The following is a 230008-nucleotide window of genomic DNA, read 5'->3' as shown; positions in this document are numbered from 1 at the left end:
CAAAGGACAAACATATTAGAAGTTGATTGTTTAAAAACAAGATAAAAATATAAGGGTATTAGAGGAATTAGAGTATTTGGTCCAGAAGGTGAAGTGGCTATTTAGAGACCCGTTGGATTACATCAAATAAATCCGAACGGCTCAGATGAAGAGAAGAGGAGAGAGTAGGAGGATAGGAGGAAAGCCTTAGATCTTGCGAATTGGATCTGTCACTGTCAAAAGAACAAGAAAACGACCATCTTTTCACTTTACAAGTTTGGAGCAGAGACAGACAGAGAGAGAGAGAGAGAGAGAGAGATGGCAGCAGCACAAGACAGCAGTGAATTTTGCGAAGCATTTCCAATGAACGGCGGAGATGGACCCAACAGCTACGCCAACAACTCCACTGTCCAGGTTCTTTTTTACTATTTTTATTTTTACTTTTATTGTAAGTGAAATAGATGGAGAGATGGGGTTGGTCAGTCCATAGTAAAAAAAATTTGTAGAAATTTAATGTGACTAGCCAAAGATTTAATCTTTTCGTAGAAAGTCTTAATCTTGGAATTCCATTCATGAAATATTTATATTTATATAAAAAAGAGTTCTACGATATTAAGACGGCGTTTATTTTATAGTGTGTATGAATGTGATGTTGAAGTTTATCTTATAAAGTGTAGAATTATTAGAGAGACAAGCAATACGGCCCACTTTCAACAAGATAGATATTGTCCTTAATTTGATAATTACCATCTGCATAATTAGTCAAGTGTGCAATTTTATCACCAAAAGTCTCGATATTAGTTGAAATGAGATTGAGATATCTAAACTCTTATTTGTTTCTTTCTCTAACTGATGTGGGATTTTTGACATAAAGTTGTTTCTATATTAAAGAAAATGTAGGAGGTTTGAAAAGGATTTGGATCCCATCCGGATCCAAATTGTGAGGATCCTAGGGATCCTCACATCAGTACATCGTACAGTCAGAAATTATTTGACTTTTCTTATTTAAGGGGGGTGTATTCAATTAGGATTTTGAGGGATTTTAATTCTTTTAATGAATCTAAGGGTATTCAATCAGGAATTTAAGTGATTCTCTGAAATTCAATGTGTATTCAATCAAGATTTTAAGATAGTTTATGAAAATCCTTAGAAATCCGGGTGTATTCAATTAGAATTTTAAAGAAGTTTATAACATTCCAGGTGTATTCAATTAGAATTTGATTTTAAAGAATTTGAGAAAGTTGAGGAATTAGAGGGAATTGGAGAGATTTCGTAGTGTATTTTGAGCATCCACAAATCTCACCTCCCCCCAAGAGATTTCGAGGGAATTGAATCAAAATTTTACATGGAATCTCTACAAATCAATTAAACTCCATAAAAATCCATGGATTTATAAATCCATTAAAATCTCTCAAATTCTCAATTGAATACACCCTCCTAAAATTAAACACAAATAATATGTGACGAAAACTATCTGTACATTTTGTTGGTTGTGTGAATTGCAGTCCAAACCGAAACTAATTTACTCCTACATCTACAAATCTATTTGTAATTAGTGACTGCTAATCAGATGGATTAGGGAAATTATGAATCCCTTAAAATAAAATTAACATGCTCAGTCTCTATTTGTAGGGAAAATATGTGGATTTTGCCAAACAACTTACAGTCAAGGAAATTGCAGAAAAGCTTGACATAGAAATTTTTCGATCTTCCAACACCTTTCGGATTGCGGATTTGGGTTGCTCCGTTGGGCCTAACACATTTTCTGTGGTTGAAACCATACTCGAGGCCGTGCAGCTCAAGTATCAATCTAATATGATGAATTCCCAATTCCCCGAATTTCAAGTTTTCTTCAATGATCACACTGCGAACGATTTTAACACGCTCTTCAAATCCCTCCCTCGCAACAGGCGATACTATGCAGCCGGCGTGCCTGGTTCTTTCCATGGTCGCATATTTCCTAACGCTTCAATTCATTTTTTCTACTCTTCTTTCACAGTTCATTGGCTTTCTAGAGTGCCAAAAGATGTAGCGGACAGATACAGTCCTGCTTGGAACAAAGGGAGAATCGAATACTCAAATTCAACCGATGAAGTAGTAAGGGCTTACGAAGCTCAACATGCTGAGGACATGGAGTGCTTTCTGAATGCCAGGGCACAAGAGATTGTGCGCGGAGGACTGATGGTACTCATCGTTCCAGGCCGCCCCAATGGTACCCCTCATTTGGCAAGTGCGACCTTCCAACTTTTAGGAGCTTGCCTAATGGAAATGGTTAGAAAGGTAATACTAGGTGAAAGAAATTTGAGAATTTTATGTCACGTATTTGAGTTCATGATTTTTCTTTGTTGAGTTGCGCTATATGTTGATGTTCTTCCTCAATGCAGGGTGTTATTCTGGAAGAGAGAGTAGATTCTTTCAATGTACCTATGTATTTCACGTCTGCTCAAGAACTGGAAGCCGTTGTAGAGCAAAACGGATGTTTTAGCATAGAGAGAATGGAACATTTGCCTCACATGAACGTAGATGACAGTGTCTTGGCAAACTTTGCATCTCATCTGAGGGCAATCTTGGAGGGACTCATCAAGCAGCATTTCGGAGAAGAAATCCTAGACGAGCTTTTCGACTTGTACAGTAAGAAGTTTGAAGAGCAACGGTTTATGATTGAGTCAGGGAGAACAATCCAGTTTTTTGTTGCGCTAAAACGCAAGGAAATTTGATTTGAATGTGCTGTTGTGAATGTTATAATTTATGAACCTATAGCTGTATTTTCTTTGCTCATTATTATGCTTGGCGTTTTATTATGACTACCGGACATTTTGCTTATTTAAATTTGTAGAACAAAAGTTTGTATCGAATCTTCACCTGCTATTTATTTTTCCGTCGACCATTATCATATATATAATAGTTTGATGTGTTGCATTTTAGTGTACCACATATGCTTAACCTCTCAAACAACATGGATCAAAACTAAGAATCAAAAAGTGAAAAGGGAAGTCACTTAGTACTAACGGTCTAGTGATATTCCTCTTCACTTATAAGTGAGAGGTCTTAGATTCAATTATTGCCAAATGCAAATTTGAACCACATTATTGCTAGTCCATTGTGAAGCTAAGCACACTCCATTCCCCTTAGAGTAGATAATATCGTTTATTAAAAAAATAAAAATAAATAGTGAAAAGAGAAATGTTTTACTCTAGAAAGAAAAGCAAGAGATAATATCGTTTATTAAAAAATATAAATAGTGAAAAAAGAAATATTCTACTCTAGAAAGAAAACCAAGATAAAATGGTAGAGTTCCAAATGATTCTGTAAAAAAAAATGGTTATGTTGTTAATTTGTTATGCTTGGCGTTTTATTATGACTACCTCACATTTTGCTTATTTAAATTTGTAGAACAAAAATTTGTATTGAATCTTCACTTGCTATTTATTTTTCCGTTGACCATTATCATATATATTAGTTTGATGTGTTGCATTTTAGTGTACCACATATGCGTAACCTCTCAATCAACATGGATTATTACTAAGAAACAAAAAGTGAAAGGAGAAGTTACTTAGTACTACGGTCTAATGGTATTTCTCTTCACTTGTAAGTGAGAGGTCTTAGGTTCGATTCTTGTTAAAGGCAAATTTGAATCACATTATTGCTAGCCTATAATGAAGCTAAGCCCATTCCCTCCTCCTTAGTGTAGATAATATCGTTTATTAAACAAATAAATAGTGAAAAGAGAAATGTTCACTCTAGAAAGAAAAGTAAGATAAAATGGTAGAGTGCACATTCCCTCCTCTTTAGTGTAGATAATATCGTTTATTAAACAAATAAATAGTGAAAAGAGAAATGTTCACTCTAGAAAGAAAAGTAAGATAAAATGGTAGAGTTCCAAATGATTGTGTCAAAAGAAAAAAAGAAGGTTATATTGTTAATTTGTTATAATATTTTGCCAAAAAAAAAAAAAAAAAACGACTCTAATCTAATTGTCGTTATAAAGTTCGAGTTCCACTAATGCATCGAAGATGTTAGAGTGCACTCATATACAAAATTATATTTTTCTCAATAAAATTTAAAAAATTTAGAATTACACTTTGTCACCTCTACTCTTATAACAGGTAAGTGGGCTCTTACTTTTTTTTTTTTTGGAACTTTAACGAAAAGCTTTCGGTACTGTTCACTTTAACGAAAAACCACATTTTTACACTAAAAAGTCAATCATGATACTATTCACTTTACCCTTTATTTTGTCCTTATCATTAAAACTCAAAGTTTTCAAACCCTTTTCATTAGTTTTCCTTTTTTTTTTTCCGACAAAACGTTCCTACCATGACATCCCCTCCTGGAAATGAGAATCTGCATGGGTTGGCTTCGAAAATTGCATGACCAATCCACCACCACCTCTCGCCATAAGCAACTGCAGTTGCTCAAGATTAGGTTTTGACTGCTCTTGACTTCGTTCAGCGAACATGACTCCCAGCTTTGGGACGCGAGATTCCATAGCCTTACACGAAGCGAGACGCGTCATACAACGAGGAAATGATTGAGAGAAATCAAACAATTGGCTGATACCAATGCTATAACCCAACCCCGCTTCTTTCTCAATTGCACAACAACTTGTGTTACAGAGAAGATCTCTATTACAACTATTATAAAATCAACAACGCTTTTCCTCCCTAATCTGCCTATTTATACAACATATACTATTAATATGATGCTGACACGTGGCATCCTAACAATTTCACTTTTGCACCCCAAGAAAAGTTTATGGTAACTTTTAACATTTAGATTGTCTAGTAGATCTCAAAAATACTTGCACAGAGTTACAACGGTTAGTTTCCTCAAATATCTTTGATTGACAAACATATACAGAGAGATATAATTTAGGTATCTGTTTGGGTTCATATAGAGAGAATTGATTTGCAACAAATAAAGCATTGGAGAAGATAAATTCAATTTATACAAAAAAAGAATGAGATAGTTGCATAAGTATTGAACGAAAAATTCGTGAACTAGTCATCGACTTTTTATGAAACTATCACATTCCGTTCAACTATGTGTTGGGTTGTGAAAGTAGCACTAAACTGCAACATGCTACACGAGACCGGCAAGTAATAATGGTGAATCCTTTCGTTCGAAAAAATTTGTTGTCTCACCGAGATATATCTCTAGTCGTATTGCAGATTATCTTCGTCCCTTTAGAACCAACAAAAATTGCAACTCATTAATACAAAATTTAAATAGATCGAGAGCAACTAACTGGTTATAACCCTTTCGTAAGGAAATCGAAATACCCCGACCCGAGTACTGAAAAAGAGCACATACAAAGTCTAGTTCTTATTTAATACGACAAAAGCATCTCTTGCCTATATCTAAACTCTGAAAAACTCAAATAAACTCAAATGAAATCAAGTCAGGTAAATGAGCATTTCTCCGTAGCCTTGAACCGTTCGAGTGAAAAAAAAAGAAAAAGAAATTGTTGACGGTCAAGTATCAGGTAAACAAAATCAGGGACTTCTCCCGAAAAAAAAACGTTTATTTGCACATACAAGTTATGCGTTCTCACATACTTAGGTGTCAACAATACTTGCTGAGAGAGTTGCAACCATTGTTTCCTCAAACATCTAAATTTTTTTATTAAAGAAAACATCTATATAGGATATATATATATATATATATATATATATATAGGTATAAAGTATTGGAGAAGATAAGTCAAGTGATACAAATTATTTTGATATAGTTTGATTAATTTAGCAAATTTCATACTTAAATTAGAAATAGAGTAAGAATTAATACGTGACATTTGAATTCTTGCCAAATTATTAGTAATTGGACATAAGTCCTTGTTGTTATATGTTGATTTAAGTTGGGATTCGTGTTTTGCACAAATTAAGTCTACAATAACAGAAATTCTTTACCGTTACGTGTGACACGAGTTTTGCTTGAGCTAAGAACGCACAATCCTCTTCCATAGCGCCCATTCAGATCAACCTCCCTGAGCGTCACCTTTGGATCAGCCTACCTGAGTATCCCCTTCGAACGACAAACGACGGACGAATAACGCTCCGCGCCGCCGATTCTTAAGTAACTCAGGTGGCAGCACAGTTTGTTGTAGGCAGCATCTTAACGCTCCGACGGACGAATAACGCTCCGACGGACGAATAACAGTCCATACAATTTGGCTTAGATTTGACAAGTTTGAGCAACAACATCCATGACGCACGCGATGACGACATATAAAAGTTTTCTAGACTTGTCGTGCCAACATTTTATTCCCTTTGACCAAATTTGACCACGTAATGGCTATATGCATGCTTAAATTTATGACCATTTTCAAATGTTCAGATGTAATATATGATTTTGTAAATTATTGTAGTTTAGTGATTGGTTGTTTTAATTTCGGGTAAATTTTGACGACTAAAGGTGATGCATGCATGTGCTCATTTTAGTCTATCAATGTCTTAATTAATTTTCATTAAAAAATTACACTTTTGTTCTTTCTTTTTACTGGTCAAAATTTTCCGAGTGGTATAAATAGGGGACTTGATCAGGAGAGGATCAACGATTGATCCACAAGATAAGACAGAGAGAGAGAGAGAAATGGCAGAATTGGTGGCGTATCCGATGAACGGTGGAGATAGCCTCTACAGCTACAGCAAAAACTCAGCATTTCAGGTGTGTTAATTGTTAAGTTTTCTTAGAAATCTGATATATATGTGAATTGGATTTTAGAGGAAGCTGAAAAGACAGAGAGAATGAGAGACAAAGTTTTCACAACTGCAACTCTGCAACACAACAGAGAGCAACGTTTCATTCATATTCATTCCTTCCTTTTACATCAGCCATCATAACCGTTCAATTACATGAGCCAATGTGATTTTGACACATGGCAGAACAGAGCATATGAGCCATTGAAAAGATACCTGATCTAAGATCATAAACTTGGCATATGAGCACAAGTTATCACAACATAAAACAGCTACTCAATAGAACAAAGATAAAATAGATAAGTAAATCATTTACTAACTTGAAATTAGTAAGCAATTTACTTTTCAACACTCCCTTCTAAATTGTTAACTGATTTCACACCCAGTAAACTTCTCAATTTGTTGAATCTGTCTTTGGGAAGAGCCTTGGTAAAGATGTCTGCAATTTGCTCTTCACTCTTGCAGTAAATCAGATCAATGGTACCTTCTTGAATTGCATCTCGAATAAAGTGAAACTTCCTGCCAATGTGCTTGGTTCTTTGATGAAACACAGGATTCTTGGACATAGCTATAGCTGAAGTGTTATCACAGAATAGTGATGTTGCTGCAGCTTGCTCTTCTCCAAAGTCCTTAAGCACAAACCTAAGCCAAATGGCCTGAGATGTTGCTTCAACTGCACTAACATACTCTGCTTCTGCAGTTGAAAGAGCTACACTGTGCTGCTTGACTGAAGCCCATGAGAATGCCCCACTTCCAAATGAAAAAGCATACCCGAGGTGCTTTTCATATCCTCCTCAGATCCACTCCAGTCACTATCGCAATATCCAATCAGCAAGACAGATTTTCCATTCAAATATTCAATTCCAAAGTCAATTGTTCCTTGAATGTACCTTAGGACTCGTTTAGCAGCTCCATAATGTTTCTTGGTAGGCTTGTGCATAAATCGTGCAAGTACACTAGCAGAGAACATAATATCTGGTCTAGTTGCTGTTAAATACAGAAGACTTCCAACTATTTTCCTATATTCACACTCATCTGCAGGTTCACTTCCATCTTCTCTTCTCAATTTATCAGTTGCAACCAATGGAGTGCTCACTGGTTTGCAATCTTTGAGCCCAAATTTATCCAAAAGTGTTAGAGCATATTTTTTCTAATGTATAAATATACTCCCTTCAGTTTGAGTTACCCCCATTCCAAGGAAGTGATGAAGTAAACCCAAATCTGACATCTCATATTTGCACATCATTTTAGCTTTGAATTCTTCCATCATTTCTGCATTGCTCCCTGTGTACACAATGTCATCAACATAGATTGACACGATCAAGATGCCAACACCTTCCTTGCTTCTCACATATAAAGTTGCTTCACTTGAGCTTTTGTGAAATCCACAGTGAATTAAATATGTATCAATTTCACTGTACCAGGCCCTTGGTGCCTGTTTTAGACCATAGAGAGCCTTTCTCAGTCTATAAACCTTGTCTTCTGCCCCTTTAATCACAAAACCATCAGGTTGATCAACATATACCTCATCCTCAAGAACACCATTCAGGAAGGCTGATTTAACATCTAATTGCCACAGTTTCCAACCTTTCTGTGCAGCTAGTGCAATGAGTGTTCTAATAGTATCTAACCTTGCCACTGGAGCAAAGGTTTCATTAAAATCAATCCCTGGTTTCTGTGTGTAACCTTTGGCTACAAGTCTTGCCTTGTGTTTTTGAATGGAGCCATCAAGATTCAACTTTGTTTTGTATATCCACTTCACACCCACAACAGGTTTACTACTAGGTCTGTCAACTAATTCCCATGTGGAATTCTTTTCAATCATCAATATTTCTTCTGTCATAGCCTTTTTCCAAGCATCATCTTTGACTGCCTCACTGAAATCTTCAGGTTCAATGATGCTCATGTTGCATTGAGCATATACTTCACTCAAACTCTTCCATTTCTGTGGAGTATGATCATAACTTTCAGAGATTGGAACTGGAGAATCAAGTGAACCAGGTTCTTGAGATGCTTGCAGGTCTCCAGTTGATTGTGATCTCAGAGGAGACTGCATTGACTGAGGTGAATCACTTGAGTCTGGATCACACTCAGATATCCTTGGACTTATTTCATCATTCCAAGGACTAGGAACTTGAACTGATTCATTTGTTTCCCAGTCCCATATTACTTTCTCATCGAAGATTACACTTCTTGATAGTTCAATCTTTTGAGTTCTCAAGTTGAAGATTCTATATCCTTTTTCACAGTTTCCATATCCAACAAATACTCCCTTCTCACCAGTTTGCTCCAGTTTGTGTCTTTTCTGTGAAGGAATGTGTATATAACACATGGAACCAAATATCTTCAAATGTTTGACACCCGGCTTCCTCCCACTAAATGCCTCAAATGGAGTTATGTTGTTCAGAGCACTTGTTGGACATCAGTTTTGCAGATACACAGCTGTGTTGACAGCTTCAGCCCAAAACTTAAAGGGAATCTTCGTTTCAATCATCATAGTTCTTGCCATTTCAATTATTGTCCTATTCTTTCTCTCTGCAACACCATTTTGTTGCGGAGAGTAGGCAACAGTCAATTGCCTTTCTAATCCCATATCTTCACAGAACTTTGAAAACTCTAGAGAGGTATATTCTCCACCCCTATCACTTCTGAGTTTCTTGATTTGATAACCACTCTGCAGCTGAACCATGGATTTAAACCTTTTGAAAATGTTGAAGACTTGAGACTTGTGTTGCAAGAAAAATATCCAACACATCCTAGTGTGGTCATCAATAAATGTGAGAAAGAATTTGTTGCCTCCTAGAGTAGTTATCTGCATTGGGCCGCATATATCAGAATGAATAAGTTCTAGAGGTTGTGATGTCCTCCAAACTTTTCCCTTGTCAAATGATTCCCTGTGACCCTTCCCTGTAGCACATCCAGAGCAAACATGCTCAGAGACTTGTAGTCTAGGTAGGCCCTGCACCATTTCCTTCTCTTGTAGAAGCATCAAACTAGAGTAGTTTAGATGTCCATATCTTCTATGCCACAACTGAGCTGATTCTTCAACAGTTGCTCTATTAGCCATATGAGGATTAACATATTCCAAACTTAATGGAAAGCATCTGTTTCTTTTCATGGGAACACTTGCAATTAGATCTTCCATCTGCCTATCTCCATAAATATCAACCATGTAATCACCAAACACAAGCCAATATCCATGTTCTACCATCTGCCCTACACTCAATAAGTTTTCATCCAAACCAGGTACAATCATAACTTCTTTAATATACCTAGTCACACCTTTCATCTCAATCACCAATGTGCCTTTGCCTATTGACTGCACTAAATCTCCAGTGCCCATTTTAACTCTACACCTCACATTCTTATCAACATCAATGAGCAAGGATTCATGAGAGGTCATATGATTGCTACATGCACTATCTACATACCATATATTCATACTTCTTCCAATAGTAGCAGAATGGCAGGCATAAAACATGGTTGCAGATTCTGTTACCTGATTCGCATAGTTTACAAGTTTTCCAGACTTGTTTGGTTGATCACAATCCTTGATGAAATGACCGAAACGATTGCATCCATGACATTTCGGCTTCCCTTTAAACCAGCACTCACCATAGTGCAGTTTATCACAATGCTTGCATTTTCCCTTAGACTGATCAGATTTTCCTCCTTGATCATATTTGCCACCTCGATTAGCAAGATTCTGAGGTTTAGGATCCCATTTCTTTCCCTTTGATTTCCAATCCTTCTTTGGTTTAGAATTACCAAACGAGAGATTTGGTTGGGTTCCTTTCGAATTCAGATTCAGAGTACTGAAAGCTCTTTCAATGGTACTTTCAGCATGCCTATCAAGGCGTTGTGCAAACCCTCTCAAAGCTGCAATCACCTCTTGTACCTCTATAGTTTCAATATCCTTAGTTTGTTCAATTACATAACAAACAGGATCAAATTCCTTAGTTAAGCTTATGAGTAATTTCTGAACTAATCGTTCTCTGGGTAAATCTTCCCCATAACCCTTCATCTGATTTACCAACTCGAGAAGACGAGTGAGATACACAGACAGAGTTTCATCATCCCTCATCCTTGTGTACTCAAAATCACGGCGTAGACCCTGCAACTTGATGGATCTCACTTGCTTATCACCATGAAATTCCTGATGTAGTATGTCCCAAGCACCCTTTGAGGTCTCTTCGTTTGAGATTCTGGGAAAGATGTCATCCGAGACAGCTCCTTGGATTATACCCAGTGCCTTAGCATCCTTCATTAGCTTGTCGCTCAGAGAAACTCTCTCCGACTCCGATGAGCCTTCATCTCCAATCTTCTTATCCTTCGATTCTGAAATTTCAAACCCCTTTTCAACTAAATCCCAGATTCCATGTGATTTGAAAATAGTTCTCATTCAGATCTTCCAAAATTCATAGTTGTCACCATTGAATATTGGAGCCCGAAGATCACTACCACCAGATCCAGCCATTTGAGACTTGAATCGACAAACTGAGTCGGAAATTTCACGTTGGATTTCCGAGCACAGCACTCACAGATCTTACGCCCCGATTCCAGATAGAACCTGAGCTCTGATACCATGTTAAGTTTTCTTAGAAATCTGATATATATGTGAATTGGATTTTAGAGGAAGCTGAAAAGACAGAGAGAATGAGAGACAAAGTTTTCACAACTGCAACTCTGCAACACAACAGAGAGCAACGTTTCATTCATATTCATTCCTTCCTTTTACATCAGCCATCATAACCGTTCAATTACATGAGCCAATGTGATTTTGACACATGGCAGAACAGAGCATATGAGCCATTGAAAAGATACCTGATCTAAGATCATAAACTTGGCATATGAGCACAAGTTATCACAACATAAAACAGCTACTCAATAGAACAAAGATAAAATAGATAAGTAAATCATTTACTAACTTGAAATTAGTAAGCAATTTACTTTTCAACATTAATTGTCACAGTGTTATGCCCTATATCTTTATCGAATGATACGTGTAATGTGTTATATTATTACCAGTGCATGCCATTAAATAGGGATATAAAATTCTGACTATTCAACTGGTGGGGATCGAAGTATTATCTTTTTTACTTTATCTTTGAAAGATAGAAAAACTTCAATGCATATCGTTTTCATAGAAACAAATTGTGCCACATTCTATGTCAATAATGTCATTGGGAAAGATAGTACTCACTTCAGGGACGGAGGCAGCAGAGGCACACTAGGGGCAGTTGCCCACCACTAAAGTTTTGTGCAGACGAAAAAAAAAAAAGACGCTTGCATAACTTGAATTTATCACATTAAGTAGTTTAGTTAAAATTTTCACATAATATGTATAATAAGCTTATTATTTGGAAAAATGTCTACAAGTTGGCTTAATGAAATTTGAGAAGAAAATAAAAGCAATGAAATTATAGAAGAATCATGATTTTTTTTCCTCAAGTCTAGAGGTTAAGGTTGCTGCGCTAAAGAAAATTTCTAGCTCTATTCCTGACTCACTTGATTGATGGATAATAGAATTTTAACGTACAAGATGCACTAGATTTAACAATAAAAAAATTTCGACGTACAAGATACACTAGAGGGCAGTATAATTTTCACTCACATAATGGAAGCTTGTTTCACGTTGACGAGGAGAAAATAACTCAAGCTTCTCTTCTTTTTCTTTTCTGTAGAGAAAAGCCATAGAAGCTGGCAAGGAACTGATCAAGGAAGCAATTTTCGAAAAGCTCGAAAACAAAATCATCTCTTCGACGAACGCCTTTCGAGTCACGGATTTAGGCTGCTCTGTCGGGCCTAACACATTCCACGCAGTGCAAAACATACTTGATGCTGTGGAGCAAAAGTGTCAAGGCCAAGGACACAATTCTCATCAGCTCCCTGAGTTCCAAGTTTTTTTCAACGATCACGCGTCCAACGATTTCAATGAGCTCTTCAAATCTATGCCTTCGGACAGGCGGTACTACGCAGCGGGCGTGCCGGGTTCTTTTTACTCTCGACTTTTCCCCAAGGACTTTCTTCACTTTGCTTATTCTTCATATTCCCTCCATTTTCTTTCGAAAGTCCCGGAAGAAGTGGTGGACGTGAACTCGCCGGCTTGGAACAAAGGGAGGATTCATTACTCGAAATCGGCAAACCACGTCGTTAAGGCGTATGAAGCTCAGTATGCCAAGGACATGGACTGCTTTCTGAGTGCTCGAGCACAAGAGATTGTAAGCGGCGGGTTGATGGCGTTTGTCGTCCCCGGCCGCCCCAATGGAATCCCTCATGCTGAAGTTTTCCTCAACAATGCGAAAGAACTCTTTGGATCCTGCCTCATGGACATGGCCAAGAAGGTACGAAATGATCAGCTCAGTGTATTTGCATCATAGAACTTAATGTAGAGCTTTCTATGTAATACGTTGCCTTAAGCGCTGTTTGGGATTGCTTCTAACAGAATTAAAAGCGCTTTCTGACATTCAAAAGCACTCGTAGTTGCATTTGACAAAAAAAAAAAAAAGTGTTTATGGCTCAGAGAAGCATTTCCTAGAGAAACGTCCACCAGATTCTTCAGGAAACACTTCCAAATGTTTTTTAAGGAAGCACTTAGATTTGTAATAAACATTTTAACGTGCTTATGATAAAAGTACTTCTGGCTTATGAGCACAAGCTCTTTCTAGAGAAGCGATTTGCCTTGTTATTTTAAACCGGTGACTAATTGACCTTGGTATTTTTGTTTCTCGAGTAGGGTATCATTTCTGAAGAGAAAGTGGACTCCTTTAACATACCACAATACATCGCCTCGCTCGAAGACGTGGAAGCGATTGTGAAAGCTAATGGATGTTTCAGCCCAGAAACAATGGAAATCTTGAGCGGGGAAAAACCACAGCCCAAGGCATTCGCCACCGGAGTGAGATCCGGGATGGAGGGAATGATTCGGAAGCATTTCGGGGAGGAGATTGATCTGGATCATCTTTTTGACTTGTTCCGCAAGAAACTCGAAGAATCCTCCTCCGTCCTCGAATCGAAGAAATTTGTTAGCTTGTTTGTTGTACTCAAACGCAGATCAGCGACTGAGTAACAACAAACAATGCAACTAGTCGTTTGAAGATTTGAAGCTCCTCTGAAAGAATTTTAATTTGTAGCTTGAATTAGGAAGATCGTGAATAAAGAATGTACTTGTATTAGTACGTCAATGCAATTTTAAGATTAAACACCACACGAGTGTTTAATCACGAAAGAAAAATAAAATGATTTTTTTTTTTTCCGACTCAACTTTTCCCACATTTTCTCACCAGCCAAACAGATTTTCAGAGCGGAAGAAAAACCAACTCAATGAGTAAAGGTGCTAACTTACCACTTTGTTGAGAGCCGAGGATGCAGGATCGACCTTCATCCATTCGAGAAAGAAACCCTAGAAGCAGCTGAAAGCTTGGACCGACACCGGACGAAGAAAACCTTTGGTGTGGAACTCAAATGGTTATAGATAGATAGATAGATAAATAAATACACGCAAGTGCATACCTTATTGGACAAAAAAAAGGGACCTAATAGAATATGCCCCTTCCTGAATTCTCTTCCTTGTACAACCCTTAACCTACCAAAAATAATTCCCGGAATGACGAATCTATATATCTCCGAAAAGAAAATTTTGTAGCTCTTTGGTAATGTAACCTTTTAGAGAAGAGCCAACGTAATGTGAGTGATTATGCAGCTGAATCCTTAGCAATCTTCTCCACCTTGGCAATGACTTCTTCAATTCCGCCAACCATGTAAAATGATTGCTCAGGAAGGTCATCATATTTCCCATCCAAAACTCCCTGTAGAAATGAAATCCCGCAACACAACGTCAGAGAGTTGTAGGGCTAGCACATAAAGGAATCGGTTCTAGAAAAATCAAGGTGATGACTAATTCAGGACCAAGACAAAAAAGGAAATATGGAAGATGTTCACCTGGAAGCTGGTAAAGCTCTCCTTCAACTCAACATAAGGAGCAGACGAAAAAGCAGAAAGTCATTCCTGCTTCATAATTTAATGGAAAATAGAAGACTGCATACTTGTCGTGACAGCACAGTGGTGGCATCAAGATGGGCAAAAGTGGTTGCAGGAGCCGGATCTGTCAAGTCATCAGCAGGCACATAAATAGCTTGAACAGAAGTAATGGAACCCTTCTTGGTTGTAGTAATACGCTCTTGAAGGCCTCCAAGATCAGTAGCTAAGGTAGGTTGGTAACCGACAGCAGAGGGGATACGACCAAGCAAGGCAGACACTTCTGACTTAGCCTGGAGAGAAGATAAAGAAAAGGGCGGTATTTGGTCAGAAGAAGTTGAAAATATATCAACTGAAATGTGTGTGTGTGAGTGTAGAGAGAGCTTACTTGAGTAAAGCGGAATATGTTATCAATGAAGAGAAGCACATCTTGTCCTTCAGCATCTCGGAAGTGCTCAGCCACAGTAAGCCCTGTGAGCCCAACACGAGCACGGGCACCAGGAGGTTCATTCATTTGTCCATAGACAAGAGCACATTTACTCTCACTCTGCAATACAAGGGAGCGGAATTGAAAATAACATAATGCGAAGGAAAAGTAGGAAAGTTAGTACGTCATGTTGCAGTAAGTTAACCTGCTGATCTCCAAGCTTAATGACACCACTTTCCATCATTTCTCTGTACAAATCATTACCCTCTCTTGTACGTTCTCCCACGCCAGCAAACACTGAGAAACCACCTGCAGAAGGAGGATGAAACATTTTATAACCCGAGATATCATTACTCAACAGAGAAGATAGTTAAAAAGCATCTAAATGGAACCAACCATGAGCCTTGGCAACATTGTTGATGAGTTCCATGATAAGCACGGTCTTTCCGACACCAGCACCACCAAAGAGCCCAATCTTTCCTCCTCTTTGGTAAGGCGCAAGAAGATCAACAACCTTGATAAAGGTTAGACACAAATGTTATTTGTTTCGGTTGATGCTGAGATCACTTAATATGCAGAAAACAAAGAGCATACTATTATACAAACCATATGATAGCAATAGGACAAGTTTTCTTTTCAAATTTAAACAATACTACTACTTTACAGAAGAAAGTCTCTCTTCGAATCTGTTGCAGTCTAAAAATAGCCATGACAAACAAAAATAGACACCGAAAACCTTTCCAGAGTTTGGCAATCCGAATGTATGCATCCCCAACATTTAGCTTGAATTTTCGACTTTTTTCTCTCTCTTAGCATCTATTTATCTATGGATGGGAATTACACCGCCAATATACCTTAATTCCAGTGACAAGAATCTGCTGCTCAGTAGCCTGTTCAACGAAAGCCGGAGCTTCTCTATGGATGGGAAGAAAATGATCGGTCTCTGATGAATCGAAAGCAAAACAACATTCATTTACAACATTTATAACTTAATAATATTGACAAATTATACAAATGCAAAACAAATTAAAAAAAGTTGAGAGCTTCAGCTGCTGCTTACTTATATCACCCCTCTCATCGATCGGCTCTCCGATAACGTTCATAATCCGGCCAAGGGTGGCTCTGCCAACACGCACCTATTCCACACAAATTTTAGATACACAATTCATAAATTTCCAATACCCCATTATTCAAAAGTTTCAAAATTTAATCAATAAATTCATTTTTTAATACAAAATTAAATAAATAAACTCTTAAACACGAAAAAAAAATTGAATTTTGAGAAATAGAAAGCCAGAGAGTAGGATCTTGCAGTGATGGGAGAGCCAGTGTTGAGGACTCTCTGACCTCTAACGAGCCCTTCGGTTCCATCCATGGCAATGGTTCTCACCATGTTCTCACCAAGTTCTCACCAAGGTGCTGAGCCACCTCGAGCACCAATCGGATCGAGTTATCCAGGACCTCGAGAGCCGTCAGGATCGGCGGCAACCCGTCGTCGAACCGAACATCGACGACGGCTCCGATCACCTGGCAGACCTTGCCGACGGCGCCCTTTCCGGTGAAATCATCTGTGATTTTTTCACTCACTGACGGCGAAGCGGGCGTGGGAGGCGCGGTGGCTGCTGCGGCCGATGACGTCGAGTAGTGAGCGGCGCGCGAGAGGAGGTACCCCGACGGCCGCGTGAGGGGGGATCTAGGGGTTGCGGGTCTTGTGGCGGAGGCGGTTCGGCAGAGAGAGGTGCGTAGGAGAGTGGAGAAGAGCTTGCGGGAGGAGGACATTGTGGTGTTTTGGTAATTTTGATCGGAAATGAAGGTTGTTTTCTTTTGTTTTTGTGAAGGGTCAGCTGGCGGAGGAGATGACCGGAGCGGAAGCGTCGCTCATTGGGTGATCGCCACCTGCGATGGTGTGGTTGGGCGGAGGAGGCGGAGCAGGAGGTGGAGATGGAGAGGCGGAGACAGTGTGAGAGCGTGAGAGTGAGAAATATGTGGATTTTAACGTTGCTTCTCACCTGGAAATTTGGAGTTCGTTTTACTTTCGCGGGTTAAATCCGTTTTCTCCGATCGGGTCGCACATATATTCCATCTTTCCCTTCAATTTTCGTTAAAGTTCCTTTTTGATAATATGCCATATACATTTTATTTGAATTCATTATTCATTATTTTGTTAATTCACAAGAAAAATTATTCGAAGGAGACAATTATTTTTTAGTATCAACTTAATTACAAAAAAAAATTATGCATCAAATATATTGATAAGTCACATTGAACTATCCATAATAATAATTTGATTTGAATTCATCTTTTGTGAAATCAAAATTAAAAACGCTCACTAATAAATGAAGAAAAATATTACTAAGTCGTAATATTAAGTGTCAGTTTAACTACTTAATTGTGAATGAACAAAAGTGAAAATATTGACGTGTCATCCTTGCAATCTTAAATTTTGAAAATAATTGTTTTTTTTCCAAAATTGTTTTAAAATATAGAAATCTAATCCACTTGTAAAAAAAGTGAATGAAAGGATCAACAAATCCAATCGAGATCCTCTTGAAATCTCTGCGTTCGGAAGCCAAAGACTCGAAGATCCAAGCCGTTGAAAAGTGAGATTCGAATTTTAAAATTCAAATTCATCTAACGATGATAAAAATGATGGTAAAACATACACCATATTGAATGGTGGTGAGCAAAAATGCCCTATTTTTAATTTGGGTGAGGTGAAAGGGGCGTAAAATTTAAAATAAGTGGTACGAATTTTCTGAGTTCCGAAAGATCAGGAGAGAATCTCGACAGAATGAAAGACCCAAAAGAGGGAGGAGTTGTATGGTACCCCATAGGCACATAGAGAGTGCAGCAGCAATGGCCTCAGCCTCACACACAGTCACAGCAATCTCCTACTCCTTGGCTCTCAATTCTTCTCAATCATTTCTCAGACCCTCAAATCTGCCCCTCCAAATCCCACCTCAATCCAAGCCCACACATCGCAATCCCATCCTCAAATTTTCCACCACAAGAACCAGAGCAACCGTTGATGGCGGCGAACAAAGCGCCACCGCCACATCTCAGCTTGCCCAGGAACCACCACAGCCCACCAAAGTATGCTTTTCTCATTATTTTTTCTTTCAGTTGCAAAGATTAGCTAAAAGCGTTTTTGGACAACCAAAAACGCTTTGGACTGCATCATCAGCAGAAAAACTTAAAAGTGCTTCTTGAGTGAAGAAGCACTTCTTAGGGAAGCACATACTAATGAAAGAACTTATATTTTGATTAAGTTATGCTGTTATTGTTGTGTTAAGGAAGTGGAGGAGAGTGTGAAATTGCTCAAAAATGCCGCCAAAACAAGACGGGTTGCGAAGGAGGAGGTTCTGTCCGCTCTATCGGTCATTGAGAAGGGAAAGCTCGACCCTTCCGGGTTTCTTAACACGCTTGGCGGAACAGAATCCCCGGGGAGAACATAGATGCTCATATTTACTGCTGAGGTTAGTGTAAAGCTTTCACCTGTGCCATAACCATGTTTAATCTTTCGCCTTTTATATCAGAAATGAGCATTGTTTTGTGGTGTTTGCAGAAGGAATTGAAGGGCGGTCGCTACTTCCCTGTTACCGCAGTTCAGCGATTTGATGCTGCTGTAAGTCTTTTTATCTCTATTACGATCACTCGTGCCTAAATTTTGTAATGAGCCATCTCTTTGCAAAGTTGCTTGGATATTATTGTTGTTCAAAACTAAATAGGTGCTTTTATAAGTTCTCATCGTCAATAATAATCGGAAAACACAGGCACGAGTAGCATTTTCCTAGTTGCATTTCAACTTTTTGAGGCTAACAAATGTCTGCCGGGGTTATCAGGGAAAGAGAATTGAGAACGGAGTGTATTTCGGGCCATTTGGATGCTTAACATTTGAAGGAAGATTTTCCTGGAAGGAGAGAATACTAGCCTTCGTCTTTGAGTCCATCCGGATAAAAATTGGACCTTTGAAAACCCTAGAGATCGGTCTAGGCCAGAAAGACGACAGAGAGCCTAGCACGAAGGATCCATTCTTTATATGGTTTTACATTGATGAAGAACTAGCAGTTGGCCGAGGCAAACGTGGGGGAACTGCTTTCTGGTGCCGTTGTCACCGTGTAATGACTTAATTTTTGTTTCAGTCAAATATAGATGTTAGATTCACCTTTAAGGATCATATTATACATACACATATGTACATATATCGGGAAATATCAAGGCTGCGTGATGCTTCGTTTACATTATTTTAAGCCGAATCTGTGATCATTTTACTTTAGGTGTTTCTTCTTTGACATCATTCGGCATTCTGGTGATACCGGATGTAATTGATTAGATCTTTTGCCATCGGAATACTCTCTTTGTGTCAAACAGCTTTATGCCTGCAGATTCTTCTAAGAACTTGAGCCAGCTGTTAGGTAAAGAACCCACCACTAAGTCTAGGAAACCAATGATTTCTCCTCCGAATAATTTCTTGCCTTCAATGAGCTTGTTCAGAACTTTGAGTGATTCTTGTGCTGCCTCCAAGGGTTTCTCTTGTTCATGCCTCTTTGTACGGCTAGCAGTCCATGCACTGATCACACAATGAGTTCCATAGTGTTTGAAAAGCTCGTTCGCTTCTCTTCTTCGATATAATGTATGTATAGTTACATGTATAAGCATTCATACATATATATATATATACACACATATACGTGGAGTGCAGTGTGATGTTGTTTGTTTTCCTTCTCGTTGACCTACTTTGCCCAAAATCGCACCATTGTTTTTTCGAATGGATCTTCTGGCAACAGTGGGTTCTCTCTCCATGTTTCATCTCCCATTTTGAAGTCTGCAAATTCTGAAATCGAACCAAGTTTTCAATCTTTTGAAGCATTGGTCTGAAGGCGGGATTTCGAAAAGCATCACATTTCTTGCAGAGAAAGTTGTAAGTCAATCAACTCTCATGTTTATTACTCAAAAGTACTGTTTGGTAAGCTTAGATAAACTTTAATCTCACCTAATCTGTTGAACTTTCAAACTAAGCAAGTAAGGATAGAATTTGTTTCTTGCATCACGACCAATTGAACCCTCTTCTAGAAATGCAGTGATGTGTGTGACGCTTATGAGTAGTCAATACTTCTACCAAACTTTCCTTCTTTATCCCAAATTTGAACCGTCCACTTATTCCCTTCCTCGGTTGCTTCCTAAATTCTTTCGCTATTGTCTTTAGATTTACACAGTTAAGTTTCGATATTAGGTTAGTTGATTTTACAGCTTCTTGTTCTAAGTTTTGCTATAATATGCATTTTGTACCTGCTCTCTGTGGTTCATTAAACTCGCATTAGAACCGAGCAGCGAGCTATGTCTTAATGGAAGATCATCTAAATTTTTCCCTCCACATCAGAATTTCGGAGTGGTTTTGATACAATGTGGTGCTGCAATGTGATGATTGTTTCTGTTTAGTACATGATCGTTGTTCCGTCACATGATAACGTTAACTGAAATGCTTCTCTCTTCGTTGTTTCATTTATTGTAGCAGAATACATAGACAAGAGGAAGACTCATAACAGTAATCAGATCCGGAGGTGAAGAGATTGAGCACGTCATTGTGGTTTGTTGGCGGATATGGAACGAATGTAATTGATGTAAGACTCATGTTGAGTTGTCAATTATTATGAATCGAATTACTTGAAAGACAAATAACTTGATCTTCAAGATATTTGGCTTTTAATGTGATTCAATATTGGTTGGCAAGAATCATGGAACCAAGATATATTTAGTTGACTAATTGAAACCCTAATTAAGTAAGACATATTGTACATGCCTTGGTGGGACAACATTAAGAATAAATGGTGATTTGGTGTATTCCTCTAATTACTATAATAGGCGGAATTAGGAGAACCCTAATCACTATATTAAGGGTGTCCCTGCTTTCACAAAATACACGTTCCATTCCGAGCAAACCCTATTATTGCTGGAACACTTCTGCTTGTTGAAAGTAGAAGACTCCTTTGTCATCCGCAAGAGCTATGTCTTCCGTATTCCAAAGATAAGTAAATTGTAATTGATTTATTGTAATTTTGGTTTATCAAATCTGTGATCCTAATCTCTTGTTGTTGTTCTTATGATTTCAGAAATATCTTACAATTGATGGCATATTGGACGTAGGCGACAAACGCCTCTCTAGCCGGAATGCATTCTTCAATGAGTGGATTGTGGATGAAGTTCTGACCCCATTGGTGGAGAGATGGAAACATCTCTGCTTCAAGTACCTTGTTGCCTCCAGCTTCTTCCACACCACTTATCCAGTAAGATATCCACCCCAATACTAAATCTAGATACCCTATTTGTTCTCCGCCGAAAAACTTCTTCCCTTCGATCTGCTTCTCAAGAAGTGCTAGTGATTCTAACGCAGACTCTTTCGCCTTCTCCTGCGCTTCGCCTTCTCCCGTGCAAGCTGTCCACACTGGAGGCACAAGCTGGAACGTGAACATGTACAAGAAAATTAGTTTCAAGTCGGGAAAGCTTAAGAGATTCTCTCTCTACCATATAGGATCAAACACAGGCTATCTGCACTCAAAACTGAACGTTTTATAAGCATGCATGAGGCAAGAAAATAGAGTGTTAAATTAGCTAGCCGCGCACAAAAAGCATAGCCGTATCACTTGCATACATGTTTTGCACAAAAGGAGTACCTTTTCATCGTTGAACTTGGCCCAAAATCGAGCTGTGGCTCGGTCATATGAGTCCCGAGGCAGCAACGGGTGCTCCTTCCATGTCTCCTCGATGTACTCGAGGATCACAAGTGACTCGACAACGACGTTGTCACCGTGCACAAGCACCGGCACCTTCTTGTAGATGGGGTTGTACTTGAGGAGAAGAGGACTCTTGTTTGCCAAATCTTCTAATATGAACTCATACTCCACACCCTTGAGCTTCAATGCCCACTGAATCCTAGAACTGAAAAGGCTTTCTTTTGTTGCAAACAGCTTCACACCTCCCATTTTCTACCACACCTTTCAAATTTGTGTCAATATTTGCTTGTACCAACTTTTTGTGTTTATAAAGAGAGAGGAGAACACACTCTTTGACTAGTCATATCCTTAGTGGTAGATTTTGTATCTTGGATCTTATAATTTTTTTAATATAAGCTGAAAGCGAGGTTCGAACACAAGACCTTAAATATTGAACAATTCAACTTCAGATTCATGTCCAGATATAATATTACTATTTTTATAGTGGCGACATTGGAGATGGAAAAATCAAACTTAGACGTAAATACACCCTTAATCACTTGAGCTTTGTTTGTCGAAATATCGACAAATGATATTATTGTTTATCCATGTCACATAAAAGATAATAAAGCTACTTGGGGAGTGAGGCTAACCGATTCTACCACATGGATATTCCTTTGAGAAATGCTATAAACTCGGGAGCATTTTTGCTCACCATCATAGTGAGACTCTACTGATGTATGCTCATCATATATCTAAGCATTTGTCATGTGTATTTTCACTTATTTCTAGCTAATTTTCATGTTAAATATTACTTTTTCAATTTTGAGAAAAAAGTTAACCAAAGTTAAGAGGAAGGACACATGATAATAGATTAGGTGTATGGTGACCACCCATCAAAGTTTAGGGTCGTGAGCAAAAATGCCCCACAAGAACTCTGCCACCTCATCTTTGGCACAATATTTATAATGTTGGCACGAAAATTAAGGGTTTAGACAATATACTGTCAACTGGCAGATAGTTTCTACTTTTGACACTATCAAACATGCCATTCATGACATCATTGCTTACGCACATACGGGCAGCGGGTAGTCGGGTCTACTGGGCTACATATCTGTTGCCCAAAAGGTTTGGATATAATCTTGGACTTCCCTCAGCCCAAACCCGAATTGTAATATAGAACAAGTCAAAAGTCTAAAATACCCCCAAATAATCTTCAAAATTAAAAAGCGAACCACTTCCAGTGAAAAGCAGAATAATAAATAAATAAATAACGTTGAAATTGACGTTGCTTCTACGCGCTCTGTCTCTGTCTCTCTGGGGCTTCAACGGCTTTCTCGTCTGCGCCAAATGCTAAAACCCTAAAGAATTTTCCCGAGAAAATGATTTTCCCGGAAAATTCTCAATTGTGTAGAGAAAATTCACCCAAAAACTTCACTGTAAAAACGTAAATTGAATTAAACTTCAGTGAGGTGATAACTCGGAGAGTGACAATGGCAGAGGTCGATCTGACGAAGAAAGTGGCGGATAGGTATCTGAAGCGCGAGGTTCTTGGTGAAGGTACCTATGGAGTCGTCTACAAAGCCATTGATACGAAGGTAAAAGTCCTACCATTTCTCTTCAGTTGTGGAATTTTTGTCAAATTTTGAAAATTTCTTTTGCTTTGTGTAATCTTTCGACTTTTCTGGGTTGTGCATTTTTCGTGTTTGTGTGTATGTATGTGGAATTTGGTTTTTAAGGACTTGTTTGTTTGCTGAGAAAATTGAGTTCTGAATGTGAAAAGAATTTCACTTTATTGGATGTAATTATATAACATTATAGCTTAAAGTTTATTTATTTATCTTTTTTTTAGCTTTCCGCTGTACTTAGAAACTGGGTTGCAATCGATTTTCAGTGCGGACACCGAATACTTAATCGCCTTTGAAATGGAGTTCTTCAACACAACGTTGCATATACTTCTGTCGTTAGAAAAATGGAAATTGTTGTTATACTGACCCATAATCTGAGAATGGTTTTTCACCTTTCTGAGCTACCAAATGAGCAACTAACGAATCGGTATTCTTTTGAAGTGGTTTAAAGTTTCTTTTTCTTTTGCTTATAACTGAATGCACCGTAATAAGGTTGATGAGTAGTCTCTATCGATTCTGATTTCGGTTTCAATACATTCCTTGTGCAGACAGGACAGACAGTTGCTATTAAAAAAATTCGGCTTGGAAAGCAAAAGGAAGGGGTGAATTTCACAGCCCTCAGAGAAATTAAGCTGCTTAAAGAGCTGAAAGATCCGAACATAATTGAGTTGATTGAAGCATTCCCTCATAAAGGAAACTTGCATCTTGTATTTGAGTTCATGGAAACGGACCTTGAAGCTGTTATACGTGATCGGAATATATTCCTATCACCAGCTGACATAAAGTCATACCTTCAGATGACGTTAAAAGGACTTGCTGTTTGCCACAAGAAATGGGTTTTACACAGGTAGTCCTTTTGTGTCTAGAAAGCCTTCTTTGTAGATAATTATTTGGTTGTTATTATTTGTCTGAGATGTGTGCTAATTGTGCTTTGCAGGGATATGAAGCCTAACAACTTGTTGATAGGACCTAACGGGCAGCTTAAACTTGCAGATTTTGGTTTAGCACGAATATTTGGGAGCCCAGATCGCAGGTTCACTCATCAGGTATGTTTCTCCTTGTCTTGATGGTATTTTGAGTTAGATCTCTTTACGTATAATTTAATGCTTTTTACTGAAAGCAAACCTACTAAAGTGCCACTGCTTGTCCTGGGCACTGTGAGTTTGGTTTGATGCCAGTCTTCACCTGTCTCAGAAACCTCCTCTCCATGGTGGTATTGGTTGCTATGGTATCCTTGTGAGAGATATAAAACAAGTCTGGTGGGTATTTAGTAAATTGTTTAGAATGAAACACTTTCGAAATGGCCTTAAGATGTTAAGACTCCTGTCTTAATAGTTTTTCGATAGGTTGTACAACCACCAGTATATATGACCCTTTTTTCCTTTAAATTATTAATAGACGGCGGATTTGCTTGGGAAATTATATTCAAATATCTGCTAATTTGGTGCATTCCTTCAAACTCTACAAAGATGGTGTTTATTTTATATACCACTAAAAAGTGCATTTTCTTTCAGTGATTTGCATGCTTTTAGGTTCAAGCTCTTTATAACACCTTGACACATATGAATAGGTCTTTGCCCGTTGGTATAGAGCACCTGAGCTGTTATTTGGCACCAAGCAATATGGACCTGGGGTAGATGTTTGGGCTGCGGCTTGTATATTCGCTGAACTTCTCTTACGCAGACCCTTTTTGCAGGTAAATCCATATTTCATAATCGTAGTGAAACTCTTTTTATGTGGTTCCCATTAGCCAATATGTTTTTAGTGCTGTTATGGTTTTTGTTTTTTGTGGCTTATGTGTTCATGTTTTCAAATTCTTATTACAAGTACTCGTTTCTGGCAGTGGACAAAAAACAAACATGAGTTTGTTAGATATTATTTTACGCCAAGAGAAAAATCCTGTATTGGGTTACATCTTCATGAGCTCATTGTAATAGCCACCTCCAATTGTGTCTGACTTTTGAGATTTTACTTTACTACACATTTCTGTCATTTCTGCGGAATGTTTCTCCAGTTAAACATTTTACTGGATATTTTACTGACGTCTTCAATAAATCAACTTTGATCACCTTTGTCATGTGTAATTTTGTTATTGCTCTCCATGGGCCATGCATAAATGAAGTTTATACTGGGTGCACCTTTTTCTGACTATATATTGGTTTGATTTGAAATGTTTAATAGGGATCAAGTGATATTGATCAATTAGGAAAGATTTTTGCGGCTTTTGGGACTCCAACACCTTCTCAGTGGCCTGATATGGTATACCTCCGGGATTATGTGGAATACCAATATGTTCCAGCACCCCCTTTGCGTTCATTGTTTCCAGTGGCTGGTGATGATGCCCTGGATTTGTTAGCGAAGATGTTTACTTATGACCCCAAAGTTAGAATTTCCGTACAGCAGGCATTAGAGCACAGGTATTAGACTCTAGCTATTCAGTTGAGTATCTACACATTTTTGTTTTCTCTTTTTGATCTGTATGTGATATCTGTGGTACTCTTTAGGTACTTTACATCTGCACCTCTTCCTACGTATCCAGACAAGCTTCCTAGACCTGCTCCAAAGCGGGAATCTAAGGCTTCTGATTTTGATCCAAATGATGGTCCTACTGTGTTATCACCTCCTCGAAAATCAAGGAGAGTGATGCCAAAGCGTGATGGTTTTGAAGGAAATTCACATGTTGATAAGATTGATGATCGTTTCGGTGAAGCCAGACATGCTGCTGGTGAAAATACAAGCAGGAATGAACCAATGTCAGTTGATTTTTCTATCTTTGGAGCAAAACCTCCAACTAGACCTACTATTAATAGGTAATACACTTTATACATGTTCTTTCCTAATGCGTTTAAATTTCTGTACTCTCTCAAATTTGCTTCACAGTTGTACACTTTAGCTTGAAGTGATTTCAAAACCTCATAATACGATAACAATATAAAGTATACGAAACCAGATTCCAAAGGATTGGATTCTAGACTTAGCATCATCTCTCTTGGAATCAAACGGTCCAAGTGTATCCCGGTTTATGTGTTAGCTGTGTTATTGAGTAGAGTGGATTTTTTATTGTTTTCTTTACTCTTTCTTCTGCAGTGCTGACAGAACACATCTAAAGAGGAAACTAGATCTTGAATTTCAACATCCCGAATAAGAACTTTCTATGCACAGAATCATATATCTTATTTGTTTGAGAGGTGTAAGATTGCGGCGGGTCTCCACATTAATGAGGTATGTTGCTAATTTATGAAGTATATCTTCATTTCATTTTTACTTCTGCTTTCAAGGTTCTCAATGGCTTTCGTTTGTTGAAATTATAGGGAGGAGATTCAGTGAAGTCGAAGATAATCACGATGCAGATAACTATGTTTGGAGGTGTAAAAATAATTTTGATGACATTAAACCGAAAATTTGTACCTAGTCCATGTAAGGCTAAATTTTGAGGGCTTGTGTTGTGTTGCTTCATTTTTTCCTGGCCTAATTCTTGTTCATAAACCGAAAAGAAAACGCATATTTTGAATCATTTTAGCAAAAATGAATTCCTTGCAGGATAGGAATATATATTCTTGAATTTCTTCATATACAACAATGGTTTATTAATCAGCTGCATATTGTAAAGCATATCGAGTTGCACCACCATTGACACCGGCAAGATTTTTCCGGAGGTTTATTCATTACGCGTTTGCACCAAGCTTACGTGGAATCTGTTGTCCGTCGTAGTTCAGCTTCATGACACTATGTGACTACGTCCACGGGAACTGTTGATTCGTACACTCTTTCTGTAGCCTTATTTGCCTAACCAAATCCAACGATATATCAGTAATAAGAAAACATGATGAAGAGGAAAAGTATAATTTGTGTTTCGATCGATCGATTGATTGATTGATTGATTGATTGATAGAGAAAGAATGTAACCTCTTTCTCCCAGTTCGTGCGTATGGTTACGGTAAGAAGCAACAACACTTGCACAATCAGTGCGCAGATGATCCCCAGCCAGAGCCCCTACTCAAAACAGTTTGACAGACAAAGTTATATGGAAGGGAAGGAAAAGAAGAAAACTGAAAAACCCTTTTCGCTTCGTCATTTTTTTGTTCTCCTTACCTTTCCACCAACATGAAGGACGAAAGCCATCAAAATAGCCAAAGGAATTCCAACTAAGTAGTACGCCCCGAGATTCACATACGCTCCAATCTTCTGCCAGCCACATCCTCTAGCGGTACCCGAAAGAACACACTGGAGGCCGTCTAGAAAGTTGGATGTTGCAAGTATAGGCATCATGGTTGCAAGGTAATCGATAACTTCTCTTTCGTTGCTGTAAGCGTAGCCCCAGAAGTTGCGTATCAGTATCAGGACCGATCCCACCAATATACCCTCGGTAATGGCCATGACTAACACAACACACACTGCTAAGCGCGCTGTTTCTGGACGCCCTGCTCCTAATTCATTGGAGACGCGAGTGCTGCACGTCACAGAAACAGAACAGATATGTAAAGCCACGTTTTAATCTCAATGCCGGTCTTAACTTTCGAGTGCTAGAAAATATTGCCATGAAAGTTGTAAGAGCTTATTGACTTTATAGTTTAGATGTGTCATAACATAGCTCACCTCACAGCAGAACTGAGTCCGAAAGGGATCATCCAAACCATTGCCGCTGTATTCAAACTGGAAATCGATGTATTTGATAAGTAACAACGTTAAAAGTGCAGGATATATCATCATCTAGAACACGTAAACTATGGAAGAGCGATCATCACAGTTAGGAACTAACCTGATAGAAAGCACTGAGGTTTCCAACTCCGGGTTTGGAAGAAGACCGGATAGAAGAACAATCATTTCAAACGACCACATTTCCAAGCTGTTAAAATTCATGGTCAACTGCATTAGGAGCTTCGACTCTCACAGAACATATCTTAGTAGTACAAAAAATAACGTATGTAGCAACATTTTGAAACGTCAAAAAAATATAAATGAGAAAATTACCAAACCATGACGGCTGAAGGAACAGCAAGCCTAATGAATGTAGTAACGTTCTGAAAAGCCTCCTTCGAAAAGCCTGTCCAAGTTTTCGCACATGATGAAGAGAACTTGACATAAAGCGCCAATAATAACACATTGATCCAAAAGGAGATTGAAATTGCCAGGGCAGCTCCCCTGCCTCCAAGTCCGGATTTAAACACAAGAACCCAACAGAGAGGGATGTGAAGTAAAGCTGTAACCGCAGAGCTCAGCATCATCGGGAACACGATGTTTTGAGTTTGTAAGAATCTGACGAGGCACTGGAGGAGTCCGTATGCGAAAAGGGAAGGGATCGTGAAGTGCGCAAATTCCCCAGCTTCTGCTGCAATGGCAGCATTTTGGCCTAGAGCTGTTAGGATTGTTTTTGTGTTTGCGGAAATGATGGCGAGAGGTACGCAAACAAGTGAAAGAACAAGCATTGCTCTCTGCATGTGTATGCCCATCAGACGGTACTGCTTTGCACCATAGCACTGGCCGGATAATGTGTCCAATGCGCTTGACATTCCCATCTGTTTAAATCGAAAACCGAAAAGATTATCAGAAACTTATAGAAAGATCAACTAGTTTCAACTTGGAAGAAGGGTTGTATCTTCAACACAAACCCTAGTATCCATAAAGCTAAATGGGGGTGTAAGTCTTAACACAATTGTACCCTAGTATCCAAAGTATGAAACTCCAAGTCACATATACTATAAAATTAAACACTTTTCCATTTGAGTGAACTTCTGTAGAGTTAATCTTTCAGTGATGACCTAAAAAGTACGAGCGGATTGGACAATCATGCATATTACAACACTGTGTTAAGTGGGTCTAAATAGTGATTATCGATTAGCGCGGTATTAACTTACTATCTGGTAAGCGCTAAAGCGATACTGAACCAATAATCATAGCTGTAGAGGAGGCAAACTTACCAACAAGCTGAAACCGGTGACGGAAGTGAAGGAAAGGGCCATGGTAGCACCGGAGAGAGATAACTCACCAAGGTGACCTACAAACATAATAGCTATTATCTGTGTAGAGTACTGCAATAAGCTCACACAGATAAGAGGTCCTGCTAGCCATATCTGCTTCTTCACTTCTTCAACTATTTCCTTTCTCTTAAATCCCTTTATTCCATGGTTATTTCTCCCAGTCTCCTTAGTTACATCTTCTTCGCAAGCTTGAATCAATGGCGAGCTTAGAGATGGTTTGTTGTCTTCTCTCTCCATTTTCTGCTTAGCTTCTTGAGAGAGAGAGAGAGAGAGAGAGATTGTGTGTGGCAGAGGGGAAGAAAGACAGTAGATTGGATTATGTTACAATGGAGTTGAGGATCTTGTTTCTTTCTTTGTTTTTTAGTACATTACATATTATAGCAAGGTGTTCGTCACCTAGTTGGTTGATCACAGTTGAAGTTTTGAGTTCGAATCCTCTTTCAATATATTTATATAAAATGTTCATTTATAATGCAAAAATATCAATCATAAACAAAAACACTTGTAACTACTAATACATTATCGAATTACATTCACAAAAAATAATCGAAAAAAAAGAAACGAGAAAGCATCTTTTTTATAAAATAGTTGAATCTTCTTATAATCAACCCAATGAAAAGGTGCGCGTGATGCTATTTTTTTTTTTTTTTATTTTATGTAACAAATGATATTATTTACACTAAATGAGAATGAATGAGTTTAGTTTTACAATGGGCTAGCAGTAAAGTAGTTCAAATTCGCCTTATAAGACATCTCGCTTACAAATAAAGAATAATACTACTAGACCGTAGTACTAAAAAAAAACTATGTAACTCGGGTCCCTCAAGAGTTAAGACCTAGCTCGTTGATTGCAGTGAGCAAAATGATATAAACAAAAAAGATCTTGTGATAAAATAAGAAATCATGATAGTAAAGGGGTGGATTTGTAATTAGGAAAAATAATAATTGACGTGAAAACAAAACGACAACATTCGGCGGCTGGCAATTATTTCAACATGACGAAAAGCAATGCAAGGCTCCTCCCTACTAAAACTATAATTGTCTTCTTGTTAATCTAATCTTCTTTTTCATAATATGAATGGAATATATTGTTTTTTTTTCTTCCACAAATGAATGCAATATAATGTTAACAACACAAAAAAGTTAATAATTGGATCCCTGGAAGATACACGCATTTTCTTTCGTTTGCAAATAATATATCTTGACTAAATAAAATCAACGATTAGAATTGTTCAATTTGTTAATCTTCATTTGGAGATCAATCTTATAAAAAAAAAGCCATTCGGATTGAAAATCATTTAATAATCAAAGCATATCAAATAAATGAACAGTTAATCATGAATATGTTACTTGTATTTAGACCGTTTTATTCTATACATTTAAACGACTAAATAATTTTTTATTGAAATAGTTTTTGCAATGGTAATCTTCAACCGAAGATTTAAAGATTAAACAATTACGATTATAAAATTTATATAATTAAAATACGTTATTCATAAGATGAAATAGTATAATTCTCATATCCCATCTGATAAATCTATTTGGCAGTAGTAGTCAAAATTACCACGACATCTTGGGTTCAATAGCTTCAATTGGGCCATCAGAGTCCCGACAAAATCATAAACAAAACAACTTGTGTTTCTGAATTTGTCACTGTCCATTACAAAAAGATTCTTTTATATCGATCTCGTCCACACCAAAACATAAACACCAACTAGAAGACCCAAAACATGGACAAAAAAAACCCACAAATGATTCATATGTAAATGGAAAAGAAAGAGAAAGATGCATGGAATGAAGAAACAAATACGTTGATATAGTACTAGTCGACAATTTAATTCTACATCGTAATTAAGTAGACGGATACATGCGATGATGAATAATCTAATTTACATTTACATATTTTATTTTTTCTAACTGTCTAATTCACATATGTACATCTCAAAATAACGACATTCTTAATAAAGGTGATCGAAAATATTTCAAACATAATCAGTAGTTTGATTCATTGTATGTTAGACTTGGGATGCACGCAAGTATTGTATGAGACTTTCTTTCAGTCAAATAAAGTGGACAATGTGTATGAATTTAGCCTTATGTAATGTAAGTAACTACGGATTTGGATCCTCGCCAGATCCCCTTTCTGGAGATCCTAAGGATCAACACACGTAGACCGTTGATTAAAAATCATGAAGTTATATATTTTTTTCTTTTTTTATATTTTTCAGGCAAAACGAGGCTACTTTATTTTAAAAATATAAAAAAGTATTTAATTGAAGCCGCATAATTTTTTATCAACGGCTCACGTGCATTGATCCATAGGATTCCCAATAGAGGATCGGCAAGGATCCAAATCCAGTAACTACAAAAGCTTTGTGACTTTTTCTAGTCCTCTTGTCTCCCTCAACTCGTCCTAATAAATCAACTTATTAATCCATACTTTCCTTGACCAGTCCACATGGCTGACTAGACACCACCACAGAAAAGACAAACCACTTCTGCAAAATTGAAATTTGCAACTAGTTTATCTTTATGGCTTTCGACCCTACACTTGACATTCGGAGAATTCAATTCTCAGATTTGAATTCTAAATCGTTTCACGTCACATGTCTGACCATTTCATAGGTAGGAGCTCCATGTATTTGGTCTCACCCAATCACACGATGACACCTTTCAGTGTGGTGCCCTATACGACTGACGCACACAACTCCTCCTACCATCCCCTCCTTGAAGTGAAATCGAGTTATAAAGGCCTAAGACACATCAAATGTGCAGCTTCGTTTGCCTAAATGTAAATGGTATGGGCTAGTTGTGTTCTTTCACAAGGCTGATTGATGGGTTGTCACTTGAGATTTGATGGTTGGACTTAGTTGAACTCATACTAGTGTCCCTCATCCATACATTTTTGTTCTACTTGGCCCATAAAAATGGCATTGGGTTGTTAACGTTGATGGTCTCAAGAAACAAATAAGCCCAACTACCAAAAGTTTACAAGAATTTGGAATAAAATTCAATTGAAACTTAGATGAAAATCGATAGAAGTGGTCTCTGAGATGACTTTTCACATAACTCATCACTTTGATATCTGAGATTTAAAATCTATAGAAGTGATTCATGAGTTTGTCCACTTTCAATCATTTTGGTCATTCCGTGAAAAATCTCCGTTAAATAAGGACCAAAATGACAAAGATACCCTTAATTTTTTCAAATTATTTTGGAGTATTATTTATTAAATTGAGGGTATTTTTATCATTTTGATCCTTATTTAACATAGATTTTTCACGGAAGGATCAAAACGGTTGACGGTGCATAAACTCATGGACAACTTCTATCGGTTTCAAACCTCAGATACCAAAATGAGGAGTTATGCCAATCTCAGTTATCAATTTTGCTAAAATCCCAAAAGAAATTAACCAACATTAACAATCCGAATCAAGCATATGGGAAGATTATATATGTAGCCCAAATGTAACCTCGCAGTTGTTACAATAACATCAACATTAAGTCACAATAGGAATGCGATCATGGATTTTAAGCGGATTCGACCTTTTAAATTGTCAAATATATTTAGCAGATGAATCTGAATTAGTATAATCATGTAACTAAGATGAATTTGACGCTTACTAGCTCTTAATTTTTATTTATTAGGTACTTAGACGTTCATTAGCCCTTAAACTCAATCAGTAACAATTTTGTTTCATTAATTAATTTTTTTTTGTTGTCAAATGTTTCATTAATTAATTAATGCAATATTATTTGAAACAAACTGAAGCCATTGCTTGTTTTTCTCTTGCTAGAAGTTAGACTTTGGCAAACGAGCCATGATTGTCATGTTGTGTCATACTGATTAAATAAACAAATTGTGTCGTATTAAATTTATTATATTAACGAGTTTTTAACAGGTGATCCAATAACCAGCCAACTCATTACCATGTCGTATCGTTTCGTGTCGGGCTAATGAATCAGCAAGAAATTGTCATGCTTAATGTCTAGACCTGACAAACGGATCGTTTACGTGTCATACTGTTATACTAACAGGTGACCTGATAATGACCTGATTCGTTTGATGGGTTCTTAACGTGTTACCCAATAACGACACCTGACTCATTAACGATTTAACCTGAACTAGAAGTAGGTGGCCATACAAATAACGGATAGCACTTGAAGTAGGTGGCCATACAAATGTTGGTAATTAATTAATACAATACTATTTGAACAAAGACAAATTGAACTAAATAATGTTTTTTTGCAGTACACAATTGAATTCAGTGTTCACAACGACCGTGTACGAGCAATGCACCAGATACTCGCCATATGGAGGAGGCCTTACCGTATTTCATTGTCCAAGTCGTAATCGAACTCCCACCGATTCTTTAATTTCAATTTTTCGGTCAGGATGATATAATCATGCCTATAAAAAATAATTTCCGCATACTTATTCTGTTTTTGAAAAATCATGTTTATTTTTGTGTCTATAATTTACTTAATCTAAAGATAAAAATAAAGTGTTTGGATTTCACTTCCTCCTATAGTTACTGTTTTGATGAATATTGTTTTTGGTAAGGAAAATGACATGATAATTAAGGGCCAAGATTAGCCCAACTTGTCCATGGCAATAAGGCAGCTCTTTCTAATTAATTAGCCATAATACTATCATTAGGCCCCTCGCCAATTGTCATTATCGAATAATACGGTGCAATATATAATTATATTATTCTTAATTATAGGCATCAATTTTCCTACTACAGTAGCATAATAAGCTTGAGTGCTAAAGGTTGTGAAAGCTTAATGAAAATTGCTTGGAGGTGACTTTGACCAATACCAAACAAGACTCGTAAGCAGACATCACTGATTAATAATACTAATCATACTTATTAACAAAAATAGAATAGGAGCAGACACGTTTGGTTGCTGAAAGAGTGATCACTCTATGGTTATCACTGTAAATATGGTTTTATTGAAGATTTTTCTAGCCAGTCGTTCGTATGTGCATAATGGTGAAAAAGTTAAGATTCCATCATAAAATCAATTGGCAATAGGGGAAGTAGTTCACTTACTTATAAGTAGATGCAATGTCACTTCTTTCCCCGACGTGAGATCGCTTTCAACACGTCCCCTCATGTGTTACAAATTTTCAAGTTTAACACCCGGACAACAAGAATTGGGTGATGTGGAGCACATGTAGCCTTTGGACTTCAGACATGAGACAACATGCTTTGATACCATGAAGAAGTTAAGGTTTCACCATAAAATCAATTGCTAATATGAAAAATAGCTTAATTACTTATAGGTACAAGGTTCTGTTTTTTATTCGATGTGGAATTCATACTCTTATCAACTGTTAATAACACATATTCTATGATGAAAGAAAGACAATGTTTCGGAGCATACTTCTATCGTTATCGAAAAGAATGTACTTTATTTACTAAGTGTACGTAGTTTAAGAACGAGTACGTTGCTTTCTTTCACTATAATTTTAGCGAGACAGACATCTCCGCCTCCTCTTTGGCCTGCAAATGTCCTAACGGCCACACGTATATGCATATGCATGATTGAAGTAATAGTATGAGCTTCTTGTTATTGCTACTGTTGTTATACATTTGGAAACATTTCATGAAACCCTATATAGTTTCTGTTGTTGCTAGTGAAAGAGTAGGCGACGGAAGCAGAAGAGGGACAAGGGAATAGGAGACGACGGCAAAAGCACAAACAAAGTTGGTTTCACGTACGTTAACATTGTTAGGTTTTAGGGTTCTTTCTTTTCCTTATTTTTAATTCTTTTTAATTGAATAAAAATTCAGAACATTTCAAATGAAGTGGCGATCCACTTAAGATGTCATCTAAAATGGTAGTATTACTCGTTATATATACAACTTGCTACATTAAACTCTTACAATTATCTTAAAAATGAAAACATATGAGATAAATCTATCTTGTGAAAAATAGCTAACGAATCTTACATGAATATATAAGAAAGTGAACTACTCATTCATTATCAATTGATTTTGAAGTATAACCTTAATTTCGTTCGTGGTATCTGAGAAGAATTACACCGAGGTATGAAGCTCATCAACGGCCACAACTACATGTACACGTTGCATGGGATAACATAATACCCTAATTACCCTTGTGCTGTATACGTGCTACCTAATATTGACTTGGGCCAGAAAGGTCAAATGGTTGTTGTTGGGTGCTCAATTTTTTCAAGTGTGTACAAGGCTTAATCAACACTTATGCTCAATACGACTAATATATAATTATACCCACTAATATTATCTTAAATTTGAAAATGTCTAATCCTTTGGAACTTGAGGCCCGCAGGCTCAGAGAGTGGTTGCATAATTGTGTTGATAACAATCCGTTAACAACTCCTATTACTTTCTGAAAATATATATAAAACGTGCCTAGAAAAAAGCATACATTATTTTATGTGTCACACGTATTCTCTTGAGAGAAAACCAATTTAAAAATACTGAGTCCTCTAACTCTAAACCTCATCATGCTGCCCACCCAAATAGAGAGACAAAATGTGTAGTTAAGATGTCCTTCTCTAATCTCCCTTACTGGTTTTATGGATGCCTCAGCATTTCCCACGGCTCTAGACTTTTGAACTCCTCACCGACAAGAGGTTTACACTATGATGATTTAGTTATTAGCACTTAATGATATTGGTGATCCATTGACAATCCTCTTAAACTTGGTTTAGTTTTTATTTGATTTCTTATGAACGGAAATCATTATATTGAAAATTAGTGAGTAAACTTGGTTGTAACTTATAAGCAAACAATCCGTATACAATGTTGATTGAATTTTCTCATGTGCGTTGTTGGCACCTGTGGGCCACACTAGTACTGTTATGCCTGCCATTTTGCGCTTGAGTTTGAATAATTCGTTAATTAGAATAGTTCAAAATGTAATTATGCTTATAATAGGAAAAAAAACACTAAGGTGAGTTGTTGCCTAAATGATTATGTTAATTGCATTTTTTTGTGATATTGATTAATATTCTATATAATAGGTTCACTTCACCAAACCCTATATCTTATTGGGGCTAGATTCGTGACACTACTATTTTTACACAATTTTTAACATACGGTTTCGTGGGGCCAACTTCGTATTGTATTCCAACGGTCTGAACTGTCTATCTTTTAGAACATCATTCATAGATCACCCTTACCAAAATTAGTGAAGAAAATAAACAAATATGGTTATACAAAGAAACTTTGAACCATTAATCAAACGGTCATATGGTTTCAGATTTGGATAGTTTTTTTATAGACATGATCTTTGAGGGAATACCTAAAAGATAGGCGGTTTGCATCGTTGAAATACATTACGAAGTGGGCCACAAAAATTTGTCAAAAGTTGTGTAAAAAAAATAGTGCCACCGATCCATCCCCTATCTTTTTTAGCGTGAAATTTTTTATCTTTTTGGTTTATGAATCTAAATAAAGGAGTTCAAGTAAACCAATTTCAAAGTTACAATTTATCTCAAAATTATAAGCATATTTTCTTCTTTCAAATGCAGGATAAAAGTCATTTTGATGGGGTCGCTTTCATCTTTGCAATTGCACATGCAGTTGAACTTAGGGCTACTAGTAGTGACACACAAGTAATTATGCAACCTAACCACAATATCCTAATTTCTACAGTCGTAGTTGGTTGTTAGCTTTCAATTGAAGCTGGAATCAAGGGCCGGCGGATTATGGCATTACAAATATAAACAAGAATTATGAAACTCTAGCTCATAACAAATATTATGCCAAAAGAAAAAAGGATTTTGTTTCGAGTACAGTCAACCAAGATGTCCTTTTCATATCTAGTTTTTTTTTTTAATTTGGAGAATCTCATAGACTTAGAGAGAGAGAGAACAAAATCGTGGGGGTGCAACAAGTCATAGAAAATTGCACCTCAACCTCCTTCAATTGCTATACAAAATGGCAACCAAGTAAGTCTTTTGCTTCACAATTCACTCAACCTCTCATCACAAGTAACACTACTAGATCTTCTCCGTCTTGTGTGCGAAATGCCATTTCGCATTTCGAGTACATAGAGTGTAGCATTACATTGATCGAAAAGCGAAAATGGCGGTGATGTATGATTCGATACTAGCCCGAAGCTTTAGTAAGCACGAGCAGAAGAAATTGAGATATGGAGCATTCGTTTGCTGCTTGCTCATAGCACTGTGCTTCTGCACTCTGCTGAAACCTAATTTGAATCCTCTACCAGCTTGTATGTACATTCATGCATTTTTTATATATTTTCAGCATTATTTCTATGTTAACTTTATTTTTAGGTGACATATATTAGTTTGTAATTTAATTTTCTGGATCATGTCACAGTGAAGTTGGAGAGATCAGTTGGTGTCAAACAAAAGATATTGGCACTCTGGGAAACAAACAGCACTCAGCAAGTGATAAAAAATGTGCTAGAATTTCCGGAGATAAAAACCGAGGAGTTTGAAAATTTGAGTGATCAAGTGTTAGCAGATTCTGCTGATTTGCAGCAAAATGCAAGCATTCTCACTAGTCCCATTGAAAGCAGCATGTCGGTAGGTGAGGAGACTAAGAGTAAGCACCCTTCCTCCAATACAGCTGGTACAAACATAAAGAAACCATTAACTAACGCGAACATTTTTGCAGTTGTGGAAGTTGTAGAGGAGAATTTGGAGCCACTTTGCAAAACTGAGGAACCAAGAACCGAATACTGTGAGATCATTAACAGGGATGTTCGCGTAGATGCAAACTCTTCCTCAGTTTTTGTTGCTTCATCTTCTCAAATTTGGAACAGGTCCTGGACTATAAGACCTTATGCTCGAAAAGAGGACAAAACTGCGTTGGGCAGTACTCGAGCATGGTCAGTGAAACCAGTACAAACTGGTGCTCAGCTCAATATCCCTCAGTGTACTCGAGATCATAGCGTTCCAGCCATCTTGTTTTCTACTGGAGGATACGTAGGAAACCATTTCCATGAGTTCACTGATGTGGTGATTCCACTGTTTATTACTTCTCGAAAATATGATGGAGAAGTTCAATTTCTTGTTTCAGATATGAAACCATGGTGGATTGCAAAGTACCAAGCAATACTAAAAGGACTGTCCAAGTACGAGATTATCGACATTGACAAAGAAGATGCAGTACATTGCTTCCCAAGCGTAACCGTTGGCCTTAAACGACACGAAAAGGAGCTGAGCATTGATCCTTCAAAGCATTCATATTCCATGAAAGACTTCAGAGAGTTTCTAAGAAACCGTTACTCGTTGAAAAGAGCCAGTGCAATCAGAATCAGAGAAAATCGTCAGCGAAAAAGGCCCCGGCTTCTGATCATCCCAAGAAAGAGAACAAGGTCTTTCACGAACACAGGGGAAATTACGAAAATGGCTAGACGCTTGGGGTTCAAGGTAATCGTCGCAGAAGCTGACATGAACTTGTCTAAATTTGCAGAAGTAGTCAACTCTTGTGATGTGTTAGTGGGAGTTCATGGAGCTGGCCTCACAAACCTTGTCTTCCTTCCAGAAAATGCAATTTTGATTCAAATACTTCCAGTCGGACGGTTCCAATGGCTCGCAACCAACTACTTCGGCAAGCCTTCGGAGGGTATGAATCTCAAGTATTTAGAGTACGAAATAAGCAACGAGGAGAGCACGTTGACACAGCAGTACCCGCTTGATCACCCGGTTTTCACCGATCCTTCATCGATCGGAAAACAGGGTTGGCTAGCGTTCTATTCACTCTATCTGCAAAAACAAAACGTACATCTTAATGTCCAAAGATTTAGACCTACATTGTTAAAAGCTCTTGAGCTTCTGCATCAGTAGAGAGACGTCATTGTTTGATTTCTGGAGGAAACAAGGTCCTCTTGAATATTTATTTCGTTTTGTTTTCGTTTCGTGTACTTTTCGTAGCAAAGAATTCGATGTCATTGATTCATAATCCGCTCTTGTAATTATTTGTTCAGAAATATTGGAAATTAGGGAAAGATTTGCGAAGCTTTTGTAAGCGTCGGTGAACATTTGTTAGAGTTCCTTAGTCCTTATAATCTCTTTTTTCTTCATTTTATTTTGTTTTATTTCAAATTTATTATCTTTAGTCAGTCTTCTAATCTGAAGCAGGACATAGATAGCATAGTTATTATTTAAGGAAAACTAATGAAAATGGCTTGAAAACTTTTAGTTTTAACGAAAAAGACAAAATAAAGGGTAAAGTGAATAGTACTATATTTGACTTTTTAGTATAAAAATGTGGTTTTTCGTTAAAATGAACAGTACCACGGGTTTTTCATTAAAACTTCTTCAGTCAGTCTTCCAATCTGAAGCACGACATAGATAGCATGATTATTATTTAGGAAAACTAATGAAAATGGTTTGAAAACTTTGAGTTTTAACGAAAATGACAAAATAAAAGGTAAAATGAATAGTATTAGGTTTGACTTTTTAATGTAAAAATGTATTTTTTCGTTAAAGTGAATAGTACCGCGAGCTTTTTGTTAAAACTCCCTTATTATTTATCCTCCTTTTGCTTAAGCAACAAAAATTGTGAAATAACTCATTGTTTTAATCAGTTTTGTGGACTACTACAAACGTCATCATAAGACCCATTTTTGTATAAATTTTGTTGCATCATAATTTTAAAAAAAAAATTAGAGGACCGTTTCAATTGAACGCCGAACTAGTATTTTTATTGATTATATTTTGTTTTAAAGTTAAAAAAATGAAATAAAATCCTTTCTAACACAATAAAATGGGCAGCCAGCTTTCAATGTGTAATATTTTTCTTACCGTGGGAGCAAACTAATAGTTTTTTAATCGATTTTAAGAATTTTTTACAAAATCTGTTTTTATGGAACTTTCACCCCACCATATATATCACGGAACTCCATATTTTAGCCATGCTTGTGTTTTTTATTGGGTTTTTATTTATTTATTTATTTTTTTGTTTGTTTGTGTGTTTAAGCTTAAAAATTCAAGAAAACTAGTATTGTTAATCAACAAATGGTAAGAACTTAAAAATCACATTTTCCATTAAAACTCGAAGCAATAACTCATTGTTTTAATCAGTTTTGCAAATTTATACAGAGTAAAAGTGATCATTAAACCTATTTTTGTAGAACATTTGCCGCACCTCAAGCCTCTTAAAAATGGTGAAGGACATTTCAAAGACGTTTTGATCGACAGAACTCAGTTCTGGATATGTTCTTGGGCCGCTAGTATTTTCCATATGCAGAAAACTGAGAAGATTGCAAACCAGCCACAAGAAAAACAGATGCAAACTACACCGATTTTTTTTCTTTCTTTTTTTGAAAAGAGTACGATATTCATTAAGATAAGAAGACTTACGTATAAAAAGAGAGAATATGGTGCATAAATGGGTCTCGATAAAAACCTTACCGGGGCTACACTAATTGTATCACTCTTTTCGTTCACTTGAGATTTTAACTTGCCCAAGCCCAAGTCGAGTTTTTCATACAAGGGGGGATGGTGGGGATCCTGCAAGATTTTTCATTTAATTACTACGAGTATCTCGAGATTTTTTAAGTTGATTCGTTGTTTCCGGTTGAGATATGAGCGTTCAATGACTGCTACGTTAGGATGCCTTCCATATTTACTGTGTCTCGATTCGTTTCTGTTATATAAGGGATTTTAGATATGCTGTTATCTGAATTTACTTATCTCCCTTTTTAGTTTGGATTAGTTAGCTTTCATGAACATGCCTATAAAATCAGGTTTTCGACAGAACTGCTTGTATTTGAATTGACCATAACGTTGTAATTTAGCGTCCCTCTTCGTATTTGAGCTTCGATCTCCTCCTACATCAGATTATCTTTTTCATCAAAGTTTAAGGCATGCTTATGCAAATGGGATTTTAGCATTTTCAATAGAGTGTATAATTATATCAAAGTTGAGCGAAAAATGAAGCCCGATTCGATACTTGCCAGAAACGTTTTTCGCCTTCAGCAGAAGAGGTTCCGATATGGAGCATTTGCGACACTCTTACTTATAGCAGTATATTTTAGTGCAGTTCTCAAACCTAGTTTGAATCTATCAGCTTGTATGTAGATTATGTAGATTAGCCTACTCTTTCTACCTTGCGTTGCAAGAAAGTTGGAATGAGAACGCACTAACATGATATGTTTGGTGTGTAACTCTCGTTTACTCGCAGTGAAATTGCAGATGTCAGTGGGTCTTGGTTGGGACGTGCTGCAAGTCCAACAAACAAACAGCTCTCAGCAAGTAATCGAAAGTGAGCAGCTTAATCAGAAGATAAGAGCGGAGGAATTGAAAAATGCAAGTCTTCAAGGAGAGGATTCTGGTGTACAGAAAAGTGCAAGCAATCCCACTATTCTCATTGCTCGAAATGGTTCAGAATCAGAGACAAACAGTAAGAACATAACATGATTATTTTGTACTAACTGCCGAAGGGATTGAAGTTAATTAGGTTGATGATCCAAGAAAATTCACCTTAGACAATTTAAATTCATCTTGCAGTTTCAGAAGTGACGAAGAATTTGGAGCCAATTTGTGATGTTTTGCAGCCAAGAACTGATGTTTGTGAGATCAGCATGGATGTTCATGTTGATGGTAATTTGTCTTCGGTTTTCGTTGTTTCATCTCAAGCGGACATGCTGGCAGGGAATAGCTCCTGGACGATAAGGCCGTATGCTCGAAAAGAAGATAAACAGGCGCTGAATCATGTTCGAGAGTGGTCAGTGAAACGAGTGTCTGATGCTCAGCAGGAAATCCTTCAATGCACCAGAAATCATAGTGTTCCAGCCGTCTTATTTTCAACCGGAGGATATACAGGAAACCATTTCCATGAATTCACAGACATGGTCATTCCGCTGTATATTACTTCTCGAAAATATGATGGGGAAGTTCAGTTTCTGATTACGGATAAAAGAAGCAGGTGGATCGAAAAGTACCAATCAATACTAAAAGGGCTGTCCAAGTATGAGATTATTGACATTGACAAGGAAGATGCAGTGCATTGCTTCCCAAGCGTAACGGTTGGACTTAAAAGACATCCAAAGGATCTGAGCATTGATCCTTCGAAACATTCATATTCGATTACTGACTTCCGAGCATTCTTAAGAAAAACTTACTCACTAAAGAAGGCCAATGCAATCAGAATCAGAGGTGGTGGCCGGCATAAAATGCCCCGGCTTCTCATCATATCGAGAAGGAGCACAAGGTGTTTCATGAATCCGAGACAAATTACTAAGATGGCTAGAAGCTTGGGATACAAGGTAACTGTTATGGAGGCTGACAGGAACATGTCAAGAACTGCAGAAGTTGTGAACTCTTGTGATGTGTTAATGGGGGTTCACGGAGCTGCCCTCACAAACATTCTGTTCCTCCCTGAAAATGCAGTTCTTATCCAAATACTTCCGCTCGGAGGGTTCGAATGGCTTGCAACAAACTACTTCGGAGAGCCATCGAGGGATATGAAGATCAAGTATTTGGAATACAAGATCAGCAGAAGCGAGAGCACGCTGAAAATCGACCCGAATAAGAATCGAATACGAGGATGGCAAGCATTCAAGTCAACTTTTCTGAATGCACAAAATGTAACCCTTAACGTCAAAAGGATTAGAACCACTTTGAAAAAAGCCCTTGGACTTCTGCATCAGATTCAGTAAGCCCTTGTTTAGTTTCGAGAGGCAGCAGAGGCCTCTGCATACTATTACAATTATTTCCTTGCTTCTTTTCCGTACTCTATTTGTGAAAATCGATCATAGTATTCAATGCCGTTTAGTTAAAAAATCGCTTTTTTTTAATTTATTTTTTTATTGCTTCTGACAAAGCGATATTCTAAAGGAAGTTTTAACGAAAAGCCCACAGTACTGTTTATTTTAACGAAAAACCATATTTTTACACTAAAAACTCAAACCTAATACTATTCACTTTACCCTTTATTTTGCCATTTTCGTTAAAACTCAAAGTTTTCAAGCCATTTTCATTAATAAGCAGGAAGGGTGAAACTTGACGGGGGATCCGAACTTGAATGTCTCGGCCCACCGGCCTAACAATTGCCATTGCTAGTAAAGAGTTTATGGTGGTGATCAACCAAACACAACCTATCATGTTTCGCACAACATCTAGAATCCGAAATGTAAATTTCTATATCATTTATAACACCGCAAGGACAGTGTTCAACGAGTTCGATGGTATTACCAGCCACAGGGAGGCCAAACCTGACCAGCCAAGCTACAAGTTCTAGCGCAGGCACGAGGCAAACTCCGCCATGCTGTGTGTCTAAAATTAAAACAATAAGCTGTTGCTTTACCGATGCAACTCTAAGACTGCGCTCTACCGACATGAATATATACAGGATGCAGCTCCTTGACCCAGCAGTAGCCACGGGTCAGTGTGATCCATTAGCTGATGTAAAAAGAAGTGTAGAATAATCTGCTACTTCGACAGAACAAGGTACATTCTTCATACCCCATGAAGAGTGTGCCTCATCACCCGTTTCCAAAAATATGGGCGCATCTGCCGATAAAGAATGTTCTATATCACCCCCTTTCCAAATATGGATCTTCAAACGCCGTAACTGATCACAGATTCTACAGAATGTAGCTTCTATTCTGAAGGTAGATCAACGGCCTGGAAGATTGATGTTCAATATTTATTCATCCTAACCTTTCAAGTTGGACTAGCCTCGGGCAGCTCTTTGCCGCTGATTGTGCTTTTGATTGTATGCTTCCCTCCATTTATGACGAGCAACCCTTAACCCCACTTGGCACTATCAAATGAGGTCCTTTTCTGGCTTGTCTTTCTACTTTTCTTAAGAAGCATCGACATATGGTCAATATCTGTGGACGAAGAATGGTTTTCTCCCTTCAACCAGAGTACAGCTTCTGCAGCTGCATCTTTCTCTGCTTCTTTCTTACTATTGCAAGGCTTCCCTACAAAGTTCAACCCATTGAAGATCACTGTGGAACGGAACTGGTTGTTTTTCAATGGTTTTGTTTTGTAGGTGGGTATATCATGCCCGGCCCTGGTGAGCAATGTTTGCAGGTGATTTTTGTAATTATTGTTCTCCGCAACTTTCTTCGTGGTGCCTTTTAAGTTTGGTAACTTCTCTTGTGTTGCCTTCATTGAGGGCACTGGCACCTTGCGACCAAATACAAATCTACCCTCACATTGATCCTCTGAGACCAGTAATCTTAGAGCCGATAGGAGGTTTGTATGTGATTGCATATCCAATTTGGGATTCAGGAGCTGCTTGCAAAGAATGCATCCCCATGTTAGCATTTTAGCAACAAACTGAGTGATTGTTCGTGTGTACATGCGAGAAAGTGAGAGAGAGACAAGGGGAGAGACAGAGAGAGAGTAGGTCTAGATTCAAGTGATAAATTTAAGAGCCGTGACAAATACAAACCTTATTATGAATCAGTTCATCAAGCTCCTTCTTTAAGCAAAGATATGTATCTGCTAATGTGGGATTCATGAAAAACTCCAAGTATCCTCCCAACATCTTCAAGTGCCCATTCTACCAAAAGCAAGCAGGAGTATTTACTACTTTTTCGTCAAGAACACACAAAAAGTTACCAATCATATTCATATCCAAGATCAATAAACTTACCAGGCCACCCATGGAAATGTTGCCCCCGAACAAAAGGAGCACAGAATCAGATATACCAGTTGAATCCCGGAGAAAAACCGAATTCACTTTCACCTTTTCGTTGAAGACTAGCCATGGATATGGAATTTTGGGTATGCTTCCGTTGACAGAACTCTAATAGATCGATCATAAACAATAGAACAGAAAATGGGTCATCATACGCAATTAGAACAGGAAACTTTAAGCAATACAACAAGGAAACATGAATTCAACCAAAATAAGAAACTAACCGAGTATAGCATCACTTGTCCATCTTCCTGTGTTTTAAGCATAATCGACTTCTCTTTGTTCTGTAGAACGTGTCACAACAAATACAATAGATGAGAAAAGACAAGCCATCCACAAGCAAAACAGATGCAAACAAAATCAGAGGCCAGTCATTCAGAAATTCAACTTAATCTGAAGAATCATGACCCCTTTATCACAGTTTTTTGTAAACTTAACATATCTATTGGAGTATCGAGTCGATTCAACTAAATGTGAAGATTACAACACCCTCTATCACTCTGTTTTACTCACTTGAGCATATCAATCTTTTATTTGCATATTGTACACAGTGTAAAAGAGGCTATTCCCACAAACATAACAGTTTCTTTTCATGTGATAAAAGAAAATTAGAACATGAAAAATATACAAACATTATAAGAAATGCATAAGAACTTACCACGACAGAGCATATTCCAGGAAATAATCCAGCACAGATGACCGCTCGGACAAGATGCTCATCATGGCTCCATGTATTGCAGCTTTCTGTATTATGGTCAGCCAGACCTGCATCCTTGAGCAAAAAGAAGAACTGCTTCCGAAGAGAGTCAATGGCTTTCAGAGTTTGTACAGAAAGAAAGTTTCTCCAGCAGTACTCATAGCCAGATTGTGTTCTTTCAGCACTTCTCCAACCATCATAAGCTCGGACAAGAGCAAGATGATCACTGTTATCATGAGCAGAGAACTGTGCTTTTGCGGACTCTGCAAGCTACACAAGTTGAAAATGACATGGTTACTACTACTGAACCTATGCTTGTCAGTTTCCCAGGAAAAAAAAAAAAAACAGGAAGAGAACTGTGCTTAGGGAAAAAGACTAAATAACTGATCGCTGTCAACTTCTTCGCATATCGAAAAGTATAAAAGTCGACTTACTCAACTACAAGTATTAAGTCGGGGAAAATATCAGTTTCTAATGACAAAGGAATATGATGGCGTGCAGGGGACGGGAGACACCATTATAATATGCAACAGAAAAGTGTAACAGAAACACTATATCATACTTACATCCTTCCTGTCATGCGGCATAAGGAATGGGTCTCTCATACTAAGGCCTGCGACAACAGTCATTACTGGATCCAAACAGTTGAAAATAGACCCCAATATGAGCATTTTTCCAAGTTTAGGCTCAACGGGAAGCACTGACAGGTGACGTCCTGCATAGCATAAAATCACCAGTTAATCTTTCTGACTTGCAAACAAATCAACACACAACTTAAAACAGCTTTGATAATCATTCATCACCTAACACTGTCAGATCCTCATAATCATCTAAAGCCCCAATGATCTTTAAATACTCAACAGCATTTTGAACCTACAAAACAAAACAAAACAAAATTGTGAGGACTGATACGAAGATATGCATAGATCACACTGTTAAGAATAATTATACCTTAGTTCACACATTTTTTTGCCAAATATCTTACTTCACATGTTAAATTTAGAGATCGTTGCATTACAAGACTATCACCTCCCATGCAAGTATTATAAAGAATAATCGGAGTACTCGCATAGAAATTTACCGACAGAGGTTCCGGCGGCTGCAAGGCCTTAGATAGGAACTCTGAAATACTTCCAAGTTGTAGACTTTTGATTTGTAAACATAATGATTGCAATGGAGTCCTCAAAAGTTCAGGCAACTGATAATCAGCAAAGGCATCATATACACATCTGGGGTAGAGATGGTAACACTCGCCAGGTTGAACACGACCAGCTCTGCCTCTTCTCTGCAGATTAAAGGCATCAAATTAATATTGTAAACGAATGTATTAAATCTCCGTGTAAGAGGGCAACTTGAGTAAAAATTTGAGTACCACAAAACAAAAATAATTGCACAGTTTAATTAAGAAGCATTACAGTCGGTACAAACTCATGCATTGCAACATATCAGAATATCCAACCATGAACTAGAGAAATAATCAAATTGATACAGAAACTGTCAGACTGTCTTACTTGCCGAGAAGCAGCCTTTGAAATCCAGGAAGGAAGCAAACAGGGAGTGTTATTTAGTGCATCATATGATGTCTCTTTCGCCTTTCCACAATCAACAACAAAAACTACATCATTGATAGTGATACTAGTCTCAGCCATGTTTGTAGCTAGAACTATTTTCCGAACACCATCTTCTGGCTTATCAAATATCAATTTCTGTTTACAAAAAACAACAAAAAATTAATTAATAAAATATAAAGCCAGTCCTTGAACTACAAGAAGAAGAATAACAACCCAAAAATAATAGAGTTCCATTTAAATTTTCTGAATGATAGCATCAAAAGATTCATTGAACAAATATGAAGCTGTAAGGAATTATTGGTTTACTCCTCAGTACAAGAATCCTCAGAGAATCGAGAAAGTCAAAACGCTCTTTCTCTAGTGTTTTTCCATCACCAGACCATAGTAATATCTGTATGCAACAAAAATTACATAAAAAAGAACAGTGACATCACCTGCTCAGAGCTAGGCATGGAACCATGACATGCCAGCAGTAGGACCCTGCTAGGATCTCCTAATAGGGGATGAGCTTGGAGTTGATCCTTCAAGGAGTTTATGTCATCCCAACCCGTCATAAAAACTAAAATTGCGCCAGGCCGTTCTTTCCTGACTATGTGTAAAAGAAGACTCTCAATGAGGTTAAAACCAATAGAGTCAGGATTCCAACAGGACAGAGACTCCTGAGTCCTTGGACTATACTCCCTAAAGTCGGCAGCTTCAAGTACATCCTGTTCAAAAGGGCCAAAAAGAATTAAATACAACCAAGGGATTGAGATGAAACTAAATAAGACACAAATTTTCTATACCTCTACGGCAGAAGCAATTTGGCTCTTCCTCTTTTTTAAACCTTGAGCTTGTTTCTGCATTTTCCACGACTTTTCATGACCATAATCATCAATCTGATTATATTGATTTAACCGATACCCAGTCATTTCTAGAATGTTCTCCAGAAAATGTGTTCGGACTGGGTAAGTAAACCCCTGTAAATAGAGCAATGCCCAACACCCAAATCAAATATGAGTTCAGTATACCTTATGCTGAGAAAATGACATCTCTACCAATGGATAAAGAAATAAGATAAAAACGTAATCGTGAACAAATGTAGCTGAATCAAAAGTGGATTTACAGAAGGAATCGGGAAATACTTTGTAATTGCAAGACAAATGGCCCCCGGAATCACCTAAGATCATGCTATATTGACATAAATGCACAATAAAGAGCATAGATTGCTAGATGACATTTTGGGTACATGGAACAGATAACTAAAAGAAACAAAAGTTAATTAAAAAGCCATAAAAAATAAGACCTAGTTCCCTGAACTTACGGGAATATGGATCGTTGGAGCACGACCAAAGTAGGAGGAGAAAAGCTCAGCATTTAGGGTGGCACTCATCAAAATCAACCTCAACTCTGGCCGGCGAGGGAGAAGTTCTTTCAGAACAATAAGTAGAAAATCTGAAATAAATGCAAGGCTATGCTTAACACCACATTAGAATACCAATCAGCAAATTTACTTTCCAAAATTGAAAATTACCTTCATTCATTCCCCGTTCATGAATCTCGTCAACAATGACGTGTGTAACACCTCTCAACTTTCTGTCAACAAGTAATCTCCTTAATAATATGCCTGTGGTGCAAAAAAGAAGCCGGGTGTCCCGCCCTTTCATCCATTCAAGCCTAACTTTGTAACCAACCTATTACCATAGGGAGAGATTTAAGTTCAAATCAGCTAGAAACAAAGATAAATGATTAACAACCAAGTGAAATAAAACAAGGGAGGAAATAAATTAAGCCTAACATTTTGAAGATAAATCTACGTCACCAAAAAAGTAACTTACAGATTCCCCCAGACTCTCCCCTCGTTCCGCAGCTACTCTTTCAGAAACAGCCATGGCAGATATCCGTCTAGGCTGGGTACAAATAATACTGCAGGAAGCTCCGCGATCAGCTTCAATCTCAGATTCTAAAATGTACTGAGGAAGTTGTGTAGTTTTACCACAACCTGTTTCGCCGGAGACAACTACGACCTGCTCAACATAAATTTGAAGAAAAAAAAACTTAACTATGCTGGCGAGCAAAAGCAATCGTCCGTAACCAATTATAGAAATAATAAATTATAACTCACCTGATTTTCTGATACAGCTTTTAACAGTGCATCTTTCTCCTTATATGCAGGCAGACTTTTACGAAGCTCAAGCATCTTTTGACCTTCTGGCGATTCCTGTATAGGACTTGACATGTCAATATGAATGTTTTTATAAGTCTACAAATCTACTATAAAGCTACATGAAGATGAACAAAAGCTGCATCACAAAGTCAAACTGTAAAAAGACACAGAAGAACAAAAATAGACACAATGCATTGTTTCCTACATCAATTAATAATAACTAACAAAAAGAAAAAAGGATCAACTTCCAGCCTGAATAAAGGTTACAAAAAGAAAGGAAAAATAACCTGCCAATGTCGTTGCCTATTATGCAGTTGCAAGCTTTTCCGCTGAAGAATTTTCTCCATGGCATCTGTATTCTGTATCAAGGGCTCCTGCTGCTCATAATGACCTCCATCATTAGTAATGCTTCTATTACTGTTTGATCTTGACAAGGAAAAGTCTGACAAATTTCCTTGGCTCATTGGCTTTTGAGATAGGTAGGCTTTGAGATGAGCATCTACTTCTCTATGAAGTCCAAAAGGTAAGACAACCTATACACGGTTCAAAAAGTTTAGAGCAATACATTGGATCAAAAACCTTGTAACTTCAAATAACATGTACACCAAGATTAATTAACTAATTCAGGCCCCACATCATACACTACAGAGCAATTGTTTCACAATTTTCAAAGGAAAGAAGGTCATCCATTTCTTTCCATGCATGATTTAAACTAAGTTGAGCATAAACATATAAGAAAGTACCTCTCTTTGTGGCCGCTTATCATCAAGATCAGGTCTGTAATTGGGCTGAGGAACTTTGCTAAATACTACAACTCTAGAATATTGACGGCTGCTTGAGAAAATCAAGGATCAGAACAACATACAAAAATGGGCACAGAATAACTGTACATTTGCGAAACTGACATACCTATACAAACCCATCCTGCTTGCCAGTGCTGAAAGATGATCAAAATCGCGTCTATCCTTTTTTTCCCTGGACACCAATTCTTGCTCGTCTTTGTTGCGAAGAAGCATGGTTAACTTCCATCTCCATTCATCAATGTTATCAAGGGTCGAACCACCCTAAGCATATATTAACAAGTAAAAGTCACAACCTTTACATTTAAGCAGAATGATAAGAAAATAACAGGTTTCAGCTCTGCTTAAAAAAAGTGCTACTTCATCGGTTGTTATTTCAAAGTCCGAAAAAGTTTGATGCTTCAAAACCATGTACTGATATCTAAGCTCTACGGTCTAGCCTACGTGCTTGTTTGGACAGCATCATGGGAATTCAAATCCACTTTCATTGGCAGCTACATTGCATTTCGACTTCAGAAATCGATAAACTATGAGTTAAAAATGAAATCTTCATTTCCTAGAGCAATTAAAAGCAACTCAACCAAGGTTCCCAATTCAAGTAATCAACATTTTTAACAAAACGGGCAGAGCAGAACTAACCTTTTGGCGCTGAGACGACCCCAATTCGGCATCGGACTCCTCACTCGCGGAGGCGTCCTGGTACGCAAACCGCCCATAGCTTAAATTCTGCTGGTAAAACGGCACCGCCGAACTCCTCAGCTGCTGCCTCTGCTTCCAATCCAGCTCCGCCGCCCGAGACGATGCCTGGCACGTGACGTCCCCCGCGTACCGGGGCAGATAATAGCACGCATTCCAATTCCGGGCCGGAGCAAGGCAGAGCGAGTGGTGGTACCGGCTGTTCATCATGGAGCATCGCAGTAGCAGCGACGGCCTTATCAAAGCTACGTGGTGGCGGTGGCGGTGGTGGTGGTGGGTTCCGCGTAGAGAGACGAGAACGGGGGTGGTGGAAGTGGTGGAGTGTTTGAGGGACATGGTGGTGGTTCGGAATATATAGCACTGGAAGAGGGCGGAGTACGGCATGGTTGAGGGTTGGGGTATGTGAGAGATGCGGTTATGGTGGTTGTGGGGTTTTGTCAGTTGGAGCAGCTAGGGAGGGGAGGGCGCCATTTTTGCAGGGATTAGGGTTTTTGACTGGTGACGATGTGGGCGGGGGTTTGTGTTGGTTGGAGAGAAGCGGCGCTCATGACTCTGGAGCTGGACTCTGTTTTTTCTTTTGTCTATTAAAAGAATAAATAACTAAATAAATAATATTACAGTCCAGCCCTCCAAAATAAAATAAAAATTAAATATTTTTTTTTCCTTCACATGTTTCCGATTTGAACTTCATGGTGCATTGTGCGATAATAAATTATTTGATTTTTTTATTTAAAATTAAATACATATAATGTTTGATGAAAACTAACCGTACGATATACGATATATAGTTAGGATGTATAAATCTTTAATATCCCCACAAAATAGATCCGAGGAAGATTCACTTCCGTTTCAGACTACTAATATAATCATTTATCAGTTTAGAATGCGAATCTAAATATGTTCTTCACGTCTAATATGGGTGGCATTAATATGAATGAACCAATCTAATCACACTTAAATGTTTCAATTCGATATGCGGATATGAGTTTTAGTAAAAACCTATTTAAATTGAAGCGGACAGACTACCTGTTTATTTATTTTTATTTTATTTTAGTATTATTAAGGGGAACAGGAGAACTTGAAATTATCATAATAATGTTGGATAGGGGAAGAATAAGTTTCGAACATGAGACGTATGAGTAAAAATTCGACATTTTATCCACTAAGATATGAGACCGTATGCAAAACTATTTTAGTTTACATGTTTATTGTTTTTACTGGCTAATAACTCAATAAAAATGTTAAATTTTAAAATGAAATTGTGAGTTATTGCAATTTGACTTATGTATATTAGTTAAATTTGATTAACATAACGAGGATTAAAACAAAATGCCTTACAAATACCAGCACAACTAATTATAAAATACAAAGTCTTCAAGAAAAATAATTTACATTAGCCTTCGTCACCTTCACAATAATGAAACCAAGTAACCACATCGAAGAATAATTTAATTTGATTCGTTTTCTCAATAATTTTTGTTAAAACCGAATCAAATCAAATTAATTTGAATGTAATTTCATAATGAAAAGCGATTAAATTCGAACCGTACCCATACCCAACCCAAATACTCCCTCCCAAGTTCCCAACAAGGAAATTTTTAATTATAACAGAAACATAAGTGGTATACAACGTGTTTTAATAGAAGTGGTTGGAGATTTCATTTGTTAAGTTATTAATTTTTTAACACACATATCCAACCATTTGTACAGTAACATGTAGTGTACCACCGTGTACCGGTCATATTGAAATATCTCTCCCCCAACATCCCCAACAAGGTCATTTTCGTCTAATTACTAGATCCCTCCTCTCTCTCCCTCTCTCTCTCTCTCATAACCTAAAACCCAACTCCCTCTACTTCTCACTCACTCTAGGGTTTCCATTCTCTCTCTACCATTTCAAAAATTGGAACTCAGAAAAACCCTTTTTCCTTCGCAAGTTAGCGACTTTTACCCCGATACCCTCCACCGCACTCTGAAATTTCAGTTAGGGTTAGGGTTCCGCCGATCCCAGCATCCATGGCTTCCCCGGCAGTCATCTCCCAACCGCGCTCCTCCAAGACCGAGTCTTATGTCGATAACAAGCGCAAGGAGGACGTCCGCCAGGCCAACATCACCGCCGCTCGCGCAGTCGCCGATGCCGTCCGAACCAGCCTGGGACCCAAGGGCATGGACAAGATGATCTCCACCGCCAACGGCGAGGTTATCATCACCAACGACGGCGCCACGATTCTTAACAAGATGGAGGTCCTCCAACCGGCCGCCAAGATGCTTGTCGAGCTTTCCAAGTCCCAGGACGCAGCCGCCGGTGACGGCACCACTACCGTCGTCGTCATTGCCGGCGCTCTCCTGAAACAGTGCCAGGTCCTTCTGTCCCACGGCATTCACCCGACTGTGATCTCCGACTCTCTCTATAAGGCCTCCACCAAAGCCGTCGACGTCTTGACCGCCATGGCCGTCCCCGTCGAGCTCACGGACCGTGATTCGCTTGTCAAGTCTGCAAGCACATCGCTCAACAGCAAGGTGGTGAGCCAGTACTCGACTCTGCTCGCGCCGATGGCCGTGGACGCTGTGCTCTCCGTGGTGGACCCCGCGAAGCCAGAGGTGGTGGACCTGAGGGATATCAGGATCGTGAAGAAGCTTGGAGGAACCGTGGACGATACTGAGACGGTGAAGGGACTTGTTTTCGATAAGAAGGCGAGCCACGCTGCTGGTGGGCCGACAAGGATGGAGAACGCCAAGATTGCTGTGATTCAGTTCCAGATTTCGCCTCCAAAAACCGATATCGAGCAGAGCATTGTCGTCTCGGATTATACTCAGATGGATAGGATTTTGAAGGAAGAGAGGAATTACATTCTGGGTATGATTAAGAAGATCAAGGCGACCGGTTGCAACGTTTTGCTGATTCAGAAGAGTATTCTGAGAGATGCAGTTACTGATTTGTCCTTGCATTACTTGGCGAAAGCGAAGATCTTGGTGATCAAGGATGTGGAGAGAGATGAGATTGAGTTCATCACCAAGACTCTGAATTGCTTGCCCATTGCGAATATCGAGCATTTCCGGGCAGAGAAATTGGGTTATGCTGATCTGGTTGAGGAGGTTTCACTTGGTGATGGGAAGATTGTGAAGATAACGGGGATTCAAAACATGGGTCGGACCACCACTGTGCTGGTTCGCGGGTCAAACCAGCTGGTGCTAGATGAGGCGGAGCGGAGCCTGCACGATGCTCTGTGTGTGGTGAGGTGTTTGGTGAGCAAAAGGTTTTTGATTGCAGGTGGCGGTGCGCCAGAGATTGAGCTGTCGAGGCAGTTGGGGGCGTGGGCTAAGGTGCTGCAGGGGATGGAGGGTTATTGTGTGAAGTCGTTTGCTGAGGCGCTCGAGGTTGTTCCCTATACGCTGGCTGAGAATGCCGGGTTGAACCCAATTTCAATTGTGACTGAGCTGAGGAACCGGCACGCACAGGGAGAGATCAACACCGGGATTAATGTGAGGAAGGGGCAGATTACCAACATCTTGGAGGAGAATGTGGTGCAGCCATTGCTCGTCAGCACAAGTGCCATCACTCTGGCTGCCGAGTGTGTGCGGATGATTTTGAAGATCGATGACATAGTTACAGTAAGATAGATTTGGATACATGATATTTTATCTGTTGCTCATTCGAGGCGGATTTCTGTTCCGAATTTTGGTACTGGTTCTGGATGTTTACTTTGGATTTGAACTTTGTTTTCGTGTTTGTTAGCGGATGTTATGTAACCTACCTTTGCCCGTTTACATTCATCGAATCTGTTTGTTGTGTTAAGGTTTTCGTGCCAATATCGAGTTCCTGCGCACAAATTAGACTCTAATTTATTGAATTTCATTGTGCATTGCTCTGTGATTTGCCTCCCGTGATTTTTTGTTCATTTCTTGCGTTTGATATAAGTTTTCGTGTTTGAGTTTGCTTGGACATAATTCAAAATGTCGAGTAGAGTTTGAGTTTCTCCGTTTTGGCGTCACGAGGGTGGAGTTTTGATTGAGGTGTGTGAGTCAGTTGATGGATTGTCTTGCATCACTTTCATTCCGCCTCATCCTCCTGCAACACAAAATTATAACCTCTCCATCTCCTTCTTCCTCCTTGTTTCCATCCGAGAGCATTTTTGCTCCCTTTCCGTCCCGTCCCATCCCGTCTGCATACCAAATGATACTTAAGGTACCGTTTGGTACGTGGGACGGGATGGAACGGAGCGGGACGAGATGTTCCGTCTTACGTTTGTTGCGCCTAAAACACGGGACGAATTTTGGATGAATTTTCGTTTCACCTCATTCCCCTGGACGACTCGTTCCATATCCGTGGGACACAAAATTATAATTTTTTCATCTCCTTCTCCCTCCTTGTTTCCATCCGATAGCATCTTTGCTCCATTTTCGTTCCGTCTCATCCTGTCCTTGTTTCCAGCCGAGAGCATCTTTGCTCCCTTTTCATTCCGTCTCATTCCGTTCTGTCTCGTCTGCATACCAAATGATACCTTACACCTCTGTCTATTGCCCGAGGGTGCGCGGGATCGGATAATCTGAACCGTTTTTTCTTACTGCATTTATAAGATGCCCTTCCCTCTCGCTTTTACCCTTGTTGTTAACTTTTTCGGGTTCTAAGCACAAGAATTCATTCCATCGCATTGGTTCAGTTCCTCTGCCGATTTCATATTCCAGTTCGCAAAAACAGTCTCTGCAACGACCGCTGTAACCGGGAACTAAATCAAACCGAAGAATGTAAATGATGCGAGCAAGAGTTTGCAGGATACCTGTGTCGAGGATTCTTTTTCGACACAGGAGCCTGCAAAATTGTAACCTCAAGAGCTGGAAACTCAAGAGCATGAACTGAAAAATGTTTCGTCCAAAGAAAAGTGTTCATCGACAAAATTCCAGAATACATTGTTAGCGCAGTACAAATTTTAATACATCTAGCAAGTAGGTCTGCACCAAATATCCGTAGCTGTATTTTCGAGTTCTTAACAATTCAATGGCTACTTCACGACTGAGCAACTAATCAACGGTGGACAACAATTTCGGTCACTTACAACCAAAGAAACTACTTGTGCCTGAACGCGATTATGATCGCGGTGCAGTTATCTTTACAGCGCCTCTCTCGCACAGCTTCTTTTACAAGACGACGGCTTATAGTTGCAACAGGTAGTCCCTCCTACGGAAACAATATGTAACGTGCCGTTATTTCAGAGAACGGAGATAAGTTAGTGATCTAAATGAACCGTATAAAACGATGGGCATCAAGTTTAGAGCATTGCTCTAACCTTCAACAGTTTCTGAACAAAATCAACAGCATCACTTGGTCCAATTACCTGAAACAAGTTTAGAGCATTGCATCGTTACAACGAAATAAAACATAGAGAATAAGATCCGCTAGAAATTGGAACCGGACAAAAAACTATACCCCCCAGAGGCCGTCGCAACCAAGAATTATGAAGTGCTCTCTTTCTGTAAGGTCAAAAGAATGAATGTCCGGGGTTGCAATAACGCCCACCTGCAAATTACAGAGTTCATAGATATATCATTTCAATCATCTTTTTGTAGACAGATGGAGGTAAACTTAAAGATTTTACTGCATATATACAAAAGAATAATGATATAATTTTTCTTTCCGGACAAGATTCGAATTTACAATAACTTGACAAATATACACTAACAACAACACAGGTTTTTACGTATTTAAAGAATACAGAGCTAAATACATATTGTTTTAGGCCAGAGTCAAAATGTAAATACAGGGCAGTGTGTTAAAAGAAGAGAAAGTAGAACCTTTTTGAACTGGCGATCTCCAAAGGCCCTAGAAACTTCAAGGCGCCCCTGTAGTCGTCCATTTGAACTCACATTGCCACCAGCCTGATGACGATCAAGCATGTTCCAAGCAGGAGGGAGTTCATAATGTTTCATGTAAATTCAGATAGAAGTATATATGAAAAACAAATGAAGAAAACTGACGAGACAACCCTTTTGGAAATAAAACATTTTTCTCTATCTCGTGTTAACCCTAGTTTGGATAGTACAAAAAAAACCTAAAAAAAGTTTAACTCAATTCAACAAATTTGTACTCCCAACTTTACGTATCCACAGCCCTTACCTTCTGAATACGAGCACGCTCCTGTGCATAGATGGCTTTGTGTTCCCTTGTCAAAACAATCGCCTTCAGGGGACATGCTTCATTAGAACCATTTTGCAATCCCTCAACAGGAGATGATCTTGCTACCACTGCTTTTGTATCCCCAATGTTAGCAACAAAAACCTAGAACCATCCAGTAGCATTACAAATCGAATTGATAGGGTGATCTACCAGAAATTTGCAACTGTATCCTTAAATGATCGCAAATTACAGAAACTAGACCAAAGAATGCAACAAAGTGATGCTTAATGCATCATACCACATATATACAAAAAGGCCTCCATTCTTCAAATTTAGAAACCGATTTCCATATTTAGTACTTACAGTTTTTCCTAATATCCAAACACATACAGCTGTAGCACCATCCTGCCACCCCCCTAACGGCAAATTAAAACCAACATGAAACCTCAGAAGATAACAGGAAAGCATTAGTTCATGAAATGGTTCTCTACGATCTATATGCGCAGAAAAATGATGGATAAACAGATAAAGCATATGAGAAATAACTATTTGAGATGCAATCGTTCTAGTGCTCAAACAATCAAGGCAAGAGAAAGTTAAAATCCAAAATAGAGAATGAAGAATAAATCCGTACCTGCAGCACTTTCTCGAACAAGAGACTCATCAGTTTTCCGAAAACCTAAATTACGGGAAACAATTCAAATAAATACGATGAACTCAAAAAATTCACAGCTGGATCGAAGCACTGTATAGGATAAGAAATAAAAAGACTCGAATGGAAATTTATACCGTCAAGTATGGCTTTCTTGGCTGCTTTTATATCCAACTGCAAAATAATAGATACAATCACACTTCAAGGGAAACAAAGTTCAGGCGACCACAATGTCGATGCAGTAAGTCAGGCATTAACATATATATTCTAATGTGCATGGCAAGAATAGTTACATCAGTCAATGATAACCAGCAATCACATTAGCACATGGATGAAATTAAACAGGAAAACCGACGAAGCTCCTAGAATTGTTTCATAATTGAATTCAACTACCAATGCATCGGAGAAACAATCCAACAAGTACAGTAACCATGGAAGGTGATCATGTCAATCTGCTATAAAGTATCAACTATCAAGTGCTTAAACATGTATACAAAAATCAGACCAAGCAAACACACCAACTCACGTGGTAATCCGGCCGAAAGCACATTCGTATTCAGATGCTTCTGAGCATACTCCGCAGCCAATCGACCTCCATGCCCATCATAAACTGCAAAATGTGCACATCTGACCCCCAATACAAAATCACAACCAAAAAAATCCAAACTTTAAGCAAACACAAAATCAATTACAATAAAAGAAACAAACAAACAAAGCATTGGAATTTAAAACCTCAAATTTCCGGGAAAATCCTCGCCGGCGGCGTCCAAGAGCACAACCCAAGCGTCCTCCATGGCGTGCCTCAGCCCCTTATCCTCCGCAGCATCGGCCTCGATTTCAAAACCCATTTCCCCTTTGCTCATATCAACTTCTGGGTCTTGATCTTCTTCCGTTTTCGACTTCTTGGCAGCTGAAATAGCATCGCTGGAATCGCTTTCCCGCTTGTTCTTTTGCTTTGCCGCGGCCTCCGCCTCCTCTCTTGCACTCTCGTTCGTCGGGACTGGATTGGCGGTTTCGGTTTCAGTCATCGTGTGGAATCAACGTATAAAACAAGTGGCCACTGTAACCAAGAACAAGGAAAAAGATTGTTTGGTTGCTGAGAAAATATTTGCGCTTGACCAAATTCACGATTCAAAAGTTGCGGCTTTAAGAGGAATCGACGATGCAAATTAGAGCTTCAAGCCATCGACCCATTTTAGTATTAAGTTTCACAGATTACACCCGCAATTTTCTACTTTTTGTGTATTTGACCGCTCTAAAACTAAAATATACAATCAAACACCTGATAGTTACAACAGTTACACCTATTAGGTACCCTTTGTTACGTGGGACGGGATAGAACAAAATGCTGGGACGAAGCATTTCATTCCACGTTTGGTTTGCCTAAAACGGGTGGAACGCGCGGTTCCACGGGACAAATTTTGGGTGAATTTTTGTTCCGCCTCATCCCTTGGAACTACTCGTTCCACATATGTGGAACACAAAATTATAACCTCTCTATCTCCTTCTTCTTCCTCCTTGTTTCCATCTAAGGGCATCTTTGCACCCTTTCCGTTCCGTCCTATTCTGTTTCGTCCCATCTCGTTCCATCTGCATACCAAACAATACCTTAATGAACAGACGTAACAATTTTGCGGAAAAGAAGTAAATGAGTGTTATTGTGTCAATGACTATTTTGGATTGATAACAACCCAACAGGATTCTTTGTGAGGAATCACGAATTCGTAAATTATGTCCGTTTATTGTATATCACGCAGATAATTTACATCAGGTAATGATTGTGTTTAATTTTAAATAAAATAATTTATGACCGTAAGATGTACGATGAACGAACACGATTCATAGATCTTTGAAATACTCACAAAGAGGATCCGAAAATGATCAGAATTCCATAACAATACGTTTAAATGTTTAAAGGGTTTTTATCACTAATGGTCCTTGACATTGATCAAACACATCATTTTGGTCCCTGACATTAAAAATCAATAGAAATGGTCCCTGACATTGATCAAACACATCACAAATGGTCATTCCGTTAAAAACTTTTTGGCCAATTTTCAAAGCTTCGTAACTCAATCGTTTCTTAACAAAATTCGACCCATGATATATCAAAATGAAGATAGGAAAGTGTAGAATAACATTATACCTATTTGGAAACCCAATGATTGCCGGAGATGGCCGGAAAATAGCCTCAAATGTGACTGGTCCGCAAAAAAAACTGGAAAACTCGCCTGAAATGGGGTAAACTTTAAACATTCATAACTTCTTCAATAATCAACGAAATCGAGTGATTCAAAAATGAAAATCATACTTCTCAACGAGACTAAGAGAATGGTAGCTTTCTTGATGGCTAACGCATCGTAGTTTGTCCGGAAAACGACTCGAAATTGGCTAACTCGAAAATGGTTATCCAAGTTTGAGCCATTTTCCGGTCAAACCACGATAAATTAGCAGTCAATAAAGGTACCATTCTCTTTGTCTCGTTGAGAAGTATGATTTTCATTTTTGAATCACTCAATTTCGTTGAGTATTGAAGAAGTTATGAATGTATAAAGTTTACCCCATTTCAAGCGAGTTTTCCAGTTTTTTCGCGGACCAGTCACATTTGAGGCTATTTTCCGGCCATCTCCGGCAATCATTGGGCTTCCAAATAGGTATAATCTTGTTATACATTTTCCTATCTTCATTTTGATATATCATGGGTCAAATTTGGTTAAGAAACGATTGACTTACGAAGCTTTGAAAAATGCCCAAAAAGTTTTTAACGGAATGACCATTTGTGATGTGTTTGATCAATGTCAGAGACCATTTCTATTGATTTTCAATGTCATGGACCAAAATGATGTGTTTGATCAATGTCAGAGACTATTTGTGATAAAAACCCATGTTTAAATGTGGTTTTAAGATGACTGAAAACGTTTTTAAAAAATAATTTTTAAAATCTATCCGTATAAAAGCTATTTGTCTCCACCTCAACCCCCCGGCGCGATTGTTCTAGGCTCTCTTCTTCTCGAAGATTCTCAGTCTCCGCTAACGACCGCGGTGGAATACCCACACCGACGATTCTGAAAAGCCGGACACTTTTGGTGCTTCCGCTCAATTTCTGGGTGTCAATCGGTGCTGTTTCTCCTTCTCCGCCTTCTAGAGTTAGGGCTCAGGGTTGGAAATTGGTGAATTTGTACATTTTGTATTACGATATCAAAATTCTAGGGTTAGGGTTTGTTCAATTTTTGAATTCTGTTTTTCTCTTCTTTGTAGCTTTTGGGGATTATACCCAATACCATGTGTAACTGAGAATTACTTGATTATTATTTTTTGATTTGTTTGTTTACGATTTAATTATTTTGGAAAGGAATAAAAAAGAAAAAAGAAGAGTAAAAGAGTGCAAAAATATCATCAATAAAAATTTGTTCTTGACTGCACCATCCCAATTCCCATGACCATCCCAATTCCCATGTTTTCTTATATATAAGTATATGTAAAAATAATTGAACTTTCATTCACATTGTAAATGGGGAGCCCTGCATTAAGCAACCGAAATAACGGGCAGCGGCTAGGCATTACAGAGCCCATTTCTCTGGGCGGGCCGACGGAGTATGATGTGATCAAAACTCGAGAACTCGAAAAGGTTGTGGTTTGATTGATGTTTTTTATGATTCATAACTGAATTTTGGGTGTTTAGTTGAGGTTTTGCTGAATTTCGGTTTTGCTTTTGTTTTTTTTTTTTGTGGGTTTCAGTATTTGCAAGATGCTGGATTGTATGAGAGTCAGGAAGAGGCTGTGGGTAGGGAGGAGGTTCTTGGCAGGCTAGACCAGGTTGAACTATTTTTTTTATGTTCCTGCTGTTGTTATTGCAATGTTCGTATTTGTGATTGAGCTGATCAGTTGCACATTGTCGGTTCGTGTTTAATTATTTCCTTTCTTGATTATATATATTTGATATTGTATTCTCTCTGATTATAATGTTTAATGCTGGTGTTGAAATCCAAGTCAGATTGTGAAGACGTGGGTTAAAACAATTAGCCGGGCAAAGGGCTTGAATGAGCAACTGGTGCATGAAGCAAATGCTAAGATTTTCACCTTTGGTTCATATCGGCTAGGGGTATGAAGCCCTTTCACTCTTTCCTTCCCACTCTATGGATGGTTTCTGTGTTTGCAATTGTCCGTTAATGCCTGACTGTAGGAAAGTTATATCTTAGACACCTTTAGCAGTGCTTGTAGATTGTAGATGCAAAGCATAAACTTCTCTTGTTGTTCGACATTGTCTTGATTTCAGTTGTGTTACTGTCGTAATTAAGTGACACTGGAACCCTATCCAGAAGCATAGACTTTCTCTTTATAGAAGAAACTGTTTTATCGTTCTCTCTCTCTCTCTAAAGTCTTTGTAACTCTTGATGTGTTCGTGGTCTCGAATTGTTAACCTACAGTTTCTATATTATAATAATTAGCAAGATACTTGAAACTTGAAAGAGTTGTTGTTCACCATTCTTGCTTCCTGTTCTCTATTTGTGCCTGATTTGTTACATCTTGATTGAATTATTATGGGTCAGAGTCATCTTGTCTCAGCCCTTTACTTGATAAATTTTGAGGCTTGTTGTAAATAATGCTATTTGGATGTGGAATCTGTGATGTTATTCTATGTTAGTTTTTTTTATTTTTTCCTCATTCTGAGCTTCACATATTCCTTTCTTTTTCTCATTTTCCCCTTATTGTCAGGTTCATGGCCCTGGAGCAGATATAGACACACTCTGCGTTGGACCTAGACATGCAACTCGAGAAGTATGATCAGCCTTACCTTTTACCGTGCAATAAGTTCTACTTATTTTCGCAGCATCACTTAATCAACTTTCAGTTTCTTTTATGACTTTGGTGTAGGGAGATTTCTTTGGTGAGCTTCATAGGATGCTGTCTGAGATGTCTGAAGTGACAGAGTTACATCCTGTTCCTGATGCTCACGTCCCAGTTATGAAATTCAAGTTCAGTGGGGTTTCAATAGATCTTCTTTATGCACAGCTAGCACTTTGGGTTGTTCCTGAAGTAAGTGTTGCCTATATGCTTGAATGTTTATATTAAACAATCGAACACCTTGTCATCTTTTAACTTTGCATGCATTATTCCATATAAATTATGGTATCCTTTCTTTTCAACATTTTCCATTCGGAGCAGGACTTGGATATATCACAAGATTCAATACTACAGAATGCAGATGAACAGACAGTTCGTAGTCTCAATGGCTGTAGAGTTACAGACCAAATTCTGCGTTTAGTCCCTAACATTCAGGTTCTCACCACCAATGACTAGCTTATTTGCATATGGATTTTTGTTTGAATCTGTTTAGCATCTTTTTGCTTCTCATCATGTATCTGAACTTTGGATTGCAGAGTTTCCGCACTACATTGAGATGCATGAGGTTATGGGCAAAGCATCGTGGTGTTTATTCAAATGTATGGTGGGGTATTGCTGATGTGCTAGATTATTCTATAACTCACACAGTATTATTTTTTCTTATTATGTGTGTTTCTGTCATGAGCAGGTTACAGGTTTTCTTGGTGGTATAAACTGGGCAATTCTTGTTGCTCGCATATGCCAACTTTACCCGAATGCACTGCCTAATATGCTAGTTTCTCGGTTCTTCAGGGTATATACTCAGTGGCGTTGGCCAAATCCAGTCATGCTTTGTGCTATTGAAGATGGGTTTCTTGGACTTCAGGTTTGGGATCCTAGAAAATATATAAAGGACAAATATCATTTGATGCCTATAATTACTCCGGCTTATCCCAGCATGAACTCTAGCTACAATGTGTCTGCAAGTACTTTGCGTATCATGTTAGAGGAGTTTCAGAGGGGTAATGAAATTTGTGAGGTATGATTCTCCGTTCAAGTTTTGATATCTTCTTTCCCAACACAAAACATGTAGGTTCCTCATTGATTTGTATTTTGTAATCATTTGGCCAAGTGGAGTAGTGATATTCTTGTTCTTAGTAACTAGGCTATACAACGTCTAGTTTTCATTTTAAATGGTTGATTTTTCATTGGCATTATACCAGTTCTTCTGTTTGCGTTGAGCAAAGTTATTCCAATTTTGTATGTTGCTCAAGGGCTATGGGAGGTTCTGCTATTTGCAGTCGTCTGAGTTTGAATCTATATCTGGGTCCTTTGTAAGTCATCATGACCATGGGTTGCAGCTATTGGGCTAGATGTTGGTCTGTGTCAATGATATCTGTAAACGAGTTTAGTGGGGGAGTTGTATCCCTTAAAAACAAAATCTGCAAAATGGGAATATTGTCCCATTGTCAAACACACACACACTCTCTCTCTCTCTGTTCCTGAGTTTGATGTTTGGTAGTTCCTGCAGGCTATGGAAGCAAATAAGGCTGATTGGGATACCCTTTTTGAGTCTTATGCTTTCTTTGAAGCGTATAAGAATTATTTACAGATAGACATCGGTGCAGAAAATGCTGATGACTTTAGACAATGGAAAGGTTGGGTTGAGTCTCGTCTCCGTCAACTAACCCTGAAGGTGAAACTATACCTTTTACTTATTCCCCCCCTCCTCCCCTTCTCTCTCTCTTTCTGATCCTTATTCATCTGCTTGTGTTTGAAAAATCTCCAGATTGAGAGGTACACAGACATGCTGCAGTGTCACCCACATCCAGGTGATTTTTCAGACAGATCGAGACCTTTTCATAGTTCTTTCTTTATGGGCCTGCAACGCAAACAAGGAGTTCCAGTCACTGAAGGCAAACAGTTTGACATAAGAGGAACTGTCGAGGGATTTAAGAATGCTGTCAACCTTTACTCATTATTGAAGCCTGGAATGGCGATCCGTGTATACCATGTAAAACGCAGGAACATTCCTAATTTTGTGTTTCCTGGTGGTGTTCGACGTTTGCGCCCATCTAAATTTACTTGGGACAGCAGGCGGAGTTCAGAACTGAAGGCTTCTGGCAATGCCCAGGCAGAGAAATCGTGCGAAGGAAATGGATCAGATAGTGGACAGAAGAGAAAGCGGGTGGATGGTAATTTAGAGACTGACTCAAGGGATGCCAAGTCTTTACGTCTCTGCAGTGGGGAAGGTAAAACTGATTTAGATGGATCAGACAGTGGACAGAAGAGAAAGCGGGTGGATGATAATGTAGAAACTGACTCAAGGCATGCCAAGTCTTTACATCTCTGCAGCGAGGAAGTTCGTGAGGCTAGCCCTCCTATCAGCAATGTCAGTTCGCGTTCCACAAAATGTGACAGTATCGATGCAAACAAAAACCACAATAATAACGTGAAATTTAGCATAGGGAAGATGGAAAACCCCGCAGACATTCCTTGTCAGAATGGTCAAACTGAAGTATCATCGAGGTGCAATCCACCAGTCGATAGTCTATCTTCTGCTGTGAATACATCAAGTTCTAAAGAAGAGGCACTAGAGAAGATTATGGTTGGTCCATATGTTTCCCACCAAGCTTTGCCGGAAGTAGATGAGCTTGAAGATGATTTGGAGTACAGACTTCAAGTGAAAGACTTTTCAGGAAATATGAAAGGCAGTCGATTGGAGGCTCTGGAGGAGAGTGTGTCAATTGCAACACCAGTAAATTATAGCAACGGAGCTGGTCCTTCCACCGATTTATATAATGGGGGATTAGAGGAACTTGAGGTAAACACACAACTTTTGTTTGTGCTCTTATTTTTCAACTTCCAATGTTTTCATCTCATCGTTCATTTACGTTCCACTTCCCTCGTGGACTGTTACATTTCGCTGCATATGAAATATTTTCTTAAGGTTTTTGTTTGGTTTTCATTTTAGAACATCGAAGGGTGAAACTGATCTTTCTACTTTATCCTGTGTCGTTATCCGCCTTGGTGTTTATTCATTGAAGCTTTAAGTCATTTATTCTTTATGTTTTAACTTTTGAAGCCTGCTGAACTTATGGCGCCACTCTCAAACGGAACCCCTTCTCTGCCTGTGGCTCAGAGAAAGCCGATCATCAGGTATTCATCGATTCAAATCAAAATCTAGTACCATTTCATTCTTATTATACGTGATTGATTCAGCACGCCAGAAATTCTTCGAAAAACTGGTACATTAGTCTTCTTTCGAGTATCGTTTGTGTCTCGAACCTCGTTTTCTTTTCCTTTCATTTGCAGGTTGAATTTCACTTCATTGGCCAAACCTGCCGGTAAAAGCTCATAAAACGGATGTTCAATGCCGAAATCTTATGTATACTGTGAATTTTTTTCCCTCGACTTTTTGTAATAACAGTATAAGGCTTTCAAGTTCTTACTTATATGCATCACAATTGCGAGAAAAACTTGTGTAAGGACATCCTAATTATGTTGTTCGTACACCAAGTTCAACTCTACAAGTAGGGATTCGAACTTAAGAGTGGACGCACTCTTAGAATCAACTGATTTTACTCACGTTTTCTTTATTTTAAGAAGTTCAAATGAAAAAAATATATATATTTATTGATTCGAATTAATTATTAATAATCAAATTTAATGTGATACAATGTAGGGTAAATTTTAATGTGAGAATACGAGGGAGGTTGTATGCTGCGGTCATACACAAATTTCTCATAATTAGCACGTGAAAATTATATATTTGCATAAATGTTAAAATGGTTCATGTGTTGTAGTTTTTTGATTAATTTAGTTCTCGTGTTTATCTATGTTTCATCTTAAAAATTCATAAAATTATTATAACCTATTATATAAAAAAAAAAAAAGACATGTTTTGACACACCCCGTTCCGAAGGAGGGCATGCTGGCCGTCACGTGAGAGTGACGTAACCATTTGCACAGTACGGAAGCTTTAAGATACAATTTAAGTTGATACACCCGAAGGTGAGTCCTAATTTTGTCCAATCTGTCAGAACACCGTCGAATTCCTCGTAGTCACCACACCTTTGTGATTCCTGAACCTGGAGGGGCGCAAAACCAAAATTGAGTGGGTCAGTAAAACAATTCTTTTCCAAATCCAAACATTTCTCAAAACGTTGTAACCCCTCTCCGTAAAACCTGTATACTTTCCCAGAAATGTAAAATATAAATATACATATATATTCTCAAAACTTCATTTTTACTATCTCAACTACATTTTTCTTTACAAATATGCCATGCCATGTCTAATTCAACAGTTAAGTATGGATGCATCAACAATAATCATATCAGGTGCAAGAAAGTAATCAACCGGAGGCCCTCTACTAATGGCCCTGTACGGTTGAACCTAGAGCTCAAAATCTATCACTCTCACTCTGCCGGAGTCACCTCTGTGACCTGTCCGGCCTTCTGCACACAAGTTACGCTCTAGTGCTTCTCATAAATCATCTGTGCACATAATCTAAGGTCACCCACCAGTCGGAATCTCACTAACATTCTCGGGACTGGTCTGTCGTACCCACTCCGCGTGGACTGTACGACTAGCATCTACTTGGATCCAAGGCGAGCGTGCGATGCGGTGAATACTATAAGCACTAAACTATGGTGCAGGATTTGAGCTCAATATACATCAACATCATCATAACAGAAATAAATACTCACCTGTGCGTCCACCGCACCATTTCATACATATGCATCATAAATCAATTCTTACATGTGCGTCCACCGCACTAATTCATACATATGCATCATATATTAATTCATGCATGGCATTTCAACTCACATTTCTATATACTTTTCATATCAATTCTATGCATGGTATTTCACTTCCCGTTTTTCCACATAACTCATATGCATGGGAAACGTCAAGTATATATATATACGGAAAACAAAACTGCCCACTCACCTGGAGTTCGTCCAACAACTCCCTAGCACCACACATCAAGGCGTCATGACGATCGCCGCCTTGCACAACACCTAGTTCGCCGTGGTTTGGCCGGAAACTGCCTCGAAAGCCTCAGAGGTCGCCGGAAACTCGACTCCTAACTCGCCGGGGATTCGCCGGAAAATGCCTCGAAAGCTCCGGCCAAACTTTGAACTTGTCGATCTCCGTATTCTTACGTCCAAAAACTTCCAACCAAGCACTCCGAGCTTCCTTGGGACTTCCTTAAGCTCACTGTGAGCTTGTTTTAGCCTGAATTTAGTACCCACGTGATCGTGAAGTTCTCAGGATTCCAATGGTGGTCTCAAACTTGACGTTGGTGGAAGTTTTAGGGTGTTTTTGAAGTTGGTCAGTGAGTTCGAAGGAGAGAGAGACAGAGAGAGTGAGAAATCGTGAAGGAGGAGAGAGAGAGTGACAAGGTACGGGAATTGGGGAAGGTTTTGAGGGATGTGGGATCCCCGTGTCCAACTCAATCTCAATTTCAAACTTTTAACATAGAGTCTTGGTTTAGGTTTCTAAAACCAATTAATATTCTAATTCACCAAAGTTTAAGAACCTTAAGTAAAAACAAGTGTCCAAATTACGTACTTTAGTCCCGTTTAGGGACATTTTCGTAACTTCACGTCCTCGGAATTAAAAATTCCGGGACGGGCTGTGACATGTTTCAATTGGAACAGAAAGAAATATTATTTCAAATTGAGAGAGAAAAAATAAACAAACTTACCTTGCCATCGGCCTTGTTCTTGACACAACCCCCAACACTAGCCACACACGCAGACAACTCGATGAACCATCCCTAGATCCACCTAGAATTCACCTATCACCATGCGAGTTCCATCATCGTAGTCCCAAGAAAATTAACCCGAACCACCTCACATTCAACTGTGTAATCGAGAAACTGATCATAACTGAGACAGCCATATAATACCATTTCTCTTTATTTAATTTTTTTTGAACAACTATTCTCTTTATAAAATTAAAATTTAAAACACAAATAAATGAGAAATAACACGGATAAAAAATAAAACTTCCAATTTGAAAAATTATTAAAGTTGTGACAAAGAAAAGAAAAGACGTAACATTAGGGAAGAGGTCGGGGAAGATGGAAGAAAGTAATTTTTTTATTTTTTAATATTTAAATTAAATAGATATTTTATAAATTATTTTATCATAATTTATAAAAAATTTAACCAAAATTAGATGAAATGTCTAATCAGATAATGGAGATAAACACAAACAAAACAAATTGTCTAAATTAAAAATGAGGAAACTAAATTAACGCAATAACTAAAAAACACCATTTTAACATTTAAGCCAATAAATATTACCCGTACAATTGTTGTCAAAACTCTATTACGCTCTGACTCTGTTCCACGCTTATCCATTAAACTTCATATTAATTATTTTTAGAGAGAGAGAGAGCGGGGATGGAAGCGGAGCAGGTGGACTATGTGCTAGTGCCGCTGGGTCTGCTGGTGCTGGGTGCATACCACGTATGGCTGCTGATCACCATCCACCGCCATCCTATTCGAACCGTCGTCGGCCTCAACGCTCAGTCTCGCCACCAATGGGTCTTATCCATCATGTCTGTGAGTCACTTCCCCACCTCTCTCTCTAGAATTCAATTGGTTTTGAACTCTTTCTCTCTCTCTAGAATTTCATCCCATACAAAGTAATGAAGGAAATCCCTTTTTGGGTTTTTGGGATTTAAGAATTAACATGATTATGATATTACTTTTTGAGCTAATATCGAGACGAAAAGTGATTTTCGTACACCATTTTTCTCTCGTGTTGCGGTCCTCTCTTGAATCAAGGGACGAAAACAAGTAAAGATTTTTGCTTTAACTTGGGAATAGTGTTGTTCATGGCATACTCCATGCTTGTGATTTTCAAGATTCCAACTTTAGTTAAGATTCTTCAATTTAAGCATTAGTATGTTGAAGGATTCATGTGCCATAGTTAGGCTGATCTCTGGGCTCGACCATTTTGATAGAATTGTTGGTGATTCGTATACTTTTCGATCAGTAGGGAAAGTTTCTCCTTCAAGTTCAGATATTTAGGGATCTTTTGGTAGCTGAGATTGGGTTGAATTGGATAGCAAACATAAAGGGGTTGTATTCAATTGAGAATTTTAGAGATTTTAATGGATTTATAAATCCATGGATTTTTATGGAGTTTAATTGATTTGTGGGATTCCATATAAAATTTTGATTCAATTCCTTTGAAATCTCATGGGAAGAGGTGAGATCTGTAGATGCTTGAAATACATTATGAAATCTCTTCAATTCCCTCTAATTCCTCAACTTTCTCAAATTCTTTAAAATCAATTTCTAAGAATGTTATAAACTTCTTTAAAATCCTAATTGAATACATCTGTATTTCTAAGGATTTTAATAAACAATCTTAAAATTCTAATTGAATACACCTTAAATTTCAGATAATCACTCAAAATCTTGATTGAATACCCCTAGATTCATTAAAAGAATTAAAATTCCTCAAAATCCCAATTGAATACACTCCCCAAAATTTGAGGCAGGATTAGAAAAGATTAGACATGATGGGACGAGAATCTAGTTTCTACCTTCAAGTGGACACACTTTCTTCATTGTTTTCTGCAACGTAATAATTTGAATATAGTGAGTTATCCAGTCCAATCCAAGAAATCAAACGAGCCTCGAAGGTGTATTTGAAGCTAGATGAGATACGAAATTTCCTGCATCTTTCATGTCTTACAGAATTTAGTCATGTTGTCTTTGATGGATAAAAGTTAGTCAGATCATAGAGTTAACTCCTCTCCATTAATTCTAATTTGATCAGGACCCCTTGAAGAATGGTGTTTTGGCTGTTCAAACGATACGCAACAACATAATGGCGTCTACGCTGTTGGCAACAACAGCCATCACTCTCAGTTCTCTCATCGGCGTATTTGTCAGCACTACATCAGACTCCGGCAACACAGCATCCAGATTAATTTATGGGAACAAGAGTCCGCTTCTCTCTTCAGTCAAGTACTTTTCCATCTTGCTTTGCTTTCTCGTTGCCTTTCTCTTGAATGTGCAGTCTATTAGATACTATGCACATGTTAGCTTCTTAGCCACTGTGCCCACATGGAAAGGCCAGAAGGATTACCTTGAGTATGTTGCGCGAAACTTGAATCGCGGAAGCTATTTTTGGTCCCTCGGATTGCGAGCATTCTACCTCTCGTTCCCTCTCTTCCTCTGGATATTTGGTCCCATCCCCATGTTTGTGTGCTGTTGCATTATGTTATTTGTTCTGTATTTCTTGGACACAACCACCAGTTTTACTAGACATCTTCACACTAATTCCATCCGAAGAACTGATGATGTCGAATCAGTTGGATAATCGTCGTCATAAGTTCTCGAAAATTGCCTTAATTTTAGTTTTTATACTGTTTTATTAGAAATTTAGAATATTTGCAGGGTGTTATGGATCCTCTATATATTATGTGTAATCGGGTATGTAGTTAACTATTAAGATTTATTGGAGGTTATGGGAGGTTGCCGAGCGCAGTAGCGTTATAGGATTCATACAGCTAACCCCAATTAGTGGGATAAGGTTTTGTTGTTGTTGGAGGTTATGAGATCGTTTGTAAAATAAATTATTTGGGGGATTTGATTTAATCTGACCTGAAGAAGTATTTTTGTTTTCTTTTCTCCCAGTTTTATTTAAAAAAAATTCAGCAGAACAATGATTTCATGTCTTATTTTATGTAAGTCGAACATTTGTCATGCATGCTGCAGTGAACGTTGGGTTATCGGAGGATGCGCAGAGTTGCCGCACCTTGAAAACCTTGCACGGGCTTATAAAGAGTTTGGCTACTTTCGTTACTCAGTGTTTATCGTGGGGACGATAACTGGTACACCAAATGCGCGTCCTTCCCGGTCTCTCGTACTAGGGAAAGATTCTCACAATGCTCTAACGTCCACACCAGTATAGACCAAATTGTCTAGCAACATTTTGAACCTAGCTCATGTACTGATTTAAATGGCAAACATCCAACTGTTATTATCCGATTTTAGAGTGGAACTTCAACTTTATTCAACATAACAACCATATAAACATAAATGACGTGCTGTTTGTTCTACACTTGAGTTACACCAGTTTATAAAGATAATGTGTCCGTCTCCTTCATCGAAATTGATTAAAGTAATTTAGACCATAAAAAGGGACCACCTCTTTGTTTATTCAACCAACCAAATAAAATAAATCGGCAACCAACTGACTGGAGTAACGTGACCTTAAATCACATTCAAATAAACAAAACGTACCACTTGTCGTTTGTTTTGATCGATCATGTGGCATTTGTCCTTTATTTATCAATCGTATCGAAGATCAGATCCAATGGGATCTGAGACATTATTAGTCCCAAACGTTGACATAATTCTATGGTTGTTCTGGTTTGTGTTCTGTCGTACTTTGCCCTTAACTTGTTTTCGGTTCTCAAGACTGGAAATTGAGGAGGGATATGGGATTGGATAGCTTAAACTTGAACTATTATCTGGTGCCGGCGGGACTGTTTGTGCTGGGAATATACCACGTTTGGCTACTCATCACAGTGCTATACAATCCCTCACGAACTGTCATTGGCCTCAATGCTGTGGTTCGCACGCAATGGATCTTCTCCATGATGACTGTTAGTCCCTCTCTCTCTCTCTCTCTCTCTCTCTCTCTCTCTCGTTTAGGGGTTCTAAAAGCGAAATAAAAGTGCTTTTAGAATGAGTAAGCATTTTTTAGAGATTATTGGCAGAAAAAGAAAGGAGCTTCTGGGTTAGTGCATATGTTTCTTTAGAAACTACTTTCCCTTTCCCCCTTCTTTATTTATGTCTTCTGTCTTGAAGCGCTTTTAGAATAGCTAAAAGAAAAGTATAAGTGCTTTTAGAATGACCAAGTGTTTTTAGAGGAGCTTCTAATTATGTTTAGCATAAAGAGTATGTAAGAAAACAACTTGGAAGTGCGCTTTTCCAAGAAGAACATGGACCATATTAAAATTTGTGCTTCCAGTAATAAGCACTTACCAGCAAGAGTGCTTTCTAGAGAGAGAATTTCCAAACGGTGTTTTGATTTGCATTGCCAAACCTCAAGAAGTTGAGTCCATGAATTTCAGGACCCCTCGAAGAATGGAGTTTTGACGGTACAAACATTGCGCAACAACATAATGGCATCTTCCCTTTTGGCAACAGCAGCAATCACTCTTTCTTCGGTAATCAGCGTATTCGTGAGCACCAGTTCGAGTTCCGAAAGCACTTCAACACAAAAACTTTCGTCTCTCCCTCTCTCTTCAATCAAATACTTATGCGTTTTGCTGTGTTTTCTCGTTGGATTTATCTGCAATGTGCTGGCCACTAGATACTTTGCTCATACCAGCTTCTTGGCTACCCTGCCAGTATGGACAGACAAAACAGATTACGTTAAATATGTTTCGGTAACTTTGAATCGAGGGAGTTACTTTTGGTCCCTCGGATTGCGAGCGTTTTACCTCTCAATTCCTATGTTTCTTTGGATCTTTGGGCCAATTCCCATGTTTGTCTGTTGCTGCCTTATGTCAAGTGCCCTCTATTTCTTGGACACTACCACCAGTTCAACACAACTTGTTCTCGGCTCTTCACTCAAAGAAGAAGGGGAGAGAACCAATGATGTGGAATCAATAGTTCAATCATCGTAAGTTCTCTTCGATAGTAACTGTTATAATTCGGAATTCTTAAGTCAATATTGAATATAACAGATTCTATTTATTTTGTTTCGATTATGATGTGTGTGTTTCTATACTCTGCATGTGTTTGGGTGTCTGTTCATATGCGTTGCTTCTGTTTTTAGGCAGAAATTCATGCATGTCTTGTATTGTTATGTTCGGTGTTAAGAAAATCGTAGTCTAAGGCGAAGAAATTTGATGAATAGCAAAGTTGAAACTTGAAACCAATGTATTCACTTGAGTGCGGAGTTCGTGTTATATTTATGCAAGTTCTGTTGTTATGTTCTTAAGCAATAGTCTTGATTCCCCTCATACGAATGCTCAAATGTTGAATAATTTTCATATCAGATCGTACATTCTGCAGAAAAGAAAGCGCCTAAGAAAAGATATCGTATGATTTTTCACACCGTATAGGCTATTAGTAGGTGCCATTTGAAAACAAACTTGTTAACTTGTATGATTTTCCTTAAACATAAGTAACTCTTAGAATGCTTAATCTAAATAGGTGCTGTTCCAAATTCTCAGGGAAAACTCGGGCCGTGAGGACTTTACTCACCTTCGCAGCCCCCTACTTACTGCCGATTCAGCTTCTGCCTCTTAATGTTGCCGGACAGTCTGCAATATGTTTCTGTGTTGCTGGTTGCTAAGTGTTTCCCTCTCCCGTCTCTGCGAGCATTGCGTTGGCTTGAAGGTTCGCCTTTATGTTTTCGCTCGGCAAAAAGGTGCTATCTTCTGGTTCTAATACAGTGAGTCCTGGTTGTATTTCATTTTCATGAGTTCAATAACTCATCGGTTGGTACAACCAGGTCGAGAATCCTAAACCACGCTTCCTACTCGAACCATCCTTACTGCTTCAAACAAGTAAGATTTTTTTTTCTTCTTGTAATTCATTCAGCGAATCATCGTTCGCTGACAGGCTAGAAAATAATAAAAAAGGCTCTGGGATGTAAACATTTCATACTTTTGAGTTTTGAGATCATATCGCTGTATAAATTAATCGAAATAAAGTTTACAAGCACGATGCACGTTGTCATATTAAGATATATATTTGCACAAACAAGACTAAGGTATTTGCTCAAATTTGTGAGAAATTCGGCTAATGAAGTCCATGGACCGTCATGGACTTAGAGTCAAGTGATGACTTGTGCATGGACTTAAGAGTAAGGGCCGAGCCAGGAGTTTTCAATGGGGCGGGCTATCTCATTCTTTTGCTAGTGAAGTTGGGCTTTGAATATTTTGGTAGACTATATATGTGTGAGTTTAGTGTTGCTATGGATTCTACTTCTGCAGAGGGATACACAATTCCGGTTGCTGAATTCGGCAATGGGAGCCTCTGTTTACACTGCAGTATATGTAGCTTTTGCTTAAATGTTATCTAAATTGCGTGGAGTAGGATTCGAATTTGAGTGTAGATGGAGGAGCATACTAGTTTAGTCAACTTAGATAAGTCCATATACGGATAAAATTATGTAATTATTTGTAGTGTCATAGCCGAATTATGAAGCATGCCTTGTGGTTAAAAAGAAGAAAAGGATGGTTCATGGATGTAACTTAAAAGATAGCTTTACTTTGAACTTGGACAATTTTGGAATGTTCATGCTAGCTGAAGCCAGCAGCAAGCAGACATAATTGTGGAATGATGGAGCACTTGTCATCCCTACCATATTGCAATAATGCTTATATTCCATTCAAATACGTAGACGACATAAATTGAGTAACGTGAAACACATGTGGCTGTTGAACTTGACTCATGTTTTGATCCATGAAGAAAGTTAAAATTTCTAATATGTATATATATATATATATATATATATATATATATATATGTAATTATGTCGTTAACTTTCATATACCAACAATTATTTCATAATGCATTTCAATAATCAAAAGCGTTTATATTTTAAGTTTTCATTTAACGACAAAATGAGGGAGGGTCTAATCTTAAACGGGATAAAATTATATGGAATCTGAAATAACATCGTGATATCTTGTCATATATGGAATCTGATGTCTGTGAGATTGGCAGGAACCCTATACAGTACTGAGAGGATAAGGTACCCCCTACGATTAGTTGGCTAGCTACTTGACTGTGCCTATAATATTTGAAGTTTTAGCTCCGTGTCCACGTTAACATTACATAAAAGATGAAACCTGCAAGTGGTTTTCCTTTTATTACATACATATCTAGCTATGTCTTCAAATTGATTAGTTCCCTGAAGTGATCACGTGAGTAAATATGTTTAATTTTTTACGGTTAGTTTATAAGTGCTTTTAAAATAATTAAAACCGATTTGAATAAAAAAATTTAAAACCAATTCTTAAAAATTCACAAGTAAATTCTGCAAAAACACATAGTACTTCCTATAAGAAATATCGGTTATATGTTTTTTGCAAGAAGCATCTTAAGTGTTTTTAGAACTCAAAATTTTCTCTAAAAGCACTTTTAGTCTTGTTAAAAGCCCCTCTAAACAAGCCCATAGTGTTAGTAGTAACCCTAAATGTCTATATGGGTTATGATAATTGCGAGTGACTTGGCTCCACAATGGACACTTGGAGTTCCTCCTCAATTCACGTTGTGGCAGATTTACAAAAATTCGGCCTTATGAGGAAAACTATTAATAATATAAATCACTTTGCAATGATCATCTTTGCAAAAAATGAATGAAATATGAGACCATTTAGTCATCAAATAATATAAAAACAGATAAACGAATTCAACAAAAACAATATCAACCGTCTACCTATTTGCTATAGTTAATTGACTAAATGATCATATTGTTTATTAATTTTTTGCATAGTGATTTATAATATAAACAATTTCGACCATAACAACAAAATTCTGAATCAACCACGAAGTAAATTGAAGAGGAACTTCTTATCTATCTTAAGCAGCCAAATATTCCTTATTTATAATAACGAATCAAATATCTGACATGAGGGATGAGAAATTTGTCAATGTGCTTAGAACAGACTCGGAACACTAAACATCATAATACAAGTGGTTGAAATTTTTTTTAAGCTTCCAACTACTTATATTTTGACTTTGTATATCAGACTATATTCTCAGCACACTAAAAAATTTCTCATGAGGGATCAGTACAATCTAGTAGCCACAACATGCATTCTAACCCGTATAGTCCCCCGAGACAAAGACAATATGAATGGTAAGAGGACCAGAAAAATACCTTTGCTAGGCAATAAGTTGGCCAGAAAAAGCTAATTGCATGAAACAAATACCTTTGAAGAAAGCATCCACTTCCGAGTTCCTACCGAACAAAACGTTACAATTTTGCATCTATACTGACTACAGGTTGTATCCAAACTGATAGATCATATATATATGAGTACGCTCTGATGATTAAAATAGAGACGTCAATGCAACACGATTCCCAAGCTAATAATTTATCACACAACATTATCATTATATCACGAGTGGGCTAGCTAATCTATATAGGGTTATGTAACGTGTTGTATGAAACATTGTCCTTCTCTTTTCTCACATAATGCGATTAATTTGCATACATTCTAGAACAAATGACACGAGGATTTGTATGTATACATTATATTTTGGGGTGTGCTATCCATACACCTCAAATTACTTCCCACACACCCATTGTTAATTTCTGTCCGTTGATCTTCTTTAATTCATCCGATCCGACGGCCGAAAATTAGAAGGGTGTGTGAAAAGTAAAATGGGGTGTGTAGATATCACACCCCTATATTTTCTCTCACTCCTAATGTGATTAATCACATGCATCTATAGAACACATGACATGAGGATTTATATGCATACATGTATGCAAACACCTAGGTAAATTTTCACGCCTCCGTAGGTAATTTGAGGGGGGGAAAAAGAGGGACATGTACAACATGTTGCATGCAAGTTGTTCAGCTATGGATTATTGTTCTATTTTGGGATAAGCCAAACTCCCAACCCTTTAATTACATCTAGTGAAAAGAAGACGTGCACACATGTGTGACATTGTTATTGATCAAGTTGTTCAGCTATGGATTATTGTTCTATTTTGGGATAAGCCAAACTCCCAACCCTTTAATTACATCTAGTGAAAAGAAGACGTGCACACATGTGTGACATTGTTATTGATGCAGCAGACAAGGTCTTTAATGCCAGGTCAAGTGTGTTTGGAGTAGAAATAAGAGTTGTCCTTTAGAAATTGCCAAGTTATTGTTGGAGATTGTAAGAGTCTCATAGAAAGTAGGAGTATTTTATTATTGTAAGCCTTTATAATTCTTGTGCTAAAAGGATTGTCGGTGAGACTTTGAATGTAATTGAAAGCTTCTAGCAAACACTTTGCTCATTCTATTTTTTGGTTGAGTGAGTCCTAGTCTCCTGCCTGGTTGAGTGATTCCCAAAGCTACGATCATATTTGTTCTCCACTCTTTTTGTTGGCTTCCTTGCATTAAGTGGCATTAGAGCGGGTTTTCAGATTTTATCTGAAATCCTGGTAGTAGCGCTGAGCACATCATCTATGTTCGTCATCAAAACTGACTTAGTTCCCGTCACTTTCATCTGAATAATTACGTATCATCGGGAAGCTTTGAGAGTCTAATTTCCAACGTAACAGACCGTGCATCAAACCGAATTTTGTGTGTGCAGATATCGGCAAACACCACAGAGCATCAGTGCTGTCGCGATAACAAAATCAGTTCTCTTGCGGGTCAGTTTTCGATTTGGTTAAGCATTTCTCGACTTGATGCCATATATCATTTGAAAGCCCTTCTAGTCTAGTTTCTAAATTCTCAAGAGATTCCTCAATCCATTATTTCTACAAAACAATATCTTCAATTTACTAAAGCATGTTGCTGCCTCCAGTAAATGAGGTTGGACTGGTTCTAAATCTCAATCTTCCTCCAAATTTTGATCGTTGTCCAGATGGTTCATGTGAGATTTGTTGTGCATGTATTGAGGTTGAAAAACGTTCCAACATGGAGTTTGGCACGAAAGGGGAACATACAGAAAGCAGTGATGTCATCGATAACTTTGCCGAATGGGATTCCACCCCGATTTATGATCAATACGAAGGTGATGAAGATGTGGTTGAAAAGTTCCATGGACAACTATATAATGGAGTACAAGCTCTTAATATCCATAGCATTCATGATCCATTTTGGGACAGTTTCGATGCTCAAGATACGAGAGGAGAGCTCTTTGATAGAAGAATTTTTCAACACGATTTGAATTCTCTTGGCTCATTTGAAGAAGTGATTTGGAAGCACTATTCCAAGATGATTATTTTCAAGAAGAAAAGATTAATGTGTGCATGGATTATAGGAACTTGGAAATTTTTGATGCTAAATTGGGTATTGTTGAACATCTTTGTTGGACATCCAAAAGATCGAAGAAAAAAAAAAGGTCAATCGAAACTCGTGGATGATTTTTTTTCGAGAAAAGGAGATTGATGCAACAAACAATTAAGGTCTCTGATGCCAGGTCACGTGTATTGGGAGTAGAAATTTTAATTAAGTTGTCCTTTAGAAATTGTCAAGTTATTGTTGGAGATTGTAAGAGTCTCATAGAAAGTAGGAGTCTTTTAATATTGTAAGCCTTTATAATTCTTGTGCTAAAAGGACGGTCGGTGAGACTTTGAATGTAATTGAAAGCTTCTAGTAAACACTTTGCTCGTTCTATTTTTTGGTTGAGTGAGTCCCAATCTCTTGCCTGGTTGAGTGATTCTCAGAGCTACGATCGTACTTGTTCTCCAGTCTTTTTTTTTTTGGCTTCCCTGCGTCAGTTATTATATTCAACTCTACAATTAATGTGTATAATACCTAATGAGAGAGACGCTATTAGTTGCTTGATATATCCATGAATGTGTCTAGGCAATTTTTCATACGACATGCATGTGGCACACACCTAAGCAATGTTTTATACAACATGTTGCATAACCCTATGTGTACTAGCTAGCCCACTTATGTATATGATATATTGAGAATGAATCATATTGATGGATGAGGAATTTTGCAAGAACTTATAAGAGGTTAGGTTACTTCTTATATTGTAAATTAATTTTATGGTGAAAGTACAACTTCCTTCATGATATTAGAGCAGGTTGGTCCACGTGTGCGTGTAAAGCCCAACCGCCACACGTGCTCCACGTTACCCAATTCCTGTTATCCACATGTTTGACTTGAAAATTCGTCACACGTGAGAGGTCGTGTGAGGATGTGAATGTGGAATGAATCCCATATTAATGGAAAGAGGAACTTTGCAGGGGCTCACAAGAAGTTGGGATACTCCCCATATTATCAATTGGTTATGGTGGAACCTCAACTTAGTTTATGATATTACAGCAGATTGTCCCATGTGTGAAGTCCAACGGCCGCACGTGCTCTATGTCATCCAATTTGTGTTGTCCATGTGTTAGACTTGAAAACTCGCCACACGTGAGGGAGTGTTGATAGTGAATTCTACATCAAGAAAATGAGAGACCTTGCATGTGCTTATAGTAGTTGGACGACTCCCCATATTGCCAATTAGTTTATAGTAAAACCTTAACTTTCTTCATGATATCAGAGCATATTGTTTGTGTGTGAAGTCCAACAGCCACTCGTGCTCTATGCCACCTGATTTATGTTGTCCACTTGTTGGGCTAGAAAATTTGTCACACGTGAGTGAGCTTGTTGAGAGTGAATCCCACATTTGGAGAATTGAGGGACCTTACATGTGCTTATAAATAATTTGGCTACTCCCCATATTGCCCAGTTGGTTTTATAGTGAAACCTCAACTTTCTTCATGGTACCAGAGCAGACTGTCTCATTTGTGAAGCCAAACGCCACACGTGATCTACATCACCTAATTTGTATTGCACGTGTTAGGCTTGAAAATTCACTACACATACGAAGACTTGTTGAAAATGAATCTCACATTGATAAGATGAGAAACCTTGCAAGAACTTATAAGGGTTAAACTACTCGTTATACCACTAATTAATTTTATGGTAAAACTCCAACATTATTTTTTTTTATGATACACGAGGGGAGAGAAACTACCAGCTGCTGGACACACTTGTGCATATATACATATACATATATATATATATATATGCGTAGGCAATGTTTCATATAACATGTTGCATACCCACAGGCATACTGGATAGCCTGATAATGCTGTATGACACGTGACTATACATGTGAGAAGACAAAGATGTATTGTTACACAACATGTTGCAGACAAATTTTTCTGTCTTCTCAGTAGAGAGTGATCATAATCAAATATTTCAAGGAGGGTCATTCGATTGTTTTTGGATAAGTTCCAAGTCCCAAACCTTTTATATCATCCAATGAAAAAGAGGTCATGTATATGTAAACGTGACATTGATATGGAAAGAAATGTTAAAGGGGATTTTTTAAAGGGGTTTTTCAAGAATTTTTTAATACTTTACGGTTAATGTCAATTCATATACTAATATTATAAAATAAAACTTAAAAAAATAAAGTATACAGAGGCTCCCAGCATTTCTCTTGACATGTACAACTATAAGAAAGGACAAAGTAAAGCCGCGCGCAAGAGACTAATTGGGGCATATCGATCGACAGGACGCTCTTTCCCTTTCTTTCTCTCTCACGTCAAGGTCTAATTGCATAGTTGGAAGACGCACAGTTTTATCGTAACATGCACTTGAAGAAGTGAGGTGGATAGAGACAATAGGTCAGGCTTATTGAAGCTTGTGTTCTTCTTTTTTTCCTTCTTTCATTTCGGAGATCAACAAAGCGTGTCATTCGCCAACCACATCCACATGATCGGTCAAGCCATGTAAGAAGATCATCCCACTGGGCAATAGATAGACATAACAAACTCAAGAAATCAACACTCTTTTTATTATGTTTCGGGATATCCTATATTAAGCACTAAGTAACATTTTAATGTTAAATTATTGGTCATGACATTTCCAATTAAGAATCCAACAATTAAAAACTTAAAAGAGTAAAAAATACTCCAAAGCATACAAGACAATACCAATGCATGCTTGCCTCGAAACTCTTTAGCTGTGCGATACATATTCGCTACTCCATCTACATAAGTAATCTTTTTCCACTTCAGTACTCTCTATTTCCATGGTAAGAAGGAAGATGGTTGTCTTTTGACTGGCTATACGGCTATAGCTATATAAATGACAAACACACACAATTGAAGGGTATGTGCAATGGAATTGTAAATTACAACTTTACTTTTAGTAACATATTATATTCCAGTGGATAAGAACTATGAATTTGTCACTCATTATTTATTTTTACTTATTAATATTCATATCACATCAACGACAAGTCATCAACTTTCTTAAATAAAAGTCATCATGCCTAAATTTATATGAAGCAAAAGATCAATTCATGAGAAGTCGCTTCATCCTCTGTCGTGTTTTGACTCTTGGTTCATATCAAATCAAAGAGAATAACTTAACCGGCATGATTTGCAAACACTATGAATACTAACTACAATTGGACTAAGTTAAGGTGAATCTGATATATACAATCATTATTATAAAAACCTTTGCTCACTCACTAGCTTAATTATAAATTGAAATCTGCTTCTCTCACTTGGAGATTTTGGATACATCCAACTAGAGGCAGAGCCATGAAACGACCAAAGATGGTCCTAAGATTACTTGGCCATTTTTTTCACGCAAAAGTTTAGTGTAATACTTATAATTTTACTGTTTTTTCCTAGCCTCAGGGCCTCAATCTGACATTTATTTTATTTTATTTTCTTTCGTTGGGTTTGATTTGAAGTTGGTGGCTCCTATAGGGTTCAAACAAATCCATTTTTTGTGAGCTTTGAGGAGGTTCAGGCATGAGAATTAGTGGAAGAAAGTTAGAGAGGCTTGGGGTTTAGGTTTAAGGAAGAGGATGACAAGGACAAAGGACAACACCATACCAGACCCAAAACGATAGTGGTTGGTTACCACTTGGCAGAGTAATTTTTGTAAGATTAAGCATTTCATATTGAGACTAGACTAAAATCTTGACTCCTCCAGTGTGTCCAATCTCCTTCATAGGATTTTGTTCTAGAAGGAGGAAAGGGTTTCTAGTACCAAGAAGCATATGTACATTGAAATGTTAAGAACAAATATGGTTTCACAGTTGCTAGCTGTTTGGACGTTTGAAATTCTTAGTAGTTAACATATATATTCTTTGGTGAGATACTATGGCACTAATATAATTACCTGAATAAGAAATAAATCATGATCAAGTAATATTGACTCAGACTTAGCGTCTCTTGTCTTAGAAATCTTTTGCAGATGCAGTATCATGATAACCAGAGACTCAAGCTAGAATTATTTGTATAACACCAAGAGGTAGGTAAATATTAAAAGAAGAAATAGGTAAATTCATTCCTCAATTGCTTGCGTTTAAGACTTTTTATGTAAAAAGCCTCATGAGGAATATGGACAGTAGATGCTAGAAATCTCAAGAACCATTAGCTTGCTTCCTTACAAGTTACAACTCAACCATATTAACCACAAAAACAAAACAGAAAAGTATTAGAGGGGTCATAACCTCTATGGATATGTTCAACTTGAATCAGCCACTAATTAATAAAGACCGAATTAACACCACCATTAAGTGGTGGTAATGCAATGCTTGCTACCGTATTTATTACTGTTAGGTAAGTTTAAATTTTGAGATATGTGTAGTAAATAGACACAAATCTCAAAATTTAAACTCACACAATAATGATAAATAGGGTAATTGATGAGCAAAAATATTCCTAATTAACACAGGATCAACATTAACTCATAGAAAATATGTGCTAAAGCTGCTGTAGCATATGCAAAATGAATGCAGTGACTGTGTACCACAATGGCAAAATGCATATTATGCCTAATATATATGTAGAGAATCTGCGAACTTTCTTACAGATCTCCATCTTTTTTACAGCAAGCTCTATAAAGACATCAATTCCCAGAAATGGAAGATGAAAATAAGAACAAGCTGCTCACTCTTCACATATTTGCACTAAGAAACAATGATTTCTCTCTTTCTGGTCTAACAAATAGCCATCCTACAGCTTAATTAATTACCTCAACAATTAATTCTGCCCCTTCTCAAACAGCTCAAGCTTAAGCTATTACAGTGGTTCTTTTAGTTAGTCCACATCTGGAATTCTCAACAAAATCAATATATGCAGACTGCAAAATTAAACTTCTCTCCCTCAAAGCAAATAAGTAAAATCCTTCTCCCTCTATAGACAAGAACCGCCTGATTCAAATATCTCTAGGCAGCTGGGATATGTATAGCATCAGATTGTTCAGGCATTATATTCTTGAAGAAAACAAACTAATTATATATGAAATTAAGAGAACAAGAGAAAAAAAGAGGTGAAAGAAAACCTAGCTATATCCGGTTTTAGGGGTATGAGATATCTGGCACCAAATCACTGGATCGATCTCATATGTAGAATTCAGACCTAGCTTAGCCATTGGAAAATTTTCAACCAAGATAATGTGAAAATTGTTGTTGCGATCATGAACTACACATTGACGATTGAAAACTAAATAAACAAACTTACGCATGAACAAACCCCATAAAATACACACACACATATATATGTGTATATACTTATAAATATGTTTATAAGAACCTGTGTTCCTGCGGCTCTGATAGATCTGCTTGCCCAGTACTACTACTTCAATCAAACCTGTAAAACATAAGATCCTACAAAAGAGGAAAAAGGAAAATCCAACTATATATACAAGTCAGATCCAAAATTGAGAAATCAATAAATTGATGAATATATACCCAAAATCAGTTCAGATTAATACTGAAATTACAAAATCTAAACAATATATAAGCAATTGAAAGGGAAGCATATATCAGCTGATTAACTAGTGAATTAGATTAATATGGGAGGTGCACGGGTGTGGAGAGAGGCAAGGAAGCTAGATATAACGAGGTGATGACAGAAGCATAGAGAGCACAAAGGAGTGAGATGCATAGTCAATTGCAAGTCATCCATCTGTGCTCTCTATCTTCTGTCAACAATGTATCATCACTCCCTGCTCTTTCTCTCTCCCAGTTCCCCACTCCTTACCCTAAATTTAATATTATAATAATGTTTAAATAATAGAGTTGCAGACATAGAAGATACTTCAACAGACCTCCACCAATGGTCCCTATTTATAGGAGAACACTCTAGTGATAATATTCACTATTCTATAAATAAATTTTAAATTTTAAATTTATGTCTTGATTACATATATCTTAAAATTTAAATTTATAAAATAAATAAGATGGCAAGCAAAAATATTCTTCTTGGAAAAGAATTAAAAAAAAAACTAATGAAAAGAGTTTGAAAATTTTGAGTTTTAATGATAATGACAAAATAAAAGGTAAAGTGAATAGTACCATGATTGACTTTTTAACGTAAAAATATGGTTTTTTATTAAAGTAAACAGTACCTGAAGTTTTTCGTTAAAGTTCCTATTAAAAAAGGCAGATACACATAATCCTAGTTTTAGCAACTCGGTCACAAGGGTACTAATGCTTCGAGTGATTTTTTAATGTGTCTAAGATATTGTTATGTGCAATATAATATTAAATTAATATTTTTTTTCATTGGTAAATTTTGTAAATAAGAGATTTTAAATTTAATACTTGTGAAATACGACTTTGATACTAATTTAATCACTTTACACCTTAGAGCATCTCCAAATGAGATGTCAAATTATACACATAAAATATAACAATAAAAAAAACCACACTAATATTCTCCAACCTAAATGTCAAATTTTATGTGGCGATGATATGAATTGGCAGCAAAAGTGGTTGCTGTCAAATTTGACAACATCTTCAAATGTTTTTTTATTAATTATCAAATGTATTTTATTAAATTTTAATTAGTTTAATCATTTATTATAATTAATGTTGAGTTGACCGATGTAATTATCCTACTTTTTTCTTCTTCTCAATCAAGGAATGTGAACATATTACTGATTAAACTTTAAATGTCCTTTATTAAATTTTAATTAGTTTAATAATTTATTTTATAAAATAATAAAATAATAATTTAATTTGATATATTTGTTGGAGAACAAAACTTTAAAAGATGTCAAAAAACAAAAGAAAAGAAAAACCATTATAAAATTTCTCTTAATGGCAAAAAAGAAAAGAAAAATCGTTACAAAATTTCTCTTAGTGGCAAAAAAGAAAAGAAAAACCGTTATACGATGTTATTATTCTACTAAAATTATAAGTTCATTTATCTTAAAAAAGTAATATATAACTCTATCACCCATCCATATCATAACAAATAAAATGATACATCACCTGATAAATATTTTCAATCACCCATCTATATCGTAAATGAAATAATGCATCCCATGACAAGTATATTAAGTACACAAATTTACTCCTATAGTACATATCTCTAAGTAATGGCAGTCTCACTATCACTCATCTACTGTCTACTTGCAACCGTTTCTCACGAGATAAAATCTTCTAAAAAGTACAACCAGTAGTACTCTTCAATATTTGTAACGTGCGGCTAAACCCTGCATATCCCTTGCTATATAGTAATAGCCAGTGATAGTGATCAGCATATCTTAACCAACCCAGTGCACAAATTTTGATGAACGAAGAATATACTCTAGTTGTTGAATGAGTAGCGTTGAATGAGTCAGAAATCTTTCTGTACTATTTCTTTGTAGTACTGATATATCCTAACAGCATATATGCATGCAAAATTTATTTGATTTGCCCCCATGTGCACTATGGATTTGCCATAATCCTTGGAGATCATGGTTGTGCCAACCCATATGGCTGTGGTCATGAAATCCTTGGTCATGATCATGACTCTTGCATGCATGATAACTCTAGTTGTTATGTCTCACATCTTGGTTTGATTAATGAATGATATATGTTATGGAAAAAGTAATTTCACAAGCTGATTTTTCTCTCTTACAACTTTTTGTGTTATTTTATCTTTGATTTGAATAAATGAAAAAATTGAAAATAAATAAATAAATAAGAGCCAATAAATGAAAAAAAAAATGCATAAATTATTTATCATCTGTTATATGTGTGTGTTTCACAAGACGAACAAAGCACAATTGAGAGAAACAGATAATCAAATACAGTATCAATTAGTTCGAGTGGTTGAAATAGAAACATCATGAGAGTTGTCCTGGACAAATCAACCTTTGCAAAGTCAATTATAGTATATATACGTTTTTTTTTTTGGAAAATATTATAGTATATATACTTTAGCTACAGAAAAAGTGACGTGCTTGAATATAACTTGCTTTTAAGAGAAAAATTCAAAATAAATTAAGAGAAGTGTTATCCACATACCTATTTTTACTTTTTACATATCCTCTTAATTTTTTTCTATCGAATTAAATAAATTGAAAGAAAGAATAAAAACTAACAAGAATGTAAGAAAGATAAAAAAAAATATGCAAATAGCATTGACTGAAATTAAAATTACAAATGCCTGAATTTATTCTTAATCTTATGACAGGAACCTTTGAAGCTTCAACTTTTATTTGGATAGATCCCAACCACAAGATAACCATCTAGAGCTGTGTAGAGGTGCATGAGTCCATTGTCACCATCACCTCGATAAATGATGAGCGACACTGTGAGATGTGAAATATTCACAATCTAGATATTAATATATATTTTCATGCAGTATTTATTAAAATATAAAAGATCATTTATGGTTAGACAATGATCAATAAGATTTTTGTATACTTGTGCCGATCAGTACGTAAGATCTTTTATATATGCCATATTTTATATTGGTTTCACGTCTGACTTACAATTATTATTGTTAAGATATCATGACATAGCATGTTTCAATTTTTGCTGCTCTTGTTTATTGATTTTCATATCTATGTAATAGTATTTTTTGAAAACTATACGGGTTTTACGGAGAGGAGTTATTTTGTTCATAAAGATAAATACATTTTCAAACGCTTTGTTTTTGCCCACTTACCCTTCTGTTTTGTGCCTCTTCTGGTTCTAGGTAGTTGTTCATCTTTGGTGGCTCACGAGGACTACACGGCCGTTATGACATTTCCATAAATAAAAGTAGGGATCTTCTCTCTGTTTGTATAATTAGTACGTAGTTAGTTTGACTGGACTTTTGTTTTACCTGTGCTCTGATATGTGTGTCTTATACTTGATCACTTTCACACACTTACATATTATCTCTAATTAAATAAGTTTAGTTTTGGTTTTTATTTATTCGTATTTTCTTATTATTATCATTTCTGTTGCGTATTTGGCTACGTTTCCCTCATATGACGGCCATCACTTCTCGACTCCGGTCGGAGTGTGTCAGTTTGGGCAGTCCTACGTTCTTCGTATGTGTTATAAGTCCTAATCATTTTTTATCTCTTATTTATTAAACTACTTTGACTAGTTTCTCTTGGCTACTTATCCTGCCTTTGTCTTGTTGAATCATTTGTTAAGCCTCCATATGGTAGTTTTTTTTTGTTTTTAAGCAAAGCGATGGATTTCATTGATAGAAGAAAGGTACAGAAGAGGAGGCAAGTCTCTACTCAGGGTTACAGTCTTCAAACAGAACATTTATAATAAAATCTGGTGGTTCTCAAACCATAAGCAGGGGCTGCTAGCTAGAAGAAAGATTGAACCAAGCAGTCGGTGGGTGACTTCATAGAACCCCAATGATCCCCGAAGAAAGAGCTTTTAAGTCTTCCCAAGAAGTTCAAGGGGGGACAAAATCAACAGAAGAAGCTCAGCGCTCGGGTGATTTGGAGCGATTCGCTTCGCTGTCTACAATAACATTCTGAAAACCCCTAGAAAGCTCTAAAGTAAAACCCTCTCTGACGTTTACCAAAAAAAACAAAAAATAAAAACACCCTCTCTGACCATTAATGCCTCCATATAGTAGTCATGCTCAAGGAAAATACCAAAAAGACATTAGAAAATTTCATGTGTAATAATAGGCGTAGTTGCATACATTGGTCTTTATGTTCCAACCAAATTATCTCGCTCGAAATTTAATGAATTACTTCATTAATTGACTGCCGAGATTTAACTAAAATTTGTTGGTTTCGGTTTTTTGACAAAAAATAAAGTTACTAGTACTTTTGTCATCTCAAATTAAATTAATTCAACTTTATATAAGCAGTTTACTAATCTAATAACAAAAAATTTATATAAATAAAAGAGCCCAAATACTGCATGGTCATGCAGGACGCAGAACCACGGGTCCAATATTTAACTTGTCGTCACAGAATTGAATATAGAAATATACAAGCGCGCGAACACACTTCTCTCAAAAATTCTCTCCCAAAAAATATTCAATTTTCTATTTGATAAAAAATATATGGACAATCCAGCTATATTACATAGGATGCTGCTATGCACATACCCATTTTACTTTTCACATATTTTTCTCAATTTTCAGATGTCAGATCAAATGAATTGAAGAATATCAATTATAAAAACTTAACAAAAATGTGTAAAAAGTAAAAATAAGTGTATAAATAATACTATTCATTATATGTTTATGTGTTCAAAACCCTAGTGCCATGCAATATACCATAGTCCACTTCCACATGCCTAACTCCACGCCCATCGTAAACATTTCATAACCCTATTAGCTACCTCTACTTCTATTAATTACTTCGCGGTTTTTAATTTGGCTTATTTTTAGTTATGCTATTTGAAACTCGATTTTGATCTCATTTTGCCTCATGTAACTTAAAAGTCATCACTTTATTCACTGAAATTTAAAATTCGTTCCACTTTACTATGTTTATGGTTCTTCTGTTAAATAGCTGTAACAGTTGTTGATGTGGATGGGTAATAATGTAATATCATAGGCTTATTTTTATCTACACCCTCAAGAACTCGATTTTTATCCTATTTTGTCATCTAGAACTCGATTTTGATCTCACTTTACCTCCTGAAACTCAAAAGTCATCATTTTATAGATCTTCATCATTAACTGTTGAATGTTAACGCACAATGGCGACAAATTTGATTATAATCTCCACTATAAATCTGATTATAAATCTTCACTATGCGTTAACATCCAACAGTAAAAAAACATTAAGTTAAAAGAAGAAATTAAGAATTGAAATTTTGAAGGGTTGCTATGCTTCAGTTACAAAGACCTGAAAAAAAAATATATAAAAAAAGTTGTTCTGCAACTCAAAGTGGTGAAGTGGGATCAAATGGAGCGAATTTGATAGAAAAAACGGAAACATAGTAAAGTGAAGCGATTTTTGAGTTTCAAGGAGTATAGTGGTTACTTCTGAATTTCAAGGAGCAAAGTTAGATCAAAATCGAATCACAAGAAATGTAGCTAAAAATAAGCCTTTTATTTTCTTTCAGGTGCAGTTATTAAATTCTTGGCGTTATTTCATTTTGGTATATATGTCCTTTTTTCCTTTTTTTTTAAAAAAAAAATGATTTTTACATATATTTTTTAGCCGTACAGGAAATGGCAAGAATTATGAGAAGATGTAAAGAAAACAAAAATAGAGTAATGATATCAACATACTTATTTTTATTTTTTACACGCTTCTTTTAATATTTGATCCGTCGGATTGAGAGAAAAGGTGAATGCGGGGTTGGCCTTCAGTTGGGGATAATGTGGCGGGATTGGCCTTGGGTTAGGGTTAACGTGGCATTGATTGCAACTTGCCAAGAAGCATCGAGAGGAAGGTGATTTCAAAGCATCGATCAACACACAATCCTCATCCCTCCTCTTGTCTCTGGACTCAGATCCTCTCCGGATCATTTCCGTGGGGATCCTCTGACCGATTAATCTCATCCGTTGATACTAATCCTTATGGAAATGATCCGGAGATATCAATCGTTGGAAGAGAGAGAGAAAGAGGTGAAAATAATTTGGCCGTTGGATTTGTACCAACGGTTGATATCAATCGGTCAAGAGGATCTTTACGGAAATGATCCGGAGAGGATCTGAGTCCCTTGTCTCTGTCAGAGTACCCACATAAAGTGGACACCCATATGGGGCGGTGCACTGCAGAGCCACCTCTCCATGATAACACGTGTGGACACCCCGTTATCTAAGGCTCCAATTAGTTAATTCTCTCAATCTCCTAATTAATCTTTCTCTCATTCCTTCCCCTTAGTTTCTCTCCCATTCTCTCTTCTCTTGCCTAAACAGCTACGAGCAAAATCTTATATTGATTTTTATATGAAGATTAGAAGAAGAAAAAAGTAAAGTGTGATGAGAAAAAATAAATAAAAAAATAGGAATAAGAAGAGAGAAAATCATATCTCGTTTTTCTGTCGAATAACCCTAAAAGTCTTGACATGCCTACACTTATATTATATATTTGAGAATAAGAGAAAAAGAAAGTAGGACCTACTAGGGCCACATTTGGGAACTGAATTATTCTTTCGAATTTGAGCTTTCCCCTTTTGGTCTGGAGGCGACGGTGATGGGAGATTTTTTTGATTGGCCAGCTGGGAGGTTCTGCATGTTCGGCCTCTAGAACATTTTAGAATCGTCTCTCAGTTATTATTAATATCCTCTCTTATCGTTGATCGTTTGACTGGCCAGATGGGAGGTTCTGCATGTTCGGCCTCTAGAACATTTCAGAATCGTCTCTCAGTTATTATTATCCTCTCTTATTGTTGATCATTTGACTATTCTTGGAAAACTGTTGAATCTTTATGCGAGTATATATGTTTTGTGTTGTCTCAGAGGTAGCGTTTGAAGCAGGCTACGCTGTCAAAAGGTGCAAAAGTTCATTATCTTTTTTCAAAGATATTACATTGAAAGAATGGATGAATAAATGAGAACAGATGAAGGATGCCAGGAAGAATAGATATGGAAGATATGCACATGAAAATAATACAAAAAATTTCTAAAAAAAAAAATCAATTTTAAGCAGTTTTCTTTCCTAATGTTTTGTTTTTATTTTGTATATAGCAGTTTATATTCAGTTTACAGTTATCCTTCCTCCTTCCTACCACACTACCTCCCCATACTCCATTCCTTCACCTGCTCTCTCATACATTCAAGTTCGAATTTACTGTCTAGTGTAGTTTAAAATTAAACCTTTCAAATATTACCCACACCTTCTCAAAAGTCTTCTTTCCTTTTTTTTTTCCTTTTTACTGAAAATATGACTTTAGTCTTTGAAACTTAAGTTTCTCCACATAAAACCCGACATAAGTTTTTTACTGGAATAAAACTCATTGACTAGATTCCACATCAGCAAATTCCTTAATTATATTTGGCTTTACACATTTAAAATTTTTCAATGCCCAAAACATTGATTTACACAATTAATTCCATACAAATTGTAAGGGAAAATTAATGATTTTACAAAAATAAAAAAATAATAAATTCATTGCATAATATATAATAACAATAAAACATGCCTAATAAATGTATTAATACATGCTTAGTTAAGTCAATAAAATTATATTTTACGTATAAATGTAGATAAATTATTTCACACACACACACATACATAACAACAAAAAAAGCATGCTTGACATACATAAAATTCATGCAAAATAATTTACCTATATAATAAAGCAAACCCAAATATATGCAAAATAATATACCTACATAAAAAAATGTTATTATTTTATTCAATACTAGTTTACCTATTATTTGTACATATAATAATAAAATGTGCCCAATATATATGATGATACATACAAAATAAAATACCTACATAATGAAGAAATGTTATTTGATTCAAAATTAATTTACTTACAAAATAAAGCAATTGTTTTTTTTATTCAAGATTAATTTACCTATTATTTGGACATATATCTTATAATAATAAAATGTGCCAAATATATGTAATAATACATGGAAAATAAATTACCTACGAAATAAAATAATGTTATTTGATTCAATATTAATTTACCTACAAAATATATGTTATTTGCTCATCATAAATTTAAATATACGTATATTAATTAGTTTAATATGTTTGATCATATAACTGTGCATGTATATGTATATGTATATGTGTGTGTGTGTGTGTATATATATATATGTGAACGTATAGTAACATTATATACATAGGTAAACTATATATGTGTATATATATATATATATTGAACTTATGGTAGTAATATATACATTGGAACGTATATATGTGTGTGTTTGGGATAATAATATGTGCAATAATTATATTTTCATTGTAATTAAGGTGAGTAATAACATTTATTTATTTTTATTTTGAATATTGCGGTACAAATTGTAAATATTTTGTAATTATAGGTCAATTACTTCTATACTTGGCAGTCATTTTTAAATTTGGGTTTTATTTAGATATTTATAACTAGGTGGGTTTTTATCTAGGAAATAAGAGTTGTAAGGGTTTATATCTAAATAACCCTTTTTTTTACAGCACATTATGAAAAGTAAAAGAAATAAAACAAGAACCATTAAGAAATGGGCAAATATATTCCTTTGTTCAATTCAAGGATATGATGTTGTACAAGTTTGATTCAGTTGTATCATGTCAATGGAAAGGGATGGACTAGCATATGTTTTTGATTTGGCAATAACAAAATGAGAAAGGTTAAGTCAGACTCTCTCAAAATTAGAATTCTCCATGAATTTTCTTTAAAATATTGTTCCAAAAACATGAGATGACATAGATCCATATAAAGACTTTGAAAGGGTCCCTTAGCATCTCTCTAACAAAATATTGGCCGCCGTAGGCCTTGGCTAGCAACCACACAATTTTGTTACCAGATTTCCAAGGAGTGAAGATTAATAAGGAAAAAAATACTAGAATAAATTATTGCATTAGTTTAGAAGAAAAAGAGCCCAAGGAGTGACATGATCATGATGTAGAACATAATAATTGTGAAAGAGATGACAGCAGAGAACGCAATAATTGTGAAAGAGATGACAGCAGAGAACGCAAATGCACAATTGGCCTTATGGTTGTCGGAGTCGTTCTGTTGTGGTGCCGACTTGCATTATTTTGGTCTTTTGGAGATTAGCTAGGTGCATGCACCTGCAGCAACTGGTTCCATGACTTTGACGATCATCTTCTGGCCTTTCTCACAATGTCCAGCAACCCCACTGATGAAATAGAACAAATCGGGTCGGTTGAGTATCACCACACTGAAACCATCTTTTGAGAAGTAAATCGGGTGATCCGAATTGCATTTTTCATAATCGTCCTTGGTCACTACCAACACTGAGTCTGTTTTTCTTGTAACCCAAAATACATATTACACAATACAACGGTATATGATAGTACTATAATAATATTTGTAGCTACAACACCATTATATTGCCAAGTAAATAAAGTACTCACAGATAGTATCATCAACCTTGAACCTTTTTTTGGAGGCCCATTGGTGGTACACATCTTGATCATTTTTTGATCTGGGGACCTCCCATCCATTGCTCTTGTCTCCTACTTCAAACTGAGTACAAGTTACAAAAAAGACTTGGATGCTACAAACAAGAAAAAAAAGAGAGAAATACTTTGGAGGAGTCCACCAAGTTTGGAATATTGTTCTCGAGAGAGCTCTTCGCTTAATTGGAAGAATAAAAACGTAATGTGTATGAGCAAGTTAGGGCACCATATTGGATTCAAAAGAGTGGTCGATGAAGTTGATGATAAGGTTTGTTACTGAGGAAATAAGGGGGTTGTCAGGATTCTTAGGAGTCAAAGGTGGAAGTGGGGGAATTTGGATTTTGGAGGCTATCCTTTTGACTTTGTGTAACTATTTTTCAAATGGCAGCTGAGGGAGTCAATTTTTCTCCCGGTTTTTATTATATATTCTATTCATAATTTCTTAGTTAATTTTACATATCGTGACTCATGTGGTGTCTGAGGTAAAAAATCCATGCAAATTCAAACCTAAAGAGAATAAAACTATGAATATTCCCCCCAAATTCATGATAAATTAATCTTATTTTTTCTTTATTTCTTTTCATGTCTATATAAAAAGGAGTGTGCTGTTCCTAGATGTGCGTGATAGGGTTTTGAGGGAGTGCGAGTTTGATAGGGTTTGTATGTGCTCTGGATTATACGATGAGAAAGATGGCTGTTGTTGTAGTTTTGGCTATGGTTTTAAGCTTGACTGTGGTGTGTAATGGAGGTGTAACGAGCACTTTTGTAAGGAAAGTTGAGAGTACTGTCGATATGCCTCTGAAAGTGATGTCTTCCAAATCGCTCCAGGTTATAATGCACCTGAACAAGTAAAATTTCCCTCCCTAGTCTCTCCTTTATCTCTCCATAGTCAATTGTGAATTTTATGAAATTGTTTTTTTGCTAACGTTATAATATTATAAAGATAATTTTTATATCTTGATTTTGTTTTCTTGTTATGGTCATTGTTTTAAAAATCAGCCTAGATGCTCTTGGACGGCGATCGAGGCCGTTTTTTCTTTGCATACTAAATCTATCTCGTCTCTTAAAAAAAAAAAAAAAAAAAAATCTATCTCGTCTTTGGTAGCCATCGCATTTGTTGTCTTCACAGCTAACACATGAGAGAATTTTATTTTTATATTTTAATGACAAAACAAAACCCAACTTTTTTTAAAATGTGAAAACAAGGCCCAACAATATGGGCTTACAAAATGTTATAAAACTAATAGGAAAAACTCTAAAATTTTACACATGCACTCATATTTATAATATTTCTACTAATTAATGAAACTCTTTTTGTCAACCAAAGAGAATGAACAGACAAATTAGTCTTCTATCACAAAAAAAAAAATGATGGGCAATAATGTAATTTCTTTGGTCCAAATTTTATTGTTTTTTATTGAAGCTTCACCTACAGGTGATGTTAAAATACCTTCAATATTAAAAAAATAAAAATTAAAACAAAAAAAACCAGAAACAAAAACCTCTCACTCCCCCCCCCCCAACGTTCTCTCTATCTCCCTCTCTCCCTCTCTCCTTCTCATTTTCTAAAAAAATATGTTCATACACACAAAGTGTGTTGGCAAAAACTAGTATATAATTAATGTAATTAAAAAAAACTTAAGCCCCTAGGTGCTAGGCCTTTACGACTACCACCTGGTGAGTTTTAATAAACAATATTACATACACTAAGGACAAGGAGGTAAGCTACTCACAATGGGCTAGCAAAAATTTAGTTCAAATTCACCTTTGAAGAGAATCGAACCTAACATCTCTTACTTATAAGTGAAGAAGAATACCACTAGACTAGTACCCAATGGCACCACCTAGTGTTTTTTAGAACATTGTTTATGACATAACTTCCAATTGAACTTTTCATCTCTTTTAAGAGCCTTTACTTTTTACGTAATGGATTTGCTTCATACATTTTGTTTTCTTTTTTATGGAATTTATATAACATGTCCACTTCATATTTCTAAGTTTGTCTAATTGCATTATTTGTGTGTGGTTTTGATTTAAGGTTCATATAACACAAGGAAATCAGAAGGGAACGGCAATGATTGTGTCATGGGTCACTATGGCTGAACCAGGTTCTAGTGTAGTAATTTTTTGGAGCGAAAAACATAAGCCAAAGAAGGCTGAGGGCAAAGCCAAACAATATAAATTCTACGATTACACTTCTGGTTACATTCACCACTGCAACATCAGAGGATTAGAGGTAAATTTCAATAACCCCTTATGTTTTGCCTTTTATTTATTTGTTTTTTCAGCCTTAGCGGCAACTTTCCACAAAATTCATATCCTTAATCTTTCCCATAAATTAGAATAGTTTATTCAGATGCAGGTGTTTGGCAATTTTTTGATTAAAAATACATTTATATTTTCATCTAATTATTATTATATATGTTTGTACCATACTTGATCAATCCCGAAACTACTGAACACCGGTCAACGTTATACCGTCAAGGACCCAGAAGAGTTTCCCTCCAACCAGGAGGCCAATCACAGCACGACACGTGTCGACATCAGAAGCCAATCATAGCGCGACACGTGTCGACATCAGAAGCCAATCACAACACGACATGTGTCAATGTCAGAATGAAACTAGAAACTCTCTTCTATAAATAGAGATCATTCTTTCACAATATTTCCTAATGTCATTTGTACTAAATCATTCACTAGTACTCACTAAAGGAGAGCTTGAACCTATGTACTTGTGTAAACCCTTCACAATTAATGAGAACTCCTCTATTCCGTGGACGTAGCCAATTTGGGTGAACCACGTATGTCTTGTGTTTGTTTCCCTGTCCCTATCTATTTACATACTTGTCCACACTAATAACCGGAGTAATCTAGCGAAGGTCATAAACTTAACACTTTCTGTTGTACCAAAGTCCTCACTGATTTTGTGCATCAACATTTGGCGCCGTCTGTGGGAACGACACTTATTCCCACTCTCTTCCGCTTTGTTAAGCTGGTTTCCACCATTCGTACACTCTTTTTTGACCAGGCATCCTTCTCCAACATGGGGAGCGAAGGAAGCCACATCACACAGAATGACACCCCTCTTGCACCTAGTGTGAAGCAACGAAAGAAAAAAGGAAAGAGGGTTGCTCTTCAAGCTAAAGTCGATGAGCTAAAAACTCAAAACAACAAGATAGAAATGAAGAATGAGGTCCTCCAGGAGCAGTATGAGAAGCTCTTTGAGACACTCCATGAAACTATATGTACTCAAACACGTGAGCTTGTTGCCCCTGTGGACATCAACCATCATCTGGGTGCCCCCAACACGGAGGGTCACCTTCCTTCGACATGGGTATCCCTGATAAGGAGCGAGCTAATCATCAAAACATTGATCAACATGAAACTTCTCTCAACCCAGCTACTTCGACCCGAAGCAGGAGAAGTGGAGGAAGACACCTCCTTGAGAAGGGTTGGAAGGATCGAAAGCCGTTTATCGTGACTGCCGATACTTCCTAAAGCAACGTCGAGAGAATCCCCTCCACATATGCTCGAAGATCAATGACCCAAGGGTTTCTGAAAGACTCGGTCCCCTCCCACCCAGGCCAGCTGCCAATCTAGGGAAGGAACGACATGTCCTAGAGGAACATGAAGGTACAGGGGACTCTGAGGTATTCCGACAGACTCGCCCTAGAAGTCAGTACGGCGAGTCCAAGGAAAAATCACACGCCCTTGCTCAAACTTTCCTACTTCCAAAAGGCGATGAAGACTTACGAAAGAAAATCCTAGTGGTACATGACTCCACTCAAGACCCCCTTGTCCTACAGCTTATTGAGGAAGTAAACAAGTTGAAGGCCGAACGTCAGACCAAGATACCTGACTGGAACCAACCCAGGCATGACCCTCTCACAAGGAGAATCCTCGACACCCCCTTTCAAGCGAAGACAAAACAAAAGCTTGATTTACAACTCTATACTGGAAAGGAGGACCCAATTGAACACCTTAACCTCTTTGAGTCCACCATGGCATATTGGATGCACACCGACGAAGAGCGATGTCTTCTTTTCCCCTTTACCCTATTTGGCGGAGCTCTAAACTGGTATTGCCGTCTTCCACCTGAGACAGTAAACTCATTTGAGGAACTGAAGAAACTGTTTATCTCTCAACACATCTTCCAGACCGATCGCAGATGACTTGTACACTATTAGCCAGAAGCCAGACGAGTCACTACGAGAGTATGCTGGTCGTTTCAGCTATGAGTATTCTCGCTGAGCTGAGGCAGATGACAAGACCGCCCTCAAGGCCTTCACGGCAGGCCTACGTGATTATTTCTTCAAGTACATGATCAATGCCAACACTTAGAAGACTTATTCTGAGGTGATGACATATGCTTACAACCATGCCTCTGCCGAGGCAATGACGTATCAAGGGAAACCCCCCACAACCACCCTTTATCAGCAAGTAGGGAGTGGAGGCTAGATCCAACCAAATGAGAAGACCTCGACCTTCCAAACGGCAGCGGTGCCTTCCCCTGCCTTACTTAATACTTTGCCAAGTCAACATACATATCAATCTCAGGGCAAAAGGAAATATTTCCATTTTCACCAGTCTCATTTTAGTAAAAAGAGTAAGAAACACTACTGCGATAACCAAGGGTATCGCCATGATAATCCCCGACCTCAGGCAGTTAACATAGTGGGTCAAGCACGTGTTAGGACAACCCATACCTTGAGGTATGAGGCATACACACATTTAAACGCCACATGCGTGGCCATTTACCCCAGCATAGCACACTTGATACCGAAGCCAAAACCGAGGCACCCAGATTACAAGCCCACGAAGAACACGGGTACGTTTTGCTGCTACCACGAGCATAACGGCCATGACGGTAAGAAATGTATCACCCTTTGTGATCATATTGAAGTTTTAGCACGTGAAAGAAAAATTGATCAGTTCCTCCTTCACCCTCCAAGGGGTAACCGTAACCAACGCCAGGTAAATGTGATATATTCCATAAGTGGTGGCACACCCATATCTAAATCTTCCAACAGGGCCATGAAAAATAGTGAACGAGCTTTAAGGTCTAGCCACAAAATGTTTCACGTGGAAGACATTAGGGGAGGTAAGTATCAAAAGCCTAACTGGGATCCAATATGTTTCTACCCTGAGGAAGAAAGAGGTATCATGTACCCTCACAACAACCCACTGATCGTGGAAGCTCACATAGCCAACTTTGAAGTACGACGAATCCTGGTAAACACGGGGGCTTCGGTCAATATCATGTTTGCTGAAGCTTTTAGGGCACTTAATGTAGCTGAACACTTGCTCGACCGCTCGATTTCCCCTCTGATAAGCTTCTTCGGTGATATCGTGCAACCTTTGGGGAACATACACTTACCTTTCACCATTGATACATGCCCTTACACAGCTACCATTACCACTAACTTCCTGGTGGTTGATTGCCCAACGGCATACAATGTCATCTTCGGACGCACATGCATAAATGATCTCAAGGCCATGGTATCCACACATATGTTGTTGATGAAATTTCCAACCCCCTACGGCAATGGTACATCAGAGGAGATCAACTTAGTGCACGATCATGTTACAACACTTCGGTCAAGCAACAGCACCAGCCTGTGCCCAAGGAAACCCTTTTCTATACATGACCAAGTCATAAAGACCAGCCCAGACGAAGCTAACTTGGATCTTCACGGTGACAACAGTCAACCTGACGATCTTCTAGATGACTCTTTCACCCAGCAAGCACAACCCGTTGAAGAGTTGGAGAAGGTCTCTATCTCAAAAGATTATCCGGATCGCATGGTGAAGATTGGTACCACCCTGTCACCACCTATTCGGTTGACATTGATCTCTTTTTTGCAAGAGAACACTGAGGTATTCGCCTGGTCATAGGAGGACATGCCATGCATCTCTCCCGATATAATCTGTCATCGCTTAAGTATTGACCCCAAGACCAAGCCAGTGAGACAGAAGCGAAGATCTTATGACGCTGAACGGTATGAGGCAATGAAGGCAGAAGTTGAAAAACTCAAAGGCATATGCTTCGTCCGTGAAGTCAATTATCCAACGTGGGTAGCAAATGTTGTCTTTGTTAAGAAGAATCCGACCAAGGAAAGTCTCCTGCTCCAAAAGGTCTTGTGGAGAATATGTGTCGATTACACCGACCTAAACAAAAGATGCCCGAAGGATAGCTTTCCTCTTCCTCTCATAGACAGACTTATAAACTCTACGGCAGGATGTGAACTCCTGAGCTTCATGGATGCTTACTCAGGATACAACCAAATCCTCATAAACCCTCCTGACCAAGAACACACAGCCTTCACTACTGACAGGGGACTATATTACTATAAAGTCATGCCATTCGGCCTAAAGAATGCAGGAGCGACTTATCAGAGACTGGTCATTTCAATGTTCGTCAAACAGATTGGGAAGAGCATGGAAGTTTACGTTGATGATATGCTAGTCAAGAGTAAACATGCTGACCAACACATCACCAACCTATCTGAAACTTTCACCATTCTGAAGAGGTATCGAAAGAGGTTGAACCCCAACAAATGTGCCTTCGGTGTAGGCTCTGGCAAATTCTTAGGCTTCATGATAAGCCAACGAGGCATTGAGGCTAATCCCGAGAAGATCAAAGCAATCATCGACATGAAGGAACCGGTAACTTCAAAAGACATCCAGAGCCTTACTGGCAATGTGGCAGCCTTAACTAGGTTCATCTCTAAAGCCATCGACATATGTGCTCCTTTCTTCAAAACACTTAAGGGAAGCAAGAAGTACATTACATAGATTGATGAATGTGTTGAGGCATTTAAGAACCTCAAAGACTACATGAGTAAAGCCTTTTTGCTCTCCAAACCTAAGGTTGGTGACACTCTCATTATCTATGTGTCGGTATCGACTTCAGTAGTAAGTTTCGTTCTCATTCGAAATGATGGTAATGTCGAACGGCTTGTCTACTACGCTAACAAGGCCTTACAAGATGCGGAGACACGATACTCCAACATTGAGAAATTAGCTCTAGCATTGGTCATGTCTGCTCGAAAACTTCGCCCTTACTTCCAAGCACACTCCATCATCGTGCTTACCAATCATCCTCTTCGACAGATACTCCAAAGTCCTGACACTTCCGAGCGAATGATCAAATGGGCGATAGCATTGGGTGAGTTTGACATCTCCTACCAACCAAAGCAAGCTAAGAAGGGCCAAGCAGTGGCAGACTTCATCGCCGACTTCACATATCCTGTTGACATTGTTTCTACGCCTAAAGAAGTGGTTTCATTACCCTCGGAAGCTTAGAAAATAGAACCAACAACCCCAGCATGGAGTCTATATGTTGATGGCTCATCCAACCAACAGGGTTGTGGAGCAGGACTAGTCCTTACAACCCCTAACAAAGTGGCGATGGAGTATGCTCTTCGTTTCAAATTCAAGGCGTCGAACAATGAGGTCAAATATGAAGCCCTCCTAGCAGGCTTACGTTTGGCCAAACACCTTGGGGTTAAACGAATTGATATCTTCAGTGACTCCCAATTGGTGGTTAACCAGGTCACCAACAACTTTGACGCTAAGGATAGCTCCATGGCAGCATATCTGGCACAAACACAATTGTTGCTCAAGCACTTCCACTACTAGATCACCCAAATTCCTCGAGTGGCAAACAGTCATGCAAATGCTTTGGCTCGCTTCGCCTCAGCGGTGGAAGACAAGATTGGGAGAAAAATTCAGGTCGAATTGTTGGCAGCACCAAGCACCATGGCTGTAGAAGTGTGCAACTTACAACAAGGAGATAGTTGGATTATCCTGATTTATAGATTCCTTCCTCATGGCACCCTTCCAAATGACAAAGTCCAAGCTAAGCAAATTTGATACAAGGCTACATGTTACTTGATCATTAATGACCAACTATACAAGCGGGGTTTTAACCTACCATACCTAAGATGACTTACGCCTGCAGAGGCGGAAACTGTTATTCGGGAAATACATGAAGAAGTCTGCGGAGATTATGCTGGATCTCGATCCCTAGCACACAAGGCTTTTCGCCAAGATATTACTGGCCAACACTCCACCAAGATGCCATCAAAATATCCCGCTTATGTGATAAGTGTCAACGCTACGCAACTATTCCTCACTCATCTCCCGAGCCGCTCACTCCAATGATCAGCCCTTGGCCCTTCGCCCAATGGGGACTTGATTTGATCGGCCCAATGCCTGCAAGGAAAGGCAAGGTTCGCTATGCAATCGTTGCAGTTAACTACTTCACAAAGTTGGCTGAAGTAGAACCCTTGGTAACCATTACTGAGGAAAAAATAGAAGACTTCGTATGGAAAAACATCCTTTGCAGATTCGGCATTCCCAATGCGATAGTCACTGACAACGGGCGATAGTTCGACAACAATAAGTTCAGAATGTTCTGCTCTAAGTTCAACATCAACTTATGTTTTGCCTTCCCAGCTCATCCCTAGTTTAATGGACAAGTTGAAGCCATCAACAAAATAATTAAGCGAACTTTGAAACTAGCTTGGACAAGGCTAAAGGTTGTTGGCCAGAATTTGTACCCCAAGTTCTTTGGTTATACCGCACTTCGTATAGGACATCAACAGAAGAAACCCCATTCTCACTTGCCTTTGGTACATTGGCAGTTGTCCCAGTTGAGCTTGAGCAAGCAACGTTCCGAGTCCAAAACTACGTGCAAAGCGAAAATGACAAACAACTTACCCTTAACTTAGATCTAGTCGAGGAACATAGAAACCAGGCTCACTTGAGAAATGTCGTCTACAAGCAGTGCATCTCCAACTACTATGACTCAAGGGTCAAACCTAAAGTGGAGGACTGGGTATTGAAGAAAAGATTACTCTGCAACAAAGTCCTAAGTGAAGGAACACTTAGTCCAAACTGGGATGGACCGTTTGAAGTTGTTGGCATCAGTCGCCTTGGCTCCTATAAGCTTAGAAGCTCCGATGGTGGCCATCCATGGAACGCTGATCACTTGAAGTACTATTACAAGTAAACTCACATTGTACAAGTGTTAAGCTTCAGCCGTTCGACATCCTATGTAACGAAGACTATTTGGCATGAATTCAATAAAGAGGTGATTTAGACAACTTGATCCTAATCCTCTTACATTCCTAGTAATGAAACACTCGGGTTTAAAGCTTCAACATGAATGCTTCCAACATAAAACAAAGTCTAAGTATATGTCAACAAGACTATACAAATAAACGAACAGTTTCACAGTATATTCGTTCAATCATACATTCCAACACATTCATACATAAGCCAACTGTGCTTTGAAAGGGTTCAACATATTTTGTGTCATTCGACACTTGCTACAATGTGCCTAGATACCTTGCCTTTATTCTCACCAACCAGGTGATGAAATGTGAAGAAGGAACTCACCTTCATGCCACTAACTAGGTGATGAAATGTACAACCCGTACTCTCATTCATGCCACCAACCAAGTGATGAAATGTACAACCCATACTCCAATATCATTTGGCAACTTGCCACTCATGCCACCAACCAGGTGAAGAAGGAACTCATATTCATGCCACCAACCAGGTGATGAAATGTACAACCCGTACTCTCCTTCATGCCACCAACCAGGTGATGAAATGTACAACCCGTACTCTAATATCATTTGGAAACTTGTCATTCATGCCACCAACCAGGTGATGAAATGTACAACCCGTACTCTCATTCATGCCACCAACCAGGTGATGAAATGTACAACCCGTACTCTAATATCATTTGGCAACTTGTCATTCATGCCACCAACCAGGGGAAGAAGGAACTCACCTTTGTACCACCAACCAAGTGATGAAAGAAACTCATCATTCATTCCACCTACCAGAAGACGAGTGGTACAACTTGTACATGTGAACTCCTAGCATTCACAGATAATAAAAAACCCTCAAGCTTGACAACTCAACTAGGGAAGCACTTATGCCCAACAAAAGTTATAGTCACCAACAAAGTCTTATTGCAAGCCAACAACAACTTCAGTGCATGGCATACGAAGATCAAGCTATCCAGCTCTCTTGCATCTGCTTCAAACATTTCTCCTCTGTAACAATGCAAACACTACAACTCGTAGAAAGCTTCACACACTCTTGATCAAGACAGTAAGAAGCAAAACCAATTTATGTTGCCAACAAGAGCTTTATCAAATGAGTTCAACCACAATTCTCGAAAGCTTCACACACTTTTGATCAAGACAGTGTGAAGCAAAACCAATTTATGGTGCCAACAAGAGCTTCATCAATGGAGGGCAACCACAATTCTCAAAAGCTTCACACACTCTTGATCATGACAGTGTGAAGCAAAACCAATTTATGGTGCCAACAAGAGCTTCATCAAAGGAGTTCAACCATAATTCTCAAAAGCTTCACACTCTTGATCAAGACAGTGTGAAGCAAAACCAATTTATGATGCCAACAAGAGCTTCATCAATAGAGGGCAACCACAATTCTCAAAAGCTTCACACACTCTTGATCAAGACAGTGTGAAGCAAAACCAATTTATGATGCCAACAAGAACTTCATTAATGGAGGGCATTCACAATTCTCAAAAGCTTCACACACTCTTGATCAAGACAGTGTGAAATAAAACCAATTTATGGTGCCAACAAAAGCTTAATCAAAGGAGTTCAATCGCAATTCTCAAAAGCTTCACACACTCTTAATCAAGACAGTGTGAAGCAAAACCAATTTATGGTGCCAACAAAAGCTTCATCAATGGAGGGCAACTACAATTCTCAGACCTTCGAAGCAAATTCAATTTATATGGTTCATCCAAACCTTCGACTACTACAAGGTGTGGCTTGCATCACAATCTCTTGCTCAACAGTGTGGAAGCAAAATTTATATATGTTGTCTCTCCCACATTTTCAAATTTCTAGTTTCCCAAAAAAAAAAAGAAAAAAAAAAGGGAAATTCAACAAAGCTTCATCAATGGAGGACAATTACAAATTCTCAAAAGCTTCACATTATCTTGATCAAGATAGTGTGAAGCAAAATCAATTCATGGTACCCAACAAAAGCTTCAACTCTAAAGCTTCACCAACAAAAGTTTCATCAGTGGAGGACAACAACAAATTCTCAAAAGCTTCACACTATCTTGATCAAGATAGTGTGAAGCAAAATCAATTCATGGTACCCAACAAAAACTTCAACTCCAAAGCTTCAACTCCAAAGCTTCACCAACAAAAGCTTCATCAATGGAGGACAACAACAAATTCTTAAAAGCTTCACACTATCTTGATCAAGATAGTGAAGCAAAATCAATTCATGGTACCCAACAAAAGCTTCAACTCCAAAGCTTCACCAACAAAAGCTTCATCAATGGAGGACAACAAAAAATTCTCAAAAGCTTCATACTATCTTGATCAAGATAGTGTGAAGCAAAATCAATTCATGGTACCCAACAAAAGCTTCACCAACAAAAGCTTCAACTCCAAAGCTTCACCTACAAAGCTTCAACTCCAAAACTTCACCAATAAAAGCTTCATTAATGGAGGACAACTACAAATTCTCAAAAGCTTCACACTATCTTGATCAAGATAGTGTGAAACAAAATCAATTCATGGTACCCAACAAAAGCTTCAACTCCAAAGCTTCACCTACAAAGCTTCAACTCCAAAGCTTCACTTACAAAAGCTTCAACACAAAAGCTTCACCCACAAAAGCTTCAACACAAAAGCTTCACCTACAAAAGCTTGACCCACAAAAGTTTCACCCACAAAAGTTTCACCCACAAAAGCTTCAACACAAAAGCTTCACCTACAAAAGCTTGACCCACCAAAGTTTCACCCACAAAAGTTTCACCCACAAAAGCTTCCCCCATAAAAGCTTCACCCACAAAAGCTTCACCCATAAAAGCTTGACCCACAAAAGCTTCACCTACAAATGTTTGACCCACAAAAGCTTCACCTACAAAACTTCAACACAAAAGATTCACCTACAAAACTTCAACACAAAAGCTTCACACTATCTTGATCAAGATAGTGTGAAGCAAAATAAATTCATGGTGCTCAACAAAGCTTCAATCTCAAAGCTTCACCTACAAAGCTTCAACACCAAAGCTTCATCTACAAAGCTTTAAAATATATATATATATATATATATATATTTATTTATTTATTTTTTCGGAATTTCGACAATTCAAAAATTCGGAAATTCAAAAATTCGAAAAATCGAAAAAAAAAATTTCGAAAAAAAAATAAAAATTGCCTAGGCTTCCTCTTCTTTGGGCCTAACAACTTTCATAACAAATATATGTGAAGAAGGAGTTTTGGGCTACCACTTAGAAAGGAAATGCCTCATTCGTCAACTCCCTCGACCGGAAACTTGGGGGACTCCTACCATATGCTACTGCACTTTGACACTCGGAAGTCTCACGACCACTCAGTGACTTGGATTTTTCAAGTCTCCAAACGAAAAGTTTTCCTCACTCGAGAAATTAAGGGAGCACTACCTCAACCTACATGCTTCACTCATAAAGCTTCAACATACAAGCTTCAACAAAAGGAAAAATTCAAAGAACTTAGTGAAGAAGGCCTTGGTGTATCTAACATAATACGTTGAAATGAAGCAAAGCTTGTTTATTGATATCTCCGATACGTTACAAATATATACATATACATGAATCAAAATAAACAAACAAGAGGGAGCCTTCACAAAGGTTGCTCAGGAGAAGTCTCAGCAGTCGGCAGAGCCCCAGAAATAGGAGGCACCAAAGGGTGATTATTCGGAGCCTTAATACTAGGCAGAACCCCAGAAGGAGGAAGCACCGAAGGTTGATCATTTGGAGCTTCATTACGCGGTACAGCCCCAGAAGACGAAGGTAATAAATGCATTTGGAACAAATCCACAAACCTCTGATGATCAAGTAAAATCTGACCATCAGATTTCTGTAGCTGGTCGAGCTTCATCTTCATGTTTGTAGCATAGTCATGTGCGAGCCTGTGCAACTGTTTATTCTCATGCTTGAGCCTTCTGATCTCCTATTTGAGACTTATCACTTCAGCCGCCAATGATTCAACTTAGCGGGTTTGAGCAAATAGGCGTTGGGCCATATTAGACACAGAAACTGCACACTGAACACTGAGAGCCAGAGAATCCTTAACAGCCAACTCATCAGACTGTTTGGAAAGTAGTCTGTTATCTTTGAGAGTGAGAAGGTTCTTGGCCACCACCGCAGCGGTCATATCATTCTTCATCACAGAGTCCCCAACGGTAAGAAGACCAGTAAGGGATATGAAAGATGGGCGCCATATGTTGTCTTGAGAAGGCATGGCTGCCTCTTCACCAAAGTTCAAGTCAAAACGACGGTCGGATGGGCCAGACATTCTCAGAAATGATGAAGGAGAAATGAGGTGCAATAAATATCTGAAGTAAGGGGAAATTTCCTACAAGCAATAACTCTCTGAATGTATTCCTTGCACACAATTGGTGCCCTTATAAAAGAAAGGGCAATATGGTTATTGATTCAAGACACCATTTTCCACACGCAACATCAGCTCATCGGTTACCACAGATAACTTTGCCAAAGATCTCTGACAAAGTTTAGACACATAAATTTTGAAGGTCCAGCTACCCTACTATTACCCACAAGGGTAAATGAACAACACCATTGCTTGATAACTAGAAAGTCTCAATGTGTGTCAACCTTCGTGCTCCGTGGCAAGGCAGACTGGCAAAAATGTCCAACCTTTACTCACATTCGAGAAAACACTCCCAACAAAATTGCTTGCTCAAAAATCGAAGAAGCACCGCCTTCCGAATCTCGAGAGCCAGACTCCCAACAGGATTACTTTCTCAAAAATCGAAGAGACACTGTTTTCCGAATCTCAAGAGTCAGACTCTCAACATGATTACTTTCTCAAAAATTGAAGAGACACTGCTCTCCGAATCTCAAGAGTCAGACTCCCAACAAGATTGTTTTCTCAAAAATCGAAGAGGCACCATTATCTGAATCTTAAGAGCCAGATCTCCGACAAGATTGCTTGTTCGAAAACCAAAGAGGCACCGCTCTCCAAACTTCGAAAGCCAGATTTCCTTGGATAAAGCTTGTCTGCAATCTTCACACGAAACATCAGTTTTCTAGATACCACGGACCACTTTTTCAAAGTGCTCTGATAAAGTTAAAACACGTGAAGTTTGCAGCTTCCACTACATTGCTATGACCAAGAAGGGTAAAGGAATAGCATTACTACTTGTTGTTAGGGAGACTCATATATATGTCGACCTCTATCCTCCACAGCCAGGCAGACCTGCAAATAAAAAAAATGCTCAACTTTTCTTCACATCCGAGAGGGCACTCTCAGCAGAGTCTCTCGAAGTACTCAGCTTCTTTTCCTCCCAAAAATACCTCTGCAAACAAGCCACACCAGAGCAAGAGTATCTTATATCATTAGGGTTAAAAGCAAAAGTATCTCATATTATCTCTTCTCCATTTGCTTCTCTTTATCCTTGTTGCTGTTTACGACACAAGGAGAAGGAGAACAATCAACCGGAAGCCGAAGTCGAACCTCTGATTCAGGTTGCTTGCTTGGAAGTCTGATTGCTTACCTTGTCTGTTACCTCCTTCGGCAAATCTCCTAGCTCGGCGACTTGGGGGACTCCTACTATAGGGTTTGTATCACACTTGACCAAGCCCGAAACTACAAGTAAGCTTCAAGTGAAATTGATACATCACCTTGTGCATCTTCATTGGTTAAAGATACCACCCCTGGATGGAGGAAAAGTACTTTAAGAGAAGATGCCACATCTACATATGAGACAGATAAGGCAAGTGAAAATGATACCACACTTCGGTACTTAGAAGTTTCGTGATTACTCAATGGCTTAGATCTTGCAAGTCCCCAACCGAGGAGCTTCCCTCACTCGGGAACTTAGGGGAACACTGTTTGTACATACTTGACCAATCCCGAAACTACTGAGCACCGGTCAACGTTATACCGTCAAGGACCCAGAAGAGTTTCCCTCAAACCAGGAGGCCAATCACAGCGCGACACGTGTCGACATCAGAAGCCAATCATAGCGCGACACGTATCGATATCAGAAGCCAATCACAACACGACACGTGTCAATGTCAAAATGAAACTAGAATCTCTCTTCTATAAATAGAGATCATTCTCTCCTAATGTCATTTGTACTAAATCATTCACTAGTACTCACTAAAGGAGAGTTTGAACCTATTTACTTGTGTAAACCCTTCACAATTAATGAGAACTCCTCTACTCCATGGATGTAGCCAATCTGGGTGAACCACGTACATCTTGTGTTTGCTTCCCTGTCCCTATCCATTTACATAATTGTCCACACTAGTAACCGGAGCAATCTAGCGAAGGTCATAAACTTAACACTTTATGTTGTATCAAAGTCCTCACTGATTTTGTGCATCAACAATACATGTACTATGTAGTATAATACCATATATTACTATAAAGTTGGAATTGGTCAATCTGAGAGGCAGTTTTGGTTTGTAACTCCTCCTGAAGCTGGGCCAGATGTCCCTTACACATTCGGTCTCATGGGTAAGTAATTTTTTAGCACAACAGAATGGGGTTAACTTTTTACTTTGTGATGTAAATTGTTGTTTATTCTGAAAATAATTAATACTGGGTTTAATATTGCAGGGGATTTAGGTCAAACCTTTGATTCAAACAAGACACTTGCTCATTACGAAGCAAATCCAAGGAAAGGGCAAACGGTTTTGTTTCTTGGGGACTTGTCTTATGCAGATAACCACCCAAATCATGACCAGGTTAAATGGGATACATTTGAAAGGTTTATTGAGAGAAGTGCTGCTTATCAACCTTGAATTTAGACTGCAGGAAATCATGAGATTGATTATGCCCCAGAAATTGTAAGCATCTCATAATTCAGAAGGTTTAGAGCTTAGGGTTTAGGGTTTAGGGTTTAGGAAGTGCTCGTTTATCTAAAAGAAGATTTGACACTTTTTGTTGCAGGGTGAAATAAAACCTTTTAAGCCTTTCCAGCATCGGTATAACACGCCACATAAAGCGTCGGGAGTACTGCTCCCTTCTGGTACTCAATCAAGAGAGCTTCAGCACACATCATAGTCTTGTCTTCATATTCATCATATGGTATGGATATCTATATGGTGTGCTTTCTTTATTAATGTCAAATGAACAGATATGGCATGATCTATAAAAATATTATGATTATTATCGCAATACAAATAAAGTCGGAATTTTAGTTAGCTCTGGTTTTCATTGTGTTTGCCTTTTTTTTTTTTGCTGCATTTCATGGCACTTGACATTTAGTGTACTGTTAATCAAAGCTAGCTTATTCATCTCTACGTCATATAAATTGTGATATTTCAGTCGATTCTAAATTGGTAGTGAAATGCTCGGTTCAACGATTTCGTTTAACATATAAATCATAATTTCCTTTTTTCTTAAGACAAATACACTCCTCAGTACCAATGGCTGGAGCAAGAGATCAAATCACAATTTATGGATGGAAATAGGATTGATGTAATATTAGGTTTCCTTTATGGATGGAAACTCTAACTTTTAGCCTATATATATATATATATATATATATATATAACACCGGTCCCTATAAGCCCTAGAACACACAACATAATGCTTCCCATAGAGTAGTTGTATTCAGCTAGGAGTTTATAGAAGATCTTGGTGTTGTCGTGCCATGCCTGTTTTCATGTTCGACTTTCATGGCCGCCGTTGGAATCAGGTCAGTCACTCATTCTTTTGTGTTTTAATTGTATAACCTTATAAGACTAACAATTGGTATTGGAGCCGCTGGTTATATGATTAAAACCTATTAAGAAAAGTTGATTTTAGAGATTGAAAGCAAACAGCTTAATCAGTAATTGATATTTGGATAAACGTTGAAAGTCTACCAATCACACGTGCCGCTAATGTTGTTCTTAAATTTTTGTGAGCATGTTATATTTGTTCTGACCTTACATTGGAAAACTGAAGAAGGTCCCCTCCACTTAGCGAGCATAACAGAGTCATCTACCAAAGTAAAACGGTTTGTCTCATTGAATTTGATATTCTTCATGATGGCCTATGATATTGTACTTTGGTTGGTGTATATATTTAATTGGATCCTTGAAAGCTTAAATTGGTTATAAGATTAAGATATATTAGCATAAGTGATGTGCTGATTATTGTCGAGCATGTAGGTACATTAAATACCATGTTTTAGTTAAGCATGTCACGAATATGGATCCAATTCTTATAAATTTTGGCAGCATGTATATCCGAATGGGCAATTGGTGTATTTGAATAAGAACTAATTTTATCAATTTTATGACGTATATGTTTGATCAGGTCATATTAGAACCAAGGTATAAAATATCGATGATATCGGAAATATCGGTAGTCCAAAAACACAGAAATATTGATAGAAATATCGGGATAATATCGATATCAATAAAAATTGAATAAAAACCACGGAAATTGTAAGAAAAACTTGGAAATTTTTATTGAAACTTTACAGGATGTTTATTTAGTCAATTATCTATTAGTTTATCACAAAAAATTGGAAGGAAATGCATTGCATGATGGATTTAACTGATTTAAGTTGATTATATAGCGAGCTGGCAAACATTGTGAGTGTAGAAAATATGTAGTAATTAATGAAAGAAGTTTAAACACACCATAATCATTTATATATAATTAATTGGTACAATATTGGGAGGTTTTATTTAGGATATTAAAAAAAAAAAAAAGGAAGTGAATAAAATGATAAAGAATAATGTGCCGAATTTGACACTTTAAATTTCTTACACATAAGCATGCGTCTAGGCGTTGAAGTTCCAAATTATAGTATATCAATTAACGATTGAAAATCAATACGTTGAATAAGACTAAACTTTAATTTGGATGCCGATTATGTTTTTTCAAGTTTATATAAAGTAAAAGAATTGAATTTTGGAAGCCAGGAGTGTGTCAATTGTTTTATAATTCGTCCGAATATATATATCAAGTTGCTACTCAACGTAATTTGAAAGTATATCTAGTGCAAGGACTTTTTTTGTTAATAAGCAAATGGTTTGTAGCTTTTTTTGCTAAGCAGTAGAACATATTATGTTTGTTTAATCTTTAGCATTTGATCGTTGTCCACAAATATAGGATAGAAGGCCCTAAATTAGATCTGGCTCTTACCTAGTTGGAGTCACAAGTTCACATGTACCAGCCCTCGCGGCAAAATGTTTTGGTTTCTGTAATCGCTAGAATCCCACATCGCCCACGCGAGGGCAGTGAGCAAGCAAACAGGCCTATAAAAGCCACACTCCCAAGCTGAGAAAAGCAAGCCTTGCTCGGCCCTTTTGGCTAAGATCAAGTGTAGTTATCTGTTGAGACTTCTCAGCATTTTTTAAGTATTTTTGGGTTTTGATCTCGCGATATTATTGATAATATCGGGATATGTTGCCTAAATAATGCATTAAAATGCTGAAAATATCGTTTTCCGATATTATCGCGATAATATCGACGAAAATATCGATATATTGACGATAATTAAGTGGATAGGTATGAAAATATTGTCCTCTAAAAAAAACGATATTATCGGCGAAATATCGATATTTAAAACCTTGATTAGAACTAATTTGGTTAAATCCTAAATATAATGAGCAATTATAAATTTAGGGTATTGCGATTTATCTGAATTGTTGGCTACAACGAAGGTATCATGTTTGCCATGAATTATACTCTACAATTGCTATGCTAATATGACATGAAACAATTGCATAAGTGGCAGCAATTGTTTGATCAAGCAAGTACATGTAGGTTTAAAAATCAATTGATTAGTCAAATTTTATTGCCACCAATAGTTCTGATAAATGACGATAAAGAAAATTTGATTACTCAGTTAATTAAATTAACTAAGACTGAAGACTGTGGCATATTTCAAATTTTCTACTTCTATTTTCATGCTAATATTTTGGTTGGAATGTTTTAGTATGTACTGTCGATGTATTCTCAAGTTGTGTAAGAATATGTACATATTTACATTTATTCTAACCTTGCACTGGAGAAATTTTTGAGATCCCTGTACATCAGCAAGTTCGATGGGGAGGTTCATATATACCGACATATGAAGGAATTGATGTATGGAATGAAAACATACAGTGGAAAAGACATGAAGGCATTAACATATGGATGTTAAGGTTCATATATATACATTGGCATATGAAATCCTGGTATAACCTTTCCTTTTGGTCTCTTCGTTTAAACAAGTGCTTTACAGTTTCTTTTAACTAGCAGCAGATCGTTAAGTAATTTTTGCTCCAAATGTTAAAGTTTTAGATGGGGGCTCCTTGACGAAATAAACCAAATATGTGGAAATTAGTATGTTTGGGAAAAGTTGAATTTTTAAGGCATACCCAGAAGCATACATATAAATGTGCATATATATCTTGTTTGTTCATGGCTATTTTGTTAGTAGTACATGAGTGAACCTATTGGCTGGCCTCATCAGCTCCGGCCGTAGTTTTTAGGGTGAACAGACGCAAATGGGACACTAAGCACCCCCTTAGATGCCTCACGGACAAGTTTTGGAAAACACCCCAAATCCTTATTGCTTCTGATTTCCATGGGTAAAATAAATTCGTGCAAATCAATTTTTTGTTGTCTTATATGATAATGTGTGGGACATATATACAGACTGAATTGGATTGCCATGTTATTGGTTGTTGTGGGAAGTAATCAATACGGATCAAATTTTAAATTTGCAAACATGTAGCAAAATGGACATATGGCGTGTTTTTATAAAAGGATTGGGTGGTTATATATTGCTTTAAGCTTGAGATGATCCCATACAAGACACAAATATATGTATAATCTGGCAGATAAGCAATAGTTATGTAGTACTTTTGTTGCTTATGGTCATAGTGATATTAACACGTAAGGAATATATACAATTTTGCTTTCATATCTCAGTATAGTCAATTGTATATGACTAGTTAATTATGAAATTGATGCATAACTTGTGAATTGACTGAGAATGGCAGAAAGCATCCGGTGGCAAGAGCAAGAACAATATACAAATAAAATGAGGGTTGTAGCAATTATGTGACAATTCTCATTTGTATTTTATCTATTTATTTGAGAATTGTGGTTGGTCATGTGATTATAAATATGTTTATAAAGAAGTGGTGAACATATGAAGGCATAAGGTATGTATTTCATTCAGAGCATGTGACTAAATTGATAAGCATAAGTCTTCAAACTTGTATATAGTTTATTAGTTTTTCCCATGCCTAAAGAATTTAAACAATGTTTTGATCATTCAAATTTTATGTGCCATAAGGGGAGAAGAAAAGAAATTATTCAAGGCTAATGTATGGTATGTATTGGAGATGTTTCTTTTGGAAGAAAAGAATTTTGGTAGTTCCTTTATTTAATTTGGTATTTACAAGGCTAATGCACGATTTTGATGCTAATGTTTTAGGAGCCTTGTACTACGGAAAGAAAGGTACAAAAGAAAAGGAACCCGTTTGACTTAAGAAAACATTTGAGCAATTTAGTTTTTAAATTAAAGGAATGTATTGTTCTTTTGCATTACATAAAGTATTTCTATTTCAAGCAATTGACTCCGTAATGATAAGTATTGACATTCTTGCGGTGGAATAAAACTTGTTCTATATGTGATTAATCTTTTTCAAGTATACTGTCAGGTTTCTTGAGATTAATTTAATGTCAAAGGGAGTCATGAAGGAATTAGTGCCATTTGTTGGCAAGACTCGAAGTTCGAATCAGGTTATCATAATTTTGTCACTTACAATTAATTAATCCATGTGACTTCTTGTATCGTTTCAGGGCAGACTTGATCAATGCCCTTTCAACTAAGCGTCGCAACGGCTTAGTTGATATTAGACTGTGTTTTTGAGTTACTTCGGTCAACTTTGCATCTTAATTAGAATAAAAGGGATAATATTCTTGCCTACAAGTGTGGATTACTTCTTTTAGTTTAATTAAGATGGCATAGTATGAGTTTTATTTCACAGAAGTTGTGAAAACCTTCATCTTGCCTACAGGTGTTGAAGTTTTTCATGAAGGAACTTTTGTGACATAAAATCTAGTACTAGAAACTAGTTAATTTTCTTGCCTACATGTGTAAATTAATTTAGTTTCATGAAGTTTATTGGGATAAAGTTCCATGCCATTGGTGACAAATATTTCCACAATGAGCCCCATAAAAGGTTGTGGTTTGAAGGCATGGAAATCGGTTGCATCATGATGTATTTTGTATCTCTTCATGAGACTTGTTGATGCAAAGTATTGGACCCATGAAGGTTAATCAAGGATTGCTAAGGTACGCATTGTTTAAGTCTTATGCTTGTAAATCTTTTCAATTTGAATTATGATGTTGGTTTAGAGGATGAAATTTAACTACTAAAGTTTTCTTTGGACATCGAAATTGAAATGATATGAAATTGAATTTGTTATGGATGCATAAATTCATGATAGATGCACATAATTGTTTCTGGCAGATTGCGTGTCTTGATTTAAATCGGGTGAATGACACGTCTAAGGTCACCAAATGACCTGAATTTTGGATATGTTCAACATATAGATGTCTAATATGTGTCTGCAAATTTTCGTAATTTTCTACCATATATTTTAATTATGGTGAATTCACTAGTAATCCATGCTCGTATAGACAGTTACTGGCAGATTATGTTGGTTTTTTTTTGAGACGTGACTTTAGACTACTATTTTGATCCAAAATGGCTCTATATTTTTATTTTATGAAGATTAGTATGTCTATTTTGATCATGATAAATTTGGTAGCAATCAAGCTTATAAATTAATTATGATTAATTCTAAAGTAAGTGTAACTCGTTGCTAAAAATTCTGTTTGACAACTTTATGTTGATTGTAATATCTATTTTATGATGTCTAATATATAAGGCAATTTTATTTAGGTACATCTTTGAAAGAGTGTTTGCCCAAGTGGGAGAATTAGTGAACGAAAATTGGGCTTCACACTCATTAACTTATTTGCAAGTATAAACCCTGAAAACTTAGTGGGAGTTGTTCTAAAAATTTTGAGCATTAAGTGGACTTGCATGAATCTATTAAAGCGTTATTCTATCTTCCATGAATTTGTGTTACTCGAATGTCTATAATATGTTTAAGTTGCACGAATGGATACTTGGTATATGCGTACGTTTTTCTGTTATTTGCAATCATTTGGATTTCTTGGTTCATCATTTGTTTTGAGGCTCATAAGGACTTAGCATAAATGTGGACTTATTGATACATACAGGATGGTTGTTGGATGCATGTTTTGTGTAACAATGGTGAATGCTTCCGTGCTTATTTGTACCTTTCATTGAGGTAATATGCATTCATTGACTGAGTAAGGCTATTCCCAAAGTCATATTTTCAAGGATATGATTTAAGTATTGATTTGCAAATTAAGTAAGGATGTTGCAGATCAGTGAAAGTTTGAGTTTCGTGTTAGTAATGCCTTACATTTGCAGATGACCTATAAGGTATGTATAGAATCCATGTATACATTTTAATCTCCAGTTGGATTCATTAAGTCACATTTTTCGTGTGCTAGTTAATTATCTGATGAAATATATATCAGATATCAAGTTGTTATCAAATTGCATATTAAATGGCATGGCATGGTTTTTGCACTACCTCAGTTGTGAGGGTTTCAATCTTGCCCGTAGGTGTTAGAAATCACTATAAAAGTAACTGGTATGGTGCATAGATCAGTGTCAGAAAAACATATTAATTCATCTTGCTCACAAGTGTTGAATTAATTTGTTTTATGAAGTTTTTGGGATATTTTACTTGGACATGTGCCTATTTTGGTATTTTCAGTGGTGTCCATTGGCTACAAACATTGTTTGTCTTGTTATTGGTCTAATGAAAGTGATGCATGATTGTTTTGGAGATGTATTCACACCTGCAAGTTATGGTGGTTTCATTAGATGAAGGATATCTGCATTGGCAGATTTAAGGCTTCGAAGAAGCATAAAGTGTAACTTGTGTGTTACAATAAGGTGGACCTGAGATGATACAAAGTAAGACATTTTGGTTAATTTAAAGGTAATTTACTTTTAAAGTTTCATCTCTTGATCATAATTTATGTTTCATATGAATGGGGATCTTAGCATGTGTGATTATGAAGGTTTTGGGTTGTGTCAACCCTACAACCTTGTTAGTTCCATGTTAAGAAATGCATTTGACAAAAATTGCATTAAAGACGAGATGTAATCACTGTTACATGGCCACTAAAGTGACAGTAGTCTCCAATCTCAAGTATAAACGTGAATATTACATTTTGTAGACCAAGTGGGAGAATGTTGGATTTATCCAATATAAATCAACCTTTAAATGGTCTACTACATGTAATAGGATTGTAATATTAGAGAATAATGTTAATTGTGATTTGATCTCTTAAAAGATATCAATCCTATATAAGGTGTCTTATATTGGAAATAGGATTTATGAAATCCTTAATTGAATATGATTATGATACTTGACTTGGAGGCTAATAAAGTAAGTTTAGGTTTCCTTTATGGATGGAAACCCTAACTTTTAGCCTATATATATATATATAACACCGGTCCCTATAAGCCCTAGAACACACAACATAATGCTTCTCATAGAGAAGTTGTATTCGGCTAGGAGTTTATAGAAGATCTTGGTGTTGCCGTGCCCTGCTTGTTTTCGTGTTTGACTTTCATGGCCGCCATTGGAATCAGGTCAGTCACTCATTCTTTTGTGTTTTAATTGTATAACCTTATAAGGCTAACAGAGACACCATGGCTGATTGTTTTAGTGCATTCCCCATGGTACAATAGCCTTACAACTATCATATAAAACAGGACATTCTGTTCAACAGATGGATCCCTTCTATCGAACAGTTTTGTTTTTCAATAAAAGCCAACTGTATTTAATTTCTTCTCTACAAGTAAAGCATGTGTAATTCAGGAGCGTGTATCAAATATTGCAAACAACATTGAAAATGGTAAGTGCTCTCCGGTGAAAGATCAATCAGCACCTGTCTATATTACAATTGGTGATGGAGGAAACATTGACGGCTTAGCAACCAAGTAGGCATGCATTATAATCTCTTTAAAATTCAATTAATGGCTTCCTTCCTACTTGGCTAGCATACAATTGCATATTTAATCTATGAAATTTTTTCTATTATTGTACAGTATGAGAGAGCCACAGCCAGATTACTCAGCTTATAGAGAGGCCAGTTTTGGTCATGCCATATTCGACATCAAGAACCGAACCCATGCCTACTATAGCTGGCACAGGAACGATGATGGAGCTGCAGTAAAAGCAGACTCTATGTGGTTTTTCAACAGATACCATCATCCCGTTGATGATTCCACAAGTCCCCAATGTTGATCGTAGGAACTTAAAAACCTTTTTTATTAGCTCTTATTCTCTAGAATAGTTCCTAGCTAGATGTATATCTTAATCAAGATTAGAAATTTTCTTCTCCCTTATATTTTTCTTTCCATGCACTTGATTTGGATAGAATCTATTGATCTTCTATAGGCTTACGGTTAGTTCACATAGATGTTTGTGTTATTTTTCTCTTCGGATCTCTTTCTACCATTGAACTTGCTCACCTCACCGGTGTCAAATTCGACCGTATGTTTTCAGGTTTATGCAAGTAATATTTTATTTTAAACTAATTAATTAATCTAAACTATGAGGTAAAAGATTTGCTCACCTCACCATGCATAAAGGAGAACATCCGCTCCAATTAACCTTATGTTTAGTTACAGAAACTAACATTACTAGATAATAAATAAACTTGATTCTAATAAACTTTTGCACAAAATAAGCGTAGACGACCTTTTTCTTAGAATGATGTATCTATACTCATGGAAAAAAACTTATGTGGGGCTTAACTTGCCACTGGACTTCGCTTACAATCCACTCAAAACTCACCATGTGGCTAATTTTAAATATAATCTTTTATATTTAAAATTTTCATAATTATTTTTTCTTCTAATAATCTCTACTAATTAATGAAACACTCTTTGTCAACCAAAAGAGGGTGAAAAGACAAATTAGTCTTCTATCACACAAAAAAATGATGGGCAATAATGTAATTTCATAAGTCCAAATTTTACTGTTTTTTATTGAAGCCTCACCTACATGTGATCTTAAAATACCTTCAATATTATAAAAAATAAAAAATAAAAAACCTCCCACTCCCCCCACGTTCTTTCTCTCCCTCTCTCCTTCTCGTTTTCTAATAAAATGTGTTCATAGACACAAAGTGTGTAGGCAAGTGTTCTTCCTCCCTTTTTTCTTCTTTCCCCCTATTTTTTTCTCTTCCCAAATTCCCCTCCACTTTGTTTTGCCGTAGGTCTTCACTACTCTCTCCCACTTCTTTCTCTTCCAGTTTTGTTTCTTGCTTTCCTTAAAAAAATTAAAAAATTTGCACCCACTCCAATTTTATCATGGAAAGCAACTAAGAATATTTGGTAGAGATGTACTTTCTTGAAAATAGAAAGCTACTATGATCAAAACAAAGTGAAAGATAACAAATAGGTTATGAAAAAATTAACTCGATAATTTGGAGTGTGCACTTTTGTATTTATAGAAAGGAGTAGGGGGAGGGAAAGCAAAGAAATTTTGTGAAGAAAAAAGTGCAGAATTTCATAAAAAGCAAGAATCACAACTGGGGGAGAGAGAAGGACAAAAAACAAAGTAGAGGGAAATTTGAGAAGAAACAAAAAGGGAGAAAGAAGAATAAAAAGGGAAAGAAGAATAAAAAAAGGAAACATTAGATTGATATATATAATTTATTAATTAGTAAAAATAATTATGAGAATTTTAAATATACAAAAATGATAAAAGATTATATTTAAGACTTGCTATGTGGTAAGTTTTGAGTGAATTGTAGAACCAATTAGCGAAGTCCAGTGCCAAGTCAAGCCCCATACAAGTTTTTCTCGTACACATGATATGAGTACGGAGTTTAATTTTCAACTTTGGTATGAGATCTATAGATTACTTTGACATTTAACTGGCTCCAATTTATTCGTTAAATTTCAATTCCTTATTAAGTTCTTCGGTGCACATCCAAATCAACCGTTATTCGTTAAATTCCTAATCAATTCGTTTAGATGTGCTTTTAAAATGATTGAAAACGCTTTTGGTGAATATGTTTTTGGAACCAATCCTTAGTAAAAATGCAAGTAAATTTTGAAAAAAACACTTAAAGTGCTTCCTGGAAGAAACACATAATTAGTACTTCTTGCAGAAAGCACTTTAAGTGCTTTTGGAACCAAAAAATATTTTCTCTAAAAACGCTTTCAGTCATTTTAAAAACACAACAAAACGAGTCATATTGTGTACATGACTATAAGTCTAGATTCTTTCCATACTTCAACACTCATTTGTCAATCCAAACAATGTAATTTTATGTTTGTTTGTGGTTGCTCTCTCTTTTAATCTGCAAACTGCAAACACACTTTTGATTATTTTTTTCTCACTCCGGTGTCTCCCAAGTCAACCTCACTCCGGAGAAATATTTCCTCAAAAATTGCTTTTCAGACGCGATCCAAATGCATATATACGATTCCTAAATACACATATACAAATCCAACTACAAACTACAAACAAATTAGTTATACGAATCCAAAATACGGGGACTACTTAAACTTTGCTTTTTTTTTTTTTTTTTTTTTTTTTTTTTTTTTTGAGAACCTCGGCGGTACGAGGGAAATTTATTGATAAGAAAAAAGAAGATACACCTAGACAGGGGGGGACATAAACCTAACCCCTCATAGAACAAGAGAAAAGAAATACAAAAAAGGGGGGGACATGCACCTTACCCCTTTTGAGAAAGGAAATACAAAAGAGGGGGGGACATAGACCGTACCCCTCTTGGAAAAGAAAGTACAAGGAAAAGACTGGGCGGACATAAGCCCAAACCCCTCTATAAAATACAAAAGAGGGGGGGACATAGACCGTACCCCTCTTAGAAAAGAAAAATACAAGGAAAAGACTGGGCGGACATAAGCCCAAACCCCTCTATAAACCTAAAAGGTAAAACCTGCAAGGCAAGCTGCAAAACAAAAGGGAATCCGAAAATGTTAGGAAAAGAAAGGAGAACACACATCAAGAAGAGGAGACAAACCTGTAGGTTGGCATGCCCAAGAAATCTGAGTGCAGAGGAGGAAGGATCTCTATAGGGGGGGTGGAATGCCAAACAAGAGAAGATGATAGAAGCCCTAAATTGGCTAATTTGTCAGCAACAACATTCCCTTCTCGAAAAATATGAGAGCAACGAAAGACCATGTTCTGCAAATGGAGAGTACAATTGTTCCAGCGTGTCTGGAGAGACCAAGGGGGAGAGAAAGATCCAGAAGCAAAACATGATATTACACTAGAAGAGTCGCTTTCAAGCCATAAATTTTTCCAGCCCCGCGCGTGGGCCAATTCGATAGCAAGGATGACAGCATGGAGCTCCGCATAGAAAGAAGTACGATGGCCCAAGCTTAGGGAGAAACCACCAAGAAAATAACCTGTAGAGTCACGAAAAACCCCGCCACAGGCCGCAGGACCCGGATTACCTTTAGCAAGGCCATCAGTATTCACTTTAACCCAAGAAAAAGGAGGGGGAGCCAAAGAACAGGGACAATAGAAGGAGCTTTACAGGAGTTAGGCGATATTCCAAGAGAAACTAAAAGTTGCCTATCCAAAATGCCTCGTACATGGCCAGGGGTGAGAGCTCCAACCTGCCTAATCCAGGCCGAGGTGGAGCGGCAGAGACGAGAGAGGGAGGGAGGTTTGCCTTCAAACTTCATTTTATTACGCATCTTCCAAATAGCCATTAGTAAGAAAAACCCTGAAGCTATCCAGACATTGCAAAGATGTGGAGAAAACTGCTTTGACAGAAAAACAAGCCATAGATCAGAGATGGAGCCCGTAGGTGGTATAGTAGTGCCAAATTGGGTAGCTAGCCAACGCCAAGCACATTGTGCAAATTCACAGCTAGAAAATAAGTGGTCAATAGATTCAGAATTCTTGTGACATAGTTGGCATATTGGAGCCAGCGGGATGCCTCGGCGCTGAAGTTGATCCTCCGTTGGGAGCTTGTTGAAGAGAATCTTCCAAACTAAAATAGAGTAACGAGGTGGGATGAAAGGACGCCAGATAATGGAAGCCCAACTCTTAACAGGAAATCGATGACGAACAATTTCATAGCCATCGGAGAACGAAAAAACACCAGAAGTAGAGACTTCCCAAATTAAAACGTCCTTATCCTCATCAATTGGAAGAGGCATTTCTAAAATCTCTTTAGTTAGGTCTGGGAAAGTAGAAGAAAAAATAGAAGGAATAACCCATTTTCCCATACGAATAATATTTGAGACCTTAGTACGAGATAAAGAAGGAGCAATCTCTGTTGCACCAACGACGTCCACAATAGGCTTATCCAGCCATTTATCAACCCAAAGGGAAGTAGTAGAACCATTTCCAATCACCCAACGACAATTCTGAAACAAGATATGAAGAATGGATTTAATACCAGGCCATATAGAAGATCGCTTATAACTACAAGAATATAGGCGACCATGAAGCTTGAAACGTTCCCGAAGATAAATACTCCAAGGGGAATCAGTAGTAATAATAAGCCATCCAAGCTTTAAGAGAGCAGTAGTGTTAAGAGAGCCAAGATCACGCAACCCCAAACCACCTTCATTCTTTGGAGCACATATCTGACGCCAAGAAACGGTAACAGACTTCTTGGAGGTTACGTCACCAGACCATATAAAATTGCGAGCACATCTTGAAAGAGGCCTTAGCAAGGAAGAAGGCCACTTATAAACAGAGAAGCTATGCAAGAGCATACTTTGAAAAACTGATTGAGTGAGTTGAACTCTTCCTGCCATAGATAAAAGCTTCCCCTTCCAACCAGTTAACTTAGCTTTAGCTTTATCTGCCAAGGCTTGAAGATAACTCCTTTTAGGCTTGCCACAGAAGATTGGAACTCCTAAGTAGACAAAAGGTGCTTTGCCTTCTTTGAAACCCAAGTAACTCTCAACCACAGCTTTGCGATGCCTTGAGGTAGAGCCCAAGTAGAAAGTACTTTTTGCCTTATTGATAAATTGACCAGAGGCTCTACAATATCTATCGAAGAAACCTTGCAAATTACGCAGAGTGACACCATCACTTCTACAGAAAATGAATAAGTCATCTGCATAGAGAACGTGAGAAGGAGAGATACAACCTTTTGGAGCAAAAGTTGGCTTAGTAAGCCCATCAAGTTGAAGACGACTCAGGCCCCTTGATAACGCCTCCTCAGCTAGACAGAAAAGTAACGGAGAGAGAGGATCCCCTTGGCGCACTCCTCGGGAACAAGAGAAAAAACCATGCGGGGAACCATTGATTAGGATGGACAATTTAGCAGATCTTAAGATGGTAGAAACCCAGTCTATAAAACAAGTGGAGAACCCAAAGTTAGTAAGCACCCGCAAAAGAAATGACCAATCTAGAGTATCAAAAGCCTTAGCTATATCAATTTTGACTCCCATATTGCCACCACGAGTTTTTTTGTCAAGCACATTGAAACATTCTGAAACAAGGCCAATACAATCTGTGATACGACGGCCAGGTATAAAAGCAGCTTGATGCGGGGAAATAATGCGTTGAACAACATGAGAAAGACGAACTGCCAAAATTTTGGGAATAATCTTAAAGAGAAAGTTTGCCAAAGCAATAGGTCTAAAATGAGTCATGGAAATAGCGTCTTCCACCTTCGGAATCAAAACTAAGAAATTACTATTGGCATTGGGGTATAACCAATTTGATTGAAAGAATTGCTTCACAAATTGAATAACGTCAAAGCTGACAATATCCCAACAATGGTGATAGAAAAAACCTGGAAAACCATCTGGCCCTGGCGCACTGGAAGCACTTAAGGAGAAAACTGCCTCCTTAATTTCCTCATCAGTAGGTAAGGCAGATAAGAGATCATTTTCAGAGTCTGTGACCATCGGCTGGATGACTTCACAAACCACATCAATACCTGAAGGGGTGAAAGAAGAGCCGAACAAAGTCTGATAGAAATTAACAATATGGTTCTCAATTGCCAGCGGGTCAGTAAGAAGATTGTTTCCATCAAGAATACAACTGATATGAGAGCTGGATGATTTAATACGAGCATAGGCATGAAAGAAAGAAGAATTTCTATCCCCTTTAGTTAACCACTTAACACGAGCTCTATCTTTCCAAAAAGCCTCCTGCATTTGGAGAGACTCCATTACTGTAGTCTTGGCGACAATCTCCTCCTCGAAAAGATCATTATTTATACCCTCAGTTGAAATTCTTTGTTGAATCATAGAAAGATTATGCCGAGCATTAGCCACTCTATTATGGACGTCACCAAAGACCGAAAAATTCCATTGGCGCAAGCAGGTTTTTAGAGCTTTCAATTTTTGCAGAATGATAAAATAGGACAACCATAGACAACTGTATTTCTCCAGCAATGAGTTACAGTTTCTCGAAAAGATGGATGTTGAACCCACATTGATTGAAAACGGAAAGGACGATGACCATTGCTCAAAACTCTAGAACCAGAGAAGATAAGGGGGTTGTGATCTGAGACTACCTTTGGCAATGCTATGCAGTTAGAGTGGGGCCAAGAATCAAACCAACTAATATCACACAAGGAGCGATCTAACCTTCTTTCAGTGCGACCACGTGACCTCCAGCCATTAGACCATGTAAAGGCTGCCCCAGATGTGTTCAAGTGGGTAAAGTTACAAGTGTCAGACATATTCCTAAACTGAGCGCATGAAGCTTGGGACGGTCTGCCTCCTCCCATCTGCTCGTGGGCGCCCAGGATAGCATTGAAATCACCAATAGCCATCCATGGAACATGTGTTTGTGGGCGCAGAGAGATAAAATCAGCCCACAAGTCTCTTCTTTTGATAGGTGAAGTGCTTGCATAAACAAATGTGAACTGGCTCGGGATATGGTCAAAAGTACAGCGAACCGTAACCTGTTGATCCGAGATAGAGATAACTAAAGGGTCTGCACAAGCTGAAGATGTTAGTAACCAAAGGTTGGGAGCAAGAGTTCCTCTAGAATTAAAAGTAAGAGCAGATAGATTTAAAGAATCCCAATAAGCAGCTGAAATAGAATTAAAAGTCACCATAGGCTCTGCAATGCAAACCAAATCCGGGTGATGCAACCGACAGATGTTAGAGAGCTCCGTCCGAGAGTCATCGTTACCAATGCCACGGATATTCCAGAAGAGAACCTTCATTTATAACGAGCTGGTATTCCTCGGACCCTACTTGGATATGGTTTATCAGAGGGTTGATTAAGATTGGCAAGCTGCTTTTGTTTTTTCCGTTGACTATTAGATAACACAGGAGTAAAACCATCCATATCACAGCCTTCAATGTGATTGACAATATCGAAGACATCTTTAGCTAATGTCGCAACATGTTCAAAACCAGGGGGAATGCTATGGTTGTCATGAGGATCCTGCATGCCAAAATTATTTGGGACATCTGTGTTGCCCAACTGCTGACTATTATGAGCTACCGTCTCGACCTGCTCAAAGCCAGGAGGAGAGCTAGAGTCGTCACAGAGATCATGTGGGCCAAGATTGTTTGGGACAATGGTGTTGCCCAAATGCTGACCATAAGAAAGACCATTCAGAGGATGTGATCCATCTGGAGACAGCGATCCGGTCATAGAATTGCTAATATGCGAAATCCCAGGGGATTGAATACTAATATGCGTATCAGCGGTGTCAGTCTCTGGTATGACATTACCAGAAACAGCTGGCGTTATTCCAAGAGGAGACTGAAGAATGGGCTCAGCATTACCATCATCCGCTGCCTTAATACCTGCAGGCAACAATTGATCAACCTGTTGAAGAGGTTCAGGTTCAGAAGCATGTGACCCACAAAAGACATTAACCGGTATTGTTGTATCTTTTATGGGACGATATTCCATGTGCAGTTGGCTGCGAGAGTGATCTCCGGTTTTGTTGTCCCCCATGTTACCACCCTTTCGCGTCCGGCTACGAGAACGACCTCTCGACATCTGTTTAAGTTGTCTGCAGCTATTAGCCAAGTGCCCTATCAAACCACAGTGACTACATTTGGGCGGTAAATTTTCATAAACCACCTCAACCGGGAAGCCATGACTTTCTCTTTCAACCATAAGAGATGTAGGTAAATCATCTGCAAGATTGACATCAACTAATATGCGTGCATAATAACCATATTGCCTTTCCCTTGTAGCTGAATCTAGTTGCAAGGGAGTGCCGACCCCTCTCGCAATTTCCATCAAGTGTCTAGGATGCCAATATTCCTGACTCAAACCAAAAATTTTGATCCATACCTGAGCATGAGTTTGAGGGAGAACATCACCTGGTTTAAAATCTGGCGTCCATTTTGATAACCTGAATAAACCAGTAGCAAGAGTACACGTACCGCCACCCCATGCCCGTCGTATATCATCTTCCTTATTGAAATGGATATCAAAATAACCTTTACCTATAGGAACCAGGTTCCATGGTGCAGTAGGGCGCCATGCATCTTCTAAGCAAGATTTTAGAGCACCGGTCTTCATTGGCGTAGAACCATTTTTTAGGAGCAAACGCCCAAGGAGGTTATTTTGAAACAACTTCAACTGTTCTTGGTATAGATCCTCGCTAATTTTGACATATGTTTTGTCCCCACGCACAACCGGAGTTGGAAGTTGGCTGAGATGGACGTCTTCAATTGGGATGGAAACGACAGAAGCAAAAGTCCTTGCCTTCAGAGTTGGTTGAACGGGGGGCATATTAGTTGTCGGCATAACCGTCTCTGCAAGAAAACCCCATGGACAGACGATATTTGTGCCCATGATAATTCAGTTTAGAGTTGTCAACACCATAAAGTAAGGTTGAACGCCGAATATCCTTGGGCGGTTGAACGCAGAATCACCTTGGGCACCCTGAAAAAAAAAAAAAAAAAAACGCAGATTCTCTGGAGCAATTCGTCGAGCAGGTACAAGGCACCACAGCCAAGCAACCAGAGGCAGATCAAGCTTCCGGCAGGAGGAGGTGCTAGTACCGAAAAGAGCTTTCAGATTGACTGGGGCAATTCGTCGAACAGGTACAAGGCATCCTTTAGCAGAGAAACAATCTTGGAAATTTGGAACAAGGGATGGTTGCTGTCGATGGTTCAAGAGTTGGTGATCGTCGGTTGCGGGGGCAGGTTCAGAATTGCAACGATGATGATGCGGATTCTTTTCAACGTTTCTCCATTTTTTGCTGCTATGCACGAGGTCTCAAACTCGCATACTTTGCCACTCACCGGCAAAATCCTTGAAAGCCAGGCTTTTTGCTTTTAGTAAAATAGCTTGCTTTGTTTTGAAAAATGCAATTCGTTTTTTCGGGAATGGTGGGATTCCAGTGACGATCCCAGATACGAGAAGGGTTGCTGATTCTGCATATCACATATATAATTGGACAAAATATTAAAGGGAGTCAACAAACTTTTTGTGCAAGATTATAATTGAGAGTTTTCCTTCAAGGTCCACTAAAAAGATGGCGTTTGAGAAAATTAAATCAATCAGAGTGCAGGTGGAGGAGTTAGGGGCGGATCCCGCTCAGGTGGGAATTGATGGTGCATCTGGTTTCTTGCTGGAGGAGGGGGGGGACTCGGATTCGTTTTGCGGCCTAATTTTCTGTGCTTCAAATCTGTAGCCAAAAACACATGATATAGCCCCCAATCTGTAGCCAAAAAACGTTGATATTCTTTTTTATGAAAAGCTACGATATTGATAAGATGTCGATAAAAGGATACACCATAAAAAAAAGTGAACTTTTGAAAGAAAAAAAACTCTTTGTCGGGACTTTCAAACCGCAATCAAAGAATAAAGAGGCCACCATTACAGAATGAAAGAGAAAAAGATTCAATCACTCAATAGAACTATCCTCAATCAAGATGTCAAACAAAATTAGGAATTAAAAACAACACCATGTACGGTACAAACCTGCAGGAACTTGATGACATTGATTAACGGCCAACATGGATGCAATGAATATGAGTATAGTGAAAAAGCGGAGAAAGGAAGATAGACCAGTCATCTTATATAAACTTTTTCTTTTAATTGTGGAGTCTGTGATCTTAATTCTCTGATCGTTACGATCAATATATTTATATCTACCTATTATAAATTTAAAATGATGTTAATTAATTTGGATTAGGTCGAGTCAATGCATAATTTAACGGGTTCGAACTCACACCATCATGCAATGGTTCAATTCCTTTACACCACTATAATAAAGGACCACTTGCACATGGAGGGTTTCTTGTTTTCAATTAACTAGTCGATTTTCCAAAATATAAAATAGATATAAAATAGATTTTTCATCTCAAATTTACATTAGTCCATTGAAAATGCTCTCATAAGTTGACTTTCTTTAATGGAGGCACTTCCGTTGTAAAATTAGACTTTGTTTAATAAGATGAAACATACCGCTTAACTTTTCTCTTTTTGTATTTGTCTTGCAGCTAGAATCAGTCAAAAGACCATTTTTTGTATTCACATCTTATCATTTCTCAGAAAATTAAGTTTGTCCGCTTGCTTGCTTGGTGCTAACGTCTAGAGTGTAGACCTGGTTACGTTTAATTTATTTATTTCAACATTTTTTTTATATATATGTTGCAGGGAGTTCTCCATACTAACTTCAGAAATAGTTATGTTTTTTCAAATTAATAAATCAAAGAGCAAAATCAGAAAATTCTGAAGAAATGGAAATTGTTATTAGCACTTCAAAAATCTCATTTGACATTCCAAACTTTATATAATGAGAAAGAAAAATACACTTGTGAATAGTATAGAATGTGATTTTTGAAGTGCTAATAACAATTCTCGAAGAAATAATTCTAGTGTTGGGTCTTCATAAGTTGTAAGCCCAATCATGACATTAATGTCATCATAAAAGGCTTGAATTGAAGGTTGTTCACGTCAGAAATTTGACAAAACAATTTACAAGTTACCACAGTGGTAAAAGAATTGTGTCTTAGCATCTCGGTGTGGATTCAAACCCCGTGACTCCTAATCTAATATCTAATTTAACGAAAGTATTAGGTTCCATTTCTATTTATATGATGTCTTTTTATGATAAAATACCCATCTCTTGAGCTATAATTAATTAAATTGAAGACAATATTAGTGTTGGATAATTTGGCCCATCTCTCCAACTCTTTGACAAAGCTAGTCGAAAAGAAGAAAGAGAAGGGATGTAGTTGTGAACACGGAAAATTCCTGAAACGAAAGAGACAAGAACAACGTGCACAAACAAATATTATGTATTTGATGATTTTGGGTTACAATCTCTCTCTATTTTGATCCTCTGATTCGATCTCCGTAAGGTGTGTATTTGTGGATGTGCGATTGATCCAAAGGGCCGTTGGGCTTGATCTAAGGATGAACGTTCTTCAAGGGCCGTGGACTTGATCTTGAAGGTGGATTTGAGCGGATCTTCAAAGGGGCTTTTGGGCTTGATCTTTGAAGAATAGTGATGAACGGATCTCCAAGGGCTTTTGGGCTTGATCTTGAAGAACGATTGGACGGATCTTCAAGGGCTTTTGGGCTTGATCTTGAAGAACGATTGGATGTGTGGATTTGTCGACGTTGTTGATCCAAAGGGCCGTTGGGGCTTGATCTTGGATGAACGGATGATGAACGATGGTGCTTTCTTCAAGGGCCGTCGGGGCTTGATCTTGAATTGGTGGATGGTTGATCCAAGGGCCGTCGGGGCTTGATCTTGGAAGAACGATGAACGAAGAACACTTTCTTCAAGGGCCGTCGGGGCTTGATCTTGAATTGGTGGATGATTGTTGATCCAAAGGGCCGTTGAGGCTTGATCTTGGAAGAACGATGAACGAAGAACGAAGAAGGCTTTCTTGATTCTTCGGGAACCTAGATGCTTGAGAGCTTCGGGGTTTCAGAGCTTCAGAGCTTCAAGGTGTAATATGAAAAATGGTTTTCTTAAAATGAATGAAATAGGCTTGTATTTATAGAATTTTCCAAGGCCTAATTTTGAATATAATATCCCAGATGAAATAAGTCGTTTCTGCCAGGTGTTGACACGTGTCCTATTTGATGACTTTTCCAACTCATTTCAATTTTCGTTGAGTCACACGCTACGTGTAAAATTTATGTAATACATGAGCGTTGACACTTTGATTTACCGGTCAACATTTATTTACGAAATTTCGATGTCTACAAATGCCCCCACTTCAAGGCACGTCGTATACATGTGCTTGTCACGTGTAGGAGATGCGTTTTTGAAGTCCCTTACTGTAGATGTCGATCCAAGGGCCATCGAGGCTTGATCTTGAATTGGGCTGGAGATTTCTTCAAGGGCCGTTGAGGCTTGTTCTTGAACTTTTGTTTGAAATTTCTTCAAGGGCCGTCGAGGCTTGATCTTGAAGGTTGAAATTGGGCCACAAGGAGCTTCATGTGGTAGATGATCTTTGGCTTTGGTAATGGATGAATCGGTACGTATTTTGTTGCGCTTGTTGACTTTCCACAGCTTTGATCTTGAACTGGGTTGGAGGATTTTCTGGATTCCTCCAATTGTTGATTTTCCACAGCTTATTCTTGAACTAGGTTTTGATTCAAGGGTGGTAGACACTTAATCTTGAATCGGACTTGTGATTTCCTCAAGGGCCGTCGAGGCTTGATCTTGAATTTGGTTGGAAACTTCTTCAAGGGCCGTTAGGGCTTGATCCTTGAAGGTTGACTTGAACACATGACAAGCAGGCACTAGGTGAAGGTGACGACTTGTTGCTCTGTTCAATCTTTCTAATTCACACCTGAGCAGTTTGGTCAACGGTATGATCTTCAAGATTGATGGGCTTTTCTTCCAGTTGGTGACTTGATCTTTAAGGATTTGATTCAAGGGTGGTGAATCGGCACGTGCAGCCCACAACGCCTAGTAAGTCGACCCAAGAATTTGAGGGTCAAAACGAATTCACCGTCAGAGTGATTGCAACTTTGATGATATGAGATACTCTTGCTTTTGAAGAAGTAGAGGATGAATCGGCACGTGCTTGGTTGCACTTGTCTCCACATGCTTCAAGGTATCATCTTCATTTCCTTTATCTGTTCCTCAGGCAGATGTGGCATCTTCTCGAGTTCTTCATCTCAGACTCTTTCCGCCGAGTTGACTGAGCATGCTGCATTCTTCTCTGCTTGTTTCTTCAGGCAGATATGGCAGCTTCTCGAGTTCTTCAGTTCGGACTCCTTCTGCTGAGTTGACCGTGCAGACCGCATTCTTCTCTGCTTGTTCCTTCTGCACCTTGTCTCCACATGCTGCAAGGTATCATTTTCACTTGCCTTATCTGTTCTTCAGGCAGATGTGGCAGCTTCTTTGAAAGTACAGCAGCAGTGCGAAACGAGTACTCGAGAGCAGTGCTAGGTAGGCAATCAGGGAAGGGTTCCAAGCAGTCGGTTCCTTATCCGAGTTTGAGTGGAAGTTCCGACATATTGTTTTCTTTATCCTTGTCTTTGTAGGTAAGAACAAGGACAAATGAAAGGACAGGGAGAACGCATGATATGAGATACTCTTGCTTTCTACCCTGGTGATATGAGATATTTTTGCTTTGGAGTCATTGGCTTGCCGAGGTACCCCAAGGAATAAGGAACACTGAGTGACTCGAGAGGCTTCGTTGGGAAGACATTCTCAGAGATGAAGAAAGGCTCTGTATGTCTGCCTTGCTATGGAAGGTGAAGGTGGACAGTTATAGGAAGTTCTTTAATACCTGTAGAGGTACTATTCTTTTACTCGTGTCGGCAACCGTTGGATGATTGAACAGTAAACTTCACGTGCTTTCTCCTTCACCCAAAAATCTTTCGACAAATTGTCCGTGATTTGCGCAAAGTTGAGTGTGCATATGACAGGTGATGACACGGCTGAAAAAGACTGGCGCCTCTTCGATATCTGGGATCGGCGCTTCGACAAATTGCCCGTGATTTTCGCAAAGCTGAGTTTGCGTGTGACGGGTGCCGACGCTTCTGGAAAAGCAAGATGCTTCTCCGATTTCTGAGCTTGCCTCTTCGATTTTTGAATGGCCTCTTCGAATTCTGAGCTCGCCTCTTCGATCTCTGAAATCCCGTCGAGTGCTGATTTTTTATAGAGGCATGCTGTTCGTTTCAAAGCACACTTGAATTTTTCTTGTGAAAACTCCCTTCTTGCACTTCTAAGATCTTGATTCGTCCGACCTCTTCTTTCTTCAACACTTTGAAAATGTCAGGACCCTCCGATCGTCGTTTTGACTTGAATCTTGGTGAAGAGGCAGTCCCGCCTTCTCCAGACAACATATGGCGCCCATCATTCATATCCCCTACTGGTCCTCTTACCGTTGGGGATTCGGTGATGAAGAATGATATGACCGCTGCGGTGGTGGCCCGAAACCTTGTAACTCCCAGAGATAACAGACTACTTTCCAAACGGTCTGATGAGTTGGCTGTTAAGGATTCTCTGGCTCTCAGTGTGCAGTGTGCAGGTTCTGTGTCTAATATGGCCCAACGTCTATTTGCTCGAACCCGTCAAGTTGAATCATTGGCGGCTGAAGTGATGAATCTCAAACAGGAGATTAGAGGGCTCAAGCAAGAGAATAAACAGCTGCATAAGCTCGCACATAGCTACGCGACAAACATGAAGAGGAAGATTGACCAGATGCAGGAATCTGATGGTCAGATTTTACTTGATCATCAGAGGTTTGTGGGTTTGTTCCAGCAGCATTTGCCTTCATCTTCTGGGGTTGTACCGCGTAATGAAGCTCAGAATGATCAACCTTTGGCTCCTCTTCTTCCTGGAGTTCCGCCGAGTGGTGAGGCTTCAAACAATCAACCTCCAGCGCCTCTCATTTCTGGAGCTCTGCCGAGTGGTGAGGCGGCACCTGATCGTCCTTGAAGATCCCCTCTTGTAAATTTGATTTGATTTGATTTGTTTTTTTTTTTTTTTTTTTTTTTTTTTGTAAGGTATGTATAATGCAAATTTATGCAAAATTTCCAGAAAAATAAATAAAATGGACCTTCAATTTCTCTCTATGCATTTTTTTTTTTTTTTTTGTTTTGTTTCGTTTTTTTTTTTTTATTATTTATTATTTTTTATTTTTTTACAATTTTTTTCTTTCTGCACATGGTGCCCATGCACCACCAGAAACTTTTGATCTGCCATGGGGTTGTACCCCATCTTTGATCCACCATTCCTCTTTTTCACGTGGTGCCAGATGCACCACCACCTTTTTTTTTTTTAATTATATTTTATTATTATTTTTTTTCTGTATAAATTTGGACGATGGGTAGATGAATTTGCAGGGAGCGGAGCAAGAGTGCAGAAGGAGCAGCCATGGCGTCGTCGGTGCCCTTGATGACAGTTCTGGCGCAGAGGTTGGTGTCCAGGATCAGCAGCGCAGCCGATGAGGAAGACGGCGATAACTGGGTGGCCATGGATTCGTGGAGCACGCAGGAGGAAGGCGAAGGCTGAGGCCGTTGCGGCAGAGACGGCGAGGATGGTTGCTGCTCCGATCGGGGGAGGTGTTGACGGGGGAGATGCAGTTTAAGGAAGAGCTTCTCGGCCGGCTAGTCGTTTGACAGCGGTCTTTGAAGTTGGTGGCAGCTGCGAGGCAAGGATGAAGACGACAGAGATGGAGCATGCACCAGTGAGGTTGTGGCTGTCTACTGCAAAGGAGGCTGCCTTGCTGCGCTCCGTTGCACTCTCGCCGTCCGCTGCACTACTGGACCGACATGCAGCATCATTTTTTTATTTTTTATTTTTATTTTTTTATTGAAATTTGATTTGCAGGGGGAGGGTGAGCAGAAGGAGCAGCCATGGCAGAGGAAGACAGTATTCAACTCCCAAAGTCGCATTTTAAATCGTCAAGTGAAGTTGCAGCTGCAGTGAAGGAGACAGAGCCTTTGGTGGCACCATCACCGTCGGAATCTTCAGAAGTGACGGCGTTTGACGGGGACGAAGGTTTGGAACCGAAATAATGCACGGCGAAGAGCGAGGCTCAAGGCAGTTCAAAGAAACACATTCCTCATGTGCTGCTTGCTGCTTGCTGCTCCGCTGCTGCGGCTGCAAAGACATCGGAGAAGTAACACTGGCCGTCATCGCTACCGTCATCTTCTTCTGAGTGGACTCTGCTACGATGATGTTCTACATGATCATGTGGCGCCGTGTATTGATGATGATGATGATAAGTGTGATGATCATGAGGGTGGTAATTGTTGACGGCACTGGGCTGGCCCGTGGCATATGGTGAGTTGCAAGTTGAAGGCTCGATGAAGGAGAAAACGCCAATTGGGCTTCCTGGGCCTGTAGGAGCTTCGCCGTGAGAAATTCGAAGACGAACCGACCGATTTCTTGCTTACTGATCTTTGCTTCCTAAGGATATACGGGTCGGTTTCCAATTTCCGAAACAGAGACTCGCGCCCGAAGAAATTGGATAGATCCAAGCCGCAACAGAAGATCCGATTCTCGCCGACGTAGAAGATGGGGTTCCTGCACTTCATGTTTGTTGCGTCTTTGGTTGCATTCTCGAGCTTATTTTCAAAGTAAAACGATTGCAACTTTGCATTCTCTAATTGCTTTAGCACCGGCACATATGAAGAATTCAAAAACTTGTAATCCTCCACAGCCTTCACTTCAACATGTGACCCATTATAGTCCTTGCTCTTAAACATAACCTGCATTGCTCCGAGGTTCATCTTATCAGTCACGACATGGGACACATGTATGGCTTCTTGGCGTTCTTCACGGCCGAATTCACCACCACTGATGCTGTAATCACAGTATCCGAAAATATAGCACAATGATATAGATTGGGATCCTCAATTTCCGGTGGGATCGGCTTCCCTTCATCAGTGTACTTATCCGGATGCGTAATTCGCTCCTCCATTAGCCGCATTGCCACACAATGTAAGCTCTCGGGGATTGATTTCGCGGCAATCAAGCTCGAGAAAGCCCCTTGCTTCTTAGCCTTCGTCAGCTGCTCATTCACTTGGAAAATGGTGTCCTTCAGCTTCTGAATCTTGAGCTGGTTATCGAAAGACTCTTTCGCTTCAGCAATTATTTGTCTAGTTACTTTGATTCGCTCATTTACTTCCTTCTCGAACTGCCGCAACACCGATTCGTCGATGTTGAGAGCGTCGGATTCGAACAGAGCGCGATAGGCGGGCTTGTTCATGAGATCCGAGTAGTTCCGTGAGAGATCGACGAAGACCCGAACCAGCTTCGATTTCTCGAGCTTCAGCTTCCGCGCACAGCTCGCGTACGCTAGGGCTAGGGTCCGGTGATCGTCCGCCTGCTTCCGGATATGGTCCAGTCGGGGCATCAGTGGATCCGATTTCAGAGCCAGCACGGTCCTTCTCGTCGATCCAAATCCACCAAATGAACCGGAATCGAAACCCGAGTCGCATAGATCGGAGGAGAATGAGGGTTTTGATAGGCGGGTTAGGGCCGCCATGGACGAGAAGTAGGAAGATCGCCAAGAAGTAGGAAGATCGCCAGGACTACCGGGGATCTACGAGACGCCATGGCCTCCAACTGAGGGAGAGAGAGAGCAGATGAGAGGGTGTGTAGATCTGGAGGTGCTTGAAGGTCAAGATTGGGTTGGTACCTTTTGTCATCAGTCTAAATCGACGGCGGCTTCACCAGTGGGCTCGCCGACCGACTCGGTCTTGTACATTTTGCACTTGTTCAAGTCGATCGAGCTCCATGTACTCCTGCGACGGCATGGCTGCTACTTCTTCAATAGAGGGGAGGAAGATCCGATTGGGTGTTGAGGGAGAGACGAGTGAAGATGGGCTTTGAGAGCCGGGCCCGGATTTGGTCTATGGTTTTGAAGGGTCTGGGCTACATCTAATGGCATCAACCGGTTCTGGGCTCCTGGGCCTGTGCTCGATGACGAACCTGTTGTTCGTCTGCATGTCCTTCTGCTGCTGGGCCGAGACGGACATTCTGGGCTCCTGGGCATGTGCTCGATGACGAACCTGTTGTTCGTCTGCATGTCCTTCTGCTGCTGGGCCGAGACAGACATATATATGTTTCCCTTTTTTTTTTTCTTTTTTTTTTTTTGAAGAAATTGTAATTTAATTTTGTACAAAGAAAATTGCAAATTTTCTTAACAAAATAAATTTGTAATAAAATTGACCTTTTTTAATAAAACATTTATTCTCTTTTTTTTTCTAAATACATAATAACATATGTATTCATTTTTTTTTCTTCGAAGAAACTGTAATTTAATTTTGCACAAAGAAAATTGCAAATTTTCTTAACAAAATAAATTTGTAATAAAATTGACCTTTTTTAATAAAACATTTATTCTCTTTTTTTTTTCTAAATACATAATAACATATGTATTCATTTTTTTTTTCGAAGAAACTGTAATTTAATTTTGTACAAAGAAAATTGCAAATTTTCTTAACAAAATAAATTTGTAATAAAATTGACCTTCTTTAATAAAACATTTATTCTTTTTATTTTGATGTGACTGAACTCGAAAAATTTGAACATTCGAGCTGCCTACGTACCCCTCCAAAGAAGAGATCAAGTCATAACGTAGTTCAAATACATACATATTTTTTTTTTTGGTATTTTCTTTTTTTGTGCCGTTTGCAGTTTCAGCTCGTGCAGGCGATGAGCGTTGGTGTTGCCTTTTATGCTCATGCAGACCAGGAGCGTTGTGCCATGCAGTTTCAACTCGTGCAGGCGAGGAGCGTAGTGCCATGCAGTTTAGGCTCGTGCGGGCGAGGAGCCTCGTGTCCTACAGTTTAGGCTCGTGCGGACAAGGAGCTTTGGTTCGTGCAGTTTAGGCTCGTGCGAACAAGGAGCATTGGTGAATTTGTCAAGTAATTTTGGAGAGGCGTTCCTCACAATCTTCATAGCAATGAGCCTTGACCGAGTGATTGAAGAAGTCTTCAGGAAAGAAATCACGCATCGTGATGGGGATGGATGATCTATGTGTCGAAATTTCATCATCTTCAACACGTTCATGTTGCTTTGAAGGTTGACAAGAGCTGCTTTGCCCCCTTTCCGATTGGCGGACATGTGGAGGAGACGTATGCTTCTTGTACAATTTCTTAGGAGTGACTTGAGTCCATCCTTCAACTTTGCTTGTCTTGGACGATGCCTCAAGCGGTTGAGGTGAAAACTTTGAGTCGGAAGAGCCAGAAGTGAAGGTGGTATAGTTTGACTTCACCACATCGTCAAGATCTAACTCGATGATTCCTTTCTGAGCCAGCTTCATGATGAGATCTTTCAGCACGAAGCACTTTTCTGTCGAATGACTGATGAAGCGGTGGAATTTACAGTATCTTGGACTGTCAGTACGATTCATCTCTTCCGGCCGTCTGCACTCAGGCAAACTGATCACCTTCTTGTCCAACAGGTCATCTAACATGGCAACTACATCAGAGTCGGGGAATGGATAAATCTTCTTCTCAAGCTCCTTCAAAGTGCGTCTACGCATCTCTTGATCACGAAAAGCTTCGGTTTGAATCGCCTTGCCTCGTGTGGAGATTTTGACGGGAGCTGTGTTGACCGTCATCGCTTCCTTGGTGGGTTTCCATGCGGCCTTTTCCACCTTTGTCCCAAGAACTTTGTCGTTCTTGTAGTCGGCGATCGGTTCTTTCTTCCCATGATGGGCGATGCTCAACTCCATGTCATGGGCGCGAGTAGCCAATTCCTCGAAGGTCCGCGGTTTAATGCCTTGAAGGATGTATTGCAAACCCCATTGCATGCCTTGGATGCACATCTCGATTGAAGAAATCTCGGAGAGTCTGTCCTTACAGTCGAGGCTTAGATTACGCCATCGGTTGATGTAGTCCATGACTGGTTCTTCCTTCCATTGCTTCGTGCTCGTCAGCTCTAGCATGCTCACAGTGCGGCGGGTGCTATAGAAGCGGTTGAGGAATTCCCGCTCTAATTGTTCCCAACTGTTGATGGACTCAGGTTCTAGGTCTGTGTACCACTCAAAGGCGTTTCCTTTCAGCGAGCGCACAAACTGCTTGGCGAGGTAATCCCCTTCGGTTCCTGCGTTGTTGCAAGTTTCAACGAAGTGGGCAACGTGCTGCTTTGGGTTTCCTTTTCCATCAAACTGCATGAACTTTGGTGGTTGATAACCCCTTGGCATCCTTAGGGCATCAATCTTCTTGGAATAGGGCTTTGAGTAGAACAAGGAGGTATGTGAGCTCCCTTCGTACTGTGCCTTGATGGTGTTGGTGATCATCTCCTGCAGCTGCTGGATAGAAAGAGATCCCATGAGTGCCGCTGCTTGGTCTGGCTCCGGCTTCCCATCGATTTTCTTCACCGGGGGTTCTTCGTCTCCGCCAGCTCCTCCCTTTAGTGGATCATCCTCTAGGTCGGGTTTATCGCCGTCCTGCGCCTCCAGTCGGTTGACTAGTGCTGCAATTTGCAAGTCTTTTTCTTCTACAGTTCGGGTTAGCCTTACGATTGCTTCATTCATTTGAGTCAGCTGCTCATCGATTGAAGTTGCTCCAATGGTCATGACTTGCATGGCTGCACTGCCGCTTGAATCGGCATCGGAGAGCATGGATTCGGAGTATTTCCTTGGGCTTCCCCCCCTTGGTGCCCTTAGTGAGGCTAAGGTGATCAAAGGCTCGTGCCTTGGGTGCTCTTGTTCCCTTGGCGGAGTTGATGCAGAGGTGAAAGAGGTGGCAGAAGTAGCTCTTGCCATGCTTCGAGTCATGATGCCCAAAGTGACACCAGTTGTGGGAGCAGTTTGAGCCTTCCTTGATGCCATTAATTTTGGAAGTGTGTTTGGTTTCCTTGAACGGAGAAAGAGATGAGAGGTAGAGATTGTCCCACTGGGCGTGCCAATTTGTGAACACGGAAAATTCCTGAAACGAAAGAGACAAGAACAACGTGCACAAACAAATATTATGTATTTGATGATTTTGGGTTACAATCTCTCTCTATTTTGATCCTCTGATTCGATCTCCGTAAGGTGTGTATTTGTGGATGTGCGATTGATCCAAAGGGCCGTTGGGCTTGATCTAAGGATGAACGTTCTTCAAGGGCCGTGGACTTGATCTTGAAGGTGGATTTGAGCGGATCTTCAAAGGGGCTTTTGGGCTTGATCTTTGAAGAATAGTGATGAACGGATCTCCAAGGGCTTTTGGGCTTGATCTTGAAGAACGATTGGACGGATCTTCAAGGGCTTTTGGGCTTGATCTTGAAGAACGATTGGATGTGTGGATTTGTCGACGTTGTTGATCCAAAGGGCCGTTGGGGCTTGATCTTGGATGAACGGATGATGAACGATGGTGCTTTCTTCAAGGGCCGTCGGGGCTTGATCTTGAATTGGTGGATGGTTGATCCAAGGGCCGTCGGGGCTTGATCTTGGAAGAACGATGAACGAAGAACACTTTCTTCAAGGGCCGTCGGGGCTTGATCTTGAATTGGTGGATGATTGTTGATCCAAAGGGCCGTTGAGGCTTGATCTTGGAAGAACGATGAACGAAGAACGAAGAAGGCTTTCTTGATTCTTCGGGAACCTAGATGCTTGAGAGCTTCGGGGTTTCAGAGCTTCAGAGCTTCAAGGTGTAATATGAAAAATGGTTTTCTTAAAATGAATGAAATAGGCTTGTATTTATAGAATTTTCCAAGGCCTAATTTTGAATATAATATCCCAGATGAAATAAGTCGTTTCTGCCAGGTGTTGACACGTGTCCTATTTGATGACTTTTCCAACTCATTTCAATTTTCGTTGAGTCACACGCTACGTGTAAAATTTATGTAATACATGAGCGTTGACACTTTGATTTACCGGTCAACATTTATTTACGAAATTTCGATGTCTACAGTAGTATCAGACCAAAAAAATATACATATTCAAATGAGGACAGCTCAACTCCTTCAGGTTAAGGAGGAGTTCCTCTTCAAAATACTTTGTGACCTATTTACAAAACTTCAAGATTGTAATCATTCATATAATAAATCATTATGTAATCATCTCTACAAAAAATCAAAGTTAAGATTGTTTAGTCAATGGTGACAAATAGGTAGATAGTTCATAATGGTTTTATCGAATCCGCCCATGTGGTTTTTACAGTTTGATGATTTAATAATTTCAGTATTAATTGATTATTTTAGAGATGATATTTAAATAGTGAATAGTGATTCATAATATGAACAGTTTCAATCATAAACATGAAGTTCTGTAGACAAGCCACAACGTACTTTAAGGTGGGGTTTCTTCTCAATCCTTGAGGAGATAAGTCTTTCTCTGTTCAAATTGAGGACTAGTCCAAGTCACGCTCGTACCTCTTAAGGTCCTTGTAATTACCTTGTTCAATAGTGCAGTAGAGAATCTCGGAAAGGTCATCCATAATCCCAACCGATCGACTCGGTATTGCGGGTTAGAGTCCGGGTTGGTTCTTGTGGAGCCAAAGTACAGATCAAGGCAGGGGTCACTGAGTTTTTTTCGTCTTGGTGGAAACCATGGATTGGTGGAGTTGTTTGAGCTTATGATATGGAAGAGCTAACATTTATGATCTTGTGAACTGTGAAATGCTGACATTGTTTTTCGTTGCTTTCACAGTTGAGAGTGTCTGTTTTTAGAATGTAAAAAAGAATTCATCAACATCGAAGAAAGAAACTGCATAAACCCTAAACTAATCTTTGAAGAGAGGAGGTTCATGCTTAGTGACGGGCCCAAAAAGGACTTTGGTATACAAACTCTAAGGGATGAGAGCACTATCTATATAAACTATTCATAGTAGCAATCAAACAAATTATTCTTAGGTTAGGTATAATTTAATTATTTTTCTACTTTGTTCTCTAATGACTAATAAAATAGTCATGACTTGAAACCTAATGGGAAGGTCTCTACATCGATCTGTTGCTTGGAGCATAAGTAATGCACAAAATTAGGGATTAAGAAAGGTATATGCACAAAAGCTGGGATTCTCGTGAATGTGCACAAAATAATGCGTCAATCAAAACTTTGCTAATCCTCAATCTTCGCTGATTAATTAGTTGAGTACTCATATTACTAAACAAGTAAACAAGAACAAAGAAAGATGATTTTGGCACACAATTATGTTGCCGTGAGTAGTAATTAAAGGGTATGTAAATATGTTGTAAATATTAGGAGTCCTTTATTAGGAAGGATATATGTGTGCGTCCTTTATTGCTTATTGTTTCCTTATAGAACAAGGATTGTATCTTGTATATATATTTCAGTTATGCAATACAATGAAAATTAAGCCGTAAAATTCTATTAAAATTCTGTTTTTAGAAAACTTTTGAATAATTACCGGAAATTTTGTTTGATTAGGCTCGAGATGTATACGTAAATAAGCAGAATTACACCAGAAAACGATTTTTTTTTGTTTAATTACCTGCACAAATTAAATAGAGGCAGAAGGCAAAGGTGAAATCATTTGCTCGTATATGAGTTCCACATACGCATGCACATTATGCAATTAAACGAAACAAAACCAGAACAAAAGAAACTAAAATTTATTAAAAAAATAAAATTTGTAATAGGTCCCAAGAGTACTTATTCATTTGTTCCAGACATAGTATCCAAACAAAAATAATGGATACCATATACGTATTAGCTAGTACAAAGAAATAATTGAGTACGTAGCTAGGTCGGTCGACATCTAATGATCAACCCTGACACAAAATTGTTTGTCCAAATTAATACAAGGAGTGAACAAAATTATTTAGTTATTGATCATCTGGATGATCAATAGTAATACGGCGTCGGCTGGGGATAGTACGATGAACTATGTCCATAATGGCCGTGTGGGTAGTATGATGAACTATGTCCATAATGACCATTATAATAACCATCCATATAATTATATGAATGATCATAATAACCATTGCCATTTCGAATATTGCTCTCGCCGCCATATCCATCATAGTAGGTACATTGATCTCCCGTCCTGACCCAGCAGATTTCGGCTTCTTTCCCGGCCTTCACTAGCCTTCTCAGTAACTTTCTGGGGTCTACTTTCCCAGAAATATATGCCATACCTGCCTCTGCATCTACATTGTATGATGCTCCTAATAAACCATCCAAACACAAACTAACATTTCAATTTCTGGCCGATTGATGAGATCAGTGCGTACCACTGTTTGTGCCGATAAAGGAAAAAATGGTTTGCTAAATTAATTAAAGCGAAACTTAATAAAGAGAGTTAATATACCTTGGATCTTTTTCAGCATTTTCGTCAAGCACTTGTGCCATCCACCAGTTTTGGTATCTACTTTCAATCCACAAGTCTGTGAATTAAGAGACAGCCCAAAATGAATTATTTTCAGGACAAAAGAGGTTGAATAGGATATTGAAGGGAAGGTGATTTATTCGCGCTTGTTTGTCTCTGGGATTTGAGTTGAATAAAATCAAAGAAGAAAAAGTATGTGCGGAATCATTTCCGTATTGAAATTATGTTATATATCATACCATGTAAGTACGAGACTCCATTGCAGACAACTTGATTCCAACACCTTCACGATAGGAGTGCTTAGAGAGAGAGAGAGAGAGAGAGAGAGAGAGAGAGAGAGAAGGGTTTTCTAAGGAGAAAAAGAGGCAGGCTCGTGCTAGGGTATATAATGGTTTTGAGACAAGACGAGAGTGTGGTATTTATAGAGCTGGGTGATGGAATTTTTACTGGTCATTTATTAAGATATAACGATCATATATTTTTAGATTTTTCCTTCTTTGTTTAAATATGTCGGTTTTTTAAGATTAAAAGTTAACAATAATAACGGTGAAGGTGAAATCTTGCCTTCTGAAGTTATAAAATACACATTTCACAAAAACAAAAGGAAAAAAACGAAAACTAATTAAAAGAACTTGATATTTTTTAGTTTTAACGATAAGAACAAAATAAAGGGTAAAGTGTATAGTACCAGGATTGACTTTTTAGTGAAAAAATGTAGTTTTTCGTTAAAATGAACAATATCGAGAGTTTTTCGTTAAAGTTCCTAAGAAAAAATTCTGGAATTTTAAAGTAGAAAATTGCAGAAAGTAGAATTTAGAGCAAAAGAAAGAATAATCTTATGATATTTTCCTCTTTAGAAGAGTAGTAACGCATATAAGAGCTTCAGAAGATCTCATTTCATTTATGCATATCAGTGACTTCTAATTACATTAATTATTCTTAACTTACCAAATCAAATAAAATAAAACCGAACCGAAGAGACAGCGTCAGTCTGTGTTTGTATTCGATTTTACCCATCATTGATCTTGTATAAATCAAAAACTCGAATAAGATGACCTTTTTTGCCTTCTGATTTACCAATGGAAAATTTTATTTGAACCCATATAACCTCTTTCTATACCCAACTTATACTTTAAACATGAAATATATTTACTATTCTATTGCATAATTACTATTAAGTACAAGATGAAATTAACAATAAAAATATAATTTATCAATAAACCCACCCATTAATCAAACCATAACGATCACGTAATCTTTCGCTTACGTTCTTTCCTGGGAAAAATCATAAGACGCTCTTATAGACCTTTATCATCATCATCATCATCACTACCACCACCACCATCCACCAACCGCACCACTACCATCACCATCACCATCACCATCTCCAACACTACTCATCACCTGCATGAAACCTGCTTTTACTTCTGCTACTACTGCTGCCAAAACAACAAGCAGCAGCTGATCAAGATCAACACCTAGTTCTAAATCAATTGTTTTTCTTCAATTTTAAATATCCATTTTAATTAAGTAATTAAAGTACTTTTAATTCTTTAATTAACACATTCATATGTTACTCATGTTTAATTAGTAGTCTTGCTATGTAGATGCACTGTAAACATGTGACATGATAATCATTGCACTTCCTTTCATTTTGTTTGTGCACTATTGAGTGTTTATAATTAGTCCTTTGATCTTATTATTATTTTATTTTATATATTCTGAAAGAGTTTTCATTTCTCAGTTTCTAACTTCCGTGCATGCTTGCTAGCTGTTATTCCCAATACTGCAAGTCGGCTTGCAAAATATGCATGCATTTGTTAAACTAACTAGGGTTTGATTAATTGGGTTTGACTCTCATAGTCTCATGGAAACCATGTTTAATTAGATTTATGAATTTAAATAACATGGATCTTCATGAGACTGATCCGGGTAGCTTCTAATGTGAAAACATGGGTGTATAAATTTGCATATTGAATTGAGTCTGTGAGTGTAGTATTGGTAGTAAATTTGGGTTTAAAGAGAGATTAATAGTTTGATAAAAAATAATATGAGTGTAAAGAGTAAGCTGGGTGTAGAGATAGGTTATATGAGTTCAAATAAAATTTATCTTTACCAATTTCTCGGAAACAACTCTACTTGTCATACGTAAATCTTACAAATAAACTTATATCTCAATATTATGCGTAAAAATATTACAATAATTCATAATTCGCGACAATTAATTCATTATCTCCTTAGGATGTTTCTTTGGTTTCGGAGAAGATGCTGCCCTAAATTAATTCATATCTGCAAATTATATTAACTCATATATACTATTTCAAAAGTCACTAATACTACATATATAGGTATTTTTCTTCATTTATAAATGAAAGATCTTAGGTTCACCTCATAATTGTTTGGACCATCGATAGTTTGACACGTTTTAATTTGTTTGTCTAGGGTTTATATGACCATATCTGATACAATATTTCTGCATATTTGTTGTTCACTTTCTTTTTAATATTTTTCTTTTTACATAAAGAGAGAGATTCTTGCTCGTTTAGTATCAGAAAAAGTTTTAACTATTAAATACTAATTTGTATGAATTTCTGAGAAAATTGAAGGAGAACGTCAAGATGTCGCAAATATTTGAGATATATATTGCACTAGTTCGTATTCTTGTGGTTTTTTTATTATTTTTTTTTATATGAAAAGTAACATTCATTGAGCAATAAAAAAGGTTACATGTCAACCTAAACTACAATGGGGAATTCATATACACAAAAGCTTAGCCCAATAAGCAAACAAACAAAAACCCTAATCTCTATCCTCCAAGGGTAGAATGCAGCACCTGCCGCCTCGAACGGCTTGCCAGTAGCCACCAAGGTAGCAACACGAGAGAAAATGACTGAGTGGTCAATTCGATTAAGACATTGCAACACAAAAAATTTCGAACCCGCAACCAAAAGCACACCACAACCAGATTTTATCATTGAAAACACTAAACCAAGAGATGGTCACTGCATCCAAATCCCCTTCACATGGATAGAATTAGAATGTGAGGCTAAGGGAGTAAGTTAAATACCCTCACTTTGGCTGAAGCCAGAGAACGCTTGGCCTCGAGGGAATTCTAACATGACGGTCGCAGGCTGGAGCAAAGGATGAGGTGGGGATGGATTATGAGGCAAGGAGGTAGAAGGAAAGGGTGGGAGAGTTGGAGGTTTGGGTTTGGACCGGAGGAGAGGGAGGGAAGGGGCATGAGGCCCAAATCCGAGACAAGTCCAGAGGAAATTTGAGACAAAGCTCAATGAAAACTGAGATAAAATCCAGGAACAAATTGAGATAAGAGTGAGATAGAAGAAAGAAGGGGAGGGAAGGAGGTGAAAAAAGGGGTTGTCACCAGCACCAAAGCCGAAGGCTAAGGCCGGCAGCTAGGGCTCCATTTTGTTTGGGTTTATGCACGCTTTCTCCCTCACCACTTTTATAAAGATTATACATGAACAGTACCTCTCCTATATTTGTGTTGAATATCCTCTTTAACAGACTAATGCGCAAGCGTGGTGCCAATGTATCAGAACAGTTGATCAAAGGGACCACTAACTAATACAGCAATAATTTGATTAGTGACAATATATATTTACATGTAAATAGCTAATAAATTGATATACATTAATCTGATAGCCTGATATCATCTTGCAGTCGGAGCCGGTGAAGGAGTAATTGGGGTATCAGCCCCACCAGAAACACAACTCTTGACCTCATTCGGAATGCGGAGGAGGAGGTGGGCTTGGCAATATGTGATTTCCTTCTGCTTTCTGCAGCCTCATATCTGCAAAATTTTCCATATATATATTATACAGACAGTAAAATTGGATCCCAGCTAGTGCATATATATATATATATATATATATATATAAGGGTTCTCCAAACAAGCCTATGAATAAGAATATATGCTACGAAAATACCAACCTGCATTAGCCTGCACACTCAGCTGCATAGCCAAATTAGTAGCTAGCAAAGCAATAAGCAAAATGAAATGAAAGAAAGAAGAGACTCGCATATCTCTTAGTGTTCGTTAATTTCTTTGATTTGTCAATCCCCCACTTCTTTAATATATACTCTTGCTGATCAGTCATGACTCATGAACTACCAGCTAGCTACATTCCAAAACTTTAATTTGATGAAAGCCCATAACAATATTTTACAAATGCCTTGCAGTTCACATGTCAATACTTAGTTCTACAACAAAATATACAGTATATCTCTAAGGGTGACATTGAAATATTCTTCCTTGTATGTTATATGTGATGTCTCCATCGCAGCTGATATGTATACCTTTTTTATTTTTAAGCATATATGTAGTTTGGGACTTGGGGGGAAAAACTCAAATTGCATATAAACAACCGATGATTGAATAGTTTGCGAAGAAATAAAAATATTTAAAGAAAAAGACTTCTTAAAAACGGATTGGCCGAGATCTCCGACAAGAAAGTCAACAAGGGAAACCGCGTACTAACAAAAGGAAATAAGATCACAGACCAAATTATGAAAACCGTGTGGTAATCAAATTATTATTGCAACCAAAGTATAATGTTTTTTAAAGTAGCTGAATTGACCCATCAAAATAAACACAATAGAGACTAGCAATTAGCATGCAGACATTTTCAATTAGTTATTTACTGCATCTCAATAGGCAGTTGAGAATTTGTGACATTATACGAGAAAGCACAAAGGCATTGAATTGCAGCAAGAGATGCAAATCGGAATCCTGTAAACGAACCTTTATTTGCCCAAGATAATCCTATTCACAACATCAACTGGCAAAGCATAAGCTGGATCTAGGGCCTTCATCCCGGGATATTCAAGAAGGGAAAGTCCTGCATGAACCTTAATTAATCAATACCCTGTAAGCATGAGACTCAACTAAGAACATAAATCTTCTCATATAATCACTTTGAAATTTTATCCCAACTATAAGCAGATCCTAGCAATCCGTCTGGATGAAGTTGGAAGCTCATAAGCTCCAACTGCACATCAATTATAATCATCCAGAAAGGTTACAATGTAAAAGATGCCAAATAATTAGGCAAAGAATTGAGGAAAACAAACAAAGGTGATGCCAAAGCTTATATACCAGCTACACCAAAGTATGTGTGGTAGACATCAACAGCATCGTCTGGTCTGTCCGAAATTCCTCCATTTTCAATGTCCTGCAATATTCAGTGATTGCCCAAAACATCTCAGATAAATTGATTGTTACATGAATAGCATTTGAATTACGGAAATAAGATAACAGGGATAATCCAAATGTACATATAGCTTGTTAGGGTAATCTAACCTGGCAGTCTAAAATGAACTTGACAAGCTTTTCCTTATCAATCCAATGAACTCTGTCAATCATGACCAAACTAGAAAGAACCCACCATGAGTAGCAGACCTGAAACGAAGTGTAAATGCAGTAAGGATGGGTACAAGATTGCTTACTGAACAAAATTGTTTCAATTAAAAAAAATTTAAAACCTACATCAGGAAGTTTCTCTGGACGGCCATTAAGGCCTCCAGGTTTAGCTTTTGATTTGATAAGAATGTCTCCAGAATTAACTTGCCGCTCACATAACCACCACCCAAGAAGGTCTTTGTCAATATGATGTAGAGAACCCGTAATAGCAAGAGCACCCACACAACAGAAAACTGCAGTCGGCATGGGCAGATCAAAGTTTAAGTGAGTCTAATTTAGGCATCCAGATAGTATAACTGAATAAATATGCCATTGCTGGATCAATTGTGGATGGTTTAAGCAAAATTAAGAATATTTTCCTAGATTTGGGAGTTTGACTGATAATTCCATTAAAGACCAGTCATTCTTGGATTGCATCTCTTCTCAGACCACGCAAGTTATATTGACGATCAATTCCATTGGGACAGATGAAATGCAAGAATGATTGCTATTTCCGTTGAAGAGAGAAAAAGGAAACACCTAATCAGAAACAAAAACTTCACACAGATACTATAGGGTAAATAACATACTTTGACCTGCATGAGACTCCGCACCAGGTGTGCATCCAAATCCGCCATCATGATTTTTACAACTTACAATGTAGTTCACGGCCTTCTCCACATTGATTTTGTTCAATCGATGTAGTAGCGCGAGACACAATATAGCAATGTACGAAAACCTAAAAGAAATAAAATTGCTTACTTTCTCTTTCGTTTCAAGAAACAGAAAACAATTTGTTACTAAATCATGTTTCGAATAAAGAGCTGGTAACTTCAACAAATACGAGATGCAAAGGAAATCGAAAATGACTACCTTGTATCAATTTCACCCCACATGTCCCCGGAAAATGATCCATCTTTGTTTTGCAGTGCAGCAACATCTGAGTTGAATATTAAGTTTAGCAAAATTTTCTTATTTCTCTTTGATTTAATTTGTTTGTCTAATCAATAAATGCCAAAATACTACAAATTGAGCTATAAGCAGCCGCTTTACACAAGAATTACCGATTATTTGATACACCAGCATTCACCAAATGAAAATGCATGCATTATGAAATGAAGGTTCATTTCAAATTTTACAAACAGATGTGCTAAAAGGATACAACTTGCAACCTTGTCGACATCCAGAACATCAATCTTGTTAAACAGGGCCAAGACCTGCACAGCGCTTAAGGTATATAGTACATGTGGATCGTGCCCAATGTTACCACCAAACCCACCTACATGTACGAAGCTGTATCAAGTCATCATTTGGTCTCGAACTCAAAATCAACAAACAACCAATAACGAACAAAATTTAGTGTTTTTGAGCTAAGAAATGTATACAATGTAACAACCTGAATCATGCTGACACTGTAGGACCCACTAAACAATCTCATCGACATCGACAACCTGAATCTTTCCGAGAAGATCCAGAGTTGTCAAGCCCCAGTATGCCCCATTCATTCTTAGATGCTCCATTGCCACAGCCTCCAAAGAGTCCTTCTTCTGAGTACAGTATCACCATGTTAGTATTATACATACATTATAGACACACACACACACACACACACAAACATATATGTATTTATACACATGTGTGAGGGAAAAGGAAATGTTTTTTTATTGAATTTTGATTAAAAATCAGACCTTTTCGACTGAGAGAATGAATTGAACATGTTTCTCAGCTGCCAGCTCTCCCATCTGTTAACAAACATCTCAAAATTAAGCAAAGCCATGAACTTTAGTAAATTGGTAATGGGGGTATGCTAATACTAATTAAAAACAAGATTAATCAATCTAAATCCAAGAAATATGAAGTTTAATGAGCAATATTAATGTTAAAATCAGTACAAGATAAATGGAATTCAATGAAATAAGTGTCAGCTAACACACGAAACAATTACCAATGGAAATAAAATTACCTGGTCTTGGAAAACCCGATTCAGCTAATAAGAAGAAGAAGACGAAGATCGATTAGGATGCAGGAGGAGGAGGAAGAGACGACTGAAAAAATAAAGGAGTGACGAACGCAGAGAGTGCAGAGAGAAGAGATGTGGGCTGGGCTGCTGCGGCGTGGGATTTTGGACTTAAAGAGGGACTAGTACGAATTTGTGTTTTTGTGGGCTGAGTAATAGTGTGCAGCATATACTGCCTGTTTGAGACGGCTTCAAAACATGGTTACAAATGCACTTTGACAAACTTGAGCACTTTTGAGGTTTGAATACGTTGATAGATTAATATAGAAGCGATTCTAGTAATAGAAGCGTTTTCTAGAGATATAAGACTCGTTTGGAAATACATTTTAATGGTTGAAAGTGTTTTTGGGAAAAATATTTTTAAGTTCCAAAAGCAAATGAATTGCTTCTTGCAAGAAGCACCGGTTATGTGCTTCTAGTATGAAGCACTTCAAGTGCTTTTACAGGTTTCACTTACATTTACATTTTTTCTAAGAACTGATCCCAAAAACATTTTCACCAAAAGAGTGTGCAACTATTTTAAAATCACTTCCAAACGACTTTTAAGTGTTTTTATATAACACTTGAACTTTTAATGAAAAAGTTTGTCTATAAAACCAGTTCAAGTAAAAACGCATGTAAGCAGAAGTACTTTCTATGTTAGTATCCCAAACCAGCCCTACGGATCAATCTCTAATATGTTTCTTTTGGATCACATTTTATCTAGCATGTTTTTGTTGCGAACTTTATAGTCTGATTCGATTAAAATATATGATTGTGGAATGCATCAATGCTCGAAGAACTCAAAGGCCTCTGAGATCTCAGGGGCGACTATGTTTTGAATATTCTTCCTTACAATTATACATATAAGCAATATGGTATGATCCCGTCCCTTTCACCGCGTGTGTTCATCATACTTGCTGGATATATATGTATATGTATATATACGTACGTTACGTATAAAAGCAATTTTTAAAAATACTGATAAGTAAAAGAAAAAAGAAATCTGAAGCAGAAGAAGACGGCACTTGGTTAGCCGATCCGTGACAAGAAAATCAGCAAGGAAACTGCGTTTTCTAATAAAAGCAAATAAAACGGAAAACCTACAATACATGCATGGCAATCTTATCCCCTTATTCCAACTTATTAATCTTTAATGAACTAAGCAACTAAGCTTAATCACTACATATTAGTTGCATTTGGCGCTTAAAGCATAGCAGTTAGAAAATTAATTAATGTTGTGAAGAAATTCAGGCAAAATTGTTGTTGTTTGGGATTGGAAGCTGTGGAGGAGGAGGAGGAGGAGGAGGAGGGTCAGCCGGAGGCGGTTGTTCAACAGGAGGATAAGGAGCAGGTACTCTCATGCCCGGCTGTTGGTTTGCAAGTGGTGATTTTGGACTCAAAGGAGTTGGTGACCGCCGTTCTCTCAGTTCCCTAATTATATTCATATCGTGATGATCTGCATCACCATGCAACACTTCAATGTAAAAAATAAATAAAACTTGTAAGGAAGTTGAATAATAATGGATAGAGTCGATCATATATTTTACCTGAAAACAATTTTTTGCACTCTCATTTTTTCTACTACACCGAAAAAAGAGAAAGAAATGGAGTGTGAAAATTACGACCCTTATCATGTATACCTGCTGCTGTGACCAAACCTAGCTGCAGAGTGAACATGGCAGCTGCAACTAGAAGATGTAAGATATTTTTTGGAAAGCAAAACGTTGACAAGAGTCTTGATGAATCTCAGAATTTGGTCCTGCATTTCTGCTCACAAGGTATATTACATACAAAAGGTAAATTATATATTTACCTATACACAAGCACAAAACTTTAGAGAAAATGTTTCTTTGAAAATCATCAGGCCAAGTGTACATGTAATGTAATTGTAATTAGTCGCTGATTTTCAGAAAGTTTATCAAAAAGAATCAACATGATATTGGATTTATTGGAGTGCTAATTAGAATTTCAGGAACATAAATATATGCATAATACATAATCAAGTAAAATATCACTAATCTAATACAAGAGCCCTAATCCAAATCAACATACCCACAAACTAAAACTTGTCCTTAATTTGATTAAGTAGAACTTTTAACGACTTCGGAGCTGAGAAGTGAGGACTATGGAGCATTTATAAGTAGGAATTTCCACCGTTCAACTGCACAACATGTTCAGCAAAGCTAAGCATTACTTCCACATAAGCATCTCTACACCTTTTCAGAAGCACGATGGACGACATTATCTTCTGTGGCAGTTTAGATATCCCTCTCCTCTTTGTGTACTTGAAGTTGAGATCACTGATCTGTCTTTGTCTCAACACAACTGCACTCTTCTCATTGTCCTCTTCCTCGTCATAAGCTGTTACAAAATTGTCTAGTCTGCGGTAAGGGCATCCTCTAGAACTAGACGAAGATATCCTCCTTTGGTAGCTGTACCACTCCATGCTAGCTTGCCTAAACTTCGTCTCCCCGCAGTTGATATGAGGATGTGAGAGACGGAGAGGGATATAATTCAAGGCAAAGATAGATCTGTAAAACAAGTCACAAATGGAGTTGAATGACTCGTGTAAGTTATAACTAAAAAAGTAGGTGTGATTGGATTAGAAATAGACCAAAAAAATTATTAAAGATGAGTAAATATTAAGTTGTGTAATTCATATCCATCTAGAAAACTTCTTGCAGCAACCAAAGTGAGTAGCAGTTAGCCACGCAGGAATTGTGATGTGAACACGATTTTAGGCAAAGTCAGTAGCAGTCATGCAGGAATTGTGAATGAACACGATTTTAAGCAAAGTAAATAAATTGGAGGAACTTAAAGTCAGCACTTAGCCACGCAGAGCATGTGATGTGAGTTGGGCGGTTGCTTTCTATTGTATGTACTTACCAATCAACATCCACCGTGTTTTGGAAGATTTGTTTTGATTATAGCTACAAGTAATAAATTGGTTTGGCGGATAAGGCAGGGTACTCGCCACTTTACACTTGAACTCGATCGAATCTATTTCACTACAACAAAAATGGCCACTGCGCACAATAAATTATATGTGCCCCTTGAGGCCAAAAAGCACCAACAATTGTGCTCATAGACTAATAGCAACAATGCAGCTACTATCTTTGTGTATGTGCACTCTACGGGCGTCACCATTGCTAAAAGAGCACAATAGTGTATTTGTGCCAAAGAGGCAAGCACAAACAGTGGTCCATTTGTGCCCCGTTCTAACAACTTTTTCAGATAAGCTTTTCCAGCCATGTTGGCACTTATATTATAATTGTGCCAACATGAATTAATTAATAAAAAAATAAAAAAATTGAAAAATTGAAACTAAATTGAGGAAATGAAAAAAAATTAAATTTTCATGAAATGAAGAAAGCCTACAACCATGAAACCAAGTTTCACTTTCTGAATCTCACAAACATATATTGTAATGTTACATATCTTCTCTCTAATACCAAAATAAAAAATAAAAAAAACTCGAAGGCAAACATTTTTGGACAGATGCATCTTCCCCAGCAGGCCTTGCACCTCATCAACTCTTTGCTGCTCCAAAAACGAATTAACCAGATGACATGCAGTATATGGACCCTCACAGAAGTCATGAATATCAAATGCAAAGGTAAAGAAAAACCACACAATTTACAAGAGCCAAGAAAATGGAGGGATAAAGAAAGTAAGAAGGGAATACCTTTGGTTCCTCGTGAACTTGGGATCCTGAAAATATATAAAACTAAAACAAAATAAACAATAACTCAGATCTGAAAATATATAAACTCAAATACCAAAAAGAACCACAAATTTGTATTCCCTTCTTACGGAAAGATAAGTATTTTAAAATCTAATTTTCAGCTTTAGTGAAGTCTTTCATCTTTCCATACGGAAAGATAAGATTCAATGAGCTGTTTAGTTTCTGAAGACTGCGGGTATTGGTATGCAATCAGTTTCATAACGATTAATAATTTCAACAACCTGACAGAAACATCATTTTCCTGATCAACTACATGTAGTACTAGAAAAAAAAAACAGATTAGGCAGAGAATTGGGTTTAAATCAGCCATACATCTCGAGAAGCAAAAAGGGAAGCAACTCCGATGGGAATGAATACAGTGCTTACAAGCACGAATGCTGAGATCTCCTGCAAGAACAAGTGCGCACACGCACAACGAGATAAGGCAAGAATTCAACTAAAAATCTAACACGCGAATGTGGATGGCCTGACTAAGGAGATATCAAATACAATACTATAAAACCTACTCATCGTGGCGTGAGAATTGGCTTACACGCTGGAAGTTCCTGCTAAGTAAATCTTGAATCTGAAAAGATCAAGTTTACAACATTTTTAGTTTACAATTGATAGAAAGGCTACTAAGAATCAGATGAAATGCAAAAGAATCATATGAAATGCAACGGATGACATAAAGTCGGCTTTGTCCATGCCGACCTAGTCCTGCACCTTATCAAGTGAACCAACGGAAAAACAATGGAAAAGCTTCCTCTACATATCAACATCTTAGATTACATAATTTCAGATTTCAAACATTGGCTGAAATCACTCATTATGTATTCCCTTCTTTTAGTTGCTGTAATTGGCTTGTTTGCCTCGGGGTAGGCTTCTTTGTAATTTTGGCATCTTTACCCGGATAATACATTATCTTGTTCATCAAAAAAAAAAAAAAGAAACAACTTCACACCTGTTGTGTGTTGTGCGCATGGTATCAAAACGGAGTCTCGCATTTGATTGCTCGAATTTTAACTTATCCTATTACCTTATGAAAGAAATTAAACATCATCTTTCAATTAAAAATTTAAAAAAAAAAAAAAGGCATCCTATCTTGCAATATTGCTCATCGTGTTTCCAGAAAAAAAAAAAATCGCAAGAACTCAATAATTTTTAAAACTTCTTTTCCAAATTATAAAAGCTTCCTAGTAAATTGAAAATATTCATCATGCAATGCACTCCTAACTTTTCTCCTTTCACAATATCTTGGGGAAGACGGAGTCATAGAGAAACTTTTTCTCTGGGAATGAGTTGTTTTCCGTACACATACAAAAGGATACAAATTATTCTTCAGCTTGATTGTAAAAACTTTATATATTGCTTTCAAGCTAAGAACTGCGAAGCATTAGTCTTCTGATACAAGTGAACATTATATGCCATTATTCAACTGCACAACACGTCCAGCAAAACAAAGCATCATTCCCACATAAGCATTTCTAAACTTTTTCAAGAGCATTATCGACGATTTCACCTTGATTTGTAGCATCGGGGTCACTCGAATTTTCCCAAACTTAAGACGTTTCCCCATTGAAACCATCGCGTTTTGCTCATTAGTAACCGCATTTCTTAGTCTGCGGTAACGCCTTCTCCTCCTGTACCTCTTCATGTTTCCGCAGAATAAGGTCATCTGCATTTTTTTCTGAGAGAGAGAGAGAGCTACATATGGCAAGGCAATAGATATACATGTACATACATATATATATAGTATGTGATGAAGACGAAGATGAAATGCAGTTATTTATGTCACAGACAAATAAGGTAAGGAGTTTAAATTGTTGAAGGAATTTATGAGAGCACGCATGTGCAGCAACTGTAATGATGTAAATGGAGCTCTCTACTTGGGGTTGCCAGCAATCACCAATTAACAACCAACTGTTCCATCTAACGTCACATTTTTATTTGTTTTCTTTGACTTTGAGAGTTTTTTTTTCCCTTCTAATTTCTTCTCGTAGGGCTCATAATCAAGAACTTCACATGTCAAAGTACCGACGTATTTATTCATTGTTTTCTTTGACTTTGAGAGTTTTTTTGTTTCCTTCTAATTTCTTCTCATAGGCTTATAGTCAAGAACTTCACATGTCAAAGTACCAACATATTTATTCACCAAAAGAAAAAAAAAGACTAACAGATTTATATGAAAAGAGAAACACATTGCAATATTTAGAATAAAAACACCAAGACTTGGACCACGTTTGGGATTGCTTTTGAAGAGAGTAAATGCGTTTTTCTTCCAAGTAACCGTGTTTCTCACGTTTGACAAAAGTGTAATGTTAGGGAGATTAAATTTGTAGATTAAATTGTGTAAACTAAACTATATGTAAATTAATGATTGAATTATTACTTAAACATTGATAAACGTGCCCATTTCTATAGATGGTACATCATTTAATTTGCAAATTTTGTCTACAAATTTAAGTCTCCTTAGCATTACCCCTTGACAAAAACTTAAAACTTTTTCTAAGTCATAAAAGTGCTTTATGGAGAACCACTTGCTAAGTGTTTCTTCAAGAAGCTATTCCAATTCTTTTTTTCAGGAAGAAGCTAGATGTTTAATAAAAAATTTAACCTGTATCTAAAAGAACGTTTATCAACATAAATGCTTCTTGCTAAACCATTTACCAATAAACAAATCCTTAGAAAGTTCAGACTCTTGACTGTTGATGAACTTGGAAAGCAAGACATTGTAAAATTTTCATTGAATAAAGAATGATGCTAGGAGCTACACATACAATATGGAGTCGTTGAATGAAGTCCCGCGTCGCGTATTTTATATATATATACAGACCTTCTATATGATTTCTATTTAACATACAAACTCAACTCAGTATCTTCTCCCTTCTTCCAGTAATTAGTGGACTAGCGGACTCGAATCTTGGGGACTGAAGTCTAGACTCTCGATATCTGTTCTTCGCATCCGAAGAGAGTTGACCCTCGTGGCCGGAGACACGGACTCGCCAACATTCCTCTCTGCAGCCAGCATGTGGAAATACGCATGAGGTGCCTACCCTGCAAATTAAAAAATAAGAAACTAAACATGTAAACATGAAAATTAGGTCAGCATTGCTATCAGTTGATGAAAACGAACATATTTACATAAGATAGCTGACACACCATCCCGCTGGTTTGGGAGAGGGAAGGACTGCAAGTAAAAAATCGAAGCTATGACAATTCCTGCGCTTAAACAAATTGAACGTTCCAAAAGATGGATTATCATCTTTTAACTTTCTACATTATGTTTTGTATTCAGTGGAAGGTCAAGGAACTGAAAATTGTATCATTGCATTTAGTAGCAAACCTATAAGACCTCCTGCAAAGACATCCTGCCAATGATGCCAGTAGTCATCCACATGAGAGATTCCCACCAGAGCAGCACAGAGTAACGGAAGAATAACAATACAGAGCTTTGCAGAATGGCCTCTACGATCAAACACTTTGATCTTCCCGGACAAATACCATGCAAGAAAACCAAGACCTGCAAATGAAACTGCACAATTGACAATTGCAAACCGAATTAGGCGTTGTCTTTTTCAGCTGCATAGCCTTAAAAATGCACGACGCACAGAAAGAGACTGATGATTTGATACCTGAAGTATGTCCACTAGGAAAGCTTTTATGTCCTTCCTTTATAATCTTCTTCTCTCCAGTGCAGACACAATTGTTAGTGGCAGGATCATATATCTGTAAACGTGATTGACAAAGAGTTCAGCATAATGCAGGACAAGTCCTTATGCTTACAACCAAAGAAAAGTTGTCACCTACACCTATTCCATTAGGGAAACACCGCCAGAAGAAGTTTGGACGCGGGCGGCCAACAGCATCCTTGATTGCATCCGTTATTACAAGAGTTATGAGAACAGAATAGAAAAGACCTATAAGTTGAAAAAGTAATCATCAACCTACAAAAAGAAAAGGGTTGTGCGGAAATCATTTTCCAAATAAAAACCTAGTATACAGGAAGCCTATAAGGACACAAGCAGTACCCAATATGGCATGGTGCAAATCATAAACATCCTTTCTGCAAATGTAGTACACGAGAAAGATGGCGACAGGCAAGAGTACTGCGTAAATCTAGATGCAGGAAGTGAAGATATAGTCAAGTAAAGTATTCAGTATTCTATGTAGGGTAGAAAGAAAAGAGATGGTGAGAAACTGATACATACTGGAACGGCCCAGAAGGGAATGGTGTCTTTCTGAAAAGGGTATTTGAGATCAGTCATCATTTCTTTGCCAACGAAACGATGAAAAGGCTCTATAAGATTCAAAGTTACATCAACCGCCGCGAGAAGCAGAAGAATTAACCAGTCATACTTGTGCAGTAGTTTAGCCACTTTGACTCCATGAGATCTTAATGTGTGAGATCCTAACTGCATCTCGGGCATCTTCTTTCCAACTGGAGTGCGAAACCAATTCAAAATGATCTTTCGGAAAGGAGTGAGCTACACGGCCAGGTTGAATAGAAGAACAGGCACAATTGAAGAATCAAATGTCATTAGCTTAACTGTTTTCTTTTTCCCAAAGATAAGGACCTGAAAATTACACATTTGAAGGATCATATGAACCTAGTAAGTTGTCCAATCCAATTCAATCCTTGGTACCAAACGAGGACTAAGAATGATTTTTGAGCTTGTTAGTGTGACAACGATATCAATGACGTGAAAATGCCAATCCATTTTTGATGCTCAAGCTAGGGTTTCATGAAAACTATCTGATTAAAGTTTCACAATAACAACTTGTGGTTCAATTCAAACTGCCATTTAAAATTCTTATTAATCAAAGAACGTGAAGCCTACTTTTTCACAAACCCTAGTTTGTGTGTGTGTGTGTGTGTGTGTATGCATATATATATATATACAACACAATTCTTGAAGATATGCATGAACCCTAGTTTTCATACGACGTATCATATTTTCCTAATAAACATTGTCCTATATACATTGGATATAGAGAGACTGGGAGAGATTACCGTTGATAGAGAACTGTGAAGAAGAAAATAAGCTCCCCAAGCCTCGGGCTCCCTCATCAATGGCGCGATTCAAACAGAAAGAAAGGGAGATAGAAGGGCGGCCGGGCGGCCGGGCGGCCGGGGTCTGTCAAAAAAATAGAAAATAAACCTAGTTCATCTTATTATCTTAACATTTTGTTCAAATGATAACTTCAGTCCTCGTCCTTCTCCTTCATTTAATTTCATTTGCTATAAAGTTTATTTTCTTTTTTGTTGTTGTTGGATAATCTCCTTTGAATATGCATTAATAAAATAAGCCAAATGTATGGTCGAAGAAATTTTGTTTACAAATAAAAGTATAGCAGCTGAGATTAATATCAATATTCGAAATTACGGAGTCGACTAACTTAAACTTGATTGCAAAAGAAGACACATGGCTCTAACTTACATAATCCACATTTCATATCCGCCTTTTGTGAGTTTTATTAATTACCACGTGATTTTTTCCGTGTATAAATAGGTTTGACATAGAGAATTTCTTCTAAATAATATAAATGTATTAATTTTTCCCTTGGGAAATGTCCGCTTAATCAAATTCCAAAACCATCGAGTTGATCAAGTTCTCCATAATTCTCACCCATTGCTACCTCGTGTATAATCTATTATTTCAAGTACCATAAAGAAGTGGTAGATTCAAGAAATATTATTTGAGAGTCAGTAAGAATAGCGCGCAAATTGGCATTTCATCGAACTTTTGTAAGCCTGAGGTCATTTGCCAAGTCATATTGCATGCATGTTGACAAATGTCAACATTTTCCGAGTCAGCATGTCAACTGATGTCAGCAACTTTTGAGCAAGCATGTCAACAGATGCTAACCTATGCCAAGTGAGCCTATCACCATATGCCCATAGCACATACTAAGGCATGAGGCTAGCAGCTACCCAATCAGTGTCCATAGAGGTAATTCGTCGAGCAGTTAGAGGGCAGCTTTGAAGAATATCTCAGATTTTCGAAGTATAGCACCTAACTCTTCCATAAACAATTTATGAGCTTGGGAAAACTCAACTCACATTCTTGTATTATATTTGCTCAAAACAATATAATATAGAAGTTTTGACAGTAATTGCACACTGGAAAGGCCTCTGATTTCCTTAACCCAACACATGGATGCATAATATTTGACAATGGACACACTACTGCAGACAATTTTTCACATTAGTTTGCTAAAGAGAAATATTACAATCTAAAGTAAAAGGGATACTAGTACTAGTCAAAGTGAATCTAGTTTCTTGTAACAAGCTAGCAAAAAAACTTTCATGCAAAGATGATGTTGCAAGTAATTGATATCTTGAGTGATCAATCATGTTAAAGTTGGCTGGTGAATCAAATTAATAATCTTTTGTTTTTTAATTTTGTCTGTGTTCCTTTTGCATGATGACGTCATGTAAGAAAATTAATATCCACAACAATACGTGATAAATTTGATATACTATCATTGTATTATCTTTGGTATAAGATTCTCTCCTATGATAAGTATAAGTATATGTATATGTAATTCATATATATATATACACACACATTGAGATTTAATATTGTCCACACTCCACACCACATTGTTCTCCCGTATTTGCTCTCTCGTGTTCTGATATTGCGATACAGCCCTTCTCGTATCTGAAGGAGAAGCAAAAGGATCATTTTAAAGCGAAATTAAAGGGTTTTGATTTCATCAAATCAAATATAGATCCAAATCCAATCCCACCACCACCAGGGTTTATAAACTTAGAATAAATCATGCACAAGTTCCTACGTAATGTGCATGTGATTGGTCCGTTTCTCTGTAAAGTTCATGTGCTTCAGTGAATGGGCTACGCGTCAAAATTTCAACTCTCTCCACGCACAATTGAGATAGGAGTGTGCTATCCATACATTCGTTTTTATTTTTTAGTTTTACACATCCCTTATTAATTTTTGTCATTTGATATTTTTCGATTTATCTTATCCGACTACTGAAAATTAGAAGAGTGTGTGAGAAGTAAAAAGAGGTGTATGGATATCACATCCCTTGAGATAATCTTTGTTGTATCCGGAGCTAACGAACTCTGAGATTTGGAACACTCATTTTAAATCCTACGGTATTCATTAGCTCATTTTACTGATCTACCTTGCACAATCAAAAATCTTGATCTCTCGTTCTCTCTCTTCAACAGCAAGAATCTCCAAATCCTTGGACTCAGCCGAACGTAAATTCCAGAGAGGACCTCGACTCTTCCACGCGTGCATAGGAGCAATATATTTCATTTTCTTTTTGTTTTTTCTTCAGATTTAATTTGAGTTTGACCAAACTGGACCTTCATTTGCTTGCTTAAACTTTGATAAACTTTTGTGTTGCATCTACCAAATTTACTAATTACCTGTATAATTGTATTTGCAGAGATAAAACCCATTTACTTGGTTTAATCCCATGAGTGGTGTATAATTAAAGGTTCTCCCTTTTGTCTTTGAAATCTCTTTTGTTAGAAGCAAAACATAGGGGACAAATCATGTAATCAGCCCAAGGCAGGGGTCAAATCAAGCATTTCATTGAATTCATACTCAAAGGTGATCAAGAGACATGACTTAGACCAGGTTGTGAGAATAGTGTGACCATTCTTTTACATTCGAGTTTAATTGTTTTTTATAAATTTAATAGTGTAGGTTGGTTTATAAAGATAGTGTGTCTGTCAAAGTCCTTATATCGATTCAAATCTCTCTTAAGAGTAAATTGAAAGACTCGGAATAATATGTTGAGGCTCGCACTCAGAATCCAAAGCTCTTTCCTATAAATCAATCTTTCATGTTAATTTGTCAAAATAATGTGTTAGCACTCGAGTTCAAGTCTCTCTCCTCTTATATAATAGTATTATACCCTAACTTAAAGAAACTCTGAAAGTGAAATAGACAACACATAACATACCTCAAGAAGCACAAAGACTCTCTTTACCTGTTCAATGTCAATCAAGTCAAAAGCAGAATAAGAGACACCGACTTTCAAAAAGCACAAACAGAAAGCCCCAAACTTTCATTTCGCGCAGCCACAACCAAATGGATCCACTGCCACTACCGCCTCTCCCCACCACAGTCACCACCACCGCAACTACGGCAGCCACTAGCATGCAACTCAATTACCCCGACTCCGTGGACTCCTCCCCTCGCTCCCGCAATGCCGACACCTGGGACGACCCTCTCCCTCAAGTCCCCGGCGCCAAGCTCCGCCTCATGTGCAGCTACGGCGGCCACATCATCCCCCGCCCCCATGACAAGTCCCTCTGCTACGTCGGTGGCGAAACCCGCATTATTGTCGCCGAGCGCCACTCCACTCTCTCCGACCTCTGCTCCCGCCTCTCCCGAACGCTCCTCAACGGCCGCCCCTTCTCCCTCAAGTACCAGCTCCCCAACGAAGACCTCCACTCCCTCATCTCCGTCACCACCGATGAAGATCTCGACAACATGGTCGAAGAATACGACCGCACCGCCTCCGCCTCCCCCCACAAACCCTCCCGCCTCCGACTGTTCCTCTTCTTCGTGAAACCCGAAACCACCGCGTCGATGGGTGTTCTGCTCGACGACGCAAAGTCCGAGTCTTGGTTCGTCGACGCGCTGAACGGGTCGGGTCTTCCGAGGAACCTGTCGGATTCTGCCACCATGGATTGCTTGCTGACGAGGAGTGAGAAATCTTGCAATGATTTAGAGGCGCAAGGCGACTTCTTCGGAGACAACAACAAACAGGGAAACAACGTTGTGATGAAAAATGTTGATAATGTGGTTGTCCATGATGTTCATTCGATCAATCAAGAGTCCCCATTTGTCGAGAACAGTACTTCGTCATGCGGGTCGTCTACTTCGTCGCCTTGCTTGTCGAATTTGCCTCCGATTCGGGTTCGAATGGACGAAAATGGGGCAAGATTGATGCAGGGTGGTAACAGGGGTGTTGGGATTGAGGAGCAGTTTGCTCAGATAAGTGCTAGTTATGCTGCTGTTGTTGCTGCTCCGCCGCCAATGGTGGTGAATTCGGGTGCTTTGCCACCATCTGGGGGTCAGGTGATGAATGCTTCAGGTGTTTCTGGAGAAAATGTGAACAGGCTAGATGATGAAAGATCATCGGATCAGAGTATGCCGGTCGGATTTCGTAAGCCTCCCCTGCCATTGCCATTGCAGCCCTTGCAAGTTAATAAGGCTGGTGGCGGCGGCGGAGGTTATAGTTTACCTTCACCGGACTCAGTTACAAGGTATGTGCTTTCACTGTTTGTATCAGATATAATTTTTGCAAATGTGGGTTAGGTCAGTGTGCCCGCTCTTTTTGCAGCTAAGTTTGAATTCTCCGATATATTAGAGTAGTTTACAATATTGTTTTTAAAAAATAAAATAAAAAGATGATAGTTTCTTAGTAATTGCCATGAGTGTGACCATGTGCCTCTCAACATTTAGATGTAAAGCTTGATGAGTGATTTTACGGTAATACTGAGAAATTTTAGGATCCGACCAACAACAACAACTAAGCATTATCCCATTAAGTGGGGTCGACTTTCTTTTAGGTGACGGAAACGTCTATCGTACGCAGCCTTACCTTACCCTTGTTTTGCAAAAAAGCTATTTCCACGACTTGAACCTTTGGGTCACAATAGAGCAATATTTATGTTGTGCCAAGGCTCGCCCTCAAATTTTAGTAACGAACCAATTTTCTAATTTTATTTTACACAAGCGATATTGGGAGGGGGAATCGACTAGAGAATTGAGTGTAGGGGCTAATGCTTTTCATAACTGAGCTACAAGTCGCTTGCATTTTTCCAATTTTTGTTATTAGAGTTTGGAGATAATAGTTGGATAAAAATGGGTTATAATGTTTGTCCAAATTGTCCAGTGATAGTAGCATTACATCTGCCAACTCTCTCTCCAAACCAATGTACTACCAAGAGCAGATTCAAGCTGCAAACAGGGACAACATCAGAGGTCCTGCTAGCCCTAATACACCCGGCGATGCTTCCGATCCGGGATCTCAAAATCAAGTTCAGCAAGTCCAGGATTCCAGGTACGCTATCCCTCCACAATCAGATCAACAGCAGCAGCAGCAGCAACTGCAACAACAGCAGCAGCAGCAACAACAACAATTTGTCCATGCCAGCACACATTACATGCACCATCCCGCCGCAGGCCAAGTGCCAATGCAATCTTACTACACAATGTATGCGCCGCCGTCACAGCAACAGCCTCATCACCAAATGGATCACCAGCAGTATCCAGTCTATTTGATGCCTGTTGCACAGTCACAACAGTCCTTCAATATCCCTATGCAACCTAACATGGTTGACACGAGCGTGGTTGCCTCAAGCCGCTTTACATCCCCAAATCCTGGTTCTGCCGTTTACAAGGACAGTAATATCCCACCCGTTTATCCCACAATGACGGCTTCACCTGAAGTGTCTGCAAGTGTTTACAAAACGGCTGTGCCACAAACTCCAACATTAGTCCAAATGCCTTCTAACCAATACCAGCAGCAATACATGGGGTTCTCTCAAATGCATCACCATCCTTCTCAGTCCATTGCCATGCCTCCGTCTGCAACTGCTAATTACTCTTACGAATACGCAAATCCTCAACATGAACAAGTGTTCTACACACAGCATCAGGCCGCCCCGTTGCCTCCTCAATACCAGTCTATGACTCCTGCAGCAGCTGCCGCAGCAGTGGCACTGTCAGAGGAATCGAAACACCAGCTACCGGCATATTCAGCAGATCAGACCACACAACCATAATTCATTAGGCTAGAATTACCTTAATGTCATTGATTTGCTCCTTTCTTTAATTGATGGTTATATTATTATAGACGTTGCTCCTATGCATAGAATTTGATATAATAAGGGGAATAGATTTTCTTATTCTGTCATATTTTTATGGGCTATATATTAGAACTGCTGCCTTATGTTGTATGAATGCTGAGATTCATGTCAGTGAATACTTGCTTCTCTCTACTGATCCACTAGGTATTCTCGTCAAATGGGACGGACTTACATACACCTCTCGGATACATTTGTGGTGTCTCAAGTCTACAATGTACATAACAACTGGGTTAGCATGGCAACTGAAGAAGGACTTACATACACCCATGGAATGCCACTGTAGTAGTGTCGCACGGGAATGGTACACTATCATGTGTTTTACTTTTCTCAAGTGACGTTGTGAACACGGAAAATTCCTGAAACGAAAGAGACAAGAACGAACGCGCACAAACAAATATTTGTATTTGATGATTTTGGGTTACAATCTCTCTCTAATTTGTCCTCTGATTCGATCTCCGTAAGGTGTTGATTTGTGGATGTGTGATTGATCCAAAGGGCCGTTGGGCTTGATCTAAGGATGAACGTTCTTCAAGGGTCGTGGGCTTGATCTTTGAAGGTGGATTTTGAGCGGGTCTTCAAGGAGCCGTTGGGGCTTGATCTTGAGGATGAGCGTTTCTTCAAGGGCTTTTGGGCTTGATCTTGAAGGTTGATGGATGAACGGATCTTCAAGGGCTTTTGGGCTTAATCTTGAAGAACAGTTGGATGTGTGGATTTGTTGCTGTTGTTGATCCAAAGGGCCGTTGGGGCTTGATCTTAGGATGAACGGGTGATGAATGATGAACACTTTCTTCAAGGGCCGTCGGGGCTTGATCTTGAGTTGGTGATTGTTGATCCAAGGGCCGTCGGGGCTTGATCTTGGAAGAACGATGAACGAAGAACGAAAAAGGCTTTCTTGATTCTTCGGGAACTTGGATGCTTGAGAGCTTCGGAGTTTCAGAGCTTCAGAGCTTCAAGGTGTAATATGAATTGGTCCCCAAATGAATGAAATTGGGCTTGTATTTATAGAATTTCCCAAGGCCTAATTTTGAATATAATATTCCAAATGAAATAAGTCGTTTCTGCCAGGTGTTGACACGTGTCCTATTTGATGACTTTTCCAACTCATTTCAATTTTCGTTGAGTCACACGCTACGTGTAAAATTTATGTAATACATGAGCGTTGACACTTTGATTTATCGGTCAACATTTATTTACCGAAATTTCGATGTCTACAAATGCCCCAACTTCAAGGCGCGTCGTATACATGTGATTGTCACGTGTAGGAGATGCGTTTTGAAGTCTCTTACTGTAGATGTCGATCCAAGGGCCATTGAGGCTTGATCTTGAATTGGGCTGGAGATTTCTTCAAGGGCCGTCGAGGCTTGATCTTGAATTGGACTTGAGATTTCTTCAAGGGCCGTTGAGGCTTGTTCTTGAACTTTTGTTTGAAATTTCTTCAAGGGCCGTCGAGACTTGATCTTGAAGGTTGAAATTGGGCCACAAGGAGCTTCATGTGGTAGATGATTTTTGGCTTTGGTAGTGGATGAATCGGCACGTATTTTGTTGCGCTTGTTGACTTTCCACAACTTTGATCTTGAACTGGGTTGGAGGATTTTTTGGATTCCTCCAATTGTTGATTTTCCACAGCTTATTCTTGAACTAGGTTTTGATTCAAGGGTGGTAGACACTTGATCTTGAATCAGACTTGTGATTTCTTCCAGGGCCGTCGAGGCTTGATTCTTGAAGGTTGACTCGAACACATGACAAGCAGGCACGAGGTGAAGGTGACAACTTGTTGCTCTGTTCAATCTTTCTAATTCACACCTGAGCAGTTTGGTCAACGGTATGATCTTCAAGATTGATGGGCTCTTCTTCCAGTTGGTGACTTAATCTTTAAGGATTTGATTCAAGGGTGGTGAATCGGCACGTGCAGCCCGCAACGCCTAGTAAGTCGACCCAAGAATTTGAGGGTCAAAACAAGTTCACCGTCCTCAGGCAGATGCGACATCTTCTCGAGTTCTTCATCTCAGACTCTTTCTGCTGAGTTGACTGTGCATGCTGCATTCTTCTCTGCTTGTTTCTTCAGGCAGATGTGGCAGCTTCTCGAGTTCCTCAGTTCGGACTCCTTCTGCTGAGTTGACCGTGCCGACCGCATTCTCCTCTGCTTGTTCCTTCTGCACCTTGTCTCCACATGCTACAAGGTATCATTTTCACTTGCCTTATCTGTTCTCCAGGCAGATGTGGCAGCTTCTTTGGAAGTACAGCAGCAGTGGGAGACAAGTACTCGAGAGCAGTGCTAGGTAGGCAATCAGGGAAGGGTTCCAAGCAGTCGGTTCCTCACCCGAGTTTGAGTGGAAGTTCCAGCATATTGTTTTCTTTATCCTTGTCTTTGTAGGTAGGAGCAAGGACAAAGGAAATGACAGGGAGAACGCATGATATGAGATACTCTTGCTTTCTACCCTGGTGATATGAGATACTTTTGCTTTGGAGTCATTGGCTTACAGAGGTACCCCAAGGAATAAGAAACACCGAGTGACTCGAGAGGCTTCGTTGGGAAGGCATTTTTGGAGATGAAGAAAGGCTCTGTATGTCTGCCTTGCTATGGAAGGCGAAGGTGGACAGTTATAGGAGGTCCCTTAATACCTGTAGAGGTACTATTCTTTCACTCGTGTCGGCAACTAACGCGTGATTGAACAGTAAACTTCACGTGCTTTCTCCTTCACCGAAAATCTTCGACAAATTGCCCGTGATTTGCACAAAGTTGAGTGTGCATATGACAGGTGATGACGCGGCTGAAAAAGACTGGCGCCTCTTCGATATCTGGGATTGGCGCTTCGACAAATTACCCGTGATTTCTGCAAAGCTGAGTTTGCGTGTGACGGGTGCCGACGCGTCTGGAAAAGCAAGATGCTTCTCCGATTTCTGAGCTTGCCTCTTCGATTTTTGAATGGCCTCTTCGAATTCTGAGCTCGCCTCTTCGATCTCTGAAATTCCGTCGAGTGCTGATTTTTTATAGAGGCATGCAGTTCGTTTCAAAGCACACTTGAATTTTCGCTTGTGAAAACTCCCCCTCTTGTACTTCTAAGATCTTGATTTGTCCGATCTCTTCTTCCTTCAACACTTTGAAAATGTCTGGACCATCCGACCGTCGTTTTGATTTGAACCTTGGTGAAGAGGTAGTCCCGTCTTCTCCAGATAACATATGGCGCCCATCCTTCATATCCCCTACTGGTCCTCTTACTATTGGGGATTCGGTGATGAAGAATGATATGACCGCTGCGGTGGTGGCCCGGAACCTTGTCACTCCCAAAGATAACAGACTACTTTCCAGGCGGTCTGATGAGTTGGCTGTTAAGGAGTCCCTGGCTCTTAGTGTGCAGTGTGCGGGTTCTGTGTCCAACATGGCCCAACGCCTATTTGCTCGAACCCGTCAAGTTGAATCGTTGGCGGCTGAAGTGATGAGTCTCAAATAGGAGATCAGAGGGCTCAAGCATGAGAATAAACAGTTGCACAAGCTCGCACACAACTATGCCACAAACATGAAGAGGAAAATTGACCAGATGCAGGAATCTGATGGTCAGATTTTACTTGATCATCGGAGGTTTGTGGGTTTGTTCCAACAACATTTGCCTTCGTCTTCTAGGGCTGTACCGCGTAATGAAGCTCCGAATGATCAACCTTTGGCTCCTCTTCTTCCTGGAGTTCCGCCGAGTACTGAGACACCACCTGAGCAATAAAGACTCCCTTCCGTTTGTTTGCACAAATTTTTTTTTTTTTTTTTTTTTTTTGGTATGTAGAATGCAATTTTATGTAAAAATTCCCAGAAAAATAAATAAAATGAACTTTATTTCTCTCAATGCAATTTTTTTTTTTTAATTTTATTATTTTTTATTTTTAAATTTTATTATTTTTTATTTTATATATATTATGTACATATACTCTTTTGTTTTTTTTTTTTTCTCTTTTTCTTTTGGCCAGACGCACCAAAGATCCCTTTTTTTTTATATATATTTTGCCTTTAATTATCTTTTTCTTTTGGTGCTGGATGCACCAAGTTCCATCATCATTTTTTTTTTTTTTTTCTTTTTGCACATGGTGCCCATGCATTACCAGAAACTTTTGATCTGCCATGGGGCTGTTCCCCATCTTTTATCCACTATCCCATTTTCTATTATTATTTTTTTTGTATAAATTTCGATGATGGGCTGGGGAATTTGCAGGGAGCGGAGCAAGGACGAAGGCGGACGGAGAAGATGGTGCTTCGAGCTTTACGACCGGCTAGTCGTTTGACGGCGATCGTTTTGAAGTTCGAGGGAGGCCAGGCGCTGCGGTGGAAGGAGTCGATGCCGAGAGCGCAGCCCAACTTGCTCCGGGTGTGCGCACCATGTGCAGCAGGTGGGGTTTGGTGGAGATTCAGACGACGCGGCGACAGAGTTGGCACCACCTTCCAGCATCTCGAATGTGGAGCTCTAATGGTGAAGAGGGGTTGGGCTGGATGTCGCAGAGACAGCGGAGATTGATCCTTGGAGAGCCTGAGCTTCTTCCTGCACGTCTTGCCATCCTCTTCGTCGCTGATGCCACGAGAGCCGTCTCTCTCGAGGTCGAGATCCTTGCCGTTGGCGTCTCTCTCGCTCCGCCTGCTGCTACTCTCGACACGGTGCTGTTGGGGGAGGATGATCAGCTAGGGAGAAGAAGATGGGTTGCTGCTTCCATTGCTGGGCAGCTGAGGAAGAGAAGTGGAGATTCAGACGGTGTGATGTGTTCCCCAAATTAAAGATCCGGTACGGCGCCGCTCCCTGCTTCTTCCAGAACAACTTGAGTGCATGCTCTCCTTGAGCTTTCCTAGCATGCCCAGCAATCAAAGCATTCCAGGACACCTCATTCTTGATGTCCAAGGCGTCAAATACCAACTGGGATTCATCCATATGACCACGCCTAGCATACATGTCCACAAGAGCAGTGCCCACATAGACATTTGGAATCAAGACCGTACTTAAAGCAATAAGTGTGAAGCTGCATGCCATGGTTGTTATCAGAGACAGCGCCAGAAGCTTTCAACAAGCTAGACAAGGTGAACTGGTTGGGTTCCAGCCCCTGGCGGAGCATCTCAGGAAACAAAACAAGGGCATCCTGAGGTCGATCGTGTTGAGAATAGCCAGAAATCAAGGCAGTCCAAGTGACCAAATCATTGTGAGGCATTTGATTGAACAGGTTGCGAGCATTGGTCTCGGATCTGAGATGAGGAGGATAAGGATGAGGGCAGGCTCTCGAGCATCTCGACATGGGTCGTCGGTGCAATTGCAGAGGCGGAAGAAGGTTGCCGCAAGGCGTTGAGCTGCTGCGGCTGTTGTTCTCACGGCGGAGAAGAAGAAGGTGGGCAGGAGTTTGGCGAAGCGCTGCTACGGGAGTGGAATCGATGATGGCATTGGGCCGTCCCGTGGCGTGTGGTGAGCTGCAAGTCGAAGGCACGGCTGTCCGACTGAGGAGGAAGGAGGAAAGTAGTGGAGCCCCGATGGAGTGACTCGAGTGGGAGTGATTGGGAACCCAGAAGAGGATTCCAGATCCTTGGGAAAATGGAAATCGACCCGGAAAATGCTCCACGAACCGTTGTCAATGTCAAAGAGCGTGAAATACCAAGCAGTAAACAGAAAGCCTGCACTGGAGCTGTGAGGAAAATAGTGAATAGGCTTCCGCTTGACTGACGAGAGGAACAGGATGACAGTCTAGAACAATACTGTATCTCAAAGGCCTGATATTCATAAAAGCTGTGTCAGCTTTCAAAAATCTAACTATTTCCTGAATCACCAGCTTCCATTCTTTAAAATCAGTTTCCTGGAAGGTCCTCTTGCACTTCATCAACCAAGACTCTGAGCTGATTGAGCAGCTGCTGCACCATCTCTCGTCGATTCAAGAGCAAGCACACCATTAAAAAAAAAAAACCTCGAAACAAACCGGAGCTGCTTGTTGGCCAAGCTCAGGTCCTGAAACATGCCCTCCTTGAAGTACTCTCTGCTGAGAATCGCCTCGTAGAATATGTACGCCTCGGAGAGGTAGCTTGCCTCGCTGGTCCTTATGTACTGCCCCAAGTAGAGCTGCGCAATTCGCGAAGCGATCTCGCCAATCTCCGATCGCCGACATCGAGAGTAGGGTACATTGAAGTTGAGGGAATTGATCGGGGCTTAGCCAAGAAAGACTTAAACAATACACTGACTGTAACAGCAGTGAACACAGCCTTAGTGTCTTCCGAGCAATAATTCAACAACCGCGACAAAAAACCGGTCCTCCCAATGTCTTTCTTGGAGAGCTGCGAGGCTTCTGCAATGTCATCGACACACAACGCTCCACCTTTATCCACTTCCTTCATTATCGACACCGGGACAGACTCGTTGCAGAGCAACCACTTTGAGACCTGTAAAAAAAATATAAAAAAAAGCATGACCGAACCGGATTTAAACGGCGAAATCCCCAAACAGGCCAGAGCCGAAGAGACGCCGATGGCGATAGCCGTTGACTTCAGAAGCGAGATCAAGCCCATCACGATCGGGCTCTTGCAGCTCTCGCCCAGAATCTCCTCGGTGAGAGCGGTGTATAATGACGGCAAGGGCTTAACGGCAGCCGTCGAATGCTTCGAGCGGGAAAATTGGGTCTGGTAATTGCGGACGGGGACGGCGGGGTCGAGATCAGGCTTCTGGTTGGATCCGAATACCCAAGACCGAACCCAGCATTCCTGAAATCCTCGACAGTTCCCCGCGAGGAGGCTTGCTGAGGATGCTAGGTTTTGGGCCATATAGCCGGAGAAGCTGAGGGTTACGCGGATAGCCATAAGTACGACTTTGATTAAGTTGGTGAGGTAGGGCTGCAGGAGAGAGAGAGAGTGAGAAAGGGAGCGAGTGAAGCTCGCGAGTCACAAGCAGGTGGATTTGGAATCGCCATGGGTCGAAGACCGCATCGGTGGAGATGAGATTGAGCTCGCGGATGCTGCTAGCGGATTTGTAGCTGCTAGTTTTCGGCGATTCGCCGCACCGGAGAAACTTGTCAACGTCAGCGGCAGAGACGAAGGGGATGAAGTTAAGATGCAGGTCACGGAATGAAGTGGAAGGATGAAGGATTTAGGACTTTCGGAAGATGGGCCGGGGCCTGATTTGGACAATAGGCTTGGGCCTGGTCACTGCCATTGGGTTTGGACGACCTCCTTCTGATGGGCTGGCTGGATAGAGACATATATATATATATATAATTATTTCCTCTTTTTTTTTTTTTTTTTTTTTTTTTTTTTTTTTTTTTTTTGTGAATACATAATAACATATGTATTTACTTATTTATTTATTTATTGTAAACAAAGAATAACGTGTGTATTCCTTTTCTCTTTTCTTTTTTTTTTTGGTAATAAAATTTTCCTTCTTAATAAAGCATTTATATATATATATATATTTATTTTTATTTTTATTTTGATGTGACTGAACTTGAAATTGAATGCTCAAGCTGCCTACGTACCCTTCCTAAGAAAGAGATCAAGTCGTAACGTAGTTCAAATACATACATATTTTTTTTTTTTTGGTATTTTCTTTTTTTGTGCCGTTTGCAGTTTTGACTCATGCAGGCAAGGAGTGATTGAAGAAGTCTTCGGGTAAGAAATCACGCATCGTGATGGGGATGGACGATCTATATGTCGAAATTTCATCATCTTCAACACGTTCACATTGCTTTGAAGGTTGACAATAGCTGCTTTGCCCCCTTTCCGATTGGCGGACTTGTGGAGGAGACGTATGCTTCTTGTGCAATTTCTTAGGAGTGACTTGAGTCCATCCTTCAATTTTTCTTGTCTTGGACGATGCCCCCAGCGGTTGAGGTGAAAACTTTGAGTCGGAAGAGCCAGAAGTGAAGGTGGTATAGTTTGACTTCGCCACTTCGTCAAGATCTAGCTCGATGATTCCTTTCTGAGCCAGCTTCATGATGAGATCTTTCAGCACGAAACATTTTTCTGTCGGATGACTGATGAAGCGGTGGAATTTACAGTATCTTGGACTATCGGTACGATTCATCTCTTCCGGCCGTCTGCACTCAGGCAAACTGATCACCTTCTTGTCCAACAAGTCTTCTAACATGGCAACCACATCAGAGTCAGGGAATGGATAAGTTTTCTCTTCAAGCTCCTTCAAAGTGCGTCTACGCATCTCTTGATCACGAAAAGCTTCGGTTTGAATCGCCTTGCCTCGTGTGGATATTTTGACGGGAGATGTGTTGACAATCATCGCTTCCTTGGTGGGTTTCCATGCAGCCTTTTCCACCTTTGTCTCAAGAGCTTTGTCGTTTTTGTAGTTGGCGATCGGTTCCTTCTTCCCATGATGGGCGATGCTCAACTCCATATCATGGGCGCGAGTGGCCAATTCCTCAAAGGTCCGTGGTTTAATGCCTTGAAGGATGTATTGCAAACCCCATTGCATGCCTTGGATGCACATCTCGATTGAAGAGGTTTCCGAGAGCCTGTCTTTACAGTCGAGGCTTAGAGTGCGCCACCTGTTGATGTAGTCAATGACTAGCTCGTCCTTCCACTGCTTTGTGCTCGTTAGCTCTAGCATGCTCACAGTGCGGCGGGTGCTGTAGAAACGGTTGAGGAATTCCCGCTCTAATTGCTCCCAGCTGTTGATGGACTCAGGCTCTAGGTCCGTGTACCACTCAAAGGCATTTCCTTTCAGCGAGCGCACAAACTGCTTGGCAAGGTAGTCTCCCTCCGTCCCCGCGTTGTTGCAAGTTTCGACGAAATGTGCAACGTGCTGCTTTGGGTTTCCTTTTCCATCAAACTGCATGAACTTTGGTGGTTGATAACCCTTTGGCATCCTTAGGGCATCAATCTTCTTGGAATAGGGCTTCGAGTAGAACAAGGAGGTATGTGAGCTCCCTTCATACTGTGCCTTGATGGTGTTGGTGATCATCTCCTGCAGCTGCTGGATAGAAAGAGATCCCATGAGTGCCGCTGCTTGGTCTGGCTCCGGCTTCCCATCGATTTTCTTCACCGGGGGTTCTTCGTCTCCGCCAGCTCCTCCCTTTAGTGGATCATCATCTGGGTCGGGTTTATCGCCGTCCTGCGCCTCCAGTCGGTTGACTAGTGCTGCAATTTGCAAGTCTTTTTCTTCCACAGTTCGGGTTAGCCTTGCGATTGCTTCATTCATTTGAGCCAGCTGCTCATCGATTGAAGTTGCTCCAATGGTCATGACTTGCATGGCTGAACTGTCGCTTGAATCGGCATCGGAGAGCATGGATTCGGAGTATTTCCTTGGGCTTTCCCCCCTTGGTGCCCTTAGTGAGGCTAAGGTGATCAAAGGCTCATGCCTTGGGTGCTTTTGTTCCCTTGACAGAGTTGATGCAGAGGTGGAAGAGGCGGCAGAAGTAGCTCTTGCCATGCTTCGAGTCGTGATGCCTAAAGTGACACCTCTTGCGACGAGGGCGCTCTTGTTCTTTGCGCCAGTTGCGGGAACAGTTTGAGCCTTCCTTGAAGCCATTAATTTTGGAAGTGTGCTCGAATTTCTTGAACGGAGAAAGAGATGAGAGGTAGAGATTGTCCCACTGGGCGTGCCAATTTGTGAACACGGAAAATTCCTGAAACGAAAGAGACAAGAACGAACGCGCACAAACAAATATTTGTATTTGATGATTTTGGGTTACAATCTCTCTCTAATTTGTCCTCTGATTCGATCTCCGTAAGGTGTTGATTTGTGGATGTGTGATTGATCCAAAGGGCCGTTGGGCTTGATCTAAGGATGAACGTTCTTCAAGGGTCGTGGGCTTGATCTTTGAAGGTGGATTTTGAGCGGGTCTTCAAGGAGCCGTTGGGGCTTGATCTTGAGGATGAGCGTTTCTTCAAGGGCTTTTGGGCTTGATCTTGAAGGTTGATGGATGAACGGATCTTCAAGGGCTTTTGGGCTTAATCTTGAAGAACAGTTGGATGTGTGGATTTGTTGCTATTGTTGATCCAAAGGGCCGTTGGGGCTTGATCTTAGGATGAACGGGTGATGAATGATGAACACTTTCTTCAAGGGCCGTCGGGGCTTGATCTTGAGTTGGTGATTGTTGATCCAAGGGCCGTCGGGGCTTGATCTTGGAAGAACGATGAACGAAGAACGAAAAAGGCTTTCTTGATTCTTCGGGAACTTGGATGCTTGAGAGCTTCGGAGTTTCAGAGCTTCAGAGCTTCAAGGTGTAATATGAATTGGTCCCCAAATGAATGAAATTGGGCTTGTATTTATAGAATTTCCCAAGGCCTAATTTTGAATATAATATTCCAAATGAAATAAGTCGTTTCTGCCAGGTGTTGACACGTGTCCTATTTGATGACTTTTCCAACTCATTTCAATTTTCGTTGAGTCACACGCTACGTGTAAAATTTATGTAATACATGAGCGTTGACACTTTGATTTATCGGTCAACATTTATTTACCGAAATTTCGATGTCTACAGACGTGTACGAGTGATTCAGTATGAATGGCTTGGAATGTATGTAAGTCCCTCTCCTAGCAATTGGCAAAGAAGATGATCACTTTGGGGCTTCATTTATGAATTTGTATGCAGAACATGTAGACATATAGAGTAAATTGACGATTTGTCCCCCAAACTATCACTCAACTTTCGATTTCCCCCTGAACGTTTTAATTGGAAAATTAAGGACTTAAACTATTTTTTTGGCCGATTTGCCTTATGCTGTTAATTTTTCATTCATTCCATCCAAAATTTTGTTAAATAGAAGCATGTGCACAACATGTAGGGGTAGTTCGATCGCTTCATTTTTTAAAATAATTGAAAACCTTAGATTTCTAAAATATAAGCCTATGCAAATATATGTGATTCTATAGCTTTTATGTCTGAAGGTCTAGCGTAGTGACACTTTTGTCCATAAAGGAGAGTCACGTGGTGTGAATATGATAAGAGTTAACGTTAATTTGGATGAAATCTATGAAAAATAACGGTATGGGGAAATCGGCCAATAAAATTAGTTTAAGTCCTTAATTTTCCAATTAAAAAGTTCATGAGGGAAATCGAAAGTTAAGTGATAGTTCAGAAGTCAAATTGACAACTTAGCCATATATATATATATATAGTCACATGGTCTCCGGCATGGGCGCATACATGCATACATATATATTCATATACACAAGCCTTTAAGGGAAATTTCAATTCAATTCGAAACCATTTGCCTATTTAATTATCACAATAAAATTTTAATATTTCTTAGAGAACAAAGTATTGTCGATTTTTTTGAACTCAATTACATGTTTCAAATATTTCTAATTTGGCTAATTCTTTGCAAGAATGATCTATGATGTGCAACTTGAAAATAGATAGTTCAGATTGTTAAATTTCATCTGATGTAAGCCTCACAACTAATCTTCATTTTTATTAAAAAAAAAAAATAGAAATCCCTTCTAAGGCTCCCTTCATATATGTGTGTGCGTACAATAATATAGGACTGATCCATGGAGGTTGGTGGCGTTGGCATATCGTAAATAACATAAAACTTGAAATATTTTATAGGGGCATCTTGGGGAATCCGCATTTTCTGACCTTTTCTACCATATTTTCTGAAATGTCAGATGCAGAGCTGGCTCAATGTCAAATAATTTAGGAGAGAGGATCTTTACCGGATCTTTTTTACGTGGATTTCGAAAATCTTTAAATCATATTCGTTTATCGTATATTGGACGATCAATTTTTGTCAAGTACTGTTTCTATTCAATTTTAAATAAAAAAATTTACAATAATTTCTGACCGTACGATGTACGATGAACGGATATAATTGAATGATCCGAATAGTTTAGTACTAATCTAATCGAAGTTTTGATCGTGGAAAGTTAAGTACTATTTCGATAGTGTAAAGTATCATGGCTAGGGTTTACTTATAATGTAAGTGTCGATAACCTTTGTCAGCTCGGGTACCATTTCAATGATTAAGGTCAGTACTCTTCCGATAGTGTATAGTATCTGAACTTACTAAACGCCGGATAGTTTTCACCCGGGCTCGGATATTATCGCTCGGTGTGCAAACCCTCCACTCGAAGTGCACAAACTACCACTTCAAGCACAAACACAATTATTGTTCAACAAGTGTTTGCCCTTATCAGTGCTGTGAAGCACCAAAGGAAAGTTAGAGCCATGATCATGACATTATGTAAGGTCACTTTTTAATGTTGTGGAAAGGTGACGACCACGACATGTTTTTCTCTTTTTGCACGTCTTGTGGATGGTGTCTAGTATAAACAGTTTAGGAGATATTTAAAATGATAGGTCGTTTATAACAGAGTATTATTATTTACAAATTCTTCATTTTTGACAATCGGTTCATTGTCAAAAAATTAATAAGGACATGTGAGAAGTAAAAATAAGTGTGTAAATAACATTTTTCTTGCAATATTAAATATATTTTACTTTTTTTTGTGAATGATGTCATGAGTCATGTAATAAACATGCTAGGGCTTTCATTCTATGTAGTTCAAATTTAACAACCTTTAACATAGAGAGAAACTTACATGCACTCTGGAATGTCGCAACGGCACTCGGCCCAATATTAAAAACATACGAGAGGTAGATGTAAACCAAACCCTAAATCTACAAACTCCGTAGCCACCAACCACTTGATCCAACTTGGGGCCAGTGGCAAGCCCTTTCCTCATGTTTCTATCCTCCTTCCTTTATCTTCTTATAGATTGTTGCTTGTTTATTCTTTGTCAATATGTGCCCCATTGGTGAGGTTTTTTGTGAGTCTTTCTTCGCGAGTATTTTAATTTTGTGTTGGTGTGTCATTGACTCCTTCTGGGTCTACTTTGTTGGAATAGATATATCTTCGCTGATGGTTGCACACAAAATTCATGTTGGCATGAACACTAGTTGGTTCGTTGTTAATTCCTTTTCAGAGTTGACGTTGCACATTGTCAAAGAGTGTATTCATGTTCGTTCTTTTCAAGGCTTGTACGTATAATTTCTCAAATATTAATTCACAAAGTGCTTGACCTTTTCATTAGGAATGAAGTTTTTCTGGCTTTGAAGTGTCGTCTCAGTCCTCTAAGCTTGGGTGTGGATGACTTCAAAACTTTAAGGCAACAAAACCCTAGCATTTCATCTAAAGACATTTTGTTTTTTTGCCCATATTTCGGTCCCCTACTCACATTATGTAACAACTTGTCCCGATTATTTAAACGGATTTTGAATCAGGAGGGTATTGTGGTAATTTTATTTGGAAATTAGGCTAGATATTTTATTTGTGCTTTTGGGTCTTAAAGTGTGTGCCACATGGGGCCCAATTCCTTTTGGTTGTCCTCCGACCCTTTTTCCTTCTCTTCTTCTCGGACCCTGTGAGCCATCTCTCTGATGGTCTCTCTCGCAACTCACTTTCCTTCTCCTTTTCTCCTTCCCGAGTAGCACACACACGGCTCCACACCCACACACCAACCTTCTCTCCCTCATACCTCATTTCCTCCCTCGTTTCTCTTCTCCCTCTGCAATTGGGACGGTAACCCCATGAAAGCCGGTGCAAAACAATGGGGAAAATCCGTCAAGTTTCGCTGTTCCTGACATTGGTAAGCTTTAGGACTCTCTCTAACCTTCCTTGTAGATTGAACAAACTCTAGTTGGGACTCATTTTAGGTGCTTGGTGAAGGTTTATAGTGAAAACATCACGGGAAGGCTAGACCCAGTCTTCGCATGAGAACCCGTGGGTTTCAAAGCATTTTCCGGCCAACTCCGCACCATACGTCATGAAAGTGGTACGAACTTCTTCCTTGTCTCCCAGGCTTCATTTTGATGTATAGTGTTGCAACGTTTGGTTGAGAATTGAGTTAACCGGAGCTGGGGAAGCTCCGACGTCCATTTTTCATTGAAACCAGGCCCTTGGGCCGTGCTAACCCAAGACCCAAAACCCATTGTCCTTGGGCCAGGCTTCCAAGCCCAAACTTTAAATCCTTTGGCCCCACTATGGGCCCAACTTAAAGACCTAGGCCCAAATACCAACCCAAATGGAACCAGGCCTTAGGCCACAGAACCTAGCACAAAGTCTAGGCCCAGAACCGGCTGACCAACCCAATCCAAATAAGGGGAATATTATGTGGAATATTCTCGTGTCCACTTTTTGTTGACTTTTCTGAAATTTACCTAGGACCTATCTTAGGATAATTCAACGTCCTGAATCCGTTTTCCCAAATTCAATCGTTTTAATAAAGTTTTATTAATTGAACCCTTTATGTGCTTAGGTGCATTTATTATGGCATTTCCGACTTCGCTAGTTTGCATGGCTCTTCATGTCGAAGTAACTGTGAGTGGATCCCTTCGAAAATGCATGTTTTAATAGTACAAATGCATACATGAAAACTATGATTTAATGGTTACGTGTTATGAAACGTTTTGTGAGTAAATTAGATTTACACTTTATGATTATCATGCTTTACTGAGAATATTTTGAAATATCATACTTTATCGAATTTATGTTCTTTGTAGTATATATGATGGATGACTATATACTATTTATGAACATGTTTTTACACTCTTTGTAGTATATATGATGGATGACTACATACTATGAAGATAGTTTGAGATATATGTACATATGTTTGGAAAGAGTATATTCAATGTTTTTGTGCTTATCTAGTGGTCACTGTTCTGCCTACGGGTGAGATACTTATATTAGCTTCGGTCGGGCATAGGTTGGTGGCTTCGGCCGTGAGATACTGATACATGATACCACTATTTAGCACGTTATACGATATATGTTTCATGAAAGGTTTGATGGCATGCTATGGTTTTCGGAAAACCTATTATATATTATGCTATTAGTTTTCATAAACTTTGGGGGTTAGTACATTATTGAATAACTATGTTTGTACTACTTATATATCAACTTGGTCCACTCATGTTTGTTTTACATCTCCTCATGATTTAGAATCGAGGCGTACAATCCTGGCGTCAAGACACTCCCGCATCGACATCTTCGAGTCCTCTCGGTGCAGGACCCACTTCTTTGTTCATTCAATTTTATCTTATTTCCTTTTTAGTGTCTAGGATTAGTTGTATGCTTTGAACACGTTCCTTAATTGCATATTCATTATATTTAAATTTACAATATTTTGTTTATATTTATTAGGGGTGGAAAATTTTACCATAAACCGATTTACCGATCGAACCATATCGGTCGGCTCATAATGGTATGGTATAGTTTTGGTATTTTTTCATAATCGGTTGACATTTTACCGAACCAACAATTAATGGCATAGCTTTGGTAATTGATTTTGTATGATGGTGGTATGCCATACCTACCAATATATATATATATATATAAATTTTTTTTTCTATTTAGATATTTTAGGTATTTTTTACATGCTTGACTGTTGACTCCTTAGTTTTAGGGTTTAAAAAATATATATATATGTATATGATTCATGCCATAATAAATCTAGAAAATATTGTTAAAAAAATTGATAGCACGATGGTTACTGATACTATATATACAGGTACATATATATGATTTTGAATGTATATGCGTTGCTTATGTTTAGGATGATGGAGTCTAGCTAATCAACCGCTAGTGCACAACATGGATTAACCCAAAATGAACCACACAATGCAACCAAACAAGCACCCCAATCTAAAAATCAAAATGAGCCCCTGGAACTGGGAGATAGCGAGGAAGAAGTGGAAACCACGGGTTATGCCATTTACCAACCGAACCAGCCAATAATTTTGGCTAAACCGATTTTTGGCAACCGCAAGAAGACGGTTGGCGAGCAGTAATTGATTTTCGGTAATTATATATATGTGGCTGGTAGGTAGCACAAGGAATTTGTCACGGTTTGCCAACCGAACCCAGCCCTAATATTTATTATTTCTCATGCACCCTAATATGACTTCGTCACCTTCGGGTGTCAGCCAACACGTGTATAGCCTGATGTTTGGAGAATATCAAAGTCGGGTGTGTCGCATTATATCTCTTTTATACTAAAAATCTCATGTTTTTATGAGAACCGGATTCTTGTCCAACTTTTCTAGTGAAAGTGGTGTGTGCATTCAAATCAGCAAGCTTAAAGACAAATAAAGGTCGCCACCGGCCCATCGGTCACCGGTGGCCTGTTTTTACTCGAGCTCATGATGTGCAACTCTGACTTCAAACGGTCGCACTCAAACTCCCCCATTTGGTTAAATAAACCCCCTCAATGGCTTTGAATACGGCGGTCACAAAGGACCCAATACCCACACCACTCTGAACCTCTCTGCAACTCCTTCTCCACCAATGCATTCCCCAGACCTCCAAAGACCTCACCTTTAATGGCCGCCGTCGCCACCACTGCCGCCTTCCACCACCTCTCTCTCACTCCCAAGCTCCCAACTTTCCTACTCCCCGCAACCCCCTTAGCAAAACCCAGGTAACCGAATTCCTTCTCTCTCTCTCTCTCTCTCTCTCTCTCTCTCTCTCTCTCTCTCTCTCTCTCTCTCTATCTAACAACTCTGTTTTTCCATTGCAGGACCTTGAAGCTGAAGATCACCTTCTGTTTGTCTCTACAGCAATCCAATGACCAAGCTCTCGCAACCCAAAACGCCGCCGTCGACAACCTCCGCGTGGTCTTCGCCGCAGGCGGCACCGGAGGCCACATATACCCGGCCGTAGCCATAGCCGACGAGCTCCAACTCACAAAACCCTCCTCCAAAATCCTCTTTTTGGGTTCACCAAACAGCATGGAAAGCACCGCAATACCCTCCGCCGGCTACGACTTCGACACCGTGCCCACCACCAAATTACACCGCCCAATATTCTCCCCCCGGAACCTCCTCCTCCCCTACAATTTGATCAGGTCCGTCGTCCACAGCTACTCAAAATTGCGCGACTTCGGCCCCCATGTCGTCATCGGCACCGGCGGGTATGTCTCCTTCTCTTTAGGCTTGGCGGCGAAGCTGATTGGCGCCAAGCTTGTGATCCAAGAACAGAACGGCGTTCCGGGAATCGCCAATTGGGTTCTGTCATTTTTTGCAGATGTTGTGTTTGTAGCTTACAATTGCACCATTGATTGTTTCCCGAGTGGTAGGACTAAGTGTGTGGTTTGTGGGAATCCGGTGAGGTTGTCCTTGAAGAAGCAAGTGCCTAAGGCGGCGGCAACAGGGCGGTTTTTTCCCAAGGCCGGCGGAGTTGGGGAGTTGGAGAAGGCTAAGGTTCTTTTGGTTCTTGGCGGGTCTTTGGGGGCTAATGCTATTAACATTGCTTTGCTGAATTTGTATTATCAGATGCTGCTGGAGAATGATAACTTGTTTATCATTTGGCAAACAGGAGTGGAGGTTCACAATGAAATGGAGAGCCTTGTTAAGAATCATCCGCACTTGCTATTGACGCCGTAAGTGCTTCTGCTTTTCGGTTATGAACTTCTAATAAAAGTTACTTCTGTACGATGAAATGCTGAAATTTTAGAACTCATTCGTATTTGGAAAGATTGGGGAAGAATTTCATAAGGGTTCTGTATCGAACTTCAGATAATGTTCTAGCTAAGAATGCTTACTTTTATGTGGCATTCATATTCAAGAATCCTGTCAATAACTTTCTCGTTATCCCGAGAGGGTTCAACTTTAATAGTGGTAGTGGATTTTGTTTATCTTCCACCTTTGGTTGTGATGTATGTTTACGTATTTTCATTGAAGCTGATGTATCTCTGTATAATGAAGGTTCCTGCATTCAATGGATTTGGCATATGCAGCAGCAGACCTTATTGTTTCTAGAGCTGGTGCAATGACTTGCTATGAGATTTTGGCAACTGGGAAGCCTTCCATTCTGGTACTTTTTTAAAGTTCTCTAATAAAACATTGGCGTCGGATGACCTTTATTGCTTGATTGTCTGACCTTCATGATATAAGAGCAAATTAACAGTCATTGTTTTTTCCTTTTTATCAGTTTTGATCGTGTTCTTAATAACTGTAATTACGTTGATTGTATTGCTTAAGGGGAAAATTGAGAATTGCTTTTTGAATTTTTAGATACCATCACCAAATGTTGCTGAAGGTCATCAGTTCAGAAATGCTTCTTTAATGGCGGACTTAGCAGGTACAAGGGTTATAACAGAAGATGAACTTGATTCAACAACTCTTTGGAGTGCAATTGAAGAGATATTAGGTATGTTCATTTTCTTGCCACAGAGTAGCAGTTTCTCCTAGTGTGGGAATCAGGGATAAGTATCGTTTTTATTCGTCATGCTGATACAAAAGATAATTTAGAGTCATGGAAAAATTAGTCTGCGGAAATAATTAAGATCCTTACGTGTGGAAGTGTTCCTATTGAGGGTCAGAACTTTGAAACACTTACTCACACCAAGTGTTTTTCCCTTACAGTTTGCGTATATCGTTTTGTAATGGAAGATGAAGTTATTAGAACTACATCAACCAGGAAGTGCATGTATTTCACCACTTGTAATGAAAAATTTACTAGATATGATAGATTAAAGATGAGTAACGTCATTTTGTTATGAAAAAGTAGATATCCGTATTTTTACCATCATTTCTTTTTTACAGGGGACGAGAGTAAAATGGCAGAGTTGTCCGAGAGGGCTCTGAAAGCTGCAAATTCGAATGCCTCTACAGAGATTGTACAGCGTGTTCTTTCTCTAGTCAACTTGTCAACAAAAAAAGAGAAGTAGAATTTGTACTCAGTGCTTGGCAGGACAAGGCCTGAAAGCTGGTTCCTCCGTTTCAAATTGTTGCAGTCGACGGAAGATGAGTTTGTTTGTTATATGCGGAAGCTTTGAGTGTTTCGTAGGTAGAACTTGAGGTCGTGAAATTGTCGATGAATGTAGTAGGCAGGCTAGGTTCCTAGAGTTTGTTTTTCACTTACTGCTTTAGCTTTTACCTAAATGAGTTGCCAAGTTGTTCCTTACATTGTTAGGCACTCCATTTTCATGCCAAATTAGAAAGAGTAATCCCACACGAAAGAGATTTCGATGGTTGTAGCTACTCTAGTTCTGTAACTAATAACGTGAGTGTACTTTCTCTCCACAATTTTAATAAACCCTTCTTTTTCCCCTATAATTCAAGAGCAGGAATTTCAAGGAGGTTTGTATCTTAGCTGATTAAGAGTATTCATTACTACACCTCTCGTGTTTGATTCCCTCCCCCTAATATCGCACATGTCAAAAAAGAGAGGGATTCGACAAGGGGTATGATATCCACACATCTTATTTTACTTCTCACACACCTTTTTAATTTTTAACCGTCAGATTAGATGAATTGAAGAATATCAACGGACATAAATTATCAAAGGACGTGTAAGAAGTAAAATAGGATGTATGGATAGCACACCCCATCGACAAAGTCCCCACAAAGCAAATTGTTTGTTTCAATTAATGTTTTAGTCCCCACAAAGTCAAAGTTGATGAACCAAATTGTTTGTTTCAATTAATGTTTTGTTTGTGGAGGAAGATAGACAAAGATGGAAAATGATTCTCTTCGGATTCACTTTGTTAGGATTCCAGGCATCTTTACATCTTAATCGTTCATCGTACATTGTGCGGTCAGTTTTCGTTAGATATTATTTATGTTTAATTTTAAATAAAAAAAATGTCAAATGATTTTTTACTGTATGATACACGATGAATGATTAAGATGTGGAGATCCCTAGGATCCATAAGAACTTTCTTGAGTACTGTGAAGTATCCGGTATTTAAATCCTTAAATTTTTGTTCAAAGATATAAAAAACAACAGCAAATGAAGTAGTTGAAGTTGCTGAACAAGCCACGATTGGTTGGTCGATGGTCCATGTCAAATACAGTGAACACTCAAAAACCTACATGATGAATGGCATCCCAATCCTCAAGATCCAAAAGGGTGATATCTTTCTTTCCCCATTTGAAACCAAACTAGTTTTTGAGTTAGTGTTGTTATCTTCACTTCAATATTTGGAAAATTAGCTAAAATAATCCAAATTCTTTAAACGGTGGACTGGTCAAAATTAAATATCAGTAATTGATTGATCAAATTTTGATGACATGACGATCAAATATTGACGATATACTGAAATTTGATTATTTTAGCAATTGGGATTTGTATAATGATCATTTGGCCACTTTTAAGTTCGACGCGATGACATATATTTGTTGTGAGTTTAATGTCTAATTGTGTCTGGAAGTTGCGATTAACACCCTAAAAACATCATTATGAACTCATATGTGTACAAAATTTTCCTTGTGTTTCTGATGAAATTGAAGCACACGATGACCTTTTTAGAGTAAAAATAACAATTCTCTTACGTCTAACCCCTTATAAACAAACTTTACTTCAATTTATACAACTTTGTTAAATAATATAAAGTTACAAACCATGTACGTTAGCGAAAAAAAATATATAGAAGTACATAAATTTGAGTATAACTTATAAAGCTCGCATTATCTCAACTAACTAACTTGACTTTAATCTCAATAATTTAAAATACTATGCAATTTTGTTAAATTGATGTTGATTTTTGGTAATCCACAAGGGGTGTGATATCCACACACTCTATTTTTTTTAATTTTCGGCCGTCATATCAGATGAATTGAAAAAGATCAACGCACAAAAATTATCAAATGATGTGTGAAAAGTAAAATGGAGTGTGTGGATAGCACACCCTATACAATGGTAAAAAGCTCATTTTAATTCAACATAAGTCAACAAAAGTAGAATGCTTCCAAGTTCCAACCAAACAACAAATTTAGGAGATATTTTTCATTATGATCGGAACACGGGGATACATTACGTGTTTTTATACAAGTGGTAGGAAATTTTATTTTTAAAATTATTAAGTTTTTAATATATATATCTTATCATTTATATAGTAACATGTATTGTACCATCTCGTGTACCTATCAAATTGAAAATTTTCTCCAAATTTATTAGGCGTTTTATTGTCCGGCAGGTCATGCCTCCTCCCAACTAAGGAAATTTTTCTGTGTGACGAGAACACATATGGTACACTACGTGTTTTTATAGAAGTGGTAGAAAATTTTATTTTTTAAATTATTATCTTTTTAACACACAATCACATCATTTGTATAATGACATATAGAATACTATATTGTGTACCGGTCACACCAAAAAATCTCTCCAAATAAAGGAAATTAACCAAATATTAATATATTATACACTTTCTCTCCTCCCTCCCGCGAAACGACCATTTCTTCTCCTCCAAAAAAACAGCAACCAAACACCACCAGAAAGAAAAACAACATGTCGTTTCTCGCTCCGCATTCGGATCTTCGTTCCCTGACGGCGAATCGTGGTACTGACCGTTGGTGTTTCAGCCAAATCACATGGCCCGACCCGAAACCCCAGCTGTTCCGGGTCTCTGCTCGTCAGAGTCCGGCGGCAAATGGCATCGCTTTGGATTTGAAGAAGAGAAAGGACCCGCGGTGGTCGGTTTGTACCGCCGACGAGCTTCACTATGTCTCTGTTCCAAAATCCGATTGGAGCCTCGCTCTCTGGCGCTACCTTCCCTCTCCTCAGGTCCTCTCTCTCCCTACCTCTCTCTCTCTGCATGTATGTATGTATGTATGTATGTATGTATGTATGGATGATTGATTGATTGATATCCAGGCGGAGCCAAGGAATCATCCGCTGCTGCTGCTGTCAGGACTTGCGACGAATGCGATTGGATACGATCTTTCTCCCGAGGTGAAGATTAAACAGCAGCATTATTATGTTAATCAAATTATTTTTGTGAAAACTGAAAACTTAATTAAAAAGTTAATATCTTTGAAATTTGAAATCTGAAAGGTAAATACTTTGCGATGTATAAATTACAGAATTCATGCTAGTAATTTCGGCTCGTTTAGGATTGCTTCTGTAGGAAGTGCTTTTAGTATAAACATGTCAAAAAAATTCTTAAAATTTAGGAAAGCATCAGGAAATGCTTCCTGAAGAAGTACGTAGCAGGTGCTTCTCTAGAAAGCACTTGTAGGACCCATACGCATTTTTTAAGTTCTTTGCCAAACTTGAGGGCTTTTGATTGTCATAAAACACTTTTAGCCGTTCCAGAATCAATCCCAAACAGTCGCTTAGCTTTCTTTGTTTGTAATTCGCGAGTCGTATATAAGACTACTGATACATAATTGTTTGTTGTTTAGTCCTCGTTTGCGCGCTCCATGTCTGCTGAAGGATATGATACATGGATTCTTGAGATGAGAGGTGCAGGGTTGAGCACATATGGTATGGACTTAGGGGCAGTGAAGCGGCCTCCCCATGCCATGTCCAAGCAGACAATTTCTTCGAATGGGACATATAATTTGGTGTCTCAATCGGATGAATTGCAACTAGTGAGAAACTTTATGGAGACCTTTATGCAATTATCTGAAAGATTATCAAGGTTTGCAGACTTCCAAGAACGTTTTTCTACTGCCTTAGAAGATTTCCAGAAACAGCTCGACTTAATTGTAAAGTGTGACTGGGACTTTGATCACTACTTGGAAGAGGATGTGCCTGTTGCGGTGAGGTGACATTCCCTTAATATGACTGACATCGAAATTTTGTTGTGTGTTGTTTGGAACAGTTTAGTTTTCTTAATAGGAACCACAGATTTAAGTTTTCATCACTGATGGCGTGTGTGTGTTTGTCTGTGTGCGATAACATGAAATTTTAATACTTTGATAGAGTGGTTATCTTAAACTTCATGTCATCTTAGATGGAGTATATAAGAACTCAATGCAAACCAAGGGATGGCAAGCTCCTTGCTGTTGGTCACTCGATGGGCGGTATCTTGCTATATGCAATGCTCTCACGCTGCTGTAAGTTGCCAGGCTAAACTTGTCGTTTTAATTATCGTGTCATTATCCTTTTATTATTGTTTATGTAGCAACTATAGAAGATCGATGTCTTTCTTGTACACTAAAATGACTACTTTTTTCTATAGCTTACCAAGGGCGAGATTCTGGGTTGGCATCAGTTGCTACTTTGGCATCATCGCTCGACTACACGCAGTCAAGATCTTCGTGCAAGTTATTTTTACCTCTGGCAAGTTATAAAAAAGAAAAATCTCTTTTCTGTTTGCTACAATAACTTTATTCTCGTGGACCAAAAATATAATGAGGAAACTTTAATCTTGCTGTGGTGCTTAGGCAGACCCAGCACAGGTTCTAAACGTTCCTGCCGTTCCACTTGGTCTATTTGCCACTGCTGTGCATAATCTTGGTACTCGCACTCCAATTTCGTCTTGGCTTAAGCTTCAAGTTTCTGCTCAAGGCATGATGCAGCCAGATTTGTTCGAAAAGCTTGTTTTAAACAACTTTTGTAAGTCAACATACACACTGCCATATTGCTGCATATATTGTTCCAAGCATTCAGAACTGCATTGTAAAAACTGCTTATAACTGTTTAGTGATTTGTATAACTGTTTGGCGAGTAATGCTATTCTTACCACAATTTTATACCACATTTCTTTACCATCTTAGGTGGCAAATGAGTTGGACAAGCTACATCATTTAATTTCAATTTTTTATTAATTAAAACACTTAAATAATCTTAGGTGGAAGAAGAAGACTTCTCGTATACCACAATCATCATTTAATTAACAATCTTTTTATTAATTATTGATAAACATTTTGAAATTAAATGCTAATTAATTTAAATGATGTTGTTGTCCACATCAGATGCCACCTAAGGTGGTATACTATTGTGGTACAAAAATATGGTAAGAATAGCATTATTGCTGTTTGGCTGGTTAGAAACGACCTTCAGGAGCTATGCGAAGCTTATAATTTTGGACCGATATCTGATCATAATCTGCAGGTACCGTGCCCGCTAAGGTTCTCTTGCAGCTATCAACACTTTTTGCGGATGGGGGTTTATGTGACAGGAGTGGAACTTTCTTTTACAAGGATCACCTTTGCAAAAGCAATGTCCCAATCTTAGCTCTTGGAGGCGATCAAGACCTAATATGTCCTCTCGAAGCTGTTTATGGTACAATGTTAATTCATCTGAACTGTCTGTCTTTAATATAATCTGTCCAGCGAACTAATTTCCTCTTTTCTAACCCCTCCCTTTCGTCCATGGGCTTGACTATGCACATGGAGTAGAAACAGTGAAGCTGATTCCCGAAGAAATGGTTACTTTCAAAGTTCTCGGAGAAGCCAGCGGTCCTCATTTTGCTCACTATGATTTAGTAGGAGGTCGCTTGGTATGAGCTATACATTTCTACTAGCACGATTAGTTAACATTGGATTATCGATGTGTTATTTGACCGCTGTTCCCTTTCCTTTCTCCATTGTCATGTTTAAATGCAGGCAGCAGATACAGTATATCCGCACATTTTCAAATTTCTCAATCGTCATGACAGGACCTGATTTCTTCATTTTAGTTTCCCTCTGTGGCCCGAAACCCGTGAACCTTAAAGCCATGCAACCAGATGAAGATAACCCCAGAAGGAATTCATAGCCGATAAGCATGGCGAGCGAGGTACCCTCCGAACAGGCCTTCACGTATACGAGTATGTTGTAGACGGATCGTGTTACGATTTACACAAAGTTGTAAAGGAAAAGATGTATATGACAACAGAAACTTCAAAGTTCAGAAAGATTGTAAGTTATGAGTAAATGTTAGAACTTAGAATGCTTGCAATTTGACCATAAGAATATACTTGTATTACAAATGTATCCTTTGGCAACGAGAACTTCTAAGCAAGCTTCCTTTCGAGGTCATTTCTACTACAAGCGGTTTTGTTGGTTTTATCTTCTGGATTTTTAATAAATATTCCAAGTGATTTTCTTTTTTTTTTTTGGGTAAAGACCACGAAGTATCCCCACACCCCCGGGGGTGTGGCGCTAATCTCCGCTCGAGGTTCGGCATGCCTCTGGCCACAAAGTGCTCTCAATTGGTTTCGAACCCTTGCCAGAAGGGCGCCAGGGAATCCACTAATTGAAGGTGACAATTGTGTGTGAGAAATCAGTGAGATTTCAAATTTACATCTTCCATTGGAGTATTAACTCACATTTATCTCTCGAAGATATAAAGTGATATAAATATGGTTTCTGTCCATTGAAAACGCTCTTACAACCTAAATATGCTTTTCGATTTTCTAACAAACGTAGTTAGAAACGCTTTTGGCTATATGAAACCACTTCAACCGTTTTACGAACAATTCCAAATAGGCCGTTAAACTAATACTAGACTAACGAAATATTTTGCACATTGATATGAAGAAGAAAGCACGAACTAACCCGCCAAATTAAACTCGCCATTCTTATTGTATATAACCAATTCCCAGATGAATAATGTTTGGCTGCTGAAAAAAGAGCAGTAAGCGACGTTGGCTCAAGTTTTCGTTTCTTTAAATGTTTGGCCACGTATGCCTTTGCGATTGGGCACTTGTCCATTTCAGCACGACTTGCGGTTCTTCTTTCTGCAACCAAACATCATTCTTCCCAAATTATTTTTCTTCCGAGAAACGCCTTCACGGCGTCGAATATTCCGCCCCGACCGAACAAATCGTATAAACACCAGCGTTCACTCAACAGAAACCATCATTTGAAAATTCAAGCAATCAATAAATTCATATTGGGCAGGGAAAGCCACATTAACAGACTGTAATATATTTTGAGTGTTATGACCACTGTTCAATTTCATGACACTGAAACTCCAACTTCAAAGTAAGCAAATAAAGTTGGAACCTTCAAACCAAAGAATGAATACTTGCCCGTGTATTGGAGACGAACGCCGGGAATAACAGCGACCCGAAAAACGCCAGTACCGAAAGGGATACGAAGATTTCACCAACCCTAGCATCTAGATATTGCTTCGACCTTGCAGAAAGGGCACGTATTCTTTTGTGTGAGCCACTGTTTTACACATTGTAAGTGGAAGTTATGTCCGCAGTGCAGTTTGCCCATCTCGTCATCTGCTTCGTACTCCTCCTATAAGGATCGAGTAATTACAGATTAAGAAATGAAAAACCGAAAAAGGATAATGATTTCTAAGAAATAATCTCTAGAGTTTTTACAAACTCACCTGACAAATGATGCATTTGCTTTCTACTTTCGCAGATGAGTGTGATGTCGCATCACTCGACGTTGGAAGCTTAATCTTTCGAAGGCAGTGGTTTATTTCATCTTCTTTTAATCCAGTACTCACGTTGCCAATTCTCTCGCCTAACTCGAGCAGTTGCTGTTATCGGCAAAGAAAGGAAGCAAAAAACTATGAGAGAATGTAGAAACAGAAATGCATACATTACCGACTTTAGGTAACCGAAATGTAAAAACGTTTGGAACAAAGATGAAGTTTGCGAAAAGGTACCTCATATGACATGCTATCAACATCGAGTCTCCAGTCACGGAATCTATCCATTCTTCCACCCATCATAAGACTACTTTGAAACAGCATAATCTGCAATCACCAAACCGTCAAACATACGTAATGTTAATATGTTCTTTATCGAATTTGTTTCCACCGTCAAAGATGCATATTATTTAGATTTCTTGCCAAACCAGAGCAAGGATATCAGAGACCTTATACTAATATTGCTACATGAAACAGATTTTAGTGCCAAACCAAGTGAGAGACGGAACAGGCAAAAGCAAAAGTAAAGCAAATAGAAACACTCACCTCTGCAAGGCCTTCAGGGGATGGATGCCGGACATGCCGAAAACACCTACTTCCAAATACCTCTGATTCAGGGCGGCTCGAGACAAAATCCGGTTCAGAATCCAGAAACGAGATGGTTTCGGGGCTCACGTTTCGCCTTGCGAAACAAGGACGCTGCCATCAAGTTTAATCAAACAAACAAATTAGATATGTAACAAGAATTTACACATCACAGAAGCAGAAAATTAAGTTGATATTCACTTCAGTATTTAGAGAAAAACAAGGAAAAATCCTACACTAAACGAAATCCGAGAAGACTAACACAATCTAATCATAAATATATATCCCGTTTAGTGTGGGATTACAAACTAGGCCGGGTCCCAAACTATGAGAAAATTTTCGAGAACACGGCGTGGTACACTGACAAATCTCTCCTAAACTACGCAAATTAATACGTGCACTTGTTAGGAGAAAATCAAAAGGTGTAAATTCAAGGCAACTCTTAAGTGCCCAAGAAAAATCATAAAACCAAACAGATCAAGAGCCTAGCTTTACCAAAATAATTAAGGGAAAAATTAATGAGATAATAATCCCGTGAAGCACAAGATTTACAGAAAATCAGCTTTAAATACAAATCCTAATGTATAAATGATCAAAGACCACCATCAATGCAGCATATCCTCATCAAGCACCAAATAGCCATAAAAGCTGTCAGTCGAGGGTCAGGCTAGTTGGCTACGACAGTTTGTACGTCCCTTCAAACACCCAATTCGAATCCCCCTCCCTTCTCTTTTCGTAAATGAGAGTAATTTAGAATATTGCCTCTTTGTAAATCAGAGTAATTTAGAATATCGCCTCGTAAAAAAAATTACTCAAGTTCAAATCCCGTCATAGTTTTGATTATGTTTTTTTTATTAGATTACAATATCGCTTGAATAAAAAACAAATAAATAAAAAATAGTAATCCCAACTCATAAAAAATAGAATGGCACAAATTAGAAGCATTAAATGAAGATATTGACTGCAAAAATAAAAACTTATCAGTTTTTACCTCCCTGTGGCTGCTCATGTGGCTGCTCATCTTATTATTATCCCCATAAATCTTGCCTCTGCCGGAGACATTCCTCCTCGCCACCACGCAATCCACCGAGCCCGCAGTTTCCGGCGAGAACCCAATTCCGGGGCCGCACCAAACATCCTGAAAATCCACACAAGTTGCAGAATTTATACCAATGGTGGGCCCGCCATCACCGACATCCCGGTATTCATTCTTCTCGTTGCTAGCGCTGCCCTTGGCGGCGGCGCTCTTCTTCTCCTTTTTCTTCTTCACCTTCTTTCCCTTCCAATCGGCGGAGTTCCGAATCTCCTCCGGCACCGAGACTTGCTGCGAGGCGGAGGCGGCGCAGCCCAGGCCTCTGAACGACGACGAGGGAAAGTTTGTCTTTTTCTTGATGGTAAGGCTTGTGGGTAAGGCTTCGTTGTTGTTGGTGGTGGAGGTAGTGAAGCTGGAGAGGAGGAGGGAGGAGATGGTGGATTTGCAGCGGGTGGATTGGAGGGGGGAGGTGGCTGGATCCGTTTCTGAAATGGGTTGGTTGAATTGGGTTCTGGGTCTTCTCCATTTCATGTGCTCTGCTCCTGCAGTTGAGCTCTCTGTGAGAGGCATGGTTGCCTAGACAGAGAGGGAGGGAGGAGAGAGAAGGAGTAAACTGGTTTGGTTTGAGAGGAGAGAAGAATAATGGGGTGGTGAATTTAAGTGGAGACAATATAGAAAAAAATATAGGATAGAATTTGATTTTAAATTTTTTATATCTGTTTTTTATTTGTATTTGTTGACTTGAGATTAAGTATTTAGATTGTTGTGCTAGGAAGTACTTTTGTCCTAAAATGCTTATATTAGAAGTACTTTCATTTGACAATCGTGCTCGAAAGTAGGAACATAGAAGTACTTCACGAAGAAGTAGCACTTAGCACGTACTTCTTTAAAAAAACATTTATTTAAATAGCATTTTTACAATTCAGAAATGCTTTTTAAGTTTTTTTTTTTTTTTTAAGATATGAGTTTTTAATTTTAATTGTGGGAATGGCTTCTTTAGGTGGGTTATGGTTTGTCTTCTTGTTGGATTTTGAGGGTATATGCCATCGAATTAGATCCTCTTCGGATCTCTTCATAAGGAATTCCGAAGATTAATTAATAACAATCGTTCATAAAAAATCGTGTGATCATAATTTTTTATTTTTATATTTTTCATGCAAAACAAAACTATTTTACTTCTGAAAATATAAAAAGCATTCAATTACAACTGTACAACTTTTGACGAACAATTGGTGTTAATTGATCCTCTGGATCCCAGTGAATAGATCGGAGATGATCCAATTCCTATGCCATCAAGCACTGCAGACAAGGGAGCCTCTGGTACCAGAGTAAAATTTTCGACTTTTGCTTTCTTTTTTCTTTAAAGCCAGCTGCTTCTCAAAAAAGTCAGTTGATGCTTTCTTATCATCGAACCCAAACCCAAAGACTTAATTGGTTTTTGAATTTTAACGTATTTTTCTGTATGTCTCTTTCTACGGTGGTTTGAGGCTTTGGAGACAGACACAGGTCTAGTATATAGACAACAGAAAAAATGTCGTCTGCGTATGTACAGATGTGTGTGTTACTGTGGTCAGCATTTGTAATGGTCCCACTGCCAAATCACAAGGTCGAAATTCGGATTTGGATCCTTTCCTGAGCTTGGGAGGCGGAGCCTTCTGAGCAAATCACACGGATCGTTAGATTCAAAATCCAACGGCTACAAATAGAAGGTCATTTTAAAAATTATAATAATTGTAGCCGTTAAATCAAAATCTAATGGCACATGTGAGTTGCTTAGGAGGCTCCGCCTCCCAAGATTAGGATAGGATCCAAATCCGTCGAAATTCATCACTTTTGTACAAGAATTTACATATTTTTCACTGAATTACGTCACTACAGTTGTATTTTGAATTAGACATGCATCGCGATTTATGAAAGTTAAAAAATATAACAAGATATGATAGACTTAAAATAGTTGTAATTAGAGTTTCTATTTCGAGAAGTCTTTTTTTTTCTTTTTTTTTTTCTGGTTAGATCAAATTAGATGCAATCTCATGTGAGAGAGGACCTAACTTTGACTGAAAGCCTGAAGTTGAAGGGGTGTTGTCAATTTTCAGAGTCAAGCATCCAGTGTGATGGGGTCCATGGAAATGCTGGCTGATGGGTCTCTATATATGTTCAAGTAGGTAAGACTTAATGTGAAAAAAGAAAAAAGAAAAAAGAAAAAAAAAAACCTAATTATTATATATTATTTCAACGGTATTTCAGTTCAATCTCGCAATATCATATATTGTACTAGTATCTTAAATCATATCACATAATATCATGTATTTACATAATATCACAATAATTTTTCGTTACATGAAATTCTTCGTACACTTCCGACTCCAAGTTCATTGCATACACCCTCCCTACCTGTTAGAATTCATTTGTCCCACATCAGCCACAAAGCTTGAGAACAAGTCCTTTAAATAGAATTACCTCACTCTAACTAACACCAAGGTATTTTGTATTAAAACCTCACACCTAATAGATTGAGCAGGTGGCCAAGTGGGGATAGTATCGGTGTTGTTGGAGTGGGCCCATGACCCGTCTACCTGAAATTTAAGATGGTATCAGAGCTAGGGGATGGGTTCATACATCCACGTGAACGAGTGGGTCTCCTATGGCCCCGCACAAATAGGTGAGCCCTGATATGGCTCCACGTAGGCCAAAAGATGTCACGTGCATTGGTCCAGCGCGAACGGGTGAGCCCCATCTTGGCTCCACTTGGTTGCCGATGTGTGAAACTCCATGTGTGACCCATAAAATAGGGTCTCACCTACGGGGGAGTATTAGAATTCATTTGTCCCACAACGGCCACAAAGCTTGAGAACAAGCCTTTTAAATAGAATTACTCCAATCTAACTAACACCAAGGCATTTTGTATTAAAATCTCACACCTGATGGATTGAGCAGATGGCCAAGTGGGTACAGTATCAGTGTTGTTGGAGTGGGTCCATGGCCGTCTACCTGAAATTTAAGACTACCCACATACTTGGTGAATATGTAATTGCATTCACCCAATTACTTGGTGAATATGTATGTGCTATAAATGAGGATATGTTTAGTCACCTTCATCTGAGAATTGACTTGACAAGAAATGTTAAGGGGGATTCTCTCAAAAGTGGAAGTCTCTATGAATTCTCTGTCATCTTACAGTTTAACGTTAATTTTCGTGTCAATATTATAAAGCATTGTGTCAAAACATAAGGTGCAAATGTATCACATGAGAAACCCAAATGTCTATTTTTACCATGCACGCATCACATGATAATTGACCAGAAAGCAATGTATCACATGAGAAACGCAACCCCCACATTACCAAACTCACCCTTGCAATCTCCTCAATTTTTTGTTTTCTTTTCTCTTCAACTTCTTTTCCTTTTCCATTTATGGGTTTCACCTTGCTATTTAGTAATTAGGTTTTCTTAGCTTGTGTCCGTAGGGACAGTGGGACCGTTCTATCGGAATCTGACTTCTTCTAATTTCTAAGAGGGGTAAAGAAGTAGGTTGCCTTGGCATCTGCAGTCTGAGTTATAATGTGTAATTTGAGTCGCATAATCTCTTATGACATTGACTAACTTTTTCCCTTTTAGGTATAATCCTTCTTATTCAATATTTATATTATCTATTTCATTTAAAAAATGTGAAGACATTGTTATGATAACCATGATGAACCAAGCAAAATAGAATACAATATTTCGTGTACAAGTGGAGTGACAAGTATATTGCTCTAGATGTTACTATGACATGTTACATCTAAATCTAGAAGGGTTGTATGTAAATCCTTTTCGTTAAAATGGCTCTTCCATGAGAAAATTTCAAACTTCCAATTTTCCTCAAGCTTTTTCAAACTATCTAACCTAGAAGTAGAACATTCTCAAGTGATTTAATTGCTCCATATGAGGGAAAATTAAGAATAAAACCCTCATAGGCTAACATATTGCAATGTAAACCTATATATAAGTATTGAACAGAGATCTACTACGGACCTCATTGTCTGGAGCCGAAAGCTAGACTAGGCAATTTGGACCATTTAAATTAAAACTGACGGTTCTTATTAACTCACTCATCTGCTAACCCACCTCACACAAACCAAATCTCCCCCAATTTTCTGATCCATGCTCTGAACATTAAGTTATAGAGATGATCCAAATTCAGAAACATCATATAGTTATGACTTGTTTGTTCATTCCAATGTCCACTTAGGGGACAATATAGTTTTGACTATAAAGAACGTGGAGGGATCCCTAAGCAAAGCTTTATAATCACAATTTAAGGCAATTATTATAAAAAAACCCACTTTTCTTTACTTTTTTAAATCTTGAGAATTTCCAAGGCATCTTTAGAAGCCCACCCCGTGACTCCACTAGTTGAGTGCCATTTGAGAAAGGAAGTTGCTCTATTTCCTATTATAAAGACATTGAAACGAAATTATAAGGTTGCTAAGAGTAGTGTTTCTTTTATATTTAACTTTGAATCTCTTTTTGTATAACGATTTCTAACCATATTAAAGACTTTATGCATCTTATTTTATGGATGTGAAATCCAAGCCACTTTAGCTAAGTGCACTAAACTCACTACGTACGACACTACTGGACGATTGCCTGAATCCCAGACCTTTCCCCGCCACTTACTCAATGTCGTCGTGTATTTAGCTTCTCTTATTTTTGTCAAAATCCGTGACGATTCAATTTAAATTTAGATAATAAAAAAATGACATTTAAATTAAATTATAACATCGCTCGAATAGAAATATGTATTATAGCAACTTAATTTTTTCAGTTTGCACGATTCATCAACGTTCAACAGCTTGCCGCTTATATTATTTTATTTATACAACTAAAAAGCAGGGGATTAATTACCTAATTCAACTAAAATTGTTGTCGAAGATTCTAACTATGTCTGAGTGCATGCATGGGTCCAATTCCAAACAGACAATATAGTGGCAAAAAGAAAGAGGCTCGCCATTTCTCGACCATTTCACCACAATTTACGGATTAAAAAGGTTTTGATTTCATTATCTTGTCTAACGAGGGAAAAAAATTTATTAGTTTGTCTTTAAATTTAGTCATGATGAGCCGGGTTGGTTCAGTTGGTAATAGCATGTTTGTAGTTAATCTTAAATTCAAGTTTGATCTTCGCTATCAGCATCAGGGCCGGCCCAGGTCCAGTGCAAGCAGGGCAACTGTCCGGGGTCCAAAAATATTGGGGGCATCAAAATTATTAGGGTGATATATTTATATATGTTTTCATAAGAGTATAAATTTATAAAACTTGTGAGACATAAATTTAAGTAGAAGAGGTGGTTTGGTCATTTGAAAATAATGAGTGGTCTTGAGTTCAAAACACCACATGTGCTTATTTACTTTCTAATTTTTACAAATTTCTTTTCGTAAGAGTATAAATTTATAAAATTTGGTTAAAGGATCAAGAAGTTTAATTAGAAGCAATGGTTTTTGTTGTTTAAAATTAACAAGAGGTCCTAAGTTCGAAACGCTATGTGCATGTTTATTTTTTTTGAATTTTTACAAATTTTTGTTTGGTTGTTAATTTATTTTTTGTTTGGTTGTTAATTTATTTTTAGTTACTAGCTAGTAGCTATGTGGGTTGTTATTTTTAAATATTCGTTTCAATTCAAGTCTAATCTTCAACAATGAGTAATACGTAGACCAAATTTTTAGCGCAAATTTGTAAATTATATGACGTGTTATCAAAATATTTAATTTAATGCCCATTCATTACTAATACATATCAATTAAAGACTCGAAAACATCATTATTTTTTTAGTCCCATATTGACAAGGTTAGTAAATAAGAAAAAACACCTCATGATTTATACAAAAACACTTTCAAAGTTCAAATGGAAAACAAAATTCATCATCTATCAACTTATAAGCCCAGAGTTGTTTGGTTTTCTTCTCTCAATACAAAATAAATTAGTCTTTTTGTGTTTCTAAATTATTGAGTTTGAAGTGCTTTTCTAAGTATAATTTTATCAATGTCTTACGTGTGAAAATAAATAATTTTCTTATATGAAGTTAGGGCACTTTTTTCGGCGTTGCCCTGGGCCTCAAAAATCTCTGGACCGGCCCTGATCAGCATTCTAGTTGGTGTACGATATGTAAGGTTCTACGTCAATTCATACTAGTGGGAGCTGACAGTTAGGTTTCACGCGTAAGTCTTTTCAACTTGAGGTTGTGAGTATACTTAGACGCTAATGGTGAGAGTAGTTAAACTTTTTCATCATCAAATATTTAGTCATGATTATACATTAATCTGCTATAGTTTTTAAAAGAAAATACTCTAATTTACAAAATAAGATTTTAACTCAATTGCAAAGAAACGAATGTACTGTTGTTTTGGTTTGTTAAATTAACACGCGGCATAATAAGGAGATCGGGTTGACTTATGTGCTTCAAAAGGATTCTTCCGGTATATGTGGTGCTTCGACAATATTCTTTTAACAACTAGCAAGTATTTAGTAGTTTCGAGAGTCGATCATGTATGGTTGAACGAAATGTAAACCATGCCCATTAAGCATAATTAAGCATTTTTTTAATGTCTAGATTTACATTAGTCTCATGGTTAGTACATTAGGATTGGACCATTCGGAATAAGCTATGTTTTATGGTGTAAAAAGAGGGTATCTTTTATTATATTAGGAAAAAATGGTGTGCTCCTCTCAGCAGCAGGTTAATATTTATATGAGTAAGTGTAAAGCACAGGACAAGAGTAGACGCAAAGAAAAGTCAATTGTCAAAGCAGAAATCGGCTTTTAAGGAAAAGCACAAATCGGCTTCTCTGATCTGTCTCTGGCCATGCTTATTTTTCAACCTTTCGTTGTTTTCAAAAATAGTTTTTAAAATAGCATTTTTGGCACTCAGGTGCACGAAACATTTATTTTGAAGAAAGAAAAAAAAAAAGACTAACGGGTGGTCAAGTCTCGACAAAACATTTTTAGAAGTTGGAAAAATTTATAGAGATATTTTAGCATTTTTCTGGTTACAATTCACATGTTAAAAATTTGATTTCTTATGTAATAAGGGGTTTAAATAATAAAAAATAATGTGCTAACTATCTAAATCACTGACAATAGAATAATTGACTACAAGAATAAAACAAACATGAAGGACAAAATTACATTTGAAAGTAAGAGTATAAAACTACAAGCTAAAGTTTTTAAGATTATATATTAAAATCTCTATTTTTGTTTCTAATTCGAAAGAATTTTCAAAATATCACATCACTCATCTGTTAAATAAAAATATAAAAATATGAAGATAATTTAAAAAAGAACATGATGTCATTTCTAACTATTTTTTTTAATTATTATTATTTTTTTCCATAACGGAGTAGATTTGAGAACTTTTAATTAATGAGCAATATGATTTGAAGTCGGATTTCTTTTAACCTTGAAAATAAAGTATCGTTAAACTGCATGGTTGTGAATATGTATCAAAACATATAGTTGATACAACTCCTTTTCTTTTTCTTGCAAAGTGACTATAAATCCATGCCCAATTTTACCCAAAGAAAGTAATATCATGATTATAGCTACCCGCCCTGATGGCGTGCACTACTAATCTAAGTAGTTTAGGATGTGCTTAAGTGATCCAATTTTACCAAAAGAAAGTAATTTCTAGTCTTTAGCATGATTATAGCTACCCACCCTTATAGCGTGCTCTGCTAATCCGAGTAATATAGGATGTGCTTAAGTGATCTCGCACATCAAGCAATGTCGACCAAATTAGAAATCTTTTACCCACTTAGGTTTAGGCTCTATTTACATTATACAATCAATTACTTTAATGTCTTACTCAATTACTAACCTTCATACCAGGCTCGACAATGGAAATAATTTTTGTGCTCTTTTTTCATACACTTTGTTCTTCTTATGTACACCTTTATTTATTTAATCTTTGAATTAATTACTTAAATGGAATCCATGAGCAAAAATACATAGAAGGATAGTGCTATTGATACACTTATTTTCACTTCCCACACACTCTTATTAATTTTTTTGCCATTGATCTTCTCGATTTCATTCGATCTGAGGGCCAAATATTGAGACAGGCGTGTGAGAAGTAAAAATGAATGTGTGAATAACACTACCCTACAATGAAACATGCGAAAGAAAAAATGTCCAAAAATTGTAAATTTGTCATTTCAACTTTCCAAAATCATCAATTTGTCATATAAACTAAAATTTTAAGCAATTTGTCATATCATTTTGTCATCTTACCCTAACGCCGTTAAGTTGGTAACATCATGCTTGTAGTTAATCTTGAATTCAAGTTTGATCTTTGCTGCCAGCATTTTAGTTGGTGTACGATATGTAAAGTTCTACGTCAATCCATACTAGTGGGAGTTGACAGTTAGGTGTCATGCGTAAGTCTTTCCAACTTGAGGTTGTGGATATACTCTAGTGCTGGTGTGAGAGTAGCTAAATTTTTTCATCATCAAATATTTAGTCATGATTATACATTAATATGCTTTAGTTTTTAAAAGAAAACACTCTAATTTACAAAATAAGATTTTAACTCAAATGCAAAGAAACAGATGTACCATTGTTCTGGTTTGTTAAATTAACATGCAGCATAATAAGGAAGTTAGGTTGACTTATGTGCTTCGAAAGGATTCTTCCGGGTATATGTGGTGCTTCAACAATATTCTTTAACAACTAGCAAGTACTTGGTAGTTTCGAGAGTCAATCATGTATGGTTGAACAAAATGTAAACCATGCCCATTAAGCATAATTAAGCATTTTAAAGGAAGTTTTAACGAAATACTTCCGGTACTGTTTACTTTTAACGAAAACCCACATTTTTACCTTTCCTAATACTATGTACTTACACATTTATTTGTCAATTTTCATTAAAACTAAAGTTTTTTAGGACTTTTCGTTGATTTTTTTTTAATGTCTAGATTTACAATTAGTCTCATGGTTAATGCATTCGGATTGGACCCTTCAAAATAAGCTTTGTTTTATGCTGTAAAAAGAGGGTATCTTTTATTATATTAGGGGGAAATGGTGTGCTCTTCTCAGCAGCAGGTTAATATTTGAGTAAATTACATAAAACTACCTTAACTATTTGGTTAGTCACAGTTTCATACCCCATCTTTAAAAAATTTCAATGTCATACCTTATATTCGAATTTGTTGCAATGTCATACTTTCAATCAATTGTCTATCAATTCCTTTGTTAAATGCTGACGTGGCTTGAGACAATGCCCCATTTCTATTAAAAATTTAATTAAATAATTAAAAATTTTAAAATACAATTATTTAAATATTTTTATAAAAAGAAGGTGGGACCCACCCACCTTTTTCCTATCCCACCTATGTCCCCCCCCCCCAACCCTTCCTCCCTTAACTTCAAAACCCCACCGCCGCGCACCCTCTCTTCCTCCATCTCCTCCTCCCTTCCATGGCACTCCTCCCATTCCCCATCCCCCTCATCCTCTTCCTCCTCTTCCTCCTCCTCTACCTCCACTAACCTCCCCACACCTCTCCTCCTTTCTCTCTCGATCTTTCCCCCGTCTCTTCCGGTCTTCTCCGTTCTCTTCAAATCTCCACACCCAGAGAAAAAAATGGAAAAGCGAGAGGCCAATGCAGATGCGACCAGGTCATGGTTCGAGGCCCACGTAGGGAAAAACGCATACGCCAGGAAGGTGATGGAGAAGATGCAGACAGTTCAGGATCAAGTCGTACGAAAGGGATGCAGACGGTGTCGGCGGTGACGACCCAGAATGCAATTTGTTCTATTGACAACCCAGAATGACAATGACTCGGGAAGGTGGGATGCGAATTGATTCTTAATGGGTTTTGAGGTGATGAAATTTTGGTTTTGGATTTGATTTTTGGGGGTTCTGGGGGTGGGATGATGAAATTTGATTTTGGATTAGGTTTGATTTTTTGTTTGAGGTCTGATGGGATTGGTGCCGTCCAACGACTGATGAATGGGGAATGAGATATAAAGAAGGTAGGGGGGACGGGTGAGATAGGAAGAATGTGGGTAGGTCCCACCTTCTTTTTATAAAAATATTTAATTAAATTTTTAATAGAAAGTGGGCTCCGTCTTAAGCCACGTCAGCATTTAATAGAGGAATTGACAGACAACTGACGGAAGGTATGGCATTGCAACAAATTTGAAGATAAGGTATGATATTGAAATTTTTTAAAGAAGGGGTATGAAACTTTGACTGACCCAATAGTTGAGGTAGTTTTATGTAATTTACCCTTAATATTTATATGAATAAGTGTAAAGCACACGACAATAGTAGACGCAAAGAAAAGTTAATTGTCAAAGCAGAAATCGACTTTTAAGGAAAAGCACAAATAAGCTTATGTTGTCATAGCCCGTCCCGAATTATTTTATCGTCAGTATGAAATGTCTATTTTGCCCATGGACGTTGCGGTTTGTTGTGTGTGACATGCTTTTAGAGGTGTCCAATATGTTAAGTTCCTAAATTTTTGGACCCAACTAGAACTTAAGCTTTTGTTGTTTTAGTTGGTAACCCAAATTAGGACCACTCACACACACCCAAGCAACCTGTTGACCATTCTCTCTCTCTCATTCTCTCGGATTTTATCCATTTTCTGTACAACGTACGGACAACCTTCAACCTTCACTTCCAATCATGGATCGAGGGTGTAGTTGACATCTTTGAACTCCTAGTATGCTTAGGAGTTGTTCTATACCTTTGGTTGGACGTGAAACCCTCGAAAACTCGAAAACCCAAGAACCCAAGAACCTCGATTTTGTGTTCTATTCATGCACTCGTGATTTTGAAGTTTTGATGGAGTTTTAAGGTTATAGGAAGCCTTAAAACATCTTCACGAAGCTCGGGGAAGAAAGTTTAAATGTTTTGGACGTCGGGAAGTCCTAGTTCATGAGTTTCAAATTTTGGCCTGATTATCGAGGGTTCTCCGGCGAGATTTCGTGGATTTTAGGGCTTGAAAGTGGTATGAATATGTTCTTCTCATCTTAAGCTTCAATTTGGTTCAAATTTCATGAATTTTGGTGAAGAAATGAAGAAGATATTGAAGTTTTAAAATTTCCTAGTTTCCGGTGATCGCAGCGGTGATCGGCGCCGGACTCCGGCAAACCAAGGAAGAAGGAAAAGAATATTCCGTCAAAGTTAAGGGAATATTCTGACACCGTCAGGTAACTTTAACGGCATATTCTAGTTTTTAATGGAATATTCCTTAACGCCGTTAGGGAATCCATTGGGTGTGCCAGGCACATGCCTGCACGTGAGCTGCGAGTCTGGCCACGCCTTAACCGGCACGTGAAGGCGCGTGGGGTCATGAAATTTTTTTCTAAAATTTGGGGATGCTTCTAAGGTTGAGTAGGTCATGGTAGTATATTCAAATACCCCATTTGAGCATTGTTTGAGAGGTTATTTCCTAGTTTTGTGTATGTGCTTTAAATAACGTTTATTCAGTTATTTCGCATATAAGTGAGACCTATCAGGAGGACGAGCGCCATCAATCGAGGCTCGGGGGCTACGACCCTTCGACATATCAGTGATTGGGCTTTTGGTTTTCCGTATATACTTATATACTTGAGATTTTTCCCATAAAATGAATTTGAATGATTATGCGTTTTTGAAATGCCATGCAAAGTATCTGTCTATTTATTTATGCATTAGTAGTTGCATATACTTATGATTGGTGCTGCGGACGCACATGTAAGTGCTAGGTAAGTTCATAAATTAAAGATATAAGATTGCTTCAATTATGTGAGATATGTTGTGATGTATTGAGAGCTCATAAACCTGCATCCCAGTGTTAGAGCTCCCGCCCAGAGTTATGGCACAGTCCTTCATGTGACGTTCACCTCCCTCACCATATGCTCACCTTGGATCCAAATTAGGTGCACAGACTTGACGTACAGACCACTTTAGGTGGTTCTGACTCGTAGGTGACCCGTGATTATTCGCACAGTCTTCACATGATCGTAGCACTAGAGCATATTTATTTTACACCTAGTCCTGTTGTACATACCACTTTAGGTGGTTCCGACACGTGTGCAGGATTTGACTTGATATGATTGAGATTGGTTATGAGCTATATACTCAGCCGTGCAGGTCATGTTAGGTAGATCTGGCTGTTATGATATATGGCACTGATATATTTAACTAGATTACTTTGGCATGATATACTTCTATGGATTTTAGGGGTGGGTTCAAAAAACCGAAAACCGAAAAAAACCGAAAACCAAACCGAACGAAAAAACCGAACCGAATTGAAAAAACCGAACCGAACCGAATTCTTTTGGTTCGGTTCGGTTTTAGTGATCTAGAAACCGAACCAAACCGAACCGAACCGAATTAATTAAATTAATTTTTTTATTTAATTATTTGTTTTGGGTATTATTTTCTAAACCCAATTTGTAAGTTAAAATGTGCTAACCCAATGTGTTGCCAAACTTTAAGCTCAAAATATTAAAAAAAGGCCTATAAAAACTCTAAACCCTAACCTATTATTTCTCCCCCATATAAGGTTCCAGAACCAAACCTCTTCCCGAAGTACCTACATCCATCTCCATAGCACTGTCTACTTCTGTGCCAGCTTTCTTTTCCAAATCTACTCTCATATAACATGTAACATAATCTATAAACATTTATTTCGGGTAGATTACTTGGGTAATTTGTGATGGAAAAGAATCCAACACACACTAAATAAATCCACCCACGCATTACCTTTACTAATCAAGTTGTCAACATGCAGTTACAAGCAAACAACACTGATCTTTGAACAACATCATACAATTTAACTTTTCTAAGTCATTTGTACGTTTTTTGTGTTGTGAGGTTGTTAGTTTGGACTTTGAAAGACTTTATTGATGATTTTAGTTCAACTTTAAATGTTTATTTTCATTGTCTTTGATTATAGTTAGAATGTTTATGTTATGATTGTGTTGGATATGTTAAAATTTAAAATTTCAATGTTTTTCATTTTTTGAAAAAAAATAAAAACAAAAAACCGAAACCGAACCGAAAAAAAACTGAACCGAAAAAAACCGAAAAAAATTTGAACCGAACCGAACCGAACCGAACCGAAATTTCAGTTTGGTTTCGGTTTTGGCAAAAAACCGAACCGATTTAAACCGAACCCACCCCTAATGGATTTTCATCTTAAGCATGAATTCTGATATAGCATATATTATATTTTTTCTGGGAAAATTATACAGGTTTTACGGTAAGGGGTTAGAACTTTTGAGAAATGAAATGATTTTGAAAAACTTTGTTTTTGCCCGCTCATATTTTCTATTTTGCGCCCCTTTAGGTTTTAGGTAGAAGTGCTTAGGTGGATCACGAGGATTTCGGTGGGGATTCTGACATAAAATCATAAAATTAGGATCACCCTTGGGTGTTGTACATTTAGTACTTGTCTTGCTTGACTGCATCTAGGATATTTATGCTCTGGTTGTGTATTTCACACTTAATCTCGCTCGCACTCTATATTATCTAGTACTGCTAGTAATTTGGTTTTTATTCATTCGCATTTCCCTTATATCTTTATTACTTCCGCACTGTGCACATGATTACGTCACTCCCACGTGACGGCCAGCACGCCCTGATTTAGGTCGAGGTGTGTCATATGTGATCTGCCTGTAGCCATGCTTATTTTTCAACCTTTCACAAAGAAAAGACTAACAGGTGGTCAAGTTTCGACAAAACATTTTTAGAAGTTGGAAAATTTTGGTAGAGATATTTTAGCATCTTTCTGGTTACAATTCACATGTTAAAAATTTGATTTCTTATGTAATAAGGGGTTTTAATAATAGAAAACAATGTGCTAACCATCTAAATCACTTACAACAGAAATAATTGACTACAAGAATAAAACAAACATGAAGGACAAAATTACATTTGAAATTAAGAGTATAAAACTACAAAACTAAAGTTTTTAAGATTATATATTAAAATCTCTATTTTTGTTTCTAATTAGAAAGAATTTTCAAAATGTCACATCACTCATCCGTTAAATAAAAATATCATAATATGAAGATATTTAAAAAAGAACATGATGTCATTTCTAACTATTTTAATTTTTTTAATTGACTACAAGAATAAAACAAACATGAAGGACAAAATTACATTTGAAATTAAGAGTATAAAACTACAAAACTAAAGTTTTTAAGATTATATATTAAAATCTCTATTTTTGTTTCTAATTAGAAAGAATTTTCAAAATGTCACATCACTCATCCGTTAAATAAAAATATCATAATATGAAGATATTTAAAAAAAAACATGATGTCATTTCTAACTATTTTAATTTTTTTTTTCATAACGAAACAGATTTGAGAACTTTTAATTAATGGGCGATATGTTGAACTTGGATTTCTTTTAACCATGAAAGTAAAGTATCATTAAACTACATAGTTGTGAATATGTATCAAAACATATAGTTGATTCCCTTTCTTTTTCTTGCTAAGTGATGATAAATCCATGCCCAATTTTACCGAAAGAAAGTAATTTCTAGTCCTTATCATGATTATAGCTCCTTACCCTGATGGTGTGCACAACCAATTTGAGTAGTTTAGGATGTGCTTAAGTGATCCAATTTTAGCAAAAGAAAGTAATTTCTAGTCTTTATCATGATTATAGCTACCCACCCCGATAGTGTGCGCTACTAATCCAAGTAATATAGGATGTGCTTAAGTGATCTCGCACATCAAGCAATGTCAACCAAATTAGAAATCCTTTACCCACTTAGGTTTAGGCTATATTTACATCATACAATCAATTACTTTAATGTCTTACTTAATTATAAACCATCATTCCAGGCTCGACAATGGAAATAATTTTCGTGCTCTTTTTTTGTACACTTTATTCTTCTTATGTACACCTTTATTTATTTAATCTTTGAATTAATTACTTAAATAGAATCCATGAGCAAAAATACATAGAAGGAAAGTGTTATTCATACACCTATTTTTACTTCCCACACACTCTTGTTAATTTTTTTGCCATTGATCTTCTCGAATTCATTCGATCCAAGGGCTAAAATTTGAGACAAGCGTGCGAGAAGTAAAAATGAATGTGTGGATAACACTACCTTACATTGAAACATGCGAAAGAAAAAATGTTCGAGAATCATTTCCATTATAAAAGGGATTTTTTTGAAATATCATATGAACTTGTACACAGTTTTCAATTTGTCATATAAATTAAAATTTTAAGCAATTTGTCATATCAACTTTCTGAAACCATCAATTTGTCATCTTACTATAACGCCGTTAAGTTTTTCATCCAAAATAAGTCATGTGTGTGGCACATGACTTGTGTTCAAGATTATTTCTGTCATTTTAACACCCCACTTCCTTCTATTAAGTTGCATTTGATCAAAACAATTATAGGGTTTCTAAAGCCTCAATTCTAGGGTTTCTGTCATTTAGACATTTTGTTAATGTCAAATTTTTTCGGATGAAGACAATGTTGTGAACTTTAAGCATTGTTTCCTCAGTATTTGGTGTTTTTTATTTTGATCATAATCAAGCAATGGAACAATATTTTTGATATGGTAGCAATCAAATGATTTTGCATTGCATTCTCGTATGGTTGCTCAAAATATGCTAAGATACACAAGTGGGTGAGTTTAGTTGGAATGCCACAAAATAAAATTTTATATGGGCTCCTTTATACGAGAAACTGGTTGAGAACTTGTATGGTGCCAGAAATGGAGTTGTAAATGCACATACATTACTCGAACACAATGATCCGCATGAATACCATCAAACACAAAATTTAAGGGTTTTACTAAAGAAAAATAAAGAATTTGTAAAAAGTCCTTAAAATGATAGAAACAACCCTGAACACAAGTCATGTGCCTCGCACATGAATTATTTTGGTTTGAAAAACTTAACGGAGTTAGGATGAGATGACAAATTGATGATTTCAGAAAGTTGGTATGATAAATTGCTTAGAATTTTAGTTTCTATGACAAATTAAAGGGTGTACAAGTTTATATGACATTTCAAAAAAAATTCCTAAAAAGGTAGGTTTAAAAAAAAAAAAAAAACAAGCCCAATATTATGTCAACTTTTCCACTCAAAGCCCGTAATTCATGTGGGCCTGATGATTCAAATCCGCCGATAGGTCCAGATAACTCTTCCATTTTATCAGTATTTTCCCGTTTAAACCCTACTCAGAGCAGAGAAAAAAACCCTAACGATGAAAAGATCCCTGCTTAGAAATGTCTGTTTCTACGCTCGCACTCGTCTTCTCTCTCCTCCCTGCTACAATCCGATCCCTAAAGCCCAACTCGGCCCTCCGCTCGCTGCTTCGACTCGGCCCAGACTCAGCTTCTACTCCACCGAGTCACCCTCACCCAGGAAAGAGGCTTCCAATGATGCAGGGGATGATGGTGTCAGTAATGAAGGTAATTAAGATTTTCTGAGAAATATAAATTTTGGGTTTTCTGGGAAATTTTTAGCTTTTAATTATTTGCTATTTCGTGTGAAAATTTTGGAAATTACAATCGCAATTTGATTGATTTAAAGATGCTATTTTTATTTTTATGTTTTAATCACTTGCAGTTTGCAGTATTCATGGCTTGGAAAAAAAGTTGGAATTTGTTGAGTTTCTGGGTTTTTTTTGGGGGGGGGGGGGTTAGTACTTTTATTTGATCCGAAATTTTAAATAAATTTTGTGTCTCGTGTTTTTTTTTTTTTCCAATAAAAATTCGATCTTGCAAGATTAGTAGGAGGAAAGATGCTTACTTTTTTGGAGGTTAAATTTAATATTTCAATCTTTGGTTTTGATGATGTGGTTTCAGAGCTGAAAATGCGAATTGATTCCTACTATAGTGGGAATCAGGAGGCATTGCCATCAATCTTTGAAGCAATTCTGAAGAGGAAGTTGGCAGGGAAGGACGAAGAGACCGATGAGAAATTGATGGAAGAGATTCTCGGGCACGGGCAGGAGCCGCTGAGTGATGTCGACGATGATGTTGAAGCTGATTCCGATGAATTGTCAGGCAGTGATTTGGAAATTTGATGACGATTAAAGACAATGTGATGAAGGAACATGGATTAAGTACATTGCATTGTGCAGCATGCAACTTTAACGAAAAACTCCCGATATTGTTCACTTTAACGAAAAAATACATTTTTACACTAAAACTCAAAATTTTTAAGTTATTTTCATTAGTTTTCTTTAGAAAAATGTTGTACAAAAGAAGCAAGACCTCCATGGTTTAGTTTCTTCAAATTGTTTTAGTTTTCGGACTCGGATGTCTCTGGTTGTCGATGATCTTAGGTTAAGTTAAATGTGTACTTGCAAATTGGCGAAATCATTGTGTTTACAGAAAAGAAAAGAAGGAACGAAACTCACTTTTATGCAGTCTGCTGTTTAGCTAACTGATTGATCTGATGCACCGGTTTCGACAGATAGAGAACAGAAACTTGAGTTGATCGCAAATGGCTCGAAATGCACGAAAGGAAGCATGAAATCCGGTAGAGCAGACCAACTCTATCATCGAGCAGCAAAACAGACAGACATACAAACAATCGACAGAGGCAGCGAAAAACAGACTGCAAAACGAACTAACTTGTAAAATTGAAGATAGCTAGCTATATTGATGCAGACTTGGTTCACTGACCTTTAAATCCATGGATCTTGCTACGTCACCGGTTAACGGAGCACTTGACGGCAATGCTAACGGAAGTATGAAAGTGGTGGACTACTATAATTTTAGGTATGAAAGTGAAACGAAAAATAAGTATAACCAAAGTGCCATTTTTGAGAAATTTAAGGTAGTAAGATGAAAATTATTTTATTTTTCAAATTACGTTTTCCAGTTTGGGGAGAAAGGAAAATGAAAGAAGGAAAGCAAAGCATTTTAATGGATACCCAAAACCCCACTTTTGATAAACCCTAGAGAGAGAAGGAAGGAACCATGAGACGAACTCTGCTGAGCAATCTCTCTCTCTACACTCGCAATCGCCTTCTCTCTCCTCAAACATTCAACCCAAATCCTACCCCCTCACACGTCCCACTCGCCCGTTCGACTCAGTCCCTGCTCAGCCGGTTCTTCTCCTCGGAGGGCGACTCCTCCGCCGAAAGCCCCAATCCGGCTGCTGATTCGAGCTTGATCCCAACCAAAAAGAAAGATGCTTCCGTCGAAGTTAAGGACGTCAATAACAAAGGTGACCCAACTCTTATTTTTTTCAAGTTTTTTATTACCAAAGATTAAAGTTTTGATCTTTTGGATTTTTTGGGTTTTGGGTCTTGTAATTTTTTCCTTTCTATAGGAAGAAAGTGTGAAATAATTTGATGGAGATTGGATTATTTGGATGTTTTGGCTAATTGGGTTTCTGGTTTAGTGCCAAGGAGGGACAAATTTATTGAATTTAAGTGATATTTGTAACTATTATTCTTTTGCCTTGTAAATTTATAGAGATAAGAACGATTGGGTTTGAAATTTGCGTTGTAATTGTCGTTTTTGGTTTTATAGAGCTGAAGGAGCGGATAGATAAATATTTTAAGGGTGACGAGGAGGCGCTTCCGGCCATACTCGAAGCGATTCTGCAGAGGAGATTGGCTGGGAAGCATGAGGAAACGGATGATGAGCTGATGGATGAATTGCAAATGCAGCCGTTGGATGATGTTAAGGACCAAGAGTTTGAATCGGATTTTGAGGAATTGCATGACACGGATGAAGAGATTGATGACTTGTATAACGCAAAGGATATAGTCATGAAGAGGATGTCAAACGATGAGTACTTCAACATGGATCCCAAGAAGTGGGATGATATTGTTGAGGATGCAATTAAGCACGGGATCATGAAAAATACGAAGGAGTGTGAGGAGATTCTCGAGGATATGCTTAGCTGGGATAAGCTCCTACCAGGTATACACTTATTGTTGCTGGATGTTTGTGTGTTAAGCTTTATGACATTTCGGCATCTGCCCACAGAGTGTTAAAAAAATTTCATTTGTTTGATCTGTTTCGACATGATTGCAATAGTTGTTTTCTTAGTATCATTATTCATAACACGGCTAGACCTTGGTCAAAGGGTAATTTTCCGTGCATTCAATTGTTAGCTGTCAAGCATTTTCTTTGCTTATCACAGAGATGAATATTGTACGAAACTGTTCAAATGTCACCAAAGCTGCATCTTTTGATTCAAACTTGCAATTTTTTGCTTAGTTTTGAATAGGGAAGTGTTATTGGCACTCCAAAAATCTCATTCTACACTCCTCACAAGTGTATTTTTCTTTCCAAATATCGAAAGTTTGGACTGTAGAATGAGATTTTTGGAGTGCCAATAACAATTCCCTTTGAATAACGTGTAATATAATTTGTCTTCTCCAGATGACATGAAAAGGAAGGTAGAAGAGAAGTTCAATGACTTAGGGGATAAGTGTGAAAGAGGGGAGCTTCAACCTGAAGAAGCTTATGAGTTGTTCAAGGAGTTTGAGGATGAGATTGTCATGGACTATTTGCAGAAGATGGAAGCCAACGGCCCCCCACAATTTGATGAGGCTGATGTGTATGACAAGAAGGATCTAGCTGACCCACCAGGCGAAGGGCCAATCCTTAGGTGGCAGACACGGGTAGTCTTTGCTCCTGGTGGTGATTCCTGGCATCCCAAGAATAGAAAAGTGAAACTGTCTGTTACAGTGAAAGAACTCGGGCTTTCAAAGCATCAATTCCGTCGGCTCAGAGACTTGGTTGGAAAGCGGTACCATCCAGGGAAAGATGAGCTTACAATTACTAGTGAGAGGTAAGTCAACTGGCAACTGCATGCCCTCTTTCTCTATTATCATTTGCATTATTAAATGGAGTTCTTAGTGGTTGATTGTTGTTCAGACTGCAGTGCGTGTATCCTAACACTTCCAAGTTCCAACATGGTATTGTTGATTGTGTATTTTATTAGTTAAGCTGAATCAGTGTTTCCGTGATTTCTTGTGAAGATTTGAACACCGAGAAGAAAATAGAAAGGACTGCCTCAGGACACTTCTTTCCCTCATTGAGGAAGCTGGGAAAGCAAACAAACTGGCTGAGGATGCTCGACTTTCGTATGTCAAGAAGAGATTAAGAGCAAATCCTGCATTCATGGAGAGGCTGCAGAACAAGACCATGAAATTGCAAGGAAAGAGCGCAGTACCTGCTTGAGATCTTGATTTCCAGCAGCTCATATAAGTTTCTTGGTCTGGGATGACATTTTCTTGACGTTCAGTGTTTTGATTGGTTGACCCCCGCTCTAAGATTATTATTTTGCTATAGAGTCTATACTCCCAAATGGATATTTGGTGCACGGATCGGTACATTTTGCTAGTTACTAATGTTGGAAGCCAATTGCTTTGCCTTCAAGTCCTTGAAATGTTCACATGGATGTATAACTTGTTAAGGTCAGTGTTGTTTTGAAGTTTATGTGCAATACTTTTAAAGGTCTTTTTGGTTCGGTGAGTTTTTTCGCTGCTAGCTTAATGTACTACCAACGAGTTGCTTTTTTAGCTAATGAGATGGTTAGTGTTACATTTGTTTATACCATATTTAGGGCCTCGTATTTAGATCTCGTACAAATACTCGGGGGACTTAAATGTAATTATGTGATAAAGGAAGGGGCAAATATGTAATAAGTGAGGAGCCCTTATTCTATAAAAGGACTCCTCACCCTAACAATTGAGAGAGGCCTCACTCTCACTCTCGGAGGCCAATTCCTAGGCCTGAGATCCCCTCTCTCATCCTCAGAAGCTCTCAGAAGCTTTCACCATCTTCCTCTCTATTCCCTCAAATAAATACATAATCAGTGTGGACGTAGCCCAAACCTTGGGGTGAACCACGATAACTCTTGTGTCATTTACATTTCATGCAGATTCACGGTCGGATTTACGTTGTACCAAGACCATCCGGTTTTGTGCATCAACATTTGGCGCCGTCTGTGGGAATCGACACAAAAAACTATGTCGGTTCTCTTTCATTTTTTCACTTCCATCGTGAATCTGCAGAATCTGCAAATCTGCAAAATCCGTTTCAAACCTCCAAACACCACTCAACACAACTCAAGAAAACCTCAACTCATCGTTGTTTATTTCACAATGAGCTTCTCTGCTGCTTCAATCTCTGCCGTCTATCACGCATAATCACGTATCCTAATCTAACAGCTGAATACGACGGTAAAAATGATGTCGTTGAATGGCGCCATAGACCTGATGACGACGTTGGACGACATCCCGTTCGGGACGGGGTCGTGGTATCTCTACGCCGGCGTCTCATGCCTACTCGTCCTCTTCGCAGGGCAATTACTACAGGTTCAACGCCATGCAATCCCCGATCCAAAATACTGAGACCGGATCTGGAAGTTATCGGGAAGGAGCGTCTAGAAACATTGAGGTGAATCCTCGTTGTGATCATTACCGCCTTCTTCCTCCTCGATGAGGTAATTGCTGCCATTTTTTTACCAGCGCCGCCGGAGCTCCTTCACCGGAACCAACTAGCGACACGGAAGTCCACGGCCTGAGCTTGAAATCAGAGGAAGACGAAGAAAGAGACCGGGATCGGTGCGACAAAGAAGCAGAGACCAAGAACGTCTCCAGTTTCGAGTACAACCACACCGAGAGCAAGATCTAACCCTTTCCTGATCTGTTGCAGATGCTTAAGGGTTACCACCGCATTCGTCGTTTACGAGGACATCTACGACGCCAAAACACCGTCTGAGTTGAAGGGATCAAACATTCAGAGAGCATCGCCGAAGTCTCACATGGCTCCCCCTAAATCATTCATACTGCCAGTCCCTGCATCCTGGTTACCGAGAGTGGCAGCCCCAGATTGAAGCTTTTGGGATATGTGGCGAAGAGAATCTGGAGCGTCGAGCCTACGGGTCCGCGGCGGCTCAGCTGCAGTACGACGAGAAAAATGTTTCCATTATTTTTTGGTTCTTTGCTTCAGTTCGTTGTTAAGGAAACCAAAGCCCTCCAATCCAAGCTCCACTGGAGATATCGCCAGAACTGAGGTTTACCCGTGAGGTTATTGTTTGGTTAGAAGAAAGGTCTGATGGATTTTGACGAGTACGATTATTTAGAGAAAATAGTAAAATCCACCACCAGACCAGGCAGAGGCAGGACAAGAGTCCCAGCCGAACTTCGACTTCCCCAGCTCCACCACCGCGTCGAAGCAGGACCGTCGAGACCATCAAGGAAAACCTCGAGAACTGCCACCTCATAGCCGAAATCCGTTGCAAGCGAGGGGACACCATGGGAGGTGCTGAAGCTGTGCATGACGGGGATGAACGTCTGGCTGTTCGTCCACAGCGAGGAAATCCCACCGGCCATTAAGCTCTACAGGGATTTTCAAAAAAAAAAAAATAAATAAAAAATATGGAAGAGTGGGGAACAAAAGCAGAAGAGCAGAAAAGAAAAGTACTTTGATGGGATTTTTACAGCTGGAGTACACCAGCTTGTGTTTCAAACAGCAGAAAAAGAAAAAAGAGGCGTGATAGTGGATGGGCACGACCAAGATGTCCAAGAAAAGCAAGTGGAGTTAACCCTTCAGTTTCGCCAAGAGACAGAGACAGTTTTCGCCAAGAGACGGACAGAGATGCAGTGGGAACAAAAGTAGAAAAGAAAAAGGAAAAGGAGGAAAGGGTCTGAAGAAGTTTGTGGAGATGGCATGCGCCAATTGCACACCAATGAAGCAATCCAGCCATCATGTCACTAAGAAAGCAAAAGTAGAAAAAAAAAAAAAAATGGAGGCTCTCCTCGAGAGCACATGGGGACAACGCAAAAGAAAAAGAAAAAATGAGATCTTACTAAAGCCAAAGAAGATGCTCACACTTTCATCATGCATGTTCCTATTTTCTGAGAAAGCTACGGAAAGACCTAGAAGGAAGATAAAGGTTTCCTTACATTAAAGTGATGTAATTTATTTTTCTTATCTTTCGAAGACATCTGTATAAACCCCATCAGAGGGTAAAAAAAAAAAAAAAAAAAAAAAAAAAAAAAAAAAAAAAGAGGCAAAGCCCAAAATAAATGGGCTGGAATGTTGTGTGGAGAGCGAAGGCCCATAAGCTCAAAATAGCTCCAACCAGGCGATCAACAGTACGACCCATACTCAACAATTATTCGGCAACCTGCCACTATTATCTCCAACCAGGTCATCAAAAGTACGCCCAATACTCCACAATTATTCGACAACCTGCCGCTATTACCACCAATCAGGTGATCAAAAGTACGCCCAGTACTTCAAGTCATACATGAGCATTACTCATGTCAATCATACATAAACATTCATGAGCATCACTCATCCAATCATACATAAACATTCATGAGCATCACTCATATCAACATTCATGAGCATCACTCATGTCAACATCCATGTCAATCAACATAAACATCCATAAGCATCACTCATATAAACATCCATAAGCATCACTCATGTCAATCAACATAAACATGCATGAGCATCACTCATGTCAAATCCGCTTCAAAGACTTCATTTACAAGAGCTCTAGCTTCAAAGACTTCATTTACAGAGCTCTAGCTTCAAAAGCTTCATTCACAAGAGCTCTAGCTTCAAAAGCTTCATTCACAAGAGCTCTAGCTTCAAAAGCTTCATTTACAAGAGCTCTAGCTTCAAAGACTTCATTTACAGAGCTCTAGCTTCAAAGACTTCATTTACAGAGCTCTAGCTTCAAAAGCTTCATTTATAAAAGCTCCAGCTTCGAAAACTTCATTTACAGAGCTCTAGCTTCAAAGCTTCACTTGCAAAGCTTCACTTACAAAGCTTCAGTGCAGGGTATACAAATACCACATCCGAACAACCGCCACTTCGGCCCATACATGGATTCAATTTGAAGTCTCCAGCCAACAGACTCTATTGACCGAAGACTTGGGGGACTACATTATGTACCATATATTGGGCCTCAACTGGGCCTCATAAAAAATACTTGGGAGACTCTAGCCCATCACTTATGTATTGAGGAGTGAGCCCTTATTCTATAAAAGGGAATCCCTCACTTTCATTAGAGAGCACCCATTATTCATGTACTGAGGAGTGAACCCTTATTTTATAAAAGGGACTCCCTCACCTTCATTAGAGAGAAACGCCGCCAGCTGAGCAACCGCCTCGCCGCGAGCATCAACTCTAGCCCATCATTTATGTATTGAGGAACGAGCCCTTATTCTATAAAAGGGACTCCCTCACCTTCAAACGCCACAAGCCGAGCCAACCAAGGCAACACAAGCTACAAGCAAAGCGGCCTCGCAACATGTGCTACTTCTAGTTGAGCATCATTTCAGATTGGGCACCGCCTCATATCAAGCATTAGTTCTAGACGACATCTAGTTACTTCGGCCCACACATGGACTGAATTTCAAGTCTCCAGCCAAAAGACTCTCTTGACTGAAGACTTGGGGGACTACTGTTTATACCATATTTAGGGCCTCGTATTTAGATCTCGTACAAATACTCGGGGGACTTAAATGTAATTATGTGATAAAGGAAGGGGCAAATATGTAATAAGTGAGGAGCCCTTATTCTATAAAAGGACTCCTCACCCTAACAATTGAGAGAGGCTTCACTCTCACTCTCGGAGGCCAATTCCTAGGCCTGAGATCCCCTCTCTCATCCTCAGAAGCTCTCAGAAGCTTTCACCCTCTTCCTCTCTATTCCCTCAAATAAATACATAATCAGTGTGGACGTAGCCCAAACCTTGGGGTGAACCACGATAACTCTTGTGTCATTTACATTTCATGCAGATTCACGGTCGGATTTACGTTGTACCAAGACCATCCGGTTTTGTGCATCAACAACATTAATATTGCTCAGTCTGTTATTACTTGAAATATGCTTTGCTTCCACCAGGACAACAGATTATCCTCGATTTGGAATCGGATTCTTTCAGAGCGAACGGTTTCTGCATCGATGCATAACGATAGGTTTGAGATAAGATTCTGCTACTTTATGAACAACAATATCCATCGTTAAAACTCGAAAAAGTTTAAGGGAACCTGATCCATCATAGGGTTGAGAAGGTTTCTGTCTTTCTTTTTCCACCCTTCCCTCCCCGTCCTGCAACGGCGCGCAGTTCCCCCTTTTGCTTTGCCTTTCGATATTCCAAGGCAGTTGGTCCTTGACGAATCAAGCACCCCGTAAGGCGTCCGGAGTATATTTCAAGTGCTCTGCTGAGATGATAAAAAGTGAAAAGCTTGCACAGAAAGTAAAACAGAAAGGAGGAAAAAGGAAGAAAAAGAAGACACTGAACAGCAACTTGATAGAACCTTACATAAGGAGTAACAGAGCAAAAAGAAAGCTACGTTAAACGAATCCTTCGATGTCAAACGACGCAAGATGAACACTGCAAGGCCTTCGGATTCTCAATCTGTTTCTAGTTACACTTCTTCTCATGGACGAAAGGCGAAATGGAGCGAAAAAGCCACGCAGTTTCTCTGCAATGCCTGTTTACTGTGCATTTGTTGCCCTTTAACCGTTGTCTGGTGTTGCATCAAGGTACCGTGCAAGGTTGGATCGCACGCGGCGCAGCACGTAAGGCGCTGCGCTTGTGGATCAGCTGGGAAGAGAGTGTACGCATCTTACTCTTCGTTTTCGGACATTGATTTGGATAGTCTGCCCGGTAAGGCACATAGTGGAACTACATGCTCTAAAACTCGTGGCAACTCAAAAAGTCGGCACTGTAGCATACAAAACGTTGATTAAAGTTTTAAAATTTGTTTAGCTTTATATTAAAACATTTAAATGCAGTTGTTTGCCTTAGGTCTTATTGTATCAGTAATTTAAAGTTATATTATATTTTTGGTCTTCTGATTTTCATCTTGATGTCAAACATAAAAAATTGGAAAAAAATGTTGAAAAAGAAAAAAAAAAGGAAAAAAAAGTCGAAAAAGAAAAAAAAATGGAAAATTTTTATTTTGTCAAGAATGGGATTCGAACCCATGCCCTTTCGGACCAGTACCTGAAACTGGCGCCTTAGACCAACTCGGCCATCTTGACATTCCTGATGAGTTTGGGCGTTTAAATAATTTAGGCGATTTAAATTTTCAATGATTCATTCGCATTCATTTGGGATTGTAAGCAGTTTCTTTTAGCTTCTCATGCACTTCTCTTTATTTCTAATCATTAAATTAAACAAATCAAGTAGAAACAACATGCGGTAGGAACAAGCGTTGTGTGAGAAGTTAAAAACAGTGTATGTTTATCATTTTCATTCTTAAAATTCAAATACTTTTTAACATCTGACATACTTTGTTGATGCACAAAACCGGAGGTCTTGGAACAACGTAAATCCGACCGTGAATCTGCAAGTAAAGTAAATAACATAAGATGTATCGTGGTTCACCCCAAGATTTGGGCTACGTCCACACTGATTATGTATTTCTCTGTTTGTGAGGGAGAGAGATGAAGAGAGCCTCTGTAATGAGGGTGAGGCTCTGAGAGGGGTGAGAAGGCTTAAGAAATGACCTCCCCCTAATTGTGAGGGTGATGAGTCCTTTTATAGAATAATGGCTTCTCACTTATTACATATTTGCCCATTCCTTTATTACATAATTACATTTAAGTACCCCGAGTATTTGTACGAGATCTAAATACGGAGACCCTAAGGGCTGGTTTGGTATTGCTGTGCTTTGAAAAAAAGCTGCTGTGAGAATAAGCGGCTGTGAAAAAAATCAGCAGAGTGTTTGGTAAACTTTTTTGTAAAAGTGCTTTTGAAAAAAAAAAACAGTCTGATAGTGGGTCTTTTCATTAAAGGAGCACTGTAGCTCTGTGTGCTTTGAAAAAAAGCCAGTTTTCCAAAGCTACAAATAGCAGCTTCAACTTTTCCCTTTGATTTCAGCTTATTCTCACAGCAACTTCCAAAATAAGCCTTTTTTTTTTCAGTTTACCAAACACCTAAAACCCTCACAGCTTTTTTTCATGGATGTTTTTTTTTTAAGCACCTCACTCCCAAACCACCCCTAAGTATGGTATAAACAGTAGTCCCCCAAGTCTTCAGTCAAGATAGTCTTTTGGCTGGAGACTTGAAATTCAGTCCATGTGTGGGCCGAAGTAACTAGATATCATCTAGAGCTGAATACTCGATATGAGGCGGCGCTCAATGTGAAATGAGGCTCAACTAGATGTAGCACATGTTAAAAGGCTGCTCAGCTTGTGGCTGATGTTGCCTTAGTTGGCTCGGCTTGTGGCGTTGGAGGTGAGGGAATCCCTTTTATAGAATAAGGGCTTGCTCCTCAATACATAAATGATGAGCTAGAGTCGATGCTCGTGGCGAAGCGGTTGCTCAGTAGGAGGCGATGCTCTCTAATGATGGTGAGGGAGTCCCTTTTATAGAATAAGGGCTCTCTCCTTAATACATGAATAATGGGCTAAAGTTGATGTTCTCTAATGATGGTGAGGAAGTCCTTTTTATAAAATAAGGGCTCGCTTCTCAATACATGAAGAATGGGTGCTCTCTAATGAAAGTGAGGGAGTCCCTTTTATAGAATAAGGGATCGCTCCTCAGTACATAAATGATGGGCTAGAGTCCCCTAAGTATTTTTCATGAGGCCCAGTTGAGGCCCAATATATGGTACATAATGTAGTCCCCCAAGTCTTCGGTCAATAGAGTATGTTGGCTGGAGACTTCAAATTGAATCCATGTATGGGTCGAAGTGGCGGTTGTTCGGAGACGGTATTTGTATACCCTGCACTGAAGCTTTGTAGGTGAAGCTTTGCAAGTGAAGCTTTGCAGCTGGAGCTCTGTAAATGGAGCTTTTTAAGCTAGAGCTTTTGTAAATAAAGCTTTTGAAGTTGTAGCTCTATAAATGAAGCTTTTGAAGCTAGAGCTTTTGTAAATGAAGCTTTTGAAGCTAAAGCTTTGGTAAATGAAGCTTTTGAAGCTAGAGCTCTATAAATGAAGCTTTTGAAGCTGATTGACATGAGTGATGCTCATGAATGTTTATGTTGATTGACATGAGTGATGCTCATGGATGTTGATATGAGTGATGCTCATGAATGTTGACATGAGTGATGCTCATGAATGTTTATGTATGATTGATAAGAGTAATGCTCATGAATGTTTATGTATGATTGATATGAGTAATGCTCATGAATTTTTATGTATGATTGACATGAGTAATGCTCATGTATAATTTGAAGTACTGGGCGTAATTTTGATCACCTAGTTGGTGATAATAGCGGTAGGCTGCCGAATAATTTTAGAGTACCGGACGTACTTTTGATCACTTGGTTGGTGGTAATAGCGGCAGGTTGCCGAATAATTTTGGAGTACTGGGCGTACTTTTGATCACCTGGTTGGTGGTAATAGCGACAGGCTACCGAATAATTTTTGTAGCACTGGACGTACTTTTGATCACCTGGTTGCTGATAATAGAGGCGGGGTGCCGAATAATTTTTTGTAGTACTGGGTGTACTTTTGGTCATCTGGTTTGTGCTATTTTGGGCTTATGGGCATTCGCCTTCCACACAACATTCCAGCCCATTTACTTTGGGCTTTGCCGTTTTTTTTTTTGGTATTATTACCCTCTGATGAGGTTTATACAGATATCTCCGAGAGATAAAAAAAATAAATTACATCATACATCTGTCAAAAAAGTAAATCACATCATTCTGGTGGGGTGTTTATTCCTAACTTTTGCTTTCTACTTTTGCTTTCTCTTTTGCCTTTTCTTTTCACTTTAACATCATGGTGTCGTCTGTGAAGAGTGGGAACATGCACTCCTTCATGATGAGAGTCTTTATCTTTTTCAGAAGTTAATGCCTTTCTAAATGGCTCTTGCTTCGACGTGACCGCTCTTTATCCTTCTCCCGGTCCCTGTCACCCTTGCGGTCACGTTCTCTCCTGTCTCTATCACATTCTGAATGGCTCTTGATGCTTTTCTTTGTCTCTTAACTTTGCTGCAATCTAGTGTACAGTCGAGTGCACAGTTGAGATCAAGAACCGAAGAACTGACCTGAGATGGTAGCAACCGAGGCCGTGCTTGGTGCCATACTTGAGTTCCCCAATGTAGTAGCTGCCATCGGAGCAAGTCTGCACTCCGACGCCGTGGCTCTGCCCATTGCATCACTCCCCTGAAACTTGCACAACCAATAAGCTGGATGATAGATCCAAAGAGAAGGAAAGTGCAGTTAAAGGCCAATCCAACGACTTTCCAATAAGAACCCAGCAAACCATCCAACACTTCAAACCACTGGATGACATGGTTCTTAAAGCTGACATTTTCCTTTTCTTTTCGGCTTCGATATTCGATGTAGAGAATGCTGATCAGATAAGCGGTCTATCTCCCCATGATTCCGTAGAAGACCTGGAATATGATTCCCGAGAGCATTCCCAATTGGGAGAAAGAGTAGGGCAGAGTCAGCAGAACCTGAGCAACCTGGTTTGATGCGCAGCTGAACCAAGCGTCGTAGATGGATCTGCCATGCCAGAGGAAGCTTCTGAGGTTAAAACCAGAGTTATCATCTGCTGCGTGTTCTTCTTCTTCCTCCCTGTCAACAGTCTGGTTGAAGGTTATGGCTTCTTCTGATTGCTTCTGTGCTGCAATTGCTGACAGATTAAATGATCTCAACTCAAACAAAAAAAAAAAAATTTGATTTTCTTTTAGGAGATGGAAATGTGTGAAGAGGAAGAGAGTTTGTTAGGGATTTAATAAAATGCGAGACTCTCTGCAGAATCGGTTACCTTCTTTAACTCCTCACACTCTAGAGAGAGAAAGTAGAGATAGAAAGAGATGGGAGATGGAGAAAGATAGTGATTTATCTTGTTTTGGTCTTTGAATGAATGAAAAGAAAGCAGAAAAAGAGGAGCATTTCCAGCAACCGAAGACGATTTTCCTCTGCGTCGGCTTTTTCACGCAGGAAGGAAGGAACTGTGTTTTTTTTTTTTAATTCTTGGATTTCTTGAAAATGTTTAGGGTTTGATTGATTAAATGGGTGAAGGGTTGGTGGTGTCGTGGAAGCAGGAAAAAGAGAGAGACTGGCCTTGGAGGAAGGCAAATTTGATGGGAATCAGAGAGCTGCTGCTTGCCACTTTTTTAGAAATGCACCAAGTACAACACCAATAAATAAAACCCAGAGAGAGAGATGGAAGGTTTTCTGGAAAAAATCCAAAAGTGAGGTTTTGGGCTCTTGGGTTTTGCATATTCATGGCGGAGGTGAAAAATTGAGAGAGAACTGACATAGCTTTTCGTGTCGATTCCCACAGACGGCGCCAAATGTTGATGCACAAAACTGGAGGTCTTAGAACAACGTAAATCCGACCGTGAATCTGCAAGTAAAGTAAATAATACAAGATGTATCTGGTGGCAACTGCTACGTTGGGGAACATAAGATGTATTCGGTGGCAGCTGCTACCATGTCATCCAATGGTTCGAAGTGTTGGATGGTTTGCTAGGTCCTTACTGGAAAGCCGTTGGATTGGCCTTCAACTGCACTTTCCTCATCTTTGGATCTATCATCCAGCTTATTGGTTGTGCAAGTTTCAGGGGAATGGTACAATAGGCAGAGCCACGGCGTCGGAGTGCAGACTTGCTCTAATGGCAGCTGCTACGTTGGGGAACTCAAGTATGGCGCCAAGCACGGCCTCGGTTGCTACCATCTTAGGCCAGTTCTTCGGTTCCTGATCTCAACTGTACACTCGATTGCAGCAAAGTTAAGAGACAGAGAAAAGCATCAAGAGCCATTCAGAATGTGATAGAGACAGGAGAGAATGTGACCGCGAGGGTGATAAGGACCGGGAAAAGGATAAAGAGCGGTCAGGTCGAAGCAGGAGCCATTCAGAAAGGCATTAACTTTTGAAAAAGATAAAGACTCTCATCATGAAGGAGTGCATGTTCCCACTCTTCACAGACGACATCATGATGTTAAAGTGAAAAGAAAAGGCAAAAGAGAAAGCAAAAGTAAGGAATAAACACCCCACCAGAATGATGTGATTTACTTTTTTGACAGATGTATGATGTAATTTATTTTTCTTATCTCTCGAAGACATCTGTATAAACCCCATCAGAGGGTAATAATACCAAAAAAAAAACAAAAAGGGCAAAGCCCAAAGTAAATGGGTTGGAATGTTGTGTGGAAGGCGAATGCCCATAAGCCTAAAATAGCACAAACCAGATGACCAAAAGTATGCCCAGTACTACAAAAAATTATTCGACATCCCGCCTCTATTATCACCAACCAGGTGAACAAAAGTACGTCCAGTGCTACAAAAATTATTCAGCAGCCTGTCGCTATTACCACCAACCAAGTGATCAAAAGTATGCCCAGTACTCCAAAATTATTCGGCAGTCTGCCGCTATTACCACCAACCAAGTGATCAAAAGTACGCCCAGTACTCCAAAATTATTCGGCAACCTGCCGCTATTACCACCAACCAAGTGATCAAAAGTACGTCCAGTACTCCAAAATTATTCGGCAGCCTGCCATTATTATCACCAACCAGGTGATCAAAAGTACGCCCAGTACTTCAAATTATACATAAGCATTACTCATGTCAATCATACATAAACATTCATAAGCATTACTCATATTAATCATACATGAGCATTACTCATATCAATCATACATAAACATTCATGAGCATTACTCATATCAATCATGCATAAACATTCATAAGCATCACTCATGTCAACATTCATGAGCATCACTCATGTCAACATCCATGAGCATCACTCATGTCAATCAACATAAACATTCATGAGCATCACTTATATCAATCAGCTTCAAAAGCTTCATTTACAGAGCTCTAGCTTCAAAAGCTTCATTTATAAAAGCTTCATTTACAAAAGCTCTAGCTTCAAAAGCTTCATTTACAGAGTTACAGCTTCAAAAGCTTCATTTACAAAAGCTCTAGCTTCAAAAGCTTCATTTACAGAGCTTCAGCTGCAAAGCTTCAGTGCAGGATATACAAATACCGCCTCCGAACAACCGTCACTTCGGCCCATACATGGATTCAATTTGAAATCTCCAGCCAACATACTCTATTGACCGAAGACTTGGGGGACTACATTATGTACCATATATTGGGCCTTAACTGGGCCTCATGAAAAATACTTGGGAGACTCTAGCCCATCATTTATGTACTGAGGAACGATCCCTTATTCTATAAAAGGGACTCCCTCACTTTCATTAGAGAGCACCCATTCTTCATGTATTGAGGAGTGAACCCTTATTTTATAAAAGGGATTCCCTCACCATCATTAGAAAGCATCAACTCTAGCCCATTATTCATGTATTGAGGAGCGAGCCCTTATTCTATAAAAGGGACTCCCTCACCATCATTAGAGAGCATCGCCTCCTACTGAGCAACCGACTCGCCAAGAGCATCGACTCTAGCCCATCATTTATGTATTGAGAAGGGAGCCCTTATTCTATAAAAGGGACTCCCTCACCTCCAACGCTACAAGCTAAGCCAACTAAGGCAACATAAGCCACAAGCCGAGCATCCTCGCAACATGTGCTACATCTAGTTGAGCCTCATTTCACATTAAGCGCCGCCTCATATCGAGTATTCAGCTCTAGACGACATCTAGTTACTTCGGCCCACACATGGACTGAATTTCAAGTCTCCAGCCAAAAGACTCTCTTAACTGAAGACTTGAATTACTACTGTTTATACTATACTTAGGGCCTCCGTATTTAGATCTCGTACAAATACTCGGAGGACTTAAATGTAATTATGTAATAAAGGAATGGGCAAATATGTAATAAGTGAGGAGCCCTTATTCTATAAAAGGACTCCTCACCCTCACAATTAGGGGGAGGTCATTTCTTAAGCCTTCTCACCCCTCTCAAAGCCTCACCCTCATTACAGAGGCTCTCTCCATCTCTCTCCCTCACAAACAAAGAAATACATAATCAGTGTAGATGTAGCGCAAATCTTTGGGTGAACCACGATAGATCTTGTGTTATTTACTGTACTTGCAGATTCACGGTCGGATTTACGTTGTTCCAAGACCTCCGGTTTTGTGCATCAACATACTTAACTAAAAATCACTTCCATGACCTAAAAATTGAAGTTAAAAACACTTTTGAATGTTAAAAAGTGTTTGTAACGTTTCAAGAAGCAATCTCTAACAGGCTCGCAACAACCCCACCAAAACTTGAAGTCTTTTCAATTGAACACCCTTCAAACTAAACCAACGTTTCTCTTATAGATATGCCTTGTAGTTGCAATCTTTCGCGACGTCAATATTCCCCAACCATCAAAATAATTTTTCTCCCTTTACAAAGCATATATAATTAATGTATTCTACAGCATTCCAGATCATAAGGAAAGACCGAGGCAAATAGCAACGAAAATGATGACCACTGAAACAAAGTTATCAGATGAAGGTGCTCCACTTTTATAATTGTTGGATAGGTTTACAATGTCAACTGATACAATATTTGAACGGAAATTAAATCTAATATTGTTTCTCTAAATTAATTATCGAAGTTGCATACCTCTCACATTTTAATGATTACGTATTGTAAGGAGATAAATATTTCATGCACCACATGCTGCGCCGCAGCAGGCCCATTCACCGCCGTCATACTCTGTATCGGTTGCTGTGGTTTTCTCTTTGGCCACACCACCCGCACACGAAAAAACTACGGCGGAGACAACACACAGGCTGAACAAAGCTGCCCATAACACTAACCAGTTAGCACCACCACCATCACTAATACTTCTTTCTCTCGATACTCTCACCATCTAATCTTTTAAACTATAATTGTGTGTGTGTGTTACAGGTTGCTGAATGAAAAGCCCTAGCAAAAACATCCCTAGCAAAAACATCCCTCTCTTTATAGATAGGCTTCTTGAATTAATAATAATATATTGTTCTAAAGTCGACATTCCAAGTAGAATTATTATTTGTTCTTAGTGGGATCTGTGTGTCTGTGTGTGTGTGTTTACTATTGGACTTTGGTACGTGATTTTCCTAATTGGGGTGTTTAAGGTAGTAGAATTGGCAGGCAAAAACAACAGAGCTCAGAGTTTGACACTAAAAATTATGATTTGGGATTGCATTCACATCCCACTCTGGCCTTTTCCGTATTGAAGTTGAATTGTCACTAGAGACAGTGACAGCCAAATTGGTTTTGTGTTTTCTATGAACGGTTAAATTGAACATAAATTCAATCATTATGAATGCATCTCCTACACTAGTAGTGTGCGATGGCGACTAAATTAGAATGTTTGAATCGAAACCAACTATCCACTGTAGTACTATGCACTCCATACATTAGTACAACGGCGAGTTTTCTACACTAGGCCTTCTACAGTAAACTGATGAGTGATGCTTTGTTTTTTACGAACTGCTAGCTAGATTGGAATGTTTTAATTGAAGCACACAAGTCCCACTATCTAATGTAATACTAATTTATCCATACACTGATGCATTGTATAACTTCTACTTTATTAGACTGCATGCGCTCAGCACTTCCGTGAAAATTATCATCACCAAATGGCCATCATTTTCCAATATGTACAATAATTTAAGAGAAGATGAATATATCCTTTCTGAGATTGTGACTGGAGAAGGCTACAACTAGTCCAAATCTATCTAGGTTAATGGTGACCCATTAGAGATTTAAACTGTAATAATTAATCTGCCTTTATCCTGAGATCCATCTGAGTGAACCATATCTAGTCAGCAGTCATGTAATATTATAATTATTAGTGGAGCAGATATTTGAGAGCTTGAGGAAGCAGCACTAGGGATGGAAAACTAATCCATTGGATTGTTAAACGATATTCGTTAAGATCCATTTAATTTGATATCATCATAATATAGACGTGAGATTGGTAGTGGTGATGATGATATAAAGTAAAATCAACTAAATGGATCTTAATGAATATCCATTAACAAGGCAATGAGTTGATTTTTAACCTCTAAACAACACTATGTGTATCCAGGTGGGCTTTGCTTCTGCTGCATATCATGCATGCATGTGTCAATAATGTACAGAATGGGACCGCTCATGGTAAATTTGACCTTTTACGGATGGAATTTGATAGACATTTACTCGATCGGGAACATGTTCGGGGCCAGCCAAGAAAATGGGAGCCATTTCACAAAGCCTAAAGTGATCAACTAATCAAATAGAACCAATGCTGTGATATTGATATATATACATATGTGTATTATACAGTTTTATATATGCACATATATAATGTGTTTTATTTATACAAATCTGCACACAGTGAGTGATACATGTGTTCCATGGTATGAATAGTCCATGGGATTATAGTTTCATCTGATTTTCTTGTCTTTCACTGGACCTCTAGGAATTTTGTTGAGAAACTGAGAATCAAACTTTCTGTACGATCTCTTTATCTCTCGGCTGATTTTTCCAGCTAAACGATCAACATCTTCCTCAAATCGCTCGTAGAGGAATGGTAGCGTTTCCAAGCAGATGAACCCTTCATTTGCAAGCAAACAAAGTGCCAATTAGTTAACCTAATTGAATAAATCACGGATCCGCCCATATACATATACGTATATATACATATACATACATATATATATATATATATATATATATAATAGAATAAGGTGACAAAACTTCTTACCCAAGTAAAGAAGATTCAGAAAGCTGAAATAGTTTCCGATCACAGACAAAATATAGAGACAAATGATTGTCTGAAAATGTAAAGAGAATGAGTTGTTAAATCTGTTAATTAGTACCAAGTTTAGTCATTAACCAAAACAGGTACTTGGTTTTTAATTATTCAAAAAATTCCAATCTACCAAGAAGAAGAATGGGAAGTCTCTTCCGCATGCACTATCAAGAACTCTTGATAAGAAGTGGTTGAATCCTTTATGGGCAGTGGAAGCTACTTGTTTGAATGTGTTTTCATGTAATATCATTTGAGGTACCATAGGCGGCGGACTGCATAGATAAATATGTTAATTATTCAATCTAAATAAAACTAATTTAAATTGTTAAGCTGATATCATAAGAGTTAATCAATTAGCAAAAATGAGATCGAGAATGTTACAATTTGAATATTTCTGCAGCCATGCGCCATATGAAGATTACCAACAATGTGGTAATCGAGATGTGACAGAGAAGCGTCACGAAATTGTACTCGACAACTTCGAAAAGAAACCAGATTCCCGTCATGGCAATTAAAAGGACAGCTGATACATATATATTCCTCCACAACAACACATCCGCCACTGCAAAATAAATGTGATTAATTACTACTCTATCAAATTTAATTCAAGAACATGATTATTAATTAGCAGATCACATGGATGAAGATGATATACATCGTTACATATACCTTTTCCACCTCCTAGAACATGATATATTGGCCTTTCACGTCCGAAGAGCTTTGCACCATGGATTACTCCATCGTCATCAGAATCCGACGAATATACTAATCCTGGCTTTCTAGACATACCTTCTCAACTGATTAAACTTAATTATTTGTATGAGTGCTGCTAATTGATGATAAATGTTCATCACCACCAACTTATATATGATCGTGATTCATGAGGGGGGTTCTAAGCTTGGTGGCCAAGTAAGTTTGTATAAAGTAAGGAATGGCTTGGGGAATTGGCTTGAATATTTTTCAAGGTTGCTTTGCATGCCCGCTAGGTACATTTGGAAAAGCATAGTACTTGATCTTGTCTTGGATGACTAGTTCTCCTTGACGTTCTACCACGTTCCATGCTAATCGATGCCTCCTACAAACGTTTTTCATCCAACTTTTACGAAGTGATATTCTAAACTAATTTATTTTGTTGGAAGGAAGATTTGTGCCTGAATAAAATAGACGAACATACTGTTCTGATCAACTGGCTTGTACTTTGTATTTTATCCTAAATTAACTTAATTTGTTGGAAGGGACATCTATGTTTGAATAAAATAAACGAACATACTGTTCTGACAAACTGGCTCGACTTGCTTTGCATTAATCAGATTGGCTCTGGATGTAGTTTTTCCACTGTTTTTAGCGAGAGAGGAGGCAAGAAAAAAGCCAAAGCTCTACAACTTTGTCGATCAGCAACGTAAATTACGGAATCATTCATTCATATTTTGTCCTTTTGGCAACTTTACTGTTCTTAGAATATGGTCCCACGTCAACTTCATACTCATACACCAATAAAGTGAATAGTATCATGATTGACTTTTTAGTGTAAAAATGTGTTTTTTCGTTAAAATGAACAGTACCGGGTGCTTTTCGTTAAAGTTCCCTATTGATAGGAAAACTAATGAAAAGAGCTTGAAAATTTTGAGTTTTAATGATAAGAACAAAATAAAGGGTAAAGTAAATAGTATCAGGATTGACTTTTTAGTGTAAAAATGTGGTTTTTCGTTAAAGTGAACAGTATCGGGTGCTTTTCGTTAAAGTTCTCTTGATTGATTGGTCTTTTTTTTTTGTTAATTAGAAATTACAATAATAAAATTTAGTAAAACTTCTAATTCACAACCATAATGTCACATCCTAGTCTCGACTTCATCGTAGCACGATATTGTCCGCTTTGGGCCCCAGCCACGCCCTCACGGTTTTATTTCTGGGAACTCAGACGAGAACTTCCGAGTGGGTCACCCATCGTAGGATTGCTCTCGCCCGAACTCGCTTAACTTCGGAGTTCTGATGGAACCCGAAACCAGTGAATTTCCAAAATAGCTCGTGCTATATGAGGTGGACATGTACATATAAGGCACATCACCCCCTCTATGTTGGTTGATGTGGGATGTTACACACAAAGTAACCTTTGGGCACATGGAAGGGACACTCTTGAGGATAGGAATATTGGATCGATTTCTTATGATTTAGAATAATGTGTTGATTTGGTATCTAAATTATTACTTAGGTGAAAATTAAGTTGCTAAATTGTTTAACAAAAATTTAAACTCATTAAAAGCTGTCAATTCATCCTTATTATAAGATTTAAAGTTATTCTATTTAATTTTTCATTACTTTAAATCACGTAATTTGTAAATGAATGTGTGATACACTTTGTAGAGTAAATTGACAATTTTTAATGAGTTTATCAACCCATTTTTTCGAAAAAAAAAGAGAGTTAATTTTGATGGGTAAATTGATAAAAAAAATAATGGTATTATCACGAAAAATGTGTCATATGGCTTTAAATTAAACGAGAAATTGAGTACAATAAATTTGAATCTTATGTTAGGGATAAAATTGACAATTTATAATGAGTTTAAAGAATTATTTTTTTTGAAAAAAAAATCAAGAACTATTCAATAATAATTTAAAGATCAAATTGATAATTTACTCTTTTATTTATGAAAAGAATTAAGAATAATTACCCAATAAAGTTATGCTGTAATCCATCATCCATTCTCAAATTTTCAAGTACATGCATCCTTTACCTTTACCAAGAAAAAGGAAACATTGAACCCAGTGCCAGTACTTGCAACACGTTTTTGTAATGTCAGAATCATTTTGTCGGGCAAGTCAAAAACTAACTCATCTTCTTCAACCTGGGTTATTGGAATTGGATATTGGGAGATATCCTAATGCAGAACGCCAAAAAGATAGAGGAAATGTCAAAAGACACACGAGGCTTGACAGAAAAATGATAAAAGACCAATGCTCAATTCTTTGTTACCATAAAATTATAATTCCAAATTGTC

The 230008-nt window shown here is 38.4% G+C and overlaps 24 protein-coding genes, 4 long non-coding RNA genes, 1 other non-coding gene and 4 pseudogenes across 40 annotated transcripts; 18 read left to right on the top strand and 15 right to left on the bottom strand.

The window, feature by feature from the left end:
* The first annotated feature begins 242 nt into the window (after window positions 1-242).
* Window positions 243-2840, top strand: LOC126626752 (loganic acid O-methyltransferase-like). The gene is made up of 3 exons (XM_050296148.1): window positions 243-393; window positions 1612-2259; window positions 2364-2840. Exons 1-3 carry the CDS (start codon window positions 298-300, stop codon window positions 2694-2696), a joined length of 1077 nt encoding a protein of 358 aa, XP_050152105.1. The 5' UTR covers window positions 243-297; the 3' UTR covers window positions 2697-2840.
* Window positions 2841-4785: 1945 nt separating this feature from the next.
* LOC126626861 (uncharacterized) lies at window positions 4786-6163 on the bottom strand. The gene is made up of 2 exons (XR_007624792.1): window positions 5889-6163; window positions 4786-5163 (listed from the first exon to the last, which is right to left on the bottom strand). It is a non-coding gene; the product is annotated as an uncharacterized LOC126626861 (long non-coding RNA).
* A 325-nt stretch (window positions 6164-6488) lies between these two features.
* On the top strand, window positions 6489-13935 carry LOC126626684 (loganic acid O-methyltransferase-like). The gene is made up of 3 exons (XM_050296064.1): window positions 6489-6645; window positions 12362-13021; window positions 13414-13935. Exons 1-3 carry the CDS (start codon window positions 6571-6573, stop codon window positions 13744-13746), a joined length of 1068 nt encoding a protein of 355 aa, XP_050152021.1. The 5' UTR covers window positions 6489-6570; the 3' UTR covers window positions 13747-13935.
* Window positions 13936-14124: 189 nt separating this feature from the next.
* LOC126626683 (ATP synthase subunit beta, mitochondrial-like) lies at window positions 14125-17177 on the bottom strand. The gene is made up of 8 exons (XM_050296063.1): window positions 16483-17177; window positions 16142-16217; window positions 15936-16024; window positions 15478-15595; window positions 15287-15390; window positions 15043-15201; window positions 14619-14947; window positions 14125-14485 (listed from the first exon to the last, which is right to left on the bottom strand). Exons 1-7 carry the CDS (start codon window positions 16858-16860, stop codon window positions 14690-14692), a joined length of 1182 nt encoding a protein of 393 aa, XP_050152020.1. The 5' UTR covers window positions 16861-17177; the 3' UTR covers window positions 14125-14485; window positions 14619-14689.
* Window positions 17178-17838: 661 nt separating this feature from the next.
* Window positions 17839-20922, top strand: LOC126624945 (uncharacterized; annotated as a pseudogene).
* A 185-nt stretch (window positions 20923-21107) lies between these two features.
* Window positions 21108-22070, bottom strand: LOC126624946 (glutathione S-transferase U8-like). The gene is made up of 2 exons (XM_050294000.1): window positions 21753-22070; window positions 21108-21536 (listed from the first exon to the last, which is right to left on the bottom strand). Exons 1-2 carry the CDS (start codon window positions 22059-22061, stop codon window positions 21180-21182), a joined length of 666 nt encoding a protein of 221 aa, XP_050149957.1. The 5' UTR covers window positions 22062-22070; the 3' UTR covers window positions 21108-21179.
* Window positions 22071-23074: 1004 nt separating this feature from the next.
* Window positions 23075-26999, top strand: LOC126626775 (cyclin-dependent kinase D-3-like). Of its 2 annotated transcripts, none has more exons than XM_050296170.1 (8): window positions 23075-23389; window positions 23968-24266; window positions 24357-24465; window positions 24990-25115; window positions 25601-25836; window positions 25924-26229; window positions 26507-26641; window positions 26731-26999. In XM_050296170.1, the coding sequence occupies exons 1-7, from the start codon at window positions 23285-23287 to the stop codon at window positions 26562-26564; spliced, it is 1239 nt and encodes a 412-aa protein (XP_050152127.1). In that variant the 5' UTR covers window positions 23075-23284; the 3' UTR covers window positions 26565-26641; window positions 26731-26999. The 2 variants fall into 2 exon arrangements, with proteins under 2 accessions (XP_050152127.1, XP_050152128.1); XM_050296171.1 differs by having other exon boundaries at window positions 26507-26645.
* LOC126626774 (protein DETOXIFICATION 16-like) lies at window positions 26934-29818 on the bottom strand. Its single transcript, XM_050296169.1, has 7 exons — window positions 29338-29818; window positions 28391-28935; window positions 28179-28265; window positions 28016-28072; window positions 27512-27869; window positions 27326-27412; window positions 26934-27205 (listed from the first exon to the last, which is right to left on the bottom strand). Exons 1-7 carry the CDS (start codon window positions 29632-29634, stop codon window positions 27146-27148), a joined length of 1491 nt encoding a protein of 496 aa, XP_050152126.1. The 5' UTR covers window positions 29635-29818; the 3' UTR covers window positions 26934-27145.
* Window positions 29819-37221: 7403 nt separating this feature from the next.
* Window positions 37222-39385, top strand: LOC126625234 (beta-1,2-xylosyltransferase XYXT1-like). 2 transcript variants are annotated; one of them, XM_050294319.1, is made up of 3 exons: window positions 37222-37629; window positions 37740-37952; window positions 38040-39385. In XM_050294319.1, the coding sequence occupies exons 1-3, from the start codon at window positions 37482-37484 to the stop codon at window positions 39212-39214; spliced, it is 1536 nt and encodes a 511-aa protein (XP_050150276.1). In that variant the 5' UTR covers window positions 37222-37481; the 3' UTR covers window positions 39215-39385. The 2 variants fall into 2 exon arrangements, with proteins under 2 accessions (XP_050150276.1, XP_050150275.1); XM_050294318.1 differs by having other exon boundaries at window positions 37226-37629; window positions 37740-37967.
* A 1920-nt stretch (window positions 39386-41305) lies between these two features.
* Window positions 41306-43032, top strand: LOC126625645 (beta-1,2-xylosyltransferase XYXT1-like). Its single transcript, XM_050294676.1, has 3 exons — window positions 41306-41444; window positions 41556-41774; window positions 41882-43032. Exons 1-3 carry the CDS (start codon window positions 41306-41308, stop codon window positions 43030-43032), a joined length of 1509 nt encoding a protein of 502 aa, XP_050150633.1.
* A 460-nt stretch (window positions 43033-43492) lies between these two features.
* Window positions 43493-51505, bottom strand: LOC126626676 (DExH-box ATP-dependent RNA helicase DExH3-like). The gene is made up of 19 exons (XM_050296048.1): window positions 50880-51505; window positions 50350-50504; window positions 50184-50271; window positions 49728-49973; window positions 49399-49494; window positions 49112-49300; window positions 48808-48967; window positions 48598-48728; window positions 48080-48253; window positions 47729-48001; window positions 47235-47429; window positions 46805-47008; window positions 46527-46596; window positions 46290-46438; window positions 45685-45993; window positions 45251-45310; window positions 44982-45134; window positions 44778-44888; window positions 43493-44617 (listed from the first exon to the last, which is right to left on the bottom strand). The coding sequence occupies exons 1-19, from the start codon at window positions 51318-51320 to the stop codon at window positions 44123-44125; spliced, it is 3699 nt and encodes a 1232-aa protein (XP_050152005.1). The 5' UTR covers window positions 51321-51505; the 3' UTR covers window positions 43493-44122.
* Window positions 51506-52747: 1242 nt separating this feature from the next.
* Window positions 52748-54732, top strand: LOC126626045 (T-complex protein 1 subunit delta). The gene has a single exon (XM_050295222.1). It carries the CDS (start codon window positions 52953-52955, stop codon window positions 54555-54557), a length of 1605 nt encoding a protein of 534 aa, XP_050151179.1. The 5' UTR covers window positions 52748-52952; the 3' UTR covers window positions 54558-54732.
* Window positions 54733-55800: 1068 nt separating this feature from the next.
* LOC126626046 (probable protein phosphatase 2C 8) lies at window positions 55801-58864 on the bottom strand. Its single transcript, XM_050295223.1, has 10 exons — window positions 58433-58864; window positions 58219-58327; window positions 57838-57874; window positions 57683-57727; window positions 57412-57464; window positions 57049-57210; window positions 56727-56810; window positions 56362-56451; window positions 56222-56269; window positions 55801-56112 (listed from the first exon to the last, which is right to left on the bottom strand). The coding sequence occupies exons 1-10, from the start codon at window positions 58726-58728 to the stop codon at window positions 56002-56004; spliced, it is 1035 nt and encodes a 344-aa protein (XP_050151180.1). The 5' UTR covers window positions 58729-58864; the 3' UTR covers window positions 55801-56001.
* A 1797-nt stretch (window positions 58865-60661) lies between these two features.
* LOC126626632 (nuclear poly(A) polymerase 1-like) lies at window positions 60662-66112 on the top strand. 2 transcript variants are annotated; one of them, XM_050296010.1, is made up of 12 exons: window positions 60662-61328; window positions 61439-61516; window positions 61695-61802; window positions 62417-62479; window positions 62576-62737; window positions 62867-62980; window positions 63082-63144; window positions 63234-63563; window positions 64056-64220; window positions 64314-65348; window positions 65610-65683; window positions 65840-66112. In XM_050296010.1, the coding sequence occupies exons 1-12, from the start codon at window positions 61212-61214 to the stop codon at window positions 65883-65885; spliced, it is 2355 nt and encodes a 784-aa protein (XP_050151967.1). In that variant the 5' UTR covers window positions 60662-61211; the 3' UTR covers window positions 65886-66112. The 2 variants fall into 2 exon arrangements, with proteins under 2 accessions (XP_050151967.1, XP_050151968.1); XM_050296011.1 differs by lacking the exons at window positions 60662-61328; window positions 61439-61516; window positions 61695-61802 and having other exon boundaries at window positions 62553-62737.
* A 314-nt stretch (window positions 66113-66426) lies between these two features.
* Window positions 66427-67962, bottom strand: LOC126626633 (uncharacterized). Its single transcript, XR_007624746.1, has 2 exons — window positions 67479-67962; window positions 66427-66615 (listed from the first exon to the last, which is right to left on the bottom strand). It is a non-coding gene; the product is annotated as an uncharacterized LOC126626633 (long non-coding RNA).
* Window positions 67963-68885: 923 nt separating this feature from the next.
* Window positions 68886-71187, top strand: LOC126627139 (uncharacterized). Its single transcript, XM_050296561.1, has 2 exons — window positions 68886-69103; window positions 70332-71187. The coding sequence occupies exons 1-2, from the start codon at window positions 68942-68944 to the stop codon at window positions 70875-70877; spliced, it is 708 nt and encodes a 235-aa protein (XP_050152518.1). The 5' UTR covers window positions 68886-68941; the 3' UTR covers window positions 70878-71187.
* A 135-nt stretch (window positions 71188-71322) lies between these two features.
* Window positions 71323-74242, top strand: LOC126627137 (uncharacterized). Of its 2 annotated transcripts, none has more exons than XM_050296560.1 (3): window positions 71323-72168; window positions 72640-73193; window positions 73750-74242. In XM_050296560.1, the coding sequence occupies exons 1-3, from the start codon at window positions 72001-72003 to the stop codon at window positions 73823-73825; spliced, it is 798 nt and encodes a 265-aa protein (XP_050152517.1). In that variant the 5' UTR covers window positions 71323-72000; the 3' UTR covers window positions 73826-74242. The 2 variants fall into 2 exon arrangements, with proteins under 2 accessions (XP_050152517.1, XP_050152516.1); XM_050296559.1 differs by having other exon boundaries at window positions 73730-74242.
* A 3199-nt stretch (window positions 74243-77441) lies between these two features.
* Window positions 77442-78885, top strand: LOC126626957 (uncharacterized). Its single transcript, XR_007624828.1, has 2 exons — window positions 77442-77903; window positions 78119-78885. It is a non-coding gene; the product is annotated as an uncharacterized LOC126626957 (long non-coding RNA).
* A 15314-nt stretch (window positions 78886-94199) lies between these two features.
* On the top strand, window positions 94200-117932 carry LOC126625644 (purple acid phosphatase-like; annotated as a pseudogene).
* Window positions 117933-133790: 15858 nt separating this feature from the next.
* On the bottom strand, window positions 133791-135046 carry LOC126625642 (galacturonosyltransferase 8-like; annotated as a pseudogene).
* Window positions 135047-141052: 6006 nt separating this feature from the next.
* On the bottom strand, window positions 141053-142146 carry LOC126624961 (heavy metal-associated isoprenylated plant protein 34-like). Its single transcript, XM_050294020.1, has 3 exons — window positions 142022-142146; window positions 141765-141840; window positions 141053-141621 (listed from the first exon to the last, which is right to left on the bottom strand). The coding sequence occupies exons 1-3, from the start codon at window positions 142040-142042 to the stop codon at window positions 141299-141301; spliced, it is 420 nt and encodes a 139-aa protein (XP_050149977.1). The 5' UTR covers window positions 142043-142146; the 3' UTR covers window positions 141053-141298.
* A 3108-nt stretch (window positions 142147-145254) lies between these two features.
* Window positions 145255-149325, bottom strand: LOC126624958 (geranylgeranyl transferase type-2 subunit beta 1-like; annotated as a pseudogene).
* A 6331-nt stretch (window positions 149326-155656) lies between these two features.
* LOC126624955 (lipid phosphate phosphatase 2-like) lies at window positions 155657-158149 on the bottom strand. Of its 6 annotated transcripts, none has more exons than XM_050294013.1 (8): window positions 157939-158149; window positions 157136-157411; window positions 156956-157043; window positions 156735-156844; window positions 156536-156653; window positions 156271-156459; window positions 156061-156146; window positions 155657-155981 (listed from the first exon to the last, which is right to left on the bottom strand). In XM_050294013.1, the coding sequence occupies exons 1-8, from the start codon at window positions 157993-157995 to the stop codon at window positions 155862-155864; spliced, it is 1044 nt and encodes a 347-aa protein (XP_050149970.1). In that variant the 5' UTR covers window positions 157996-158149; the 3' UTR covers window positions 155657-155861. The 6 variants fall into 6 exon arrangements, with proteins under 6 accessions (XP_050149970.1, XP_050149968.1, XP_050149967.1 ...); XM_050294011.1 differs by having other exon boundaries at window positions 155657-156003; window positions 156087-156146; XM_050294010.1 differs by having other exon boundaries at window positions 156069-156189; window positions 156560-156653.
* A 2681-nt stretch (window positions 158150-160830) lies between these two features.
* Window positions 160831-163907, top strand: LOC126624951 (uncharacterized). The gene is made up of 2 exons (XM_050294005.1): window positions 160831-162183; window positions 162816-163907. Exons 1-2 carry the CDS (start codon window positions 161000-161002, stop codon window positions 163705-163707), a joined length of 2076 nt encoding a protein of 691 aa, XP_050149962.1. The 5' UTR covers window positions 160831-160999; the 3' UTR covers window positions 163708-163907.
* A 5803-nt stretch (window positions 163908-169710) lies between these two features.
* LOC126624959 (probable thylakoidal processing peptidase 2, chloroplastic) lies at window positions 169711-170626 on the bottom strand. The gene has a single exon (XM_050294018.1). The coding sequence runs from the start codon at window positions 170591-170593 to the stop codon at window positions 169841-169843; it is 753 nt and encodes a 250-aa protein (XP_050149975.1). The 5' UTR covers window positions 170594-170626; the 3' UTR covers window positions 169711-169840.
* A 6509-nt stretch (window positions 170627-177135) lies between these two features.
* Window positions 177136-178747, top strand: LOC126624962 (uncharacterized). Its single transcript, XR_007624271.1, has 4 exons — window positions 177136-177335; window positions 177416-177521; window positions 178005-178066; window positions 178691-178747. It is a non-coding gene; the product is annotated as an uncharacterized LOC126624962 (long non-coding RNA).
* A 1033-nt stretch (window positions 178748-179780) lies between these two features.
* Window positions 179781-182805, top strand: LOC126624953 (uncharacterized). The gene is made up of 5 exons (XM_050294007.1): window positions 179781-180167; window positions 180267-181127; window positions 181453-181561; window positions 181762-181897; window positions 182293-182805. The coding sequence occupies exons 1-5, from the start codon at window positions 180070-180072 to the stop codon at window positions 182415-182417; spliced, it is 1329 nt and encodes a 442-aa protein (XP_050149964.1). The 5' UTR covers window positions 179781-180069; the 3' UTR covers window positions 182418-182805.
* A 2120-nt stretch (window positions 182806-184925) lies between these two features.
* Window positions 184926-188451, top strand: LOC126624952 (uncharacterized). The gene is made up of 9 exons (XM_050294006.1): window positions 184926-185254; window positions 185345-185422; window positions 185875-186234; window positions 186429-186531; window positions 186657-186761; window positions 186866-187033; window positions 187532-187702; window positions 187819-187919; window positions 188026-188451. Exons 1-9 carry the CDS (start codon window positions 184979-184981, stop codon window positions 188083-188085), a joined length of 1422 nt encoding a protein of 473 aa, XP_050149963.1. The 5' UTR covers window positions 184926-184978; the 3' UTR covers window positions 188086-188451.
* An 813-nt stretch (window positions 188452-189264) lies between these two features.
* LOC126624957 (uncharacterized) lies at window positions 189265-192075 on the bottom strand. The gene is made up of 5 exons (XM_050294017.1): window positions 191370-192075; window positions 190340-190492; window positions 190031-190120; window positions 189746-189901; window positions 189265-189651 (listed from the first exon to the last, which is right to left on the bottom strand). Exons 1-5 carry the CDS (start codon window positions 191979-191981, stop codon window positions 189517-189519), a joined length of 1146 nt encoding a protein of 381 aa, XP_050149974.1. The 5' UTR covers window positions 191982-192075; the 3' UTR covers window positions 189265-189516.
* A 15505-nt stretch (window positions 192076-207580) lies between these two features.
* Window positions 207581-208791, top strand: LOC126624960 (uncharacterized). Its single transcript, XM_050294019.1, has 2 exons — window positions 207581-207829; window positions 208226-208791. The coding sequence occupies exons 1-2, from the start codon at window positions 207622-207624 to the stop codon at window positions 208444-208446; spliced, it is 429 nt and encodes a 142-aa protein (XP_050149976.1). The 5' UTR covers window positions 207581-207621; the 3' UTR covers window positions 208447-208791.
* Window positions 208792-208954: 163 nt separating this feature from the next.
* Window positions 208955-217216, top strand: LOC126624954 (uncharacterized). 3 transcript variants are annotated; one of them, XR_007624270.1, is made up of 6 exons: window positions 208955-209146; window positions 209250-209597; window positions 209906-210301; window positions 210767-211178; window positions 211369-211806; window positions 216260-217216. XR_007624270.1 is itself a non-coding variant. In XM_050294008.1 (5 exons), the coding sequence occupies exons 2-5, from the start codon at window positions 209348-209350 to the stop codon at window positions 211568-211570; spliced, it is 1260 nt and encodes a 419-aa protein (XP_050149965.1). In that variant the 5' UTR covers window positions 208955-209146; window positions 209250-209347; the 3' UTR covers window positions 211571-211937. The 3 variants fall into 3 exon arrangements, 2 of the variants coding, with proteins under 2 accessions (XP_050149965.1, XP_050149966.1); XM_050294008.1 differs by lacking the exon at window positions 216260-217216 and having other exon boundaries at window positions 211369-211937; XM_050294009.1 differs by lacking the exon at window positions 216260-217216 and having other exon boundaries at window positions 208955-209597; window positions 211369-211937.
* Window positions 217217-217324: 108 nt separating this feature from the next.
* Window positions 217325-217405, bottom strand: TRNAL-CAG (transfer RNA leucine (anticodon CAG)). Its single transcript has one exon. It is a non-coding gene; the product is annotated as a tRNA-Leu (tRNA).
* A 9089-nt stretch (window positions 217406-226494) lies between these two features.
* Window positions 226495-227948, bottom strand: LOC126625302 (reticulon-like protein B9). Its single transcript, XM_050294388.1, has 5 exons — window positions 227682-227948; window positions 227394-227574; window positions 227143-227284; window positions 226965-227034; window positions 226495-226814 (listed from the first exon to the last, which is right to left on the bottom strand). The coding sequence occupies exons 1-5, from the start codon at window positions 227797-227799 to the stop codon at window positions 226645-226647; spliced, it is 681 nt and encodes a 226-aa protein (XP_050150345.1). The 5' UTR covers window positions 227800-227948; the 3' UTR covers window positions 226495-226644.
* Window positions 227949-230008: the final 2060 nt, after the last annotated feature.

This window comes from Malus sylvestris, chromosome 6 (assembly GCF_916048215.2).
Source record: "Malus sylvestris chromosome 6, drMalSylv7.2, whole genome shotgun sequence".
NCBI lineage: Eukaryota > Viridiplantae > Streptophyta > Magnoliopsida > Rosales > Rosaceae > Malus > Malus sylvestris.
This window is presented reverse-complemented; position numbering and strand designations above follow the sequence as displayed.

Bases quoted from the DNA above. Each gene is read 5' to 3' on its own strand.
- LOC126626752 (XM_050296148.1), top strand. From the start codon at position 298: ATGGCAGCAGCACAAGACAGCAGTGAATTTTGCGAAGCATTTCCAATG. The intron at 394-1,611 runs GTTCTTTTTTAC...CTCTATTTGTAG, and splicing joins CCAACAACTCCACTGTCCAG to GGAAAATATGTGGATTTTGC. The intron at 2,260-2,363 runs GTAATACTAGGT...TCCTCAATGCAG, and splicing joins TAATGGAAATGGTTAGAAAG to GGTGTTATTCTGGAAGAGAG.
- LOC126626684 (XM_050296064.1), top strand. From the start codon at position 6,571: ATGGCAGAATTGGTGGCGTATCCGATGAACGGTGGAGATAGCCTCTAC. The intron at 6,646-12,361 runs GTGTGTTAATTG...TCTTTTCTGTAG, and splicing joins GCAAAAACTCAGCATTTCAG to AGAAAAGCCATAGAAGCTGG. The intron at 13,022-13,413 runs GTACGAAATGAT...TTTCTCGAGTAG, and splicing joins TCATGGACATGGCCAAGAAG to GGTATCATTTCTGAAGAGAA.
- LOC126626683 (XM_050296063.1), bottom strand. From the start codon at position 16,860: ATGTCCTCCTCCCGCAAGCTCTTCTCCACTCTCCTACGCACCTCTCTC. The intron at 16,218-16,482 runs GTGAGAACATGG...TGTGTGGAATAG, and splicing joins AGCACCTTGGTGAGAACTTG to GTGCGTGTTGGCAGAGCCAC. The intron at 15,391-15,477 runs GTTGGTTCCATT...CTCCTTCTGCAG, and splicing joins CAATGTTGCCAAGGCTCATG to GTGGTTTCTCAGTGTTTGCT.
- LOC126624946 (XM_050294000.1), bottom strand. From the start codon at position 22,061: ATGGGAGGTGTGAAGCTGTTTGCAACAAAAGAAAGCCTTTTCAGTTCT. The intron at 21,537-21,752 runs GTACTCCTTTTG...TTCACGTTCCAG, and splicing joins CCAAGTTCAACGATGAAAAG to CTTGTGCCTCCAGTGTGGAC.
- LOC126626775 (XM_050296170.1), top strand. From the start codon at position 23,285: ATGGCAGAGGTCGATCTGACGAAGAAAGTGGCGGATAGGTATCTGAAG. The intron at 24,267-24,356 runs GTAGTCCTTTTG...TGTGCTTTGCAG, and splicing joins AAGAAATGGGTTTTACACAG to GGATATGAAGCCTAACAACT. The intron at 26,230-26,506 runs GTAATACACTTT...TTTCTTCTGCAG, and splicing joins ACTAGACCTACTATTAATAG to TGCTGACAGAACACATCTAA.
- LOC126626774 (XM_050296169.1), bottom strand. From the start codon at position 29,634: ATGGAGAGAGAAGACAACAAACCATCTCTAAGCTCGCCATTGATTCAA. The intron at 28,266-28,390 runs GTAATTTTCTCA...GAATTTTAACAG, and splicing joins CCTTCAGCCGTCATGGTTTG to CTTGGAAATGTGGTCGTTTG. The intron at 27,413-27,511 runs GTAAGGAGAACA...TGTTTTGAGTAG, and splicing joins TCCTTCATGTTGGTGGAAAG to GGGCTCTGGCTGGGGATCAT.
- LOC126625234 (XM_050294318.1), top strand. From the start codon at position 37,482: ATGGCGGTGATGTATGATTCGATACTAGCCCGAAGCTTTAGTAAGCAC. The intron at 37,630-37,739 runs GTATGTACATTC...ATCATGTCACAG, and splicing joins TTTGAATCCTCTACCAGCTT to TGAAGTTGGAGAGATCAGTT. The intron at 37,968-38,039 runs GTAAGCACCCTT...ACATTTTTGCAG, and splicing joins GGTAGGTGAGGAGACTAAGA to TTGTGGAAGTTGTAGAGGAG.
- LOC126625645 (XM_050294676.1), top strand. From the start codon at position 41,306: ATGAAGCCCGATTCGATACTTGCCAGAAACGTTTTTCGCCTTCAGCAG. The intron at 41,445-41,555 runs GTATGTAGATTA...GTTTACTCGCAG, and splicing joins TAGTTTGAATCTATCAGCTT to TGAAATTGCAGATGTCAGTG. The intron at 41,775-41,881 runs GTAAGAACATAA...TTCATCTTGCAG, and splicing joins TTCAGAATCAGAGACAAACA to TTTCAGAAGTGACGAAGAAT.
- LOC126626676 (XM_050296048.1), bottom strand. From the start codon at position 51,320: ATGCCGTACTCCGCCCTCTTCCAGTGCTATATATTCCGAACCACCACC. The intron at 47,430-47,728 runs GTGATGTCACTG...TTTTGTAAACAG, and splicing joins CCATGCCTAGCTCTGAGCAG to AAATTGATATTTGATAAGCC. The intron at 44,618-44,777 runs GTTTGTATTTGT...CTTTGCAAGCAG, and splicing joins ATGAACTGATTCATAATAAG to CTCCTGAATCCCAAATTGGA.
- LOC126626045 (XM_050295222.1), top strand. From the start codon at position 52,953: ATGGCTTCCCCGGCAGTCATCTCCCAACCGCGCTCCTCCAAGACCGAG.
- LOC126626046 (XM_050295223.1), bottom strand. From the start codon at position 58,728: ATGACTGAAACCGAAACCGCCAATCCAGTCCCGACGAACGAGAGTGCA. The intron at 58,328-58,432 runs GTTTTAAATTCC...ATTGGGGGTCAG, and splicing joins GATTTTCCCGGAAATTTGAG to ATGTGCACATTTTGCAGTTT. The intron at 56,270-56,361 runs GTATAGTTTTTT...AACTTGTTTCAG, and splicing joins GTTGCGACGGCCTCTGGGGG to GTAATTGGACCAAGTGATGC.
- LOC126626632 (XM_050296010.1), top strand. From the start codon at position 61,212: ATGGGGAGCCCTGCATTAAGCAACCGAAATAACGGGCAGCGGCTAGGC. The intron at 64,221-64,313 runs GTGAAACTATAC...AAAAATCTCCAG, and splicing joins TCCGTCAACTAACCCTGAAG to ATTGAGAGGTACACAGACAT. The intron at 65,684-65,839 runs GTATTCATCGAT...TTTCATTTGCAG, and splicing joins CAGAGAAAGCCGATCATCAG to GTTGAATTTCACTTCATTGG.
- LOC126627139 (XM_050296561.1), top strand. From the start codon at position 68,942: ATGGAAGCGGAGCAGGTGGACTATGTGCTAGTGCCGCTGGGTCTGCTG. The intron at 69,104-70,331 runs GTGAGTCACTTC...TAATTTGATCAG, and splicing joins GGGTCTTATCCATCATGTCT to GACCCCTTGAAGAATGGTGT.
- LOC126627137 (XM_050296559.1), top strand. From the start codon at position 72,001: ATGGGATTGGATAGCTTAAACTTGAACTATTATCTGGTGCCGGCGGGA. The intron at 72,169-72,639 runs GTTAGTCCCTCT...CATGAATTTCAG, and splicing joins GGATCTTCTCCATGATGACT to GACCCCTCGAAGAATGGAGT. The intron at 73,194-73,729 runs GTAAGTTCTCTT...TAATCTAAATAG, and splicing joins GAATCAATAGTTCAATCATC to GTGCTGTTCCAAATTCTCAG.
- LOC126624961 (XM_050294020.1), bottom strand. From the start codon at position 142,042: ATGGAGTCTCGTACTTACATG. The intron at 141,841-142,021 runs GTATGATATATA...CTTAATTCACAG, and splicing joins TGGAGTCTCGTACTTACATG to ACTTGTGGATTGAAAGTAGA. The intron at 141,622-141,764 runs GTATATTAACTC...ATGGTTTATTAG, and splicing joins AATGCTGAAAAAGATCCAAG to GAGCATCATACAATGTAGAT.
- LOC126624955 (XM_050294010.1), bottom strand. From the start codon at position 157,995: ATGAGGGAGCCCGAGGCTTGGGGAGCTTATTTTCTTCTTCACAGTTCT. The intron at 156,654-156,734 runs GTAGGTGACAAC...TCACGTTTACAG, and splicing joins GTTTCCCTAATGGAATAGGT to ATATATGATCCTGCCACTAA. The intron at 156,190-156,270 runs GTTTGCTACTAA...GAAAGTTAAAAG, and splicing joins CTTTGCAGGAGGTCTTATAG to ATGATAATCCATCTTTTGGA.
- LOC126624951 (XM_050294005.1), top strand. From the start codon at position 161,000: ATGGATCCACTGCCACTACCGCCTCTCCCCACCACAGTCACCACCACC. The intron at 162,184-162,815 runs GTATGTGCTTTC...CAAATTGTCCAG, and splicing joins TCACCGGACTCAGTTACAAG to TGATAGTAGCATTACATCTG.
- LOC126624959 (XM_050294018.1), bottom strand. From the start codon at position 170,593: ATGGCTATCCGCGTAACCCTCAGCTTCTCCGGCTATATGGCCCAAAAC.
- LOC126624953 (XM_050294007.1), top strand. From the start codon at position 180,070: ATGGCCGCCGTCGCCACCACTGCCGCCTTCCACCACCTCTCTCTCACT. The intron at 180,168-180,266 runs GTAACCGAATTC...TTTCCATTGCAG, and splicing joins ACCCCCTTAGCAAAACCCAG to GACCTTGAAGCTGAAGATCA. The intron at 181,562-181,761 runs GTACTTTTTTAA...TTGAATTTTTAG, and splicing joins CTGGGAAGCCTTCCATTCTG to ATACCATCACCAAATGTTGC.
- LOC126624952 (XM_050294006.1), top strand. From the start codon at position 184,979: ATGTCGTTTCTCGCTCCGCATTCGGATCTTCGTTCCCTGACGGCGAAT. The intron at 185,423-185,874 runs GTGAAGATTAAA...TTTGTTGTTTAG, and splicing joins GATACGATCTTTCTCCCGAG to TCCTCGTTTGCGCGCTCCAT. The intron at 187,920-188,025 runs GTATGAGCTATA...GTTTAAATGCAG, and splicing joins ATTTAGTAGGAGGTCGCTTG to GCAGCAGATACAGTATATCC.
- LOC126624957 (XM_050294017.1), bottom strand. From the start codon at position 191,981: ATGCCTCTCACAGAGAGCTCAACTGCAGGAGCAGAGCACATGAAATGG. The intron at 190,493-191,369 runs GTAAAAACTGAT...ACTTGATGGCAG, and splicing joins ACATGAGCAGCCACAGGGAG to CGTCCTTGTTTCGCAAGGCG. The intron at 190,121-190,339 runs GTGAGTGTTTCT...TGGTGATTGCAG, and splicing joins CCCCTGAAGGCCTTGCAGAG to ATTATGCTGTTTCAAAGTAG.
- LOC126624960 (XM_050294019.1), top strand. From the start codon at position 207,622: ATGAAAAGATCCCTGCTTAGAAATGTCTGTTTCTACGCTCGCACTCGT. The intron at 207,830-208,225 runs GTAATTAAGATT...ATGTGGTTTCAG, and splicing joins TGATGGTGTCAGTAATGAAG to AGCTGAAAATGCGAATTGAT.
- LOC126624954 (XM_050294008.1), top strand. From the start codon at position 209,348: ATGAGACGAACTCTGCTGAGCAATCTCTCTCTCTACACTCGCAATCGC. The intron at 210,302-210,766 runs GTATACACTTAT...TGTCTTCTCCAG, and splicing joins CTGGGATAAGCTCCTACCAG to ATGACATGAAAAGGAAGGTA. The intron at 211,179-211,368 runs GTAAGTCAACTG...TTTCTTGTGAAG, and splicing joins CTTACAATTACTAGTGAGAG to ATTTGAACACCGAGAAGAAA.
- LOC126625302 (XM_050294388.1), bottom strand. From the start codon at position 227,799: ATGTCTAGAAAGCCAGGATTAGTATATTCGTCGGATTCTGATGACGAT. The intron at 227,575-227,681 runs GTATATGTAACG...TTTATTTTGCAG, and splicing joins TGTTCTAGGAGGTGGAAAAG to TGGCGGATGTGTTGTTGTGG. The intron at 227,035-227,142 runs GTAGATTGGAAT...TTACATTTTCAG, and splicing joins ACTTCCCATTCTTCTTCTTG to ACAATCATTTGTCTCTATAT.